Source organism: Hippocampus bargibanti, linkage group LG02, assembly GCF_051943395.1.
Source record: "Hippocampus bargibanti isolate YZ-2025 linkage group LG02, ASM5194339v1, whole genome shotgun sequence".
NCBI lineage: Eukaryota > Metazoa > Chordata > Actinopteri > Syngnathiformes > Syngnathidae > Hippocampus > Hippocampus bargibanti.
The window spans coordinates 13343917-13632274 of NC_142735.1; the positions used below are offsets into that span (position 1 = coordinate 13343917).

The 288358-nt window shown below is 41.4% G+C and overlaps 9 protein-coding genes and 2 long non-coding RNA genes across 17 annotated transcripts; 4 read left to right on the forward strand and 7 right to left on the reverse strand.

Moving 5' to 3' along the window:
* The first annotated feature begins 18729 nt into the window (after positions 1–18729).
* Positions 18730–24434, forward strand: LOC148901602 (uncharacterized). Its single transcript, XR_016114146.1, has 2 exons — positions 18730–19144; positions 19243–24434. It is a non-coding gene; the product is annotated as an uncharacterized LOC148901602 (long non-coding RNA).
* LOC148901603 (uncharacterized) lies at positions 24265–66102 on the reverse strand. Of its 2 annotated transcripts, none has more exons than XM_088989478.1 (18): positions 66027–66102; positions 50569–50735; positions 47655–47737; positions 41915–42077; positions 41043–41169; positions 37937–38074; positions 37792–37851; positions 34756–34914; positions 33237–33336; positions 32933–33155; positions 32380–32848; positions 30355–31701; position 29670; positions 28563–28666; positions 26922–27075; positions 26720–26838; positions 26452–26545; positions 24265–26009 (listed from the first exon to the last, which is right to left on the reverse strand). In XM_088989478.1, exons 2-18 carry the CDS (start codon positions 50604–50606, stop codon positions 25528–25530), a joined length of 3861 nt encoding a protein of 1286 aa, XP_088845604.1. In that variant the 5' UTR covers positions 50607–50735; positions 66027–66102; the 3' UTR covers positions 24265–25527. The 2 variants fall into 2 exon arrangements, with proteins under 2 accessions (XP_088845604.1, XP_088845603.1); XM_088989477.1 differs by lacking the exon at positions 66027–66102 and adding an exon at positions 57267–57465 and having other exon boundaries at positions 47655–47734; positions 50569–50608.
* An 800-nt stretch (positions 66103–66902) lies between these two features.
* Positions 66903–69903, reverse strand: dcps (decapping enzyme, scavenger). Its single transcript, XM_089017210.1, has 6 exons — positions 69649–69903; positions 69145–69295; positions 68815–68960; positions 68631–68744; positions 68385–68495; positions 66903–68124 (listed from the first exon to the last, which is right to left on the reverse strand). Exons 1-6 carry the CDS (start codon positions 69850–69852, stop codon positions 67858–67860), a joined length of 993 nt encoding a protein of 330 aa, XP_088873336.1. The 5' UTR covers positions 69853–69903; the 3' UTR covers positions 66903–67857.
* A 543-nt stretch (positions 69904–70446) lies between these two features.
* ids (iduronate 2-sulfatase) lies at positions 70447–151679 on the forward strand. 5 transcript variants are annotated; one of them, XR_016114149.1, is made up of 18 exons: positions 70447–70646; positions 70941–71077; positions 71177–71354; positions 71487–71575; positions 72382–72582; positions 72840–73010; positions 73091–73217; positions 73541–73711; positions 73906–74012; positions 75650–75766; positions 77177–77287; positions 77413–77547; positions 77618–77746; positions 88341–88410; positions 88504–88589; positions 90421–90578; positions 90925–91089; positions 151552–151679. XR_016114149.1 is itself a non-coding variant. In XM_088989483.1 (14 exons), exons 1-13 carry the CDS (start codon positions 70580–70582, stop codon positions 77699–77701), a joined length of 1695 nt encoding a protein of 564 aa, XP_088845609.1. In that variant the 5' UTR covers positions 70447–70579; the 3' UTR covers positions 77702–77746; positions 85054–85880. The 5 variants fall into 5 exon arrangements, 2 of the variants coding, with proteins under 2 accessions (XP_088845609.1, XP_088845608.1); XR_016114148.1 differs by having other exon boundaries at positions 88341–88589; XR_016114147.1 differs by lacking the exons at positions 88341–88410; positions 88504–88589; positions 90421–90578; positions 90925–91089; positions 151552–151679 and adding an exon at positions 85630–85880 and having other exon boundaries at positions 77618–85229.
* aff2 (ALF transcription elongation factor 2) lies at positions 78075–205985 on the reverse strand. 2 transcript variants are annotated; one of them, XM_088989481.1, is made up of 26 exons: positions 205746–205985; positions 157793–157913; positions 151357–152011; positions 150630–151018; positions 131858–131902; positions 129051–129137; positions 127686–127722; positions 126205–126265; positions 123959–124013; positions 116415–116452; positions 105992–106109; positions 104849–104954; positions 104607–104754; positions 103694–103909; positions 102102–102294; positions 99762–100919; positions 98212–98327; positions 95590–95818; positions 94929–95062; positions 92507–92570; positions 91901–92037; positions 91237–91308; positions 89810–89903; positions 88169–88221; positions 86053–86258; positions 78075–85178 (listed from the first exon to the last, which is right to left on the reverse strand). In XM_088989481.1, the coding sequence occupies exons 1-26, from the start codon at positions 205796–205798 to the stop codon at positions 85057–85059; spliced, it is 4707 nt and encodes a 1568-aa protein (XP_088845607.1). In that variant the 5' UTR covers positions 205799–205985; the 3' UTR covers positions 78075–85056. The 2 variants fall into 2 exon arrangements, with proteins under 2 accessions (XP_088845607.1, XP_088845606.1); XM_088989480.1 differs by having other exon boundaries at positions 104607–104772.
* On the forward strand, positions 163650–165266 carry LOC148901607 (galactose-specific lectin nattectin-like). Its single transcript, XM_088989479.1, has 6 exons — positions 163650–163788; positions 163885–163903; positions 163991–164073; positions 164170–164304; positions 164781–164883; positions 164983–165266. The coding sequence occupies exons 1-6, from the start codon at positions 163678–163680 to the stop codon at positions 165060–165062; spliced, it is 531 nt and encodes a 176-aa protein (XP_088845605.1). The 5' UTR covers positions 163650–163677; the 3' UTR covers positions 165063–165266.
* Positions 205986–216508: 10523 nt separating the features above from the next.
* On the reverse strand, positions 216509–234131 carry fmr1 (fragile X messenger ribonucleoprotein 1). Its single transcript, XM_088989484.1, has 15 exons — positions 233730–234131; positions 226591–226643; positions 226382–226475; positions 226129–226200; positions 225406–225554; positions 224385–224478; positions 223310–223426; positions 222918–223088; positions 222656–222734; positions 221707–221858; positions 220665–220751; positions 220320–220545; positions 219988–220182; positions 219756–219835; positions 216509–219533 (listed from the first exon to the last, which is right to left on the reverse strand). Exons 1-15 carry the CDS (start codon positions 233778–233780, stop codon positions 219339–219341), a joined length of 1815 nt encoding a protein of 604 aa, XP_088845610.1. The 5' UTR covers positions 233781–234131; the 3' UTR covers positions 216509–219338.
* On the forward strand, positions 231906–241937 carry LOC148901609 (uncharacterized). Its single transcript, XR_016114150.1, has 5 exons — positions 231906–233611; positions 239687–239825; positions 240066–240120; positions 241767–241787; positions 241865–241937. It is a non-coding gene; the product is annotated as an uncharacterized LOC148901609 (long non-coding RNA).
* Positions 236801–242657, reverse strand: rab33a (RAB33A, member RAS oncogene family). The gene is made up of 4 exons (XM_088989486.1): positions 241688–242657; positions 239669–239809; positions 237719–237799; positions 236801–237308 (listed from the first exon to the last, which is right to left on the reverse strand). The coding sequence occupies exons 1-4, from the start codon at positions 242045–242047 to the stop codon at positions 237084–237086; spliced, it is 807 nt and encodes a 268-aa protein (XP_088845612.1). The 5' UTR covers positions 242048–242657; the 3' UTR covers positions 236801–237083.
* LOC148901611 (uncharacterized) lies at positions 242479–249882 on the reverse strand. The gene is made up of 3 exons (XM_088991251.1): positions 249507–249882; positions 248041–249423; positions 242479–242490 (listed from the first exon to the last, which is right to left on the reverse strand). Exons 2-3 carry the CDS (start codon positions 249331–249333, stop codon positions 242479–242481), a joined length of 1305 nt encoding a protein of 434 aa, XP_088847377.1. The 5' UTR covers positions 249334–249423; positions 249507–249882.
* Positions 249883–256222: 6340 nt separating this feature from the next.
* On the reverse strand, positions 256223–279804 carry LOC148901612 (matrix-remodeling-associated protein 5). Its single transcript, XM_088989487.1, has 17 exons — positions 279728–279804; positions 277203–277326; positions 276882–277018; positions 268502–268631; positions 267792–268030; positions 266750–266901; positions 263169–266015; positions 262818–263050; positions 262159–262432; positions 261933–262076; positions 261231–261749; positions 260962–261133; positions 260538–260798; positions 260279–260405; positions 259992–260072; positions 258746–259892; positions 256223–258670 (listed from the first exon to the last, which is right to left on the reverse strand). Exons 1-17 carry the CDS (start codon positions 279754–279756, stop codon positions 258117–258119), a joined length of 7170 nt encoding a protein of 2389 aa, XP_088845613.1. The 5' UTR covers positions 279757–279804; the 3' UTR covers positions 256223–258116.
* Positions 279805–288358: the final 8554 nt, after the last annotated feature.

Here is a 288358-nt window from a genome sequence, read left to right on the forward strand (position 1 = left end):
ACTACACAATTCATCCAAAACCTTCCCATGAACCTGCATTGAAAATGGACAGACGGTCTGACACACACACGTACGCACAGCCGGAAGGACGGGGAAAGAGAGATAGAGAAAGAGGAAGGAAATAATGGGGCAATATAATATCCTAATAGCTCAGAAAACATTTTTCATTGAAGGCATAACTTGTGATCGGATGGGGGAATTTATTGGTACATGGTTGTGCTAGCTTAAAGGGAGCCATTGTGAATATACTTTGATAAAGTCGGGTTGTTGGCATGATAAAGGCTTGAAACACAAGTATTAGCATATCAAACGCAGTTTAAAAATGGATGTGAATTAATCCAGAGATTATGGTAAAAATCCTAAAAATAATAGTAACATATTTCTCGAGTATAATTTAAATCACCTTGATCGACTTGGAAAAAGCTATTACCTGCCGGTCATGTCACATTGACGAGATGCAGACGCAATTTCTCAGAGCGTCTGTGAAAAAAGGATGACTGACTAAGAGGGAGAAAATGATTAGGTCATTTGCTGAAAATTCTAAAGCAGCAGTTCCTCCGGGCTACTACTGTCAACATAAACTGTGATACGTGATTTTTTTTTATACTCCCAAGCGGAATTACGAGTGCTTGGAACTCCTTTATAACTCTTGGCTCAGGCAGCAGGAAGACAAATGGGCCGCAAACTCAAATAAGTCAACAGAATTTAATAGGGATTTCAAGCTTTATATGAGAAAGGAAACATGACTGAATCCAGTTCATGACATCCCTAATCATTTAAGTATTTAAAGTTAATAATTGGAATTATTCTTAATTCCTTCCACCTCCTCAGAAGGCCCAGCTCCATCTGAAGAAACAAGGAAAATTCCAAAGCATGACACCGCTACCATGTAGCTATAGTATTTTTTGGGGTGATGAGCCATCCTGTGTTTACCCTCAACCCAACGTTTGAAATTTGTGTGTAAGAGTTCAGGCTTCACCCTATTCATTTGAAATTGCCTCTTTCCATACTTCCCAATAGTCCAGAAATGTGAAGAAAAGGGTTGATTGTTGTCACGAAATTGCTACTATGTACTTACCAGAAAATATCCATCTTTGTTTTGGAATTTTGGAAGGACATCAAATTCGCACACACATATTCATGGTCGAGTGGCAGTCTCGTATAGTTCACCCGACTGCCACATTTGAATAATGGCATCACTCGAATGTTGTGGAAGCTCTCTGCAGACTGTGGCTTTTACTACAACATTTCACTGCAAAAATGTGAAGCAAATCTTACTAGAACTTCAGTGGACGTTAATCAAATCCATTTTATTGAGTGTCAAGTGCATCTCTGATCCCATTTAGCATGTTTGAATTTGTCTGCAAGATTTTATTGTTTCTTTTTCCACGCCGTATAGGTTGTAGATAGTATTAATGGTGGAAAAAAAAAGTTTTAAATGGTTCATCTTGGTCTCATTGAAAACATGGCGTTTGAACATGGGCATGTAAATATTTTATTTCCGGTGAACATTCATCCATTATCTAAACTGCTGCAACCTATCCCAGCTGTCTTTGGACAGTATGCAAGGTTCACCCTAAACTGGTTCCCGGCCAATTAAGAGTGGTCAATTATTATTATTATTATTATTATTATTATTATATTATTATTATTATTATTATTATTATTATTATTGTTTTTATTATTATTATTATTATTATTATTATTATTATTATTATTATTATTATTATTATTATTATTATTATTATTATTATCATCTATACTATTACTAATGCAGTCCTATTGTATGCGTTAAGCGCTGTATACAACGGCTTAATATGTTCAAATCCACTCGAATCTCATCAAGTTCAAGGTTGAGATTTGAATTCACTGGTGGCAAAGACCCATGCAGGCCTTCTATCAAGAACATAGGACAGCAAATAGTTGGATGAAAGTAACCCCCAAGACAATACTAAGCTATCGAGCCTTGGAATATATACGGTAAGCCCTGCATAGATCTTGCTTTGTCTAACTCATAAATTATAATCGCTTCCATACCTCAGAACGTTCCATGTCCATTCACTTTCCATAGAGAGAGTTACATATTCACTGGTGGGGTGATCATCCCTCTCTGGTGTCCAAAGTCCTTCAGCAGCCTTCCCAGACGAAGGAGAGGAGCATCCGGGGCTACCGGAGAGGTTCTTTTTAATGGTAAAAAAACAGGGTGAGTTTCAACAGGATGTGCCTCATCCGACTTTTCAAGACTTCTTGTTTAACTCAGTGGATCTGGTCAGGTGTGTGTGCACCACTTGCATTTTAACCACTATTTCGTCCATATATAAACCTGAACTCGTAAATATAGTTGGAAAACAATTATAAAAAATAACATACAGTATATGTACTGTATACTATACATTTCTATCATTTGGTGATGGAAAATTCTGTTCCAAGTAAATCGAGGAAAAGATTTCTTCAGCTGTCATCTGTACTTCTTTGAAGGTGTCGGACGTTTCTGACGTTTGCTGACAAAGCTCTTCGGATGAGGAGCACAACGTCCGACACCTTCATAGAAGTACAGATGACGGCTAAAGCAACCTTTTCCTCGATGGACCTCCTGTACGACTGAGAGCCTACACAGATGTCCCAAGTAAAGTTAAGTGACATTTACTTATATAGCCTTTGATCACAAGCTATTTCAAAGGGCTTCACAAAAATAAAATATGTCGCCTGACCCAGGTAATCAAATAAACAAAAAAAAAGCACATGGGCAAAAATAAGAAACTTTGAGAAGGTGCTGCGGATGCGAGAATGCCCCTTTTCATCATGGTCATCATGACCATGCTGCAATGCAATTTGACACCTTACTGTACGGTGTTAGTTACAATGCTATAAAAGTTCACTTAACAAGACAACGGTGAGGTCCCCTCCGAACCACCAGTTTATCAATGAAGAAATCTTTATATCACCTCACAGTGGTCAACTCAGCCCATGCTTAGAATATCTTGTTTTCTATCCTTTCACTCCCACCCCAACCCCATCCCTCTTCAATTGCTGCTGTGGACTGCAAATTTCCCCATTGCGGGACGAATAAATGTATTCTGATTCTGATTCTGATTCTGAAATTGCAGTGTGCAATGGAGTTACTCTTTTGGTCAGTCATTGCCATTGCCCTTCCGGAACGGCGTTTTAGAATCACCTTTGGGGAGCTTCTGAAGCACTTGCATTGTAACAGCCTTGAAAAGGTCAAAGCAATCACACACGGTCGAGCCTGATTGTTTCAGGGTGAAACTGGTACTACGTCCCTCCTGACTGTCTAAAGCCATCAACTTGTAGTTACTGACACTTGTATGGGTGTGTACGGTTACTGTATGTAGTGTATATACACAGTATTTTAAGGCATTTGCTTTTAATCGATGGGAGCGGAGGAATCAAGTTATTAAAAATGGCGTCCAGTAAACATCAAAGTGGCGGCTGATATTAGCGAGTCCTGGCACCTGCTTTAGGGCAACGACAGGGCGTGAATGTGGTCTCTGCTGGCTGCAGCTTCTCCATTATAGTGGCAAAGTGGGACTGCAGATACGAGGAGCATGGGAAAGGTAGATAACGGGTGAAACAGGTGGTGAGATGATGTGACAGGCATGTTGGCGGTTTTTCAAGTAGTTTTTCAAAGAAGCTTTGGCCGCAATTCCACATTTTCCACAAGAAGTTCAATCACTTTATGCCGTCATATTCCCATTCAAACCTCCAAATATTCATAACATTCACAGCATTTAGATGACTCTTCAAGGTCTTGCCACAATTCCGGATTTACGGATTTGAATCATCCCAACTTGAAATTGTTTGGCGAATTCAAAACACAAGTTGAATGACATTAAACAGTCCCTGAGTTCCCACACATTCAAATCTCTTCCGTCCACAATTTTTGTCTGACTGAAACCTTTCTAACGTCAAGTCTCATTCTTCGTTTGAACAGTTTAACAGCATTTCAGTTCAGCATTGGCGGACAATCATTCTCCACTTGAAAGAATGATGCTGCTTGAGTAAAAGTTGTGGGAGGAGGATGTAAGAGAGAGGGATGCCCAATTGCCTCGGGTGTGCCAGCCCCGCCTCCAGGGACCCCCGACGCGATGGATAAATTGTGAAGAGATACTCTCCTTTGTATATTTTCATTTTTCTTATTTTCTTCCTCCATCCCACCTCCTGTCTTCTTGTATTTATTTGCTTTCTTAACAGCGGCCTGCTTGTCACAAGCCGACATTTTTAATAAACGACCTCAGGGCTGGGCAAGGACGACTGTTTATTTGCCGAGGTGAACCCAAAGGCACCCGATTATTTTGGAGATACCTCGGTTTAGGCGACAGTTTGACCTTGGCTTGCATTACCTCCGGCCTTCAAACGCGTTCCCTTGCCGCTCGAGGAAGATGTTTGGACAGAGATAACGGCTTGGGTGTCGTAAGTGTTAGACCGGAGCTGCCATTCTCGGAGGAAAGGCATTCCTGCACCGTGTGATATTAATGGCATGTTATGTCCTCCGCGCACGTTGTTTGAAATGGTTTCCCTTCTGCCAAGCAAAGCGTCAAGTGAAGTCATGCTGAAAACGTTCACTCCGACACTTGATGCTTTCTCAAGGGCCACTCACCAATTCTTTTGTTTGTTGCTATTTGTAAGTTTTTGCCCTCCCCCCCACACACTTTTGCCACGGTCGTTCAAGGGAACAGTCAAGGCTAACTAAAGGCAGGAAAAGGCCACGTTTCTGCCGGGGTACTGATCCATGACTGGCCTTTGAAAGCATGCACATTGAAATCAAGTTATCCACCTTCGAGGAGCAGGAGGTGCCAGAGTGCTGCCTCGGGCCACTCGGTGTCACTGAACAGCTTTGAAGGGTTAATGCACATTTTTCTCACTTGTCAAGCAACTCGTGATTGGCCACAGAATACCATAATGCTCAGGCCACCACAGAAGGCTTTCACATAGTCTCTTATGTTATGGAGGCAGCTAAAAACCTCTAGATTTTATGATCTGTATTACTTTTGCTTTAACCATTTCAGATTCATTTACTCGTCCACTAATTGAGTCTTTGGCAAAATGTGTCTTCTTGTGTGTTTGTGTGTGTAAGCGTATCTCTCATGCTGCTTAATCTTGCGACAATGACTCTTTCTTTCTTTCTTTCTTTCTTTCTTTCTTTCTTTCTTTCTTTCTTTCTTTCTTTCTTTCTTTCTTTCTTTCTTTCTTTCTTTCTTTCTCTTTCTTTCTTTCTCTCTCTCTCTCTCTCTCTCTCTCTCTCTCTCTCTCTCTCACACTTTCTCTCTCTCTCTCTCTCTCTCTCTCTCTCTCTCTCTCTCTCTCTCTCTCTCTCTCTCTCTCTCTCAGTGCATCTCGGGGTTTTGTTAATAAATAAAGTTGGATTATAAAGTTAAAAAAAAGATAATGTGACATCTTTCAATGTCCAGTCAAAACAAAGTTTATAATCGGCCCTTGTAACCATCCGCATAGAAAACTGCAATAATAAACATGTTGTTAATTTAATCAAAACTGTCCATTTCTATCTAAATAAAGAGTTAATTATCTGGTACAGCTCTTGCACTGGATCTCATTAGAGTGATTAATACTGTTCGTGGAACAGTGCTGTAGTCATAAGATCTTGTGGATCTTCTCTTCAATGCGCATGATTTAGCGTTTTGGCACAAAGAGAGAAGATTTCAAGCTTCCTCTCAAGTCAGCCATGTTACACGTCAGGACAATTAAACAAGCCACCCGGTACAGTACCAGACATCCAAGCTATTACACACATAACCGCAAATTCACTGGCTGTGTGTTAATCTCATTTGATACATGACCATCCTCTTTACGGCAATGCTAACAAGCACCAAAGCACATTACTGACCAAGGAAAGTTGAAATCTCACGAAGATAAATGCAAGAGGGATCAAGGTGCTGCGGATGCGAGAATGCCCCTTTTCATCATGGTCATCATGACCATGCTGCAATGCAATTTGACACCTTACTGTACGGTGTTAGTTACAATGCTATAAAAGTTCACTTAACAAGACAACGGTGAGGTCCCCTCCGAACCACCAGTTCATCAATGAAGAAATCTTTATATCACCTCACAGTGGTCAACTCAGCCCATGCTTAGAATATCTTGTTTTCTATCCTTTCACTCCCACCCCAACCCCATCCCTCTTCAATTGCTGCTGTGGACTGCAAATTTCCCCATTGCGGGACGAATAAATGTATTCTGATTCTGATTCTGATTCTGAAATTGCAGTGTGCAATGGAGTTACTCTTTTGGTCAGTCATTGCCATTGCCCTTCCGGAACGGCGTTTTAGAATCACCTTTGGGGAGCTTCTGAAGCACTTGCATTGTAACAGCCTTGAAAAGGTCAAAGCAATCACACACGGTCGAGCCTGATTGTTTCAGGGTGAAACTGGTACTACGTCCCTCCTGACTGTCTAAAGCCATCAACTTGTAGTTACTGACACTTGTATGGGTGTGTACGGTTACTGTATGTAGTGTATATACACAGTATTTTAAGGCATTTGCTTTTAACCGATGGGAGCGGAGGAATCAAGTTATTAAAAATGGCGTCCAGTAAACATCAAAGTGGCGGCTGATATTAGCGAGTCCTGGCACCTGCTTTAGGGCAACGACAGGGCGTGAATGTGGTCTCTGCTGGCTGCAGCTTCTCCATTATAGTGGCAAAGTGGGACTGCAGATACGAGGAGCATGGGAAAGGTAGATAACGGGTGAAACAGGTAGTGAGATGATGTGACAGGCATGTTGGCGGTTTTTCAAGTAGTTTTTCAAAGAAGCTTTGGCCGCAATTCCACATTTTCCACAAGAAGTTCAATCACTTTATGCCGTCATATTCCCATTCAAACCTCCAAATATTCATAACATTCACAGCATTTAGATGACTCTTCAAGGTCTTGCCACAATTCCGGATTTACGGATTTGAATCATCCCAACTTGAAATTGTTTGGCGAATTCAAAACACAAGTTGAATGACATTAAACAGTCCCTGAGTTCCCACACATTCAAATCTCTTCCGTCCACAATTTTTGTCTGACTGAAACCTTTCTAACGTCAAGTCTCATTCTTCGTTTGAACAGTTTAACAGCATTTCAGTTCAGCATTGGCGGACAATCATTCTCCACTTGAAAGAATGATGCTGCTTGAGTAAAAGTTGTGGGAGGAGGATGTAAGAGAGAGGGATGCCCAATTGCCTCGGGTGTGCCAGCCCCGCCTCCAGGGACCCCCGACGCGATGGATAAATTGTGAAGAGATACTCTCCTTTGTATATTTTCATTTTTCTTATTTTCTTCCTCCATCCCACCTCCTGTCTTCTTGTATTTATTTGCTTTCTTAACAGCGGCCTGCTTGTCACAAGCCGACATTTTTAATAAACGACCTCAGGGCTGGGCAAGGACGACTGTTTATTTGCCGAGGTGAACCCAAAGGCACCCGATTATTTTGGAGATACCTCGGTTTAGGCGACAGTTTGACCTTGGCTTGCATTACCTCCGGCCTTGAATAAATGTATTCTGATTCTGATTCTGATTCTGAAATTGCAGTGTGCAATGGAGTTACTCTTTTGGCAGTATTGCCTTGGCCAAGAAGAGTTTAAGATCCTTAGGAGCCTTTAACACTTCAATTAAACAAGCCTAAAAGGTAAAGACCAACGTCAGCTATTTAACGAAATGGTTGTAATCTCATTTGATACATGACCATCCTCTTTACGGCAATGCTAACAAGCACCAAAGCACATTACTGACCAAGGAAAGTTGAAATCTCACGAAGATAAATGCAAGAGGGATCACTCGACATGAATCACCGGACTCCTTGCATGCTTTTACAGTGAAGGTAAAGCCTCAAGACCAGAGGCTCACATGTAAGTCTCTAATCCACAAAAGAAATCATGCACAGGATTTGTAGAAACATTTGATTTCTTCGGGTTGAATCCAAAGTACATTCAGTTAAAAAATAGCCAAGTCTTGTGACTGCACATAGAACACCAAAACGCGGACTAGAATAAGAACATTTTGTCACCTTGTCAAAATTGTAAGAAATATTTTCTGTTTTCATCATGAAGCCTATTTCAATTTGTATTCCCAACAAAATGCCGCGGAAACTCTCTGAGGATTGTGTTTTGTAAATGAAGATATGATTACAAAAAATATCAGGAAAAACCATGTACTTCATGTTACTTCATTTGGAGTTAAGCAGAAGCACTTTTAACAGTGGCAGGTAAATATCGTGTAGTTGAATTTCAGTGATAAATTCTGGAAACAGAGAAATCTCAAGTTACATGTTCGTGGTCTCAATGGAAGCAAAATGTTTTTACTTCCCACCCTGCAAATATTTTATCCAGGTTTTAGTCACATTGATGGTGGAATATTTTTAAATGCTTTATCTTGGTCCCACTTTTTTCACGCACACCAAAAGAAAAACCATTAAAAAAAAGGGTATTTATGTCATGATCTGGTTGACGACCAACGGGGGGCGCTGTCGCCCCCGCCTACACCTCACAGGTGCTGGTCGTCCTGATCAGATTGGCGACCAGCGGGTAGCGACGTCAGCCCTGCCTGCAGCCTCGCAGGTGTTGGTCGTTTAATCATTGACATTTAAAAGAACACCCGGCACGACCATCCGGTGCCGATTCATTCATTGTTTGTTTGCTGCTTGGTTGCTGCATGCATCGTGTACGTGTTTGTGTAACCTTGGCGGACTTTTACTTTTGGTCTTCTTTTGCTACTTTGTATTTTTTCCATTCAGATCATTTTGATGTTTTACATTTTGTTCCTGCTGACTTTATTTTTATACAATTTGTCAAACAACCTCCTGCTCCCTCCTGCCTGCTTTTTGGGATCCGAACCCGCCATCACCACCTCGCAAAACGTGACAGAATGAATCGGCCCACTATCGGATCCTGCAGGTACATCGGACCCGTCTCATTTCCACCCTGTGCCGGGCAATGCTACGTCCACGTTAGCGCAAGCATCGTCGCGTTTGAATTGCGTCACTCGACGAGCCGCAACGTCCACGTAAACGTCCGGCCGAGACCTCCTTCCAGGTGGCCGTCCAGGGTGACACTGGGTGACTGGCATTGCACGCCCACGTCCAGCCACGCTGTCGTCGTGCATGACGAATTGAGTCTCATCCATGACGAGCCGTGCAACGTCCGCGTCAACGTCAGTCCGAGACCCCACTCACCGCTGGATCCCGGAGCGGCTCTGGACTGGTCTCGTTCCCCCGGAGCCGGGCAGTTCACGCCCACGTCGGCGTCCGGCCGAGACCTGGTCCCATACGGCCGTACGGGGTGCCATTCTGCGCCTGGCAGTTCGACGTCCACGCAGAGCCATGCGCCGTCGCGTGAACGTGCGAGAGGGATCGCACTCACGCCCACGACGACCCGTGCCGCGTCTTCGTCCACCCCAGGCCGAGTCCCGTTCCCATCAGGCCGCCGCCCGTCGTGTGCTGGAGAGGCAGCGGTTGCCCTCTCCACCGACCGTTCCCTGGCGAGTGGACCTTTTTGGGAGACTGTTGGGACTTCTGGAAGCAGCCCCTTGAAGGGGGGGTACTGTCATGATCTGGTTGACGACCAACGGGGGGCGCTGTCGGCCCCGCCTGCACCTGCACAGGTGCTGGTCGTCCCGATCAGATTGGCGACCAGCGGGTAGCGACGTCAGCCCTGCCGGCAGCCTCGCAGGTGCTGGTCGTAAAAATCAATAACACTTAAAAGGACACCTGGCACGATCATCCGGTGCCGATTCATTGTTTGTTTGCTGCTTGGTTGCAGCATGCATCGTGTACGTGTTTGTTTAACCTTGGCGGACTTTTACACTTGGTTTTCTTTTGCCCCGACGCGATGGATAAATTGTGAAGAGATACTCTCCTTTGTATATTTTCATTTTTCTTATTTTCTTCCTCCATCCCACCTCCTGTCTTCTTGTATTTATTTGCTTTCTTAACAGCGGCCTGCTTGTCACAAGCCGACATTTTTAATAAACGACCTCAGGGCTGGGCAAGGACGACTGTTTATTTGCCGAGGTGAACCCAAAGGCACCCGATTATTTTGGAGATACCTCGGTTTAGGCGACAGTTTGACCTTGGCTTGCATTACCTCCGGCCTTCAAACGCGTTCCCTTGCCGCTCGAGGAAGATGTTTGGACAGAGATAACGGCTTGGGTGTCGTAAGTGTTAGACCGGAGCTGCCATTCTCGGAGGAAAGGCATTCCTGCACCGTGTGATATTAATGGCATGTTATGTCCTCCGCGCACGTTGTTTGAAATGGTTTCCCTTCTGCCAAGCAAAGCGTCAAGTGAAGTCATGCTGAAAACGTTCACTCCGACACTTGATGCTTTCTCAAGGGCCACTCACCAATTCTTTTGTTTGTTGCTATTTGTAAGTTTTTGCCCTCCCCCCCACACACTTTTGCCACGGTCGTTCAAGGGAACAGTCAAGGCTAACTAAAGGCAGGAAAAGGCCACGTTTCTGCCGGGGTACTGATCCATGACTGGCCTTTGAAAGCATGCACATTGAAATCAAGTTATCCACCTTCGAGGAGCAGGAGGTGCCAGAGTGCTGCCTCGGGCCACTCGGTGTCACTGAACAGCTTTGAAGGGTTAATGCACATTTTTCTCACTTGTCAAGCAACTCGTGATTGGCCACAGAATACCATAATGCTCAGGCCACCACAGAAGGCTTTCACATAGTCTCTTATGTTATGGAGGCAGCTAAAAACCTCTAGATTTTATGATCTGTATTACTTTTGCTTTAACCATTTCAGATTCATTTACTCGTCCACTAATTGAGTCTTTGGCAAAATGTGTCTTCTTGTGTGTTTGTGTGTGTAAGCGTATCTCTCATGCTGCTTCATCTTGCGACAATGACTCTTTCTTTCTTTCTTTCTTTCTTTCTTCTTTCTTTCTTTTCTTTCTTTCTTTCTTTCTTTCTTTCTTCTTCTTCTTTCTTTCTTTCTTCTTCTCTTTCTTCTCTTCTTCTCTCTCTCTCTCTCTCTCTCTCTCTCTCTCTCTCTCACACTTTCTCTCTCTCTCTTCTCTCTCTCTCTCTCTCTCTCTCTCTCTCTCTCTCTCTCTCTCTCTCTCTCTCTCAGTGCATCTCGGGGTTTTGTTAATAAATAAAGTTGGATTATAAAGTTAAAAAAAAGATAATGTGACATCTTTCAATGTCCAGTCAAAACAAAGTTTATAATCGGCCCTTGTAACCATCCGCATAGAAAACTGCAATAATAAACATGTTGTTAATTTAATCAAAACTGTCCATTTCTATCTAAATAAAGAGTTAATTATCTGGTACAGCTCTTGCACTGGATCTCATTAGAGTGATTAATACTGTTCGTGGAACAGTGCTGTAGTCATAAGATCTTGTGGATCTTCTCTTCAATGCGCATGATTTAGCGTTTTGGCAGCCCCTTGAAGGGGGGGTACTGTCATGATCTGGTTGACGACCAACGGGGGGCGCTGTCGGCCCCGCCTGCACCTGCACAGGTGCTGGTCGTCCCGATCAGATTGGCGACCAGCGGGTAGCGACGTCAGCCCTGCCGGCAGCCTCGCAGGTGCTGGTCGTTATAATCAATAACACTTAAAAGGACACCTGGCACGATCATCCGGTGCCGATTCATTGTTTGTTTGCTGCTTGGTTGCAGCATGCATTGTGTACGTGTTTGTTTAACCTTGGCGGACTTTTACACTTGGTTTTCTTTTGCTACTTTGTATTTTTTCCATTCAGATCATTTTGATGTTTTACATTTTGTTACTGCTGACCTTTATTTTAATACAATTTGTCAAACAACCTCCTGCTCCCTCCTGCCTGCTTTTTGGGATCCGAACCCGCCATCACCACCTCGCAAACCGTGACAGAATGAATCGGCCAACTATCGGATCCTGCAGGTACATCGGACCCGTCTCATTTCCACCCTGTGCCGGGCAATGCTACGTCCACGTTAGCGCAAGCCTCGTCGCGTTTGAATTGCGTCACTCGACGAGCCGCAACGTCCACGTAAACGTCCGGCCGAGACCTCCTTCCAGGTGGCCGTCCAGGGTGACACTGGGTGACTGGCATTGCACGCCCACGTCCAGCCACGCTGTCGTCGTGCATGACGAATTGAGTCTCATCCACGACGAGCCGTGCAACGTCCGCGTCAATGTCAGTCCGAGACCCCACTCACCGCTGGATCCCGGAGCGGCTCTGGACCCGTCTCGTTCCCCCGGAGCCGGGCAGTTCACGCCTACGTCGGCGTCCGGCCGAGACCTGGTCCCATACGGCCGTACGGGGTGCCATTCTGCGCCTGGCAGTCGACGTCCACGCAGAGCCATGCGCCGTCGCGTGAACGTGCGAGAGGGATCGCACTCACGCCCACGACGATCCGTGCCGCGTCTTCGTCCACCCCAGGCCGAGTCCCGTTCCCATCAGGCCGCCGCCCGTCGTATGCTGGAGAGGCAGCGGTTGCCCTCTCCACCGACCGTTCCCTGGCGAGTGGACCTTTTGGGAGACTGTTGGGACTTCTGGAAGCAGCCCCTTGAAGGGGGGGTACTGTCATGATCTGGTTGACGACCAACGGGGGGCGCTGTCGCCCCCGCCTACACCTCACAGGTGCTGGTCGTCCTGATCAGATTGGCGACCAGCGGGTAGCGACGTCAGCCCTGCCTGCAGCCTCGCAGGTGTTGGTCGTTTAATCATTGACATTTAAAAGAACACCCGGCACGACCATCCGGTGCCGATTCATTCATTGTTTGTTTGCTGCTTGGTTGCTGCATGCATCGTGTACGTGTTTGTGTAACCTTGGCGGACTTTTACTTTTGGTCTTCTTTTGCTACTTTGTATTTTTTCCATTCAGATCATTTTGATGTTTTACATTTTGTTCCTGCTGACTTTATTTTTATACAATTTGTCAAACAACCTCCTGCTCCCTCCTGCCTGCTTTTTGGGATCCGAACCCGCCATCACCACCTCGCAAAACGTGACAATTTAATCTTTTTATGTCCAATCTACAGCCAAAAAGGCGCCGTGAAGTGCAGGAATGTGACCCTTTAACATTGCATGTAATCATTTCATCCCACTATTTGCAGTATTGCCGATTTATTGCTGCGTTGGTAACGGCCGCTTTAAAATTGTGGGATGAGTGCGACATTAATGTTTTCCCATATGAGCTACTTGTTGCTCATACACGAACAACCCAGTGATTATTCTCCTACGAACCAGCATAATGTGGCTCAGAGTAACAGTGAGAAGAAGCTGGCAGTGTTTCAGATGCTTTCACGGGTGATAAGGCGCCCGGTAATGGCAACTCAGAGGGTCATTAAGGTCTGATGTGCAGACACGAGGAGAATAAACAAACACACCTTCCACCAGACTTCCTCTTGGTATGCACCAATTAAATCACGGATGACAACATTTCCAGTAAATGAAGAAAAAAGACTGGTGGAAATAAAAAGGCAGTTGGCGGGAGCGGCTTTCTGTCACTCACTTTCAGACACTTTGTATTGGAGCGTGGTGAAGCTACAAATGTGAGGAATGGGAAGGGGTGACTTTAACAGGCTAACTTGGGGAAAAGCTGGCAAAGGCCCATCACCCATTCTAATGGCTTGTGTGCAGGGTCTTGGGCTTGGCGCGAGTTGGGGGTGGAGGTGGGATTCCCTGGAGTTCCAGCGGGTGGTCAGGCGGTCTAGGTCATGAAGGAAGTGGGTGCTAAATTATGTCACTCCACATACCAGCATGGCAGATGGTTGAAAAGAGATACAATAGCAAGTAGTCTCTCAGAGAAAATAGCATCTCACTAGGAAGCCGTTTCCTGTTTGTCTTGCGGTGATGTAAGTCCTTTGAAGCAAACATGTCAGTGGTGATGTCAATGTAACAATAAGATGTAATAACACAAGGGTTTAAGAAATTCCTCTTCTTTTGTTAACTCATTCACTGCCATCCCCGAATTTATTCGGGAATTGAAATTATGACGTGGAGCGCCATTGTGGAATTTGATCGGGTTTTGGTTTTTCTTGTGTTTGCTGATGAAGCGCTGGTCAGACCTCTGGCAATGTTTTTCCTCCCACAAAGGGGCAGCATTTGCCTTTTATACAGCCGCCCCCACTTGCACCTCATATTACGCCAGACCCATATGACTTCGGAATGAACTCTTTTTTTCTGATGAAAGAAGAGAGTCTAAGGTTTCTTATGCTACATTGAATGTTTATGTAGTCCTAAAACTGAACATTCTGTGGGCCCTGGAATTTGGGTGAAAATGACGAAAACCCTGCCACTGGAGTGGACACATTTTTGCACGTCTGGTGGTGAATGAGTTGAACTGGTGAGCTCACTGATTTAAATCATGCAAACATTTTACTAGTTTTAAGAATCTAAATATTTAGGAAATTCACACCAACATAATGGGTTCGGAAAATGCTGTTTCATTGCACAACTGCGTAAAGGCCAAAATACACCGGATGAAAAATACCAAAAGAAAACTCCATCCATGCATAGTTCGACTGCAAGCAATGTGTACTAGACTTGCACTGGAAATGTAAGGAGAGGGACGACTGCAAATGGCACATACTCGACAGTGTCGGTCAACTCACAATTCCAAATCATGTGCAATGGAAGACTTGGTCACATAGAAAGAATGTGTAAAAACAGTACAGAGTGAAGTTAATTGAAATTGAAAATGAATCATGACATGATCTTTACATTCTTCATAATTCTTGTGGACATCTTTAAATTGAGTAAAGCCCTGCATAGCAAACCATAACGGAGCATCTGTTTTTATTTCTGCCAACATAGGGGTTACACTTTTGTTTTAATGTCACAGTGTCTGAATGACTTTTTAATTGTAATTATAAATAACAGCAGGTGAGGTCACAACGTTGCTCAGCATTAATCACAGAGGACCAACGCATCAGTAAAGTGGCCTGAGATGTTTATGTTGAAATGGAAAACCTCCACACGTCATGATGAGCCTCCATCTTCAGTTCATCCCTAACAATTGGACTCTGGTGTCCTAACGTATTCTCATCTCATTTTACTAAGATATATGTGACATTATCAATCAAGCCCTATGAGCCTTTTTTAACACCTGAACCTCTCAAGGGGGAATGGTAATGAAGGTCATTGCATGAGGAGACGTTTTGGATAAACACTGTATAATGTAGGTAATACGAGCAAATTAATAAGCTCTAACCCTCCCGTTTAACCCAAATCTGTCATGGTCTCATTGAAAAGTCCATCTGTGGACTTGTCTTGTCCCCCCACTCCCACATACACAAATAAAGTTCATTCAAATTGCCATCATACTTACGCACCAAGAGTAGAATTGAGATGGCAGGCCAGTAAAGACAGTATGTGTAACTTTTATTTTAGACAGACATCAGTGCACCATTCGTCCGGACTTTCCCCGGCAAATCTTCATTTATGAAAGTCTAGTTTCCTGTGTCGGAGTGTGTTGTCTCTTGTTGAGCCTTTCGGCAATCGGAGCTGGTGTGCTTCCTCAACGTCTGACAATTTGGTAACAGAAACTAGTCTGTGCTTGATAAACGCTGTAAAAACTGGACCATCTTAATATTTGTGGTGCGAGTCTAGTTTCACATTTTTGTGAAGTTGTGAAGCGTTCTAAGCGTTCCAAAATATTCTGTTAGGTACATTTCGTAATTTGGTGACCAAATGTAGATCAGATTTTACATTACCTAAATGTGGGTGAGGCTGGTGTTACAAGATCTTGCTGGATTCTGTCATACAATGGCGCACGATTGAGGCTAAAAAGTGGTCTCCCAGTGCCCATCCACAGTGACTAACTTTATCCTACTCAAGGGGGAGATGATTTTGCAAATCATTTTGAGGGCTCAAATGTGTTTTACCCTGCACAAGTCCACCACATCGTGCAGTCTAACTAACCGTGCATATCGTCCGGTTTTTATTCTTTTCATATTTTCCTCGACTTTGAACAGGTAGAATAAGGCTGATGAGGTGTTTATGTTGACTTGTGGTTGCGCCCACTAGACATTGCCAAAGCAAATTGACTCGCTGACATCCGAGACATGTGATGGCGTTGGATCGATAAAATGGACGATCTCCACTTGTCGATAATGTCGTCAATTGAGCATATAATGTCGGAAATTGGAGACCACGTTTTCCGTCATTGAACTGCAAATCTCTTGGTGGGACGGGGTGTAGTGGGCGTGGTACGCGGGGGAATGCCTTCCACCCACTTCCACTGACGCCACATTCAATTTTTATTTCGGTTTTAGCCTTGCACTAAAATGACAGAGAAAAAGCAGACAAACATTGATTTTTATTTTCGGAAAGAAAAAAGACGCCTCCAGTATCCAGACAACAAATTCAGAGACTTTGTGTGAGAAAGTTGAGCAACCAATCAGCGCCAACACCGAAGTCACTTTGTCAAATAATGCTAACCATTGTGATACTAGCACGGAGTTGGCGGGAAGCACCAGTAGCTCAACGTTCGCGATTTGGAGTGAAGAAGTGTGGAAGAGAAAGAAGGCATAACAGCCTGGCTTTGGAGAGACCGAAATAGCTGTACTTTGCCAACGTTTACGACTACACATCGCGAGTGCAATCAATGGATTTCGGGATTAAATCGAGAGCTCCGGGGATGACGGTGGCACACCTGCGGATCAGAGGCCTTTAATGAACTGCACGTAACTCGTTCCATGAAACACTGGTATCTGCTTTGATGTTCATCAAGCTCCACGGCCCACCGATGAAACAGTGGGGCCCGACAAACTACGTAACCATTTGGTTGCGATGCCATCGCTCGGCTGAAGACAGGAGAACAAGACAAGCCTCCGAAACCAGCAGCGAACCTCCTGACCCAGTGTGGCGGTTTCTTTGACTGTCAATGAAAACATCAACTGTAAGTTACGCTCTCTGCGGGTTATTGAAATGTTTGTTGGTCATTGTTCTAATGCGAGTCATGGTTAATAACGTTGGCCTGTGATTATTTTGGAGTAGTAAAACCTTACATTGAACGTTAGTTCAACTGGTGTTGTAGTCTATGATTGATGTTGATGTTCTGTATGTATATATATACACCATCCTAGAATCGCATACAGCCACTTAAAAACACTACACAACTATTGTTTTTATTGTGCAAGGTCACAGTATAATGAATAATCGGGTAAAGCAACCAATCACAGCAACACACATTGTGCGTGAATATCGTCTGAGCCTTTTTTTTACTGTTGATTAGCTCTCGTTGCTTTGTTTATTTCTGTTACCCAGGTGGTCGCTTATCATGAATAACTTGAACGGTTGAAATGTATCACAGTCATAGCATTTCAAGATTGCCAGAAGAGGGCAAGTTGAACGAACTTGAGCACTCACATCAGTCAAACATACCAGATTTTAGATGACAAGTTGGCCTACGAATGGGAAGGACGGCCTTGTGGGAGTAGGCCCGAAAAGTTGCATGCCGCTAGCAGAGTACGTGCTTTGAAGAAGCCTTTTGAAGGGTTTGGGGATTGGATTGGATCTACCCTTTTTAGTCTTGCAGTGGAGAAATGTACATTTCACAACAGCAAAGTAATGGAAGGCAGAAGAAAGGAAAGAAAGAAGTATAAAAAGAAAATACAGGAGCTTCTTGAAAGGCAGCCACTCTCACCTATCTTGAAGTCTAAAGAAAAAAAAACTAAATAACAAATAATATGACAACACAAAGACACAGAGAGGCATTCATTCTTAAGCACTTTCGGTTCCCTCTTTGTTGCATAAAGCAGTTCTGGGTGAATAGGAGAGGATCAATGCATCCTTTTCACAGTGGATCAGGGACGTCATTGTGGAATGTGCACTTCTCTTCTTTTCCTTTCGGGTTTGGCCTTCAGGGGTCGCCACAGCAAATCAGTGTCCTCCATCTTCAGAGGTTTGATTATCAAGGAAACACGAAGCTGTAGCATACATTGACAAAAAGAGATTGTCTCACATCTCCTGTCCTACGTAAATCCGCTTCAATTCCATGCCGCGACAGTTCCACATACGGATACGGATAGACGCCGAAACATGTCAGGTATTTGAACACCTACACGGTCTGTAAGTAAAGAATCTGCTTTAAATTAAATTAAAAAATGATATATATATTTTTAATATTGCATACATTTTTTAGGGGCAGCTATTCGCAGCAGATATGGTCCACAGCCATATATTAGTAAGATGCTCCTTTTTTAAATTTAGTATTACAAAATTTTAAAAGGAATTTGAGCTTGACAATAAGATGAAATATGATTTGTGTGTGTGTGTGTGTATGTGTGTGTGTGTGTGTGTGTGTGTGTGTGTGTGTGTGTGTGTGTGTGTGTGTGTGTGTGTGTGTGTGTGTGTGTGTGTGTGTGTGTGTGTGTGTGTGTGTGTGTGTGTGTGTGTGTGTGCATGCATGCATGCATGCGTGTGTTTGTTCGGGGGCTCAGTGTGTGTATATACATGGTCATTTTAAGTATCCAACTTAAAAAAACACCCAAAAAACAGACGTTCCTCAGTTATAAACAAATGCAGCGTCATGTTCCTAGCCCTGCTCAAATACATCTGTGTGTGTGTGTGTGTGTGTGTGTGTGTGTGTGTGTGTGTGTGTGTGTGTGTGTGTGTGTGTGTGTGTGTGTGTGTGTGTGTGTGTGTGTGTGTGTGTGTGTGTGTGTGTGTGTGTGTGTGTGCATGCATGCATGCATGCGTGTGTTTGTTCGGGGGCTCAGTGTGTGTATATACATGGTCATTTTAAGTATCCAACTTAAAAAAACACCCAAAAAACAGACGTTCCTCAGTTATAAACAAATGCAGCGTCATGTTCCTAGCCCTGCTCAAATACATCTGTGTGTGTGTGTGTGTGTGTGTGTGTGTGTGTGTGTGTGTGTGTGTGTGTGTGTGTGTGTGTGTGTGTGTGTGTGTGTGTGTGTGTGTGCGCGTGTGTGTGTGTGTGTGCGTGCGTGTGTGAAAGTGAGTGATTAGAGCAATCTCGCAAGTTGAGCAATTAGCTAAGGCGGCCAGATGGTGATCATGCAGCTGTGCAGGTCGTCTTTCAGTGAGATCATGTGAGGCGAGGAAGACACTTAGCTCCTTCTCGGTTCCCGATGACAGCCTACCAACCTGGCAACCTCATTTCCTTGCAAGCACACAAAGACTCCTCCATTCCATTTGGTGACTGAATGCTGGTGTATACGTGAGTACACGTGTGTGCAACCCATTTGGACCTTCTTTATTATATACAATTGTGAACCAGCGGGCTGATACCACCACCGTGTTTGTTTGGACATCTAGGTGGATTACAGACCTGAGGCATCCATCACATAAGAGTCCATCCAGAGCTGAGAGGTGGTCCTTGAGATGCATGGACACTAATGAGAACCAAACTGCTTTGTTTAGCGTCTGTGGGTTGGCCACTGATGGACACGAAGGTCCATTACTTCAGATGTCATGTTCAAGCAAGGCCATCTTGATTTCCTGTCATTTTAGCTCACATCAGGGCTTATTTCTGTTCTTCTATTCGTGTGTGTGTCTGAGTGTACTTGTGTGTCTGTGTGTGTGCTGTGACAAGATTGTACTTAATAGAGGATATCAAAGGTGATAAATCCTGGCGTCCTTAATATCTCCTGCTGAAAGAGAGTGCACAGTCAACATGCCGACCAGCGGGAGGTCGCATACTGTTTTTACTCTGCTGTCACTCAACTGTTGTTCACTCCTTCACAGGCACACAGGGAGGATTTGTTTTCACGATAATATCTGATTTAAAGCAAAGCCAGTTGTGAGGTGTAAGGCTATTTTGGGATACTTTGCCGTCCATATACTTCAGTTAGCTCCAAGTTAGCTTCTGCTTTTGGCATTAAGAGCACTTTTCAAGCTTTCTCCGCTGCATTCTTTGGTCTGATGACAGTTACGTTCAGATAGATTACAATCCAGAGTTGGTAGTCATGTGTTAATCATCTGGCCAATTGAGATTTTCAGAGCCACACTCGTTCCTGAACCATCGTCGTGTATCTCTGATGCAAAGTTGGTGCTAAATGGCAGATGTTTGAAACGAAAAATGCTCAGTGGTGTGAAAAGAGCAATCAGCAGACTGCTTTCATGCTGCAGTGGGATCTGCCAACAGCCACTGCGTGTATTGAGCGAAGAGAAGATTTTTCCTCCTGACAGCTTTGCCCAAACCACCTCAATGTTTGCCAGCATGGAGCTACTCCTTCTCACTTGCTCTTTACCTTTTCTTTCCTGTCCACAACCATGCATGTTTTATAAACCACTGGGACCATCGAGTTACACCCGTGGGTTTATTAATTAATTGTGGCATTGGATTTCATTAGCCTTTATTAGTCTCGCAGTTGAGACATTTACATTTCACAGCAGCAAAGTAATGAAAGTAAGAGGAACGTAAAGGAAGTAGACAAACAAATACAGGGGCTGCTGTAAAGGCAGCCACTCTCGCGTCCGTTTACCCAGAGTCATATTTAAAGGGATTAGCAATCTGTAAAGCCAAATTCCATTTGTCTTTTGTGCTCTTTTTTCTGTACCTGTATCAACTGGTGCCTCTTCACTTTATATATTGACCTCGTTTACTTCTGTTGAATAGCAACTTGGCTCCGAATCAATGGAACTTTGTGACATTTTCGACACACCAAGCCACCTTGCATTGTCTCCGTGTTGTGCTCCAAGAATGTTGGACTTTCCTTGTTTTTTATTTATCCATTTCTGATTTGTCTTCTATCCTTTGAAACAGTGACGTGCAGTCAGGGGAGGCAGGTGAGGCTGTGCCTCACCTGTCATCATGGAAATATCAAATGACAAAATAAATTAAACAGTTATATTTATTTAGTGATTTGTACTTTAACGTTCTTTTCCATTTAACTTCACTATTTTTGGATTTTTTTTTTTTCAAAATAGCTGAATTTTCACATTTACCGTTCAAATACTAAGTAGAGACGAGTGGTGAGGCACCAGCCGGCTGAGCCTCACCATGGATTGCGCAATCACTGTGCTAACTGTGCTGACTTGCTCTGCAGTGAGACCGCATTGCTGTCCCTCTACATATTGCTATTAAAGTGTTCAAAAGATTTTAGTATATGAAATAAATTTCTACAGTTTAGCTGGTGTATATAATGTACAGTCACTGTACATTATAAACTCTGTACTTCTTTTCCTTTCGGCTTTTCCCTTCAGGGGTCGCCACAGCGAATCAATGTCCTCCATCTAACCCGGTTTTGTGCATCCTCTTCTCTCACACCAGCTACCTTCATGTCCTCTTTGACCACATCCATAAACCTTCTCTTCGGTCTTCCTCTCAGTCAAGGCTCAGGATCATTCTCCCGATTTAGTCACTCTCTCTCCTCTGGACATGTCCAAACCATCTCAGTCTGGCCTCTCTGACTTTCTCTCCAACGCCTCTATTATGAGTTGTCCCTCTAATGTACTCATTCCTGATCTTATCCAACCTGGTCACTCCCAAAGAAAACCTCAACATCTTCAGCTCTGCTAGCTCCAGCTCTGCTTCCTGTCTTTTCTTCAGTGGCACTGTCTACAGTCCAAACGTCATGGCTGGTCTCACCGCTGTTTTATACACTTTTCCTTTCGTCCTAGCTGAAACCCTTCTATCACACATCACACCTGACATTTTTCTCCAGCCGCTCCAGCCTGCCTGGACACGCTTCTTCACCTCTTTTCTACACTCTCCATTGCTCTGGACAGTTGACCCCAAGTACTTAAAATCCTCCACCTTCTTTATCTCTTTTCCCTGTAGCATCACTCTTGCACTTGGATCCCTCTCATTCACAGACATATATTCCGTCTTGCTGCGACTGATCTTCATTCCTCTCCTTTCCAGGGCATATCTAGTTTCTCCGCCACCTGTTCCCTGTTCTCACTACAGATCACAATGTCATTTGCAAACATCATGGCCCAAGGAGATTCTTGTCGAACATCGCCTGTCACCTGTCCATCACCATAGCAAACAAGAAGGGGCTCAGAGCTGACCCCTGGTGGAGTCCCAGCTCCACCTTTAATTCCTCATTCATACCGACAGCATACCTCACAACTGTCTTACAGTCATGATACATGTCTTGCACTGCTCTGACATACTTTTCCATCACTCAGAGGTTTGATTCGCATATTTGTTTTGGCAAAGATTTTTACGTCGGATGCCCTTTCTGACACAACCCTCTGTATTTATCCGGGCTTGGGACTGGCACAATAAGACACTGGCTTGTGCCCCCTTGTGGCTACATTGTCATAAACACTGTGCTACAGTGTTTATTTTATTTTATTTTTATCAAAACTGTGTGCATAGGTGAGGCACACAGTTCTCCTGCCTCTTGACAGGGGGCGCTGGTGATTAGATATTTTTCTTGCGACTCCTCGGCTGCAAAATAATAGAATTAGTGACAGCAAGCTACAGTAAACAGTTAGCAAGTTAAGTGCAACCATCCAGTCATTTTTTTCGTGTTGCTTGGCCTTATTTTCAGAATGTTGGATTACTTATCGAAATTGAAATACTTTTCTGAACTGGACTTTCAATCGAAGCAGGAGATAATAATTAAAGGAAGACCAACACCGGACTGTATAGCTCACAAACGGTGAGGGATGAATGTAACTATCCTGGACAACTTCTGAGCTTTTTGGCCAAGAAGGATCTCATTGAAACTATTCCTGAAGCGACCGAGTTGCTCCAGCTCGTGCTCACTGTTCCAGCTACTACAGCATCCGTGTAGCGGTCATTCTCAGCACAAAAGACTGAAAACATACAGTCGGAACAGGACTGATCAAGGACTTTCTTCACTGGCAGGGATCTCCATTGAGACAGAGAGAGTTGGACTTCATTTAAAGTAAAGGTAACACGATAATAACGTTTTTTAATTCTTTTTTTTCTATGCTGCAGTTTGTATATACAGTAAAGTCTCGTTATATCGATATTCAAGGGAGTCCGAAAAAATATCGATATAACCGGGGCTATCGATATATCCGACCCTGTTTGCATGTAATTTTCTCCGTGCGTGCATAGAAATAGTATCGATATAACCGGGACTATCGATATATCCGATATCGATATAACGAGACTTTACTGTAGTATGTAAAGAATGCTGACATGACATTTTAAACAAAACCCGTTAACTGTTGCCAATCAAATGGTGAATAAACTACTCTGTGGAGTTCATATGTAAATCTGACTGTGGTGACATCAGTGCCTCACCAGCCATGAACCTCACCTCACGTCACTGCTTTGAAATTACTTTTGTGTATCCTTTAATGTGTTAATGTTTTTGTGTTTGCCCTTCATGGTTGGCCGTGTTTTTGGCGAGTAATTCGTGTTATCCAAGTACATATGTTGTACGATGACTCCCCCTGCTGGCTGATTGTAGCTTCTCACCCTGCCCTTGGCTTAGTGCTTGAATGGCTTTGTCCAACGTGAGACAGAAGTGAGCTGCAGACCATTTTTGCATATCCACACTTCAAATCTCTCTCTATTTATTTCGGTTTTTGTTGTCCACACATTCACAAATCTCGTTTAAATGCCTTCTACCTCTGCTTTTGCGTGCTTTGTCAGATAGCGTCCTCTGGTGACCATTTACCCTGCGAGTCTCTTTCAAGTAAATAAATTTTTTTTAAACCGGAATATTGAATTTTACTCTTCAATAACGCCTCCTTTGGCAATAGAACAGCAAAAATATTTAAAACAAAATAATAATTATACATATATACATACACCGAGACCTTCCACAATTACGTAGTACATAAATATTAAATATGAAAATAACATTTTTGTAAATGTATACACAAATTGTGGACATACTTCAAATAAACACATTTGAGTCTGTGATTCTTATTAGCGACAAATTTGATTGCCTCAATGTAACAATCCATGTTAATCAAAAAAATCCTGAAATGAAAACATGGTGTAAACAAATGAACTCACAGTAGTATGTGAGCTTCTGTTCGCACCATGTTAGTTTCTGTTATAGTGTTATAAATGTGTGCACCTATCCCAACAGCATACGAGAAGTTCCAGGTGCTATCTGCTGCTGATAAGTCTGTTTACTTTGTGGATCCTTAGTTATCCAGCTTGTGCTAATCCACAAAGGTCGAAGGATTCGGAGGCTGTTTTTCCCCAACCCGATGTTCCTCTTTTAAAGTGTGACAACCCCCAAACGTTACCTGTTAATTAAGATGGGAATTTTGTATGGTGTTTTTATTGTATCATATTTTTAATCAGAATGACACAGTCATTTCTTTTCGCGCACATTATCATTGTGATTCTTGTAAAAGTCAGCGTGGTGGAAAAAAGGGAGATGGGACATAAACTCAGAACAAAATTGTCATTTGTTATTTACTGCACAATGTATGTACACAAGAAATGTTCAAAAGGCAATATGAAATAAAACAAACACATATAACTCATAGTGAGATAGATGAATGTGAAAGCAATGCAATCTCTGTTGTCTTCCGTGCTGGTTTTCTCTACATTAGGAGAACATCAATCTCTTAATGGCTACTGAGTGCTTCTTGATAAGATTATCTGCAATATTATCATGCCGTACATTTGGTTGAGATTCAGAAATTAAACAGTCCTCATCTGGTTGCCAACGCGATGATAACATTAAAACGAAATGCTAAAAAAGACAAATCCATGTAATAATTATTTTAGGATCTTATTCCCGGAGGAGGACAAAGACTTAAAAATACACTGACCATCTTAAAAGCAATTGTGGCCCGTTCAAGAATTGCAGATTAAATTATTTTGGTGACGCACCAGCCCAATTTTGGTTTATTAACTGAGTTAATTTTTCCAACGTGGTCACATTTCTCCAAATGTGATTTTAGATTAAGTCCCAAAATAAGCACATTCACTTGGCTTGGACTTTTGGCTTTCTTGGCCTCTATTATCGGGTAAACACTTTGCAAAGAAAATGTATACAATGTGAAATAACGAGAAAAAAATGTGGGGACAAACATGTAACATGACAAGAGCAGCTGTAGCATAAGGAAAAATGTGATTTACTAGAGTCGACTCATAGCTTCTAAGAATTTTTCCCAATCAGCATGGTCGCATTACGACCACAGGCTCTTTGACAGTGAAACATTTGAGGATCTAACTGAATCAAAAGTATGATTCTAGCATCTAGCAGGTCTGAGATGCCTACCTTTTGTTTTTGTGGTCATTTTGACTTTTTTTTGTAAATCATGCTGTCCTCTGATTAATATTGTTTTCCTCCTCTCAAGAGGCACTTTATAATAAATAAAAGTGCACATGTGGATTAACCTTGCAAGTTTTATCTGCAAATATGTGTATGTATATATATATATATATATTTTGGCTTGGGGGCACTTACCCTGTCATTAATGTAACATTGCTGTACAACATCTAGAAATAAAGAATTTGTGTGAGACATATTAGGAAACATGTTGCAAGAAATTAAGAGAAAATAAACATTTCAATATGTGCAAATGCATTCTGGTCAATTTAAACTCTTTGTGGTGTCAATTCATCAAATGTGAGACTTTTGGGTGTCCAATGCACAGGTCACACTGGATCCGAGTACTCGAACCTTCTGTGAGGCCTGTCTGTCACTGAACTATCTGGGGCATTTCGCTCCAGGCTTTGGCCTTCTTCTTGGCCAAAGCCATCCACGGTGGCTCATCATGGGGCAAAGATGCAGGTGGGAGACCGCGCTGAGATGCTGCAGTTGGACTGGAAAGGGTGGGAACTCTTGAAGCCGGCAGTGGAGGGTTGATTCTTGATGAAAAAGGAGTCGAGGTGAGTGTCGTTTGTGGGGTCAGTGCTGGCTTGGGTTCTGTAGGGGGTTTGGAGCACGATGGAGGTTTTATAGGAACTGGGACAGGAGTAGGAGGAGATTGGGATCGAAGGCAAGGGGCGGCCTGTGGTGCAGGTTTAGAGGTGGCTGAAGGAAGTGGGCTTTTGGAGCTGATAGGGCTGCCAACTAGCTGAGATTTAGCAGGTTGAGGTGGTACAGGAGTCACAGGGGTCAGAAACTTCCTAGTCTCGTTTTCTGAAGTTGATGACAACTTACACATCTCTGACGAACTCACTAGAACAAAGAAAGGAAGAAAATTCAGGAGCTTCTTTAATTGAGATCTTCATTAGAATATTTTTTTTATAAACGCCTTTCAAAACTCTCAAGGACACTTTACAGTCACGTGATATGTTATTTTATTGATATTTACTCTACCCAGAAACATCATGGGCAATATTAAAATAAACCAGTCTAGTAATCAGAAGTAGTCCTCGAAAAATACACAAAACTGTATTTCTGTCTGTTTGTGAGAGAGAGGGAAAACAGTCATTTGTATCTGTATGTTGGGACGGTCATTTTTTTATGTTGTGGTTTTGATGGATTAATTGGCCGTGAGTCTAACGACGCTATGCAGCCCAAGCTCTGTGTACATACAGTATTGCCCCCAGAAAGAGTGTGTGAATGCCTGCATGTTTCTGTGAGTTTGTTTCTTGATGCTTTGTGTGTGCATTCAGACCATTTCCAGTGAATTCAGGTGGTTTGGTGCTGAGGTCTTTTTTCAATGCCGAGCTGACATATGAAGGCAGTGAAGACTCCCTGTCTTGTTCTTCCTGATGAAAAACGAGAGAAACAGTTTCATTTGTACAAGGAGCTGGACATGTTTATGTATGCAAGTACAGTGAGAGAGGGCAAAAAACCCCATCATGGACGATAATCAAAGTACAAAGTGTATTCCCAAACTGAACAGTGTTTTTAGTGACATTGTCGTGAAGTCGGTATTTTACCTTCTTGACGGTCATCTCGTCCAGTGAATTTTCTTTATAGATCTTCTGTTTCTGTCTGGCCATGGAGATCCAGCTTGGACCCTCGGGAACAGTAGAAAGAGCACGAGCTGCTGCAGGCTCTAAATGAGAGGCTGGGTGAATTTCAATTGATGTTAGTTTTGGGGCCATGGTTTCAAATATGTGTATTTTTGTTTGTTTGCACCTGAGACACGCTTGCTTTTCACGCCGGTCTCCCCATGTACTTCTGGTTTCTTAGGAAGGGCAGGTTTGGTACTGACTGGCTGACTTGTGGAGGGCCTAAATCCGGTTTCTTCAAGTTTACAGCTAACAGGCCGCACTGGCGACTCCGTCAGTGTCTAAAATGAGTGCACATCAAATTCACCAAGAGTTCAATTGCACTAGGTGCGTGGCCAACCTAAGCCACTAGAGGTCACTCGATAAACACTGAAAATATTTCAGCGTGCCTCACAATTCTAAAAGAAAACAAGTTATTTTTGTCTGCAGTTGAATTCAATCCCAAAAGCGATCATGAATACTTTTTACCTCCGTGTATTCCTCTTCCGAGCTGAAGCGGTGCAGAGCCGTTGTCTTCCTCAGCCGTACTCCAAAGGTAGTGTTGTAATTTCCCTCCATCATCACGGGGCTTTCTGGACATAGAAGTGGAGAATAAACTGTACTTTGACATCTTATGGTTGTATATGACACAACCCCTTTACATTGCCTTGCAATTCTCTTGCAATTTGATCTAAAGTGTCCTTTATTGTTATTTTTTCTAATTCTTTTCTGTAATTTGCCTAAAGAATGTCATAGACTATTTAAGTCGATTGAGGGACAGAGTACTGCTGCAAATTGATAACAGCCAAAAGGGTAAAATGGCTGTACATGCCACAAGATGGGAGCAAATGACTTTTGGATCATCATTATTTATTGATTTTTTTTCACCAAAATAAAAACATTGAACTGAGGGCAGCAAAGTAGTGCTTTTAAAACTTTGGCTTAAACACAGTCTCTCTCTACACGAACGACTGCACCTCAACGCACCCAGCTGTCAAATTCATAAAGTTCGCAGACGACACCACGGTCATCGGTCTCATCAAAGACGGCGACGAGTCTGCGTACCGACAACAAGTGGAGCAGCTGGAGCTCTGGTGCAGCCGTCACAACCTGGAGCTGAACACGCTGAAGACAGTTGAGATGATGGTGGACTTCAGGAAACATCCATCACCACAGCTACCCCTCACACTATCCAACTGCCTGGTGTCAACCGTTGAGACCTTCAAGTTCCTGGGAATCACAGTCTCCCAGGACATGAAGTGGGAGGTCAACACCAACTCTATCCTGAAAAAGGCCCAACAGAGAATGTACTTCCTGAGGCTGCTAAAGAAGCATGGCCTGCCACAGGAGGTGCTGCAACATTTCTACACGGCTGTCATCGAATCCATCCTGTGTTCTTCCATCACCGTTTGGTTCGGGACCGCCACAAAAATGGACAAAATCCGACTTCAACGCACGCTTGCTTTTCACGCCGGTCTCCCCATGTACTTCTGGTTTCTTGGGAAGGGCAGGTTTGGTACTGACTGGCTGACTTGTGGAGGGCCTAAATCCGGTTTCTTCAAGTTTACAGCTAACAGGCCGCACTGGCGACTCCGTCAGTGTCTAAAATGAGTGCACATCAAATTCACCAAGAGTTCAATTGCACTAGGTGCGTGGCCAACCTAAGCCACTAGAGGTCACTCGATAAACACTGAAAATATTTCAGCGTGCCTCACAATTCTAAAAGAAAACAAGTTATTTTTGTCTGCAGTTTAATTCAATCCCAAAAGCGATCATGAATACTTTTTACCTCCGTGTATTCCTCTTCCGAGCTGAAGCGGTGCAGAGCCGTTGTCTTCCTCAGCCGTACTCCAAAGGTAGTGTTGTAATTTCCCTCCATTATCACGGGGCTTTCTGGACATAGAAGTGGAGAATAAACTGTACTTTGACATCTTATGGTTGTATATGACACAACCCCTTTACATTGCCTTGCAATTCTCTTGCAATTTGATCTAAAGTGTCCTTTATTGTTATTTTTTCTAATTCTTTTCTGTAATTTGCCTAAAGAATGTCATACACTATTTAAGTCGATTGAGGGACAGAGTACTGCTGCAAATTGATAACATCCCAGAGTAATTTACAGCCAAAAGGGTAAAATGGCTGTACATGCCACAAGATGGGAGCAAATGACTTTTGGATCATCATTATTTATTGATTTTTTTTCACCAAAATAAAAACATTGAACTGAGGGCAGCAAAGTAGTGCTTTTAAAACTTTGTCTTAAACACAGTCACTTAAATACATACTTTTGCCGATTTGAAAAGGACACCACCATTTCCCCGGTCTGCCCACCATTACCAGAAACTACCGTATCTCTGCCCTCTGCCCTACAGATCCACGAACTGGACGTTAGACGGCTCTTCAAGCAGCAAAAGATCAAGAAAGCTGCAGGACCTGACAGAGTGTCCCCCTCCTGCCTGAGAGTCTGCGCTGACCAGCCGGTCTTCACACAAATCTTTAACAGATCCCTGGAGCAGTGTGAAGTCCCATCCTGCTTCAAACAGTCTACTATCGTCCCAGTTCCAAAGAATCCAGCACCCTCGGGATTGAACGACTATAGACCTGTCGCTCTGACGTCTGTGGTCATCAAGTCCTTTGAACGCCTCGTGCTGAACCACCTAAAGAACATCACCGGACCTCTGCTAGATCCTCTTCAGTTTGCCTACCGGGCAAACAGGTCTGTGGAGGATGCAGTCAACATCGGACTGCACCACATCCTCGACCACCTTGACAACACAGGAACCTACGCAAGGATCCTGTTTGTGGACTACAGCTCTGCGTTCAATACCATCATCCCAGAACTCCTCATCCCCAAACTTCTCCAGCTTGGTGTGTCCCCCACGATCTGCCAGTGGACCCTCAACTTCCTGACAGGACGGACACAACAGGTCAGACTGGGAAATATATCATCCACGACACGAACCACGAGCACTGGAGCCCCGCAGGGATGCGTCCTCTCTCCATTGCTCTTCTCTCTCTACACGAACGACTGCACCTCAACGCACCCAGCTGTCAAATTCATAAAGTTCGCAGACGACACCACGGTCATCGGTCTCATCAAAGACGGCGACGAACTTGATATGTTTTTCCATAGAAAACAGGGGAGGTTCCATTCATTCAAACTGCTGCCCATCTTTAAAACCCACCTGTACTCGTTGGCATTTGACTCAGCATGATTCAGACATGATTTTAGTTTTTCTCTTATCTTTGTGTGTATTTCCTGTATATGATAGTTGTCCATATTAAGCGCTTTGTTACAGCTTCAGAGCACGGCATAAATCACTATGTATTGTATTGCATTGTATAAACTACACACAGGGAGGCCAAAGTGGGATTTGAACTCACAACCACGGCACTGTGAAGTCGGCATGCTAACCACTTGACTACTGCGGTGGTTGCACAAGGTAGCTTCTAAGCAAAGAAAATCAAGTGGGTGAATTTGTCAAAGCCAAACAGTGCAACAGTGTATTTAATGGTCACTCACCAACTAAGAAGAATATATTCATAAATGGACTTATTGCATGTGCTTTATGTTTTCTCACCTTCTTGGCTGCAGCAGCTGAGGGTTGTGCGTCGAGAGGGTCTGGTCCCCCAACATTTGGAGCTTTGACAGCAGTACCGCCAGGCACAGTTGTTTTCATTGACATCTCCACTTGGGCCTCCATCTGTGGGCCCTTCATGGTGGCCTCCTCCACATCCTCATCTTCAGGCATTGGGGTAGACGGCTCCCCACTAGAGAGAGATCTCTGCCAGGCGGGGGCTATGGTGAAGTGAATTTTACTCTTATTGGTACATTCAAGTGACTGGTTGACTTCTTCCCCAGCTGGTGAAAGAGAAATGTCTTCTTCCACAACAACCGCCGTATCACACCTCAAAGTGACTTGCTCTTCTTCTACTTGTCTCTCCTCATCAGTGGTCTCTTCAGCAGTCTGTTGCTCTGTCGTTGGATGGCAAGATGTCACTTTGGAATCTTCGTCAGTTGTGAAAAACTGAAAGGCATGATTGGCCAACCCTGAGTTTGGAGAGACAAGGTTCATGTGGAGAGTGGTGGTCATTGTTTTGGAGAAGCTCTCAGCAGGAGTGTTGGTCTCAACAAGCGATTTGGTCTCGCAGGGTGGGAGGTTTACATTGGCAATGGCGCTCGCTCCAGGAGTGACAGTCTCACAGGGAATAGTGGTCTCTTGAGGAGTGATCATCCCACTGGGAGTGTCAGTCTCACTCGAAGGGTTTGTTGTGCTGAGAGCGAGGGGATCACTGTCTTCTGAAGGAGATTCAAAGGGTAATGAGGAGCAAGATAATCGAAGTGATGATGTTTGGTTGACTCCTATCTCTTCTTTCATCTCCACCAATTCTTCCTGCTCCACATCTCCATCCTTCGCCTGCTCTGTTTCTTCCTGTGGTTCTGGATGAAACTCCGTGTGACTTAAATCTTGATCCTGGTGCGCTCCTCCCTCTCCTTCTTGACTTTCACGGTCATTTTCATCGAGGGACATTTGGCTTTCAGGTATGGGCTCGGCGACCGGATCATATGATTCTTGTGGCGTTGCGATGTCATGTGTGCATTGGGTAGTATTCAGTGCCTCAACATCTGAAAGTTCCTTCTGCTCCTGAGCTATGGAGACATTGCAAACCTCTTGGCACGATGCATCAGGAAGCATTTCCCACTCTTTTTCTTCTTCTGCTACTATCATCCATTGTTGTTTTTCCTCTATCTCTTCATCTACGCTCACCTTCGGATCGTTTCCGACCACCAAATCTGTCCGATTTCGCTGTTCCTCACTTGCTTCAGTTTCTTGTTGTTCCAGGCGCTTTGATTCGGTTTGGGGCAAGTTGATTTCTTCAAATCTGACTTTTTGTGGCGAGTCTGCTGGCGCATCCTCTAACTGCACCTGAAAGGAAAAACAACCAAAGTGATCTGTATGCACATCTTCGTAAACCTTTTGGGATTGTGCACATATTTAGGAGTAGAATACTTAAGACTCTGCTTTTAAGAATCACAGTGCTGTTCAATCAAAATAAAAAAATACTGTAAATTATGAAAATGGTAACTTTTCTTTGAATGGATACATTGATAACACTAATTTATTCATTCACTGCCATTCACGAATTTATTCGGGAATTGGAAATATGACGTAGCGCGCCATTCCCATTTTTTCCCAGGTTTTGGTTTTTCATGCTTGGGTGCCGATAAAGCGCTGGCCAGAGCCTATGGCATTGTTTTTTCTTTTCCACAAGGGAGCAGCATTTCCCTTTTTTCCATGTTCGTGCTTTGTTCCAGCTTCAGCTGTTGTTCAAGCGCTATATAGACCAATATGTATGTATTGCATTGTATTTTGGACAGCCACCCTCATTTCAAGCTCATATAACTCCAAACCCATATAATTTAGGAATTATTTTTTCTTCTGATGAAAGAAGAGATTCTAATGTTTTTATTGCTGTATTGAATGGTTATGTAGTCCTAAAAGTCAATATTCTATGGGTCCTGCAATTCAAGTGACAATGACAATAACTGGCACTGGAGGGACACATTTTTTAGCAGTGAATGAGTTCTTAAAAAAATCACATACGCAAGGCTGTGTGAATCTTTCCACAACTGGTTCTTCCTCCTCCTCCTCTTCCTTTTCATCATCATCATCTTCACTTTCCTCCTCTTCATCAACATACATATAAGGACTCGTCAAAATGGCGGCCACTTTTTTCGCCTCTTCCTCACTGGACTGATCAAATCGGAAGGCATCGCAAGAAGCAACTTGATCAAATGCAGGCTCATCCTTCACCTCGTCTTGGTCGTCTATCTTATTGTTCTCTTCAGTTAGCTCCAGTACAGCATTCTTCGAATCCACAAATGAAGTGCAAGAAGGTAAGGGTGTCTTCAAGGAACTTAGCACTTCCTGCAATAAGGAGCTGTCCCCCTCTAAACCTCCCTCAAATCCTTTGTCTTCTGCTAGTTCTGGTCCATACCCATTCTCCTCTTTTCTATTCCCAAGTGAATTTTCTATGAGGTCTTTTTGGTCAATGGCGGGCTCTGGCGTAGCTCTGAAAGCAGAAATGATAGGGTTTTATTTGTGGAAGAAACCGTACCAACGTGACCAATACAATTAGGAAATGATGTCTAATCACCTGGGGCTGTCCGGAGAGGAGCTTCTGGTATTTAGATCGGGGGAAGGTGAAGACTGTATGTCGGCTGGTACTGCCTCTAATTGACAGGCACTGTCCCGAATGAGTGAAACATCCTGCTCTGCTTTCAACTCATCCTCTACCTCCGCTCCCTGCAACAAGGGCCGCTCTTTCTCCGGACCTTCGTCCTCCTTTAGTTTTTCTTTCGGTGCCTTTCCATTTACATCTGGATCGAGAGGCAGAAACAGATGAAAGAGACGACAGAGGTAGATGCGAGAAAGAGAAGGTGTGAATCAAAAACATCAACCTCTTATCTTTGTTTCCTCTTGTGCTTCCAAACTTTCTGCAAGACGGACGCTGAATGATCCATCCATCCCGTTGTGTTCCTCTGATTTCATCTCAAGCCTCTGCATGGACCAGATACAAAGTGGTACAAAATAATCATTTAGTACTTTCTTGTTTGGTTCTACTGTTTGATTGTTGATACTTGCACTTTACTATAAATATTATTGACTGGTTTAGTCCTGTTTCTGAATCAGAGAAGCAGTAAACTTTACTAGCTTTTATTCGTGGCCTTGTTTTTTTTACTACTGTGACACATAATACTTGTACTTATATCTGTGATATATTTAGTAAATTTATTAATTAACAGATCAGCAATTCCATTCGAGAAACGTGATGGTTATAAATTACAATGAATGACGAAATCCATATTGCACAACTTTTTCTAGTTCAAACAAAAACATAGGTGAAAATATCTAAAACAAATGTGTGGGCTAATAAATAAAAACAGGATTTTCACTGAAATTGCAGGACGCACAGAATATTGAGTTTTAGGACAACATAAACATTCAATGCAGTGTAAGAAACAATACTCTTCATTCATCAGAAAAAAAATAATTCCTAAATTATATGGGTCTGCAGTTATATGAATTGAAAGTGGGGGTGGCTGTACAAAGGGTAAATGCGGCTCCCTTTTTGGAGGGAAAAACATTGCCAGAGGTCTGACGAGCGCTCTATCGTCAAACTCCCCCCCCCCCCACCCCGCAAAACCAAAAACAAATTCGGGAATGGCGCTCCACGTTATGCTTTTCAATTCCTGAATACATTCGGGAATGGCAGTGAAGGAGTTAAAAGAAAAGCAAAGCCATTCCTAAAAAAAATAACGCTTATGGACAAAATTTGCTGTTGACCATTGTCTATGCAGGTATTAGGCACAATGTCCAGGTTGGTTTGCTTTAAGTGAAAATAATAAAAGTTAGTGAAGAAATACTGTTGTTGAACTGTGAATGTGAAAACATTTTATGTTCGTGAATATAATAATGTCATTCTTTCCTCAAAACAAAACAAACCCCAAGATTAACTGCTGTTATACTGCTGTGGGGATTCCGAAACAAAATTCTTTGGAAACACCCTGAAAGAACGGTAATTCATCATTCCGAGGTTGGCCATAGCTAGTAAGTGACAGCTTGAGCAAGGCCTTTTTCTATCCCAGCCCAATGCATCAGGGGACAAAGGAATGATCTATTGACCAGGTCTGTACTTTTGTCCAACTACAATGTGGAGGATTTTTCGCCATTACGTTGGCTATTTTTCACCATTAAGTTGGCTGGGGTTTCTCTGACTTAAATGGGTCACAGTTGGTTCCTATTAGAGGGATGACCGTCACAGTAAATATGCCGAAAGCTATATTATTGATCATCAAGCAGGGCAGGCACACATCACATTTAGCATGTCAAGGCAATCACAGTTTGGCTCCAGGGGAGGAACCACTTTTCAGCAGTCCGAGAAATGCACAATACAATACACAGTATTCGTGTTCTTACATTGGCAGGTTTCCTCCTGTTGCAGGCCTTGTGTCTCAAGCCCAGCTTGTGTTTGGCAGCAGAGTTATCCAGACAGCCAAATGGGCTCGCAGGCTGACTGAAATCCCCCGGAACCGTCACCAGGGGGCTCACTGCTCTGCTGGAAGCAGCGCAGGACAACTGTGGAGAGACCAGAAACAGAAGGTTTCAATGAAATACAGTAAAGTCTCGTTATATCGATATCGGATATATCGATAGTCCCGGTTATATCGATACTATTTCTATGCACGCACGGAGAAAATTACATGCAAACAGGGTCGGATATATCGATAGTCCCGGTTATATCGATATTTTTTCGGACTCCCTTGAATATCGATATAACGAGACTTTACTGTATTTCACGTCATTTATTTCGTCGCCATCAGTCTTCGAAACCGCTTGTTCTCACCAGGCTCACGGGTGAGCTGGAACATATCCCATATGACTATATAAACAAAGGGTATATCCGAGACTGGTCGTCCCTTCCTATAAATAACCGTTAAAGTTCATATTTATGCCTTCGGACAATTTAGACAGGTCAAAGATTAAGTTACACCCGCGGCGTCTTGAATATGAACCATTAAAACACCCTGTTGCTTTTGATGATAATAAATTGTGTTTAAGTGGCCGATATTCAAGTATGTCATTTTCACCAAAACTTACAGAAGATGTTCATTGAGGAAAGAAAAAAATCAAAACTGATTTTGGCAAAAAGAAAGCCAAATACCAAGTGAAACCACAATCTTGTCTGTCATTGTTTTAGGGAGATTGTTCCAGACCCTGCAGCTCACAGCGCACGAGTCACTGACTTGTTTGTGAGTTTAAGAAGGAAACTTCAAACCATGAAATGACGATTGGTCGGTGTTGAAAAGTTAAGATTCTTGCTTGAATGATGAAGTCTGAAAACAGGAAACCAAAAGGAAATAGAGCACGACTGCGAGCAAGTATGTCCAGCTGTATAAATATTAGCTATGCTTTAAACACGGCAATAACGCCTGTGGTGTTAAGAATACAAATAATAAGAATAAGAAAGCATTTCATGATTGATTATACTAATGAGCCTGTACTCTTCTCATTCAAGAGAAGATTTTCAGACTTCAAAACTTGAGTATAACAAAGAACGCACTTTAGAAGTTGAAGTTGATATGTGCCGCTTAAGAAAATATGATGTTTGGCTCCATTCTGGTTTGGCTATTTAGTCTCTCCACACAACATACGGAACCAAGATTCAAGTGATTGAGGAAAACATAATTTCATCCTTGATTATTTGTTTTTTTTTTTTTTTTTTTTGCTCATCTTCCATCCAGAAAATATGTGTCCCAGATGGATGGACGAAATGGACACAAATGTGATTGCTCTGATGCACACTCACGTCTGGTAGACATCCTGGTGGTGTGCTGTGGTCTAGAATGATTGTTCACACAAGGCGGGGAGTAAAAGAGATGGCAAGTGTGAGAACTGAAAACGCTCTGGAAGATGTCACAAAGAGCTTAATGTGTAAAAAGGAGCATTTGACATATCCAAGAGACTTTTGTGTGCATGTTTGTTGCTCACCAATTGTCGTTGTTTATGGCAGGAAAAGACCACATTCTCTTAAATAGAGCATATCATTAACTTGTCATTCTGACTGCAATATGGGTGCATATTAAAGGCACTAAACTGGCCTTTGGAATGGGCATCTTTGCCTCAGTACAGTATATATCTAAAAATCAGGATTGATTGAGTGCAAAAACAACGATGGTGAGAGCAGGTCATGAAAAAATTGCAACTGCAGTATCTCAAGTGTGGTTTGAGACAAAACTGATTTTAGGGTTTGAACAAGGTAGCAAGACGGAACTAAAGAGAGAAAGGAGGTCAAAACCCATGAAGGGGCTTTCAGAGTAACCACGAGTGATACAATTGAATCATGAGATGTTTTTTTCCGTAGGAGTCACATGGGAAATGTTTCAAAATGACAAAGCTCTGCTCGCCGAGTGTCTTTCTCAACTGGCTTGAACCGATTCCCGGCCCGACAGTCAAATACCCGAGTTGATTTTGAGAACTTCCAGTTGCTGCTGCGAATAAGAGCAGGCAATGCCCTTGTGCTTTGTTGCCACTATTCTTCCTGATATGATTTGGTTCTCATATCAAATTGTCAATTGTGCAAACTGGTTTATGACATGGGCTTGGATTCTGAGTTTTAAGACTGTACCAGAGGAACTGTATAAAATGTACCAGAGGGAGCCGGAATCACTAACATGCGCTAATGCAGTAGTAAACTCATCAAAAGAGGAAAAAAAATCTTTAAAATACTTTGTGGTTATAAATTAAACAACCAAATGAAAAAAAGTCGATGCAGCTTCATGTGATGCATGATGATGTCATTTTATGCCACGAATGAACTATACAAATGAGTTCATTCATAATAATAATAATTACAGTCACAGACAAGCATAGATACAATAATAATAAATTGAACAGTTCTCATAACCTTGTAATTGTGTTGGAACCGTCGCAAAACAAACATCGGAATCTAAAATTATTCTGTTGAACTCATTCACTTGCCATTCAAAAATTTATTCAGGAATTGAGAATTTGTTCTGGTTTAGTTTTTTTATGCTTGGGTGCCAATAGAGCGCTGGCCATGGCCTCTGAAAATGTTTTTTTTTCGTTTCCACAAGGGGGCAGCATTTCCCTTATTTCCATCCTAGCGCTTTGTTCCAGCTTCAGCTGTTGTTAAAGTGCAATATAAACCAATATGTATGCATTGCATTGTATTTTAGACACCCACCCTCATTTTAAGCTCATATAACTCCATACCCATATAATTTAAGAATTAAGTCTTTTTTTCTGATGAAAGAAGAGAGTCTAAGGTATCTAACGCTGTTTTGAATGTTTATGCAGTCCTAAAACGGAATATTCTGTGGGTCCTGGAATTCAAGTGACAATGACAAAAACCCTGTCACTGGAGTTAACACATTTTTGCATTTCTGGCAGTGAATGAGTAAATTTGGTATCCAGTCATGCCTTTACGGTTACCTGGTCTTCATCACTGTCTAGTCCCTCCAGGCTGACGGCACTGTTTCTCTGGGCCTGCTTCTGAAAGACACAGGTGGAGAGAAACGAATTGATGCACGTGTGAGAAGTTGTGGTGATGAGGTTGAACATGTAATGCGCATGTTACCATGGCTGCTTGAGAAGTGTACTCAGGGGGGCTGCAGGGCAGACCGTCATCCTCCGACATGGTTCCGGCATCTTCTGTCCTCTTGACACACATCAGCGATGGAGGGGAGCCCAGTCTGATGGCCTGCTTTAGCTGGAGCTGCAATTCCAGGAAAACAACACTTGCTACATTTGGTTTTCGAATAGTTTAACGACAGTATTTCTCAAGTTTCATCAAGTCATGAGTTACTTCTTGGCAAATCGCACCCTCTAGTGGACGTCTAGTAATATGACACCACACTCGCAGCTGATTGATTCAGATGTAGCACTACTGAAGGCCTTGAAGTGACATGCACATGCATGGCCCGCTACTGGGTTTCCTGACACCGCTTATGACAATTCAATGTTGAAAATGGTGTCCACTGAATTAGACCTTGTCCGCCGACTGTTTATGGGATAGTCTCCTGGTGTAGAGTATGATTAACAGACAATGACGTGCTCATAGTCACTCGAGAGGGGTAAGTGTTTAATTTTGGCAACGTGCGTGTGGGTGTACGTTTGTTTGCCGGGAAGTATCACAGAAACTAAAACACTCCATCTGTTTGTTGCATGTGGGTCTGGTATTGTCAATCAGTGACTCATTTATTTATCAATGTGCAAAACAAACACGGTATCTAACTTGTTTAAATTGCTTTCATTGTTGTAGGGTTAATAATAGCAGCATGCATATGTCACAATATTTGCTTTGAAATACTTTGATGGGTTCAGGTGACTCGAAATATCTGTCTAAATTCTATACACATTAACTCATTCACTGCCATTGACGAATTTATTCCGGAATTGAAAACATGACAGAGCTCCATTCCCAAATTTGTTCGGGTTTAGTTTTATCTTGCTTGGGTGCCGATAACGCGCTGGCCATGGCCTCTGGCAATGGCCTCTGGCAATGTTTTTCCCTTCCACAAGGGGGCATCATTTCCCTTTTTGTCCATGTTAGCGCTTTGTTCCAGCTTTAGCTGTTGTTAAAGCGCTAAATAAACCAATATATATGTATTGCATTGTTTTTTGGACAGCCACCTTCATTTCAAGCTCATATAACTCCATATCCACTCCATATCATTTAGGGATTAACTCGTTCTTTCTGATGAAAGAAGAGAGTCTAACGTTTCTTATGCTGCATTGAATGTTTATGTAGGCGTAAAACTCTGTGGGTCCTGGAATTCGAGTGACAATTCGATACTTGCACTATGTACAGTTTTTTATGAAACTTTTTTTGCACATTTACAGTATAGGTGTACAGTTGACATTTTTATTTTGCTATACGTCTGTGTAAGCTCTCAGTCGTACAGGAGATGTCCATCGATGAGAAGGTTTTTTCAGCCGTCATCTGTACAAATTTGAAGGTTTCGGACGTTTCGCCTCCTATCCAAGAGGCTTCGTCAGCTAACTAAAGTCTGACTGGTCGTATCAGCCCTATTTATATATCCGTAATGTCCAGACATGGCGGCGCTGGACACAGCTATGATAGGTCCCTACTCTCAGGTTGGGGGGAGCAGAGGACCACTCCCTGTGACCCCACTGATTGTTCCTACATTCCTGACTAACGACTGGCCCATTTGCCCCACTCCCACCGGTATCACCTCATCAGCATTCCGAATGTTGCCTAGCCTGTTTTGCTTAAGCAGGCTATTGTATGAACGATCCAAATTGAACCTCACCGCACCAGACCGGTTTAATGAAGGATTTTGTTGTTTTATAAGAATCGCTTCTTTTACCCCCCTTTCAAACCATCTATGTTCTTTCGCTAAGATTTTAACCTCATTGTCGTCAAATGAGTGGTTGCTAGTTTTTTGGTTGCAAATGTACTGCAGATTGAGGCCCACTTATATTATCCCTGCGATGTTGATAAAGTCTTTTTTTGAGAATTTGTTGAGTCTCCCAAATGTACTGCTCTTTTACAATTTTCATTCTTACAATGTATTGAATAAACTACATTACTTTGTTTTACATTTACTTTATTTTGCTATGATTATAATATCTTGTTTTCTATCCTTTCACACCCCGACCCCCATCCCCTTTCAAATTGCTGCTGCGGACTGCAAATTTCCCCATTGTGGGACGAATAAAGTTTTCTGATTCTGATGATTTTTTTCATCATACGGCATTTAGGATCTACCACATGAAAGATGATGAAGTTGTGTTTCCATGACACAATAGTTGAACAGTTTATCTTCCTAAAAATGTCATAAATATCAATCAAATTCAAGTTTTAGAACGTGTCTTGATACTCTTGGAAACACACACCTAAAAATAATACTTTGACCTGTATCATGTGGTGGGATGGAGGGCAAACATTCAGAAACAAGGCCACATCGTGGGTGGCAAAATGTGCAATCTTTATCCAATGCGCAGCTTGCTTCTTACATAATATGTTTACTATTTGGCTCCTCGTGTATCAAAATGACAAACTAGCTCACAGTTGAGGTTATGGTCAAGATTTCTTGATCAGAAACTCCGAAAGTTGCCTTTTTGGAATGTGCAAAAAGTTCATAAACAAATCAAGCATTCTTTATGACTATGTGACACACTATTCGCTTTAGCACGCAAGAATGTTTCACCAGCGTCAAATCTGCTTCGGGGTTTGATTATGTACACAGGTTAGAGGAGTAGTTTAAGTGGCGGGAGGAATGAGGGGGCAGTCTTTCAAAGTCTTACATTTTCTTTTTGGAGACATTTGTGGTGATGAATTGTTCAGTCAGTGTGCTCTCTTCACCATCATTACGATTTGTTTGGACAGTAGTTTTGGCTCAGACTGCCTTGAATCTACATTGCAATTAGCACATCGTGTGACCACGATACAAACACACCGTTATGCAAACAACATTTACTGGTATGCTTGTTATTCTGTTACATTCCTATTTCTGAGGTATTAATCACGATTACATGAAGCTCCTTGTTCTTTTTTTCTAAACTCATGCTTATGATGATTTTTTTTAAAGAATGGAATAGAACGACTTTGGCTTGCAGAAGAAAATACCTTTTGAGTCAAACATTGTTTTGGGGGGACTTCAGATCATTGGCCCAGTTTGTGTTCAATCACTATCGTGAAGTGAGAGTTGCAAGTGTACCTGCAGAGATTTGACTTTCCCATGAATGCTGTCTTGAGAAGCCCCCAGAGCCTCATTGGCCTCTGACGAATCCGAAACAAAGACTGAGTCGTGCGACAGGGCCTTGCTGCCCAGGCTAATCTTTGACCTTTGGAAAACAGAAAGAAGGGCGGAAAAAAATTCACCAAACCACACAAACCATTTGCCTCCTCTACTTCCACATTTAAAAGAACCATATTGTGGGTTCTTTCATTTTAAAAGTGATGTATCTTTCTTTATCAGAGGAGCCACAACAGGATGTTGCAGTCACACATTTTTTGCTTTTATTTTAAGAAAGGAAATTAAGACTGGCAAGATATGTACATAAAACAAATACAGGAAAAGGCTGTTCCTTATTGCCGTGAGACTGGAAAACCGGGCATGCACACTCAATATTACTGGAAGATCGGGAGATTGACAAAAATAAACTTTCAGGTCATTATCACTGGGTTAAATCTTTTTTTTTGTTCTGCCTTGTAAACACGAAGCATGCCGCTGCGATCATCTATTATTTTAACTTATATGAGAAGGACAATGCTAAAATAATCTATGGTAATTTTGGTGAATGCAATACCCAAGGGTGGATCACTTGATGGTGATATACTGATACTGATACTGATATACTGGTGGATATTGAATCTGTATTGTACATTCGGGCGGGGGGCACGGGGACGGGAAGGCGGGGTTTCAAAAAGTTTCATGTTTGTTATTCAGATACCACATTTGATATTTGTGATATGAAATGTTGATGTTGAATTGTCATCTAAATAGAAATCTAAACTATATTCATGCTTCACTGGCATGATTACACGTTCAGTAAATCCGTATGAGCATGTGCAAATATGTGATCTTACCCCTTCTCCTTCTCTGAACGGGTGAGAGAATTGTTTTTGGAGGTTTTACTAATATCGTCACTTGACTGGCTGCCTTTAAGCTCTGCATGATCCCCCGATGGCTCCTTTTTCTTCTTCCTGACAAAGAAGTTTTTAAAAGTCTGGAACTTGGACTTCTTCTTTCCTGAAGGAACACAAGAGAGAGAAGCATGTTTGTGAACAGGAGCCGTTTGAAACACGCTTGCAGATTTTTGCTCTCGCTGTTGGTTATCTCCTGACTCATTCAAACTAATCCCACCGTGGTATTCTAATGAGGCAATTACACATGCTACAGCTTTATTCACTGACATAATATGAAGTGCAGTTCCAGCAATTTGCCCGTTGGCTATAATAGCCCAGGTAGGCATACAAAGAAAACCCACATGTACAAATGAGCACATAAACACATCGAGCATGGTGGTAAAGGGTTTCTCAAGTGACTGCAGCTCCATTAGCACTGCAGTGGAAAACTGAACAACTCTTTTATAACCTTTTAAACAGCTATAAAGTGCATGTATTCAGAAGAGGACACATGGAGGTGGCGGGGAGTTGGTGCTAATGGTTAAAAGGAAGCTTATGAGACTGATATTTTAAGGTAGAATGAGGGGGTAATTTCATGGAGAAAAAAAAAAGATGTATGAATAATGATTTTCAAAATACATGGTTATTATTGTGATAACCTACCGAATCTTACGGTGTATAAGGTGCACCAGAGTATAAGGCGCACCCCCAATGAATGGTGTATTTTCAAAATGTTCCCTATATAAGGCACAACAGACGATAAGGCGCACATTCAATGAATGAAACTTTTTTTTTTTTTATAAGAGGCTACAGTGGAGGCTGGGGTTATACACTACTTCTTCTATGGGGGGAAATGGAGTCGGTGGTTGCTGACAGGAGTTTTGAGAGCTTTTATAGCCCTCATATTACTTATATATATATATATATATATATATATATATATATATATATATATATATATATATATATATATATATATATATATATAATATATAAGGCACAGGGTCATCTTTTGAAGAAAATCAAGGCTTTTGGGTGCGCCTTATACACCGGAAAATGCGGTAGTTCTCCTCGGTTCACCTTATTCAGAGCAGTGGCTGCCGCAATAAGAAGATAACCATCATATTGCCCTTTCCCCAAAAAATGGTGGCCAAAGGTAGAATAATCATATGTGTGTATTGACGGGTATCGCGCAAGTCCTACAGCTAAGCCAAAGAACTATAAGTTGAGAAGTTCTTTGTGAACCAAGCTGCTTTCATATTTTGCAATGTGTGATGGTGTGAGACAGACAGATACCTGTTGGTCTCTAATATTCAACTTTTGATTTGAAACACAAATGGTCTGACAGTTCCATTCATTTTGGGGGTGGGGGAGTGCACATTACATCACAGACAGCCTACCTCCCTGTCTAATCTGCTGCGTTGGTCAGGTCCTTGAATGAACTAAAAATGCCCTTGGAAATCAGCTCTCAAAGTTCTTCTGGAAGCCAAAATGAATCTCAAAACTTGGTTCATGATTTTATGTATTTCTAACATAATTCGACCAATTCTTACTGTTTTTCTTTAATTCATTTTCCGAACCAGTTTATCCTCAATAGGATTGTACTGGTTGCTGGAGCCTATCCCAGCTGTCTTCGGGCAGTAGGCGTGGGACACCCTGAACCGGTTGGCCGCCAATCGCAAGGCACACAGAAAGGAACAACCAGCCACACTGACAGAGCTCGCACTAGGGACAATTTTGGATTGTTAAATGAGCCTGCGATGCTTATTGTTGGAATGTGAAAGGAAACCAGAGGACCCGGAAAGAACCCACGCAGGCAGGAGGAGAACATGCAAACTCCACATAGGAGGGCTGGAGCTAGAATTGAACCTCTGCACTGTGAAGTTGACGTGACCGAGCCACCCACTTGCTGTATACTTAAAGGACAATCAACGTCACTTTTTTGTTTCTTAACTGACATCAGAAAAACGTTTTATAGCATCTAAAATACCCAAAACATGCAGTATGATATTTTTATTCAAATGCAAAACACCAATAAAAATGACCAAAATCTGCAAAAAATTGAGCTGCGAATTGGGCATTTTCAGAAAGTCCCGCTCCCAGTTCGTGACGTCACACCAAGACGTCTTGCATTGCTTGTGAATCAAAACAATGGCTTCAGATTCGGATAATATGCTTTCTTGTGACACATCCAGTTATGAAGATGATTCAAATAGTTCTGAAGAGGAAAGTATACATGTTTGCAATCGATTAAAGAATTATATGTGCCATTTTGAGGCAACATTGGGGGAAAATCTCTCACCCAAAAAAAAAGAGGCACAAAATGGCGACCTCCAGGGGCCACTTCCGCTTCCACAGGCTGATAAATTCCTTATATGGAGCTTGGATGCCCTCTTCTGGCGGCTTTTGGGTGCAACACGGTTCTCAGACCAAACATGTACAGCAAAATACATTGACGTGATGGAAGGACTGCGACAATGTGTCTTTTTTCGGTCAGGGGGCGGTCCTTTCGTGACGTCAGGTACGGACTCGTCACCAACTCAAAAACAAGACTTCCTGAATATTCAGAGCGAGTCTTAAAACATAAAATATAGCTATATGCGGTGGAATCTTATTAAAATACGCTCAGTAGAAGTCATTTGAAGCCATTTTACAAATTATGGACACAACTTGTCCGGAGACGTCCGTTGTCCTTTAAGTCTAATTGAATTCCAAACATATTTTATATCAGAGAATCCTTGAGCATTCCTTAGTGTCTTGATTGAACTAAATGAAAATATGTTTGGTATCTGAGGACAGGAGATGCAAGTGTTGTCAAACAGTATTTCACACACTTTATCCAAGCTATTTTTGCGTAAAAAAAAATAAAAAAATGTATTTTTCTACATCATTACTGTGTACTGGCAACCATTTCTCATTATCCTTGTCTGTCAACACCAAGTGAACTGTTTTACCTGTACGTCTGTGTAAGCTCTCAGTCGTACAGGAGTGGTCCTTCGATGAAAAGGTTTCTTCAGACGTCATCTGTACTTCTTTGAAGGTGGCGGACGTTTCGCTTCTTATCCAAGAAACTTCGTCAGCAAACTAAAGTCTTACTGGTAGTTTAGGCCCTATATATAGTATCCCTACTGTCCAGACATGGCGGTGCTGGACTCTGCTATGATAGGTCCCTGCTCTCAGGTTGGGGGGAGCAGGAGTCTACTCCCTGCAGCTCCACTGATTGTTCCTATTGTTCTGACTAACGACTGGCTTGATTGCCCCACTTCCACCGGTATCACCTCATCACTATTACAATACATAGGATTAGTAATACTGATGAGGTCGGATATATATATATATATATATATATATATATATATATATATATATATATATATATATATATATATATATATATATATATATATATATGAGGTGATACTTATGAGGTGGATAGTGGGGCAATCAGGCCATATATATATATATATATATATATATATATATATATATATATATATATATATATAATCCTATGTTGCCTAAGCAGGCTATTGTATATATATATATATATACAGTCGTTATATATATATATATATATATATATACAGTAAAGTCTCGTTATATCGATATTCTCGGGAGTCGGAAAAAATATCGATATAACCGGACTATCGATATATCCGATCCTGCGGCATGTAAATTTTCTCCTTGCGTTCATAGAAATAGTATCGTAATAAGCAGTACTATCGATATAACCGATATCGATATAACGAGACTTTACTGTATATATAGGGCATAAACTACCAGTAAGACTTTAGTTTGCTGATGAAGTTTCTTGGATAAGAAGCGAAACGTCCGACACCTTCAAAGAAGTACAGATGACGGCTGAAGAAACCTTTTCATCGATGTTCCATCTGTACTTGAGGAGCTTCCAGCATGCTCTTGATGAGGCTTCATAGGCTTTTCAGCAATTTAAAACTGAAAGTAAGCTGGAAACACTATCAGGTACTTTAATTCCGCTATTTCAGGTGCAATATACCACTCAGGTACACATTTTACACAGAGACCACTCATATCCTGGAAGGTCAGCCTGAGTGACGTTTTACCCAATTTCAGACTTTCTTTCACTGCCATGATGACTTACACACACACACGTTATCATTTCACTCCATGGGAATTTACCAACAGCAGGAAAACTATGACCTTTGACAAGACATAAAAAACTAAAAAGGGGCGTTAAGCAGATCAACGCCGACATTGCATCAGCGTGTGTAAGGAGTGATACTATGAGGTCATGTTGTATCTGAGAGCAGTTGGCTTCATGACTTTCAAGCAACTGGAAGGACAATTTGTCATAAACAAGTGTCAGGAGAACAGCCTAGAATGACATTCGGAGTTCTAAATACACATTTCATAAAACAAGATTTAACACATCAAAATGTGTTCTTTCTTCTTGATTGGCAAAGGTGTACTATACATTTTGCAGGTAAACTGTATCAAAATGAATGACTGGATAGATCAATTAATGTCAATCGTAATTCAGTCAGATATACACTGTGAAATTCTACACTCGTGGACCTACAATCATCAATTCTTCACAAAAAAATAAAAGTTAGACTCTATGCAGCCCAGTTAGTGTGCTATGGCCATTCAGAATACCAGCAATTGGCCACCACTGCTCCAAGCCCTCTACTTCGGCAGATCCAATCGAAACACAGAACATTCTATTTGACACTAAAGGGAGATAAGTCACCTGTTTACTTCTCAGACTGGAGCCAAGACAAACACAAGAGGACATGCTGTGACACTGCCTCCTTGTTCCGATCATATCATCAGTGTATGTTGTTTATCTCTGTAACAATGTGATGTGCTTGGGTATGAGCGATGATATTCACTTTCTCTGCTTCTTCATTTCCTGCTTTCAGCTGCAGAAAGGCCAACCTAAATATATAGAGTGGCCGTGCAATCTCTGATGTGTGTGACACTGAGAAAGCAAAATTTACATTCAATATAATATCGTGGGGGGTGGTCGACTTGTTAGCATGTCGCCACACCGTACAGAGATCATAGGTTCGATTCTGGGTTCTGACCTTCCTGTGTGGAGTTTGTGCCTGCCACATTAGATAAACATGCATGGTAGGTGTGAGTGTGAGGGCGAATGGTTTTTTTGTCTATGATTGGCTGGCTACCAGTTCAGGGTGTCTCCAGTGTCTGCATAAAGACAGTTGGGATAGGCTTCAGCATGTCCCGCCACCCTCCTGAGGATAAGCGGATAATGGATGGATGGATAATGTCCAGTTGAAAATATCCCCAGCTGTTCTATTAATCTGTAGCACGTGCTCCTAACGCACATACAAGATGATGAACAGGATGACAATTATTGTAAAAAAAAAAAAGAACAAAACAGACTGCTACCAAGGAACAATGCCAGGACGCGTTGACCAAAAAACATTCAATTATTTCATTTTTCATTCATTCATTCATTTGTTTGAAGAAAAACAATGATTGACTCTCAAATAACATGTACCCTATCCAGTTAGTTGCAGGGAAGATCTTGAGCATCATACTTTCACACTTACATTGACAATAATGGTGAATTTAGCATAATCAAGAAATATTAAATATTTCGAGAGAGATAAAAACACAAGAACAACCGAAGCCAAGATTCAAACCCAGAACTATACCCAGAACTTTACGATATGTTGTGTTGACTGAACGAATATACCTGAGCACTCTTCAGCAACCTCAGCAGGCTCTTGATTGACCATCACATCTGGCGGTCCGGATGCCATGGCGGCAGGATCACTGCTGGAAAAGAAATGAGTACAGAGAGCCACTTATTTATTCAATCGAAACATAAATATTTGAAGCCATATATGTAAGTTATCCATAGGATAAACATCCATTTGTATTCGCACATCATCGTACAGTACCTCATATAATGTCGCTGCCTACCCACAAGTAAAGGAACCACAGTCACACGATTACAATGCGTGAAAGTTACAATGCGATGTAATTCAAGTGAAATATGTGTCTTGTGGCTGGATGAGACAAAACTATTTTTAGTTACGATGAGGAATTTCTATTTTTACTCCAATCCAAGAACCTCAAACAAAACTGCACAATCAAGTTCAAATAATTTAATGCCAGGGGGGCATCCCAGCTATATTTACATGCTCGTCTGCTGCTGATGCCCATATACTGTAGCTCAGCCATGTACGGGAAAACAGGCCTGTATATGAAGTACCTACAGTATCTCTTCAAAAGTTAATAATTGATGTCACACCAGGAGGTTTGTACCAGGTGACAATATGGCCACAAAAGGTTGCAATGGTAGAGACTGCAATGCTGTGTCATCACTATTACAGTTTTTAGGTTGACATCAAAGACAAACTGCCAATTGACGTGATGTTTTTAAATCCCTCTTTTCTTGCCACTCGATATGTTATAATATTTTGGGTATTCAGGAAGCTGATCATTAATGAATCACGAGAGTAAAAGATAGAACCAAAATATGTGTATCCATCAAAAAGAATGAGTTCTGGTAAGACAACGTTTCATACAATGCATCGGTCCTTCAAATATATGTGTTGTGAAGCATTCTTTATCTCTATGGCTTTCAGATATGGAGAAATTAAATTGCAAAGGTGACAATTCCATTATTGATACATTTTGGGTGCTATTTGAATCACATAATCCAAAACCTCATTGAATAAAAAGGAGGCCTTTTTTGATTTATTTTATTTGAAACAGATGCAAATGTTCAACTTGTGATTTCTTGCTCTACTGTTGAAAAAACAAATACAACTTTTAGACTCTTCCCAAGTCGACCATGCTCGCCATTATGCTTGTGTCTGTTTTGAAGGGTGTTTCTCTGTTCCCACTACGTAAGCAGCGAACATGTTTCATCTATGTTTAGATTGTTGCAGCGAATTGAACATTCTGGAGTTTGTCAACACAAAGATAGCTTTTCTACAACAACCAATATCACCAACCCCTTTCCAAAAACCCTTTTCCCCATTCTGCACAGCAGAAAGTATTATTAGAAACAATTTGGGTTTAAAATACATTTTATCTAGTCACACAGACATATTATCAGTCATGACCTCCGCATGGAGTTGAAAACAGGAAACAATAATGTTCTGAGGAAAGACCATGATGGAGGCTCAGTAACATGAGTGCAAGGCAAAAATGGTACACAGTATGTAAAGCATTGACAATAACTACTGCAAAATGGGTATACGTCAAAGTCGTCAAAGTCAGATATATTGTCAAATATGCTAATATGCATGACATACAGCACAGATGAAATTAATGTCCTCTCGGACCCAGCATGCAAGACACTAATAGTTATACATGTATAACTAGAGAGTAGTGACAGACCAATAGGCCTATATTTTGCATTGTTTGGATATAAAAAAGAATGATGCCGTATGATGAACCAAGTAAACGAATTCCAAGAAAAGTGTGTGAGTGTGTGCGTGTGCGCGTGTCTTTGTGTTTGAACATTCATATGTGTTAAACCTCACTTTTTTGGATCTAATATTTTTGTGACATCATATCTAAATTTCATACAAAGGGCCATAAGGGAACGTCTATATACAAATTAAATCAAGCCAGAGGTCTGTCCCAGCTGATCACTCCAATACTTTTCCCGGTGTCTTTTCTTAATGCCCTTACATAAAAATAAAGCTAAGTGAAATGAGCTGCATACACTTGTTTTGTTTAGGTCAGAGTACTCAATGCATATTTTGAAAGGCCTTTTGGGGCTTCAAATGACTAAAAAGACATGTAAAAGAAAGATTGCTGGAATGTGAGATAAAGTAGCAGCTGCTAATATTGAGAACTCAGGACATTCATTGAACAGATCATCTGGTTGAGGGAATCATCATTTCTATTTAGTTGAGTCATGAGAGCAGGATCCAAATCCTGTTCTAAGAAAGGACCGACTGTACCCCACAATTTTCTATCCTGCCCAGACAATTTAGTCTGTCGGAAGTTGTTTTCAGTCTTAAATACTTAAATATTTTCTTAAAAAGTGGTGGGATTCTCTCCGTTACATCCGTCAGTGACTGACTCTTGATGCATGTCTATTTGTCTTGGTTGCATAATTTTTATGTTAAAAATCCAAAGGGGTGCAAAAATGAGTAAAATCAATTTTATATTTGGAACGTTTCGTTGCGATTAGGAAAAATAAGACAACCCTAGAGCCAATGCCCACAAAGAAAAAGAAAGGTGCATTTTACAGAAAATACACAAAGACCTGTTTGAAGTCTGGATTTGCGCTGACGTCTTAACGAAACCTGCTCTGTACAATATGCTGCGAGCAGCTCTCCAACATCTCAATGAAGTCTTGAAAACGGATTTGTCAACAAAGTGCCTCCGCAGCATCATACTTGTTGGCGAATCATATTGCAAGTGCTAAAAAGTATGTCATTCAATATTGGTGAAAAAAATACAACGGCATTTGTGTTTAATGCAGGAGCTTTGTCATATTTATGCCACATTTAGTTTAGGTGTGTTCAGATATTTTTTTTACGCCATAAGTCCTTAGTACTGTGCAGTCCAAGAAATTCCCAAGGTCGCATAGCCTTCTTTTCTGTGGAAACGTCAGAGACCTGGCGGTCAAAATGACTGACCTTCGCCCGCTTCCAAACGGCGACATCCTCCGTTTCATTTATGACACAGATGGGGGATGATGAAGAATAACAAGGGAAGAAAGAAGATGAGCAGTCACGATGCGGTCATTCATGAAGAGCAAAGGAAATGACAGAAAGCAATCCTAAGAGAAAACAGTGGTGGGAAACTAAGGGAGAAAGAGCAGGAGAGGAATGGGGGTCAGAGATGGGATTGTGGGAAAGAGAAGTGTGGAAGAAAAACAAAAGGCAGTTAGATAAACTGACAATCAGGAAAACGGAAAGCAGATGAACAGTAAACAGAAGAGACATTTAAGCACAGAGCACCAGTGTGTTTTTGAACCAAACATGGTTAAATTCCTTTTCCATCCCTTTACACTGACCATCGGACCATTTTTTCAAACTGCCTTTTGACTACCTCGGTGTCTTGTGTGTGAAGTCCTGGCATGGGATGGCATGTTCTAGTCGAAGCAGAAATTTGCCGGCTTATCAGGTATAACCGAACACAATGTGTCATTGAGCATCACTTTCAGGTCTAACATCTGAGACCCACACCCTTTGTGTACTTTGCATGCAGAGGATATTCAACACTGTCAGGCAAAACAATATACAGTAAAGTCTCGTTATATCGATATTCAAGGGAGTCCGAAAAAATATCGATATAACCGGGACTATCGATATATCCGACCCTGTTTGCATGTAATTTTGTCCGTGCGTGCATAGAAATAGTATCGATATAACCGGGACTATCGATATATCCGATATCGATATAACGAGACTTTACTGTATTTAAGGAGGCTGACAGCAAACAAAATAAACAATTGACTGCAATGACTGCGGCAACACGGAATGGGCCAATTAATAGCAACATTAGCATGTGCACTGTATGTGCATTTTCTTTTATCACCTCCTGTGGCGTATCCTCAAATGTTAAAAATGTGTGGCAATGTCCAATGAGTGAGTTGCGGTGGTTGAGCATGGATGAACGGATTATCTAGAACCTCAAATTTTCCTAGCAATTTTCCTCGCATTCGACCAGGATCGGACAACTTCAATGATATCTAAAAATTTGCCTCTCCCGGCAAATTGGCGTTTTCATGTTTATTATGTTTGTTAAAGTCATTATAAGTGCCTTGCATGCTGAGTCCGAGAGGACAGTAATTTCATCTGTGCTGTATGTCACGCATTTTAGCATATTTGACAATATATCTGACTTTGACTTTGAAAACAATTAGTCTTGTGAAATATTTCAAGCCAAACACACATCACTGGGAATTTAAAGGGCGAATGGGAGAAAATACTGAAACAAGAGTAGGCAGCAAATTAGAGTAATGAGTATGAGGCCTTGGGTGGGCCGGCAGTGGGGGGCAGAAAGGAAGGGAGGATAAAGGTGGCATCAACTTGGGGACAAGGGGGGTCAAGCATACATGTGTCGTTGCGATAGACATAGAAAGGGCTCAGCTCGTACAACAGAACCCTTGGGAGCCATTGTTGCACCACTGTCTCCTGGTCCGTTGGGGGTTTGGTTTTTAAGATGCCTGTCGAATAACTTGGAGTTATTTAAAGATGAATTCAATGTTCTCTCAAAATCGTGATAGTGTCAACATAGTATTACTGAACTGGAACACACCATCACTTGTCTAGGCAAGTGAAAATGTGTACACGTTTGTGCCAGAACTCTTACGCAACAATGGATTAGCACATCAATGGCTGGCTTGATTAGGCAGATAAAACAACACCCATTGACAGTGTCACACATGGCCATGCAACGAGTACGGCATGCCTCAGGGCAGTGGGCCAAATGAGATCATCAAAACTTGTCCTGAGGTGAGAGACATGTTCAAATTCCGACAGAACAGGCGAATGTGTGCAAATAAATGGTCGAACGGGCGTAGCTTGATCTTATGGCCCATGCCTGAATGACGTAACACAAATCCAGTCTAATTCCATTTAATTCCTCAATGAAACCACTGTCACCAGACTCATTGCACCACAGACGCACCAACCACACTTCCAGGCTGACTAAGACAACAGCGTATGTAAGAACATTTATCTGGACACCAAAGTATATGTGCCACTTTCTAAATCTGAATTTAATAAAAACACTGTCCAACTTTAAGGTTTGCTATTGCCTCATTCGATGAGGTGATGACAATTGATGACACAACCAAAAACAGCAAGGTGCCAAATACTCTTGCCCAGAGCACTATACCGAGCGTTACCTGAAAAAAGATGCAGAAGAAATGGTGTCGAGGGGTGAAGCGAGTGACGCTTTTCAATTTGAAGCTGAAATCTGAGTGTTAAAGTGACCCACATGGTCAACTAAACAAAGTGTTGATCAATGTTCTTATTGACTACAGTCAACACGCTGGGGAGTTTTTTGTGAGGTAAATAATTCTCAAAGATGCTGAGGAATGTATTTCTTTTGAGGGGAGAGTAAAATGTTAACTTTTTCTTGATGCTAAACATTTTCCCCATGCTGTTTCTTTCCAAATGGTGCTGACACTGAACAAAGGGATTAAAACATCATAACAATATGCAGCCTTCAGTACTTGTCCTATGGTCGTATGCAAAATGTCTAGTCCATACACAATGCCACATAGGTTTATCGTACCTCTCGCTTCGAAGATCAAAATAAAAGATCACCCAACTTTGCAATTACAGTAAAGTCTCGTTATATCGATATTCAAGGGAGTCCGAAAAAATATCGCTATAACCGCGACTATCGATATATCCGACCCTGTTTGCATGTAATTTTCTCCGTGCGTGCATAGAAATAGTATCGATATAACCGGGACTATCAATATATCCGATATCGATATAACGAGACTTTACTGTAATAACTTCCTACATTGTGCTTCATGCTGCCAAAGATCTGAATTGCATGTTTTCCTTATGCTGCATTCGACATACAAAGCAAATTGTGGCCCTGGATAGCAAGGCCAGATGAGAAGTGAAGCAGCGTAAGCGCAGATGTATTCAGCTTGATCATGTGGCGTTGGGGACTCAAAGATCAACCACAAGTCTTCAATTTAAAAAGAGAGGGTGGTGATGCAAAAGGGACGTGGGGAAAAAAGACACAAGACTCGGAGCGTAAACGGGTAGATATGCAACAAAGGCACTTGCTCCATTTTAAGACATGCGTACTAGTAACATGGCACAACTTTAACATGTAATTGTGCCTCCAAAATCACAGTTACCTTGTAAAAAAAGGACTAATTTAAAACAATGGTATCCATTTTAAGCAATTTAAATTCAAACCCTGCTTTGGGCGGTAAAAGACAGACTTGGATATTGAGTCCATTGTTGCATTGACTGTACTGTAAAAATAAATAAATAAATACAAATGTATAAATAAAAAAATAATAAATCCATGAATACGATATGACACGCAAAATTGTTCACAGAAAGAAAAATCTTGCAAGAACACCAGCTTTGTTTGTGCTCAAATAAACAGACACAAATCTCACATTCAGTCAAATTGCAAATACATTACATTTTTCACAATACAGCAATTTGTTATCGATCATGGAGATAACAAACATTCTCGGTTTTTGTGCCATGAGGGTCTGGCCTGTTGAGTGGCATGCGGGTTCTCGAATCTGAATGTAGAGTTGGCTAGCAGTTAACTGGTTAAACAGTTCTCCACTCTGCTTGTTGAGTGACGATGTCAGATGAGGCCGTCGGCAGGTCATCGAAAGAATGTGCTTCTGTTTACTGCGTTTTGTTATTGCAATTGAAAGTACACCAGTGATTATTCCTCCAACTACATTCCCTGTAAACTGCCCATTTTTGAAAAGATTTTAGAGATTCAAATTGTTCTATTTAATGGTTGTAGGCTATCACAAATTATTTAACAATGTTTATTTAACAGTAGACGAACATTTTTATAACTTAAGCTATTTGGACTTTGCTAGAGGCACATTGCACTTTAGCCTGTTTTATTAACCAAAACTTTGGACATTCTCAGTCTTGTGCGCACTCTTTTGATATGTGAGTCTCCACTCACAGCGCGTGTGAAAAAACATCATTTCAGAAATGTGTCTATGATTAATATATGGCAACATTTTATTGGGCCACTCTATATATTCTATATACAGTATCGTATACTGTATAAATAATTTATAGGGTGGGCCAATAAAATGTATACACACAATGTATACACACACACATAGACATAGAGAAAGCTCACTTTGGTATGACAGAAACATAATGAGAATGTGTCACCCAGTTATTACTTCACCATCTTGCCCCTTTGTTCTTCTGCTCATTCGCTCTTGGAAACAGGAATCTTTGACCAACACGCTTCCTCTTCAGGTGCTCATCAGACTGTGACTAAAGGCAATATCTATCCAATGTATGTTATTCTTGGAATTCAACTCGTAATTGTGCTATTAAAAATACCTGTGAGATGCGTTTTGAACAATCAAGGTGATCATTTTCATTTTGAGGATGTTTTCCACATTTGTAATCCAACAGTCACAAGGCAGCTTTGGGCCACAAGTTGAGTCTTTCATGCCTACACCAAAGTGAACTAGTGAAAGCCTGACTAGCCGCAGGGAAATCACTCAATTGGAAATTTGAGGAATTTGCCAGAGAGGATATCCTGAACCGTGTTCAACTTCTCACTGGAACAATAACACAAGCTTTTAAAATGTCTTCCACCAGGCACAGTACTTTGTAAAATGAAAATGCTGTGTACATTTCAACCTCTCTCTTATCTTGATGCAATAGCGTACTTGAAAAGTTCTTCAATCGCAGTTTGGAATGATCAAGGGCACACATGCATTTCCAAACCGTTGTTAGGTTTGGGTATTTTCTCATTCAGCAGCTCCATCCACCACATTCTCTTCTCCTACACCCCCCTCACCCTCATCACAAACACTCCCCTGCTTCAAATGTGAATGTGTTCTTAGCAACGGACCTTACAAGGACTCCAGACAGAACCTGACCAAACATTGTCATCCGTCACGCTGCCCTGTCTACACTACATTCAGTGACATCTGCACCATTCCTATTAAATAAACTAAGCCCATAACTGCTGCAGTGGGCTTCTGCTTGTGCAGTACAAGCAAAAAAAAATATCTATATAACATTGGAAAATGAAACTAAATTCTTAACCATGTGTTATAGATGACCGCCCATGGACATAAATACACATTAATTATGCCTTATCACAATTCGCCCATGGACATAAATACACATTAATTACACCTTATCACAATTTAACACACACACACATGCACATGCAAACACACACGCACGTGCGCACGTGCGCACACACACACACACACACACACACACACACACACACACACACACACATACACACACACACACATGAAGAAAATATTAAGCAGCTTTGCTTGATTATGAAAAAAGTAATAATGCTGGCATAAGCAGACCCATTCATTGAAGAATTGTCTGGGCTGTGTTTATTAAGCTGATTTTTGTGGTCCATTTTAGGAACAAATTCATCTGGAACTACCTCATGTCCAATTTGTTTGTGTCAGCGGTGAAAGAACTCAAAAGTAAAATAGGCTTGTGTTTCAAGAAAAAAAGAGGAGGAAAATCAGGCTTTTTTTGTTTTATCCACTGGAGTAAGAGCATCATTTTCTGACAGTATTATGCCAATTGTGACTGTGTTGTAATGTGTTGCACTGATTGATCAAGGAAAGAGACTCAAATTACCATCCCTCAACTGAGTAACTATCCCATTCAAATCGTACTGTACACTTTTGGACAAAAAAATTAAACAACATATTTGAAGTATAACTGTATAAAATACTGTTTTCTCACACCTAAAATGAATACAAATGAGCAAAAAAGTAATTCTTTCAAGCAGGTTACAATGCTATCTCGGTTAAACTGACCCCCTCAGTATGTGCTCCCTTTCTCTCAAAGTGCCACATCAAACTAAACATGTTTGTCCATGTCACTTACGCCAAGTGAACCCTAACGCTGACATTGTTGTTTTGTCATGAAACTGAGAGCTAAAATCAAGAAAGGCCAAATGGTAAGCAGTGCACACCACATCCAGTATCAAAATTGATGCTTGACTGTATCTTAAGTATCTCAAAGTGCTCATTATGTGAAACCTCTGTGCTCCGATCACACTGCCAAGCCCAGTCAAGTGCTATATATACTGTGTAACCAAATCAAAGCATGGGATGTAAATCACTGAGGGATTTGAGCAAGATCCAAAGCAAGCCATCAAGTAAGCAAGAATATGACTGATGCTGAGTCATTTTCATCATTGTTATATGCTACACGCCCCCTCCCCCACAAAAAAGCAGGCTCATTTTAAAAATTGTGTCACCAATCGTTTACTCACAGCATAAAAAACAAAGACAGTCCATCAGCTCTGAGTCATCCAGCTGACTGTCAGTGCCAACTACGGGTCATCGACTGTCTCAACAAAGACAAACAAAAGCTTTCATTGGGCAACATTCTGGAACAAAAAACGATTCAACGCTATGGATTGACAACATGCCGTACCAAATTAAAGCCAGCGCTCAATAAAGTGGAATTTTTCTAACAGAGAGCAAAAAAAAAATTACTCTCCAATTCACTCCTGCTCATGTATGGCCATGCCATCCATTTTTTGGTAGATGAAAATGAAAGAGACAAAATTTAGGAAGAGACAAACATCTTATTCTGGTGACAAACATGGATTTACAAATGAAAAGTGACGCTTACTTTTTGCTCTTGAAGCATCCATACATTCCGGCACTGCTGTAGAATGATTAAAATCTTGGTACTAATAATGAAAGATGTCTTTCTGCCATGTGCAACAGCAGACACTCTTAAATCCCCTTTCAATTTCTGAAAAGCAATGACTTCTCTCTGTCTTGAAGAAAATTTGGCTGTATGTGTGCCCCGTGTGTGTGTGTGTGTGTGTGTGTGTGTGTGTGTGTGTGTGTGCACATAATTCTCATCACAGTCAATCCATCCTCTGAGGTTCCTCCTACTTATAGGACTTCACTAGAGTCAAATTACATACAGAATTCCCTTTAACCAAATGTTGGCCAAATAAAAAAAAGGGAGGGGGGTTCTAGAAAGCAAGCCAAACTCTAGCACTCAAGTATGTGCATGCACGATAACACAAAAACATTCGTTCTTAACATATGAGTCGATATTCGGTGAGTCTTTCAAAACAGTTTGTCTGTTTGTTTTGTTTTGTTTTGCGAGCGATTCTCCAAGGGTTACAGTACTACATGTTGACCTAAAGGTGAAAGTGTGGACTACATGACTAAAGAGATGACTGATGTTAAGCAGATTCCTTAGTTATCAAGTAGACAGGATGAATTTAGTACAACGATTAAAGAGATGACTGCTGCATGCCTCTTTCCTCTTGTCATGGTCACCATGGATGGTAATGCTGCAGAGTGAGGAGGGCAGCAGGAGGGAACAGCGCGAGACTGCGCACTTTACTTCCTCGAGTCCACTCTCCTCTGTCTTCTTCAATTGTTTATTTTACAAATTCTATTGGCTTGGAACTTATTTATAGAGTTTAACTTTCTGTGGGTCTTACTGTCTTCAGTGTCGCCGTGAATGAAATGGGTAAACAATGTGGAAGCTAAGGTCATTTTGAAAAATGGGTTTTTCATTGGTTAGTGCTTTTTAACTCATTCACTGCCAGATGGGCAACATTTTGTCCACTCCAATGCCACGGTTTTTGTCATTGCCACTCGAATTCCAGGACCCACAGAATATAGGACTACATAAACATTCAATGCAGCGCAAGAAACCTTAGACTCACTTCTTTCATCAGGAAAAAAGAGTTAATTCCTAAATTATAAGGGTCTGGAGTTATATGAGCTTGACATGAGGGTGGCTGTCCAAAATGCAATGCAATATATACATATTGGTTTCTATACCAGGGCGGCCCAGTAGTCGAGTGGTTAGCACACCGGCTTCACAGTGCAGAGGTCGCCGGTTCGCGTCCCGGTCCGGCCTCCCTGTGTGGAGTTTGCATGTTCTCCCCGGACCCGCGTGGGTTTTCTCCGGGTCCTCCGGTTTCCTCCCACACTCCAAAAACATGCATGACAGGCAGATTGACCACACCAAATTGTCCCTAGGTGTGAGTGTGAGAGTGACTGTTGTATGTCTTTGTGTGCCCTGCGATTGGCTGGCAACCAATTCAGGGTGTCCCCCGCCTCGTGCCCGAAGACAGCTGAGATAGGCTCCAGCAACCCCCGCGACCCTAATGAGGAATAAGCGGTACGGAAAATGAGATGAGATGAGGTTTCTATACCGCTTTAACAACAGCTGAAGCTGGAATAAAGCACTGACATGGGCAAAATGGAAATGCTGCCCCCTTGTGGAAGGGAAAAAACATAGCCAGAGGCCATGGCCAACGCTTTACCGGCACCCAAACAAGACAAAAGCAAAACCCGAACAAATTTGAGAATGGTGCTCTGTAATGTTTTCAATTCCCGAATAAATTCGTGAATGGCAGTGAATGAGTTAACATGGGTTCGATCGAACCTCTGCCAGGGAGGTTAAGGCAAACCCGACTCATCAAGTCAATTAGTTATGGCACGGTCACCTGGCTATCACTGGCTGGTTCATTTTCAGCTGAATTAAAAAAAAGGATACTTATGTCTTGACATTTATTTAGCTTTTTTTATGTATTGAACTTGTAAAAAAAAACATTATTATTTTATGGATTGGCTAAGAACCACTGCTGTAGATGTATTATAAATCCACTTATGTATGATTTTTTTTCTTCTTATATGTACACATTCATCAACTACACAGGGGATACACCTGCCTTTCCAAAGCCACACATTTTCTCAAATTTTGATGGACGTTGACATGCTCTACTTTCATATAATGGGTTTCCATTGTGAAGAAAAAAAATCAATATTGCGCCTTGTATTGATGACTAAATGTCAGTAATGGGTCTTCCATTCATTTTGAAGCCGAAAGGGGACAAAAGTGGAATGAGCTGGAGGTGTATTGTGGTCATCCATTTAACACAGAGGCTTGACAGCCTCATGTTACTTACTCATTTGATCTGTCTGATCAAGGGGCCAAGAGGCTGCAAACGGCCCATTGCAGCTGATCACAGTAAGTAGGCAGCTTACAGTAAATACCGACAGCAAGTACAGCTCCGCAGGCTTATCGCTCTCTACATTTGTGTGTGTGTGTGTGTGTGTGTGTGTGTGTGTGTGTGTGTGTGTGTGTGTGTGTGTGTGTGTGTGTGTGTGTGTGTGTGTGTGTGTGTGTGTGTGTGTGTGTGTGTCTGCGATGTGACATGACGCTTGATCGCAATCTGACTGGTTGCTTGATCCTCCCATGGTGGATCCTTTCAGATGATGATGATGATACTAGTGCAACGTGTTCGACCAGAATTCCTTGTGTGTTCTACATACTTGGCAATAACGATGATTCTGATTCTGATGCATGAACATCCTTCTCAAAAGATGGGACAATTTTAACAAACTGGCAAATTTGCAGAGATTATTATTGGGTGGTTTTGGTTCAGAATAGGCAGATTTCAATTTGGTAGGTCAACATTTCCATGTTGGAGGATTAGCGAGCTTTCAAATGGAAAGAAGATTGTGGAATAAAGCCGCGTTGACCAACGGCTCATCAAACTTGGTCTAGTGACAAAAATGCAGTGCTAAATGTGAAAAGGCGCTGGAAATTGGAACAACACAAGTAACAGAAGAGTTAAATTGGGGAAAATGTCACAATCCAAACATGCTCGAACTTAATCTGGTCTGCATTATTCCTTGAACATAAATTATACGTGAGTGTTTCAATCGCGCAATCTCCAATGTGTGTTCGGGACAAAACTGCCAATAAAAAAAATGGCTCGTACACACTGTGGAAAGCAGAATGTTGGCAAATTTCCGACGAAAGAAAAAGACACAAGCATCATCACAGCAGGAAAATAGCAGTAGCTGGCAAATATGAGCAATATGTCATTAGAGCAGTGATTGGGTTCGGTCTCAATTGGTCTCAATTGTTGTGCTCAATTGTAATTGAGCACATGTCAATTACCGTATTTTCCAGTGTACGGTGTAAGGCGCATCGGATTATAAATTGCACCCTGAATGAATGGTGTATTTTCAAAGTTTTTCCATATATAATATGCACAGGTGTATAAGGTGCACCTTGAATGAATGAAAAAGAGGTTTTCCAAATACAGTAAAGTCTCGTTATATCGATATCGGATATATCGATAGTCCCGGTTATATCGATACTATTTCTATGCACGCACGGAGAAAATTACATGCAAACAGGGTCGGATATAGCGATAGTCCCGGTTATATCGATATTTTTTCGGACTCCCTTGAATATCAATATAACGAGACTTTACTGTATAGGGCACACCATATTTTAAGGGGCTACAATAGAGGCTGAGGTTATGTACGACTTCTTCTACAGGGGGAAATTGAGTTGGTGGTTGCTGACAGTCGTTGCGATACGTGTTGTGGCTCAATGTTACTTCACATATAAGGCGCACCTGCGTACCAGGCACAGGGTTATCTTTTCAAGAAAATGAAGGCTTTTTGGGTGTGCCTTATACCCCAGAAAATACAGTAGTTATGACAGCGGGTTGCAAACCAATCACAGTTGCACACAGAGACGAACAACCATCCACACTCTCAGTCACTCCTACGATCAATTTGAAGTCTCCAATCAGCCGGCCGGAAAACCCACCTTTGCCCAGGCAGAACATGCAAACTCCACACAGGAAGAACGGAGCTAGAATTCAACCTGGCACCTCTGCACTGTGAAGTCAATGTGATAAGCACCGCCCCTTTCATTTATTTAGTCAGCATTTATTCATTGTTGCTCATTGAAAAATCACCATAAATTCGAAGTGAGTGGCAAAATGAGTGAGCTTGCTTTGCTATACACACAATGTGAAAAATGTACACATATATACGTTCTACTTGATCTGTGCTTTGGATGCTCCCTTTCCTCACTTTGATTGACTCCAGATGGGAAGCAATACTACACCAGAATGGCAGCGCGTAAAACGAAGTCTTTTGCCAAGACTAATAACCAACCGTACATACATGCGGCTCTGTCACTAAAACAACACATTACTTTTTTTTCTCGAATGTTGCAAATAAAAGTCAATGACATGTTAACCACATTGCAGTCTGGCTTTAGTTACTTGAAAGTAAGAAAGTAGGTCACAGCATGGTGGTGCATTGGCTCCTAGAGAGCACAATAATACTTGGGTACACAGCAAGGCATTAAAAACACATTGTGCCACTAGAAATCATTCAGTGCCCCCAAATGTTTTAACTTTGTAATTTGTTCTGAACTGTGCAGTAATATCGGCTAAAATCACGTTATTAGTTGACAGAGTAGTTGAACAAAATCACAGAATGCCACCGTCAAGAGTCAAGTACAATGGACTCTGTGACCAATTTCAAATTAGGCCAAATCCACATGTTAAGTAATATAAAACCACTCAGAAAGTTTGAAATATTAACAAACCTGAGGTTGACCAGTGTCATGGAACAAGCTGACTCCGCCCACAGTAGATAAAATACTAGTGATCGTAGTTGATTCATGCAAAGATGTATGATATTTCAAATATTTTGGTGAAATGACAAGCCGAGTTAAGTTGGAGACATTGACGGGATTCCCATTAGGATAATTGATCCAACACAGTGCACTACTATGCCCACGGGCAATGACATTAGTCTCACAAGTCCCAAGGCTATACCACAGTGAGCAGATCTGAAAGCAACTCCTCAAACATAAAAAAAGTGCCTCTGGCATCATCACCATGTGGATCCTCTTCCATGTATCAAATATCTCCGATGTGTGAGTTGATGTTTACTTGTGGTTTTTTTTGTTTTTTCATGGCTCAAAGCGCAACCAAGTGTAAGCAGGTCTTGTTCCCCTTGGATATGTACAAGGGTGCATATTTATCAGTTATGTGACTATGTGTTTATAGAGCCAAGAGGAATGTCGGTCAAGTGAGTTTTCCCCTTGGAAGAAAAAAAAAGTGGATATTGGTATTTCCTGAATAAGCCTGGAGAACACCCACTTTGTCTCCTTGCACTTTTCCAACCGGGCAAATCTTGCTCGCAAATTATTAGGCCTTCATCTCGTGTAGGGTGGTTACAGAAGTCAAAACCATGTTTTTTCACAGATCACCAGTTATATATTGCAACGTCTTGGAATGCCCCACTTTGGATTTCTTGTCATGATTTATGAAAGCTTTAATGAAAGAAGGGTTGACACTATGCTGATATAATCTTTACAGTGAATGTCAGTAAAGTTTTATTATGGTTATCATACTGTTTGGAGGTTGCAGAGGTCTGGGGAAGCAAGGATGTCAGAGGAAGTAGTCTGAGAGAAACAACGGCAGGTGCCGACGTTCAACCATTGGAAATTGGAACAATGAGGCAGATGTCCATTGATATTTTTGAAATTATTCTTCCTAACTGGTTTTTAAATCTCTCTCTGATTGTTCTGAATTCCTGATTGTACAATTGCCAGTGTCACGCTGTGCAGATTAATGTTGCTTGGAGGAGGTGTGCCATTGTGGATGTCGGTGTGGTTATAGGCCCCATCTCACTTCATATTGTTTTCTGGAGACCACAAAGATTATTGCGACTCGACAATCTATTGATTGCGGTCAAGTGTGATCAAAACAATGGAACTACACATAACTCCTGGCAAATTAATGTCATGCTCATTCCATATTCTAGCACTCACATACATAATCAGACAAGAGTGGAGACATCATTTCGAAGCACATTTTCACACAGTTACACTGTATGCAAATCTAGAACTGCATGTCTAGTGCAGTCTGGCTTGACCAAACTAACTAAAAACATTTTTTAATAATTCTTGACCAACAGCCTTGATACAAAGCTACCATGGAAGATGTTCATGTTCCTCTTTTCTCAACATCTCTTCCTTTTGTTTAAATGCGTGGTTTCCCTTCCATCTGCAAAGGAGGAGGAGGAGTCGTTAAGTTGCCGCCGCTGCTCTCTGGCGCCCTGAATTCCACTTGACATCTGGAAGCCATCTTCTTCACCCCCCGCCCTCTCTCACGCTCAAAGTCTCGCTGATTTTCAGTGTAGCTTTTTGCTGCGATGTAAATCACCCTATAATGATACTCCTGCCCTCAGTTTGCCACCCTCCATGCTGTGCCCGTGATCTCACAAACAAAACAAAAAGAAATCAACAAGAGCATTTCTTTATTTTTCTTCTTTACCATCCTAAGCTGAGGTTTGTTGGGTGCTTTAAAAAAACTATATTCATCATTTCTATCAAAGGCTTTACGTCAACTGTGTGTATGTGTGTATGTGTGTCTGTGCGTGTGTGTGTGTGTGTGTTTGTGTCATGTGGTCACACTCAACATCTCCAATCTGCTTGCGTCAATTAAAATCACATTCGTGTAACGGTTGTTTACCCCAACTTTTTTTCCTGACCATTTCGAGCATATCTGTCTCTGTTATTTCCCAAATGTTACCAGAATACTTTTCCCTTAAAAGGTTTTGTATGATGCGCGTATTTCTAAATAAAACGGATTTGGCACAACTTTACGTTTCTGGCTCTGCCTTGTAAAATAAGTAAAGCACCTTCTCAGGAAGACAGCAACATAAATGGATGTAGCTTTGAGGAGGGCCTAATTTTGAACAAATGTAGTAAACATGCTTTTTTTCTTTCAGAGAACAATGTTTGTGTGTGTGTGTGTGTGTGTGTGTGTGTGTGTGTGTGTGTGTGTGTGTGTGTGTGTGTGTGTGTGTGTGTGTGTGTGTGTGTGTGTGTGTGTGTGTGTGTGTGTGTGTGTGCGTGCGTGCGTGCGTGCGTGCGTGCGCGTGTGCTCATCCTGGGACAATCAATGGGGAAACCGAGCCTTTCCATGGCGACATAATGTACTTGTCACATTGGGTTGAAAAAAGCATTGACTTGTCGACTAATGTACTGAGTGAAAATCACGATGGAGGACAGAGCATGACATTTTTGTCCATGCTCTCACGTGTTTTGTCCAATGACTGTCTAGTGAGAAATGACTTAATTATGCCTCTCTCATCAGGATGCTTGAGCGATGCATACACATGGAGGATGCACACACTACACACGCATACCCGCACATAAACACATTCACACACAAACACATACCCACATATACATATATTTACAAACACACACACACACACACAAAGGACTATAGTGAATTAAATTCAGGCAATACATCTTGTGCTCCATTAGCACGTAGATGTCAACTACTACAGTTTTTCCACACGTAAAAGTCGCTCAACTTGTGCATGATTCAATTTGTATGGAAAATACTGTAATGTAGTGGACAGGAGTTATGGGAGAAAAAGTCAATTGTTTGCCCAAGTCTTTTTACTAGTGCATCTAGTTGTGCACGAATCAGTGGCCAAGCATCCCAACCCCACCAGAATGACTTGTTTGCCATATGATGATATCACAGCACTTGGGGTGACTTGGCGAAGAAATGTCACGAACCATGCGTACAGGGTCGGAGGGGGTGCTGGAGACAATCCCAGCCGTCTTCGGGCACTAGGCGGGGGACACCCTGAATCGGTTGCCAGCCAATCGTAGGGCACACAGAGACAAACAGCCAGTCACTCACATATTCACACCTAGTGACAATTTGGAGTGTTCAATCAGCCTGCCATGCATGTTTTTGGAATGTGGAAGGAAACCAGAGGACCCAGAGAAAACCCACGCGTGCCCGGGGAGAACATGCAAATTTCACACAGGGAGGCCGGAGCGGGTCTTGAACTCACGACCTCTGCACTGTCTACCTGGCCGCCTTTAATTCTACTAGTGAAGTCAAAAAAATAATAATGAACAATTACAGTGACAATTCAGCACACTCGGAGGATATCGACTCCATGCTCGAATTCACATTTCTTTGTAAGAACTCAACAATATACTGTATGTCACGTTCGCTCACGCACACGAACGCACGTACGCATGTGCATATTGGACATATACAACACACTCAAGTGCGCGCAGGCACGCACAAAGGAACATATCCCGCAGTCTGTGTTTTGGATTACAGTGGTTCCATCACAGTTAAAGATAACTACTTAATCTGAAGCGCCCTTGACTTGTGACACTCTCCTAGCAGGAGCTATGACAAGTGAAATCACAAAAATGGAAGCAGGGGGCTCCTACACAGATCAACAATATTAATCGTACAAATAAGTCTTAGAAATACAAAAACATAAACATGTACTGTAGTTAGTTGGAAATGTCCCATGGACAAAAAAAGCGTTAACGAGTAAAATTAAATGCTCTACAGAGGAACTTTTTGAACGTGATGATGATGAAAAGCAAAGTCAAAAACGCACACACGCACGCTTACACACGCACGCACACACGCACGCACGCACGCACACACACACACACACACACACGCGCGCGCGCGCGCGCGCGCAACACCGCCAAACTTGCTACACTAAAAATGTATGACAACAAAATAGACCTACGGTATTCCCTGGATCTCAAATGGCTTCAGAGTGAAATCATGTCTCAGTGAGTGAAACCAAGACATCAGCGCTAGTGGTGAACTAATGATTGGATTATTTGTCTCAGTCCTGCCCTGTTTCCTCAGCTCTTCCACGATGCATTCAGTGACACATTGGTATTTTTCGACTCGACCAAGTACTTGACTTTTGTCCATAACAATAATTTTTTTATGATCACATCATCACTTTAAAAGTAATTACACTTGAAAAGATATATATATATATATATATATATATATATATATATATATATATATATATATATATATATATATAATTCCCAACGGGGAAGATTTCTACGCGTAAAGTAACAAGTCAAACAAGGAACGTATATAACAGGTTAATTTCACTATTAGAATGATGTTGATATCATAACCACTAGCACTCGGCTATTTTCATCTAGGAAATCTAATATGTATCTGAAGCATTTTTTGCAGTTCTGGGTTTCGAAAAGTTGGAACATTTATGATTTGCCGTGTTTCAATGTTCCAATTGCCGACAAGTGCTAAATACTGTAGTGTCTTGCCACACGGCAACACTTGAATGCATCGAATTAAAATGTAGAAAAAGCAATTTACATGAGGTGAGGCACGACCCTGATGGGACAGAAAATGGATGGATATTGTTTGATTAATTTAAGAGAAAATTGACTGATTTAATTACCCAATATACTGTATAACTGATTCCAGTATCAATGTACGCCGAGCGTTACATTTTAACCCAAACACTGCCGCCTGGTGTTGATATTTGGGAGTTTGCTTACGACACATCCTCAATGAATTTTTTTGTGATTCTTTAATACCACATCGCACATTTCCTCATAATATGGGGCGAAATGTGTGAGCCAATGTCCCAGTTTAGCACATTAGCCTCAAGACCTGTGTGAGCCTAACTGTGTTTGTGGGGTCAGGGGCAAGGACATATAAGTCTAACTAGAACTATAAAATAAGATGAAATGAATAGCATAAATTAAGAGAAGCTTGCTCACGATTTAAAAGGTTGCAAGGATGCAGATGCAAGATTTGGATGAGGCAAAATAAAGACTGCCGTTTACATTATTGTTCTATACAGTGTACATATACATACATTTTCCAGTTGCCCATTCAACAAATATTTGTACCTCAATGAAGAAATTGCCTCAAAAATTTCATTTCCATTTCGTGATGTCAACTCGGAGGTTAGTTTTGTCTTAATATCATACTGCTGCTTGACTCATTATAAAACAAACAAACATGTGACCTACAATCATTATAGCTATTTTGAATTGTGAACAATTACATATTTTATCAAGTGTAATATACAATTTATAAAACACATTACAGTCAATGCTACTAAAGGATGTCAATATTGTCATGCAACCTACATGTCAATGAGTCCGCTTTGATCATGGAGAAAAAGATGGTATAACTTGAATTTTAAACATGCTTTACTGCATACAGTAATAAAGCAAAACAGAAAAGATACACCATTCCTCATTAAGAACAATTTATGTGCTGAAGATTGTCAGCATTAATGTAAATTTATACGACCTGCCTATTTAGTAACTGCACCAATAGAAAAAGGGCACATGAGCAATATATCCAATGATTTACAGTATGTATAACATTACAAATGGCCATTAAAAATTCCTATATTTCTTTTTTGCAACTAAAATGTACAAGCTCAGCCGTGAGATTGCAGTTATAAAATTACAACTGGAGAAGATGCTGGAATGAGTCTCATAGTCATAAAAATCACTTGATCACAGTACAAATATGGACTGAAAAGCACCTTATTAACCATAGGTGGCGCATTACAACTTCCCCGCTTTCTGAAACTGGCTAAACAATCCATCATCTGCCCGCAGGGGAAATGAGAGAGTCCTGGTTTTATAATAGTGTGGGTCTGAGTAAAGGTTCTGGATGACATCTGTGAGGAGGTGGGCGCGCTCTACGCCACAACCCGGCGCGTCGTAGCCAAGCTTGGTGAAGTGGACATGAAGGTGGTAGTAAGACGGCTGGTAGTGCAAGTAGACTCTCAGCTTGCTGCCTGGGAGGCCATAGTGCTGCAGGATGGCCTCCTAATGGCACATAGCACATAATTAGATTGTTGCCATAATATTCATATTACAGTAAAGTCTCGTTATATCGATATTCAAGGGAGTCCGAAAAAATATCGATATAACCGGGACTATCGATATATCCGACCCTGTTTGCATGTAATTTTCTCCGTGCGTGCATAGAAATAGTATCGATATAACCGGGACTATCGATATATCCGATATCGATATAACGAGACTTTACTGTACTTCTAAAGTGCTTAAATAAAGTGTAGTGTCACCTTTCCTTTCTGGAAAATGTTTTGCAGGAGTGCTAAGTGCTCTGATGTCAGATCTCTCAAACTTTTGATGTTTCTCTGATGTGTGATGGCAATTAGGTACAAATTCTCCAACTGAAACAAATAAAGTAAATAGTAAAGTAAGGTAAAACAGTATTTTCAGTGGCACTAGACATAAAAATGAACAAGCACTTAAAAAAACATGGTTATGTCTTTTTTTCATGGCTGTATGTATCATTCATGTTTCACCTGTTTCTGGTCCCATTTGAAATCCGGGAGGAGGACAAAACCAAGCTTTGGATGTGGATCTTCAAAAACTATCCGCTCGGACTCAGCCTTCTTCTCCAGGATGTTATATACCCACTAAGGAAAGAGTGTCAAGAACAACATCAGCACAAGGTTGAAGTGTTGACCCTTTTCAAGGCTCACTAACCTGCACACTAAAACTCTGCTTTTGGACGAAGGGAAGAGTGATTGATTGGTAGTCGTCCGCTGTCTCCTCCACCAGGTAACTCTCCTGACGCTGGTATTTCTTCACATGCTTCTCAGTGGCTGGACACACCACAGTCGCCTTCATCTCTGAAGGATACAAATCTACTAGTGCAACTTTTCTTTTTCACAGATGGGTTAGTGTATTTACTGGAAAGGTCGTACCATTAATGAAAAGGTTTCTTCAGCCGTCATCTGTACAGATGACGGCTGAAGAAACCTTTTCATCGATGGACTACCCGTGTACGACTGAGAGCTTACACAGACGTCGTACCATTAAGGTGAGGTGGAGCTTGAAGACGGTAGGTGCTGTAGATGTCATTCTTTAGATCAAGCTTTAAGGTTGATGCAGTGAATATTTCAGACAGGTCGTCTTCTCCGATGGGAGTCTTCTCCAAAATGACTATAGCATTCTGGTCAGCAAACTGATGACCATGTCAAAAAGCCATACATGAAAGAAGAGAAATCACACGATCGTTTTTTATGTACTTAATGCATACTCTCGGTTTTATCCCCCTTCATATTGAGCCGCCCTTACCGTTGTGAGTCAAATAAATTAACTAATTAAAAATACAGTAATACAATAAGCTACCTTTCCCATCAAATCTGTTAAACGTAAATGTAGTTATAAACAATTGACCCAGAGGTCGACTTCAAAACAATAATTTCTCACTGTCGTTTCATTACGAATTAAAACCATCGCCAACACTAAACTCAATCGCGTCAAGAATGTGCGTGATCAGAAAGAGGTTGGAAACTACGAATGAATCATATCGACCTTTCCGTGGACGAAGATAGTTTTCTCCCTGGCAAAATCACTCAACACGGTTGTGGTCTGAAAGGCAGACAGAACATTGTTTTCAGATTGCCCTCTATTCTCTCCTCGACCATCCTCGTCGTCTATTTTTGTCTTCTTGCGTCTTTGAGAAAAGTCATCGGATGCTTCGAGATTATTTTCATGTCTGGTTGAAATATCCGCCATGTTTGACGCCGGTTCCTCAAAGATTGTGACGAAAAGATCGTTCACTCTGTACCCAGAACAAAGCCTGCAAATTGGTGCACGGTGATAGGTTATCGCGCATGCGCGGTCCATTTGTAATGTTTTAATTTTGTATTAATTTATTAAAAACACGCCATTGTATTTTTAAGTTAGTATTGCCCACCCCAAAATATACATAATTCACATTTTTGTCAGACATATTTTTGTACACTCAAACGTCGTGAACGATTCGTCAAGTAATGCCCTTAGATTCGAATTCATTCAAAACACGCTGTTTGAAAGATATTCAATTATGACATTTGTCACAATTGCATTTGATTAATTTCATTTGTTCATTCTTTTTGATTTTATTGCACGTCAAAATATATATTCATCGCAACTATCCATATTTCCGCTAATGCAAATTTGGAAATTGTGATCGCCATCGCCGCTGAAGCAATCACGAAGAAACGATGAATGCTACCATGACTGACACCTTGTTTTAGCCAATCCCCAATACTCTTCGTCTGGGGGTGGTCTTTATCAGCTGAGGCCAATGAAGATACAGAATTCAGATACTAATCGGAAGTTTTTAAGTAGGAAGACCCCTGATGTGTATTTCATCTGATGATGGTTACCCCAGACGGGAGTTTGGAATGTTTCATACCTTATCTGTGTATCGTCAACTTTATGTATATGGACAAATGTTTCATTTGGACGCCATAGCAACATGTACATTATTGTCCGTAAATATTTTATCGTCGTTCTTCACGCGCTTGTTGTCGTTGCGAGACAAGGTAACCTTTCAAACTTTTCAACGTTCTATACTACAATATTAAAAAACAAATGTTCGCAGGGAGAAGAGCTCGTGTCGTTAAAAAATACTTCGAGTCAAGTGCATAATCTGATTTAGCATTGATTTGTGATAATTCGTGCTTGTTATCCATTTTGTCGCTGGACGAAGTTGTCATAAATTCCATGTGCGTTTTGTGGAGTCCAGTTCGCCAGCAGAGATTTATCACTTCCTCGGTATTGCCAAGTTCCACATTTCAACGTGTCTATTTGTTGGTGGTGAAACTTTATTTTAATAGAGAGACCAAATGTTGTTTTCATCGTTGCTGACGACTTGAGGACATCTTTGGGCTGTTATGGAGATGTAACAGCAAAATCGCCCAACATTGACCAACTGGCTTCCAGAAGCCATGTTTTTCTCAATGCATTTGCACAGGTTAGCAGACTTGGATTTTCAATAAACCTTAGACTGCAAACACGTGCACTATATAATTTTGCTTGCACGTTTGAATGTTTTTATGATTGTTGTTTGCAGCAAGCTGTGTGCGCACCTAGTCGAACGTCCATGTTAACAAGTCGCAGACCAGATACAACCAGGCTCTATGATTTTAAATCCTACTGGAGAGTGCATTCTGGAAACTACACTACTCTTCCACAGTATTTTAAATCACAACGTTATGTTACCATGTCTGTCGGAAAGGTTTTTCACCCAGGTAAATTAACTTAATGACAAACTGCATACACGTTCTTCTCATTTGCTGCATTTTTTTCACATTCTGCATTTTTGGACAATCTGCATTGTGTTAATGTTGGGGACAATGGTTGTGCTGTATTTGTCTGTGCAGGCATTGCCTCAAACCACACTGATGACTATCCTTACAGCTGGTCAATTCCTGCATATCACCCATCTTCATTCAGATTTGAGAAAGAAAAGGTAACACCTCAAATTAAGGCTAATTAAGTATTACACCTGGAACAATGACGATACTGTCTTGCTTGTGACCAGCCCACACGAAGAGCACTTTCATAAACTGACGACCACTGAGAATAAAAGTTCAGGATGTTCGACTCTGACATTTTGGGATGCACCTAAAATGCATTATAATGTTTACAGGTGTAGTGAGAATATTGTGTAATAGGTAAATCAGTCTTGAAATATGAGGGGACTGGTGTTAATAAAGTAAGTTGCAAGTTGTTAAGAGTTGTGCAGATGCCATTGGTTTGAGAGTTGTATGAGGTGATTTGCAACTTCAAGGCTGGAAAGATTCTATTGTGTCTGGCCCGGGGAAGTTTGAATACACACAAAATGTGCCGTAGAATTCCCCAGGTTATATATTATGTCTCATTCTTGCAAGTATTGTTTGTTTCTTTCTGAGGATTAGCAGGCCTTTGTCAAAGTGAAGTGTGTATATCCACATTGATGAAATTTGAAACAAAAACTATTGTGAGAATCTATCATGGAATGTGTATGGCAGCTTCTCAGGTCCATCTGGCAAGCATATTACTAAATTTATTATTTTTTTAAATAATTTTAAAATTATTATTTTAAAATATTTTGTAATAATTTTATAAGTGTTAAAATTTATCATAATACTGCTTCGCCCAACTGTCCCATGTGTGAATACACATAAGGTAAACATACCCAACTTGTTCAAAGGTGAATCGAATCAGTGATTGGCCAGCGCCCCAGAAAACAATGCTGTATCTGCAAATACATCTGTTACTCAACTTTATTTTCAGATGTGTAAAGGAGAGGATGGTTCCCTCCATGCCAATCTGCTGTGTGCAGTGAATGTCACGGAGCAGCCTGGAGGAACATTGCCTGACATGGAGAGTGTCGATGAGGCTGTGAGACTTTTGAAGGCTCAGGCCTCTGATGATAATCCTTTCTTCCTGGCCGTGGGCTTTCATAAACCCCATATTCCCTTCCGGATACCGCAGGTATGCTTATGAATTGCTTACAGTTCAAGTTCAAGGTTAAATTCTTGGGATCTTCACTGCAAAATGTTTTTAATACAATGAATCAACATGCTCTCCCATCCAAAAATGTAGCAACAGTGAGTTCAATTTGGTGTCACGGTGGAGACTACAAACATTACGATGAAGAAAAAGATAAAAAGATTTGGCGCAGTGGAGACGAAAAGCATTACGGATTTGAGCAAAAGCACATTCTAATTACTATTTAATTTGAATTCCAGGAGTATCTACACCTCTATCCCATAGAACACATGAGTCTGGCCCCTGACCCAAATGTTCCGAAAGGCCTTCCCCCTGTGGCCTACAATCCTTGGACAGACATTAGGAAGCGTGATGATGTCCAAAAGCTCAATATTAGTTTCCCATATGGACCAGTGCCTAAAGACTTTCAAGTATGAATCTGACATTTTTTTCCTTCCACTTGATGAAGTGCTTGTTATCTTCTATTGAGAACTATGTCACTGTCCTCTAGCTGCGTATCCGCCAGCACTACTATGCTGCTGTGTCCTACTTGGATGCCCAGGTTGGACGGCTGCTCAGTGCCCTTGATGCCCTGGCGCTGGCTCAGAGCACAATAGTGGTCTTCACCTCTGATCATGGTTAGTCATGAGTAGGGAAAACAGTTTGTGTGGGATTTTAAGTAAAACCTACTGGGTCGGTGCTTTTGTAGGAGATTTGGATTCAGCAATGTTTTTGTGTGCTGGCCGTGCTAACGTTATTAAACCACCTCAATTGAATAGCAGCCATCAGAGGGCAGTGTTGTAACAATAACATGGCTATTTTGTTTCTGCTGGATACTCAGGCTAATCTGATAAATAAAGTGCACCCTGTATTACTATTCAAATTCAAGAACATGATAAAATGGAGACACCTAAACTTATGTCGTGATCACCCTGTTGTTTTCATTCCTATTTTTTTCTAGGTTGGTCGCTAGGTGAGCACGGTGAATGGGCAAAATATTCTAATTTCGATGTGGCAACACAAGTGCCTCTTATATTTTATGTCCCTGAGCCCCCTGCATCTTACAGTGTGCTGAAAGAATCTACCTTTCCTTTTGTGGATGTGTTTAGCCCAGCTGAGTTCATCTTCAAAAGTAAGAACCTACATTTCTAAAAATGTGAATTTAGGTGAGAGAATAAAATATAAGGCTGTTGACAGCATTTTCGCCGTGTTTAATACACAAGCTACATCAAGAAATTCTGTCTTTATAATGACACCTTTTTTTCTAAACCGCAATTGCCTTTCATAAATAACTTCTCGAAACCGAGTAACTCATGTCTTTTCCAGCTGATCAAGTTGTGGAAAATGTGGTGGAACTCGTTGCTATTTTTCCAACTGTCGCCCACTTGGCTGGCCTGAAAACACCTCCCCCATGTCCTGAAATTTCTTTCAAGGTACTGTACTTGTGATGATGGCTCAAATAATTCAAATTACATTTTTTCAAACAAAACTAAGCAAAATAGGTCAGACATCATTTGGCATGTCAGTATATCTGGGACTGTGCTTTAAATGTTGACTTATTTTGGTTGAGATGAAGCAGCAACATTAACAATTTAGCTATTCAGAATATTGTTAAATACATCTATATAGATTCCGTACAGCCTCACAATACTGCCTCGGAGAACTTTTAGCTGCGTCAACTAATTGTTGCTATAAGAGTAAGCCCAACAACCATACAGGCAGTGCATCAGGAAATGTCTTGAAGGAACTACAATATTTAAGACTTCTCATTTACAATTATAAGAATAAACCAAACCAGTTTGTATTCTTGGTCGTGTGGCGAAAATAATTAATGCACACACTAGTAGTCCATTGTCTGACGAATTTTGATAATATGAACAGCCTATTGTCCTGTGCAGGGTGCACCAAATCACTTCTCAAAGTTGCTCTCAAAACATGGCATAACACCACCATGAAAGTGATACCGTTACTGTAAAACCCTCACCCATCACTTTGGTGCGAGGTATATTTGAATACATAATCCTGGGCATCTATTCTGCACCATACTGTTGTTTCTTCGCTGTATTTTCATTCTGTTTGTCCTCACACTTGAAGTATGGTAAACCTAAGAACACTCTGGGCCCAAAGGTTTCCTTATTTCCCCTGAAGGTATTTATCCGACTGCAGGGGTGTTTTATAGATAGCCATTGGTCAGTAATAATAAAAGAATATGATACATAGTACATTCCGTTTATATAGTGCTAAAAGGTTCTTTACTTCCCATGAAAATCAACAAAAACTAAAGTGGCTCTTTCAATAAACTACTTTGTTGGTGATTTTTGCCTTTATTAGCATTTTTGCCGTGGAGGTTATGAGAGACTAAGCAGAGCAATGTTTTTTTTTCCATTTTTTTTTAATTGGAGTGCAAAAAATGCCGCTTTGTTTGCTTGGTTGACAAGGCGCAATCCAAAATGACACAGATTGCAAATTTGTGGTGTGTGATAAAGAGCAGTTGTGAGGTTGAACTGCTGTCTCTTCGTAAGGTAAAAACAATGGGTTCTGGAATTTTTGATAGAGAGGGCTGATTGGAGAAGGGAGCCGTTTTGACTTGACAGTAACATGTTTTTCAAGTGTATTGGACTTAACCAAGTTAGAAGGAGATTTTAAAGATATTGGATATCAGCATGAAGAAAAATGGAAAACGGGATGAAGGTGATTTGAGCATGGCAACAAGAGCTGACAAGACTTGAAGAGGTGAAGGGATTTTGGGGAGAGAAGCCGATCAGGTTGCAATGGCTTGTTTTGCCTTGTTTGAAAGAATGAGAGAGGTTCTATTGCATTCAAGCAGCTGAAGGATCGTGAGATATACCGGTAATCTCAACGTTGGAGTTTATGTTGAAAAATGGTTTTTTTTTCTGTGCTTTCCTTGACCAGATCTGACCTAATCTAGTGGCAGATTCCAGTCGGTCACTAGCACGAATAACCCGTGTCGCATTATGAACCACAGGGTTTAAAGCACAAAGGGGATAAGCAGTGTTTAATAGTTCAGTGTTTACAGTGGTTTGTGTTCAATTATGATTTTTTTTTTCAGGACGAGCTTTGTACAGATGGAAGGAACTTGGCGCATGAATTCAAACCCAAAGAGAAAAAAATTAACGTGGCGGCAGTTTCTTTCAGCCAGTATCCGCGACCTGCTGATACACCACAGGTACAAACATTGTCGTTTGAATTTTAATGAAGTTTGGGCCTTGTAGAAAAAGCGAATAAAAACGACGATTTGCATGATCGTTTTTTAATCTATATTCAACTGAATATATGACAGACATCATCAGACATGCACTCTTCATTGTTTGACTGGACATTTTCATTGTGTCACAATCTGTACACTTATTTGTACCAGGTGCAAATACGTTTTGTTTAGGGTTAGAAAAGGATGAAGATGATCGAAATGAAAAAAAAAAAAAAAGAAACATTTTTGCATAGTAGAAGAATCCTCTTTATAATATTCTTGGTTCATTCTTGTTCTGGACAGTCTCCTTTGCAATTAAATATCTGCCCTTTGAGGTGCTATTAAGAATCACTGTCACTTTCATGATTTTACATTTTTCTTTATTGCCAGTTTTAAAATATTTGTATTGAAAATGAAAGTAACTAGGGAGTACTTTAACATTTTAATGAGTTATGATATGATGATGATAATAATTACCCTTTTTAAATTTCAGTTCAGCAGTACAACATTTGTGGGGAAAAAACGTAACCCTCTTGATCACAGGTCTCAAAGTCAAGGCCCGAGGGCCAAATCCAGCCCGGCACATCATTTTTCTTGGCCTGTGAAAGCAAATCAAACTTGTGAAATTTCATGATGCTTGCTAAAATACTAACCAAAATTTAATATTTTTGGATGTAAACCACAATAACAGTCATTATTCTTGACTTCAGATTTGAAAACTAGTTATTCATTAATTTGTTGTGTGCTCTATATGTAATACATGTACAGTAAAGTCTCGTTATATCGATATCGGATATATCGATAGTCCCGGTTATATCCATACTATTTCTATGCACGCACGAAGAAAATTACATGCAAACAGGGTCGGATATATCGATAGTCCCGGTTATATCGATATTTTTCGGACTCCCTTGAATATCGATATAACGAGACTTTACTGTATGTGGAAGGGCTTAAACATTGTAATGGCTTCCCCAAATTCATAATGACCCTCGAGAGGAACCCATAACTACAATATGACACCCCTGCTCTTGATGAATAAATAGACCTCAAAATGTAAACATCCTAAATTTTAAGTTGTGATATGACCATAGACTGAATTTTTAGCCCATCTAATGATCATTATTCATTTACCCTTTACCGAATCCATTCGGCCAGTTACTAATTTTATATATACAGTATATAATTTGCCCCTGGACCTAATGTGTAAATCTAGCCAGCCATGATTTACCCTCCGCCCGTGTCTATCTGAGACCTTGATGTCTGCTTATCCAAGGCATAATTCAATCGACCTGACATACATTTTCCATGACGGTGTCCTAAAATGTCCGTCGTACGAATAAATGTCTGCTGCAAGTCTACCGTGTTTTATTTGTCATAATCTGTTAGGAGAACTCGGACCTCCCTGACCTCAAAGACATCAAGGTGATGGGCTACTCTCTGCGCACCTACGACTACAGATATACTCTATGGCTGGGCTTTGACCCCAAAACATACAAAGTAGGAGTTTGCTCTTTGCAAATAAACATACAATATTCACTCTGTCTTTCTCAAAGCTTGTCTGTAGAATGACGGAGCATCTGTCTCATGTGGTTGACATTTGCCACTATAATCAATTTCTAAAGGTCAATGTGTCTGACGTCCACGCTGGGGAGTTGTACATTCTGGGAGATGACCCCAGTGAGGACAACAATGTCTACGATGACTTTGAGCAGCACAGCATGATGATGATCAGGACGACGATGAAAAACATGCCACCTGTAAGTTTGTGTAATGTCCACTCATTTTGATTCTTCATCGACGTGACTCGTTGCCTTCTTTCCTGCCCAGAATGTGAGCATACAGACGAGGATGAAGCTGCAGCTCCTTTACCTCACAGCAGGAATGAAGATAAATGCAAGGGAAGCAGAATGACAGATGGGTGTGGAGGGCACAAATTACAAGACAATACAAAATAGCGTGAGTTATGTAGTGCTTACACAGCTAATAAAACCCAAGAAAGGGAAAAAGTATTGGCCTTGTATATTTATCTACAAAACAGATGCAATCTCTAATTACAAATCTAACATGTGGCATCTCGATTTGCGTTCAAGCTTCAAAATTCATAATTGGCAACTGTTTATAAGGCAGCCACGTCAGCACAGGAAGGTCAGATTTCAATACCATGCACTCTTGATAAACTGCTTCTCCGGTTTCCTCCCACACCCAAAACACATGGAGGTTAGGTTAATTGCACTCGTAATTGTCCCAAGGTGTGACTGTGACCGTGAATGTTCAAAAGTGAACACTCTTTTTCTCTCTCTCTGCCTCTCTGCCTCTCTCTCTCTTTCTCTCTCCACCTCCACTACTTTTTAAAATGCCACTCTAATACAAAGACAAAAAAAAGGTGTGTGTGAAACGGTTACCACACAGGGTGCGATGCTAGGTACAAATGCCACTATATGGACTTGCCATGTTTGATAATTGACTTTGGATGACAATGGATGGAATGGAAACTGAAGTAGCCTCCTATCGACAATATTGCAGTGGTCAGCGTGGAGTTTTGTATCATGTGGCACAAATATATTCCGTCTCATCCTTCCTACTTCCTCATCACATTGCCAGGCCTGATGGCAAGAGGAAACTGTTCAAATCTCCACTTGAGCCACTCGAGCTCTCGTGTGTTCAGCTCAGCACTTTGAAGCCATCTAATTAAATGTCTTAGTGAAAATGGCCGTGGCTTACTTCTGGCACATAAGCTTAAATTCAAAGGTGCACATGGCTTGAGTTAAAAAGCCCCCCCCAAAAATCAAATGGACCAAACATTTTCTATATGGCTGTTTTCAACTTTAGTAGAGAAATAGAGCGCAGCCTGGACTGCTCACCACCTCATTTCAAGGCATACAGACAACCCGCCATGTTTTGAAATGAATACGATAACCTTCCACAAAGGTTTTCACAGTAATTTGACAATTGTCATCTTGGCGCCTTAAAGGACAACCGACATCACTTTTTTTGTTTCCTAACTGACATCAGAAAAACGTTTTATAGCATCTAAAATACCCAAAACACACAGTATGATATTTTTAGTCAAATGCAAAACACCAATAAAAGTGACTTAGTGTCCTAAAGCTGCAAAAAAAAATGAACCCGGAAGTGGCGAGTTTCAGAAGGTCCCGCCCCCTTGTTCGTGTGTCACCCTAAGACATCTTGCCTTGCTGGAGAATCAAAACAATGGCTTCAGATTCGGAAAATATGCTTTCTTGTTACTCATCCAGTTATGAATAGGATTCAAATAGTTCTGAAGAGGAAAGCATTCATGTTTGCAATCGATTAAATAATTTATTCCGTGCCATTTTGAGGCAATAGGAGGGGGGGAAATGTAGCACCAAAGAAGAGGCAGAAAATGGCGACAAAGCTCCTTGTAAGGAATTAATCAGCCTGTTTCCACAGGCTGATTAATTCCTTACACGGAGCTTTGTCGCCCTCTTCTGCCTCTTTTTGGTGCAACACGAAATTTTCAGACCAAACAAGTACAGCAAAATGCATTGACATGATGGAAGGACTGCTACAATGTGTCCTTCTTTCGGTCAGGGGCGTTCCTTCAGTGACGTAGGGTGAGGACTCGTCACCAACTCAAAAACAAGACTTCTGGAATAGTCAGCGCGAGTCTTAAAACGTAAAATATAGCTGTATGCGGCGGAATCATTGTAAAATACGCTCAGTAGAAGTCATTTGAAGCCATTTTACAAATTATGGACACAACTTGTCCGGAGACGTCGATTGTCCTTTAATGCTTCCCTATAAGGCAAAATGGCATCCTTGCTGTCTTTTATGTGCTCAGTACAAAACTGCAATTCGAAGTTAAAGCCAGATTGATCCTCATATTTTATGAACAGCGGTATTATCATCTTGTCTACTTCATATCTAATTTAAAACACATTATTTTCTTAAAGACAGTGTCAGACTGTCTGTAAGAAAATAATCTGTTTTAAATTAGATATTGTATGAACATTTTGCCAAGTGAATTTAGCTCACAGCAGTTCAGCTACAATTTCTTTGTATGAATAGAATGCGCTGGGTCACTGCGGGTGTCTTGTGGCAGCCTAAAAATGTGCCTCGGTGGTTTTATCGGATCAATATTTATCATCCCGAGCAGTGATCTCCTCTCATAATCACATTGATCCACTGACAATTATGTTCGTGTTTACCTGCTACCTCCTTTTTTCCCCACGTATGTAGCTGCCCTTTATGCAGCAACCACTCTGTCTTTGTCACATTCTCATTATGATTCATACACAGCTAATCACATTACCACTATGGGCTCGTGGCTTGGCAGGCCACCCTGCTTTTCTGTTAACATCGGTGACATACGCAATTACATTAGAGAGATGGTGCGTGTGTGTGTGTGTGTGTGTGTGTGTGTGTGTGTTTGGAGAAAAGCTGAGCTCAGAATCTATAAATGCAAGCTCACTTTCCGCTTGAGTTATAGAAAACTTTTGTTTTGTCTTTGAATCTGTCCAATAAACATTAAGTCTGATACATTTCCAGTTAATTGCCACTCCCTGTTGACGAGTAATTCCAGCTAAGTGGGAATTGATTCATATCTTTTTATTATGCAATATTTCATGAAAGACGCCACAAGCAGCAGAGTCGCTTTATAAACAAATAAGTTGACTGAAAATATCACACAAACACTGGCTTTCTTTTATGTACTCGATAGTTGTATGGAAGCGTGTGGGTGCGTGCGTGTGTGTGTGTGTGTGTGTGTGTGTGTGTGTGTGTGTGTGTGTGTGTGTGTGTGTGTGTGTGTGTGTGTGTGTGTGTGTGTGTGTGTGTGTGTGTGTATGTGTGTGTCCATGTGTGCCACCATCGCTAACGATCATCTTTGATTGGTAGCCTACCTGCTCAGGATGCCAGGGAATCGTATCCCACGAAAGGTCCTCTAAAGGCAGCTGCGGCAGGGACAATGATCAGATGGAGGGTGGAAAAAAAGGCTAGAAGATCAGTTTGAGGTCTTTAAAAAAAGGCGGGTTCCACCTTAACACACTGGAGACAGCGGCTGCTGATAGAACTAACTAGTGCCATCTATATTATGAAAGTGTCATGGTCCAAGGAGAGAAAAACTGAAGGGGAAATGCCAAAAAAAACAAGGAGGCAACTCACATCTACTGACAATCCAACCCTTGCAGCTACCTTTGAGTGCACCATCTTTGTGCATTTCATTGGCAATGATGGGCACCCAGTAGGTGTGCATGTATGATTTTATTTTATTTTTTTAAGCGTGAGTTGATTTTGAACAATGAATTGATTAATCAACACCGAATCGATTATTAAATTACAAGGTAATTATTTATTTATTAATCATTAGATACCTTGTTTAATGAAAAAGCATGCCTGACTCCTCAAATGAAAAAAAAAATGTGTGTGTTTCTGATAAATTTTTGCAAGCTGAAATTGTCGGCTCTTTGAAGAGCCAGATGATTGATGCATGACAATTTTAAAAATGTCATGGAATGAATTAGAAAATATCACTCAATGGATTGAGGTTAAATTTAGCAATCACCATCTGCATTTGCAAAGCGTAATATGATTCCGAAACAGATTTGCTCAGCTTAATGGTGCTAACGATACACCAAAGTAATTAAATCGGTCCGCAGAAACCTTAACATTTGCATTGATACTCAAATCCTGAACGTTTCATCATTACTTCGGGCTTGGTTGTAGATCAGTCCACATCTAAAATTTAACAACACTACGGAGGTTAATAGTTCTCACAAAATAAATTTTATTGATCAGTTGATTGATATGAAGATGCACATGATCAAAATTCAATTCCCTAATAGGAAAGGTGTGAAAGGCATACTCTTTACAACTTTGAGATCTCTCTTATGTTGACACGTCTCATTGTCTCTCTTGGCCTCCTTCACACGTGAGCTTTCTTTCACCATGAAACGTATTCCATTTCTAATACATACATGGAATACAGCCTGTGAAGGAGGCTAGCTGAATAAATATTGCAATAAGTATCCATTGAAGAGGGTAAACACGCCTGTTTTAATGGAAGGCATCTTTATAATAAACAGACCTCACTTAGTGCACCTGTGAGAGGTTTTATTCATTAAAATTAATGGTGTAATTATGAGGATCCATTAATGGTGGCTTTTTTTTGACTGTGAATACATTGGTAGCAGCAGATTTCAGACGTGCTCCTCCTTTGCAAAATTTCAAGGTCCCGCTTTTGTTTCTAACATTAACTTTCCTTCCAGACTAATGTTGGCATTTTTCTTATTTTGAACGACGCGTGTATCTGAATACTGGTAGTGTCAAAGTGGCAGCCATCAATGTGAATGGTGAGGTTTTGGATGAAAAACATGACATTTTAGGAAAACAGAAGTACCCCTGGTGTAAATCCTTGGAATGGGTTGAGGTGGCGAACGGTGAGAATCAGTTGCAAAATATGGAAGAAGTGGTGCTTCAAAAAAGTGAGGAATAAAATAGTTAGGGGTGTAGAATTACATATTGGCTTTATTTAGCACAACAAATCTTGTGGTGCTTCAGGGGAGACTCTGGAAAGATAGCACAGCACAAGTGCTGCCTTTCCCACTGAGTAATATAGTCAAGGCCTGGTCTTGGCAGGTCTTGAAAAATCCCAAATCCGCCTCATCTGTGACCGACGCAGGACAGAGTAAAGATACCTTCAATTCAGAGACCCTTAGAAAGTTAGGCCAAGACCTTCCTGCTATACAACCATAAATTAACTTCTGTAAAAACAACAAAGAAAAACATAAGCAAACAAACAAATAAAATAAATAAATGCATCTCATACATATTTCAAGAAATAATGCTGTTGTGTTTGTAGAAAGTTTTTTGAGACAAGGGGGATGTTTGAACAGAAGTTCCGATCATTTTCAGACACATGACACAAGTAGGGAAGCCCAGTAGCCACATGCTTAGCACGTTGTCTTTACATGGATGGGTACTAGGTTCAATTCCAGCTGGCCTCCCTGTGTGGAGTTTGCATGTTCTCCCCCTTGCCTGTGTGGATTTTCTCCCACTTTCTACCCACATACCATAAAAATGAATGGCAGATTGACCCTCAGTGTGAGTGTGAATTCAGAATGTCACCCACCCTGCGACCCGAGTGAGGATAAAAGGGTTCGGTGAATGAATGAATGACACAAGTAGTTGTTGGTCTGACGCTACCATTTATTGCATGCAACGTTTCAGGCATTTCAGACGAACCGTCAAAACATCAAGAAAAACAACAATGGAAATTAGACACTTTGAATCACCGACCAGTCTTTTTCTTAAAGCCGAACCTCAATGTCATCATACAGCAAATGCCCGTAAAAAGCTCATGGAAACATTTGATTTTACAAAAAACAATCTCATATTTGTACCAATATGGTATGGAAAATCATTTAGATTCATTATTTGTTCTTAAATAAATCGAGCAATTCCCACTGGACATGAATAGAGGCACTTACGTTTTTTTTTTCAAAATTTCTTTTTTGTTCAATGTTCTTTCCACATCCGCATTGTCTTCCAAACACATTCAGCACATTACATGACTGAAAACATAAGCACTCACTCGATGAGCTGGATTTACAAAGACCAATACAACAACCAAAAAAATATATATTATCACCCCCCTCCCCCCATTTTTTTAAACATGGCACGGGAAGAAGATTTGAATTTTCAAGTGGCGGATTTGTTGTTGTGAGAATGCAACCATAAACAAAGACATACTTGTCTTTCTTTCTCTCTTGTGCACAAAAAAACAAAAACATATAAACACACACACAAAAACACACACGACGGAATAGAGATGTTCGATATCTTGTTTTAAATCATTCAATTGTCCGGTCACTTTGAACTGACACAAACAACCACGGCAACAATAAACACAAGAACATCACTGTCCGCAGGGAGTCGCAGACCCTTTATCGTGGAGCACAAACGTCACTACCGTCCAGTCATTTTTCAAAGACTAGACACAATCAGCTGTACACGTATACATGGAACAACACAGCAAATGACCAAAATGTCCAGTGGTGATTTCATCTGATTCAATTTTCTGCAAACTTGCCATTGGCGCACAGTCTCTTGGTAGGACGAGGAGATCTTGGATTTCATGCCCAATTTAGGACAGTTAGCTAGGTTGGTGGGTTACCGTGGGAGCCAGAACTGAGGCAACTTCCCTCAAGAAAATAGGCCTAGAAACAAATGAAGGAATCGAAAAATGCGTCATTCTTAGTGTTCGCTGAGAAGACTAGACTGATTTTTCTTTGGTGAACTATTTTACTTAAGACTATGAGAGAAAAGGTCAGAAGCCAAATTTGATTATCTCCACTGGTAAGCCTGCATTTTTGGTTCGTGTCTTGGGTTGGCCAGCAGTCCAAAAACAAAACAAATTCAGCATTTAGGAACAACGATGACATAAAGTAATGAAAGGAATACAATAAAAAAATGTGAAAGAGGGGCTGTCTACAAATTATTGTAGTTTGGATTTAGTGCAAAGGACTATCAAAAGATGAAGTTGCACGGAAATCTGCAATCTCGGAAAAACAGTTGTCAACTTCAGACACTTTGTTATCCGCGATTGTAAATAAAGTATTACAGTGCCAACAGAAAGATGCAGATTGACTGTGAACAACAACAATGGTCATTTGGTAAATTTTGTGAGGAAAACGATACATCTCAGGAGAATTGAGTCGTACGTTAACACGGCAGATGTTAGTCTTCTGTTAAAAGAATATTTGTTATGTAGCTGCATTTTCCTGCATGCCACTTATCTAATTAGTGTATTGGACCAGGTACTTTAGCAGCTGGATCAGTATCAGACAACATGTTCCTCCACGGAACGTCCTTCCAAGAGTCATCCACTTTAAACACAGCAGCTTGAACACTTGTTTTTAAAAATGGTCTCATCCCGTTAAAAATACATCAAACTTATACTGTATCTCTATTCAGGGAGGAATTGAAAACTGCGTAATAATTGTTGTCTCCCCAAAGAGTCCCATCAATTCCATTATGCTAATTTGTACTCGGTAGGTCACATTCAAATCTTGTCGTTACTAATTCCTAAGTGGGGATTGATTTTGCCCAATTAATCCAGCTCGTCAATGCCACGACTGTATGATTGCATGTTGAGTCATTTGAAGGACCCCAGCGGGGACTAAAGCGTCATTGTGTGTGTGTCATCTGACAGATCCCAGTTCTAGCTCCCAGGCCCATTTTACAATTTCCCTTTTTTATTTTTTTTATGGCTGGCTCTGGTCCAGCGCCTACAGCAGGTGCGCCTCAATGCGGAGCCAGTGCAGCCCCTGTCTGATGTAACGGACCAGCTCGGTCATGCCGCTCTGCTGACTCAAAGGCTCCATCGCCAAGTCGAGCTCCTGGAAGAACTCTGCAGGGAGACAGAGAGACACTCCGGATGAAACACTGAACTACACTTGAGGTTCTTTCACTGACTCAGATGAGAAGTTAAGCATGCATATTAGCTGTAGAGTTAACACTCTTCAAATTTTAAGATGATTTTTGCTTTTCGCTTTATGTCTTCAGGCCACCAAATTGGTGCTTCTGAACAATTTTTGAAATGAGTTACGAGATTCATTTTGACAAAAGTAGGGCTTTGTTACATCTCGCTGTTGAAGTGAGTTGAGGAGCGTCATTTACACCCACGGCGTGATTGACTGTCACCTTGTGGCATCAACAGTCATTTTTAAAGCCCTTTTCACAAGGGAGTGGTTCCGTGTGAAAGATTTGGAATGACGACAGGCTTTAACAAGAACTAGAACGCCCTTCTCTGAAATGTATCTTTCATTGTGAATAAAGAAAGCTCATTTGCTCATTTTCAGGAGACTTCAGCGAAAAAAGGGAAAAAGTGCATCCTTTACGAACAACTTGGCATGGACATGGAGAGTTTCATCTCATTCGTGAGGTCACTGAGAATGCTTCAAAGTATAGTCCATGCTAAGCAGGAAGCAGTTAGGCCTGCCACAATAAAAAGTTGTTTCAGACAATATATTGTCCGACAAAAAAATATCTTTTTTTTAATGTAATATAGTGTCAAATCAAGTCACATTTATAAAGCCCTTAATCACCAAAAGTGTATTTGTCGTGATGATAATAGAGCAAAAGCACATTCTCTTGCAGGACAATTCTTTTTCAATTCTTCAACAATCTTCGTAAATCACAATTTCCCATCACTGGTTACCTATTTTTTCGACAATTGCTTCAAAACCAGAATGTAGAATGATCATATCATTTTATTTTCCGACCTTGACTACCGCTGGCCAATCTGTCAGCCGTCTCCCAGTGCTCGTAGCTACGCAGGATGTTGTTGGTGATGTTTACATGACTGGCCGCCATGTGGTGGATACGTTGTGGAATAGCTATGCTGCCTGATGAAATCGGTGCACCTCCTGATACTCCTCCGCTGGCTGGCGAGAGGCTGAGAGAAACTGGAGACGGAGTCCCGTTGATCCTGGGATATACGGAGAGGCTGTTAGGCCGTGCCATTCAAACTATTCAATATAAGCTCATGGTATTTATTGGCGAATTGGGCTGCAGTGATTGAAACACAAATCTAAGAATTTTCAATTCAGTTCATCGCGCTACTGTGTTTGTTACATGCCAGGTGGATTTTGGCAAACTCTTTCAGCTTCTTCGGAGAGATTTTCTTCACCGTGGTCATCATGCAGTCTTTCATAAAATCACCGCCGTTGTAATGTTTGGAATGCTTTGCGATCAGCGCTGTGGCGTTCTCATTTGGCTCTTGGGCGCTTGCAAAATAGTGCTGCTGTTAAATTAACCAAGCTTCAAGCTGCTTCAATTTCTCAGTGCGTTCCTACCCCGTAATCTTGTTTGACATGTCAGCTGGTCGCATTTCGTACTGTCATTTGACATTATACACTTTAAAAACGGCCCCTGTCTTTTTGCAAATAAGGCATGTAATATTCTAAACAAAATGTCCTTTGCCCCAATCAACAAACACAACAAATCCAATAATTTCCATTTTGACAAAAATGAAAATGAATAAAGATTGGCTGTCAACCAATTTAGGCATGACATGTATTGTCTGTGGTGTGTGTCAATCACTAGTGAATCACCAGTAAATCGTGTCACTCTAATTTATGTACATGCAATGAAGTCCAGGATGGCGCCCAGGTAGTCCTCTCACGAGCCTTGTTGTTTTTGTGTTATCTTTTGTCACTTTGAGTTGTTGTGCGTCGTGTGGAATGGATACAGATTGTTTTTCAGCATTTTTGGCCACGACATTCATCAAGGAGGAGACTGCTGAGGAGTTGCGCCTTATCGGCAGCACTGTTTTTGATTTGGGAGGAATGTCTGTGCTATTTGACTGTCATCGCTGGACAGCTCTAGGATGATTGTGCTTTTTTTGCGCCTGGAATGGGCAGCATTTTCACAGCCCAGCTTTGTTCAGCCGAAAGGTCGGTGCTGTTGCACAGTCTGCGGCTGGATGGCTTGAGCCCGCGATGAGAAGAAAGGAGCATGAGCGCCGATGCGGAACTGTCGCAGCTTGGAATCAAAGCGGATTTACGTGGGACAGGAGATGTGAGACAGTCTCTTTTTGTCAATGGATGCTACAGCTTCGTGTTTGCTTTCAACATTTAGCTTGTAGCACACATGCACATTTCATCATGACATCCCTGATCCACTGGTAAAAAGGATGCTTTGATCCACTCGTCTTTCATTTAGAACTGTTTCATACAACAAAGTGGGTGCAGAAAGTGCTTAAGATGAAATGACTGTGTATTTTGTGTTGTGTCACATTATTTGTTATTTAGTTTTTTTGTTGTTGTTTTGACTGCAAGAGCCGCGACAGCGGCTGCCTTTACAGCAGGTCCTGTATTTACTTTTGTACTTCTTCATGATGTTTACTGTTTAATCTGGTGTTGATTAATTATTAATGAACACCTTCATTTTCTACATCACCAAACCCAAAAAAGTGTGTTGCGTCTACAATAAAGTAAGTGAATGCTTCCACGTTGAAAAATCTGTGTTGCTCTGGCATTGACATCATTGCTGTGATTTTGGCCGCGACCCCGGCAAATCCACAGTCTTGTAGGTTTTGGGTTACGCACACGTCCCTCACACACGCGTCCCGCTGTTAGAGCTGTTCAAACTCGTTAGCTTCACATCCCAGAGCCCCTCTGTGCCTCTCCTCTATCTATCACCACCCACTCCATCGCACCTCAGCCAGCCCTCGACAGCCCCCCAGACTTCTCCTGCTCTCAATTACAGCAAATCAATCCCTTTCTTTACTTCTGTTTTGACAAGATTGTTAAGGACGCCCCAGTATTTTGCAGTGGCGGTGAATTCAAAATTCAAAATTGTTTGTGTGTGTTGTTTGTATACAGTATGTGCACTCACTTTCCATTTATCCTCCAGGGAGAGGGTGCTTGATGGGAGTTCTTGGCAGAGTTCTAGTACACAGAGAAACACACGAGGGAAAAGAAAATCTTCAGAAATTTGAGCACAATTGTATGCCAAAGGTGTCTTCTGGGTTGTAGCACAGTAATATCTTTTTGTTTTTTGTTTCCAGATCATCAGAGAGCTCTTTGCCATGAGGTGCCATATAGAAGTCCAGAGAGAGAGTGTTAGAGAGAGCGAGAGTAATCATTCCATATTTAGCACATCTATTTTCATCGTTCACCCTTGAGACTTTGATTCAAGCAGCAAAATCAACGTGGTTTTATCGATCTCAGGAGGCCATTTTGTCACTGGGCGCTGACGTCACAAAACTTCAGGGCTCAACTTGCGAACAATCGTCGAACCAAATCCAGAAAAACAGGTGAGCACTGATCGGTCAGTACTTGAGCCCTGGGATGTAATTTTCAGACGACAAGTGGCAAAGTGGGAGCCCCGTAGAAGGTTAAAAAAAGGTGGATGTTGCTTCCCAATTTATATTCCACAAATGCAATGCTGTGTTTAAACTAGTGTGGGCGCATTGAATACATTATTGCAATGAAACAATGAATATTTTGGACTGGATTTAACATTGTCACTGTATGGTTTAAAATTCCCTGACAGGTTAAATATTTTAAAAGTATGTTAAAGAGGGATAGTCACATTTAAAAGCGTGCTATGCCAAATTAAAATATTTCTGAACTAAGATTTTCTTTTATGAGAACTACAATTTCTCGCAAAGTTTATATTTGATACAGAGTAGATAGTGATTCATTTGCAAAATAAATATTACGGGGCAGTTATGCTTCACTCCTATAAACTGCATCGCAAGTTGATGAACTTTAGATTTTTTTTATCTAATAGTCCACTACAGTTGGATAAGAAGTTGAAAAGAATAAAAAAGCAGAAAGTCAGAAGATACATGATTACCTCACCACCATTTTACTTTCTTACGAAACACAATGAAATTACTTGCGTATTCATGACCTGATATTACACTTTGATACACATTGTCTGTATAATTTGTGTACATAATACTGGAGCAGGAAGAATTCATTCAGGACAATGTAATGTTATTTGTTTGTTTTTTCATCTCCTCAGCACACAGCTTGAGTACTGCACGTGCATACACGTACACATACACCCATTTGCGCAGTTCCCACAAATTGCTCATCCGTTGCCTCCCAGAAATCCAATCCCATCACTGGAAATGTAGCACTGTGATAATGACATCCTCAGTAATTAATTAAACTACACATAATTAATCAAAACAAGTACATTAAACTCAACAATCATCTTTGATGATTGATGGGGCTAATTAATGTGGTAATATCAAAGAGAAAGCATGGATTTTAATAATGCGACGGAAAATTCACGCACAGCACCATGAAAATGAATATTAAATGTGTAGTAATTGGCTTTGCATGATTTCACCCAAAGAGTGGAACATTAGAGACGAATTGAAGGTCCCATCAAACGTGTGTGTGAGTGTGTGTGTGTGTGTGTGTGTGTGTGTGTGTGTGTGTGTGTGTGTGTGTGTGTGTGTGTGTGTGTGTGTGTGTGTGTGTGTGTGTGTGTGTGTATGTGTGTGTGTGTGTGTGTTACCTTGAAATACTCCATCAATGAACGTGAGTACTTGACAGCATGGTCTTTCTTCAGATGGAACATCCGCAGATACAGCAGAGATAGACAGCGGTTACTATGGAAACAAAACCATTAGAAGGCAGATGAATCCCCTCGAAAGATTCACGGTAAAAGCCTTATCCTCAAAACAGTATTATCTTCCTGTCAATGAGAAAAAAAAAATAATGTAGTCGGATGAGCACCTTCAAAGCACAAGCAAAAACATAGAAAGTGTTCATCTGTAATCACCCCCACTCCCTTTTATAAACAAAAACATTAAATAAAAGCAGAACAGAGGCAAAAAGACCTAAAACATGTGTAGATGTAACATTGTAAGGCTAACTGACTTGCAAAAGGCACATTAGCAATCTCACGTAGCCATTTGGGATTTTGCTATTGTGGCCCCTTGGAAAACAAAGCCATGAGAATCCAGTGAGTGGGACATGTCAACAACGGCTGGATTTAAACTTTTAAGGCTAAAAAAACAGATGAGCATGATTGGCAACGCCGTGAGTTTGTCACACCTGGGCATCATTTTGTCATGCATAGCATTGAGAAAACTATCCCTGTTTGTGAATGTTTTTCCTTCTCAGAACTGGCTTCAGCAACACAAAAGATGTGATCTTCTGTCTTTTATGAGCAACAACAGCAAAACAGCACAAAGTATTTCATTCAGCCTTGTGCAAAGTGTGCAAACTTGATAAGGCAAGAGCAAGAGCATAGAGCAAAATAACTCTTAAACATCTCTTTGGTAAGCTACATTTTCTCACTGTACTGTAGCATTTACAGTATTTTTCAAAAACGCTCGTGCTTGTTATGTGAGTAACAATTATTTGCATCTCCAAGTGCACTGTAGTATTGATATGAATCTAAAAGGAATGACAAATAAAGAGGAACTGCTTATGCATCGAGGGGATTGTAGTTGATTGAACTAATCAACGACCATTAGTATGCATAGCTGGAGACGTGGACGTGATTTTTTTAACCTGCTGTACAAAATCAAACAATAAAGTAAACCAACATTTTCTTTGTCAGTCAGACGCCCGCCTCCCGTCAAAATATTTGTCCATCCATTTTCCATAATGCTTATCTTTCAGGGTTGTATGGAGCCTATCCCAGCTAAATTGGTGAACATGCAGAATACACAATGGATTGGTGGCCAGTCAATCAGTTTCATATGATGCAGAGAGACAACTATTCGCATTCCCACTCATAATCATCACATCAAAAACGAAGAAGTGAACCCTCACTTCCTGCACTTGGTGAGTGAGTCATCTATGACTTGTTTGTTAAACATTGCTTTATCAAACAAACAGAGGCTGGTTACATGTGACAAGACGACAATAAAATATGAACGAACATCAACGTTTAATGGAATGCACCAAGATTTAAAAAAATGCTCATCATACCACAACACCGCAAGTTTCTTCTCCGCGATGGTGGCAGAGTGGCTGGTGAAGTTCTTCAACCTCAGCGCATACCTAGAGAGAGAGAGAGAGAGAGAGAGAGAGAGAGAGAGAGAGAGAGAGAGAGAGAGAGAGAGAGAGAGAGAGAGAGAGAGAGAGAGAGAGAGAGAGAGAGAGAGAGAGAGAGAGAGAGAGAGAGAGAGAGAGAGAGAGAGAGAGAGAGAGAGAGAGAGAGAGAGAGAGAGAGAGAGAGGGCGGGGGGAGCAATATCACAGAAAAAAAACTGTAAAGATTTTCTATTGTCCGTTGTCTTCAATGGGCTGGTTGGGCAGCCAATTTTGGGGGCAAGGTTGGCTAGTTTTAGATTCAGTCAATAACTCATTTCTCGGACATATTATTTGTAATTTACAGTGCTTTGTTACAGCTGCTGTTGTGAAAGCTCTGAATAAATAACGCTGTTTTGTATTGTATTGCATTTCGTTTAGTTGCACTTAGTGGATGCACGACACAACCACAGCTATTAATGGAGCGTCTGTGCGCCTTATGGTGTCCCTATATATGAAAGCAGTTTTACAAGAGGCTATTTATTATCGATGCGCCTTATAGTCCCAAGTGTCTTAAAGAGCGGAAAATATGGTACAGTACTAACTTCACATGTAACCCCTACCTAATTAGCTCGACGGTTTCCGAGTACATCGTGTATGGTGATTTGGCCTCAAGAGGATCCCGCTCCATCGCATTTCCACACTCAATGAAAGAGAGGGCGCCGTCTGCGTAGTTCAATGCTTTACCATATTTATCCATCTACACACAGAGAAGGCATGCAAGGGAAAAATACAATTAGACACCTACACATGTTTAAACTGCTTAGAGTTGGACAGTCTTCGTTCAGAATAATCTCCCCACTAAGCTGCAAATCCGCAAATAAGCAACACGAAAATACCAGATGAATAAGAATTGGCGACATTTCATGTCATTGTTTAGAGCAATTAGATAATTATGTGGATAATGTACAACGTAGTAGGCATCAGTCGTCCTTCAATTCAAACGTTCGCTTGGATAAAATAGAGCAATTCAAATGATACAATGCGGTCCTTGAAGCAACAAACAACAAAGCAGACACGCAAAGCTTAAAGCCAGTCAGGTTAGCTCACGTTGTGTGTTTTCAAATCATCGTCTTTCCATTTTGAACAGCAATCTTCAGATGCTTGCGCAAGTGTCATTTTGTGTGTGTGTTAGATCTTGCTTCAATCATGATTACAGATATACTTACCAAAGCATCGGCCTTGTGCTTTAGTCTTTTGGCTTCCTGCATGTAGTAGTCTGCGTTATGGACACTGCATACAATACAGAGAATATAAATAGGATGCGTGGCCAAAAGACAAATTACTCTTTAAAGGACAACCGACGTCTCCGGACAACTTGTGTCCATAATTTGTAAAATGGCTTCAAATTACTTTTACTGAGCGTATTTTAATAAGATTCCACCGCATATAGCTATATTTTACGTTTTAAGACTCGCTCTGAATATTCAGGAAGTCTTGTTTTAGAGTTGGTGACGAGTCCGTACGTGACGTCACTAAAGGAATGCCCCTAACCGAAAAAAAAAAGACACATTGTAGCAGTCCTTCCATCACATCAATGTATTTTGCTGTACATGTTTGGTCTGAAAACCGTGTCGCACCCAGAAGAGGGCGTCCAAGCTCCATATAAGGAATTTATCAGCCTGTGGAAACGGAGGTGGCCACAGGAGGTCGCCATTTTGTGCCTCTTTTGTTGGGTGAGAGATTTTCCCCCAATGTTGCCTCAAAATGGCACAAATAAATTCTTTAATCGATTGCAAACATGTATGCTTTCCTCTTCAGAACTATTTGAATCATATTCATCACTGGATGTGTAACAAGAAAGCATATTATCCGAATCTGAAGCCATTGTTTTTATTCTCCAGCAATGCTAGACGCCTTGGCGTGACGTCACAAACTGGGGGCGGGACTTTCTAAAAATGCCCAATTCGCAGCTCAATTTTTTTGCAGATTTTGGACACTTTAAGTCATTTTTATTGTTTTTTTTGCATTTGACTAATAATATCATACTGCGTGTTTTGGGTATTTTAGATGCTATAAAACGTTTTTCTGGTGTCAGTTAAGAAACAAAAAAGTGACGTCGGTTGTCCTTTAAGTTTAAGTGAAAGTAAAATAAATGCCTCATATTGGTTTTTGATGTAACTCAGGCAGGGTCACATGATGGGGCTTTATAATTGTATGCAGAAAGTAAAGTGTCAAAGAGATAGAAACGTTCCTAAGAAACTATGTTTAAAAAAAAAATAAAGCATTTATTACATTGTGAAGGCTGAGGAGTATCGGAATCTGCCCCACATCACATGATTGATTGATTGATTATAGCTTAAAGGACAACCGACGAAGTTGTGTCCATAATTTGTAAAATGGCTTCAAATGACTTCTACTGAGCGTATTTTAATAAGATTCTACCACAGCTATATAGCTATATTTTAGCTATAGCTATATTTAGCTATACAGTAAAGTCTCGTTATATCGATACTCAAGGGAGTCTGAAAAAATATCGATATAACCGGGACTATCGATATATCCGACCCTGTGTGCATGTAATTTTCTCCATGCGTGCATATAAATAGTATCGATATAACCGGGACTATCGATATATCCGATATCGATATAACGAGACTTTACTGTATTAGCTAAATATAGCTAGCTATATTTTAGCTATATTTTATGTTTTAAAACTCACGCTGAATATTCCGGAAGTTTTGTTTTTGAGTTGGTGACGAGTCCTCACCCGACGTCACTGAAGGAACACCCCTAACCGAGAAAGGACATACCTTGCATCACCTCAATGCATTTTGCGGTACTTTGTTTGGTCTGAAAACTTCGTGTTGATCCGTGTTGATGGCGAAATTAGAAGGAAAACACATAAATAACACGATGGTGAATCGTTGTGTGTTGCGCCAAGACTTCGACAGTGTATTTGACAAAACCTCCTAGGAGACAATTTCCATTGAGCTTTGTCGCCCTCTTCTGTCTTTTTTGGGTACTGCGAGTACTAAAGAGTTTGTCACTACATTTCTCTCCAGATGCATCAAAATGACTGGAATAAATTCTTTAATCGATTGCAAACATGTCTGCTTTCCTCTTCAGAACTATTTGAATCATATTCATAACTGGATGAGTAACAAGAAAGCATCTTTTCCGAATCTGAAGCCATTGTTTAGATTCTCGAGCAAGGCAAGATGTCTTGGCGTGACACCACAAACAAGGGGGCGGGACCTTCTGAAAATGGCCACTTCCGGGTTCAATTTGAAGTAGTTTTATACACTTTAAGTCATTTTTAGTGGTGTTTTGCATTTGACTAAAAAAATATACGTTTTGGGGATTTTAGATGCTATAAAACGTGTTTCTGATGTCAGTTAGGAAACAAAAATGTGATGTCGGTTGTCCTTTAAAACAGACTCGTCGGTACAATTAAATCACATAAATCACCAAGTGCAGAAATGATATCCATCGCCTGCATTTCAGCAAAACAAGCATGATGTGCATTTCACTGATAATAAAAAATGTATTAAATACAGGAAACGAAGTAAAGAAAATGAAGTTAAATCTAATCCAGAATTACTGAGTTACGGTTGTATTTACTGTAACAATCACTGTTCTTGTACATACGTGTCACTAAAGGACAGTCTTGGTCTCTGAGGTTCCGCAGGATCTGTCAGTGGTTCCGACCACGCATCTGAGTTGGACACTCGGTTGGCATGGAAACTGTTTGCACACGACTTCTTGCTATGATGGTCTGTTTTCTGTAGGAGAGAGGTGGAAGATCGGCTTTTGATTATAATGCATATTATGTAGATCATGAAAATGATGAGTAAATTCCACAATCAAAGAATGTACTGTAAGTAGTTTGTAGCAAGCAGACATTTGTGAGTGTTCCTCATTGATAAAATAGTGACATACTGTACATGTTCATGATCATGTTTGTGGTTTGTAAGCAGAAATCTGCTTAATCCTTACAAAAAAGAATATCTCATCTCATCTCTCATCAAAATATGAAACAATCACAGAATACGGAGAGAAATCATGTGAAGTGGTTCAGAATTTTCGCTTGTGTTGAAAAGAAGAAATAGGCTCTACTTCTCTGGTATTATGAGGAAACGGTTGTACTTCATATTGAATACTTAATTTTGAATTTGCATGCCAGCCTAAACATTTGTAATTATTTACATCCTTTGTTTACATAATTATTATGAATTAATTAATACATTGATTACCAGTACTACTTTCAATTATATTGGCTGTTCTCAATTGAATACAGCTACAGACTTACATTTGTGGCAACATTTCTAGCATGTGATGAACCTCTGCCATCTCCTCTTCTGTGTCTGTGTGTGGATGAGGACATGGGGCAAGGTACCACCAAAGTGGCGCCACCATCCTGGTTAAGAGATGAACTGTTCTCACAGTTACGTTTCAGAGGGGGTTCTTCAGATAGGGGGGACAGTAGGGGAGGAAGAAGCTTCTCATCTTGCCGCCAGGACTGTTTCCTGTTCAGATATCTAAAGAACATGTACACACACACACACACACACACATGCTTAAAAATGCTATAAAAGTATAAATGAATCTCATGAGATGTCCTTGCCTATCTTTGAGCGTTTTTACACGTAATGCCGTCATAGTCGTTTCAGATAATTTTTTTCAGTTTTGTGCAGTGTGACAGCTGTTTATTCATCGTCTCAAGTCAACAGCCAAATATGAGGAGTAGGAGGGAGTCATAAAAAAGATGAATTTCTTCCTCCAAAAGCAACAACAAACAATATGAAGAACACTGTTGTGTTCCATTGTGCACACCATCATCCAAATTTAACCTACATTGGATTTCCTTGTGATATTGAATTCATTCAGCACATGTATAGGCAACCTATTTTGCCGAGTGTTTCAAAGCATGGTAATATTGAATTAAAAGGAGAAATAGATTAACTCATTCAATGCCAGACAGGCAAAAATGTGTCCACCCCAGTGCCTTGGTTTTTGTCATTTCCACTCAAAGTCGAGGGCCCACAGAATATTGAGTTTTAGGACTCCATAAACATTACTGCATAAGAAACCTTAGACTCTATTCTTCCATCCGAAAAAAATGAGTTAATTCCTAAGTTATATGAGTCTGGAGTAATATGAGGTGCAAGTGAGGGCGGCTGTACAAAAGTCAAATGCTGCCTCTTTGTGGAAGGGAAAAGACATTGCCAGAGGTCTCACTAGTGCTTTATCGGCACACCCTGCAAGAAAAATCAAAACGCGAACAAATTCGGGAATGGCGCTCCACGTCATACTATCAATTCCCGAATAAATTTGTGAATAGCAGTGAATGAATTAATTTAACCCCTATCATAACCTGATAACATGATAAGCTGCCCTCTGTAGTAACCAATGTCCCCAAAAAGGTTAAGGGAACTGGGAAGCAAGAAATGAACTTTGGATGACACAACACTACCTATCATCTGAAGCAACCCTGCACTTTGATCTTTTCCTGACATTTGGATTGAAGTTTAAAAAAAGCAGATAAAATCACAATGTTTGTGTACAAATGTAGTATTTGAATCAATGGTGATTTCGCTTTAAACTCATCCAGATTGATCGGAAACATGCATTTCCAACATTCTGGATGCTCTCTGTGCCCTGCTGTCTCCCATTTTATGTCAACAGACTTCACTTGTAGTTGAATGCTAGTTTAGAAAGCGGTCCTGTCTTATTTTTTCCTGATAGGCCGCAGATGATAAATCCCGCCGTTGTTATTATAGCTCCTGTGACTCATATTGTTTGCAAGCCCATAGATAATATTTTTTTCTGTTTTTCCTCTCACTCGAAGCTCTGGGGGGGTTGATGCAATGCAAGAGTTGCTGAGCTCGCAAAACAGCACCGCAGGCCTAGACATTAGTGATAATATACAAAACCTGGGAGACAAAACTAATTAGTGGCTGAGCGTGTGAGCGTGTGTTTGTCTGTGTGGCAGGGCTATGCGGAAGTACAGATGAGCGTACAGATGAGCGTGTGATGACGACGCTTATATGCATGGGTTGTGCTAGTAAGTGTGTGCTTTCCCTGGCGCTCATGCATATTTTAGGGTGACAACAACCAATGTTAAAGCACCAAATCAACACATGATATCAGCCAAGTATTTGTTTTTGTTTTTGGAATGTTACTTGGCCAGTTGAGTGTACTTGAATCTTTTAAAATTGCAACACCACTTTTTCCAAAACTCAAGATTTCCAGCCACACATTTATAGCGTCGCAGTTTCACCGACTGAGCGGTGATAATCTGTCAAAAATCACAGATTAGAAAATGGTGAAAAGGCTCAGATTCGGGTAATGAAATCAACCGGTTTACAGCTCCTATAAAAAGCCTCTCGAGTGAAATACGGACGATCTCCACGCTGAGGCGTCTGTCGCACAATGTCAACGGTTCAACTCCAGTTCACCCCAACTTTCCCTCCCTTCTTCCTTGCCATATAATCTATGATTGTGGTGAGATGCTTCGTAAATCTCGGTCGACGCCATGTTGACTTGTATGCAATGAGACAGTCAGCTTCATCTGTTTTCAGAAATTCACAAAGAGGACATCGTATGTCATTAGTGTCACCGCCAAATCCGTACTTCCCATTACTTTCGCTAACATTCCGTTTAATTTTAACGTCAATGCAAATTAGAGTTTGTAGGAAATTGTAAATGTGGATCCTCCTTCCACTTTAATCATCTTGACTGGTAAATGTGTCATAAGCCATTGCCATGAGTTGGAAGGTTTTGACAGTTTTGCAAAGCTTGCCCTAACTCGTCGCAAATGTGTGTCCTGTCATTGTTCCACATACTGTATGTATTGTATAGACTGACTCATAATTTATATCATTAAACATTGCAGCGAGTGCGTTGAGAGGTGCTTATTGTCAGTACTTACTCCATAAGGTTGTTTTTGTGGTTGTGGATTGGAGAGATACAAGGTGGAAGGAGCTGACAGTCTTTGTCCAATTGTAGCTTTTTATTGCTGTTTCCGGATGGCTCCGTGTAGTCCAACTGGGAATAGAAAGAAGACAAAAATGAGTTTGAAAGGGCGATTGGGATGGTGCATGAGCAAGAAGAGGTAAATTTATAGCCAGGAGCAATGGCGGCTAGTCAATAAGAGGGTGCAAGGGAGGGCATCGCTCCAACGAACACAAAATCACTTCTCATGAAGAGAAAAAAAAAATAGAATAATAAAATAAAAATACGTATTCAAATTTCAATCCACTTATCCTAAGAAGGGTCGCGGATGAGCTGGAGCCTATTTAAGCTGTCTTCGGGGAGTATTCGGGCAATGCACTGAACTGGTTGCTAGTCACAATCACACCGAGGCCGAAATGCTCACCAGTCGACCAAAGATAAAGATATCCCTTTTTTCTTTTTGTTCATTGTTGTGATGTACTAATAGAAATTTATTTTTTCATTTCTCCGGATAAATACAGAGGGTTGTGTCAGGAAGGGCATCCGACGTAAAAGCTTGGCCAAAAATAACATGCGTATCAAACCTCTGAAGATGGAGGATACTGATTCGCTGTGGCGACCCCTTGAAGGGAAAAGCCGAAAGGAAAAGAAAATATATTTTATAGGGTTCAATTCTGGGTTCTGTGTACAGTTTATGTTCACTCTGTGCTTGCATGGGTTTGCTGCCACGTTCCAAAAACATGCATGGCAGGCTGATTGAACATTCTAATCACAGGTGTCAAAGTTAAGGCCCCCGGGCCAAATCTGGTCCACAACATCATTTCAATCGGCCAGTGAAAGCAAATCAAAATTGTGAAATTCCATGAGGCTGAACCAAATGGCCAAGTTGTCGTATGTAAACCACAATAACCATAATTATTCCTGACTTCCGACCATTTGTTGTGCGCTGTATATGTAAAATGTGGAGGGGATAAAAATTCTAATGGCTTCCCCAAATTCATAACGGCCTCCGAGAGGAAACCGTAACTACAATGTGGCCTGTGGCAAAAATTGAGTTTGACACCTTTGCTCTAAATTGTCCCTTGGTGTGAGTGTGAGTGAAGATGGTTGTTTATCTCTGTGCTCTGCCATTGCCTAGCAACCAGTTCAGGGTGTCCCCGCCTACTGCCCGAAGAGAGGTGGGATAGGCTCCTGTACACCCGTGACCCTCATAAGGATAAACAGATTAAAAAATGGACGGAAATTTGCGTGCGTTTGTGTGGGTTTGTGTGTGTGTGCGTGTGTGGGCTGCCTGGTTTTGAACATTTGATTTGTAGTTCAGTTGTACTGGTGTTTATCCCAATCAAATTGTGTTATCTGCGATATCTACAACATTGGAAAGGAATAAGAAATGAAAGTGCAGCAAAAAGTAAAACTTAGTTTTTCTGGAATCTAGCTTACAATGACTGGTGGCCAGTTATTTGTATGAAGGTCGGTGTAGGTATGGTGAAAGACGAAAATTTTGAATGACATTGTAACGATTTTAACCTTGTGTTTTCTCTTGCTCTTGCTGGTATGCTTCTCTGCGGGCACCACCACGCTGCTTGTAGCTTGCCTCCTGTGTTTTCCTCCGCTCTCTCCTCTTTCCATCCTTCCGTGCAGCCTTCGAATACTCTTCTCTTTCACCAGGCAGTTGTCCAGGACCCTGAATCCCTGACATCCCTTTTCACATCTTTCTGTCACCTTGTCTCTCTCTCCTGAATTGAACCTATCTCTCTCCTCTGTGTCCGCTTGCCTCTCCCGCTCTGTTAATCTACTGCTGTCACACTGCCTCTCTGCGTCGTGCACTAATGGCTCATTTTTGTCATTCTGCTGCTCCCCTTTAGCTAACTTTGGTCTTTCTCTGAGCCCTTGGCACTCTCTGTCACCCTGTTTTTGTCTCTCTCTGTCTGACACTATCACCCTTTCCCCTGGTCTTTCGCATCTTCTTCCTTCAATGGTGTCATGTTCTATTATCCCTGGCCGAGATATTTGACCAATACCCTGTCCTGGCACCCTGTTAAGCCAGCTCAGGTCAATTTTCACCCACAGACTCTGAGTCTCCTGGTATTCAGGGAGTGGGGAAAGAGGCAAATATTGTCCCATCATGAAGTGCGGTGACACGGACTCCAGGTTCTTGCACGGGCCGCCTAACCCGCCAGGGTCAGGAACAGAGGTTCCAAATGAACCATTTATGTTTATGATGCTTCGTGTGTCACTGCCGCTACTACTATTAATACTAATATTATTACTACTATTACTTCGACTACTACTATTACTACCACTACTACTACTAGTACTAATACTACTGCTACTACTACCACTACCACCACCGGTGCCACTGCTGCTTATGCTAGCAGCGCTAGTATTCATACTGATGCTCACACTGCTACCATCCCGAGCACAAAGTCCCTTCCCTCCAACGACTCCGAGACTCCCCATGCCGCTGGCCAAGCCAAAACAGGGGAGAGAGGAGATGGACGAATTGGACTGAGGCTGTTCATGAATTGCAGCATGTGTACACTGAAGCGGCAAAGCAGGGATTTTCATGACCTCCTCTGAATCCGACTGGCATTCTGAAGAGGAGGAAGAATCTGTTTCGATGAACTCTCGGGATTTGGGTGTGATTTTGTTACTCGGGGCTCTGTGTTTTCTCTTGTCCTGATTCTGAGAAAAAAAGTATGAAACATGAATCATTCTTCATTGATCATTCTTGTGGCTAAAATCCTTTTCAGCATTGCACAACTGTGTAAGATATGAAAGATCATGGATGAATAGATAATGAGCGCACAATTAATTGAGTCTATTGTTTTATTGATTTATGTTGCTCACCGACCGTCAGATCCAATTTACAAATGGTTTAATTTCTGGTGCAGAAAAATAAAGTCTGCCTTTGTGTTTCGCTCAGTTAGCACTTAAACATTCAATTATGCCTTCTGTTGTATGAAGGAAGCCAAGTATATATTTTTACTGCTTACTATAATGACAATATCATGCAAATAGGACAGATGTGTTTTACTTATCTGAGGAAAGAAACACGTTTTGGCTTGATTGTTTGAATGTCATTGGTATTCACAGCACACACCGTTGACACATGCACGATGATGTCTATCACATGCAAATTAAGAGGCAGCAATGCCATCTTGCCATGAGCAACTGATAGACTTGCATCAGTGTTCCATCTAAAAAAATGTTGTTCATGTACATCCTCTGGTTTTGTCATTTTTCAAGTACAGTACTTGCTTTCTAGCATCAGTCTAGAATGCAAAGTTGTAGCGTCGCATGTGTTCTGCCCTTAGCAAATAAACTCAAATTCATGAAGTAGATCAAGCCTTTAGTGGAACAAATAAAATAAAAATACTTTGTTGAACCTCATTTGCTCTCCTGGGAACTGCTACTGGAAAATGTCAGCGGATGAATTAAATCTTGTGCTTGAAATCTGTAATTGTCTAACTGAATCATAAATTTCTGTGAAAATGTGGTAGATGGCATGCTCGTCTTCTTTTCTGCATTACAAATCATTTGCTGTTTACTTGTTGTTGAGGTCCTATATCATTTTCATTTTCAATCTGTCTGTTTGTGTTCAGATTGTTCCCGCATGTTCATATTTTTTTTCAAAGGCAACATGGACAAAGCCCAAAAGGTGAGCAAGATCACAACACTTCGTGGCACGCGATCGCTACTGCCTTCAAAGGTGCTTGTATTTATTTTTGGTAGGTCCCGATTAGTTGACGGTATAAAGAAGATTGTAAAATTTTCATGACTTGATCATTTTAATGCTCAAGATTTTTGCTTATACATACACATGGGCACACACACACACAAACACATAAAAGGAACCTGGCTTACACTGGCAGTAGATATTGGCACAGTGGTTTGCTGTAGTTCTACTGGTTGTACAAGTGTGCTGTTTGAGTTAGAGGAACTGTGAGGTTCTTTCCTCGGAGCTGTTTTCCCACTCGAGGGCTTAGTTTGTGGCCTGGACGTGTTCTGATGCTCCATGGAGGAAGGAGGGTATATGTCCTTTTCCCTCACTGCAGGGCTATTGACGAGACAGAAATTATGAGAACAGGCTGCAAACAAAATACATATGACACTGCATACAAAAGGTTTACAGCGATTATTCAGCTCCCCCCCCCAATTACTTATTGAAGTTACCATTTCACAGCTCAAACGAAAAGATTAAGCAATTTTTTTTTCAAAGAGCACATCAACTTAAAAGCAGAGAATGTCATGTCATGTTTCATATATAAAAGCACAAAATCCGAACAGCATTTTTTCAAATGTCTTTTTGTATTTGACTTGTGTACTTGCACTGCATCGTGACAGCAGATTAATGCTCTGTGAACTATGGATAGTTTCTGTGCTTCTTTTTCTTTCCCTTTCGGTTTTCCCTTCTGGGGTCGCCACAGCAAATCAGTGTCCTTCTTCTAACATTGTTTTGTGCATCCTCTTCTCTCAAACCAGCTAGCCTCATGTCCTCTTTGACAACATGCATAAACCTCCACTTCGGGCTTCCTTTCGGTCTCCTGCCTGGCAGTTCACAGCTCAGCACCCATCTAACAATGTATTCATTCTCTCTCCCCTGACATGTCCAAACCATCTCAGTATGGCCTCTCTGACTTTCTGTCCAAAACCTCTAATAAGAGTTTTCCATCGGATATACTCATTACTGATACGATCCAAGCTGGTCACTCCCAAAGAAATCCTCAACATTTTCATCTTCGCTACCTCCAGGTCTGCTTCCTGTCTTTTCTTCAGTGGCACTGTCTCCAGTCCAAACATCATGGCTGGTCTCACCTCCGTTTTATACACCTTTCTTTTCATCCTAACTGAAACTCCTCTGTGAAACATCACACCTGACATTTTTCAAGTACAACCTCACTCTTGTACTGGGGTCGCTCTAATTCACACACATCTATTCAGTCTTGCTGCCACTTCCATTCTTTCCTCTCCTTTCCTGGGCAAACTTCCACCTCTCTAGTTTCTCCTTCACCTGTTCACAATGTCATCTGCAAACATCATCGTCCAAGGAGATTCCGGTCTAACATCGTCTAATAGCCTCACCATAGCCATCACCATAGCGAATAAGAAGGGGCTCAGTATTGATCCCAGGTGAAGTCCCACCTCATAGTTTCTGTGAAATTGCTGCAAATATTGTAGTCAAAGAGTGCATTTGAATAATCAGCACAGATATTTTCATTTCAAATTGATTAATTGCAGAATTTTAACAAAACAGACAAGAGGAAAATGTGTCAACATATTTTCTTCAAGGCAAATATTTGTACTTAGTGACAATATACTGTAGTTTGCATGCCAAGGGTAAGAAAATAACGCCAGTTTTTGACTTTTTCTCTTTTCAGTGAATTTTGTGTGTGCTTTTGGTCATAAACAAAGACACTTTTTCCCTCAGTGATATTGTCCTGTCTTTGCTTCCCAACCTTTGCTGATTTGGTCTGCTCCACGTCTGACTCTGATTATACTCCATACTGTTCGACCGCTCTGTCCGTCTGGGCTGTTTCTTCCCTGTTGTGGTCCTCCTTGGTATAGTGACCTCCGGACCGGAAATCAGTCCTGGCGACAGCCTCATCCTTGACCTCTGAGCATCCCCCGATGCCTTCTGGCTGACTTTGGTCTTCGTTTTCTCCCTGCCCGGGCTGTGAGGCACAAACATTGTTGATATTTCTTTTACTTTGGCTAGATCATTTCAAAACTGTAAAAAAACACGAATGCCACTAAACCTTCACTCAGACAGTCCCACCCCTGTTAAGACCGTTCTTAAAAAAATAAAAAATAAAACATACCTGAATACTTCTTTAAATCATGAAATAAAATGTCCTTGGCATTGGACGAGTTAAATATACATCCAATAAAACACTTGACAAATATAGAGCAGATTATATTGAATGTGGTGCCTCAATAACCTCAAAAGTTATATACGGGTTGTGTGGATGCACAGACTTGCCGTACCTTGCATTTGTCATCTACTGCGCATGTGTGTAAATGTTTTCACTCTTTCCCGTGTCTGCTGATGCAACAAGTCACGGCCAACACAATTTACCAAGGATAGTGCGTGTGTCTGCTTCGTCACAATAAACGCCACATCTGGCGACGAGGAAAAGTCAATTTTAGGGTAGAAGAAATACTCTAAAGTATAGTGAGGTAAGATGGCTTACTTTTCACAACGACCGGACGAGTTTAAACCCGAGATTGAATCATGCTCAGCCTACGTGGAGCGCATGTAATTGTTGTTCGAGGCACAAAATGCCGACGACGGCAAGAAAGTTGTCGTTTTATTGAGCTCAACGGGCGTATCATCATAGGGACTTCTCCGTAAATAGATACAGTTCTTACCAGAATGTTCCCCTGACATATTTGTGCTCCACTGCTGGCGCTGTGGGAAGAGCAGTGCCACTGGATCCACAGGGCTTGCTCTTGGCAGCACCCACTCCTGGCGCTTCACTGCACTGGGAGAACGTTTGCTGATTCTCTGTGACAGAACCTGGACAGCGAAACATTACTGCACAGGCTTTCCAGAAGTTAAAGAATCCCTATTGGACATTGTCACTTTAACATTTGTAGACATATTTACGTACCTGTGCCATGATGATCTTGCGGTGGGGCCACTAGAGGTTTAGGTTGAGCTTGGACTTTGTTCAACCAACTGTCCAGCTGCCATTTGTTAGTTGAGGACAGCTCACGCTGCAGGTTAGCGACAAATATTTCACATATTGCATGGTGGCACATCTTCAACATTATACGGGTATGCATCATTGGAAAGAAAATGTAAACACATGTAAACATTTGTATTGCTTGCAGTAATAATGGTTTAACAAGCCTGAAATTCTCAACCAAAATTGGAAAGGATGAATTCATGAATGGTTGGATGGATGGTTTGATATGTAATTAGATTGATCAATATTGATGCATTCATATTAATAACAAAATAATGTCTTGTACAATCATTTCTAGAGACAAACGGCATACTTCTCTCAAATATTGTTCAGAATCTTTCAATATTTGGTTAGTGAGCACTTTTCTTTTGCCAAGATAAGCCATACCCTTCTCAGGTGTGACGTATCAAACAAGTCGTCTATCAGGACAAGAAAGAAGCAGAAGGCTAAAATGTTCCATGTTGGTATATGTTAAATACGAGTACCATCATTCCACAGGAATATTTGTAGATTGTGTGCAAATTGCAAAGTGGAGAACATTATGTAGCGTCACGTATAATGATAAAGTGATGAGTTATAACTTGATGCGCAATTATATTTTAAAAAAATGATATGGAAGTTGTCTTACATATTTGGACTGAAAAACAAGCTGTTTCACTGTTTTTCTTGTGAAGCATGATGACTTCACAATGTAAAATCAATGTATGCCTTTTGAGAGTTTATCAGACGTGTATGACTTTACAACAGGTCTATCAAGGCAATTGTAGATTGTAATGTTCAATACTCTAGATTGCATTATACTATTTGGGTGAATCTTGTCAGTTGCTTGAGTAAGGGGAAATATTAAAATCAGCGCTCGTTATGATTAAGTGTATACAGCATCAACTAAAGTATTATGTATCAAATAATCCTGACATCTTCATGTATTCATTTGGTAATAGGACATGACAAGAAAGAAATCCAGCTACACATGGTCAAACATTTGTTCTTGGAACAATACCCATCAATATGCATTGTTGTGCCTTTTGTAGCCCTATGTTAACACACACATGCTTGTCATGGTACCTCGGGGGAGTTGGTGTGAGTGGCCTGATTATACTCGCTGTCACTGGAACTGCTCTCTGATTCGTCAGTGTCCGACTCCGAGCTGCTCTCAGATTCACTGCTGCTCCCCGATGCGCCACTTTAAAGGACGGAGAGTAGACAGATTTAATCTAAGTGTCAGTAAGAAGCAAAACAATTGACTACGCCTGATTCACTTGGAACAAGCAAAGCTCATTCATGTCCTTTTACATCTCTAACAGGGTTACATCATGATTCACAAATTGATTCATTGCCCCTCTTCTGTCTTCAATAAACCACCTCTGCTTGTAAGTCTAAATTATTGTTTGTGTCATTCACACAATGATTTCTACATTGAAAATGACTCAGTCAATTCATGTTGTCTTTTTCGCTGCCATCCTTCATATGACGAGAACATTTAGAGCAGGGGTGCTCATTACGTCGATCGCGATCTACTGGTCGATCGCGGAGGTAGTACTGGTCGATCGCAGCGTGACAGTAAAAAAAACATTTGTCTGCCTATCAAACGTCCCGTCACTTGATTGACATACAGGGCAACCATTCAGAACTGAATTTTTACCTTTAGGTCGCCGTGCATGCGTAAACAACGGCGCTAAATGCAGCAAAATTTACAAGCTAGTCAGCGAATTACCTCAGATTTTAAGCCCTTGCTAAAACATATGGTGATCAAAATGAGTGAGAAAGCGGGACCAAGTAAGGGGGCAAAACATATTACTTTCATACGGAATGGGAAAATGTGGAGCGGCATTTTCGGACTGTTCATGGAAAATACGACATTGACTTCCCGCTGAAAAGCCAGCTGAGAAAGAGAACGGTGGACAAACCAAAATCCCAGTTGTCCGGACAGCAGTCATTTTTCACTCAACATACTTCAAAAGAGAAAGCCGCCACCGAAGCATCGTTCCCCGTGAGTCACGCCATCGTTAAAAACAATAAGTCCTTCCAAGATGGAGAGATGGTAAAAGAAGCATTCGTTGAAGCAGCTGACTCCTTGTTCAGAGACTTTAAAAATAAGGCATAGATATTATCTTCAATCAAAGCTCTGCAGCTGTCAAGACATACAGTTACACGGCGCTGTGAAGCCATGGCTGAGGATTTAACCCAGCAAATGTGGAAAGACATCGGAGATTGTGAGTGTTCTCACTGCTGAAGTCCAGGGCTCCTGGACAGTTCTGTAACTTACTCACACAGGAAAAGTACCCCAACATGAGGACATGTGCTACCTCTTTGACTGCATTATTTGGCTCCACTTACTTATGTGAGTCAGCCTTTTCCTACATGAAGATCATTACGTCCAAATACCGTTCCACCATGAATGATGAACATTTGGAAATGTGCTTGAGGCTGGCTGTCAGCAGCTACTGTACAGACTATGCATCCCTGGCTGATTCAATTCAGTGCAAGTCATCAAAGTAAACTCAGGTAATTACAAAAAAATGTTAATAGTTATTTATTATGTTATGTATATGTAGTTATGTATGTTGTGCAATATTGGCTTATTCGGTTATGCAAGGTACATCAACATACATTGTACATACAAAGAATCCTTAAAACATTTGAAAATAATTATGTTTTGCATTTTTGTCGTGGGTAGATCATTTTGACCTGGTAGTTTTTATAAGTAGCTCGTATGCTGAAAAAGTGTGAGCACCCCTGATTTAGAGTCACTGGGTTCTCATGTTAACCACCATGTATTTAGCGGCACTCGTATTTTCAAGGTTGAGAGGTAAAACAGTACTGTACAGGAAAACATGGACCTGAACATTTGTCACAATCACAGTTGCATTGCATCACAGACTCAACCTTTTTACAATTCGATAAATACCCCCGGAACTGCATTTATAGCACCTATCTAACTGGTGTTGGATGTTGACACCCCTCTCTGTTAAGAAATATGGATTTTAGCTCTTTCGAATGACAATAATGTTGAAAAAAAACCTCAGTAGTATGAGACATAATCCACTTTTTCCAGAAATTGCCTGAATCAATATTAATCATGAATAGAAAATGTGATCTAATATGGAGCGATAATTGCGCTCAACACGTTTTCAGAGTGAGTGGAGTACATTTTCTGTTTCTTGACAAAACTTGATCAAGAGCGGCAATGAAATGAATGTCCTTTTCCTCAGGAAGGTGTCAAATTGCATTAAGAAACTCAAATGCCTGGCCTATCTTAGAAATTTTAGTGACATTTTGAAGGCAACAGTGTAACTGCGTGGGGTTTCTCCGGGTACTTCAGTTTTGTCTCACTTTCCTAAAATATTCATGTAAGGCTGATTGAACACTCGGAATTGTGTTAATGTGAGGATGGACGGTTTTTTGTCTCTGTTCCCTGTGATTGGCTGGAAACCAGTTCAGGGTGTCCCCCCGCCTAGTGGCCTAAGATAGGCCACCGACCCACGCGACCGTTGTGAGGATAAGCAGATTAGAAAATGGATGGATTGATGTATTTTGCCATTTAAAGTTGAAAAAAAAACTCAGTCGGATGATACATTATCCACTTCTTGCAGTCGTTGCCTCAACCAATATTAAGCATTAATAAAAAATATAATCACACATCTGTGGCTAATTGCTGAAATACAGTCTTTTGAACCAGTTCAATTATCTCTCCTTGGTGCTTATGCTGGTTCATCTGTCCTTCCACAATCCTTTGAAATTGTCTCCTCGAGGCAACACTGACACAACTTGAGAACGCATACACGCACGCGCAAAAATAGCAAAAGTGTGTACGTGTCTGTGTGTACATGTGTAATTTCAGTCCAAGGCTGCCGTCACAGCAGGCACCAATCTGTGTGAGCAGTCAAGCAGCAAATCCATCAACCGGTCCTCAGGCAACACACATGCACGCGCGCATGCAGGAATTGTGATTTCTTCTATCATTTCTCATCTCCCCTCCTGTTCTCGCAGTCCTGTCTTTCTCTTTCAATTTTAATAGGTTTTCCTTTTAGTCGCCACTGTTAGTGTCACGCGGTGTTTCACTACTCTGCAGTTGTATCCTTCTCAGATGATGAATTTAACGGCAATATTTACTTAGTTTGTTCCGAGATCAGCATAGTGACATTGAGTGGGAATTATTTTCAGCAAAAATAAAATGGCCTAAATCACATTGACAAGCAAATAGTATGTCACACGGTTGCCAATTGTAAAACATTCCTTAGTTTAGACAAAGAAAGGCCAATATTACATGATGAGCCTGACCTCATCTAAATGGTTCTTAGTGTGTCACCTATGTCACATCACTTGGCTGAATGAATAGAATAAATAAGACATCTCAAAGACAATGTATCTAAATGCAACGCTTTTTATGTCAAACGAACCACTGCTGCATGTGAGCCAACAAGTGGTATAAAGAAAGATTGCTTTTGGGAGAAAGCAGGCCAGATTTGTCTGTGTTAAAAAATCTAAATGCCATCTTTTTTTTGATACTCCTTAATTTCCATTTGTGCTGCAATATAAGCAGTCACTTCAAAACATCGGGTGTTGGTCCACAATTTTTTTTTGTGTCAATAGCATCACGTGAAGTTGAAGGAAGGGTGTTTGCCGCTCAATAAGACATTCAATCGAGCACACTCTAGCCCACAGGTGTCAAAGTCAAGGCCCGCGGGCCAAATCCGGCCCGCCACATCATTTTTTTCGACCCGCGAAAGCAAATCAAACTTGTTAAATTCCATGATGATTGCTAAAATCTGAGCCAAAATGTCATATTTTTGGATGTCAACCACAATAAAAGTCATTATTCTTGACTTCAGATTTGAAAACGAGTTATTCATTAATTTGCTGTGTGCTCTATATGTAATATTTGAAGGGATTTAAACATTCTAATGGGTTCCTCAAATTTATAAGGCCCTCGAGAGGAAACCATAACTACAATGTGGCCCACGGCAAAAAATGACTTTGACACCCCTGCTCTAGCCTGTTTTATTCTGGCACCATAAACAATTGTTGTGCAGGAACAAGATGAAAGAAGCTGAATATATGTGTGAAAGTATTACATTTGGCCCGCTTCCCTCCAATCTCCTTAGGAATCAGGCAGCCATCAGCCGTCAAACATAATTTAGCACCGTTGTCTGTGCCAAATTGAAATGCGGCACCAGCTGGCGCAGTCTGACAGGGAAGCATTTCACTGGACACCTTAAATACATCTCCATGATGTCATATCTTAAATGAAGACACACTCTATAGTACACCAAGGAGCGGGTTGGATCACTTTGCAGTCTTGCGTCCCATTTTATGATGGACTCATCTGATGGCCATTTTCAGACTTCTAGACACCAATCACCGTTGTAGTCCTTGACGTGGCCTACACATATTGATTTTTCACATCGTAAAAGGTGAAAGAGCCCGACGACTAGGGTTAAAAACTGCAAGTGTGTGCTTGCTCCTGATACGTTGTGTGGTGATATATGAAATCACACACATAAAGGTATGTTTCTTCTCCCAAAGTAGACATCTGTTGTAGTAACAAGACTCATTTTTGAAAGGCAGTCTAGTGCCACAATCAATCGATCGATCAACCGACCAATCAATCAATTAATTGATACACATAAATATCCAGTCTTGCCCACATATAAAAATCAGTCAGAGTAATCTTTCAACTGGGGATTCGTGAAATGTGAAAACCCCATTTAAAGGCAAGGAACCATATTTTATTTTTACCATTTCGACTTAAGCTGAAATGAACACCACTTACTATAGGAACATTTTCATGCTTATCATGAAAGAAAATGACAAAGTAAAGAGATATTATCATTCAATAAATTAAAGGATCTCTTTTTTGCATTTTAATGATAGTAAACACTGACATTTAAAAAAAGGTTCTTATTGTAACAGTATTTTTTATTATCTAAATTTCAGATGAATAAGAATTGTTGGTTTGAGGTCTTGCGCAACCCCACTTGTGCGTGTTCTTTTTTGGCATCACGGATTCCTCCTTGATTTCATAAACATACACGTTAGTTTAATTGAAGACAAAAGTGTCCAACAGTATGAATGTGAGCGTGAATTGGTCCATTGTCTATATATAGTATACTGGGTATGGCTGGCTATTAGTCCACAGGTCTTACAGGTATTAGTCCACTACCTCCTGCCCAAAGCCAGCTGGGATATGCTCCAGTTCACCTGTGATCCTAATTAAGAAAAGCGCTATAGAAATGATGCATGAAAGAAATGTCAGAATTATTTGAAGATGATTCCACTTTCAGTCAATTACATTCCATTCATTGCATCAGGAGATGACTACGGTGGGCTGTCATGCATGAACCACGACTTTTGGTGTTCTTTTTGTTCTCTCGGCATTGATGGGAAATCTTGTTCATGTAATGTACTGTGCGTCAGAATTAAATAGTACTCAAAAGCATTGTGATAAAAGGAAATAAAATATTCAAGAGCATCTCTTCAATGTTTTAAACTAGATAATTTTTTTTGCAAGCAGTAAAATAAATAACTAAAACAAAACATTTACAACTTGGAACCTGCCGTTTTGGCCTTTGTGTTGCATGGGAAAACATGCAGCCTTTGCCAGACTATCAAAGTGCATCCAAGCATTTGGTATGCGGTTGATCGTTTGGATGATAAAATCATCGCCAACAGGGGAAATGAGAGCCTCACTGCCTTGACAAAGTGATCCGTTGGTTTGAGATGCCCAATGGGCATCACAAGAACCCCATGACCCTCAAAGGATGCCGTTAATTGAGCAATAGCAGCACAGATAGGAAGCTAAGACAGTCCAAAACCCCTTGCTCTTTTCCTTTTGGCTTTTCTCTTGAGGGGTCGCCATAGCAAATTAGTTGCATCTCTCTAACCCTGTTTTGTGTATCCTCCTGTCTCACACCAACTACCATAAACCACTACCACAACATCCATAAACCTCCTCTTTGGTCTCCTGTCTGTCAGTTCAAAGCTCAGCATCCTTCTCCCCATATCTTCACTCTCTGGACATCTCAGTCTGGTCTCTTTGACTTTCTCTAATCTGAGTTGTCCCTCTTATATACTCATTCCTGATACTATCCAACTGCTTCTTCCAACTCTACTTCCTGTCTTTTCTTCAGTGGCACTGTCTCCAGTCCAAACATCGTGGCTGGTCTCACCAGTTTTATAAAGCTAGCTGAGACTCTTCTACTCTTCTATCATACATTTTTCGCTTTTTTTTCGCACGCCTCTTTTCCAGACTCTCCATTAAGTACTCTCCCAAGTACTTAAAATCATCCCCCTACTTTATTTCTTAGGTCTCCCTCATTCACACACATGTACTCCATCTTGCTGCGACTGACCTTCATTCCTCTCTTATAATATATATATATACATTTTTCACACAGTGGTGGTTTTCATGTTAGAAGCTATTTCTACAACATCAACAGAAACTGAGAATTCAAGTAAAATACAGTAAAGTCTCGTTATATCGATATCGGATATATCGATAGTCCCGGTTATATCGATACTATTTCTATGCACGCAAGGAGAAAATTACAGGCAAACAGGGTCGGATATATCGATACTCCCGGTTATATCGATATTTTTTCGGACTCCCTTGAATATCGATATAACGAGACTTTACTGTATGGCCTAATGGGTGATGATGCTTTAGTTTGCAAATTGTTGTCTGACAGCAAGGCAACCAACTTAAAACAAAACTTAAAACAAATTGCTGACTTTCATGAATAAAAAATGTTGGCAAAGTATCTGTAATTCCCACAAAATGTGATAACAACGCAGCCACATCTTTCAGTTGCTGATGTGCTTTAAACTAATTTCCTGCTCTTTATGCTCTGCCTCATTTCCAATGTCTTCCGTTTAATCTTAATTAATTTATTTCAGAGGAATTCACGTCGGCTGTCTTGAATCTAACACACCGTAAAGCCATTTAAAAGCGGATGTGATTAAATGTGAATGACTTCAGAAGGGTCATTCATTCCATTTTGAGAAGGGATTATAAATAATGTTGATTCACAAGATGACTCATGATGAAGTATAAGGCCAGAAACATGATGGATTTCCTTTTGAAGCTCTCTTGTGTCAGGCTTGTAGATCCGAATATTGAGCCTCACATCAAACACTTGATTTTTTTTTCCTCCCCCCAATATTGTTGTTCGATGATCTTACAAGCACGAACTATGCCAATTGACAGATGTTTGTTCAATTTCTTGTTAGATCTATTGTTCTTTGTTGTATCACGACCCTTAGTTTTTCAAGGGTGGTCGCAACCCGAAAGTGCTGAGTATTTCTGTGAGCACAATGGATCTGACAAATGGTCATTCATATTTGGTGTGTACACTATAGGAATAAACAGACATGTTTTGTTATTATCATACAATCTGTTTCATTCCAGACCGAATGGCTATCGAGTTATTTTTGGAGAAAATTATTAAAGTCTCCAGGCTGCTTGTGTTTGCGTTGTGTCAAGGAACCAGCAGGAGTAGAATATCAAAGACAGATAGTGAGCAGTCATTTTCTTCCTTCCGTCAATCATTAATCAACAAAATCGATGAGCCTCTGACATCACTGAACCGAGTGGCTTCGAGCCACAGAGACAGAACTCTGATCAGATAAACAGTACGATGTTGTGGAGTGTGACAGCGGACGATACTTCTTCACAACTACAATTAAAGTCCGAGGTAAATACAGTAAAATATAGTCCCTTAAATTGGCAAGAGAGCTCTGCAAATGTAGAAGAGTCATGGTGGTATTTTTGGGATATTCGAGTGAAGATGTGGACACCATCTGGACTCATCAAATCATCTTCCACTTGGCAGAGCTTGCCCCCTGCACAGCTGGCTGTCCAATATTCCTCCCTGTCTCTCTTGAAATCACCCTCACACATTTGTGTTGATCATGTGTGTTTTCAGCACCATTTGAGATCGAAGCAATTTGATTAATCTAGCCAATATTATCCTTTAATATGGTGCTTCTCAAATAGTGAGGCGCGCCCCTAGGGCCCTGTGAAGGGGAACATGTTGTCGAATAAAGCGCAACTGCACCTCCACTGCGTTCGGGGGTCAGTGGTGCTCTCATTGGCAGAGTGTTCAACGATGCTATTGATCATCGCAAACACTCCAAATTGACCCTAGATCTGAGTGTGAGCACGGATGATTGTCCGTCTCTGTGTGCCCTGCAACTGGCTGGCAACCAGTTCAGGGTGTACCTCAAAGGCTCCCTAACGACAGTTGGAATAAACTCAGGCACACTCGCGACCCTCAGCAGCAGAACACTTCAACATCATGACCATTACATCGTTATCAGGCTACTCTAGAGCTTAATGATGAGCTGATCATTTGCCTGAGGTGTGTTGGAGTAATGAAATCTAAAACACAGCCGATAGTGACCCACCTTTTTTTGTAATTGCTGTATTTAAAAAAAATGCTCAAGATTACCTTAACTTCAATGACAACATTCAATTAAGACTTTCTGGTTTGAATCTAATGAAGAAAGCTTTGTGATCACATTGATTCAAATCCATGATTTAAAAAGACTTTTGACACATATTTTACTTTAAATTCTAAATTGAGCAAGTCAGGGGTATGAACATCGACCTACCCACTCGAGTCATAATTATTCTTTGCGCGACAGTAAATTGCTCACTAGGATTAATTTCCAGATTATTTTCTTACAGACACACCTACAATACACTGTCTATAAGAAAATAATCTGGTTTAAATTAGATATCAAGTAGGCAGGATGCACTTAGTACAACTATTGCTCACTAGTAGTTTGCTCCATGACTTGTGCTAATTAATGCAAGTTGAATCATTACCGTCAATTGGGACATCATTTAAGAACATTATAGAACATATGACAAGCAGACAAGGTTGATTAACAATTAGAAGAAGATGTGGTAAAAGTGTTGTGTACTGGGATGGGATATCTGGGGTAGGGAGATGGTGGTCTGGTGGCAGAAAATACAATTAGTAACATTGACAAAATTAAAACTATAGATGCAGTCTATTTATATTTAAACATTTTGGTGTGTGTGTTTGTTTGCATGTTTGTGCGCGGGAACGCGTGTATGTGTTTCTATCGGATATCGCCCATGGATTGCTTGTAGCAACATCAGTTGCAGCATCCCTGTGGATACATGTCTATGTGTGTGTGCTCGGTTTGCTCAGGCTCATTAGCAGAGGCAAAAGTAACACATGGCCTGGGGCACACACAGAAACAGGGCACATTCTCTTTCCAGCGCACACACTTACACACATGCGTAGATGCGTACACAAATTCACATGTGTCGACTGTCAACACAAGCCTAATTTGTGAAATATTTTGACATTCTCATGCACCAGTTGGAGCTTGACTTTTTAATGACAGGCTGAATGCATTTCTCTCAGCACATTAATCTCTCGTGTATTTTTTAATCAGTTATGTCTCAAGTACAAAGTAGACACTTTGAAAACATACATTGACAAATAAACAAACAATGGTCCTGTAGATTGTGATTACTGTAAAGAGTGATAATATTTACATGAAGACGAATGTAACATTTGTTCATAGCTATAAATATATTTTCAATCAATGCTTCAAATTTGGACAATGATGTAGATACAAAACTGCATGCATGGACGTTTTCAGCATGACGTCCCTGATCTGCTGGTGAAAGGACACCTTAATCCTCTCCACTTTCATCTATGACTGCTTCAAACAACAAAGAGTATGCAGAAAAGTGGTTTACATCGAATGACTGTCTTATGTGTAGTGTGGTATTATTTTGTTAGATTATTTTGTTATTATGCTATTATGACATCGAGATGGCACAGCGAGAGTTCTTCTACTTTCTTCCTTATATAATTTTGCTCCTGTAAATTGAGAATTTCTCCATTGTGAGATGAATAAAGGTTTTGTTGTTTTTCTTCTGCATATTATTGTCTAATCGCAACAACAGATTAATAATATCCCTCCAAAAGTATGATTAGTGACACACACACACACACACACACACACACACACACACACACATATATATATATATATATATATATATATATACACACACACACACAAATGAGTGAGATTGATGAAACAAGCTTTTCATTTCACTTTTTCCATCAAAATTCAGTGACGAGGGACTGAATTTGATCAGACCGAGTGCAAGTCTTTGTTTTAGTCAGAGGCTTTCAGACAATAATCAAGCTGACAAAACTACAAACAACATCATAAAAAAACTAATGGGGTACATGCAGACAGATGTGCGGTGGTTTATACATGAACCAATAAATAGCGACACCTGTTTCCTTGTGAGAAATGTTTGTGTTGGTGCAAAATGACGGCTGAAGGTATTGCAGATATTTCTGATAATTACAGCCATTGTGATTCCAGATTGCCTGATATATTCACAATAACCTTGAAACACCCCGACTTGTAAAAAGTGCATGCCACATAAACAACATAATTATACAACAGAAAGGTGTGTGTGTCCTACCTCGGCGCTGTGGTTCGGGCTTTGGGCTTGCTGGATACCTGTCGGCAAATGCAGACACGTATGTCACAATGTTCTGCATGTTTGTACCATGTTAAAATTACAATGCAGAGATTTATCAATGCGAAGAATGACATTGTTTATGAAACTGCATTTATTTCCGAAGTGGCATATTTTGCCATTCGTTGAACAACAATGCCGTTTTTGTGCACTTTCAGGATGTGACAATTCTCCAATTTAGACGTCAGACACACCCAGTTTAAGAATTGTAAACAATTAAAACCAAATCAACAAACAGGAGTGATTCGGTGAAATCCAAGATTGGCCCTCATTTCTGCGTTGAGAGCTATGAGAGATTTAGAAATCAATTTTGAAAATATATCACGCTTTAATTGTGAAATTAATTTGTCTCGTGTATACGAAAGTTATTGCTGTGATGTGTGACTAAATTCAATGCCGGTGATTTTTTTAAATTGTTATTATTGATTCCAAAACAAGCAACAAACTTCTATAGTGTGCTTGTGATGTTATGCTAGGGAGAAGATGCTAGTTGAACAGATTTCCAAGCAACGCATTTCGTGCATGGAACATCAAATATACCCCAAACATTTTGAACTTGTGGCTCATTATTACAATGACTATCTTGTTTGAGATTGTCCAGCAAACGGAAATGCTCGTGAAAGGTGAAGTAAGAAGTCAGCTGATACAGATTACATTTTTCCCCATTTGATTTGATATAGCGGTAATATTGACGTCCAGCTGTCCTTTGATGTTGTGGGGAGTCAGATACAGCCATTGGGCAGTCGGTGAGCATCTGTATGGGACAGGTGTGACCTCCCCATCGTCCCGTTCTCATGTCAGCACAAATCAGCTGTGTCGGACGGTGACAGTCACTACTCAATGTCACCGGCTGTGAAATGACTCAAAAGGTGCCATAAGATGGTTTGCCTTTGAGAGCCTCTCGCTCTTAGTTCAGCCTCTGGAGTGCGGAAGAAAAAACTCCACTCTCAACTTAACTCTTATTGCACATTCGTGCCACCCATAGTCCAACCTCAACATCGTGTCCAGTTTACAACATGGTCATTGCTGTGACAGCCACATTTCAAAGTTGGGATTTCACATTCTCATTTTGCCTGTCTCCCGATCTTGTTTACAACAAACACCTTTATAACATAATTTTCATTACATCGACCAGATTGTCCACAAAATAATGCAAAGGCCTCCGTTAAAACAAAGTGTGGGAAGCTAACTGCCACGCGATCTTTCTTATCAGAATCATCTTTAGTGGCCAAGTATGTTGAACACACAAGGGATTTCTCTCCAGTTGAATCATCATAAAATAAATAAATACACACACACACACACACACGCACGCACACGCACACACACACACACACACACATACATACATACATGTATGACTAAATAAATGACAAATAAGTATGGAAGGGCATTCCTTAATGTAAGTGGTACCTCTCAGTAACAACTGTGAGGCAAAGTGCAAAGTATCAAGCAGGGCTAATGATGTGTTAAGTCCCACAACACTTAACAGACAATAAAACATTGAACTGGAGATGAAAAATTCTAAATGAATATTGTTTCCTTTGTTCACACAACTATCATTTAATTTTTGAGATACTGAAATTTTGCTACTCTAAAAAAAATGCAGTCAGGGTAGACATAATTAGTGTGTAATAATGGAAATAATCAACAAATATTGCAATTCATTCTTCCGCATTGTCTTTATTAGTTAGTTTTCTACATGGCTACTTCAGTTACCAAAACAAAAATAGTGATTTTGGTTTTACAGTGTATTCATTTTCATGTGTTAATTAAAATTGAATTCCTATTCGGCCCCTTTTTCTGTCTCTCAAGGAATGAGGTGATTAACGGCACCAGTGCGTTTTGCGGTTCTGATAGCTCGAAGTTGAGCTACAGTTTTGAATCATAAACCTTGTCAGCTGTTTGGCTCAGGGAGATTTGCAGGGTTCATGAAGAGGATCTGTATGGGAATATATCCCACAGAGGTTTAAAGAACAACACTGGCTGCAATTATTCACTTAATCCACTAAACATGGCTGTGGCTTGGATGACAAGTCCGTCGGCTGCAGATATTTGCTCTCAAGTGCCTTAATTATGCTTCATGGCAGATTGGAATCTAAATCCAAATCCATAATGTATGGCTATTTGCGAGGGCAACCACTTCTTACCCGCAGACCAATGTGACCTTAACGTTATCTGAATAAATTGATCACTGATGTAGTGATAACTTCCTAAACAACACAGAAAAAAAACATTGCAATTGTAAATTACAGCAAAAGTAAAAACAAATATTTTGGAAATACTGTCATGGTACATTGGAATTGTTACATATGAGTTGTTCTTCATTATTGTATGTATTCAGGAGGTTCTTAACAATACCTTACCCGAGTCATCTTCACACTATATCGGGCCTTTTCTTGTAGCCTTGGTACTGCAAAGCTGATATAAAGTACGGCAAGACATCAATGACTGCAACATGGAATCGATGCAGTAATATGTCTGGCTTTCTTTTTGCTTTTCTTTGCTCATCTGACTGAGAGACGCTGTTGACCGCTCTGTCACATGCTTCGAGGGGAACATTTATCCTCATGCTCGAGTAAGAAGTACACATTTGTCATAATTATTATTTTATTCTTGGTTGTCTGTTATGTTTTCAAAAGCTCAAATGTGCTCCATCAGTACGGTATAACCGTAATACGGTACACATTGTCATGCATATCCAATAACGTGACAATGAAGACTGTATTCTATTGTGTGGTTGTTTTTCTGCTCTCAAAAAGAAGCTGGGTTAAGCGTGTCAAGTAAGCCGTGCAAGTCTGTATTCACACAGACGCGCGTGTACCGTGGACCAGCAAATGGCTCATTAAATGACATAGGTTGCTTTGATCGCTTCGCCGACATTTGGATAACTGGAGCAAATAATGGGGTATCTGGATAACCTTTGCAAAGTTAGGATAGGCAAAATGAGAAAAGGGAAGTGCTTCTTCTTTGGTGTCCTTTGTTGGAAGGCTCTGTTTTGGAGAAAATTCTCTTGGGAGGGGCTGGGATTGCCACAATGCACAGTCTTCAACCAATACCAATAGTTGCGTTCGAGACACTGACATCATATTTGTTTCTGTAAATGTTCTCCCTTTGCATTGTCAATAAAGTTTATATATCTCTGAGTATAACTCCTTTTGTCGCTGTATCTCGTGTTGTCTTTCCTTTTGAATTCCCCCTCCTTTGTGCATGCTAACAGACGACCGTCCCTTCATCTCAGCGTAGTCTGAGACTAATTGACAATTTTGTGCGCGTTCTTTGAAGTGAACAGCGGCACTTGGTTCTCAATTTTGGATTTTGGATTTGGAAACTAAATAACAAATAATATAACAAACCAAAGACAATATGACAACACAAAGTCACATAGAGTCATTCATTCTTAAGCACTTTCTGTACCCTCTTTTTTAGTACCCGCAGTTTTAGATGAAAGAGGAGAGGATCAAAGCGTCTTTCCACTAGTGAATGTGCACGTCGACTACAAGCTAAATTTTGCTAGTCAATGTGTATTAATGAGGCGCAAAGTCTACCATTTTATCTTAAAGGACAGCCCACGTCTCCGGACAAGTTGTGTCCATAATTTGTAAAATGGCTTCAAATGACTTCTACTGAGTGTATTTTACAAAGATTCCTTCGCATATAGCTATATTTTACGTTTTAAGACTCGCGCTGAACATTCAGGAAGTCTTGTTTTTGAGTTGGTGACGAGTCCTCACGTTACGTCATGAAAGGACCCCCCCCCCCCCTGACCGACAAAAAGACACATTGTAGCAGTCGTTCATCACGTCAACGTATTTTGCTGTACTGTTTATCTGAAAACCTTGATGTTACATCTAAAAGCCGCCAGCAGAGGGAATCCAAGCTCCATGAAAGGAATCTGCTTTGTTACTGCTATGATTGGATATTGCATTCTGGTCTTCAGAATTCTTCCGCAGTGTTACCTCACCTCAAAAAATTTCATGGTGCATTTTTCACAAATTTTTCACCAATCACTCCTTCCAAAAACTGCGAAGCAAACTTTCGTTGATTGCCTTCTCTGAAAATGAAACATAATAGCTCATGTCCCACTCTCTTCTTTTGTTGAAATAACTAACAAGAGAGCTTGTGTTGCCCCTATACCGTAGTGGTAGACATCTCTTTTCTATGCCAACCAAAATATGGAGATTAATCTATTTACACACTCGTTTTAAATCCCATCCAGTCACTTTCACAGGCAATTTGCACTTCCACCCGATTGAAGACATCAGGTGAGGCCTCTCGAGATATTACTTGTTTTTTGTAGAGTGAGCTGACCATCAAACTTGACCATCTGTTACAAGTTATTTCTCCTATAAAAAAAATTCTTGTTTGGTATAATGTGTTAAATTGAACTGAAACATGCCGTTTACCTTTGAAAAAAAAAGAAAAAAATACAGGAACGGAGGCCCAGCTGAACTGACTCAGGGCCAAAGCCAGACCACAACATGGACTGGATGCCACTCTATCACACAGTGAGCGTGAATGGGTCATTGAGTCGAGAATCGATCCCACACCAGTCACGTAAAAATGAACAATGTGAACCTTGACACTGCTTTTAGCAATATAGCCACAAAGTCAAGTATTATTCCTCAACATTTTTTAAAGATGATATTGTTAAAATGTTCCTGTAGCGGAAGGAGATGAGAAGAGGAAGGGCAATAAAGGGAGTATTACACACATTAGATGTGCAAAATAGCGCTTCTCGATAGACCATGCCACTAGGGAATATGTCATTGCTTAGCAGCAGACTCATTTCTCGCCATTTTCAAATGTAAACATGAGCTTTATTGCTGCTCCAGTCATTAAAGGCGTGACTTGATGGACAGAGACTGCATAAGGGTAGCAAGGGTTCATGTGAGCCATAGAACCAAAGCAATGAACTGAAAAGGGTTCATCAACACAAATGTCCCCTTCAACCCCTCCCCCCGCCCCCTCATGTTAAACAAAACAAACCCACCCCATAGTACCACAATGAAGTTTTCCAGGAAACCTAATTATTTTGGGCAGATATGAACTAGACATGGCCCGAGTCGTGGACAATTTTACCAGCTGCAATTCAACTTTTGTAGAATGCCAGAGCGTTTTAGTGTGACCTTGCTTTGACCAAGGTGATCTGTCATCACAGAGAGAAATGTGCAGTGAGCTCGAGACAAAGGACATTCGTCTAGTGGTAATTGGGTTGGTGTTTTTCTTTCAGCTTTTAAAGTCACCAGGAACATCTCTCTTCTTGCCTTCTCTCTCTTGTTTCTCTCTCGCACTTCCTTTCCTCTGCTTCTATCAACCCCTCTTTCCTCTGCTCCTTCTCTCAATTCCCTGCCCTCCTTCGTGTCTTTGCTCGGTGCAAAAACATATTCATCATACTCCTCTGCTGCCCTCACAGCACCGCGCCGCAGAATACTAATGACAGTGTGTCTGTGCGTGAGAGGCTGCCAACATTTGCACAACACACAAGCATCTGTGTATTTCATTATGAATGTATGTGTGTGTCGTGCTTCGCTAGGGGCTATAAAAGCTTGATAATACACCATGCACTCATTTGCTATAAGCCTATTAACTGCATGCACAGAAAAAAATGCCATTGGATGCCTCTGTCAGCCTCTCGCTTACGTCTGAGTAGCCTTCCTTCTCTTCATCTCCTCCTGTTATCAGTATATGTCTGCTCCGTCTTTGTCTCTCCAGTTCCTCTTTTTACTTTCTATTCTGTTTCTTCTCTCCATATCCATCTTGCAGTGTCGTGGTGGAGGCTTAAAGCAACAGTTGAACAACTTTAGAGATATTCACTTTATTTCTCAGGGTGAGCCAGGAAATAATTTGCATGTCATGGCCGCGGGTTATAAATGTGGGGATGCAAGGAGGGAAGAGATATACCAAGCACCTCCACTCCCCCAAGTTAAAAATAAATAAAGACATAAATAAATACCATTCATGCTTCCCAACAATAGTATCTGGTACACACCCGGATAAAACATTCAGCGTTCGATCCAAATCATTTTGACCTAATGTGATACGAAAATGCACATTAAAACTTGGGGAAAGACTTTTGAAGTGCACTTAAGCTCCACTGTAATCAAGCACATATAGATGACATGATTATGGAAGCCACTTGCCACACTTCTATCATTAAAAGATCCACTTTCAATGTGATTACAAAAACTCAAGCCACTAAAGAGGCTACAACCTGTCAGCATTTATAATTACAGTCTTAATCATCCCGGAATTATTCAATCAAACAGACAGTTAAGAAGGGATGAGAGGAATCAGCATATTTTCATTAGGATTTCATGGCCTCTGACAAGCACTGATGTGAGTGGTGAGGGACACTGGACGTTCTCCTCCCCCCTGTTGGCATCATGAGTGCACTAAGAATGTGATTAGAGCAGAGTGAAGCCTATTTTGGGGTTGCAGGAGGTTGTTTTTTTGAATGAATGAATGAATGAATGAACACACAAAATCCTAAAATCTGAAACCAGAAAAAAGGGGGGTATAACATTCAGACTCCACACAGATGGGCTGAGCCTTTTATTCATCTATAACAAAAAATGTTTTTTTTACATCGCCGCTCTCTTAAAATTCAATTGTGCTGTCTGTGCTGTACTATGCCAATGTGAGAATTTGTAGATAACAGTATTAATTCAAGTTTTGTGACTTGAGTACGCTTTGCTATTTTGCAGATGCAAATATCATTGGTTTCGGAATGAATTTGACTTATTAAAATGTGCACAGATACACTTGTCTCTACAAAAGTCGTCGGACACAACGCATGAAAAATAAGAGAATAAGTGAGTCTTTTTTTTTTAATCCAGATCATCCACCCATCCATTTTCTGAACTGCTAATCCTTACACTGGCCGCGGGGCTGCTTGGCCTATCCCAGCTGTCTTTCGCCAGCCTGAGCTGGTTCCCAGCCAATCGCATGGCACACATAGACATATAACCATTCACACCTCGGACCCGTTTCAAGTGTTTTGTCCAGATCAGTGCCTCTAATTGTGTGATAACGATTTAGCAACGGGTGCTTTCTTGGTCAAGCATGACTCGCGAAGAATGGCTGGGGTAGTTTGGTGCGGAAGAATTTGAGAGGCTCAACCCCATTCAAAATCTTTGAAATAGAGATTGTGAGCCAAACTATCTCGTTCAACATCAGTGCCCTCTGGATGGAAGGACAAAGATCCCAGAGAATACTTGACACTGTGCAGCCAGTACTCGTAAATGTTTGCAAATTAAAATGCTGATTGCAAAGGTATGCATGATTCAACTGATGACATGAGAAAGGAAATTAAAATTCATTGTGGATGAATGCTTTCAGTTAAACTAATTACACAGATGTTCAGACTGATCAACAAATCAGTCCAAAGAAGAATTGGTTGTAATTGAATGAAAGACAAATGGTGGCAGACCAAGGTGACGGATAGTTGTGATAAATGGATCGACTGCAGACCGGAGGTGACTCACCTGTTGCCCTGCCTCTTCCTCATCACTGCTGATCTTGAGGTCATCCTCCAGCATTCTGCACAAAGACAAAATAACATGTAATTGCAGCCTTGACCTCAACATCTGCGTGACTCAGATTAAATACAACATTGTTAGCTGCCATTCCCTTCAAAGTGCCGTCCCGGCAAATGGATTAATTGCATTGGTAAAGTAGCGCTGACTTGTGTTAGGGAATGAGGAAGAGAACGGTGGATGAGGCACGGCGGTGCAGAAAAGTGACCAGATGTGGCGTTTGGGAGAGAGAAGCCAGATTGTTTTTTCACCTGGAAACGTTCTATGCTGACAAGTGCTGACCTGATGCCAAAACTTATTTGGTAACAAGAGGCTATGCTGAGAGGAGAGAGCCCACTGAGTCCCAATTCACCTTGTAATCAAGAAAAGGTGCTTTTACCCTCCATTTGCAGCAACATAAATATATGTACAATTAAAAACAACATGTACTTGTGCTTGTGTGTTCGATGACCTCCCTGGTAGCAAATTATTCTGTATTTATGTGCCGTGCATTGGAAACTTTCCACGTTTTATTGCTTTGTATAAACCATTCACGCACACTACTGTTATTTTAAGATAGCACTGCTATTGTTATGACAGGAGAATCCCCTAAAGGGATTTTTACTGCCTCGCGGACTGCTCTCTTCACTGCTCTCACCCACGAAAAAAAAACACCCCCCGGTGTTGTGGTGTTTTCAGATGGGACCGTGCGAGTCGTGAATGAGTGAAGCACATTGAGGAAAGGTTCACAGATAAGGGTGCAGTGCGGTACATAGGCGATGATAGATATATTTGGATGAATGAAAAATGGAGCAATACTTTATTTCATGAGAAGGCACAGATGGTAGCATGAGATAGGGAGGTAAAATGGAGATGATCATGACTGGAAAAGCGGTGGGCGGGATCCCAGAAGGATGCAAACACGGGAAAATGACATAAGATGCAAGGAACAAGGAACAAATGCAGAAAGAGTATTGAATCTTACACAACTGTTGGCGAGTGTCTGTTAAACACACCTCTAAAGAGAAATTATTTTGGGATGCCTAACCAGCAAATCAAATTGATCAGGTCGATACTCATGTAAAGATTGTTGATGGGAGTGTAATGTCGAATAGCTTGCATAGAAACGACCAGATAAGCTTGCCGACAATTGGCACATTTTTACTCGTCTGATTACATTTCACAACCAATGATGTTAATGAGCAGTTTCTTAAACCGTACATAAGCATTGGTTAGCAAGTTAGAATGGACGTATTCTGACTCGGACAAATTTGCGTGATGTTGTCGCAGTATGACTGGAACAAGAGTTTGACTCTTAAGAATCTTAAAATAGGACTTCACCTGTTAAGGAATATTCTATTATGTGCGCCTTTTCTTGCCTTGCACGTTCTATGTGAAACAGATTTAAAATAGGCCATTCATTGAGGGTGTGCCTTGTACATCAAAGTAGCAGGTAGAGCAAAAAATGGAGGATTTAAAATTTCTGTCTTTCAAAGTGTCTCAGCATTTTCTCCAAACACCCTCTGTTGACCTGCCCCCACTGGTTACAAGGAGTCTTTCTTAAACGTGTTGCTTTCTTGGGGGGATGTAATCTAAAAGGACAATTGCTCCAGAAAAAGGACCATAAAATATACTATAGAAAAATGTGACGTAAACAAGCTCATATTGACAGATGTTTTTGATTCATTGATTAAAACCACGGGGAGGATTTGCTGGCTTAAAGTGATAAATGTAAATTCTAAACTGATAGACGATTCTTTTCCACCTTTAAATGCATAAAATCGGACTCTTAATTTAGACTTGCGATACTGCAACTATTCAAAAACATAAATTGGACATCTGTGCTGTTTGGTGGATTTAGCATAACATTAATTTTGCAAAAACAAAGTCAATATACCTGTGTGGCAGATTTACAAGCGGAGATCCCTGCCTTTCCAATCCCACCCAGCCATGAATCTTGCTGTGTGGCTATGAGAGTGAAGTTGAGTGGGCTACAGCCAGAGATGTTGCAATATGCCCCCGGCTCACGTTAAATTAATGTAGCTGCACTTTCCCGCTCTGATCCCCATATTTTTTTTTTCTTCCCCTCCCTCTCTCTTACCGGCGCTGAATTTCATCCAAGAGTCAAACTTCATTTTACTTTCAGGGAATCATAACTTTGGGTCAGAAATGTATTTGGTGTGTATATGTGTTTAGAGTGATAGAAGCATACTTACGACTTTTGTGGTGCGGTTGGTGGTTTCACAGCTGACTTGCTCGCTGATACAGTACATCGCTCTGTAACATAAATAGCGGTAGTGTGTAAGCTCTCAGTCGTGCAGGAGTGGTCCATCGATGAAAACGTTTCTTCAGCCGTCATCTGTACTTCTTTGAAGGTGTTGGATGCTATGACCTATCATAGCAGGGGTCTGGCACCGCCACCTCTGGACAGTAGGGATATATATATATAGGGCCAGAGTTACCAGCAACATTTTTGTTCGCTGACAAAGCCTCTTGGATGAGAAGCGAAATGTCCGACACCTTCAAAAAAGTACAGATGACGGCTGAAGAAACCTTTTCATCGATAAATATCTGTAGGATAGTTATTCACTGCATGCCAATTCATTATTAATCTGCATGTTTGTTTTGTGCGAGTAAAAGTAAGAAAAAATTGCTTAAGAGAGTATCTGATAGTTATCACAACCCCTAATGATTTAATTAAAAACGTATCATGACTTTAAAAGAAGAACCTAAAAATATAAGGGAAGGTTTTTTTTTCTTTTTTTGTTTCTTTTCACCAGTTGATTTCCTTTGTCATTTGACTCCCCACTGTTTCTTTTCTTGATACTGTAATTTCTTTTTTTCTTCCTGGTTATTGCTTTTGCCAGCTCCTTTTGCTCCCTTGGGTTACAAGAAAACATTTCCTTTGCTGACAGTGGCATCCACGTGAGTCAATTCCCTTTTTTCGTGCCTCAGAGACATGTTTTGTTGGGCCTCAAAGACCCAAATCTGCTGTTTTGTGTGTCAATTATTTGTTTCAAATGAGTCATTGATTTAGGGAGCGTAGAGGTCTGACTGGTAACAGGTAAATCAAATATCAATCTGTTCTCTTCTTTCTGCCCTTAAGAATTCTGCTACATCATGGTGCTTTAAGTGTGCTGTGGGATTGTCGAACTGCGCTCCATCATACTGACAGATGTTTTCTCTGGTGTGATATAAAATGCAGTTCTTACACCACTGCTACCCACAGCAGATCTTCTTCTTCTTTTCCTTTCGGCTTTTCCCCATCGCCACAGCAAATCAGTGTCCTCCATCTTTAGAGGTTTGATGCTACCCACAGCATATATTGTTTAACAAATACTTCCTTGACAGTGACAATTAAAACACAAATAAATACTACTTTGTGGCTTAAGTTTAATTTTTTTCAGTGCTGATGTGATTATTGATTTAAATAGAGCAACAATCTTCTCTTAAACAGTGCAATTAAAAAGTGAAGCTTTTTTTGCTTGTCAAGAATGAAGCAGTTTTTGAAACTGAAATTGTGTTTATTAATTTTAATTATATATTGTCCAAAACCAAATATTGAAAAATCCCTGTAATGGGGACTGTCACAATATATTTGGAAATGGTAACGTAAAATTCGACATAGAATCTCCAGGTTAACATCAGTGAATGTTGATGAATCTGAAGCAGCACGTTGGCTTTAATGCTTACTTACTCTGTGTGTTGTAACTTGAGGTCACATGCTGCGACTCCTAGGGTGATGGAAAAGAGATGAAAGCAGAAACAAATGTGTTTAAGGAATGCACCATTAGACGTAATTATTGTAGTTAAGATACTTTTACTTTTTCTCTACAAATAAAAAAGTGTGTTATACTGTATTTAATCTCTGCCTGTGTATTATAATTTATCTTCAATAGCTGTTTACTCAGCCTCACGGCAGACTTAAAGATGTGGCCTTGCCATGTCAAACACGCACACTAGCGAGAACATGCAGCTAATCTCAGAATATATATATAAAATGATGGAGTCCCCAGATGAGGCAGTCTACAAGACTTCATCCAAGGACTTTAAAAACGGTGAGGACTCTGAACTGTTCTCCAAAGCATATGTACAAACAACAGTCAGAACACATAACCACACCAGGAGTCGAAAGGAGACTACCCAATCGAAGAGGATTGTTACCAGAGCCCAAGATGTGTGTGGAGATGAGTCAGACTTCATCTAACCAGAGAAGTGACATTCCTGGCTGGCTTCTGCAGCGCGGATCGGATCGAGATAAGGTCCACGCTTTTGACTGGCCTTTTGGCTGGCACCCAACTCTGTGCACCCGATCCCTTCGGCCCTTCCAACAGGTGGTGAGCCCATCATCATTTTGTACTTTTGGACCGAGCGTAGAGTCAGCCAGCAGATTTTGGCTCTGGTCACCTACTTACAACCTGCTTGCCATGGGCCCTGCCAGGGGCGGAACGCCCCAGACAACATGATTATCAGTGGAACACTCCCCTACCTCCATTGGAGTATTCTTCTTCTCATTCATTCATTCATTCATTCATTCATTCATTCATTCATTCATTCATTCATTCGTGCATTCGTTCATTCGATCATTCGTATTCTAGACCGCTTTATCCTCACGAGGGTGATGGGGATGCTGGAGTCTATCCCAGCTGTTTTCGGGCATGTGGCGGGGGACACCCTGAAGGGGTTACCTGCCACTCACAGAGCAGACAGAAACAAACAACCATCTCTAATGACACTCACACATAGGGATAATTTAGAGTGGTCAATCAGCCTGCCATGCATGCTTTTGAATGGTTGGATTCGGATAAAACCCACGCAGGTCCGGGAGAACTTGCAAAGTCTACACTGAGAGACCAGACCGTGATTTGAATCATCTCTTTCTTCTTCTTTTTATTATTTGTTTTCAATGTATTCTTAAAAATGACTATGAAGAGACAATTCAAGATGATGAAGATATATGATCTCTGGGATACTTCAGTTGGCACACGCTCTGGATTGCATTCTATTTCATCATACTGTCAGTCGTTTCTCACGAAGGTGAAAGAAGCAAAACCTCACTAACCTTGCTTGGAATGGGGAACTTGGTTTGATCAGCTTTTCCAGGAGTGTGAATGGCCGTAAGAGGGGGTGGCCAGGAGTGAGTCATCTCCTAAATATAAATACATTTAAACACATACACTCAGAAGCAAACATATTATTTAGGGCATTTAACAATAATCCAATTTATTGTTATGGCCCAAACAAACAATCGCTTAGACTTGGTATAAATTCTCACAGCAATTTGTAATTCTAATGTGATTTCTTTGTACAACCACTTAAATGCAGAAGAGCAGTGGTCGTGGTCAATTATGATTTTGTAGACTCACCCATATCTGAGTGGACTGTATTATAACTCGCAATGTAAAGTGAGAAGTGGATTGGGGGTTGGCAGCACTCGCAGGGATCTGAGCATGAACTAATAGCAAAGGGTTCCGTGTCCAAAATAAAAGCTGACTGCAGCTGTTTGCATTAAGTGCTAAATGCTGGCATTGCTGCTCACTCACTTCAATTCCATGCTCAATATGTGGGAGTTTCAATTAATTAGTTAACATAATAATCAGTGATGTATGCATGCATGCATTTGTGTGTTTTACTGTGACTGTGTTAATTTTGCAATGCTATTTCCAGTGCATATGAAGATTTGGTTACAAAAAAGACAATATATTAAACGATCTAAACTAAAGTGATTTTATGTGTAGTTGTATTAAGTTCATACTGTCAGTCACGATACTGACGAAGACGGAACTATACACTGAAACATGTCAGGTATTTGAACAGCTACAATACACTGTCTGTAAGAAAAGAATCTGTTTTAAATTAAAAAAACGATGATTTTGTGTGATTTTATTAATATAAATATATATATATATATATATATATATATATATACACATTACTCAGCAATATGGTTCGTCAAGCAACATTGGATTGGATATGCCTTTATTAGTCTCACAGTGGAGAAATTTACATTTCACAGCAGCAAAGTGATGAAAGGAATGAAAGTAGTTCACTTTCTTATTCAAATGCATCCCTCGTCATCAATTTAAAAAAATTAACAACACACATCTGCCACACCGTGTCCGAGAACGACCCATAAAGGATCACTGACGTCAGAGCTTATCATCAAGCGTCTCCTCACTATGGCGGATGACTCATCAGATGAGTCATGATTATATCAGAGTAGGTACATGTGTGAGCTGTAACATTTAATCTATTTAATTAGGGACTCGATATCATGTGCACCGTGTGAGTGTCGTGCATATGTGTATGCCTGCAATTCTTGTACTCACAGTTTCATGTAGATTCTGTTGCGAGGTGATGCTCTGACATGTGTGCATTATAAAAATTACTTTGTTTTTTTTTTGTTGTTTATGCAAATATGTGTCTTTGGATGATGTGTATTTCCTTCTATACATGTTATGATTACCGCTACCTTGATGAGTCAGAAATGTTCCCGCTCTATTTCTCTCTCCTTCATGTACACACCGACTTGTATATCAAACGCTTATCATCATTAGCATTATGCCAGTGAACAGGTGCGCATACAGTTAAGAATAAAACAGCTTCAAGTCTCCCCTCTGAAGAATTGTTCACTAATTATATCTGATACCTCTTCTTGTTGTGAAGTGAGTTGAGTTCAATGCCACCATAACATGTTCATATCAGGAAACAAACTAGAAAACTGGAATACGGCGAGTATTACATAAATTGTTGTTCTTCCCATTTTAGCCATGTTGAAAAGGGAATGCTGGAGGTATAGGTGTGTGTACCAATGGCTTTCAAGATTCTTGGAAATAAATGAAGGAAGGAAGGAAGGAAGGAAGGAAGGAAGGAAGGAAGGAAGGAAGGAAGGAAGGAAGGAAGGAAGGAAGGAAGGAAGGAAGGAAGGAAGGAAGGAAGGAAGGAAGGAAGGAAGGAAGGAAGGAAGGAAAGAGTCAAAGATAGCCCCTGCCTTGCACCCAAAGTCATAGAAGTGGGCGGCAACCCATATCAGCACTGACACTTCGAAAATGAATTGATGGCTGAAGTTAACACCAAAGTGAACCATGTTTGTGTAGCATCTGCCCTGTTGCTATGTTGTGAAAGAAAAGTGAAAACATCTGCAGCCTCTGCTCCAATGCACCACACTTCACACTCGGAACTTGCAGAGCTTTCCACTTGACAGGGCTTAAAACCCCCGATTGAATTTATTGAATTCAATTGGGAGTTTTCAACGCACCAATTTTATTGACATAAAGCATCTCATGCGGCGCACAGCTCGCGATCTGTCACACAGGCTGTTGACCAGCTTATTGATTTGTGAGGGGGAGAGGTGACTGACAGAGGGCACTGAGCAATGAACAGGCACACAAAGAGAGTATCAAGAGAGGTTGGATGGAGACAATCCCAGTGATGGCTGACAGAGGAAAGTGAGCGGGAAGTTCATATCACATGATTTGATATGCTCTCTTGACGGCTTGCAAGTGTCCATCGTACTGAAGACATGACTCTACTCTCACCACGATTTGGGGAAAAAAATGCAAAAATAAAGACTTATGTAAATTGTTTGCTCAGTTAGCCAATGGAGATATTTTTGCTTTACATAATTTGACAATTGTGCAAAAGCTCATTCACCCTTAAGATAAGCCAACCAAACTCCCACTACATTTATGTTGTATGTTAAATTTCTCTCCACCCAGTTTTCCTGTCTCCAATTGTCTATCTCAAGTAGGAAAACTTAGCAGGCAAACTCAAAACAGCTGATGATCATTGCAATTACGGTGTTGTGCATGCATTTACGTGTGTGTGCACGTAAGTGTCTGTTTTCAGAGTGCGTGGTGTACAACCTACCCGCAAAATCTCTTCTACACAGCTGGAGTCATTTGGAAGGCTGACCTGCAGAAAACAAATGGAAGACCAAGAAATGTCACCATTAATAGAAAACATCAGAGAAAACTATAACATGGCTTGAATTACGTGTTTAAAAAAAAGAACATCTGCTGCAGATCGCAACGTAAAAAAATGCACTCATCCATATTTTCGAGACCATTTCAACGATGCAAGATTTGGGCAAGGACCAGGTCAGCTATGGGAACCACTACACTATTAAGGCTCCATTCGACGGGGCTCAAATGGTATTTAACATTAAATCATTCATAATCGCTTCAAATGTATAATTTCAATTCCTTCAAATCTTCACAGTTTTCATGCTGTCATTCCCATACATTCTTCTGGCAGTATTGTTGTTTAGCAGCGGCATGGCTTTGGTTTTCACGCGACCCTTCAAAGATCAGTGGATTTCAAAGTGGATAAATACATGTTGATTATATTGAATGTGCGAGATGAAATAATTCATCGAAAGGGCCAAACAAGATCCAAATAAAACAGTGGCCTCTGTTTTAGAAACAAAAAAATAAAAGGTTATATGTCAGACAGAAAACTAATATAAAAGTTTTTAATCTTTCCACCTGGCTCCTAGCAGTTTTTTAGATCTCATTTGGCACCTTGGTTTTAGCAAATAGAAAGAAGTCTGAACAATTTGGGAGGTTTATATTAATTTATTTATTTATTTATGCATTCTTTTCAAACCGAAATGATATGAATATCAGGCACGGTCCACAAAGCCGAACTATCTACACTGTATATGTGACCGAGGCACAACTAAACAAATGCTCAAGTTTTAGTTACGGTCAAAACTAAATCAGAGATAACAACGAAATGTCTCTTATTAAACTGAAAGAATAAGCCAAACTTTTTTTTTTCTTCTCTGGAGCAGCTGCTCTTTGTGGTGCCAGTTCAGCCAAAGTGCATGTTGTACTTCTTCCACTATTCGAAACAACAACAAATCATTATTGTCTCTGCTGGATACGCACACTGCATTGTTAGCTAAATGTACCCCACACAAGTATAAATGCCACTGCCAAATGAGTGTTTCCAAAAAGCATTTGAAAACAAAATAAAACTGTGTGATGGACTAGGTCCTGGCTTGGTTCTCCCTGACAGGCTCAATAAAAAACAGGAGTGAGGGATAAAGGAGCAGCTGGAGGAGAGGAGAGCAAATCCCTCCGTAACCATAACCTCTGTCGCACAACATCGCTAGCTGCACCAACACGGGCTTCAGGAAACATTTAGTGCCTGCAGTAATGACGATGACATCACCCTCATCCTGAATTACCGCAAGTGAAACAAAAAGGAAAACTAGCATATGCTACGAATCCCCCCAAAAAACAAGGACTTGACCATTAAAAGTGTAAATCGACATTGCCAATCTCTGTATCTTTTATTTATTTACTTATATAATAACATACAATCATTCCGAGCAAGCTAAACCGTCGCGATAAACCGTAAGGATGTGGTAAGAAGTACATCACTTTTCTACATAGATCTGAAAATAAATGAGCGTAAATAAAGATTGTATTATGGGTTATTGAACCATTTACAAGTCATTCGTAACACCATCAATATAGTAAATTATAGGTGCAATTCGGAGTAGAGCATTATCAATGTGAAATTCATGGCACCTGGTACTTGCATATTAACTTTGTCACGTTTCACATAATAGCATTCTCCATTTGGTTGATGGCTTCCCCATCCATTCCATAGTCTAAACATAAAAAATGATGTTCTCATTATAGATGCAATTGTGGCCACTTTGGGTGCTAGTGACGATGAGCTATTGTCTGTTGGTATGGCATCAGAATTCGGTTCGCATGAGTTGCCTTGAGTTAGACTCGAGTCTCCATGACTTGCATAGCTAAAACCCCAGAAAGACTCAATATCACGTTGACTTTGCACCAATGCATATGAATGTACAAGCATTGCCCCTGAACAGTTACAAATATGCATTCGATTATTTGTTTTTAAAATAAGTATGTTTGAGTTTTGCATATGTAAACCCACCAGGATGCTGCAAAGTGTGGAGCAATTATCACCGTGTGAGCGAAAAAGACCATTACATGTCCTGAGTTCAAGTGCAAAAGCCAGACAGTGAAATGTAAGCTAAAGTAAAGCCGTGTCTGCTACCCCACTGACTATTGATGTTGCATTTCCTTAGCCTGCTAAAGCAAAGACCTGAAAGCAGGTCTAAGTTGTGGCGTCAGTGCCGCTGCGCAAATTTGGTGAATTAATTAAGGTGCAGGCAGATATACAGTATAGCATAAATGAAAAGGCTTGTTTTGCCTTCTGTACAAGTATTTGGTCTTAATTTTCATATACGTAGCTCACATGCACCTTCAGACAGGATGGCATACTGAATGTAATGTTAAAAAAGAAAACATCATTCTAACAACAGCCTCAAGACTGTGAATAGTGAAAGAGGTTTTGTCTCACCAGCAGGGTCTGCGCTTATGAGTGTGTTTTTTAACATAGTCATGAGAAACGGTTGCAGTACAATCCAGGAAAAAAAATTGAAGTCTCAACCGGAGGAGAGGTGAAATAAAGAAAAACAAGAATAAAAAAGAAAAAAAGAGAAGAAATTGTATTGGGGGTATAACCAAAGCAATTACTGAGACAAAAATCCCTTTCTGCTCTGATGATGGATGATGTACGATACTAGTGCAGCGTGTTCTACCGGAAACAAATTCCTTGTGTGTTCTACATACTTGGCAATAAAGATGATTCTGATTCTGATGTATGTATGTATTTATTTATTTATTTGATTGATTATTCTTATTACACTCAAAAATCAGGAGAGTTTCATTTAACATTCCTAGCAATAAAATTACTAATTTTCCCAGAATTCCACATTTCTCACTTGATAATACGTATTTCCTCTCACATTCCAAAAACAAGCATGACAGCCTCTAAACTGTCCCTAGGTGTGTAAGTGTGAGCCCTGCGATTGGCTGACAACCAGTTCAGGATGTCCCCCGCCTACTAACTAAAGGCAGCTGGGATTGCCTTGACCATGCGACCCTTATGTGGATAAAGCGGATCAGAAAACTGATAGAATACATCCTAACACAACTCACCGTCTTCAACCACTTTCATGTCATTCAGCACACACATTCATCACTGAAAATATGGTCATGCTATGAATCATTTGTGGCTAAATATGACATTTCCACGACCTCACAAACACTGACACCCTCATGCATTTATACTTTCATGCACTATTGTGCGCCAACTTTTTCTCCTTGCTTATTTCCTGCCACACCCCCCCCCGCCCAAACAACACATTTATTTAGCTGTCTCTCTCCCTCCAGTCGCTCTTGTCCTTCATCTTGCTTTTTTCCTTTCCAAGCTGCACTGAGGCAGATAAGCAGTTGATGTACCATCCAATTATATGTCGACATTGAAACATTGCTTCAAATAACTCTGTCATTATAGCCCGGTGCTGATTGGACTAGATCTACTATATGTATGCACTCGACTGTGAGCAAGGTATTGTGTGTACATTAGTGTGTCAGTATACGCTGAAGAGGGGGTTCATTTTAAGTTCAGACTGAGCTCGATGTGTGACTATTTTAGTCTCTGCCTTATTCCGTGAGCCAACTCTACAGCTGTACCCTATGTTTCTTCAAATATGCCTTTGTCTGACTTGATATTTAAGATAAATAAATGCAAACTTTGCCGACAGTTGGTCTTGCTTCTTTTGGTTCTTCACAAGTTTGAATGCTCAATGGTCTAAAATCTAAATTTTCAGGTATGCAAAATACTGTAATATACAATGCTGGTCTTCTTCCCAACTACTATTGAGGTGCCCATTAGCAAGGCATTAGAGCAATGGCCTGAGCTGAAGAAATGCAGCGCAGTTTGCACACTCTGACAACTCTCCATGCATGTGTGTGACACAAATGCACAGCTGATAATAAGTTACATTTCCCTTGGAACAGTATGACTATATTAAAATAATTTATTTGTGTGTTGCTCCTGGGAGAGCTGGAAAACAGGCAGGACAGCGGCTCTCGAGGACCGACTTTGGACACCCCTGTTTTATAGCACCGAGTTAGATCATTTGTGTTTGAGAATGTCGTATGCTATGTACGATATATGAAGAAAGAGCCACTGGTGGAAGGAACCCTACTATTTCCAAAATTTGTGATTTTTTTTCATAAATTCATTTTGCTTCCAGTTGCTTCGGTCCGTTACAAACATGTTTTCCTGAAAATTATTGCACCGAGATGTAAGCTTAGCTTGTAATATGCCAATATCTTACTTATCTCATCAAAAGTCAAAAATATGTTCAATGAGGACAATGTCGATGACAATTAGCTCTTGCATACATTTGTGTCTCACGCATTAAATTATACAAGCAAGTAAATCTTTTGTTAAGAGGTGAAGAAGCGTGTCCAGGCAGGCTGGAGCGGCTGGAGAAAAATGTCAGGTGTGATGTGTGATAGAAGGGTTTCAGCGAGGATGAAAGGAAAAGTGTATAAAACAGTGGTGAGACCAGCCATGATGTTTGGACTGGAGACTGTGCCCCTGAAGAAAAGACAGGAAGCAGAGTTGGAGGTAGCAGAGCTGAAGATGTTGAGGTTTTCTTTGGGAGTGACCAGGTTGGATAGGATCAGGAATGAGTACATTAGAGGGACAACTCATATTAGAGGCTTTGGAGAGAAAGTCAGAGAGGCCAGACTGAGATGGTTTGGAGATGTCCAGAGGAGAGAGAGTGACTATATCGGGAGAAGGATGCTGAATCTTGAACTGTAAGGCAGGAGACCGAGAGGAAGACCGAAGAGGAGGTTTATGGATGTGGTCAAAGAGGACATGAAGGTAGCTGGTGTGAGAGAGGAGGATGCACAAACCCGGGATAGATGGAGGACATGTGCGCCCCCTAAAGGGAAAAGCCGAAGGGAAAAGAAGTAAATCTTTTGTTGACAAACGAATCCATAAAATGTCTTCCTCAGCAATAATTGCAATTTTTACCAAGTAACAGGAGGCGTAATTTCCATAAAGCTGACCAGAACTGAGTTTCTCCGCTTCCTCAATGAGAGACGGACTACAGGTTCTAAATGTCAAAGCCAAAAGTTAAGCAGAACTGCATCGTCTTGTCTGGGATGTACAAATGAGCCTTCAACATACCTATGTTTGCCATGAAAATTGTGCATATAAAAAGTAGTTGTCCATGGAGCTGCATATTAAATGACTGGTGTCATTTGACTGTTCACTGCGAAATGAGCTTCATCCACAAGTGAAAATGCAATCAAAGATGTCTTTGTGGAAGTTCATGTGCGCTTCACAGTTTCCACTTGTTTCGACACATGACACTTGGCCCTCTGTAGTGCTGGCCCTATAGTCATTTTGACAACAAAATCCATCCTCTGCCGAGCCCCAACAGGAGAGAGGGTGGGGTAATGAGTGCCTTATTTGCATTAGGCAGTTCTGCCCATTAAAACAGGTTCATTTAAGCAATGATCTAAAAAGTGGGTGAAAAGTGTCCATTCATTTTTAATATAAGAGGTATTTTGACAAAAAAACATGTCATATATATGTTGTTAAGATACACTGGATTGTTTTTTCAATTGTTGGTATAAAAAAAAAACATCAAGTGTGTGATTTCATAAATCCTTTATCAGATCGCCAACATCATTTGGCTGTGAAATGCATATGACCAAAGAAGCGACGAGGATGGAGTTAAGAGAAGCCATTGCCATTGGACCATATACGTACAACGAGATTGGACTGAGGTTCAATAGATTAATTAGCCTTGTTTTGTGGTGAATAACCGCCCAGAACAAGTTAGCTGCACCATATACTTCAGTCTGTTTACAAAGTAAATGTCACCACAAAAAATATAGTTTTAGAGATGGCGTGGAAATTATTTTGCTTTGCCTACCACACACCTTCCACTCTGTATGATACTGTACTTATTTCGAATGTACGGCCCGGCCGATTAATCGTCTGGACAATTACGATTCTTCAAACGCTGCCCAAAATAATCGGTTTAATGGGAAATGCTTGTCAGTTATCTTTAATTTCAGCGATCAAATTATAGGATATTTACACACTGGATGTAAAACGGGTTTCATTATTTACTACATGTAAATCTAGACTATAACCTTTCATATTTATGAATAAATTAACTGTAAAGGTCACTTTTTTGACCTGCCAGATGACAAAGTAGAATTTTTAGGACTTTCTTGGGTGAGCAATGCAAATTTTGCTGTCACTGTTTTACACCAAAAAGTCAAATAGTAACATGATAACAACATGCAACATAAATGTGCTCAATATTATAATTGTAACAATGAGATACAATAATAAAAATGGTTGCAGCCCATACGTGGTGCAAAAGGATGTTTGCGCACAACTGTGTTGTGCTGACAAATGGTAATGATGTCTTTAATTGACTTCATCACAAAATAGTTGATGACAAAAACAATGTTTTGTTATTCAGCCCACATTCACCAATAGTTTGGACCCACCTTCCGAGTCAACAGCGTGAGCATGAACCTTTTCTGGAGTTTCACAAAGGTTTTTAATTGGTATAAAAAAATAAAAGCAGTGTAAAAGATCCATGGAGAAGGTTTCCCAATGGCAATGAAGTTAGGAGCAGTGAATAGGCAATGATTGACAGAATTGTGTTTGTTTGTGCACAGCAACATTCAAGCTGAGTATATATGATTTATTCTGTTGGCAGGAAAATACTGGGTATTTGTTTTGTATTCTTGGCAGAAATTGCGTGAGAGTGCGAGTGTGTGTATGTGTGTGTGTGTGTGTGTGTGTGTGTGTGTGTGTGTGTGTGTGTGTGTGTGTGTGTGTGTGTGTGTGGTCTCTCTGTGTGGTTCTCTGCATGATGCCTTTTTACCAACTAAATGAGTGGCCCTTGAAAGGGTGACAGCGGGTGGGTGATGGAGGGTCATCAGTAGTAAGACAACAAAACACGAGTTTGTAGTTGTTTCTTCACTCACATTTATCAACTTTGACTTCAACTAGTTCTCCTCATAACATGACATAGCATTTTACATTCATGAACTCCTTCATTGCCAGACGTGCATAAATGAGTTCACTCAGTGCCAGGGTTTTTGTCACTGTCACTCGAATTCCGGGACCCGCAGAATATTGAGTTTTAGGACTACATAAACAATCAATGCAGCGTAAGAAACAGTAGACGCTCTTCTTTCATCAGAAAAAGAGTTAATTCCTAAATTATATGAGTCTGAGTTATATGAGCTTGAAATGAGGGCGGCTGTCCAATATACAATGTGACACATACATATTGGTTTACATAGCGCTTTAACAACAGCTGAAGCTGGAACAAAGCGCTAACATGGAAAAAAGGGAAATACTGCCCTCTTGTGGAAGTGAAAAAACACTGCCAGGGGCCATGGCCAGCGCTTTATCCGCACCCAAGCAAGAAAAAACAAAACCCGTACAAATTCGGGAATGGCGCTCTACGTCATGAATAAATTAGTGAATGAGTTCATAGAAAATGGTTTATTTACCTGGATGCCATTTTGAAGTGTGTGTATGTGCGTGCACACACATGTGTGTTTACGTGTGTTAAATAAAGGGTTGATGACGTAATAGCTAGTAATTATGAAAATGAGAAGTATAAAACTGACTGATTTTGGATTTGGATCTGACTTTGTTTATATGTGGGATGATGATTAATTTGGGCAGTAGCAGGTTATCACACACTCTGTGTAGATTTTCAAATTTGACATGTTTCAAACCAAGTCAAGGAAGTTATATATTAATGGTTAGCATCTTCTTACTTGAGCATTTTCATGAAAAGGTACTTTTTGGTTAAAGGTCTCAGAGCATGTTGAAAAACACAAAAAAATAGCATTTATTATTCACAACATAAAAGTTACCCCAAATTTGTAAAATTGTTCAGATGTAAAATAGTCGTCGTTTTTTTCTGCAGGGGGTGTGTATTCAGTACAGTACACAGTACACCCACCCATTGTTGGACTAAGAATGGGAAGGATCCCAGTGGCAGGGTGTTGGGAGTATGGGACAGGAGTCAAACCTCCACCATGCACCACAACACTACCAAATGAAACAGAATATTGACGAAAGTACAGTCTGCCGTGAATGTATTTAGTTTATTTGGCAAAAGAGTCCAACATTAGACAGTCGACTTTGTCATGGCTTCTCTTCAACCTTTTGATTCTCTACTCCATCCTCTCACACCTTTCTCATCTCCCCCCTTCTCTTAACTCCCTTCCTCTCTCTCTCTCTCTCTCTCTCTCTCTCTCTCTCTCTCTCTCTCTCTCTCTCTTTCTCTCTCACCCTCTCTCTCTCCGTGTCTTTCGCTTTTATATTCATAGGATTTTAAAATGTCTGTAATAGCCCTGCTAGATCAAAACACTCCTCCCACTGTGCTTGTGTGTGTGCGCGTGCGCACATGTGTGTCACTGTGAGCGTGATTTGCATATCGCAGCTACGCTCTGATTGGCAAACTGGCAATGCCGAGTCCAGCGGAGCATATTTTTTAAGAGGCCCTACCACATCCACAAAGTCGGGAGCAGCCACTAGTCTATATCAGAACCTAATGAATAATATGAGGACCCTAGCAGCAGGGATTCTCCATGAATTGTCCTGTAATGCCAAGGGCAATAAAGATTTTTATAACCATGTTTTTATGGGCACCAGACATAAGCTGTTATGAAATAGTCTGATATTTTACAAGCCGTTTGGTCTCGGTTTTATTATCTCAAATGAAGTTGCTTTGTAATGTATCATATTTGAGCAGTCAAGAATATCAAATATGATGTTTTATCACCTTCATACCCTGGGGAATTAATATTAATTGACGCTAAGTGTGTAATCCCTTATCATATCAATCAATTGTCAATAATTTGATTGATGCTGCATAGCATTGAAAATACAAAAAAAAAACAGAACACGCAATACTGAGATATGTCTGCTATAAATGGTTTGAAAAATGCACACGTGCAGAAGGAAAAATAATGCAACCATTTAAAAGCCTGTACATTTGTCGGGATGCTAACCAGTGAGCTCTCCCATTCTTCATTTCAAAGGCCACATGGGGCAGAATACAAGAATACTGTCAATCCATCCACAGATAAGAAGGTTGGAGGACAAAGCCTCCACATGATCCATATTCAACACTTATACTTGGCCTAAAGGCTGAGATTGCAGCAGGATCATGGATGCAATCTTCCAGAAAGGGATGGTGTCTGCCGCTCACTCACACATCGACCCCGTGTTATCTGGCGAGGGGTCCCTGACACTTATCCGACTGACTGCACATTGTCTGCAAGGAAGTCACCTCCTAACTTGCAACTAAATGGGCTAACAAACAAAATAGTGACATTCACAAAGTTTTTTTTCTGCTTTGTTTAATTGACATGAAGGAGTAGTAGGAAAGTAAAAAGTTCAATCGAGCTTTGAAGTAAATGGTTGAATCCTATATTTTGTCATTTATTTCAACGAGAAGACTCTCAATCTTTACATAGTTACAGTTGGGGAGGCTTTATTTATCGGTTGATCTGTCGATCTCTCGACCTACCTACATACATGTATATATACATACACACATGGTTATTATGTAAAAGCTTCCTCAAGCTCATCGCTGCACAACCCTTATATCAGGTACATAGACAAACCGGAGACCTGCAGCGAGAGTCCACAGAATTACTACTGTGATACTAGACCACCATCAATGGGAGGTGCAGTGTGCCGAGCGCTCTGCCCTGCCCCTTCTTGAACCAGCGAGCACTTATTTAGCAGTGCGATAACAGTCACTTTATCTGACCAGCTTCTTGAGCGTGGAAAAGAGAGGACATGAAATGGAGTTTTAGTTGAGATGAGAGCTCCTTGAGGGTCAATATTACACACCTTCAGATTTGCGGCGATGGCAAAAAAAAATCAATGATTATCATTGCAGCTAATCCACTGCTGTAATGGTAATGCCCAGGGTAAACACTTTGTTATAGTGTATACAGCATGCTAAATAACCGCAGTCATTTACCATCCACGGCTTTCCATGAAACAGCCATGTAACGAGAAATAAAGCAAGGCATTTGTGGCATGTTGTCCCCATTCATGACGCTTGAACATCTCGACAATACATGACACACTACTAACTGAATATAGCACCCAGCAAGGGTGCCATTCATTGTAGTATTTGTTTGTACTTATGAAAGTCCACGTTTTATGCAATTCCTACCCCAGGTAATATGTGTGTGTGTGTGTGTGTGTGTATATATATATATATATATATATATATATATATATATATATATATATATATATATATATATATACAGTTGCAATGCCTAAATAATACAGGTGGCAGTATCATAAGTGTGCATGTATTTGTGTGTATGTCTTGCTCACGACTTGATGGCCTGCGGGATGTTATGCAAAATGAGGCCAGCTGTTTGCTAAATTGGCAGACAGTGCTACAGTTGAGAGAAAAACAAGTCCCAATGTTCCGCTGCTGCCAATTCAGTGAAGACGTTTAGAAAATTGAAATGTGAATTTTATAGCCAAGATTTCAGACCCAAGAATCCAGTAAAAAAAAAGGGGTGGGGGGTTTCAAAAGCCGCAGTGGATGGAGAAACAGCTTGTCACGTTAATCAACAGCTTGGTATTTGTTCTACATTTTGCATGTTAAAAGTTACATTTATTAAGCGTCACAACAACCGCTCCCTAATAACAAAAAAAAAATAACTTCTACTTTGTGTAAGTTTATTTTTTGAGGAGGTGGGTGGAGGTCTTGGAATGTATCACCCGCATGAAGTGAGAGAACACTGCATTTCCATTTGTATTGTTACAGTCATGAATAGCCGGTGTCTGAGGTGTCTTCAGAATCAGAATCAGAATCATCTTTATAAGTACAGTGATACCTCAGCTTACGAACGCTTTAGCTAACAAACTGTTCCCCTTACGAACATTAAATTCGCAAGAATATAATCCTGGCATACAAACTAGTTTTCGGGAAACACACGGAGCGTCACGGTCGCTGGCTAACTAGTTTTCGGCGGATAAACACCAAACCACATGGCTGAACAGCGCAACTGTGGCTGCCGAACTACTTTTCAACACCCCCTTTCTGCATATGTGGCATACGTGGTTTGTTATCAAGGATAGATTTGCTATTATGGGACTGAAAGAGACCCCACCGCAGGCTAGTGTTCAGCCGAAGAGAACACAAATCAAAATTACGATCGAGCAGAAGAAGGAGATCATTGAGAAACAGTAACGAGGTGTGACTTAGCGTCCCAGCTCCAGAATGCTAAGTCGACCATTGCTACGTGTGGCTAAGGGTGTTTCTGTGTTGTCTAAGCAACGGTCTCAGACAATAGAAGAGGTTGAAAAACTGTTGATTTGGATTAACGAAAAGCAGCTAGCAGTGTGTGAGGGTATTATCGCCGAGAAAGCACGGCAACTTCACTCTGATATCATCAAGAGGCAACTACATCAACGACCATCACAAAGGTAAATGAAACAACTTCACTATACCGTACAGTTTATTTCTTTAATTGCAATACAACAGCACATTTGTTATACATAAAATAAGGTATATTTTGTGTTGTGTGTTTTATGGGGTGTATTATGTTTTATGGGGACCTGGAAACGGATTATTCTCCTTTTTAATGGTTTCCTATGGGAAATTAATGCTTGGAAGACACACTTTTCGCCTTACACCTACTTTGTGGGAACCAATTAAGTTCGTAAGATGAGGTATCACTGTATATCGAACACTAGGAATTTGTCTCCGGTAGAACACGCTTCCCGACAGTGTGTGGATTTTCTTGTTCCTCGTGTCAAGTGTCTTGGTGCTTTATAGTTTCATACCAAAGATTTCAAACGGTAGTATTTCATAAACAATGTCCAGGTTGACATTCTGTCTCCAGAGACAGTCCTTAAATCAATTGGTGTGTTGATGCAAAACACTGACAACGTCAAACAAGATGAAACCTCAAAATCTTTCTGGCAAATAAGAATGTGGATTTAATTAAAAAGCAACTAATGTAGGTCCTCCATATAAATGGAGAGGTTGGTTTATTTGACCAAAAAAGAAAGCCCTAATTATATTGATGTTATTACTAAAGAAACTTGAATCAAAACACACTGTTATTGGATAATTAATTCCGTCATAATTGATCGTTTGGCATTTTGGGAGAGAAGTGAGTACATTTAATTCCTGCCGCTAATAATACCGTCCCCACTTAAAAGGAATTATGACCTCGGCAGACAGGAAGAGAAGCAGCCTCACCGGTGAAGTGTTTTAAGAGCACACTGTGAGTTTATCGGAGCTTTTCAAAGATAAGAGCAGCAGAGTGAATTAAAACAGTAAAGTTGTGGCCCACAGAAGAGTCAGCTGGCAGATGATAAAACATTCTGTGGAGCTGAAGAGTGTGGATGATAACTCTCAGAAGGCCGTTCTCTTAAAGTGACCTCTTTTTCACATTACACAAACTCATTTGATCCATCGCTAGCATAAAAATATTGATCACTCCAGCGAGCAGACTCTTACGGATAGTGAAAACTAACATCTGCAATTTCATCACTGCCAGAGCAGTCATCATTTTAATGAAAGGAAATCATCATTTGTCTATAAATCAGAACATGGTATTATAAATTGCTGTCTCCACACGCTTGATAAAAAGTATCCATCCAATTTTCGAGCGCATTTAATGAAAACGTACCGCCCAAAAAGCCAAAAGGTGTCTTCTGCAAATAGCTTTGTATTGAGGGAGATTCAAACAGGCCTTTTATTTTCCAGATGCCATTTTGTTTTGTCAGACAGAAGTGTCACATGCTGAAGCAAGAAAAAAAAAACAGGGCATAAATGGAAGTCTCTTCTGCGAGCTGAATTTGGTTGCCATCACCTTATGCTGATTACTGACTGTAGCTCTAAGTCCATCCTGCTTCTTATTTACCGCTACATTAGTGGCGAGGCACCGTGTGCGCTTTTACACATGACCGACAGAAATGCTACAGCGGGTCTTCAAATCAGTGTGAAATTACATCAGCTTTATTCTTTGAACTACTTTGAAATGTAACCTGTGACAGTACTGTTGCAAATGCCACCTGTCAGCTCAGAGTTTACTTTCTTGCCACTTCACCCACGGCTCTAAATATTCTTGAATGTTGTTTATCCGTATATTTCATACAAACAGAGATATGACCTGTGTTTCGCAGAAGCATCAAAATCTTTCACAGCGTTTTTATCTCTTTGGGTTTATCAGATGTTGCCTATCTTTGCTCATTTGAAATAAATGATCAGAAATATTATTTGTGAAGTATTTTTTTTACCCAATGGAATATCGCATGTCATTTTCTTACTTTGTTTTTTGTCCTAGTTCATTGATTGCAAGCAATTCCTTACGCTTTTTTTCTCCCCTCTGACAACAGCTTCACGTGGAAGACAGTGTTTGGAGCTAGCTGCTGAAGAAAGCACAGCAATTAAATTCAGATATTTCCCTGAGGAGTTAGTATCAAACCAGGTCTTATATTCACCAGGCGGATGCAGAATTGACTAATATGAACATTATGTTGTTCTGTGTCTTCTGGAGGAATACATCCCCTTCTGTGAGCTTCCAAATGCTGCCTTCAATATAAAAGAAACTGCTATTGCTAAATGATATATCACAAAACTGCCTACACATACAGTTCATGCACAATTTAATATAATTCTACAAAAAAATATAAATACAACTATAAATTCATGTTAACGTCTGTGTAAGCTCTCAGTCGTACAGGAGTGGTCCATCGATGAAAAGGTTTCTTCAACCGTCATCTGTACATCTTTGAAGTACAGGTTCAAAGAAGTACAGATGACGGTTGAAGAAACCTTTTCATCGAAATTCATGTTTACCATAATCAGATTTAAGTTGTTGCTGGTCAATATGTATGTGAGTTGTTGACACCCATATGTGCATTTTACAAAAGTGTCTGGAAGTAGCTTTAAGTCGACTGTAACTGTGTGAGAAAATGATCAATAAGGCAATCAATATCTCCCTCTTACGCTCACATATACACTTGTGCGCACACACAGATACTCCTGGGAACAAAAAGCGCAAATCGATAATTCCATAGTGCTAACAGAAAGCTTCCACAGCATCGTGAAGTCTTTCTGCTTACATGCACGCATGTGCTAGTACAAACATGCACATACACACCGAGTCCCATATTGATTATCTTAAACTATTTCATGGCACATGAACTCATTTGGAAACTGTTACATGCAAAAATCAATGATGGTGATTTACTGGTCTGTATTTGTAGTCCTAGGGGGTTATTTTGTTGGTTTTTGCACTCATGAAGCTGGTGTTGCTGTTTACGCTGAAAGCCAACTTTGACATTTTCAATGCGTGGACCAAAGTAATTGTATCCCCCGAAGACAGATGTTTGCGTTGTGTGTGGAAATGAATGGAGAAAGAGATGTTTACAATGTGCGTAAGTATGAGGAAACAAACAGTAATGTAAAAATGTCCACAAAAAGGAGAGAACATTTTACCTCGTGTTGATGTGAATCAATAATGTCAGTATGTCAAATGTCCGAAGTGGCAAATTCAGCAAAAAACATTTAACCTTTTTGACACTGTTTTGACACGTGAGAGACACCACATGGCTCAGATTACTCTCCCATGTGTAATATACTGATGTGGGATGGCGAGGTGGGTATTCTTTAGCTTCAGATGTATCAGAAGCTCAAAGTGGAAAGCTGTGACCAAAATAAGCCTTTTGACACCCACGTCTCCTTGAAGTTGAAAGCGATTGTGAATTTTGGTGCTGACATAGGTGCTCAATTGGTTGTGTGAACCTACTTTGTCTACATTTACTGAAGAGATGGTCATGTGCTGTTCTGCTTCACAACTTGGCCTCAAGCTAAATGTGAATAAGGTCTGACTTCTGCCGTTTTTCCTCTGATGTACAAATTTGAGGGGAAGCCAATGTGAAAGGGACCGACATCTCGATCACTGTCAAGTTCTCAATTGCAGTAGAAGCACAGCCCACACAGCACAGTACACTCTACAAAACCTTGAATAAACATTCGGTAAATGGTACCACAACTTCAAGTCTGTTTACTTAGCAAAGTTGTATTTCTAGTAATCTTCCAAAGTTGGATCCGATTTAGTTTTAAAAATCTCAAAGGGAAAATAAACAGTATCACTCTCCATAAACATTTCCTGTCTACACATCCAATTTTAAGAGAAAAACAAGAGCAACAATAAATCTTAAGCCCATCCATCTTTCATCACAAATGTTACCAGTTTGTCTGCTGTAGACATTTTTTTTCTCTTCAGAAATGTAAAGGTCGTTAACAGCATGCATTGACATGCGGGTGCAAAACTATAAAAGAAGCATCTTGTGTTTGAATTGTTTCAGGTGCTGTCATTATAGTCCCCTATAATAAAGTCTCGGGAGAAAATTTATTTTAATTCCTCTGTCTGACCACATCTGACTGCGTTTCTCCTTCTCAACGCCATATGCTCCAAGCTCCATCTCGGGCTCATTTAGAAAGCCATGCACACGCACACCAGCTCCATCAAAGCAAGGGAACAGCTGCTACATTCGATAGGGATGACTACTCTCCTGTCACATAGTACACGTGCACGCACGCACACACACACACACACACGCACAACACCGAGCTGGATGTTTCATGCTGGTTTGAAAAGGCAAGTGAGAGCGATAAAGATGGAGGGCAAGATGGAGTAAGAGAGTCAAAGAGTACAGACTGGATGGAGTTTGAAATGTACCAATTCATTTGACAATGCAATTGTGTCCAATTATATTCAATCTGAATCCGCCATGTATAAAGTACCAGAAGTCCCATTCAATTTGAGCAAAAACAAGAGCTTCAGGAGGTCCAAGATTTAGACCTTTATGCAAGGGACTGTTTTCTGGCAATCAAAAAAATATGCGTGCTCAGTTAATTGGCATCTAAAATTAATGAATCTCAAGAATCAATTTTGTTTTTGTCTCATTCAAAAATTACTGAGAAAAGGGCCAACTCCAATGGGAGCCTATCAGCTTTGGCTATACAAGCCAAACATATTGGCAACCAATCAACGTCCGCCTCACACTGTGACTGACAGTTATTGCCACAACAACCCGAACACAGGAAGCCAATACATTAAAGGGGCTGTTAGAAAAAGGCAGAGCTTTGAAAAAAATCTGAATAATCGCGACTTAACTAACACGCTAAAGGGGTTGAAAACAATTAATCTCAGTTAACATGCTAATGTTACACCTTTACAAATAATACACTTTGATGAATAAGAATCATCTTTATTGCCAAGTATGTAGAACACACAAGGAATTTGTTTCCGGTCGTACAGGTTATTGTATTAGATCCTTTGCCACACCTTGTGTTTACAGCAACAAACTGTGCAAACAAGCACACATAGTCAGCAAAAAAGATGCTTCCCAGGTACAAGTTGAGTGAGAAACAGGCAGGCTAACAATTGTGACGCTTCCAAACAAAGTAACTTTAAAAAGATTAATAAGTGTCAATTATATGAGGTTGAGCAAGCTCTTTCCCAACCCTCTAACTAGAAAGCTGCATGGACCTGTCGTTCTGCACACACCAATCAGAAGACTTTTACATGTATGGTTTACTTCGTATTGGCCAATCTACGAATTGATGACATCTAGGCCCCCAGGAAATGAAATGTATATATGCACTACTCAATTATATGAAAGCACATTTTTATCAAGCAACATCAATATTTTGTCCAAGCTCCAATATCTTGACCATTCATGAGTATCTTGCATGCTGTCAGCATGGGCTCCTTTTGCAGACAATATCCCCAAATAATGCAATATCCATTCTGAGAGTGACAGAAAATCAGAGTTTACTGCCTTACTGCCTGACACCACATTCTGTACAGTATAAGCAGGATAAAAAAATGGATGGAACAATATCGACCTTCAGCAAGTCCTCCACATTCTTGTTGCTGTCCTTAGCTGAAGATGCAAAATTTATTTTGAACTGTTGACTGAATAGCATCTCTATACGTCTGTGTAAGCTCTCCAATGGACAGGAGTGGTCCATCGATGAAAAGGTTTATTCAGGCGTCATCTGTACTTCTTTGAAGGTGTCGGACGTTTCGTTTCTTATCCAAGATGCTTCTTCAGCGAACTAAAGTCTTACTGGTAGTATAGGCCCTATATATATCCCTACTGTCCAGACATGGCGGTGTCGGACACTGCTATGATATGTCCCTGGGGGGAGAAGAGGACTAATCCCTGCAGTTCCACTGATAGCTTCTATTGCCCTGACTGACGACGGGCCTGATTGCCCAATTGGCCCTGGGATCACCTCATCAGCAACATAGGATTAGTCATGCTGATGAGGTGATACCAGGGCCAATTGGGCAATCAGGCCAGTCGTCAGTCAGGACAATAGAAGCTATCAGTGGAGCTGCAGGGATTAGTCCTCTGCTCCCCCCAACCCGAGGGCAAGGTCCTATCATAGCAGTGTCCGGCACCGCCATGTCTGGACAGTAGGGATTTATATACCGTATTTTCACGACCAAAGGGCGCACCGTGTGAAAAGGCGCAGTCTCATTTATGTGTGCCATTTCTGTATTTAACAAACAAGTTGGGTGCACCGGATGAAAGGACGCAAGTTTTATATGCCGGTACATATCATCTACTGCCTGATATATACATCATATACATCTACTGACTGTACGTCCGCCTCAGAACAACACACAGGCATACAAGTGTGCGTATTAATAAAAAAACAGATTGGGAGCAAAACTGAGTTTGGTAGTGCTTTATTTATTAATTACAAAGTAAGAACATTTTGTAATCATCACTCAATAGGCGTCGGCATGGTAAAAACAAGCACATTACCGGTAACAGTCAGTAATTAAAACAAAGTCGTAATTAAGTCAAAGTCGTCATCCTCTGCCTCCGAATCGAACAGCTGCGCTAAACCAACGTGGCAGGTTCGCTTTCCTCACGGTCAGTCACTTTCTGTGCAGTGCGGCTCCTCGGAAATTATGCCGGCTTTTCCGAAGCTCGAACCACCGTGCCAGCAGACATGTTACCCCAAGCATCCACAATCCATTGGCAAACTGTGGCGTAACATCCAGCCCTTTTCGTTTGCCTTAATAATGACGCCTGCTGGAAATGTCTCTTTAGGCAAAGTCTTTCTTTTAAAAATCACCATCGGCGGGAGTTTCTCTCCGTTAGCATGGCAGCCAAGCACAACAAGAAACAAAGCCTTTTCGCCAGCTTTTCAGAATAATTCGCTGGAAGTTGCTGCGCTGCCGTAGTCCTGGCCCGGATGGAAAATGGCACAGTTTCATAAAACGCCAGCACCAAGACGGACCTCCTTGGAAAGCCATAACCATGTCTCTTTGCCATTTTCTGAGTTGCTAAAACAGCAATGTTCTGCATAAAGCACATACCTGTTCTTGTATACACAAACCACGCCCAAACATCCCCCCTCATGCTCTCTACCACGTCCGCCTCATGGTGGCCTCTAATGTCCGGACTACAGGGCGCACCGCACATTTTCAAAAAAATCTGAGACGTTTATATGCGCCTTATGGTCGTGAAAATACAGTATATAGGGCCTATACTACCAGTAAGATACCTTAGTGGTAGTCCGACACCTTCAAAGAAGTACAGATGACGGCCGAAGAAACCTTTTAATTGATCATCTCTATACCATTGACCACATTGGACAAATATATCTGTTCGACGAATCTACGAAGTGTCATTATTGTTTCCTTACCTCCGTGGTGTGGCTCAGACTTAGTTTTGGCAGTTTATTCTTCATGTTCCCAGAGTTTCCACCGTACGTTTGACCACAGTTGAACCCCTCTGGGGCAGCGGCAAGTGGTTTTAATTGAGGAGAGTCAATAGGTGCCTGGTCCTGGCCATCCATTGGGCGAACGTAGGCTGTTGGCTTCTGCTGCACTGCAATAGACTTCCCTGATAGGCCACCAAGTGGGAATGTAGACGTAGGAGTGGTGAGACCAGGTACAGGAGCTGACAAAAGTGATGTGGAGGCCAGCGGAGAGGAGGGCGTGGACAGGTGGGAGCTTGGTTCAGTTTCTGATGGGGAGCCGGACAATTTGTAGTGACTAGCGTCCACGGTTGAAGATCGAAAATGGGCACCATCTGTGGGTGTCAGGAATAAAATAAATAAATAAAACAGACAATATGGAGCTGTTCTGTGCTCCTGAAATCTAATCGGACATTCAAAGCTTCTTTGAAGTATAATAATTTATGATTAAACACAACTAGGGTTTTTTAAATTGCAGTCGTGATCATTGCCGAAGTCAGCATCTCTTCTTCATTCAAGACAATGATTACTATGGCAACACATTAACTGTAATGTTGCTAATCGTGAGTTGGTTATTTCTTATTTAATGAATTTGCATGCTGATCAATATGTAAACTGTTTTTGTATGGGGAAAGGAGGTAGAGACAAACTTTTTTTTAAACTGTCCACATACCTGGTAAAGGAAGTGTCTTAGTGGGGTGTGAAGAATGCCCTCTCCTCGAGGAGGAGGAGGAAGCGGAAGAAGATGACGAGGAAGGGCTCAAATCTTTTTTTAAACCCAATTCATCTTTCAGTGAGCTGAAAATCTCATCATGCCTTTGGAATTGATGTTCTTCAAACATTGAGACTTTCCCCCTTCCATTTGCAGCTCCGGCAGCCTGGCCATGCCCTTGCCCCATCCCCAGAGTGAGGCCTGTTACTGGCGTGCTCAACACATGGCCTCCTTTTCCCCACTCCACGGAGCATCTGGACTTTTTGGAATTCTGATGTGGAAATGACTGCACACTCGATGTTGACGCTGGAGGTTGCGTAGAATTTGAGGATCCCAAGGACGCACTTGGATTTTTTGTTTCCTCACCTCCCTCCACTCCTCCCACATCTGTTCCCGTGTCTCCATTCAGGTTGGCGTTGAAGAGCTGCGACTCCATTGCGGCTCTCTCAGTTGCTGATGTGGTCGCCGTTTGCAGGGTGTGGCTGGTGGCACTGCTGCCTTTGGGGATTCCCACTAAGTGGCTCTGGTTTGAATGGCTGGTTAACAGGTCTTTCATTTCTTCATAGGAGCCAAGTGTGTTCTGGACCCGATTTGCCAACGCGTCTCCTTTATTAGTCTGAAAGAAATGTGGAGGAGACAGGGGAGAGAAAAATTGACAGATAGGAGTATTAATTAGGTTTCCATTTTTCTGTTTTATTTCTAAGCACTTGATGAAAAGCCCTCTTTACGCATTCAGAGAGGAACAGGAAGAGATGAATTGGTTGACCACTGACAGGGCACCCGGACAAGATGATTAATTAAACACATGCCATCCTTAAGAGGGTCCAGTCTGGGCTGTAGCAGTAAAACTAATGGAGCAGCAATCATTATTAGCCTGACCTCCGGTTCCCAAGAAATCATCGAGAGGAGGACAGTCTTGCTTCGACTGATTTATGATCCAAAAGCCTCTTTAGCTGTTATGTGCTCATTCTGAGATGTTCCCCGGAATAGTTAAGAGTCTTTGACAGCTTCTTTAATGATGAAACTCTACCATTTCATCATTCACTGTTTCAGCTCGAGATCCTTTCCGAAAGGCAAGGACTTAAAGAGCGGTGGTTGTCCCCTGATTACCTCATGTGTCTTCTCAACCACATGGGGCTGATATTATTCATGAGACCAAAATTAATACATTCATGGCACCTGTCGATAATTGAGTGAAGACAAGACAGATGGCAGACAAACCGAAATTATAAATAAGGAGGAACTCTGTTGACAATGACTAAAACAAAACGATTCGTGGCACGCTTGCATTTGCTCAACAGGTGGAAAAACAGGTCGAAACTTTCGTCATGTAACGTTTCCTTAAATAACTCACTTGAATTGCACTTTTGTGTGTGTTTGTCGGTTTTGTTTCTGTCAACAATCATGCAGAGTAATAATAGCCAACGATCCACGGAGAGATCTTGCTGAGCAGGGACTTCTGCAAGTGTGTTTTATAAACCTTGCAAAATTGAAGATTATCCCCAGTATTGATTTGCTTAAATCGAATACAATTTCATCATTGGATGAAAATTACTACTACAAAGCATTATTGCTGCCTTTGACTGTCACAGATGGTTTCAGTTTTGCCCGAATGAATCACTGAAGCACTGGTTAACAACACATCAGTAATGCTGTGATTTCGTTTGAGGATTATTACTATTATTATTACTTACTTTGTCAATTCATTGTCCAATAAATGGCACAAAGAGGTCAGACATTCATCTGTCTGAAAATATAAATGTTGAATCTGATTTATGCACCTTGTGAAAGTTAAAATGATGTACGAGGCAGATAAAAAGGAGAAATGGGAGTTTAAATAAATCAATAAACAAATGAGCCTAATTAATTGGTAACAAAATCATTTTACAGATAATGGAAGCTACCACATAAAAGAAGGAGAAGAACGTATCTACGTATCATATATGCACACGTCTTCTAATTAATTAGACATGCAATGAAAGTTATCATTTTCTATCTTGATTCAAAGGGGCCTTATTTTCATGGGCGGCACAAGCCCAGTGCAGAGCATGGTCTGACTGTGCACAGGCATGGAGCTTTCATTATTCTGGTAGTATTTTAATAGACGCACTCAGAAACAACAACATATGATGTTTTGGGCGTGAATAAAAGCTTACTTCCTGGCCACTCAAATTCATCGCAAGAGAAGTACACGGTTTACACAGCGGAATTATAAACAGATTCGGTGCAGGAGATTGACTTGCGCCAATTTTATTTTTTAAAGAACTGCAAGAACAAAATTTGCGGATGTTGTAATGATAAAATCACAAAATTTACACTTAAACAATATTTATATTTCCAAAAGTCATCGCATATGTATATAAATGTATATAAATCGCATATGTATATAAATCTTCTTAACAAATCCAACCATTCGTTATCTGAACCGGTCATGGGGGTGTTGGAGTCTAACCTTTGGACAGCTTGTGGGGTGCACCCTGAACTAGTTGGCAGCTCATGAATAAAAATCTTGTGGCTGAAGAGGCTGAGAAAACAGGATGGATGAGAATTCACAAAGACGCAAATGGAAAACAGAGAAAGGGATGAATACCTAGGTTTGTGTGAATGTCTGCTAACACGCTCTTGTGTGTGTGTGTGTGTGTGTGTGTGTGTGTGTGTGTGTGTGTGTGTGGGTGTGCGTGTTTCTGTGTATGTGTGAGAGAGAGAAAGAAATAGAGAAAGAGAGAGAGAGAGAGAGAGAGAGAGAGAGAGAGAGAGAGAGAGAGAGAGAGAGATGAGCTCACTCAAAAATAACTGCGAACAAAATATCGCTCTTTAACAGGATTAGTTAGGGGATTAGCTAATAGCTGACAGAGTCAAATCAAATGAGAAAGTCAGACAGTGACAGACACCAACTGATATGAGGGCAGTGATGGAGGAAAAATGGAAGAAAAAAAAGATTGAGAAGAAAGTTTTCTATAAATCCCAGGTGATAACGAGGACATATAAATCTGGAAGGTTCCCCGTGCACTGAGCCAGAGTGGGCTGTGAGATTGAGGTGTCCCTATGACTGTATCTATCTGTAAAGCAACACCTTCACTAAAAACTGAACTTTTCAGCAAGACAAATAAATCAACAGAGCCAAGGAGCAAAGAATGCCAGAACCATTTGTCATGAGTCACAGCAGTCAGAGCAGGAGGAACGCAGGCACATGAAGCAAATAAACATAAAACCCCTGTGGTTCACTGTCACACACTTTGAAAGCCTCTAATTTAAAGGAATTCTGAAATGGACTAAAGTTCACTTTCCATTTGTCTGTTTGTTTAATTTTGAAACTGAAAAAGACTTGTAAAGAGCAGTACATTGGGGAGACTCAACAAATTCTCAAAAAAAGACTTTATCAACATCGCAGGGATAATACTAGTGGGCCTCAATCGGCAGTACATTTGCACCTAAAAGCTAGCAACCACTCATTTGACGACAATGAGGTTAAAATCTTAGCGAAAGAACATACGTAGATGGCTTGAAAGGGGTGTAAAAGAAGCGATTCTCATAAAACAACAAAATCCTTCATTAAACCGGTCTGGTGGGGTGAGGTTCAATTTGGATCGTTCATACAATAGCCTGCTTAGGCAAAACAGGTTAGGCAACATTCGTAATGCTGATGAGGTGATACCGGTGGGAGTGGGGCAAATAGGCCAGTCGTTAGTCAGGAATGTAGGAACAATCAGTGGGGCCACAGGGAAGTGGTCCTCTGCTCCCCCCAACCTGAGAGTAGGGACCTATCATAGCTGTGTATGGCGCCGCCATCTCTGGACATTAGGGATATATAAATAGGGGCGATACGACCAGTCAGACTTTAGTTCGCTGACGAAGCCTCTTGGATAGGAGACGAAACGTCCGACACCTTCAAAAAGTACAGATGACGACTGAAGAAACCTTCTCATCTCTGGTGAATTGTAAAGCAAACACACATCTTAATTCTAAAGCACAACTACCTTGGGGGAGAGGAGGGTTTCTTTTTTTTTTTCGTAAAAAAAAATGTAATTTTATACTTTGTAGTAAACTCATTCACTGCCAGATATCCAGTGCCAGGGGTTTTGTCATTTTCACTTAAATTCCAGGACCCACAGAATACTGAGTTTTCGGTCTAGATAAACATTCAATGCAGCGTAAGAAACCTTAGATTCTCTTCTTTCGTCAGAAAAAAAACAGTTAATTCCTAAGTTATATGGGTCTGGAGTAATATGAGGTGCAAATGGGGGCAACTGTGCAAAAAGCAAATGCTGGCGCCTCCTGGGAGGGAAAAACATTGCCAGAGGTCTGACCAGCGCTTTATCGGCGCCCCCTGGAAATTCGGGATTGGAGCTCCACGTCATATTTTCAATTCCCGAATAAATTTGGGAATGGAAGTGAATGAGTTAATTGTGTTCAATGTTTTTTCAAAGTAGTACTGTATGTTGAATGCTTACATAATAGAGGTATGAGTAAAATACTGTTCACAAAAATCCATTCCATGGTCAAACTGTGGCCATCATTTTAACAATCAGTTCTTTGAGAGAATTATGAGGATGAAAGAGCATTTCATCTTTCCATTTTCGCATGCTGTTTTATCCTCATTAAAGTTCCAGGTGATCTGAGTGAGCGTGCTCGCTACTGGCAGGACGCACATTCAAATTGACAGACACCAGTTTTGATAACGACAGAAACACGGTCTACCTGTCTTGTGGGTGTTTTTTTTAGAGGGCTGAATACAAACAGGCTTACTTCCTTTGGCTTAATATAATGTTTTCATTTCCTCAACAGTTGGCATTCTCCCAAATTGATGTGTGAGGTTATCCTTGAACATTCATCGCTGCTTGCCTGCCTTAAATAAAGCCCATGTTCATCTGGAATAAGTCCCAGTTTTGCAGCACAGTACAGTACAGTCGTATAGTCAGTGTTGCGACTCATCTGACGTCACAGTTGTCTAAATTTAACAGGCCAGGCCAGATAAACAAATGATATCTTTTAGAGCGGGTGATCTTTTTCACATAACCTTTTCAGAAGTGATGAAATGGTGTGTCGCCCAATCATTCTCTCATATACACCGATAATAATAAACACTAATAATGACTTGGAAACAATTAATGGAAATCTGAAGATATTCTCATTATCGGTGTAACCGCTCATGTGGCACCCTCAAAAATCAACCATGATCAAAGTTTAACAATGTAGAGCCCGCTCTGTTTCTCCTGTGTTCTGACAAACACACTCGTTTTGTCAAGATTCAAAGCCAGCATGTCCCAAGGTCGACACTCTTGGCGGCAAAATAAAGTGAAGTGCTTAACTGTAGAGAATTAGAGTCAAATCTTCTGAATCTGTTGGGGTAATTCGTTATACGAACATCTTTAAACATATTTTGCATTGTTTTGTTTCGTTTTGGACTTTGGACCTATTACGTCACATCCTATCACATCACATCTTGTCCGTCTTACATAAATGCTCTCCCAGCGCGTCAATCTCTCTCTCTTCCTCTTTGCCTCTCCTCAACCGACCTCACAATGTCCCTGCTGTCTACAAGATTAAAATAACTTATTCTGTTCAACACCTGGCTTCCTGCTGATTTCACCATCGCACTTCTAACACCCTGAAAAGTGATGAACTAAGAACGAACAATCACTTTTAACCCATCAGAATCCATATTATACACAGGGGGAAGTGGATGGCAGTGGACTCGGATGCATGACTCAACACACTCTGAGTGTCTCAAAGGTGCAGAGATTCTTATGCTTGAGGGCACAATAGATGGCCATCACAGTTACCACGGATTGCATTGATGATTTTTTTCTTCGTTGCTTGTCACATTTTACCTGGTTGTATGTGAGGAGGTAGCACATTCTCAAATCCATCTGACTCTGGTGTAGCTGTAAGGATTCGCCACACTCTACGAAACCGATATTAACATAGCTAGACTAGCTCAACTCACATCGGCATGACCGCAGTACATGTATTCATCCTTTTTTCATCCTTTGGGAAATGCTATGTGAGTATTGTAAACAATGGAGCTCCTGTATTTTTATCTTGGTTCAAACAATACGACTCCCTGAGAGTTGCATCTGTGATTGGCTGAATCTGTTCGGCCGGGAGTTCAAAGCTTTTTTCGATTAAATATATGTGTTAATTAAATTATGAAAAAAAAACTGGTTGTGTAAAGCCTGGTAAAAAATATGCTTAATGATTCAATAATTAAATGTCATTGTTTCATGCTAGTGGAAAATTGCAATTTGGGTACGCTTGTCAAATCTATTGCTTAAATTGTAATATTTGTTGTTTTATGTTTTATTGACATAATTTATCAACAATGTTCCCAAAGATGAATTCAATACTATGCCTGTAATCCAAAACCTGGAGGGTCCAATTGGTCACTCTTACTTACTTTGTAAGGTTCCCCAAACAGGTTGAATCCAGTGGAGAACAAATCTTCATCCTGCTGTACCTCCTGGGTCCTCCTCTCCCATTCTCTCCTTTTGAGGACGCTGCGCTCTGACTCCAAATGGCTAAAAGGAAACCAAGAGAAAAACTCATTAGTGTTGCCTGCTGAGAACAATCCACTGGCAGAAACTACTGCCTTTTTATGTCTGACGTGTGGACAATACTGAGCAACAACGATGGCAAATAAAAGCACGAGAGCCAGTAGATGATCCCCAGAGCAGTCATTTCTGACCTCAAACGGCAAAAACCCGACATATAGAGATCAATTTACACACTCAATTTCCACAGAGCAACATGCAGTACATTAAATATAGACTTTTGTTATACCGTTGCCCGAAGTTGAATGGCATGATTTGAGACTTTCATTGATATTATCTTTGTGTGGTTTTTTTGGGGGGCAATCTTCGCCGTCCAGAGCAACTCACTTGGCGGGCCTTACCTGGCCCCCAGGCTGCGAGTTAAACACCAATTTCTTTTTTCTATCGATTGGGTCATCAATTCATTGAATAGTTGGATGTCATTTTCCTTCTTTTATGCACACTTCAAAACTGATGGAAACTTTTTATTTGAATATATTCTTGACAATTTCATGAAATATACATTGACAAGCAATTGAGCGATGCTTATTTTCAAATGTAGTTTTTGGGAAGTGTGTGCGCGATTTTAGTGGATATCCCTGCATCAGTGGTCATTACTACTTCACAAGTGTCTCTACTGACATGTGTAGCTCCGCACAGAGCTCAATTAAAACTTTCAAATATATGTGAACTTTGTTTGCTAAATATGATATTAAACTGCTGCCCCTCAGAATTATAGCCATTCCCTCCTCTTTTTTTGCTCTCCTCCATATCCACGTGTCTCTTTCAATTCTCCGTGGTGTTCGTCAGCCAGCTGTTGTGAGTCTGAAAATGCCACAAGATCTACAGCTGTACTAGTGACTATTTATCGCATGTGTGTCAAGCGCTATAGCACACAAATTTGATCATTCCCAAAGGGAATGAGTTAGTACCATGAGGTATCCAAAAGGCCACTGTATTCATTCTTTCGTTTTTAACTTTAGTGGTATGTGGATTAGTTGGGTAGATAATTTTGTAGTGTTGGTGACATCATGTATTGACTGAGCCATGGAACATTCCCTTCATTGCGTCGTTGATAAAATCAGAATTGAGTGTGCTTTTAATCAGTTGTTCTGGGAAGTTATTTTTCTTGGCTTACAACTCTCCCATGAGTGCTGCTGGGTATTTGATTCATCATCACTTCCTGTGTTAAACCGCCGGATGCCTTAATTGAAACAGGCGATCTGTGGTAAATGAGTGCCCTGGTGATCTGATTGTTTCTCACATATGTTTTTCAGCAAAGCCTACCTTTTACGATGCTAACTCAAAACTTTTTTCACTTAGCTGCGTTTCAATATGAGTCCACAAAGAAATGTATGAACGGCTCTTAGAATTTTAAAGCCTGTGCGAACAATCACACGCTATGTGCATGCCTCTGCCCCGTTGACCCAGGAAAGGGCATCTGTTTTACTCAATGCACTGCACAGAGAGGAGACAGAGTGCCTAATTAGCCATCAGCACAATTAAAAGACACATTCTCTTTTCCTGCACTAGACCTCTCCTCTGACATTTAATCTCCCAGTAAAATGTGCGAGTGGGAGGTAGGAAGAATAGAGAGAGAAGGTGAGGGGGTGTCGTATAGGCTCACGGGAAGGGAAAAAAATACTTCCACGGAAACCGACCGTTTTTTTTTTTTAAAGGAAAGAATATAAGAGAATGATGAAAGACTGAGTAGAGGGATGAGGACAGGAAAGTAGGATGAGATGAAGGCCTGGGCAAAAAGTAACAGAGTAATGGGAATTCCAGGAAAATGATTGACAAATCCGTTTGGGAGTCTGTGTGTGTGAGAAAGAGAGAGAGACGCAGAGGGAGAGAGAGAAACAGACACAGAGAGAGAGAGAGAGAGAGAGAGAGAGAGAGAGAGAGAGAGAGAGAGAGAGAGAGAGAGAGAGAGAGAGAGAGAGAGAGAGAGAGAGAGAGAGAGAAAGAAACAGCGATAGAGAGAGAAAGAGACAGATGAGCTCACCCAAAAAAATAACTGCTAAGAGTTGATCATTCTTCTGTATAAGCAGATATGTGAGACCTCACTAAGTCACATGCCACACATATACAATACAAGCACCATACACGCACACGAGATATGTAGTATTTACATCACTGAGAAAGTATGATGAGCATCTTAATATGTGGCAATCCATACATCTTAATACTGTATATTAAAGAGTCACAGCAATTCATAGACAATAATAATAATAACATAGTGTGAAAAACACAAAGGACGTTTGTTGCCATTAATGTAAATGTTGTGGGTTACATTGAAAAGTTGTAATCTGAAGAGGTGGGAGAGGCAGACGATGTGTTTACATTGTGCCGCCCCTTTCTTGTAAGTAGTTCATTGTGTTTCGCAGCTATACACAAACAGTAGGAGCGGAAACCATTCCCAGAATTGAACATCGCCCTATTTCCATGGAAAAATCAAAGATGGTGGAAATTGAAGAATAATTAGATATTTATTTTCATTGACAGTGTCTGGTGTAAATTCAACAATAGTTGTTATTTTTGTTGCGTTGCATTGTGCACTGGTGCGGAACTAGAAAATTATGAGCGGTTTTTACTCTTGCATTGACATTAAAATGATCATGACATGTGTGCTTTGTTTGGAGTAAGAAAAGTGTAACTCGTGGCCGAGAGCGTCATCCTTTATGGAATTTGGCCACTGTGAATAGGAAGAAAATTTGTGATGCATAAGAAGAGAGAGCAAGCATGAATGAAATTATCGGGCACCAATTAGTATGTAATAAAAGCTGAAAGTCTTTCTTATCAATTACCGTGGAAAGGAAGTCAATTTTCCCAGTTCTAATGTCATTTGGTGCATCGGTATTTTCAAATTATAATAGCTCAGCTGTGGACATAGCATTTTACACAGTTATGCATTGGTGCAAAGTTTTTTTCCCATGCCCGACACAACCAAAAGCTTCCAGAGTCAAGTTATATTTCAATTGCAAGTACATTAATTTAATTTTGCTGGTTATTGTTGAACCACACATACAATGTTTTGTGAGACATTCCATCCATCCATACATACATATCTACACACACACACATATATATATATACAGTAAAGTCTCATTATATCGATATTCTCGGGAGTCGGAAAAAATGTCGATATAACCGGACTATCGATATATCCGATCCTGCGGCATGTAAATTTTCTCCTTGCGTTCATAGAAATAGTATCGTAATAAGCAGTACTATCGATATAACTGATATTGATATAACAAGACTTTACTATATATATATATATATATATATATATATATATATATATATATATATATATATATATATATATATATATATATATATATATATACGTACACAGACACACACACATATATGTGTACAGTATATCAATTCATTATATTTGTTTTCATTTGCAGGAATGAACATTTTATTTAACATTGGAGCTTTAAAAAATTAATTTATTGAATTATATCATTCTTTAGTCTCAAAATGAAAGAGCAGGTAGCATATTGTTTGTGTTGATTTTTTGAAATGGTGGCAGCTTTCTGTTTGTTTTGTGTGTGCATGTGTCCTGAAGTAATGCTGATAGCCACGGTAAGCTTTGGGAATTTAATCTCAACAGAGCTCCGCTGGTCTCCCCTGATAACTATTCGCACATGCTCTTTTAAGTCGCGCGCACACGCACAAACACACACGCACACACAAACACACACACCTCAACCACTTGCACACATTCACACATGAGAATGCCTTATTGCTTGCTCTGGTACATTCACAGCACACTTTTAAAGCAACAATACTGGTCTTGTATAAGGCCACTGAGTCTCATTTGCACTCTTAAAAATTCAAATTCAGATGGACTTCGGGATGTTGTGTAAAAGATGAATAAAAACAGAACACTGTGATTTGCAAATTGATCGAAGCTATATTTATTTGAAAATACCACAAACACAAGATATGTATTGTAGGGTCGATGTCCTATTTTGTGCTTCATTATGCGCTACATTATGCGTTTTCAATGGGAGACATATCTGGACTGCTTAAAGGCTAATCTTAATACTTAAAATACAGAGCAAACCCGTTGTTGACACATACAGAATGTGGTTTGGCACTGTTTTGCTGAAATTGGCAGCAGTGTCCATGAAAAAGATGTGGCACAAATGGAAACATTTATGTTTCTCCAAAAACTTGATGCACCTTTGAGCATTCATGGTACCTTCAGATATGACTAAGTTCCCAGTACCATGAGCAGTAATGCACCGCCATAACATTACTGTTGCTGGTTTTTGAACTTGGCATCCATAACAGTCCTGAAAATACTTTTTCCTCTCTGGCCTGGAGCAGGTGCCAAAATAAATCAATCAATCAATCAATCAATCAATCAATCAATCAATCAATCAATCAATCAATAAATCAATAAATCAATAAAACAGTTTTAGAAATGAAAATGGTTTTGATGTGAATCTGGCTCAATCATTCGTCAAGTGCTACCCAGTTGGCAAAGTGCACTACACACGATGCATAAATAGCCAGCTTGAAAAACACTTGACAGTCCAAACATTGGAGCGACAGGAAAAAGATGATGCAGCAGGGCTACATAGGACGGAGACCGGAGTCCCGCGTGTTCTGTCAATATTTCAATCAGGTGTCTGCAACTGCGCTCGAGAGAGCCGTGGTCATGCATGTTTTCCATCTCTCTCTACTGCAACACACCTGATCCAAATGATCAACTCACCAGAAAACTATGTAAAACCAAAGAACGAGTCTGATCATTTGAATTAGGTGTGTTGGATGAGAGAGCATCGAAAACAAGCAGGACTGCACCTCTCTTGTTCCACGGGTGCCTACGCTTGGCTCAGATGCTGTCAGGAAAAAGGACAGCTGGCCACAACGTGTGACAAGACAGATTCATGCATATTCAACAATGTTGTTGTTTCTGCCATGAAGAGTAATTATCAAGACAAAAATTTATGAGGGTCTAATATCACCAACTGCTCTGGCATTTTTAGACTGCTGAGGCATTTTTAAGCCTCCCGTCTGTACCCTACCAATGTGTGACTCAACAGGCACATACTTTGAAAATGATCATGACTGGGAGAATGGCATACCAAAATAACCATGTTAATGGGTGGGGCCTTAATTAAAGAGGTAAAATCCACCCATACTTAAGGTGTGTTTGGTCTTGAACAAATACTGTTAGCATTACTCTGTGAGGCGGATCTACTAAGTCAAAAGCACCGCCCTGCTTCTCATCTTGTGCCTTTTGTTTCACAAATTTCGTTTCTCGAAAAAAGTTACGATTTCCTCGTGGGAGGGGAGTTAATCCAAAAAAACAATGATCATAATAAAATCCAACAAATTCTCCTTGAAGTGTTTAGATCGCGGTCGGTCGCAAATATGAGTCAAGACTTTTGTTGTTAAGAGCGATACAGATAAGCTTGACTGAATGTGCAATCTCTTATTTGGGCTTTATTTGGGGATAATTGCCCAGATGCACATCACATGAAAGCTACACAGGTAACTCACATGAATGGCTTTCCAACGGTTGTAAAACTTGTCTGATGTGTCTCATGACAAAACAATAATTGCTCTATTTAACATTCCTAGGCTGCGTATAAAAAGGACTGTTTGCCGTTATTGTTCGTATCAAGCATCACCGTGGCAAAGGTAATGTCAGGCAACATACTATATTGCTAACAGGAACATTTTAAATGAGACGGATTACTGATATGATTAGGCGGTGACCCGCATGGTCAAACGCACAAATCAAGAACTGTATTCTTCTGTCACTGCACAGATGGCATCTGCTCTTCGCTCATTGATCCTCCTTTGTGGGATATGTGGACTGTTGACTGGAGTAGTAAGTCAAAATTTTACCCGCTGACTTCGATCGATGTACATTTACGATTGTGTTTGATTGTGAGCCATGATTTGCCCCCTTACTTTTTTTTCACAGTCATGCCAAACGTTGAAAGGTTAGTCTTTGCCTCACCCTTGGGTTCCTTCCTCACCTTCTTTCCCAGATTGAGTGGTTGCCTAAAAGGGCTAACATTTTGTTGTAGGGTACTGCCCTAAAGGCTGGACTCGGTTGAATGATCGCTGTCTCATCTTCCAACATGACCAAAGAAGCTTTGCTGATGCAGAGGTTTAGAATCCTTTCACCCATCATTCCTAACAGTATACTGTCATTATACAAAAAACTTTTATTTTACCTTTTCTCTGTTTGGTTATGTCACGGCAGAGCATCTGCAACATTCTTGGTGGTAATCTGGTTTCAATCAGCAACGCCCTGGAGAACCGAGTGGTTATTGAAATGATTCGGGAAGGTGCTGGTGTTTTTGAAGAGACCTGGATTGGATACCATGACACCATCTTGGTAAAATCTCGCTCGGGACTAAAGTTCTGATTCATTCATGTCGATTGCGCTCGCTAAAAATCGACTTGTCACATAGAACAGGAATGTGTCCCCCCGGCTCCAACTTTTCACAGGCTTAATCCAAGCCAGTAGATTTGAGCATCGGTCTTCATGATATGGGGAAACCGCATTGCCCTGGAATAAATCATGTAGCTTCACCGACCGAGGTGGCCGCTGGTCAGATCCACGCTGGCTTCTGGATGACACTTTATAAATATGTTTTGCTTTCACTTTTGACAATCACATTCCATTCACTGCGTTCTCCGCCTACCCGTTCCTAGTATGACGTCAAATATCCGTTTCACCATGATCACGGTGATAATGTTTATACACAATCAATGTGGATTACCATAAATGGATGGATTACCAAATGTCAGATGAAAATCCAAGCGATCTTTTTCTTGTTACTGATTCAAATGGGGCATTTTGTTTTCCAGGAGGGTAGTTTCATGTGGACCGATGGCAGCAGTTCCACCTTCAGTGACTTTGAGCCTCAGACGCCAACACCAAATGAAGACTGTGTGGACATTGAGACTCCATGTAAAAATGAATTAACTTCTTTCTTTCATAGAAATGTTATCGAAATTCAGTTTTATGAGCATTTCAAGTCATATTGATTGTTTTGTTTTTTTCTTACAGCTGAAATGTGGCACCAACACGTCTGTGAAGATCTCAGTCCGTATGTTTGTGCCATGAAAGTGATTGTCAAGGACCACTAATTCGGCCATCATATCATCTTTACAACATTCTGGATGAGATTAAAAATACTTTCGGGAAACTGTATCAGTGATTTCTCAGTTTATTCACCTATTCCTTTCTTTTCTTGTGATTCTTCTGCACCATTTAGTTGTAATTGATTGTGGTCATTTGAGAGAAAAATTCAGGCTTATGACTAATAAATGAAGGTATCTGCTTCAGCATGAGATATTTTTTGGTTTGCTTTTTGCTTTTTAATGGTGCATTTACGTAGCAGGTCCAAATGCACGATTCTGTATGAACTGTAATGCCAATGTGACATTTGACAGTATATTTCCACGTCCTGTTCAAGTGACGCATCACATTCAGGAACACGTGATACATCCCACACATCTAAATAAGTATCGACTGCAGGCTGTGACAACAACAAACTGAAAGATAATACAAACATTAAATATTAGAAAGCATTTAAATTGACCCCGAAGACCTCTTCTCTCCTCTTGATTGAAATGAGAGTAATCGCCACATAACTGTACACTATTGGATGATGGACAAACATCAAGTGTAGCATATACATACACCAAGATGCATATTCACTGCCATTTACGTATTCATTCGGGAATCGTAAATATGACGCAGAGCAACAATCTCAAATGTGTTCGGTTTTGTTTTTTCATGCTTGGGTGCCGATAAAGCGCTGGTCATGGCCACTGGCAATGTTCTTTTCTTTTCCACAATGGGGGAGCATTTCCCTTTTTCCATGTGCTTTGTTCCAGCTTCAGCTGTTTTTAAAGCACTATATAAGCCAATATGTATGTATTGCATTGTATTTTAGACAGCCACCGTCATTTCAAGCTCATATAAGTCCAGACCCATATAATTTAGGAATTAGGAATTAATTTGAAACTTTTTTTCTGATGAAAAAAGAGAGTCTAAGGTTTCTAACGCTGTATTGAATATTTATGTAGTCCTAAAACTCAATATTCTGTGGGTCCTGGAATTTAAATGACAATGGCACTGGAGTGAACACATTTGCCCCCCCCCCCCCTTCCGCCCGTCTCAGCACGATGGGTGACAGAGCCTTCAGCTGCTCTGCCCCCAAACTCTGGAACTCACTTCCTCCCAACATTCGTAAAATCGATTCTCTTCCCACCTTCAAGTATGATCTCAAACCCACCTATTTAAAATTGCATTTTCTGTGTAGCTCTCTCTCGTGTTTCTATTTATAATTGTATTTTATTTATTGCATTCTATTTGTGATTGTAATTCATTTATGAAAGTGCCTATGCTTGTATGTATGCTTGTATGTATGTATGTATGTATGCATGTATGTATGTATGTATGTAATTATTATTATTATTATTATTAGTGCACGTCTGGCAGCGAATGAGTTAGTGTTCTCCACACATGAAAAGCACCACATTAACACCCTACATTTTCACATTGGATTCGATTGGCGATTCTCAACCGTGTGCCTTGGTATACTGGAGGGAAATTATCACTTTGTCGAAGTAATACATTTTTATCCGTTAATAGTATATCGAGATCGGGATAGGCAACTCCATTACTAGAGAGCCAAAGTCCTGCTGTTTTCAATCTCTCCCAGCTGCAACACAGCTGATTCAAATGCTCAGCTCGTCAGCAAACTGCATGGCCGAAAAATAATTTTAATTAGGTGCGTTAGAAGAGGTTCCCTTTGGAAACAAGCAGGATTGCGGTTCTCTCCGACCAGTGTTGACTACTCTTGACCGAGAAAGAAGCGCATATCACCAAGAGTTTGTGAGTCTGCTCAACTGTGCACTCATGCAGTATTTGTGTAGTTTTATGGGAAAACTGTCAGAGGAGTTCAAGACAACCAACCACCTGAAATATGTTTCAACTAATTTAAAGCCACGCTGACATTGGGACTAAAGTTTTACTTTGCCATCTGAGCTCAATGAGCCTGTTCACACATTTTGCAGTTACTATAGGGATTAGAGCGTTCCTCCGAAGATTAAATGTGTTTGTTTCGGCTCATGTGAACACAGTATATCACCATTTATCACATCTGAAACTATGTTTTATAAATACACACGTTATAATTGAGCAAAAAGATCCTATTTATTGGATCACATTGAAGCAAATCATTCATAACAGTGAACACTGATAGCATGCAGTAGCTCCGCTCATTTAAATGAGAAAACATGCAAATGGGGGGCTTTTATGTTTAAATGCTTCCCACAGTCCCGATGAGCCTTTTTCGGCACAGACTGGATGATATTACACTGTCGCAAAGGCACAGGTGTTAGTGAAGCCATTAATGGGGGGGGGGGGGTATGTTTCTCATCCAGGCTTGCAGCAAAATAATGGAGTATAGCCTTCAGATAGACATACATTGCTTTAATAAAAGGCAAATGGAAACAAACAAACAAAATAGCAATAGATTTAGTGTTCTCGCGAATGTGATTTGAGGAGCAAAATTCCACCAAGTGGCACAACGTAGCACAATTCACTTCAGACTCATGTTTTTACTGTAACAGTTTCAGCGACAGTGCATAACTACTTTGGCAGTAGTTATTATAGCAGCAGGACATGGTGTCACTCCAATTCATTCAACTAAGAACACATATGTGACATGGAGCGCTGCTGTCTGATAACATTATCAGTAAAAGCATTTGATTGAAAGAGAAATGTCTCTCTCCATCGCAACAAGATGACCAGATGGATTGAAATGTTATTTTTTTTTCATTTCTTTTACAAATATATTGAACACGCCATTACTTTTAAATATCATTACATCAGCCAGCAAATATAAATTTTGGGGGAAAGGAACACTGTGATTGTCACTACTGTGCTCTTGAGTCACAATGCAATTCTACATTCTAAATGACAATTTCGTGGCTAAATTTGTTTTGTATTTACTTTGCCTGTGAAGTCCCAAGCACTTTGAAAAGTCAGTGGTCAGAAATGTCAGACATGGTGCATTTGTTAGTGGTTTGAGGCAGGATGGTTGTTTGTCTCTGTGTAACATCATGAGCTCATCAACGCGATTCACATTCACTAGTTTGTAAGAGCTGAAAAAAACTCTTTCAAAGCTCAGATGAGTTTCTTTCCTTTCATGACTTAACTTAATAATTTTCCACACCTAAATTGCTGTTGAGTTGTTGTGCCACAACTTTCCGTCTTGAACAAATAATTGCGATTATCGAGAATAGTGATGATTGACACACGACACGGCTAAGCCGTGATAGGACGTATTTCAAGGTCAATCATCAAAGGGGAAAACCTGCTTTCTTGTCATTTGCTCCCGTCTGTCATGACAGAATGAAATGGCACTGGGATTGGATTGGATTGGATTGGATATGCCTTTATTAGTCTCACAGTGGAGAAATTTACATTGATTGAGAAACCCTCTTGACTATTCACACATTAAAAACTGAATACATGCTGTAATTATTCATCCTTCTATTTTCTATTTCCTCATTTGAGTGACAGCTGAGCTGGAGCCTGGCACAACCCTCTCTGTACACACGATTATGCTCATGTTCACAAATTAGTCTTCAACCAAATACATCTATTTTTGGAACGTTGGAGGAAGCCAGAACACCTAGAGATAATTCCAGGACAGCACAAGAACGTTTAAACATTGAAGTCCAAGATGGTGCCCAGATAGGCAGCTGTTGGCAAGTGTTCTCACGAGTCTTGCATTTTTGTTGTCGTTTTTGTGTTGTCTTTGTGTTTTATTTTGTCAGTTTGTCTTGAGACTAATAAAGGCTAATCTAATGTAATCTAATATAATCCAATATAATATTGTCATGATCTGGTTGGCGACCAACGGGGGGCGCTGTCGGCCCCGCCTGCACCTGCACAGGTGCTGGTCGTCCCGATCAGATTGGCGACCAACGGGTAGCGACGCCAGCCCTGCCGGCAGCCTCGCAGGTGCTGGTCGTTATAATCACTGTCACTTAAAAGGACACCCGGCACGACCATCCGTGGTCGGTTCATTGTTTGCTGCATGCATTGTGTATGTGTTTGTTTAACCTTGGCGGACTTTTACTTTTGGTCTTCTTTTGCTACTTTGTATTTTTTCAATTCAGATGATTTTGATGTTTTACATTTTGTTCCTGCTGAACTTTATTTTATTACAATTTGTCAAACAACCTCCTGCTCCCTCCTGCCTGCATTTTGGGATCCGCACCCGCCATCACCACCTCGCAAACCGTGACAGAATGAACCGACCCACCATCGGATCCTGCAGGTACATCGGACCCGTCTCATTTCCACCCTGTGCCTGGCAATGCTACGTCCACGTTAGCCCGAGCCTCGTCGAGTTTGAATTTCGTCACTCGACGAGCCGTAACGTCCACGTAAACGTCCGGCCGAGACCTCCTTCCAGGTGGCCGCCCAGGGTGACACTGGGTGACTGGCTGTGCACGCCCACGTCCAACCACGCTGTCGTCGTGCATGACGAATTGAGTCTCATCCACGACGAGCCGTGCAACGTCCGCGTCAACGTCAGTCCGAGACCCCACTCACCGCTGGATCCCGGAGCGGCTCTGGACTGGTCTCGTTCCCCCGGTGCCGGGCAGTTCACACCCACGTCGGCGTCCGGACAAGACCTGGTCCCATACGGCCGTACGGGGTGCCATTCTGCGCCTGGAAGTGCGACGTACACGTTGAGCCATGCGCCGTCGCGTGAACGTGTGAGAGGGATCGCACTCACGCCCACGACGATCCGTGCTGCGTCTTCATCCACCCCAGGCCGAGTCCCGTTCCCATCGGGCCACCGCCCGTCGTGTGCTGGAGAGGCAGCGGTTGCCCTCTCCACCGACCGTTCCCTGGCGAGTGGACCTTTTGGGAGACTGTTGGGACTTCTGGAAGCAGCCCCTTGAAGGGGGGGTACTGTCATGATCTGGTTGGCGACCAACGGGGGGCGCTGTCAGCCCCGCCTGCACCTGCACAGGTGCTGGTCGTCCTGATCAGATTGGCGACCAACGGGTAGCGACGCCAGCCCTGCCGGCAGCCTCGCAGGTGCTGGTCGTTATAATCACTGTCACCTAAAAGGACACCCGGCACGACCATCCGTTGTCGGTTCATTGTTTGCTGCTTGTTGGCTGCATGCATTGTGTATGTGTTTGTTTACTCTTGGCGGACTTTTACTTTTGGTCTTCTTTTGCTACTTTGTATTTTTTCCATTCTGATGATTTTGATGTTTTACATTTTGTTCCTGCTGACTTTATTTTAATACAATTTGTCAAACCACCTCCTGCTCCCTCCTGCCTGCTTTTTGGGATCCGCACCCGCCATCACCACCTTGCAAAACTGTGACAAATATAATGTAAACACCACTTGTTGATTGAAGAGCAGGCACGCTGATCAACAGATCGCCATTTTTTGTAGTAATAATTATCTTCTTTTCGTTTTGGCTTTTCCCTTCAGGGGTCGCCACAACAAACAACAGTGTCCTCTATCTAACCCGGTTTTGTGCATCCTCTTCCCTCACACCAGCTGCCTTCATGTCCGCTTTGACAACATCCATAAACCTCCTCTTCGGTCTTCCTCTCGGTCTCCTGCCTGGCAGTTCAAGGCTCAGGATCCTTCTCCCGATATAGTCGCTCTCTCTCCTCTGGACATGTCCAAACCATCTCAGTCTGGCCTCTCTGACTTTCTCTCCAAAGCCTCTAATATGAGTTGTCCCTGTAATGTGCTCATTCCTGATCTTATCCAACCTGGTCACTCCCAAAGAAAACCTAAACATCTTCAGCTCTGCTACCTCCAGCTCTGCTTCCTGTCTTTTCTTCAGTGGTACTGTCTCCAGTCCAAACATCATGGCTGGTCTCACCACCGTTTTATACACTTTTCCTTTCATCCTAGCTGAAACCCTTCTATCTCACATCACACCTGACATTTATCTCCAGCCGTTCTAGCCTGCCTGGACACGCTTCTTCACCTCTTTTCCACACTCTCCATTGCTTTGGACAATAATAATAATAATAATAATAATAATAATCTTCTTCTTTTCCTTTCCTTTCGGCTTTACCCTTCAAGGGGTTGCCACAGCAAATCAGTGTCCTCCATCTTTAGAGGTTTGATCTGCATGTTTGTTTTGGCCAAGCTTTTACGTCGGATGCCCTTCCTGACACAACCCTCTGTATTTATCCGGGCTTGGGACCGGCACAAGAATACTTATGTCCCTTTGTGGCTAATAATAATAATAATACATTTCATTTATAAGCGCCTTTCAAAACTCTCAAGGACACTTTACAGTAACAGGATATTTTTTTCTGCGGGTGAGCAGCGGCAGTCACACGCGCCAGCCTTCCTTCAACCCGGAAGTAACACAGAGTAAAAAAAAAAACAAAAAAACTAAATACATTTGTGTAAACAAACAAATTACGAATGGTGAGAAACAGCAAACTGGAAAGGGATAAAAATACACAAAGTTGTCCATAAAAACTCCTTATCATTTATTTCAAAATGAACAAAAATTACAAAACTTTAAGAGCCTTCGAAATTAACGTTTTATTTAAAAACTCCGAAGTTGGCAAACATGATGAAACTTTGCGCCCGCATCAAACCATTTCAACAGACTTCAAAGTGACAATGTGACTTTTTTAATGAGTGAATCCGAACATCATGAAGCAATTATTTTATTAATCCAAGCCTGCGCTTCTAAAAGATGAAACACAGCTGATTATTATACCTATATCTTAAGTGGTGTCATAGGCAAAGCCCTTCATATCCACTTTCGGTCTTCGCATTTTATTTAGCCTGCATTAAGTCGAGCGGCTCAATTAAGTCTAAACCCTCGGATGTGCTCACTGTGTGTGTTCATGGAGTGGAGGGAAGGGGGCCGGGGGTGTCTGTGCAGCTCTTAAGAGTGTTGTGGAATGACAGGGAGGAGTGAGGGGGATAATGAGAGAAGGGGAGGGGTGGTGAGCTGTCAGGCTGCAGACAAAAGCTTTGTTTGAAGTGTCACTTCAACGACACGTTTTTGTCAGTGTGTGTTTGTGTGCTCTTTCTGCGGTTTGTGTGTTATTTCTGAAGGCATTAGACATCCGAGGAAATATCAGCAGGCATTCCTGGACCCACAGTGAAGAAGAGATTGCGCCACAGTGCCATCAAGATGAAAATATACAGCTTGTACTTTTTCTCCCTTGTAGAGATGAACAATATCAAAAATCTCATGCCTCAGTGTGTCTGTGTGTGCGAGTGTTACGCGTCGCAGCAGGCATTATAATGACACACGGGCTTCAAACACATTTTTACCTTGTGGCTTTGTTTCCATGCCTATCACACAGATGCTTGTGTTTGACACTGATGGATGGATAAATAGACCAAGAGCGAGGCCAAGAATAAGGGGGCACTACTTTGTGGTTTTCACCTTTGCATCACATCATAAAGGAGCAAACAATGACAACAACAACAACCACACAGGATTAGCGTTATCTCTCATCCGTGTGTGTTTTTTTTAACTCATGTTTATTCGCTTTCTTGTTTTATGATGAGAAAAGTCTCAGTTTCCTAGTTTGTCAAAAATCCTTTTAAAGAAACACGAGTGCTCGACATTCCATGAGCGCTCGCCAGAAATATGTCACTTAATGATGTAATTTTACAAAGAGTTGACAACAACAGTTAATTATGTACCTTTTGTCATCGAGGTGAAAGACATTTCATTGTTCCACCTGTCACTGTATGGCATGAATCAACAATTGTTACAGCTGCGGCTGTTGTGAAAGCGAGATATACATGAATAAACATGTATTGTGTTGTATGAAATATATAAACATGTTATCATTTCAATAAGTAACAACGATGAATTTTCAGCGAGACACCTGACAGTCACTCACAGCACACTGGTGGCACACTGCTTGGAAATCACTGTTCTTTCAATTTAAATGTATGTCACTTTCTGCTTGTGTGTCAAACGTTGCCTAAGATAGTTGGCGAATGGTTTGTCACATTGGCACGCAATTAACACAAAGCTGGTCCATGTTGTGGAACTCTGAGAGGCTCCCTCAAATAATCTGGATGGAAATCAACTGTCCCATCTGCTTGCCGAGAGTTGCCCTCATGAATCTGGTTGGTCGAATGTGCTCCCAGATGGTCTGAAATTGTACCACCAAAACTCCCTGCCCCCGCACACATGGCTGAGCTGCCCTTGTGCAAGGCACTGCAACTGCTACCCGGGCAATTAAATAAAAGCTGCCAACGCTCATGTTTCACCAATTATGTGTTCTCGTTATGCTGCGTCACAAATAAACAGTATGCTAAAACTCGTTGTTGAAAAACTTTTTAACTCATTGACTCCCATCCTCGCATTTATTTTGGAATAGAAAATATGACGTGGAGCACCATTCCCGAATTTGTTTGAATTTTTCTTGCAGGGTGGTGGTGGGGGGGGGGGGGGGGTAAGAAGTGCTGCTCAGACCTCAGGCAATGTTTTTCCCTTCCACAAGGGGAGCAGCATTTGCCTTTTGGACAACGCCCCCAATTGCATCTCATGTTACTCCAGAACCAAATAAGCTACAAATAAACTTTTTTTCTGATGAAAGAAAAGAGTCTAAGGATTCTTACGCTGCATTGAATGTTTATGTAGTCCTAAAACTTGATATTCTGTGGGTCCTGGAATTTGAGTGAAAACACATTTTTGCACGTCTGGCAGTGAATGAGTTAATATTCATAATTGTCTCATGACCACTTATGAACGTAAAAAACAATGGCCACAGATTTACCATGGAATGCGTTCATGTCAAAAGCCATTTTTTTAAACCAACATCAAAATCCTTAGGTACTGTGTGTGTGTGTGTGTGTGTGTGTGTGTGTGTGTGTGTGTGTGTGTGTGTGTGTGTGTGTGTGTGTGTGTGTGTGTGTGTGCGTGTGTGCGTGTGTGTGTGTGTGTGTGCGCGTGCGTGCGTGTGTGTGTGTGTGCGCGTGTGTGTGTGTGCGTGTGTGTATGTGTGTGTGTGTGTGTGTGTGTGTGTGTGTGTGTGTGTGTGCGTGCGTGTTAAATCAGTGTGCTGTACATATTTAATGATGCGCCTGCCTGCTTGATTGTGAGTACTCAGACATACCTTAATGGCTTTTAAGGACCACTGGAATAAAAGGAATGGAAAGAGCGATAAGGAGGAGAGATCAGGAGGGCGAGATTCTGGAGTGTGTGTGACACAATGAAAACAGGCCACTCAGACACATTTCCGAGAGCAAACACTTTTGAGCAGAATCATTTTCAGAGCAAACACGGACTCGCGTGTCTCTAAAGGACTCAATTCACTGGAAATGCATGAGAAACCTGTCGCTACTTTTTCCGTAAAGACAAAATATCATTATAGAATAGCCTCTTAAAATGTGCCAACATCAGGATAATCAAGTTTCACATTTTTCTTCTTTACATTTAGTCTGGTGAAGTAAGAAAATAATCCCAAAATTAATGCTTCCTCCAGTTTGTGCTGTACCGCTAAGCATTATCCTTCAATCAGTTGGCTCTCTGTCAGTTGGAACTCTGACATGATTTTGTCACCAATACGGATGATTGTCCAAATTGCCGGCTGAGCTTGTCTGGGATACTCTCTTTCGAAAGTGATTGACAAGTTCAGTCTTCGCGGAGAGTGAGATTTGATTTCATTTGGCACACATGTTTTCAGACAATGTGCGGCATGCCCCCGGCGGTATAAACAGTTGAAAAGTTGCATCGCAAAGCAACCGTGGGGAATCCTACGTCGTACAACTCGTTAAACAAAGTTGCTGTGGCAATTAGCTTCCCACCGTTCATTGAAACAAAGGCCTTTTCACTGTTGTGGGAAAAAAAATCTGGTTGCTGTTTATTTTATGAAGGTGTTTATCATAAGCAAAATCAGCAAAATGAATTGTGTGAAATCAGGGCTTTGCACTGTGAGCGTTTTTGGAGTGAAAACGTAAACGTGATACGATGAGGTTCGACTGTATCTTGCATTTAAATTTCATCATATATTGTAATGTGAATAACTCATAACTACACAAATAATGTCAAACTAATGAAGTGCTCGGCTGACTAAAAATGGCCGCAAGTGTAGGTCACTTTCATGCCGTCTTCTCACAGCCATTGAGTGCATTTATGTTGACACTGTTTAATGCAGAAAATGTAGACTAAATATTTGCAGAAAAAGAATGGTAGTCCCCGCTTTCTTATACTGAAAAAAAAGCCAAACTAATCGTCATCAACTCGTCATCAACTCCTCTGGTTAGCATTTTCGCGCTTCAGCGTTCGATCCCAGCTCTGGCCTTCCTGTGTGGAGTTTGCATGTTCTCCCTGAGTTTGCGTCAGTTTTCTTGTGTCCTCCAGTTTCCTCCCAAACTCCCCCCCCCAAAAAAAACGTACAAGGCAGCCAGGCTAATGGAAGAATCGAAATTATCTCCAGGTATGAGTATGAGCGTGGATGCTTGTCTCTGTGTATCCTGTGATTGGCTGGCAACAGGTTCAGGGTTTCCCCCTCCCACTGCCCAAAGACAGCTGAGAAAGGCTCCAGCGTGCCTGCGACCGTCGTGAGGATAAAAGGATTAGACAATGGTTGAATGGGTGGTTACTTAACTTCATCTGTATCGACCTCACGTTCCTCTTCTAGGAATTAAAGAAGACGGATGCCACTTCTTTATCCAGTAAGTTAAAATTAAAAAGGGCCAAGTCCTGTCTCGTCGCAAGGCACCTTGTGCCTGCCTGTAATTCGCGGAGATGTTGCTCTAAACGGCAGTGCTTTAAACAACATAAAATGAAAATGTGCCAAGTATTGTAAGTTTCCTGATAAATATAAAAACCACAAAGACAAAGATTGATTTATATTTGGAAAATGTTTGGAAAGAAGTTAAATAAATGATTGTGTTTCGCCTTTAAAGGACAACCAACGCCTCCGGACAAGTTGTATCCATAATTTGTAAAATCACTTCAAATGACTTCTACTGAACGTATTTTACAAAGATTCCACAGCATATAGGTATATTTTAAGTTTTAGGACTTGCGCTGAATATTCAGGAAGTCTTGTTTTCGAGTTGATGACGATGCCTGAAGTGACGTCACATCTGGAACGCCCCTGACCGAGAAAGCGACACACAATGCATTTTGGGTACTTCGTTTGGTCTGAAAACTTCGTGTTGATGCCGAAATTAGAAGGAAAACACATAAATGATGCAATGGTGAATCGTGTGTTGCACCAAGACTACTATTTGATATTCGCTGACCGCAGACAAATCAGCCCATTTCTGACGGCGCTTGGGCGCCATCTTGTGCATTTTCTGGGATGCGACATTGGAGTCCTGACGGCTCGAATTGATCCGGAAGGACTTCTTTAATCGATTGCAAACATTTATGCTTTCCTCTTCAGAACTATTTGAATCATATTCATAACTGGATGAGTAACAAGAAAGGATCTTCTCCGAATCTCAAGCCATTGTTTTGATTCTAGAGCAAGGCAAGACGTCCTGGCGCGACGTCACGAACAAGGGGACGGGACCTTCTGAAACTCGGACCTACGGGGTCATTTTGAAGTAGTTTTGGGACACTTTAACTCATTTTTATTGGTGTTTTTCATTTGACTAAAAGTATCAGCCTGCGTGTTTTGGCTACAAAACGTTTTTCTGATGTCAGTTAGGAAACAAAAAAATGGTGTCGGTCCTTTCACATTCTCGTTATTGTAAAATCAGAATTCTAAATTAACAACTTGAGTCAACATGAAATTCAAGACATGTCTAGCATTCCCCACATAATATGATGAATAAAATGTGTCTTTTAAAATGACTGATTTCTCTTCGTGCCTGCACCAAGCACACACAGTATGTAAGACTTTCATCTTAAATTAGCACATTTTACATGCATTGCCAAATCGTGCGCCTCAGCATTGAACTCACCACAATAGTGAACACAGCAAGCAAATCCCATTAGTGACACGCTGGGCTAATGGGCAGCTCCCTGTACTGGGAAATCAAACTAGGGGGGCAGGGTGGGAAGGTGTGGAGGCATGTTCACACCACTCCTGCTTTTTTCAAAGCTACCCCAAAATGATGAATGTTCCATACATTAGAAAATACAAATTGTAATCAGTAAAGAATAGAAGTGTCAATGCCATTTTTTTCACAACATTCAAAAACTCAAGGATTTATTTGTGCTTTTAAACTTCTGACATTGCAAGCCCAGTGATAACATAAATGCACCAAAAAGACGGGGGAACATATATGCCTAATTGGAATGAATATGAGCTGGAAACAGATTCTTTCAGTTCTGCAATATTTTTTATGTGGCTTTTCTTCGGCACAATAAACGATGGCAAATTCAAAATGATGGAGCACACAAAATAGTGATTGCCCATCGTTGCCTCGTGAAAGGAATAGTGATTATGCTCTGATTTGCCAGATATTTACTTCCTGTCTTTCAGATGATAATAATAAGGGTTAATAATTGAACACACACTGAAAAGGAAACCATTCAGCCCCGCTCCCCGTACCATCACCAGATTTAATATGCTAACTACAGTATTAGCTGATGAGAAATAATTAGTGCCTTGTAAACTGATTAATTAGGTAATGAATGAACACATTTAAATACATCCTGGATCCTGTGAAATGAAAACTGGAGAAGGACGGACACAGCCAAATAATCAGATAACAGGTTAGAGAGGGAAGGACAAAAGATGGAGAGAGTGAAGGAGGAGGACGGGGGAGTCCGACGAAGAAGGCGTGTGGAGATGCTAATGCTTGCAAGTCGTGGTCTGGCTGGCACACTGATGCGCGCGCGCACACACACTCACACACACACACACACTCAAGCACGCACACGCACTGGTGATAAGAAAAACAATGTTAGACAGGCAGTTTATCATAAGGGCAGGATGAGACAGAGAAAGATTAGACACCATCCTTGTGTGTGTGGTAGGGTGCACATTTCCCGAGTGGAAGTCAGTTAAAGATGAGGCCAATTTAGTCTCATTTTGCATATTGATGTGTGAACTAAGTATAAACAAAAAGCACATTTCATAGCCTCAATTATATTCATTGGTATATATCGTGTTTCAATTTGCTCTCAATACATTATTTGGTTTTCTCACTGTTAATGTTTTCAAAGACAGTCAATGTGTTTATCAAATGTTTCGTCTGATATGTAGTCGCTGCACTGAGATAATCATGGCCATTATCACACTTTTGATCTTTGTCTCCGACATTTGCAGCGATGTCCCACGCTTGTCAGAGCCGCTGGCATCCCAGCATGTCGTCGCATGCACAATTTATGTGCTTCCTCTGTTATCCACAATGATGAAAATACCAGATTTTGGACATGTAATTAAGATGACAGTCATGTAATCCTCAAGCTAAATTCTTACTTATTTGCATGCGTATACCGTGCAGAACATAATCAAGGTCAGTGATGTGATTCTAATCATATGGAGCAGTTACAGACGCGGTTAGAGTTCTGTACATAAAACATGTACATTTTCCATTAGGCTAGGTCACTAACCTGATCGACATAATCATTTCATTCTCTGTCCGCGATGATTTTATGTACTGAAATGAATATGAAAAAAAATTAAAGGGGATATTTCCCAGACTAATCCAAAGTGGAAAATCCACAAGAAAGCGAGACCATGTAAAACATTTTTGCTTTTCATTAGTGATATACCCTCCTTTATGCCCCAGATAGATTTTAAATGATGTGAACACTTAGTTAATCAAAACACTTTTTTTTAAGTATTCCTTTGGCTCTACTTTCACTCGCATAGTTCTCCAAACCGTAAGCAAAGTGTTCTTGCTTTTCGCTGTTTAATTGTCATTTCTAGTTTAGGTTTAATGCAAAACTGAAACAATAGGTTCCATTTTCATACATGTCTTCTGGATTTTAGTGCCAGGGCAAATATAGCTTCATGTTTTTTTTATTTGTTTTTATTTTCAAACTGTGCTGAACCATGATTGACGTTGTGGCACAGAGAAGGAGTTCCGAATATCATTTGACCACACATGGACTGAAAGTAAATGAGTCTAGACCAGGGGTGGGCAAACTTTTTGACTGGCGGGCCATAATGGGTTCTAAAATTTGACAGAGGGGCCGGCCAGGCCAGGAGCATTTGGAGGCAGTTTTTGGGCCGGATATACTAAAGCAGGGGTGTCAAAGTCATTTTTTGCCGCGGGCCACATTGTAGGTATGGTTTCCTCCCGAGGGCCGTTATGAATTTGGGGAAGCCATTAGAATGTTTAATCCGATCCACATATTACATATAGAGCACACAACAAATGAATGAATAACTAGTTATTAAATCTGAAGTCAAGAATAATGACTGTTATTGTGGTTTACATCCAAAAATATGACATTTTGGTTAAGAATTTAGCAGGCATCATGGAATTTCATACGTTTGATTTGCTTTCGCGGGCCGAAAAAATTGATGTGGCGGGCCGGATTTGGCCCGCGGGCCTTGACTTTGACACCTGTGTACTAAAGCATGAAATGTAGTGTGTGCAAACCTCAGCACAGTAAGCACACTACAACCCAAATCATTAAATGTCTTCATACATTTGCCTCAAGGAATATGCAAGATATGGCATTTACATACTATTTCGCGGATACCTGGAATATGGGGCCAGCAACTTTTCAGAGTTGTCTGCCCTGGTGTCCGCTAGCTTTTTGTCATGAGTCAGTTTTTACTATAATTTGGAAACGTTCGGAGGGCCGGATTAAAAAGCCTGACGGGCCGTATGTGGCCCGCGGGCCGTAGTTTGCCCATGTCTGGTCTAGACCAACTTGGACATTGCTTAGTTGTAGCTCATGTGAATAACTTCAAAATAAAAGCGCGACAAGGTTTTAATGTCCATCGATTATTTGGCAATGCAAGGTTTATTTAAAAGTTGGCCGCATAGTTTTTTTTTAATGACAGGAACTGCATTACCCACAATGCTTCTTTTTACATCCATAACAACCCGGATTACCACTACTGCATATGGGCCATACAGAATGCGGGAGAAGAGGCAGTTTTTACAGCAAAAAAAAATAAAAAATACATTAATATGTGACCTGTTGACAGTTAATATAATCGTCAATGCTGGTGATTATCAACGTTGTTGCGGTTAGTCTAGTAATCTTGGGAGCCCTACTCAAGAGTCTTCAAATGAATGGAAAGGAATGTGGAGAAGTACCTTTGAGAACACAGAAAGAACCCACCCAAGCATGAAGAGAACATGCAGATTCCAGAGAAAAAAAAGAAAGGCCCAAGCCAACATTCAAAGGGTGAAAAGTTTGACTAAAAGGTTGGCACACTATTTTTTTTTAATGAGAGAAATATTTGACATCAATGTTATATTTACAGAGAAGCATTTGAATTCCAACACGAATGTGGATAAATAAAATATTTTGGAGCATCTGTCTAAATGGCTTTTCCCATCTCATCTCTGCTGTGTAAGGCAGCAGAGGAAACAACACAGCGAATATGAGTGACATTTGCCAATGTTATTTCAATTTGGCTTTGGAGCACAAATATTCTACCTCGCAATAAGGCGTTGGCATGAATCTGACTGATCAGAATAAGCAATCGAAGCCATTATTGCAGTTCAGTGGAGAGTTTTAATCATGAATTACATATGCTTTTCTGGAATGAGGAGTTGTATATATTATCAGAGCAGGGATGCACTGCACTTCTCATGTGACTGTGAATATAATTGCTTGGTGACAGTGCACCAACCACTTAAATTCATAAGCACCCCTATCATTCTTTGCTATGCTCCGCAACCATTTTATGGCATCTTGCAGTGCCTTAATTACCAGTTGCAATAAACAGCCCACTAAAAATAGAGTAACAGACCCCTAAGATTGCATAAATAACCTGTCCAGCAGTTAGAACATGACCTTGTCCACTATGCTGCAAAATTTCCCTCATTCCTGCTTTTACTTCAAACTGTCCCTTTTTTCTCTCTGATTGCCACTGCCTGGAAGCATGAACAAGCTGCAGTAGGCACAAGCGGGTAAACACACACACGCGCGCACACACACTTCTCCATCTAGCTTGCACTTACACAAACTGACAGGCTGATACATGTGTGTGTTTCTGTGTGCATGGAGTATGTCTGAAAAAGATAATACAATTTTTGGGACTCTGCATTACCTCTTCTTCTATGTTGCCATAGTAACAAGCTCTGGACCAGAGAGTGAGAGTATGAAAGATGGATAGAGAGTCCCACACACACACGCACACACACGCATATCCAAACAGAGCAAACATGCTTATAACACCAACACCACTACTTTTGCCTCTCACACTCTCACACAAAGGTTTTTTTTTTTAGCCAATTATCCACTGGTGGCGCATGAAGGGTTAATAATGTACTATCTGTAGCAAAGAGAATTCACCTCAAGCCATTTAGACTTGGATGTAATCGCTACGCACCATTCTGTTTTGTTACATGTATGCCCACTATGTGGAAATGGTATTCTTTTATTGTATTCATTGAGACAAATTGCTTTATCAACGTCTCAGCACATACGCACACATGCACACACACGCGCACGTGCGTGCGCACACACACACACACACACACATTGGAAGGCATTACATCTGTGACAATGATGCAGCATTTATTGGTGGTGGTTATCTTCTTCTTATAGTTTCTGCAGCCACAAAATATTTTGACACTCATCCTGACTGTGACATGTGGAAACAAAATTGTTTTGGTGATAACAATAGTTACTTTCTTCCCAACAATGGCTTTTATTTGGTGCTTTGACTCATTTAATAATAATACCAGGTGATCCCATTAAGACAGTTTTAGTGGGAGCGTGAGTGCTTGCATGAATGTGCATGTGCGTGTAGCCCACTTTTCAAATGTCCCCATTGTGGGACGATTAAAGGCTTTCTGATTCAGACCTTTCCAATTGGGAATTGGAGGTACAGAGTAACTACATCTCCTACATGGTGTGGTTGTAAAAGAGTCACCAGCAGCCATATGCACAAATCAAGTCATCGAGCCGATACATAGTGGAAGCCAAGAAGAAGACCATGTGATGTGGCAGCTCATTAACGAGAAATAAGTATAGGGTGATTAGTTATATTACAAGTTGACTGTTTACGGTGTGTGCCTTTGGATTTTGTTCTTGCTAAACAAAAATGTTGAGTTGTTTGTATAAAAAGGATAGTGCGGAGCCCAGTGAATGACCTATTTTCTTTTCCTTTTTGAAGTTAGGCAATTTGGGAGACGATTGCTGTTTACAGGATTGCAAATCTTGTGACAAATTCCTCGGAGGATGTACTGTATGGTCTATTTTCATCGAGTGACTTTGTTTAATTTTTGTTCATTTTGGTTCCACTCTGTTCACTTTGTTATGAAACTAGAATGACTTGCAGTACGATCCTTTGGCATCATATAGAAGAAAGTGTGGTTCTGTACAAAGCCTGGTTAAAATAATAATTGGGAATGAAAAAGCACCAAAAAGCCCACATGGCATTTGTAGAAATCACAAATAAAGACCTGTCAACACATTTTAAGTGAATATTTATTCAATTTATTTAAGTGAATTCATATGAACTAACTGCTTTCACATTTCCGAGTCAACTTTTTTTTTTATTGGACCAGAACAAAATCTGACAGGAGAGACCATCTTTAAATGGACTCCAACAAAGGCCCCCTGATAACTACTGGTCTTGTCTAAAATAAAATCTCTCTCTTGCACACTTATAACCAGTTATTGGTTCATGACTTAATCAACTGTCAAAAAGATTGAAAATAACTTAAAAACAAACCAATAAGTTAGAACAGATAAAAATTAGGGCAATAACAGAGTCCAGGGTGTCATAATTAAAACTCACACAAACCAAGTGTCTTTCTTATATTACATATTACTTCAAAAAGGCTCGCTGACCTTTCATAGTCGGGTAGATTTGGTCAGTTTGTGTCAATTTGCAAAGTACTCCACACATTCATCAATACACAGCGGGGCTTCTTTTGGCTGGAGACTGCAGCATCCTAGCAGGTGGTTAACCTTTCCGAAAAGAGCATGCATGACTGCACTGCAAAAGCGTCCAGATTTTTCCAAAGTGGCACAAGTGTCCACAGCCATCAGAGATCTTTGTATGCACGTGCTTTCATCGTCACTTACAGGTGCATGAATATCACCAGTCATTAATCTGATCCCCGACGGGAGCAATGTGGCTCGGTGGCATCGACATCTGTGCCGATGACCTTCTTAGAGAGGCTATGACACAAAGCTTGAAGCCAGTGAAGGTGTGAGTTTGCGGTACGCCATCGTGATTTCATTCAACAACAAAAGCCGTATTTCTGCAGCTGTTTTCAGGTACCGTTGCACAAACGGCCGCAAATGAATATTACGCATCAGATCATTTTTGTGTCTACCGTAACAGCAGGCCAGCTGCAATGAACACTCGAAATAGCAAATCATGATGAGATCTCGCTGTCCCAAAAGTCCTTCGGGATCACTTATATCAGTGGGGCTGTTTCCCGGACATTTATATGACTGTAAGAGCAACTCCAACACTCGGATAACGTTGTAATCATGGACACATGATGAGCCTCCTGAGCTCTGCCTGTCGTGTGTTCGGGAGGAAAAACATTCACCTCCATGTGAAAGCAAAAGAAGCGGTTGTGTACTTTGTGGTACCGCCGGCAAATGTGATTAGGGTAGTTCATTTGTGACGATGAAACCTGAATGTGTTGCCATTTGGACAACTGTTGGCCTTGTAACTAAATTACACTACCAAAAGAAATAATTACATTCCCTTCAGCATGGTGTATTCTGACATCGACAATCAAACACAATCTGTTGCCGGTGGTTGCCACTCAACTTCTCATTAATTTATTTTTTTCACTTACCATCTCTAGTCGATAAATTACTGTATATATTAACAAATATATAATTGGCAAGTACATCAATTTGCTCTGTTGTTATTTCTTATAAAACATAAATCAGCATCACACTTCATACTATCCACACTAGTAAATAGCACTATATATACAGTGGGGCCTCGGTTTACGAACGCCTTGCCTTACGAACTTTTCGGTTTACCAACGTTAAATTTATGAAAATTAAACCTTGGATTACGCACTACTTTTCGCGATACACATTCCCCACCACGGCTGGCGGAGTAATCTCTAAACACCAAAACACATGGGCGTAAAGCGCCCCAGCCGGACTGCCTTTCGACACCCCCTTTCTCTGAATGCACACGTCGATCCAGAGCGAGAGAGAGAGAGAGAGAGAGAGAGAGAGAGAGAGAGAGAGAGAGAGAGAGAGAGAGACACGTCGATCGCCTCCAAGGAGTTTTTTTACAGATACTTTTGCTTTTTTGGGACCGAAAAAGACACCACAGGCTCGTGTTCAGCCTAAGAAGACACAAAAGAAAATTACAGTCGAGGAGAAGAAGGAGATCATTGAGAACCACGAACGAGGTGTGCGTTTGTCTGATTTAGCCGCTTAGCAGATATGCTAAGTCCATTTCAATGTGTATCATTGTGTTCAGCTGATAGAAATGGCTTGGCATGATGTTACCCTTCGATCCTTGAAAGCAGCATGGAAGAATTTGTGGCCCGCATGCATCCTTGAGAGTGACTTTGAAGGATTTCATCCTCATGACTCTGTTGTTTTGGACGACATTGTTTCCATTGGACAGAACATGGAACGCGAAGTGGATGCAGAAGACATCGAGGAGCTTGTTGCTGACCATAATGAGGTACTCAACACACAGGATTTGATTTGCGAAGTGGAATGATGTGCCGGCTTTTATTGAACAGTTCCATCCAGAAAAGACTGTGGCTATGAGATTAATCAACATGATGAATGATAATGTGATGCCTCAGTTTCGTAAGACCTTACAAGTCAGAAAGCAACAGGTGTCAATTAAGAGCCATCAACGACCATCATAAATGTAAATAAAGTGACTTTATTATACAGTGCAGTGTATTTCTTTCATTACAATACAATAGCACATTTATTATACATAGAGTAAGGTATGTTGTGTGTAGTTTTAAGGCTTAGTTAGTTGAAAATTATATTTTATGGAGACCTGGGAACGGATTATTCTCATTTTAATGGTTTCCTATGGGAAATGTTTTTTGGGGATACACACTTTTCGCCTTACACACTCTGGCTATATATATATATATATATATATAAAATTTGCTGCACTTTGCATCTCTCTCTCTCTCTTTGGGGGTTTGAACCTCAAAAGAAAAAGATAAACAGAAAGAAAACCAGGTCATCTTGTTAATGTTACTGTAAATAACATTTGGGATAAACACAAAGGCCAACTTGCACCTCCCACGTGTTGACAAAATACACACTTTTCCATTGTTTAGACGTTTCCACAGGTGTCAAAGTCAAGGCCCAGGGGTCAATTAAGCCCCCACATATATTTTATTCGGCCCGCGAAAGCAAATACAACTTGTGAGATTCCATGATACTTGTTAAAGTCTGAACCAAAATTTGAAACTGTCCCATATAAACCACAATAACAGTCATTATTTTTGCCTTCAAATTTGAAAATTACTTGTTCATTAATTTGTTGTGTATTCTATATGTAATATGCGGAGGGGAATAAACATTCTAATGGCTTGCTCAAATTCGTAACGGCCCCCGAGAGGAAACCATAATGACAATGTGGCTCGCAACAAAAAATGACTGACACCCTTATTTTAACCCACTACATTTTTTGTGCTCCTTTCGTCTCCTCAACTTAGTCTCATGTACTGTCCTTATGCTCACGACCATTTGCTGTGAGTCAATCCTTCTAGTAACCTTCTAGCCCCCCCTGGTATTGATATAATTTCCTCACTTTTCTCAATGAGAGTTATATTGTTTTTTGATGTGTGTGTCCCCAGTTTTGGAGAAAAAAAATCAAGCCTTGCTCATTTGATTCCTGATAATTCTACAGCTCTTTAGCCTAGCTCACCTGTTCATTAGTGTGCCATATTCAATGTCTATTAATGCCTATTCAGATTGTAAAATCATAATCCTGCCCGGAAATACAAGCAATTTGCAGTATCATTGGCGCTGAGCTGGAGATTCAGTGTCAAAGCATCGAAATATTATTTCCCCACTCCTTCATTTTTTTGTCAGGAATCTGAAAAGTATGATCATCAGCAATGAATTCAACCTCAGCTGCCAACGCATGACCTTGTCTATTTTGCCCATTGAAAAGGTTGAGTCTGAAAAATCTTTTCGCATATATTTACAGCGGGGAGCATCCATCCATCCATTTTCTCATTCATTTCCTCATTAGGGTCGCGGGGGGTGCTGGAGCCTATCTCAGCTGTCTTCGGGCACGAGGCAGGGGACACCCTGAATTGGTTGCCAGCCAATCGCAGGGCACACAAAGACGTACAAGAGTCACTCACACACACCTAGGGACAATTTGGAGTGGTCAATCTGCCTGCCATGCATGTTTTTGGAGTGTGGGAGGAAACCGGAGGACCCGGAGAAAACCCATGCGGGCCCAGGGAGAACAAGCAAACTCCACACAGGGAGTCCAGACCGGGACGCGAACCGGCGACCTCTGCACTGTGAAGCCGGTGTGCTAACCACTCGGCTACCGGGCGGCCCAGTAGTCGAATGGGGAACAATGAAAAGAAAATCATTAGAGCAAGGTTGCCTGTTTTTCGAACGTAGGCATCGCAAAGCTCCTCACAAATGGAAGGCCAATGTGCACCTGGTGCATTGAGCCGATGCCTCAGTCCAACTCAACACTGGCAGTGTGATTTCACTGTGGAGGCGAGGGTGTCAGTGTGTAAACGCCACATCACCATGAGACAGCCTGGGCCTGTGAGGGGATGACAGCTGAAAACCTATTCCCGGTCATATCTAACGTTTTCACTCTGCCAAAGCAAGACGTGTGCGTGAATCAGCTGAAGAAAATAATTCTTTCGGAAGTGTAAAGAGCGGGGCTGTGCAGGGCATTGATGATGTGCCCTCTGGGGAAAAGTGGCCTAAAAACATCAAGCTGGCCTCTCCTTGAGCCCAAATTCTAAGATGCAGTAAAGACAGAAAAAGCATCAAAGAACAAGAACATACACTTATGCATAATCTGCTGGGATCAATCAGTTTCATATGTGGATGAGTTAGGCAACATATCTGCGTCTGGCTTTCGTTAAACTGTCAAAGTTAATCTCATTGTTTACATCATATTTTGCCTGTGAAATTCATTTCACGAGGAAACAAAATGAGTACCCAGAGCATTACTTTGGTTTCATTGCTATGATTGAAAATTTGAAAAATCATATCATGTGGGTTCATAGGCCGGTGAGTAGCATGTTCAACTCTTGACAATCATTGATGTGTTTGACTGTGGGTCCAATTAGCATTAGCATCGAGCTTCTGATCAACAAGGGTGCAAGCCTTAAATAGCAGCAAATAGTTTTAAATTGGACACCGGTCACTGCCTGAGACAGTCCGTAATCTTCAAGTTTAGCCGTCATGAAATTCTCAACAATCAGTCTGGTACAGTATTTCTTTTTCAATTGATGTTATTCCCAGCTCAAGAGACCACAATGACAATGACATGAAAATAAATGGATTCCTTTTCCTCTTCTTCTTCTATGTCATTACATGGGGACCATTCAGTGCTAAGAATGAGACTCCATTGTTGAATCAAGCAGTGACAAAAGTACGTAAGCAAAACTGGTTCAATGGTCATTCACTTCAAAGAAGTTGCACAACAAATATTTTGATCAGGATTTTTTTTTCTGGCCACTGGATGATGTGTATGTTTTTATGTATCTATTTCTTTGAATCAAGTTGTGGTGAGTTCTATGCAAAAATGTATTGTTTAAAAAAAGATGCAATTTTTAGGGGAAATGCTATAATAGGACATGCAGTGTGAGTCTTTCTTTGAAGTAATGTCTCATTTTTTCAAAATTGTACCGATTGGGGGCGGCCCAGTAGTCAAGTGGTTAGCACACCGGCTTCACAGTGCAGAGGTCGCCGGTTCGCGTCCCGGTCGTGCCTCCCTGTGTGGAGTTTGCATGCATTCCCCGGGCTCGCGTGGGTTTTCTCCGGGTCCTCCGGTTTCCTCCCACATTCCAAAAACATGCATGGCAGGCAGATTGAAGACTCCAAATGGTCCCTAGGTGTGAGTGTGAGAGTGAGTGTTGTTTGTCCTTGTGTGCCCTGCGATTGGCTGGCAACCAATTCAGGGTGTCCCCCGCCTTGTGCCCGAAGACAGCTGGGATTGGCCCCAGCACCTCCCGCGACCCCAATGAGGAATAAGCGGTACGGAAAATGGAAGGATGGATGTACCGATTGGGATCAAGAGTTGAGCACTCACATGGGTAGCAATCATCCTTACATTAGACAACCTGTATCTGTGTGTGCATCATTTTGAAATGTGTTCACGATGTTCTTGATACTGCAATTAGCTTCTGATGAAAGAAAAAAAAACAGCTCGCACTTAATCCAAAATAACCATGACTGTAGATCTAACACAAAGCAAGAGTCATCTCAAAGCCCAATTGTTGCTGCCATTGATTTGGCACAAGACACCATATTGCCATTTCTTGTTAAGGAAAAATCTGTCAATGAGTGGCAAACAGTTTGTCATTTCAGGCGGGCAGAGTGGAACAAAACATTGATCCGATAGCTTAATTATTTCAGGTGGCGATGCGAAACAAGTGTGAGGTGAAGACAAACAAAGCTTCTAGATTAAACTTGAGATCAATTGAAAGCAATATCGGGAAAAATCATGGAGAAGATAAACATGTTTGAGTGCACTATGTGCGTGCTGGAGGACATAGCACTTGAATCATTCGCTAATAGTTACCCCTGGATGTAGTATGCTAGCCTGCATTCTCGGCGCTATTTTCATGCTGGTGCAAGGCGAGTGCAAAGGGTGGTCAACTGTGTGCATGGGTGTAGTTTCCTTGCTCTTGGTATTTTTGTAGATGGGTAAATTTAGAAAAGGCCACATTCAAGATTGTGGGAGGGAACACAGCTAACTTGTTGTCTGACCCATAGAAGTGGCTAGCCTCATTCCCCTCAAGTTCAGCATTGGAGCTCCACATACAACCTTTGCCATTGCAGAATCATAAATACACTCAGTGGAGTGGATGTAAAGATCGAAGCACACAAAGTGTGTTTTTTAGGAACTGGAGGCAGATTTCAATGGGTGGATGACAAAGTTGGTCACGGGTGTCATATAGAGTTTGGTGGTTCCATGCCTGGCCATTGCAACAGTGTCCTTGGGCATGATACTGAACCCTGAGTTTCTCCTGATGCTAAATCAGTAGTAGACTTGCTCATAATGCTGCATCGTATGTAGGTAAATGAAGAAACATGGTGAAAACGCTTTGAGTACCGATGATAAAAAAAACAACACATTTTGCATTTACGAGACTAGACAACAGAGAAATCTAACAAGCCTGGCATTGCCACATCAAAAATTTTATTTTAAAGTTTTATTTCATCTGACACTTTCAGAGAAACATTTAAGAAATGATATGCTTGCTATTGTGTTGTTTTTTTAACCTATAACCGGTACACCTAACCTGCATTGAATTTAAAGGAAATGAGAGAACCCGTCAAGCAAGGCTGCTAGCTGTGTTTATACAGATGCCTGTTTCTAACTTGTGTGTCAATGAAAAGGCCAAAAGATAGAAACCTCCATCCATTAACAGTTATAAGGTTGGACAGGGCATGAAAATAGAGTCCCATATGTCTCTCCGTCCAAAGCCAAAAAAAACGTAAACATCTGACTGTTCATTCACAGAATCTCTGAAAGATTCTCGAATACACATTTATCTGCCCATTCGTATTATGACACAACAGTTTTAAACTTGTTACTGCAACTATTTACCATACAAACATATTCAGAAAGACATTCAGCAAGAAAATGTAAAATCGCATATGAGCAAAAAAAATACTCATGTTTAATCGCAGTTGAGCCCTGAGCAACCAGAACTTTGTCTCCGAGCAGGATGCAGGGGCAAGGATGGTGAACGCGTCATGCACATGGAAACTGCATAAGGTTTTCTGATTAACTCTTTTCATTCATGGAGAGAAGACAATAAATGTACAGTTTTTCTTTTGTTTTTCTTTTTCCTCCGTCCCGTTGGGATAAGTAAGATATATTGTACGAGATGCATGTGCTGTATTAGTGTAATCCTTGTTGCTTCGCAGCCAAGTAAGTCAAAACATAAACAAATCTTAGTTGTGCCTCATTAGGCGGCAGATGGATGACTGTGGTTTTGGGGAGGATTGGCTGTAACCTGTAAGCCTTCAGATCAAGATTGCTCAGAAAATGGTAAACGGAGGGCTCGATCAATATGCTCAGCATGTGTGTGTGCGCGCGTGCGTGCGCGCGCGTGCGTGCGCGTGTGTGCGTGTGTGTGTGTGTGTGTGTGTGTGTGTGTGTGTGTGTGTGTGTGTGTGTGTGTGTGTGTGTGTGTGTGTGTGTGGGACTGCGCAGTTGGATGATGTCCGTCTGTGGTGTCTGTGCATCTTTAACCTCATGTGTCGTGTGTCCATAGTATGTATTGATCCTGAGGTGTTGTCTTGTGTATCTGATAGTCTGTCGTGTTTTCCTTTCATTAATTTTGGCTCATACACTCTAAAGATGACAAATGACAGAGATGTGATTGATCACAGCGTTTTTTTTTATTTTTTCAAAAACATCTTTTAGCTGTCTTGACACATTCTGGGCAGTGTGAGGTCATTGTTCCATTTCATTTCAACTAAGTATAATCTACGAACATTCAACAGATGTGACTGAGGGCTCTATTAGCAATAGACAGTGCACATGAGCTTGGTGTCAAAACTGGCGCATTTTTTCTGCTGGAGCAAGTCCAGTTTACCGTGTTTGTAAATTTGACGGGCCACGCTTTACCAGGCTGTCTTGCGGACACTGTTGCGCCGGTTGGGTAAGTGGACTTAATGGAGGTCCAGGCAGACTGAGCGCTGCTGATAAGCATTGCAGATATCATTGGATTTCATTCACAAATATAACAAAAGTATGCACCAAACCATCTGGATAATTAATGAAAAGGTTTCTTCAGCCGTCATCTGTACTTCTTCGAAGGTGTCGGACGTTTCGCTTCTTATCCAAGAGACTTTGTCAGCAAACTACAGTCTTACTGGTAGTTTAGGCCCTATATATATATATATATATATATCCCTACTGTCCAGCCATGGTGGAGCCGGACTCTGCTATGATAGGTCCCTACTCTCAGGTTGGGGGGAGCAGAGGACTACTCCCTGCAACTCCACTGAATGTTCCTATTGTTCTGACTAAGGACTGGCCTGATTGCCCCACTCCCTCCGGTATCCCCTCATCAGCATTACTAATCCTATGTTGCCTAAGCAGGTTATTGTATGAATGATCCAAATTGAACCTCACCCCACCAAACCGGTATAATGAAGGATTTAGTTGTTTTATGAAAATCGCTTCTTTTACTCCCCTTTGCATGCGCACTGTAGTGCCTTAGAAAGATCACACTCAGCAAGCAAAATTTCACCCAAAATGACGAGTCATGATGAGTCAATGTCACTGAGTAACGGCTGTTGTAGTGATGGCAGGAAGACAGTGGTGAAATATGGCAGCCTCCTATCCGAGAGGGTCACCCAATGTAAAATACCTAGCAATTATGTCACCTATGGCAACATTTGAAAAATATATATTGATGCGATACAAGTTCTTGTTTTGCATATTATTAAAATGCAGAGTTTTTCTTTTTTTACATAGTGTCCTTTTCAAGATTTAGAATGTATATGTTTGCCATTTCTTGAAATTTTCAGTTTGGGAAGGGAGCGAACAAGTAGCAGATCAAACAAATAAGGATGGTACAGATTAGTAAAGGATGATCATTTTAGTGGACAATTACGGTTTACAAATCAATGTATTTCGTGCATGCCTTTTTCGTAAACCAATGACTGATAAAATGAAATGTTTTGGTTGCCAATTTCTAACTTTCTCCATGCTGATGTCAGTATATGTTTGTAAGTCTCTATAACTCATGAGGTTAAATTTGGGAAACTGTTTATCTAAAATAATGGATATGAATGAAAAAAAGGTGAAGCCAGTCGAAAAGAACCATTACTGTTCACCTTCACGTTCACAGTTGGTTGCCTCCTTTTAAACTGTTGATAGAAAATATTCATGAATGCATAAATATGAGCGCTTAAAAGAGAATAATACCACTGCACGGCAATCATAAATACACTTGAAAAATAACAAGCAATACTAATATATTACAGTACAGTAAAGTCTCGTTATATCGATATCGGATATATCGATAGTCCCGGTTATATCGATACTATTTCTATGCACGCACGGAGAAAATTACATGCAAACAGGGTCGGATATATCGATAGTCCCGGTTATATCGATATTTTTTCGGACTCCCTTGAATATCGATATAACGAGACTTTACTGTATTTTTTTTTTTATGTGAACCCACTTTTTACCAGGACCAGGAATTATATTTCATTCACAAACCAGACCCAACAGCATTTAACTATTCAGACTAAATCACAAATGGAAATGTACTTTTTAATGTTTACATACCAGTGATGTGTGGTGAGGTATATATATATATATATATATATATAATATATATATGTATATAATAGCGATATGCAGAGGGACAGCAATGCGGTCCACTGCAGAGTAAGCCAGCACAGTTAGCATAGTCATTGCGCAATCCATGGTGAGGCTCAGCCGGCATCTGCTCACCGCTCGTCTCTACTTAGTATTTGAACAGTAAATGTGAAAATTCAGCGATTTTGAAAAATAATCCAACAATGGTGAAGTTAAATGGAAAAGAACTTTAAAGTACAAATCACGAAATAAATATAAGTGTTTAATTTTCATTTGATATTTTCATGAGCCTCACCTGCCTCCCCTGACTGCACGTCACTGTTACATACATATAGTAAGATGTCTCAAAAATCTGCCCAAGCATCATGTGTGAATGGAAACATCTGAGTAAATGCCATAGCCATCTCTCTGAGTGAGAGATAACACTGCCAATTTCTAGAAGGAAAGAACCACTCTGAGGCGACACACGATGCATTTTGTCACCACCATTAGTGTTAATACAGATTAGCATTAGTTAACATTTTTTTTCACAGATTAGATTATGACTATATCATTATAAGGTTTGGTTAAATTGTCAATTTGGAGGTGAGGCTTGTGTTTGATGTTGTCATGTACCACACACTTGGATGGGAAATGTTGATGATGCAATGACATCTTGAAATTATTTTAAATTTGATCAAAAACAATGCACAATATTTCTACTTAACAAATGCCATCCAAGATGCACAATTATTTAGAAATTGTAAATCTGTTGAAGGGACTACAAGCGGATGTGAATAAAATATCATGCTTTATACATTAGGGATTTCTCAAAATATTAATATTTCTGTGAAATCCCAAATCCCACACCATTTAACAACTAATCCCTTTAGCTCTTCCCTCTCTGCATAGCCCATAGGGCACACACACGCACGCACACACACACACATACACACACACACACACACACTCGCGCGCACACACGGACACACACGCACACACACACTCACACACACTGTACACTGCTGGTCTTTGGGGATGCGGGTTTGATCGTTCAGGGGAATAACAGTATTTCATTGTATTCTTTCTAGTCATACATTATGAAATCAATCAAACACATATGTAAATAACAGCGTGTGATATTGCAACACACAATATATAACAAACGAAACACATTTTGTGAACATTGCAAAGGTTTGTTTGCTTCTTCTTGTCTTCCATCTTTGTTTTCTACTTTCAGGGATCATCTGTCAGTCAAACAGTCTCTGTGTTGATCTTGCTGAGAGTTTCCGTCAATCAGCCATGTGTCAATCATTTAATTAGATTCCCATCTCTGCAGAGTTGGACTTTTTCAGGTTTGTGCGGGTATTTCTTTTTCCATCTATACTAATTAGACCCCCCCCCCTCTTGTCTTTAGTTTGAATTAATGGGAATCATTAAGTCGCTCAGTTCCATGTGCTTTCCCTTGAGAAGATATATAGTGGTCAATCGCAAAGTTGTAACAATCTCCTTGCAATAGAAAAGATTTGGAAGGAGAAAAGTGCCATCTAAAATTAAAATGTTCCATCTTTGAATGGAAACATTTCGGAGGTGTGTAGGACAGTGTGACAGAGTGTAAGAATTGCAGCTGTTGTGTTTTATAGGAGCATCATTAGGAGAATCTTGGCAAATGTCTCCAGGGTTCTTATGTTAACCGTGTGGAACAATTAGTGTCAAATATCACCCCCCATCTACAGCAGCCTCTCTACCCGCCCCTTTCTTAGACTCGCTGTCTTTCTGCGACTCTTTCTAGCTGGTGTAAATAATCCAATTTGTCACAGACAGTCCTCTATGTAGGAGATGACCTTTGGAAACCTCACAATAAATTGGCTCCAGCTAGAAAAGCTACGTCATTAGCCTCTCGCCGCCACTGTGTCACTGACGCTTTTCTTTTGCTGTCTCGCTGCGTTCACATTTACTTTTATTTAATTTTCAATTTCAATTGAAACTCACTGTTTAAGTTGTGCAGTCTTGTGAAGCTCGCTCGCTGTCTATGTCTTTCTTCTCGAGTGCCGGAGTCAAGCAGTACAGCGAGAGACTCTTCTACTTGCGAGTTACCTACTTTTTGATTGGATCGTTGGATTTTTTTTTTTTTTTTTTTTTTGACAAGACACTTTCAACTCGATTGTTTCGTTTTCAACTTTTCAGCAATAGCTTGTAAGGTCGTCATCAATAGCATTATTTTGGAAATACAGACATATTTTAGCTATTAGTAAATGATATACTTGGAGTGGCATTACCCCCTGACAGAACCAGGCACACCGTTTATTGCATCATCCAATGAGTCATTATCAAGGCTCATAATGAGGAGATTGAATTAGAAGAGCCTCACAGACAGAATACTAATTGCAGCCCGGCGTGTCCACTTTGCCAGGCTTGGAAACAACAAACAGCGGCAAGTCACCTGGAAAAAGCCAATATGTAGACTAAACATTATTGTCCTGCATCTGAATATCCACCTGCATACAATATTGCACAATCAATAATTGAATGGAGAGAGAAAAAATAACTGCATAGTGTTGGCTCTGTTTTGCACAATCATTTTATAACAACTACAGAATCACCTGAGTATTAAACAACGATTCATGACATTATCAAATACTGCCTAAATGTTAAGTAAGCTATCTCAACTCATTCACTGCCAGAAATGTGCAAAAATGTGTCCATTTCAGTGCCAGTGTTTTTTGTCATTGTCACTCGAATTCCAGGACCCACAAAATATTGAATTTTAGGACTATGTAAACATTCAATGCAGCGTAAGAAACCTTAGAATCTCTTCTTTCATCAGCAAAAAAAGTTAATTCCTAAATATGGGTCTGGAGTTGGATGAGCTTTAAATGAGGGTGGCTGTCCTAAATACAATGCAACACACATATATAGCGTTTTAACAGCAACTGACGGTGGAACAAAGCACTAACATGGACAAAAGGGAAATGGTGCCCCCTTGTGGAAGGGAAAAAAACATCACCAGAGGCCATGGCCAGCGCTTTATCGGCACCCAAACAAGAAAAAAACAAAACTCGAACAAATTCGGTAATGGCGCTCTACGTCATATTTTCAATTCCCTAATAAATTTGAGTTAAAAATTAATAATTCAAGTTTTCTGTCCAGTTCCACCATTCTGTCATTGTTTAGTTAAATGCTATAATTGGCATATTTAATTTTCAAACATTGTTTCATGCAATTGCAGTTTGTCAGAAAACACAATGCGATTAATATCATTTGTTAGGGGTTTAAATATCAAGCTCCACTGGTGGGGAATCAATCAAAACGTTTTTTTAATGGTGACAGGAAAACGCTATCTTTGTAATGTCCCTGAAAAATCTAAATATCATATAAAATCCTTACAAAGACACATTGATACTCATAAATGCTATTAGAAAGCATCCACATCATTATCATGACAAAAGTGGGAGTGAAGCAAGCAAGCACTGATTGATGATTGGAAGTCATACAGTATACTGGGATCCCTCACGGTTTACTTATCGTGGCTTCAGCGCATCGCTGATTTTTTTTTTTTTTTCAGGGGAAAAAAAGTTTTTTCTTAATGGCATGCAAATGTGCAAACAAAGTAAAAGAAACAACACTGCAAACAAACCTGCAAACAAAGCAGAATAAAAACAAACACACTGGCTCATGGAGCATTCTACTCCATGAGCTGTTCTCTATTCTCAAAAAAAAGTGGTGCCAAAGACAAAAAAAAGAGAGTGCCAACAACTACCGATAACAATGTTCGTCTGTCAGAGAAAGACTCCTTCAGTAGAAAAAGACGCTACAGCGCAGCGAAGTCAGGACGAATAGGTGCAGCAGCAAAATATTGTTTTACAACACCGTATTGTTTTACAACACCGTATTGTTTTACAACACCGGTGCCCAACACCGTTTAAACTATTAAAAAAGAGGTTTTATTTTTTGTTTCATTCTGCAGTATGTACAGTTCTGCAAAAAGCTGACTACATTGTACTTTGCGGATTTCTCCTAATGCGGGCTATTTTTGGAACGTATCTCCCGCGATAAACGAGAGTTCACTGTATTCCCAATTTAATTTGAACAAGTAGTATTGGCGAACAACTATTTACAAACTCTGTAAGGAGTTTACTAAATCTGATCATAGTCTCTGGCAAATTTGCTCTCAAGTAGCTTGATAACGCAAAACAAACTGTGTTTATAAGGCTTATTTGTTGTTTCTTTGTTGGTCATTGTACATATAATAAGTGTTTTTTTTTGTATTGTTCTGTTGCACTCTTGTGTGAGAGTCTGCCCCAGTAGCCGAGATTAAAGAGTGACTGAATTTTTTGAAGTTCATTTGATTTTGCTTGCGCTGGAAAATGATGCCTCCTGGCCAAGACTTTAATGGCATGATTCCCTTTACAGTGACCATTACAGAGTCAATAATTATCAAATGCTTTAGGTTGACACTAAATAATCTCAGAGATGTTTTGTGTTTTGTTTTATTTTTTTGCCATACACATACATTTTTCTCGATGTGACACGTGAAAATGAGTTTAATTATGGGGTTGTGCCAATCCCAAATTTATCAAAAAATGTGGCTAGCGATGCTCCAGGTTAGAAATCAATTATTCCAACAGTTCAGGTGTACTACATGCTGTTGAGTAAGTTACTGTATATTCTGTCATGTCATTGGAAAATCATTTAATTTTTTACATAACGCACAAAAAATGTATGTCAGTACAGACAAATGCTTTAACAGGTAGACACATTCATCAGAATGTTCCATATCATTAGTTGTTCTCACTGGAAAAGCAACTCATTAAACTGCCGTGTGGTCTCTCAGTGAGTTATAGAGTTACTCATCCATTTTCCACACCGATTTTATCTTGTTCATGGCCGCGGCGAGCCATAGGCTGGCCCAGCTAACTCTGGGGAACAGACCACCGAATACAGTGAAACCGCGGTTTACGAACCCCTTGGCTTACGAACTTTTCGGTTTACGAACGTTACATTTATGAAAATTTTACCTTGGCATACGAACTATTTTTCGGGATACACACGGACCTGCCACAATGAGTGATGTGTCGTTCGCGAACGAGCCCGTTCTTCTAACAAGAAAATGGTGGCCACTGTTTTTGTCCTCTATTCCCCACCCCCAGTATTCGGTTAAAGCCACGTGATTGGTCAAGAACGCAGCAGTGGGGGATGGAGTTACAGACAGAGAGAGAGTGAGGCCGTTCTCCAAAAAAAAAAATGACGTCTTCGGTTAAAGCCACGTGATTGGTCAAGAACCCAGCAGTGGGAAGGGGGGGGGGATTAAACATTAAAGAGACAGGCAGACAGAGAGAGAGTGAGAAAACACACACACGAGAGGGAGATGACAGAGCTTGGAACAAAAAAACAAAAGTGAAAAAAATGCTGTATAAAGTGGTCCCAGCACTGCGCTTTTCTGGACCAAGATATCCGATGTTGTTCCCGGGATCTGTTGCAACCACTCGTCGAGTTTGGGGGTCACTGCCCCGAGTGCTCCGACCACCACAGGCACGACTGTCACCTTTACCTTCCAGGCTCTCTCCAGCTCACTCGGGGCCGCTACATCCACGACAACGGCTTTCCTTTGCCCTTTATGACCACGATATATGGTTGGTTGGCCATTACCATCTTGTCAGTCTGTGTATATATATATATATATATATATTTTAATTTTTTACTACTAGAAAGAAACTTCCTTCAGTTTTGTCTGGAAAGTCTTGGCAGCTCCGGGATGAGACACAGCTTCCTTTGAACAGCCTCTGAGTCGCTGCTGACGATGTTAGTGTGAAGTAGCATCAAGTGAAGCTGTTTTGGCAAACGGAGACTGATCATGGGGCGGGGGTGCAGATTTCAATGTGATGAATGATTTGATGCTTGCACGCGTGACTGTGCTGATTGAGAGCTCGGGAGTGTTGAAAGGCAGATTGAATGTAGGAATGTGAGACTGAACACTGAATACATGCATTTGAAATGGACTTTATGTCAAAGTGTTCTAAGCCCTATCCCTTCATATTGAGGGATGTAGACAGCAAAATATGCCTTTCGACTCTCACTAATAAACATGCAAAAGATAAGGCAAATATTTCAATCAAGTATAATAATAATAGCAACAGGAATCAGTTGTATTTGGATGCGGATGCACATTTTTAGGCCACAAAATGCCCCAGCTGGGAATTCATCATGAGCTGAATGACATCATTCTCTAATTACCTACTTCATTTGTACAGACTATCACAATCAGCATCAATTAACATCCTCCGCCACCTCCCCCTGATTCCACTTCTCCAATTAGTCCAATACATGATGTCAGGAATTGGTCGCACAGAAAGGGAAGTCGTCTCACAATCATATAAAGCTTTCAGATCCTCTTGCAAGACAACCAGCCAAGGAGTGAGATAAGAGGAAGGGAGCAAGAAGAGTTGAAAGCAGGAGAACGATGAGTAGGGACGGGACCCTCCGCTATGGGATTCAGTCACATTTACCAAATGTGTCGGAAAGCCTTTTTTTCCTTTGGTAGGAAAATCCACTGCTTCGCACAAGGCATACAGCAAATCATCAAACGTATTGTACCGCGTGTGATTTACAAAAAGAACAACTCATTTGGAAAAGAAAAACAAATGGGGATAAAAATGGTTCCCAACTCGGTGTCCTCTTTACTTCGGAGTGTCTGAATTAATCTCCCTTTAATATTGAAAAGTGCAGTCCATTTCATTTTCGACTACCATTGACTCCGCAACCACATTAAATGTATTCAAAGGCGTGCGCAGTTGTGGGTAAAGAGCATTACTTCAGTAAGAAGGAGCTCAGTATCACAATCAAAACATTGAACATTGAATAAGGTCTATATGAAAGTGTATTTGTGAATTCTGGTCACCTGCTAATTTACTGGGCGGTGCACGTTGATTTTTCATCGGAAATAACAAGATAACAGATTGTATTCATCTGTTTCGCGGTCAAACTGGTGCCCTCGTTCACCTTCATTAAGTGTACAGATTTGTGTTTTCAGTTAGCCTGGATCGCACATTCAGTTTTTCTTCTTTTATTATCGGGGTCAATTGTTTTTACAGAGTAGCCACAAATACGTGTATCGTTTCTTTTTTTTTCACTTACTGTTTAAGTCAGCAGTTAAAGTTCATTCTTTTATTCTCTTAGCCGTCACCGGCACTCTTCTGGCTGCATTAGAGAACACAAAAACCTTTGATGTCCTCACTGTTACTGTCTGTCAAGATTTGTGTTAAAAAATGTGAATAAGAGAAATTGTTCCTATTTCCTGAGCTAAAGTCCTCTCAAATCCTTCACTGGATCTCATCATCATAATGAGTAAATCAGGAAAACTATTTTACTGGAATTGATGATAATAATAATAATAATAATAATAATAATAATAATAATAATAATAATAATAATAATAATAATAATACATTCATGTAATTTATAAACGCCTTTCAAAACTCTCTAGATCACTTTACAGTGATCTAGAGAGCCACACGCGCCAGGGTTCACTCAACCCGGAAGCAACTCAAATAGTTCGCGAATAGATAGCCAACATTTAATAGTGTTTACCATTTCAACTGTTTTTTTATTCTCACATTTCAGTGATGAAAAGTATCATCCCCACCTTCCGAACAAGATATGATCGAAGCGGTCGTTCGGAAGGTGAATTTGATCGTAAATTGCTTCAGTGCTATATTTTGTATGGAATGTATGTTTAAGTCAAATACTGAACGGGGAAGTATAAAACACAGAGGTTCTAACAGTGTTAAAGTAAATTCACACCTACTGTAGTACGACAACATATATCCTTGGGTCTTCAGTAAGCCATTACTGAAGCTGCTGGCACGAAATTACCGAATTATGTGCAATTAATTCCTGTCATGATTCGCCTTTCGCTGCCCCCTCGCAGCCTCAACTGGGAAGAGGGATTTCCTCCCCGCCAACATTCTCTACGCAGCCAATCGTAAGTGAGCTCAGCGCCTCCTCCTCAGAGCATCAACGAAGAAGAGGGATTTCCTCCCCAACTACATACTCTACGCAGCCAATCGTAAGCGAGCTTGGAGGATCAGGGCCTGAACTCGTTGGCAACACTTCAGTTCAGCATAGCTGATTGGTCAGCCTTGGTGTTCGTCGCGTAAACACCCAGCCCTTGAAACCTCTAATGCACAGGTGTCAAAGTCAAGGCCCGGGGGCCAAATCCAGCCCACCATATCATTTTATTTGGCCCGCGAAAGCAAATTCAACTTGTCAAAGTCCATGATGCTTGTTAAAGTCAGAACCAAAATTTCAAACTGTCCCATGTAAACCACAATAAAAGTCATTATTTTTTTACTTCCAATTTGAAAACTAGTTATTCATTATTTTGTTGTGTGCTATGCATATAATATGTATGTATTAGTATGTATGTGCATATAAAATTGGGCAGTGGGCAGGTCTGTTTGATCTGTGATGGGGTTAGGCGACCCAGCCACCACGAGTCTCCCTGTCTAAGTGAGCATGCCACATAGACAGTAGATTATTGTAGGGCTTGTCTACCTACGCATGTAAAGCCTGGACCCAGCAGATTGCGTGGAGGAAACCACTAGACTGGTTCAACAGGCATGGAGGTGGGCCCAGCAAAGCGTTGCGGAGTGCAAGTAGGGCACAGTGAGACCCGTAGAACACTGTGGTCATCCACTGCATCCCGACCCATCCCCAGTCGTCTTGACTCTGTCTTGCCACTGAATTCTGATGGGCTGGGACGAGAGAGTGAGGCAGACGACATTGTGCAACTCTCCTTCACTTTAATCAAACTCACGCGCAAGTCATCTTCACCACCCCCCACTCCAGTGAAGATGGTCATCTCTTTCCAAAGAGGACGAACACCATGTGTAGATGATGAAACATTTATATGGTTTCCCAAAATTTATAACAGCTCACCAAGGGAAACCGTAAAACTACGATGTGGTCCTCGACAAATATGAGTTTGACGCCACTGCTCTAATTTGTCTGTGTGCATTTGTGTGAAGCACGGTACGCAGGCAACCGCAAGCGAGCTCAGCCGGAAAAAGACGCGGAATACAAAATCTAATTTACAGCAACTCTGTCCGAACATTTTTCGACAAAATGTTCCTAACCAAAAATGTTCGTATGTACCGTAAGACCGTAACTCGAATGTTACTAAGTTGCAGAGTGTCTGTATTTGTATTCATCATTGTCATATTGTCTCAGTTCAGAAACTCAGTCATGAACCAAGTTTATTTTGTCACGTGCCAAAATACCAGCTGCTTAATTCAAGTTGCGCTGAGGCTTTTTTAAATTATTACAATTTGTTTCATCCCTTAGGTTCTGATACACAAAAGGCTGAGTTTAAATTGAAATTGATACTTATGTGTTAGCGCCCCACTGAAAATATTTCTGGGCAATTAAATATGCTTTGTTGTTATGCGCAATGCGACTTTTCAAATAATGTTTTTGTGAAGTAAAATAACAACAGGAAATGGTCGTTACTTAGTCAGAGAAGTGTCATCAGCTTAAAATAGAGTTGACTCTCCCATCATTTCTTTATAGTTGATGAAAACACTCGCTGGCCCTTGGGATTAACCAGCATTAAAAATGTGCCTCAAATTTAGAAACAAAGTACTAAAATCAAGTAATTTATTAGCTCCTCAAAAAGAATTTATTTCGAGTCATGATTTTTGATTCACATTGTGGTGTGACATTTGATCAACCCACCTGTATGTAGGATACAGTCAAAAGAATTTGTCATGGTTGATAAGACTTCACGTGTGGCTAATTTATCAGACAGTAGACAAGTGAACAAACATGTTTTTGTGAAACCCTTTACCATGTGGCTCACTGTGCTTCTTCTTTCATTCTGCCCCGACTGTCGCAATTATTTATATTTCTTGGTGTTCCAAAAGTAAGTATTGGTCAGTGTGCGTAGCCTTCCTAAAGACTTCGGTTTTTAGCGCTCTGTCCTCTTTTATAATTACTTTACAATCCAAAAAGGCTAGTTGGTTCTCTTTAATGTCCTCATGAGTAAATGTAATGTTGATGTCTACCGAGTTGAGGTGATCTGTGAAGGATTGAATTTCTTGTTTTTTAATTATGACAAAAGTATCGTCCACAGTAAAAGAAGCGATTTTCATAAAACAACTAAATCCTTCATTAAACCGATATGGTGGGGTGAGGTTCAATTTGGATCGTTCATACAATAGCCTGCTTAGGCAACCTAGGATTAGTAATACAGATGAGGTGATACCGGTGGAAGTGGGGCAATCAGGCTAGTCAGACCAATAGGAACAATCAGTGTAGCTGCAGGGAGTAGTCCTCTGCTCCCCCCAACCTGAGAGCAGGGACCTATCATAGCAGAGTCCGGCACCGCCATGTCTGGATAGTAGGGATATATATATATAGGCCCTCAACTACCAGTAAGACTTTAGTTTACTTACGTGATGTGTGTGTGTGTGGGGGGGGGGGTGAGGGGGGAGGCTCGAACAGAGCACCAAAGATATAGAAAGTCCAGGGTTATACAAAGTATAAATACAAGTTGACAGTGTTCCGTTTTAGCGTTCTGATGTAGGAATTGACAGCATTGGAAGCAGGGAGGCGCAGCCTCGCCCCCAACTGTCAATCTAAACGTGACAATATCGAACAAGTAGGATGTTTATTTGCCGGAGCAGCATTGCACAAAATGAGGATACAAAATAACTGTTTCTTAACAATCGCATACGCCGCCTCTTTGAGTGTTCGTTCTGCTTCGCGGCGAGGTGGCGGGTTGCAGACGGCCCCTAGGTCGGGCCGAACGTTTAATACGAAAAATAAAATGATTAAAACGACACTAAAAGTTATAAGATTTATAAATGAACTGTCAACATTTTTGTATATAATAATATTCAATAGAAAATGTTGCTTAAAAACAACAGATTGACATCCTATACTATCCTGTCGTAGAAACCTCGCGTCAGCCATTTTGAATGCATTTAGACTTACGACCGTTTTGTCGGAACGGAATCCGGTCGTAAGTCGGATGTTACCTATATAGATATATACATAGATATACACATAGATAGATAGATAGATAGATAGATAGATAGATAGATAGATAGATAGATAGATAGATAGATAGATAGATAGATAGATAGATAGATAGATAGATAGATAGATAGATAGATAGATAGATAGATAGATAGATAGATAGATAGATAGATAGATAGATAGATAGATAGATAGATAGATAGATAGATAGATAGATAGATAGATAGATAGAAATACACACACAATTTCAACACATTTTTGTTCATTTTCTTCTCTCACATAGCTTCTCTGGCTCCATCAAGGACATTTCAATGGGGTGCCATGTGCCGCGTACAAACTGTGACTCATGTCTATGATCCGTCCGTGCCATCATGTCACACAATGCAGAAGCAATCATGCACTTGCGACTGACACAGTTTAACCCTCACGTTAACACCCAAGCAGGATTCATTATTCAGAACGATCATTTGTGCACATTTCCATATTCTCTTTCCAGGAATAAAGCCGTTGTCTGTGCCAGCACCGATTCCCATCAGGAGCAGCTGTCAGCCACTGTGTGATGAACTGGTGGCAAAGCGAGGGCAACATGTAGACACCCTGAGCTTGTTGTTCAGCCCTGAGCTGCTCCGCTCCAGCAGTGGGGGGTTAAGTACCTTGCCCCAGGGCCTTCCATGGTGGCTGCTGAGGGACAGCACTGTGAGTATGCATGCGTCATTTTACCCTGCTTAGATTTTCCAGCAAAGGAACACACAGCCAAGACAGCAGCACTGCGTCCAAGTTGCTGTGGCCCCTCTGTTACAAACAGTTGACCTGGAGATGTGGTGATATAAAATACAATGATGCTCCTTATACTGAATTCTTGACAAACCCACAAAAAGACCATGAAATGAAATGCGGTCTCAAAATCTACAGGCACGCCAATACTTGGCTTGTTTTATACACCATTATTTTCTGATTTGTTTCAGTGGTCCTGTGCAGACAGCCGAATTGAAAAAAAAAAGAGTTATTTCCTGCAAGTGAAAACGGTATGCAAGACCTTGAATGGGGCATGCCTGCAATTATATCCAAATAACATCACACCAATGTTTGAAGTTACAAAAATAATAAATAAACCAGTTTTTTTAGGAACTTGGAAATCTGAATTTTCTGAGGATTGAGAAAACATACACTTCCAGCGGAGTCAGACTCTTTGTTTTATGCGGTGACTCATTTTACTTCTTGTCGTTGAGCACGCATACACTGCCTATCACAGGTGGTCTTCCCGTGATAATGTATTCTTTGCTATTTATTGTGTCAATCAATAATCTAACGAGAACAAGTACACTGTACACACTAAATCAACTGTTCGAGAGTCGACAAGACAGATGCTGTCAGCCAATGTCCATGTAAACATTATTAACTCACCCAAAATATCTGAGAAAAGTTGTTGCTTGTTAATTGATAAAATCACATATTCTTTCCTCAAACACTTGAAACACCAACACCATTTGGTGCATATCAAATAATGCTATTTCATAGCTATTTCAAAGCTCGACATGCACATATACTGTAAATGTATTTTGTGTCTGAAGGCAATGTGTATACAGTATGCACCCTCACACTGCAAATATTGAAATACTGTTATTTCTGGAATCTTATTACAACAGATGCAATTACTTTTATTTGACAGAATGGATGGTTTCTAACCCCACCGTACAACTCCGTGGACGCTCAAGGATGCACCATGATCGCACCTCAAATGATGCCCATTCATTGTTCCCTTGCAAGTTGACTCGTTTGTCCACCCAGACGCACTTGCAACTCTGGCAACAACTTGATGCCACAAGCCAGCATATACTGTGGAACTTCCTGCTACCTGTTAACACTACGTGCACGTGACTGTGTTCTTAGTATGTGGCTGTTCTGACCACTATATGTCTCGCAGTCAAACATTCCATCATTGCACAATAGGACGACAAAAGCCGGTGTTGCCCGCATGCACTTGTGTCAGCCAAACATCGTGTGACACAAAGGAAGAAACGCGAAGCGAGAGAGCCACTTTTTGGTTTCATCTCCATCACTCGTAAGAACAAAACACACTGCAAGTCTTACATTCGGGCGCTTTCGTGTACCCCCCCCCCCCCCCCCCCCCATCAAAAAACCAAAGAACAGACAATAAAAAACACTACATTAACTCACCATGGTTGTTCAAGCTCCCAGTCTCGGAAAAAGTCCAGTTCAAAGAGATCCATGACAGGCTCCGACTGGATTTGTGAGATTGTTCAGAATCCAAACCTTCCGCTACGTGGTTCTACATGGGCAAGTGACACACGCGCTGTGCGTGAGCGTGCGTGACACAGACAGAGAAGAGAGAGAGAGGGGGAATGAGAAGGAGAGGAGACACAGGCGGCTGCCTCTGCCAGGAATCTGCTACGTGGTCGAGGCAAGCTGACAGCAAAGCAGAAGAAGGAAGGGGGGGGATGTCGCGCGCCCGCGCGCGCGCCCGTTAAATGAGACTGCACAAAAGACAGGCACAAACTGCAAAAAAACAAAAATTAAGTGGGAGAGGGGAAAAACGTTTTCTTTATGAACACTGGTGTCTGTAGTGAACAAAAGCACGTGTCAGATTTCATAAAATAGTGTTAAATTGGTGCACCTTTATCTGGCTGCACTCTTAGAAACTCTGCAAAGATGTATGCCCTTATCGTCTGATGAGTCACCTCACATTTACACACATAAAAATGTGATTTTTTTGGAGTACCCACACAGTGAGATAGAGTAAATTAAGATTTCTGATTCAAAGCGGTGACAATAAGTACAAAAGCTTTGAGGATAAAACGAGAGGATTCTTTATTCATCTCACTCTACTCATGCAGTGGCAGAGCCATAGCGAGCATTTAAAATATGTGACGGAGGCCCATTACCCCTCACATCTCCTCGCCTCCAATCATACACTAGCCAAGATACTTTTTTTACTCTTAAGAGTTGTTTGATCCTGTAGAAGACCACATAATATTCGGAATACTTTTTAATACACTCACACACACAGACATACACTCACAAACAAACATAAAAGAGATGGTGCAATTCAATTCTAAAGCAGCGGAAACATTCAGGTATATATCAACTCTAAACGAGTACAGACATTCAGGGTCACCCCTCCCAAAATGTGATGCTCGAAGTCATATAATAAGGTAACATTTGATAGTTTGTTTTGGTTGTTTTTCCAGGAGTATGCATTTTTCTGTAACCATTTTACATGTCGTCCCAATATTCAAATAATGACATCTGTACTTTCTTGGTTTATCAATTATACCTTGTCAACGTCCTTACTGCAAAAAAAAAAAAAAAACATTAAAAAAGACTAACCAGGACGAGACTAAGTCAACCGTGTTGAGATTTATGATTGATTAGAGAGGAAATGAGATCCGGGGGGCTTAAAGCAGAAAAAAATAGACAGCAAAGACATGGAGCAAAGTGAAACAGGGAGCATTGATAAATATCATGCAACAGTTTGAGATAATGCATGTTCATACTTAATATTTTTTTATGCCGTCAGCTTCAGGAGTATGTGCCAAATTCTGTATTTTCATGCTTTCTCCCATCTTGAAAACGATATGTTTTTTATTTCACAACTACTCTGCCTCAACAGAGTCAATTGTCAGTCATCAATGAGTAATTTAATTGATTTTCTTGTCAGTTCTCATTGTAAGTAAAGCTATGAGAAATTGATTTTTACTCTTGAATTTAAGGAATGTCATCCATATTTTGTTCATACAAAATAATACTAAAGTAATGGAGCAATGATGCTTCAGCGCTGGCTGGTGAGCTGATCATCTGAATCAGATGTGTTACAGCCGGAGAGATGGAAAACAGGCAGGACGGTGACACTCCAGGCCCGGAGGTTGACATGCCTGTCCGACTGTATGACGACATTTCTGGCCAGAAGGGGCATCACGGTGGTAAGAGCAAGGCAGAAAGCTACTGTCAACTTACAAAGGTTCGGCCACCAGAGGGCGCTCAATAGTTGCTCGAGTCGCAGGCTACCGGTGTGCCTTCTGCAAGTGGAGCTCGTGGCGCCTCCCTGGAGGTCCAAGTCAAGCAGGCTCATGGAGGGCCAGGTAACAACGAGTAAGTGAAAGGCCAACCACTGGAAAGTGCTGTGATTTCCCCCCCTGTGACGCTCAATGTGAAGAAAAAGGCAACATGAAGGCAAATGAAACACTTATTCTATTCGTTGTATGATTTAAAAGAATGAACAGCAAGCTTGTAGAGCCCCAAAAGAATAATATTCCTTGGTGAATATATGTCATTCAAAACTATTATTTTGTGTATTTCAACAGAATGAGCTCCTTACAAGTGTGATAATGTAAATACATTTCATGTTTAGTGCCTGCTCTGATTTAAACTTTTGCATCATTAATTCACAGAAAACCAATCTGAACCAGGAAACGTGAAGCTTCGAACATGAACTCAAACCTCGGACCTCAGAATTGTAGTTTGATCTGCTAATCACTCGTCCCATGCACTGAGCTATGATTGCATTTGTGCCTTTCCAATTTCCTTCTATATTTATTGTCCACTGCCTTTATTTGACAACTATGCTCATGTTTCCATATAAGCTTGTCCCTCACGTTCATTTCCGAGCAGGCCAGGAACAAGTGTGTCATTAAATGTTAGGGGATGACAATTTTGACTCCGCAGTCACCATGCATATTTGCCACGACACGTGCCCGGCAGCAGGTTTTACTGTTTATGCCTTGCCTTGAGAAATGATTGAGCAGATGGTCCAAACGTCTCACTCAGCATGTGTGGTGGCGGCCGTTCTAAGTGTGACACCACTGTCTCCCACGCAAAAGCTTGCCGTTTTATAAGATGACACAAGACACAGACACGCACAAACATACAGACACAAATAACATTCGAGGATGTGATGCAGCAGTATGTGACTTACACTGTGTGCATACAAAAATAGTGTGGGTTTTAGTGTGTGCGCGTGTGTGTGCTTAAGTGTACGCGCGTGAATTTGTGTGTGCGCGCACGTATGTGGTCGAAGGCAACATGCCAGCATTACTCTGCATCACACTCTACAAGTACAAACAGCAGGCTCTAACAGAGATGAGGAGAGAAGAATATATCTCATTAAACAATGCTTAATTTGAGATTTAGATATTCGCTCATTTGTCCTCCCCACGTATGAACGGTGTCATTTCACCTCAGAGTGCAATGACACACATTGATACAATCCGGCAATTTTTGTCTGTGTAGGCTCTCAGTCGTCGAGGAAAATGTTTCTTTTCTTCAGTCGTCATCTGTATTTATTTGAAGCCATTTAATTGATATAAAATAAAACCTCGCGCACATAAAAAAAATCATCCCTTTGTCTGATGCTTTCAGCATCAAACACGTTGAACGCGCGTGTGTGTGTGTGTGCGTGCGTGTGTGTGTGTGTGTGTGTGTGTGTGTGTGTGTGTGTGTGTGTGTGTGTGTGTATGCATGTGTGTATGCATGTGTGTATGCATGTGTGTATGCATGTGTGTGTGAGTGTGTGCACGCGCATGTGTGCGCGTGTGTGTAGACTGACCAAAACTAGGTCAGACATTGAAAGAGTTCGGAGAACGAGTGGGGGGGGGGGGGGGGAGAGAGAGAGAGAGAGAGAGAGAGAGAGAGAGAGAGAGAGAGAGAGAGAGAGAGAGAGAGAGAGAGAGAGAGAGAGAGAGAGAGAGAGAGAGAGAGAGAGAGAGAGAGAGAGGAGGCAAAGTGCAAGTTTAATGCAGGAATTTCAGGAAGAGTTAGTGATGCATAAAATGCCAAAGTGAGCCTGAAAGACTGAGATAAAATATAATCGTGACAAGGCAATGATTAAACCCTCAACTCCAGTTTAACTCATCCCGACACAATCATTGCTGTTTTTCATAATGTTACTGACTGTTATTTTGTAGCAATGAAGGGGTTCATAATGCAAAAAAATAAACATTACGACGTAAAACAGTTACACGTGGGAGACACTCCGGTCTCTCTCCTCACGTACAGGCAGTTACACAGCGCCCACATGTGGTTTTTAGCCTATAGCACTGTTATTTTTCATTGATTGAAAAATGCATTACAGTTGTCCATGAAAGGGGAGGGGGACAAAGAAAATACGACGCTGACGCATTTCAGTTAAGAAAATGAGCTGATGCATTTATTTACTTTTACTATATTGCGGCCCCGAGGCAGTTGACTCCATAAAGGTAATACAACCCCAACAGATCAAGCTCACCGGAGCAGCCAATTAGATAACTGATGTGATTTCAACATTTTAAGAGAGAGTGTGGTGGCACAGGTGCGCACCACGGCTTTGATAGGAATCTCAGCCTGACACATTTCCCACGATTGGACGACATGAAGGCGCAGCCGTCGCGGGACAGAAGATCAGAATCATCTCGGACTCAGACACACACGCATCTCCCAGAGACCTGCTCAGCATCGGACGGAGTTTCACAGTACGACTTGCTCGACTACACGCCACGATCAAGCTTTGCAAGACATTTGTGTGTCACTTCTCTGAAAGTAACTTTCGACTACCATTCTACAAATGTTGAAGAGAAACATAAAACTCTTTATTGGCGAGCCAGCCAGGAGGAATTTTTGTCCTTTTTCACCTCCTCAGCCCAATCCACTCTCCTAATGAAAAGAGACCATATTTTTGCAGTATCCCTCAAACTCCACCCCCCCCCCCCCCCCCCCCGGCATCACCGTGGCATCACCCAGGAGACCACCAAATTCCACTATGTGGTCGCTGCCCTCACTCCGGAGTTGGATGGTCGTGTGCACCGAGTCTTCTTTGACCCTCCAGCCCAGAATCCTTACGCGGCCTTGAAACAGGAAATCCTGAGGCAGACCACCCTCGCGGAACACCAGAGGTACACAGCCTTGCGGCATGACGTCGAGCTGGGGGATAGCCGGCCCTCCCAGCTCCTGCAACGCCTCGAGACGGTGGCGGGCAACAGCATCAAGGACCAGGGTTTCCTGCGGCACATCTTCATAGAGAAGCTGCCCCCGATGATCCAAGCAGTCCAGGCAACCACACCGCCCAACTCCACCTTGCAGGAATTGGTTACCCATGCTGACAAAGTTGCGGAGGTATACGCATTGTATCCCACCGTTTCTGCCATGCAGTGTCCTCCAATGCCAGGGCCCTTGACTGATGCTCTCCAACTGCTCGTCAACGAGATGCATGCCCTGCGAACCAAAATCTGGGAACGCAGCCACAGCCGACAATGCCGCCGTAATCACGGACGCGGCCCCATTCGAGAGTGCAGCCCAAGCCGCAACCGGAACCCATCCAGCGCGGATCCCAACCTGTGTTGGTACCATCAATATTGGGGCCAAACGATGCCGCGAGCCATGCAAGAAGTCGGGAAACGGCCCAGCCAGGGAGTGAACACGGCTTCCCACTCGCCTGGCGCCTCCACAACCAGCAGTGTCATTTATGTCTGAAACCGCACATCGAGAAGACGATTCATGGTGGACTCGGCTGCTGACATTAGCGTTCTTCCCTTTTCCTGCAGAGCGCCGGAACCCCGATGCTAGAGTGTCCCTGCAAGCTGCCAACCGCACCACCATCAAGACGTATGGCCAACGCTTTCTCAACCTCGACTTGGGCCTACGTCGCTCCTTCCCTTTCATCTTCACCATTTCCGATGTCCCTCACCCCATCCTTGGCGCGTACTTCCAGCACAAGTTTGACCTGTCCGTCAACATCTGCAGGAAGAGGTTGACTGATGAGACAACCGGCCTGTCCATGCACGGTAGGACAGCCTACCCTGCGCTTCTTCATCTCTCACACGTCCCATCTCCTTCATCTTCTTCATTTCTCACGCTCCTTCGACGATTCCCCGACCTGACCAACCCCAGTCGGGCGAGCCTACCTGCCCCCGACACTGTTCACCACATTGTGACCACTGGTCCCGCGAAGTTTCAACGCTTTCGCCGCCTTGCCCCGGCGAAACAATAGATTGCTAATGCCGAATTCAACCACATGCATCAGCACGGTATTATACGTCCACCGGACAGCAAATGGACCTCCCCGCTACACATGGTCCCCAAGGCGAAGGCGGGCGACTGGCGTCCCTGCGGTGACTACCGAGCTCTGAATTTCGTCACAGTTCCCGACCGCTTCCCTCTTCCCCACATTACGACTGCGTGTCCTTCCTCCACGGAAATGCAGTGTTCTCCACCGTCGATCTGGTAAGAGCCTACCACCAGATCCCTGTCGCTAAAGAGGATAGTTCGAAGACGGCCGTCACCACCCCATTTGACTCGTTCGAGTTCCTCCGCAGGCCTCACAGACTTTCCAATGCTTCATCGACTCCGTCCTGCGTGGTCTTGACTTCTGCTATGCCTACATCGACGACATCCTCATCGCCAGCGACTCCCAAGAAGAGCACCTGCAGCACCTGGAAACAGTATTCAAACGTCTGGTGTTTTTGGCCCACCCAAGATCAAGTTCCTTGGCCACCTGGTCAAAGTCAAATGTCAAAGTCAGCTTTATTGTCAAATATGCTAATATGCATGACATATAGCACAGATGAAATTAATGCCCTCTCTGACCCAGCGTGCAAGCCACTAATAACGTGGCTAAAAAAGACATACAATTGAGAACAGACAATACATGTAATTTCTGAATGTAAAGTGAGGTAGTGTCGTATGTAAAGTGAGGTAGTGACGTATGTAAAGTGAGGTAGTGACGTATATAAAGTGACGTAATGTAGTAATGCAGGAATGGTCGACGGCAAAGGAGTACGCCCACTACCCGACAAGGTGCAGGCTATCCGTGACTTTCCCAAACCCAAGACGGTAACCCAATTACAACGATTCCTCAGGATGGCAAACTTCTACCGCCACTTCATCCCGAACTGTGCCGAGGCTGCCCTGCCACTAAACTCGCTGACTGGCAACAAGAAAAAGCATGTTTCCATCGACCTCTCCTCCGAGCAACTGAAGGCTTTTGAACGGCTCACTCACCCAAGCCCCGATGGTCAGTTGTCTCTCATGGTTGATGCCTCCAAGGTTGGAATCGGTGCGCTTCTCCATGACGGCCTCAACGGTGACTCTCAACCCATCACCTTCTTCTCCAAAGCCCTCCAGCTATCCGAACGCCGGTACTCCACCTTTGGCCGGGAACTTCTTGGCGTCTACCTCAGCGTGAAGCACTTCCGGCACTTCATCGAGGGTGGCCGCGTCATCATGTACACCGACCACAAGCCACTCCTCTCCGCCATCCTCTCGGCATCGACGAAGTGCCTGGAGCGAGAAGTTCAGCACTTGGACTACCTCTCACAATTTGACCTCGAGTTTCACCACGTCCAGGGGCCTCAAAACGAGGTCGCAGATGCCCTTTCTCGAGTTGAGATCAACGCGATCCAGTTTCCAGATGTTCTCGACTACGACGAGATGGCAGCCGCCCAGGTACGAGAAGGTCTGGCCGACCATGCCAACGACCCCAACATCATCGCCGTCCCTCTCCCTAACTCTGGCCGCACAATCCTGTGCGTCCAGTCCGACGGCGTCCCTCGACCACTAGTTCCCGACTCCTTCCGGCGAAAGGTGTTCGAATCTCTGCACAGTCTCTCTCATCCTGGAATTTGTGGCACGACCAAGTTGCTGGCGAAACGGTTTTCCTGGAAGGAACTGCAGAAAGACGCGTGAGACTGGGTGCGCGGCTGTCTATGATGCCAACGCTCAAAGGTCCAGCGCCAGACAAAGTCACGCCGGACAAACGTGCACGCATGCCTTCCTGCGGTGTGCGCAAGCCCCTCCAGCCCCCATACGATGGCCCGTATCCCGTCCTCTCCCACGGCGAGAAGAGGTTCCGGATTCAAATCAACGGCCGCGAGGATACAGTCTCCATCGACCGACTCAAACCGGCAGTCGTAGAGCACACGTTGCCGCGCTCCTGAACATCGACGTCGGCCACCCCCCCAACAACGCCCCCCATATCCGGTGATCGAAGTTCTTTGTGCCTGGCCTCTTCGTGTGACCGAACGACCCGGAGCGGGAGACGTATGCACTTCACAGAACGGCTCACCTCCTCACAGCTCTTCTGAGCGCGTCCGGCTCGTTTTTTCTTTCATCGCTTTTACCGACTTCGGATCCAGGAGGGGAGCCCTGTGGCGGCACAGGTGCGCACCGCGGCTTTGATCTCAGCCTGACATATTTCCCACGCTTGCACAGCATAAAGGCGCAGCCGTCGTGGGACAGAAGATCAGAATCATCTCGGACACAGACACACGCATCTCCCAGAGACCTGCTCAGCATCGGACGGAGTTTCACAGTACTGTATGACTCGCTCGACTCCACGCCATGATCAAGCTCTGCGAGACATCTGTGTGTCACTTCCGTGAGAGTAACTTTCGACTACCATTCTACAAATAAAGAGAAACATCAAACTATTTCAGGGATAGTCAAAGAAAAGAGATTTGCTGTTCCAATCAACATTATGAATCATATTTAAGCTGCATCACCCCCAAAAATATTATAAATTGGGTACAACATTACAGAAGGTAATCATCATATAAAGTTTCATGCAGTGACACAATATAAATGGTATTGTAACACCAGAGTCAAAACCGGCCGCTGCTTCCGAATAACAAATCAACAAATTAATCTAGAGTGGGACCACACAGCAGTTATATTGCATCCAATTCTTTTCAGGATCACCAAACCGATAATATACTGTTATCATGCATTGACAGAGTCATGACAATAACTGGCCCAACGCCAGGCACAAAAGAACATTATGTAACAGACATACGGTGTGCAGTGTGTTTTTGTACAACTTTCTAGTTTGCTAAAGACACAGTGAAATAAATACAGTCTACATATCTCTAACAATGTGTGACACCATTGTTGTCTTTCAAGTATCAAACACCCCTAAAAGAGGCTAGACATGCCAATTGTTCCCGCTAAAGAAGAGTGAATGCGAATGACTGTCTGTATCTAGCTTGATGTTTGAAATGGCAAGTACATCAATCCATGGTATAATCTGCCATTTGCACTGTCAGATAAGACTCCAGAATAAGCAGTTGTGGAAAACAGATGGGCCGTTTAAATCTGTGATTGACTGGCAACCAGTAAAAAAATATCCCTTGTTTCTCAACCAAAATCGGGATAGGTTCAAGCTCACATTAACCCGAATGAAGACATCCAATGTAGAAAATGGGACAATGGATATGGATGGAAATTTTATATACTGTATTTGAACACCATGATGACTAAATTTGAACATCCCTGAATGTGACGAAAAGACTAAGATCCTGTTGCTCAAAATACAAAACTGCAGCACAGTGTCAATTTAATTTTCTCTTGAGATCACAATAAAGCACAGTAGGAAAAGCAAAAAACAAAAAAGTTGGACAATTCAAAGATGAGGCGAGAGATACAAGATCAATCTTTATTTGAAACTGCTTGCATACAAAATATATTGCACTATAACCAGACATGTAAACCCAGACACTTTAAATGCTAGTAAGTAGTATTTACAAAGGAAAACAAACAAAATGCCCAAAAGTGCTCACAAGATTTACAGCTTTTTAGACTACCCTGGTTTAAGTGTCTCCAGATGTTTCTTTGCGTCTTGCCTTCCTGTTTCTCAGATAACAATTGATCAACTGAGCAGTTGTTGCACGATACATTCTGGAGTAAGAGAAGAATCATTTGCTGCAGAGTGGCAAGCAAGAAGTCAAGATTGGTCATCTTCATTTTAAAGTGTGACAACCCCAAATGGAGTTAATGCTGAATGAGGGATGCAATTCAGGATCCCGACGCAGTATTAGCCACCTTTTGTGAGTGGCTGTCATTTAAAACTGTCACATACAAATCAGAGGCGTTTTTTTTAAGATTGAAGTCATATTTAACATTCATCTTGCAAGCTCAACTTGCAAATGTAAGATGGCACTCCTTGTTTGTTAGTTGGTAGATACCCTCTAATTTACCATCCAAACAATATTTTCAAAGGTCATAAAGGTCCATGTTCAATTCAATTTACACCATCAATTTAACTGAAACATTTGTGTAAAAATACCAAAATTCCCACCATGATAAAAGTCAAGTTTTCAATAATCTAGCAAACATATGGATATTTTTTTATTAGAAAGGAATAGATATAACACCTCTGACCCAAGCCGTCACTATCATTAGTGTTGGGCATAAAAGGAAGAATTTACATACAACATCCATTCTGGGAAAAAAAACTATAAAGTTAGCAAGCGGTTGAATCCGAATGATTTAGAAGCATTTCACCGTCAAGTTTTAATTACAGCGAGGCTGAATTCACAGTCTACTCATTTGCAAAAAAAAACAATTCTTAAAAAAAACAAGCCAAGCCTTTATACCATTTAGTGGACATTGATGGCATCCCTTTCAGAGTTTCCATTGGCGTTCCTCGATTTGGGCCATGGACACATCTAGTCGGCCAAAGAAGAGTTTGGTTTTCGATTGTTTGTTGCGGCACTTGATACAGTGGTACGTCTGTGTAAGCTCTGTCGTACAGGAGTGGTCCATCGATGAAAAGGTTTCTTCAGCCGTCATCTGTACAAAAGTGAAGGTTTCGGACGTTTCGCCTCCTATCCACGAAGCCTTGGATAGGAGGCGAAACGTCCGAAACCTTCACTTTTGTCCAGATGACGGCTGAAGAAACCTTTTCATCGTTGATACAGTGGTACAAACCTTGTCAGAATGACTTAGAATGGTGACACTTTCATCAGCACAGTTCTTCACTGACGATACATGGGCAGCATGCAAAAGTTCCCCCATCTCTTCAATGTACATTTTCTTTTACAGTACAAAGTTCCATTTTTGCAACACTATTTCTTCGTATTAACCCCTACAAACACAACAATGCACACACAGCGCTTTCTTGTGTGTGTGTGTGTATATATATATATATATATATATATATTTTTTTTTTTTTTCCTGGCTGTAAACCAATTTGAAACATACTATCTCAGCCTAACTGATCCTACTACACCTGGGTCTTTAAATGTAAATAATTCAAACGTTTTGAAGCAAATTATTCTCCGGCTTGATCAATGATGACATGGACAATAAGAGGTTAGATACATGCAGTTTCTATTTTGAAACAACCAGAAAAGAAAGTGAAGCAATACATTTTCAGAAATATTTGATTCTGGCTCAAGAACATTTTTTTTAAATGAAGGTGCATTACTCATTACTCTGCATTACTCATCTCAAATGATAAATCAAGAACGACATTTAAGAATGAAATGCTTTATGTACAGATTACCACTAAATGGAGAAGCTTACATTCAGTAAACAAAAAAATAATAATACCGAGCTTGTCAAAGGCCAATGAAAAAAGAAAACACAAAAGCAGGTTTGATGCATTTTCCCCAATTTTTGGGGGAAACTTCAAGCCCCTCATTTATTTTAAAAGAAACCTACACCTAAAACACAGAATTGCAAGTCAGTCTAATTTTAGGTCACAGTATAACAAAAGTGGTCAATGGACTGCAGTAAAAGTTTTCTTCCTTGAGACACACGCGACAGAATATTTAGATACTCATCATTTCATGTGAAACTTATGTTATCACTCGTTTTGGACCTCTGTGGCAGTTCTATGAACATTCACTATCAATGCGACTCAACCTTGCGAGGGAGCAAAATATTTTTACAGCAAGTTTATTAACAAGAGATCTAGTATTTAACTGATATCAAACAGCGACAAACAAACGAAAATAGGGATAAGTGCACATTTGAAACAGTACAAATTATGATATCATTATTTACAATATGCCACCCTATCTCCTTTTTTGATAACACAAGACAACTTAATTCAGTTGCTGCTTTATGGAAAGTAAAGAGATCATTTGAATTTAAACCACGTGGTTTATGTATTGCAAAACAAGCTAACTGTAAAAATGCAGCATGACTGCAGTATGGAAGCCAAAGATTAGTGAAAAAGAGTCACATTAGATTCATACTTGTGTAAAAGCGAGCACAATGGAAATACTGGCCTCAGAAATTAAATTGTGAGCACGAGACACGGTGTCTAGAGCGTGGCACAGAAAAGTGTGATGCACAGGCCGAAAAACTAGGAGAGGCGGGGATACAAATCAGTCTGGGGCTCCAAAAAAGTGTGATGCGTGGGCCTAAACAGTTGGGGGGGGGATTACAAAATCGGAGTGAGGCTCCTAAAAGGGTTGAGAGAGATGGAAACAATGCTTAAAACGCTTCAGAGGGTCTGCTGATTTGATCAACAATATACGGACGAGCCTGTCATTCTGTCTTAAATCAATTGAGGTATGATATTTGTATTTTTTATGCAGGCAGTGAATCTCAGCTTGATTCTTCAAAACACACCAAGAATGAAACTGTAGGCTGCACGATGCCAGAAGTGATATGTACAGCATATCACAACAACAGAGCGACTAACAGGAATGTCAGCAGTCAACACGCCAGAGAAGCAGCCGTACATTACAGCAACCACATTCTGCCTTTCGATCAGTGGTTCTTAATCTTGGTGGAGGCAGCGAACCCCACCACTTTCACATGCTCATTCACTGAACCCTTCTTTCAATGATTGACCACGAGCTACAGACGAGACTGAGGGGTGGATCTCTGCGGCGGAGCATCCACCGAACCCCTGAAACTGACTCGATCGAACCCACTTTAAGAACCACTGCTTTAGATCTTACTGCAAAAACGATGGTCCAGAACTACAACCGTATCTCATATGTTTAACTTGCGACAGATAAACTGTCAAGAATGTCTTTTTCTGGAACTCAACAAAGGCTTTATCGATTCAGACATGAGTTGACTCAACCGTGATGATTTGTCTGATCAGCTTGAGCAGAGAACAATCTTTTGGTGAGGTTTCATGCTTACCATGCCGACTGGGATGTTCAAGTGTCCCCGGTTCAAGGAGCAAAGACATTTCCCCTTATGAGTTGTAAATTAAAGAGCAGCTTGGAGAGGTCTGCGTGCGTGTTGTCCAAGATCAGCTAGACAACTGCCACCTCACATGTATATTTGTCTTAAAAGCACTGAGCCATGGACAAATTGGCTGCAGGGATGTCAGACTGAATATGGGTGACATTCTGGTAGTGTGAGCGTTTATTGTTTATTATTTATGTATTGTTATGTATAAGAAAAAAAAAGACTTGATTGGGTTGATGGTTTACGTCAGGTGTTGCCCACACATGACACGTAGCCCAAGCCTGTGACTTTGCACACTTACAAGTTCTTGGGTGATGGAGGACTGGTTGTCCACATTATGTCCAAACTAAAGGGTCAAAGGAGCAGTCTCAGAACACATTATGAGCTAAGTCTAAAGTCTAGTTTGAAACTTCACGGGACAATGAACGAAAAGGCATCCACGTTGCTTCATTAGCTAATGGAGAAAAGTGATGAATGTAATTGAACTTCAGATAAATTTTGACATGAGAGTATGACGGTTGGTGGACAAAGAGGCTGCTTTTACATCAAGAAGCTTCATTGCTATCTCACTGTAGGAGGAATACATCCATTCAGTCACAAACCAGCTCGCTGCACTACACTCAGCAGTACACAAATGCAGCACAACAGGGAGCGGTCGTCACTACATTTACAGTACTTTCTACTGACTTCCATGGTGATGGAGGCTGCTCCTGTCTAATCTTGCAATTGACAAAAAGGGAAAGAAAGACGGCGAGACAAATAACTGTGGATGATTAAAGAGCGGTTGTTTGCGTATGTGTGTGAAGAGTGTGGCTTCATTTCTGGATGTGAGAAGGTCCTCCAGTAATGCATCTACGACACTCCGTTCACCAGAGGGGGAGCGTCCTGCTTCTCCTTCTTTGTTCCTCTGTCCCTAATGGGCCGCTGCTGATGGCGTAGTGAGCCTTCGCCACCAGAACTGTGGCCACCCTGTGATGAATGCCCTCCCCCGCCTCTCCCTCCAGAGGAATGCTGCACACTACGTTCGTTGTTGCCATCCACACGAATCTGTAGGGTGACAAAAAAATATTGCGTCAGACTCAGACACACACACACACACACACACACACACACACACACACACACACACACACACACACACACACACACACACACACACACACACACACACACACACACACGTTAACTACTCGACAAATACACACACACACAGACACACACATATAAAATGCAATCATACACATACGCCATATGTAATTGGGACATTACCTGCAAGGTATCTTCCTGTCCCCGTGTCTTGGGCTCTCTGATATGACGAGGCCGCGGATCACTCCACTGTACATCGTCACCTGAATGGGAGAATTTTTTTCTAATCTGTGGCACAGCTATACCACAATCACAACAGCTGCACGTCGGCCCAATTCGGATTAAATCTCAGAGGACCGATGAAAGGTAAGTTAAAATGCTTAATTCCTATATAATAAAAATAATAAACCATTACCTTTAAATGCTCCTCTTCCTCTTCCACCTCGCCCTCGAAGTCCTGCCCCGGCAGGTCTCCTCCTCCCGTCAGTTCGTCTTGGCAATGTCCCACCTCCTGTCATTAGCTCTTCTGTGGGAGCCAGCGACCAATCACTGAGCTCGTCTCTGTGGTCTGACTCAGTTTCGGAAGCGTTGGACGCCTCTGAGTTGGTGCCTAGTGTGGCAATGCAAAAGGTCATTCAAACTGACCTTAGATTAATTTGCTTTAATGTGTGAATGCCAAGTTTCTAATAAAGTACAATATCACTGAACTATTAAAAAATACAGACGCAAGTGGCAATGGAACAGCACCTGAGGCAAAAGCAGCACCACCTCCTCTTCGCCCTCGACCACCTCGTACTCCTCCTCCATAGGGTTTCCCTCCTCCCGTCCCTCTGCCAAGGCCCGTGCCATTATCAAAAACATAGCTTTTGTCTTTAAGATTTCGTGGGCCCGTCCCTCCGACACCACCTCCGCCTCCTATCTGTCTCAGCTGCTCATCAATCTGAAGGCGCTCCAGACGAAGTTGGTCCACCTCCTGGATTTATTAAGAGAAATACTTTTAAGATACAACATTATATTTTCACAAAGATACGATTGCCAGGGTGTCATCTCATAAGATTGGTGTATGGTATCACACACAGTTTTCTTGTGTACCTTAAGGTAGTTGAGGTGATAATCCAGCAGTACCGTTGCATTCGAGATGCTTTCCTTCGTCCCAACAAATACAAAGGGCACCATTCCCTACAGCAAAGTTTGGCAAAAGAGAAATATCCGACATTAGGACTCTTTGCATTAATGCGGGCTACATTGGAAAAGGGTCATCTCTAATGAACTGAATACTGGCAGTTTATATTGCAAAAAAGAAATAAATCTAACAACTAAAACAGTGTCACTCGTAAATTTAGACCATTTTGGCCTTTTGGAACACCCACATTTAGGTACAGTTTTTCCACAATATTACCTGATATAAAGCCGTGATAATGCTTGAAAACAAATCTTTAAATTCTCTTGAAACTCAAAATATCAAAATTAATGAGAAGCAATGCGTGGTTCTTTATTCCGTGGAAGAAAGCAATGTAGGGTAATGTGTGCCGATTATTTTCCTTCCTAACACATCATTCGGGAAGGAATACTTCTTGCTTTGTGTCTAGGACTCATGGGAAATGTAATCCTAATAGCCTATTGTTGTAGTTGCAGTACATCTAAACGTAGATGGAAACAGAGTTTTTTTTAACCGCCTCATTGCTAATGTTGCAACTTAAAACGTGGTGCAGGACCAGCATGAGGTAAAAGACACACCAACCATCCAATAGCTACAGGGACCGAGCATGGTGAGTGCATTGAGTTGTTTCCAGCTGTTGAACTGTCAAGAATGATATCATTTAGCGAGAGCCAAAGTTCTAACAATGGCTGGTCATCAGATTGACTAGTGATGTTTAAACAATATTTTAATTTGCAGAATGATCCCCTTCTCCTGTAAACTTAACACTGTGTCGTTGCATGCATTGGACTATTTTTTTGCAAAGGTAAACGGTTTAAAAATCAAAAAGTTGATTTGTCTAAAGTGATTTGTAGGTTACATTAAGTATATACCCTGTAGTTTTCTGAATGACAAAGCTATAAATTTAATGTAAACAATAACTTCATCACCTTTTCTTAAAACATTCCACACATTGGACATTTTTTTCTGACTCACATCATCCGTTGTTAATGCTGATGCTCCTCCCGCCACTGATGATGATGTCACTGAAGGCTTTTTGTCATTTTCTGGTTCAATGCGGACCCGCACCACACCAGACTTATCAACCACTTCTTGGATTAGTTTACCACTCTTGCCAATCACTTTGCCTAAAGAGAAAAAGGTGAGTCATAATCACAACAGACTGACTGCATACATATACATCTCAGTAAATAAGAACATTCTTGATGATTTAAGCCATTCCAATTATCCACACTTCTTAAGCACTAACGTTTTGTGGCATGCCTTACTAGTGTAGGGTGCCAATGGCTATCTTTAGGACAACAGTCAAGTTCACAGTATTCAGTCATTGTGGAGACTAATGTACCAAACTACACACCATCAGTAAATTCAACGTTTTCCACATATATTTTTTTAACAGTCAAACAAAACAGTCAACCCCCAAATATCTGTGATTTGGAATTTTCAAATTCACTCATTTGCAAATTTTTCAACCTATTCTGTTATTTGCTCAAAAATTAATCTATTTGCTTTTTTTAAATCAATTGACAGCCATATAGAAATACCTGCACAAATGTGAATGTGTGGGTGCTTAATTGTGAATATGAATGGTCCACTGCATCTTTAAGTGAGCTTGAAGCTTTTAAGACATAGCTACAGAGTTGCAACGATCCTGTGGCATTGGTAGGGAATTGTGACCCTTTTTATTGGATTTTCGCTGGTGTGCCAGAGGTTGGTCTCCAACAGCTGTGGTTCAGTCACTATTAAAATTTGGTAAAACAACAATACGACTTGTTAAGCAGTTGTTTTTAGAGTCCTGCACTTGCTCCTGGCCCATGATTAACTACTAAACAACAAACAAATGAATAAAATAAAAATGTGGTGTGCACTACCTGTTGGAATTGTCACAACAGAGTTTATCCTATTGTTGGAGTGAATTTCTCACCTACTAAATTCCGGGGAACTTTGATGACATCTTCAGAGAACTCCAGGAAACTCCGAGCAATACGGACAGCTTCCTGGTCCTTAAATACCAAAACAAACATTTGAGTTTTTTTATGGTATTGTAAAACTTGTCTGTGATTGTTTGGTTTCTGTATGTCACATTAAAAGACTTGGTATTTATTAAATGTAATGTGATCACTAATTAAAAGGATACATGTACCCATGTATCACTCGGTCAACAAAAACAGTTACGACTGTCATACCTCTCCATAAATATGGAAGGTGCATGTCTCTTCATCCAGGTCTATATTAGTGACTCCGGGGACTTTCCGGGCCTGCTGAATGTTGGCCCCGTGTGTACCGATGGCGAGCCCCATTAAATCATCACGTACTACAAATTGTTCATGGAACCGTGATGCCAGCTGTCGGGAACTCTGGAAGCAACACAATAACAGGTCTGACTTGTAGTTGTTATGGGCAAGAAGGATGCGGGTAATGTTCGAACACAAAAGGTTTTGGCTCCGTTTTAATGTATGGGTGTGTGTGTGTGTGTGTGTGTGTGTGTGTGTGTGTGTGTGTGTGTGTGTGTGTGTGTGTGTGTGTGTGTGTGTGTGTGTGTGTGTGTGTGCGCGTGCGTTTATGTGTGAATCTGTACCTCCAGTTGTCTGCTGGCCTCTTCATTCCTCAGCATGAGAGAGTGTTTGGTGCGCAGGCTCCTGAAGTGCATGTCACTCATCATGTTAGCCCGCTTCGATGTGACCTCATTCACTGACTGTTAAAACAAATCAAAGCTTGAAATATGAGTAGATGCAGGTATAAGTTGAATGTTTTATAAAGTGAAATACAGGTAAAACATTTTGGACTATTGGTGTACATGTTGGTTGCTCGTCTGTGTAAGCTCTCAGTCGTACAGGAGTGGTCCATCGATGAGAAGGTTTCTTCAGCCGTCATCAGTACTTTTTTGAAGGTGTTGGACGTTTCGCCTCCTATCCAAGAGGCTTCGTCAGCAAACTAAAGTCTTACTGGTTGTATCGGCCCTATTTATATATCCCTAATGTCACATGACGGCGCCGGACACAGCTATGATAGGTCCCTACTCTCAGGTTGGGGGGAGCAGAGGACCACTCCCTGTGGCCCCACTGATTATTCCTACATTCTTGACTAATGACTGGCCTGTTTGCCCCCCTCCCTCCGGTATCCTCACCACCATCCACCATGCATCACCTCATCAGCATTACGAATGTTGTCTAACCTGTTTTGCCTAAGCAGGCTATTGTATGAACGATCCAAATTGAACCTCAGCCCACCAGACCGGTTTATGAAGGATTTTGTTGTTTTATGAGAATCGCTTCTTTTACTCCCCTTTCAAACCATCTATGTTCTTTCGCTAATATTTTAACCTAATTGTCGTCAAATGAGTGGTTGCTTTTAGGTGCAAATGTACTGCCGATTGAGGCCCACTCGTATTATCCCTGCGATGTTGATAAAGTCTTTTTTTGAGAATTTGTTGAGTCTCCCCAATGTACTCCTTACAATTTTCATGCTTACAATGTATTGAATAAACTACATTACTTTGTTTTTCATTTGCCATTTTGTATCTTGAGAATGTTTGGTTTCATTCCCTATTCTTTCTGACATTTGTTGAAACCTTCTCATCGATGTTGGTTGCTCTTACACAAATATAAAACAATATTTATTCTATGCACACATTTCAAAAAAGCATTACGAACCAAGATCACCAGCTGCTTCTTCTCAGAGTCGTACGTGACACTGAATGCTCCCACAGCCTTTTTGAAATCTTTGTGTGCTGATTCCTTTGAGCACCTGATAACATGGAGTCAACATTCATGTCATTAAACTGGCACCATTTAAAAGTGTGTGTGCATGTGTGTGTGTGTGCGCGCGCGTGCATGTAAGAAATTGTGTGGGTGACAATTTCAAATATGTTTCAAATATATTTCAAATATGTATAATAATAATAATAATAATAATAATAATAAATTCAACGTATAAGCAAGCACCTTTCAAAACTAAAGGAAAATCTACAAGGCCTTAAAAAACATTTGGCTCTTTCATGATTTCAGTTTCTTTCTTGTAGTTGCAGCTTCTAAATAAATGTTTTTTTTTAGCACCAGGTGCACATTCTGGTGTGTTGCTGGTTTTTCTCCTACTACATAAGCCAACAAATTGAGGGCAGAAACTGATAGCTACACATCGAAATGCAGGGTTTTTAGAATGCTAATTTTCATGAAATTCTTCATGAAATGGACATTGTAGTTAAAAAACACCTTTAGAAAAATTACACAACGTCGAAACAGAAAGCAAAATGATTTCATGATCTCGCCATTATTTGAAATATTTGAAATATGCATACTGGAAATGCCCAGCATACAGCATCTGCATCAGCATACATCAGTATTTGCATGCATTTGGCTAGACGCGTGAAGTTGTTTTTGTGCTAAAATGCGCCATACAAGGCACGATGATTCTGAACCCACCATGGATTGAAAGGCACTCGTAAGTACTTTCATAATTCACGAAATCTGTCTTTCAGCATACCTGTGTGTGGCTACTGAAATCTAAGTCATTTTTCAAATGGTATTGGCAGTTAACTCCTGGTTTAACAAGGGGCAACTTATTCCACATATAGCGTGATATGCTTTATCAGAAACAATGAAGCCTGCAAAATGTGCATAATGCATTCTGGTCATGGACAAATAATTTTCAAGGCAATGTATGCAGTAGTCTTACATTTGCCGTAGATCATCAGGGACATCCAGTCCGATCTTGAGGAAGGTAGTTTTGGTGGCTGGTTTGTTGGGATTGATAGGCCGTAACCGCTCCAGCGTCACAATTTCGTTTAATGTCGCGTCACATGCGGCATATTCTATAACGTAAAACTACACACACACAAAAGAAAACAATATATTAACAAGAACTAATTAAGAGAATGACTGAATGTATTAAACATTCGTCAAAAGAATATATTTGAACTACATTTGAATGAAGGTGACAAATGCAAAAAACTTATATGAACCAATCCACGTGAATGCTCACATTGTATAAAGTTAAGGACACACTACTCCACATATTTACATTTGCGATCTTAAAAGATGTAGGAGCTGTGCAGGTCAGTAAAAATAGAAAGTTTGAGATTCTGTTTTTTCTTCCAGCCTGAAAAATTATGTAGCACACACCACTCTGGTTTGTTCTCTTTTGACGTTGTAAATAGCACAAATCACACAGATTATTTGGATTCATTAAAAAAACCACTCCCAAAGTGAAAAAAAAGGTGAAATGTCGCCCAAATGCACATTGTAGACGAACAGAAGTGCTCGGTGTACTTCTCCTGGTCTACCTACCGTGAATAAAAAGATGAGATGCAAGTCCCACCCACTAGACAGCGCCAATGTCATACTGTAAACGGAAAGCTAAGCGGAAATACAGACACAAATTGTTTGGACTTAGCCCTACCTCTCCTTTGACCATGCGAACCTTAGCCAGCCACCAGCCACAGGGCTCCTTGTCATTCGCCCTGGAGTACACCTGCCAAAACCCACACAGTAAACAAGACCCATCATAAACCTGAACAAAATATACATTCAGAAATAAATACATTAATAGATAACCATGTACCATTGGTTAAACTGAAAAATTGAATCATTATTTCATTTTTTTAAATTCCAATTAGATGTTTGGCAAACATTGAATCACAAAAGAATCCTACCTCAACCTCATCACTCTCATTTATCTCTTTACAGAACCCTGTTGGAGGAGGAAATCGCACATCCTGGAATGGGATCTGGCGCTCTGGCTGCCAACTAGTACGGAAGAACACAATTATTTGATCATGAGCTGCACAAATTGCTAATACATACAATATATTGTCCTATTTGACAATGTAATGCAGTTTCTCATTACAGTCACTTGACTCACTTATTTTCAAATGCAACTGTAATGGAGCCTTCATGGACATCCTTCACAAATGCCTAAAAGAAGCAAAATATATTACGGGAAGACATTCAGAAACAAAGAAGGTCTACATTCTGGTGGCAAATAAAAGTCTAACGTATTTTGTGTACCTCCAAACTGATAAAATCTGGACTGTTTGGCACACTCTCAAGTTCTATACACTTTGGATTTGGACATATCAAATTGATCGAAGTAAGACGTCAAGGGGCTGGAGGATACCAGACAAAGGGGCTTCCCTCTAGGTTGCAGAAGTCTGACCAACTGACTACTAGATGAAGAGAGATCCAAGAAATTCCCACATTATTTGAGATAAGCTACAATTATTACATTGACCTTGATCGTTAATTGGCCAATGTCAAGTACCCAAGGTGTAAAAAAATAAAGCAAGGATAGTGCCTTGGCTCATTTTCACGCGCGCGCACACACACGCACACGCACACACACACGCACACAACACAAATTGAACGGTGTGTCAGCTACGTAGGCACCATACCTGCTTCAAAAGAACCCTGACTGTAATGATATTTTCTCCACACCAGGGGTGCCAAACGGTTTGACCGAAGATAATAAAATAATAATACATTTCATGGGTGGCCCGGTAGTCGAGTGGCTAGCACACCGGCTTCACAGTGCAGAGGTCGCCGGTTCGAGTCGCGGTCCGGCCTCCCTGTGTGGAGCCTGCATGTTGTCCCCGGGCCCATGTGGGTTTTCTCCGGGTCTTCCGGTTTCCTCCCACACTCCAAAAACATGCATGGCAGGCAGTTTGACCACTCCAAATTGTCCGTGAGAGTGACTGTTGTACGTCTTTGTGTGCCCTGCGATTGGCTGGCAACCAATTCAGGGTGTCCCCCGCCTAGTGCCCGAAGACAGCTGAGATAGGCTCCAGCACCCCCCGCGACCCTAATGAGGAATAAGAGGTACGGAAAATGGATGGATGAATACATTTCATTTATAAGCGCCTTTCAAAACTCTCAAGGACACTTTACAGTCACATATTTTTTCAGCGCATGAGCAGCGGCAGCCACACGCGCCAGCGTTCACTCAACACCCCTTTTCAAGTAAACGAACACTCACAATCAACCCAATGGGTTGATTGTGAGTGTTTGTTTACGGGAATGCATGCAAGCACGCATGCCCGTGCGCGCTGACGCAGCCTTAGATACTGTGATGACTGTGATATATATTGTTTTATGAAAAAATTGCCTTGTTACAGGTTCGGAGAGATCGCAGCAGAGAAATGACCACAAATAACGACTGTATATATATAAAAATATGTATTTATTGATAAAACACACAACAATTTACAGCATTTCCCGATCATGAGTAATTACGCTAGACACAAACTGTGACCTCTATGCCCCCACGTAAAGACTCCAACATCACGGTTAAGATCCAGAATAGTATACCTTATTGTTGACAGAGGGCGGAGAGCCGGCAAATACACACCGGTAGAGTAATCTGGACTGGAAAACCCAAAGCTGGATACTCGGGCACAGTTCACAGCAGACTCTAACCAATATTGAGGAAAACCCCATCTTATAGACCCACTCTTTGCTAAGACAGGTGGCCAGCCTGTCCACGCAGGAGATAAGTCATTCCTCCTCCTTTTCCTCAGCCCCGGACTAACAAGCAATTTTTGGCAGGCACACAAAGGCGTGTGAGAACCTGCAGTTTCCAAAACCAAAACAAATTTGGTCAGTGTGACCGACCCAGGTGTTTCGACTCAGAAAAACAAAAAGGCAAATACAAAGTGCCTCTTTGCACAACCTACACCTTGGGTCTTGTCTGGTGTGGTATATCCCTGCCTCTATGGCTCTGGTGTTCAGGGCCTGCTCTTGGGCAGCCAGGATGAGTGCCTCTGTGCTGTCCTTTAGGCCAGCCCTCTCTAGCCACTGATAGGACTTCTTGGGATCAGCCACTTCTGCTATGGTTCGGTGGTACATCCCATGTAGGGGCTTTTCCTCCCATGATTGTCCCTCTTCCAGCACCTCATCCTCTGTTCCCCATTGACTGAGACATTCTCTGAGTACATCATCCGTTGGAGCCTTCTCTTTGATGTATTCATGGAGCTTGGATGTTTCATCCTGGACAGTGGCTCTCACAATCACTAGTCGCCGGCCTCCTTCCTTACGGCTTGTGTACAGTCTCAGGGTGCTGGACTTGGGATGGAACCCTCCGTGCATGGTGAGGAGTTTTCGGGTCTTAACATCCGTGGTCTGAATCTCTTCCTTTGGCCACCTTATTATTCCTGCAGGGTATCTGATCACTGGCAGGGCATAGCTGTTTATTGCCCGGGTCTTGTTGCCATTGAGCTGGCTTCTGAGGACTTGCCTCACCCGCTGGAGGTATTTGGTCGTAGCCGCTTTCCTTGTTGCTAGTTCGAGGTTGCCATTGGCCTGTGGTATACCGAGGTACTTGTAGCTGTTTTCAATGTCTGCTATTGTTCCTTCAGGGAGTGAGACCCCTTCAGTGTGGACTCCCTTGCCCCTCTTAGTCACCATCCAACTACATTTCTCCAGCCCGAATGACATTCCGATATCACTGCTGTAGATCCTGGTTGTGTGGATCAGGGAGTCTATGTCCCTTTCGCTCTTAGCTTTATGTCATCCATGTAGAGGAGGTGACTGATCGTAGCTCCATTTCTGAGGCGGTATCCATAGCCTGTCTTGGCGATTATTTGGCTGAGGGGGTTCAGTCCTATGCAGAACAGCAGTGGGGAGAGTGCATCACCTTGGTATATGCCACATTTGATGGACACATGCGTTAGTGGCTTGCCATTGGCTTCAAGTGTGGTTTTCCACATCCTCTTCGAGTTTGCAACAAAGGCTCTCAGGGTCCTGTTGACCTTATACAACTCCAAGCATTCAGTGATCCATGTGTGTGGCATCGAGTCATATGCTTTCTTGTAATCAATCCAGGCTGTGCACAAGTTGGTATGTCGGGACCTGCAATCTTGAGCGACTGTTCTGTCAACCAGCAGCTGATGTTTGGCACCTCTAGTGTCTCTACTAATGCCTTTCTGTGCTTTGCTCATGTGTTGATCCATGTGTCCACTTATCTTAGCCGCAATGATGCCTGACATGAGCTTCCATGTTGTGGAGAGACAGATTATTGGCCGATAGTTGGAAGGAACTGCACCCTTTGAGGAATCCTTCATGATCAGGATTGTTCACCCTTCGGTTAGCCATCCTGGGGGAGTCCCATCCCTCAGCAACTGGTTCATTTGTGCTGCTAGGCGCTCGTGGAGAGCTGTGAGTTTCTTTAGCCAGTAGGTGTGGACCATATCCGGGCCTGGTGACGTCCAGTTTTTCATACCTGAGACTCTTCCTTGTATATCTGCCGCTGTGATGGTAACTGGGTTCTGTTCACAGGGCTGTGCTCCTCTTTCAGAGTCACCAGCCATTGTGCACTGCTGTTATGTGCGACTTCCTTCTCCCATATGCCTTTCCAGTATCTTTCAGTCTTCAGCCTTGGAGGGTCTGCTCTGCTGTTAGAAGCCTGCCACTGAGCGTACACTTTCGCAGGTTGTGTTGCGAACAGCCTGTTTATTCTTCTGGCCTCATTCTCTTTCGTGTACCTCTTTAGGCGACTGGACAAGGCCTGGAGCCTTTGTTTGGCAGTTTCGAGTGCTTCAGGTATGGTTATCTGCATGTACCTCTTCGGTATTGGCCTTTTATTCACACCTCTCTGGATCTCCGTCAATTGACTCACATCTTTCCGAGCCGCCTTGATCTTGGCCTCCAACCGTCTTTTCCATGGTGGGTAATGAATCTCGTTGCTCTCATGGTTGCTCTTGTAGCCAAGCATCTCTAGGATCACTGATGCTGAGGTGTATATCAGCTCATTGGTTTCTGTGATCGTTCCGGTCGGGATCGTTCTCAGTGCTGCATTCACAGTTTCCATGAGACTTTCAGGTGGTACTTCACATAGCCGTTGTAATCGGTGTCTTCGTTGCCCAGTTTTCATTCTTGCCATGATCTTATCTCTCAGGTCAGTTGCTGCCTCGCTCATCATTTCATTCATTGGGGCTGGCTTCCCAATCTCATCATTCATTGGGGCTCAACCAGAGATTGGGATCTCTGGTTGAACCTCTTCCTCTGATGTGGCAGCCTGGGTCCCTTCACCTCGGAATTTGTGTTGTACCTCATCAATCTCAAGTTGTGATAGAAATTGCCGTTTGTGGATATTGGAACACTGAGCTACTAGTTGTTTCATGGTCAACCGTGACTGTGGGTTTCGAAGTAACCATTCAGCCCCCATTCTCCGTATGTAACCCCTCTGACTAGGGTTGCTTGAGTAGTAGCATTCCAACAGAGCCATGTTATCGCATCTCGTCCATCTCCGCTTTGTTCCGGTAGGCCATTTTTCATCAGGGTGCTCTGGTTCCCCAGCACCTGACGCAGACCTTGTTTGGCCGGGCGACGTCTGAGCCGGCATGTCATTCCATTTATTGTGTCTCATCATTGTATGAGGTAGGCATTAGCGTGAAGGGTCTTGCCCAAGGACCCACACTGGATGATGTCATTGTGGTCATTTTCTCTGCCACAAGTGGGATTCGAACCCTCGTCTATATATATATATATATATATATATATATTCTTCTTTTCCTTTCGGCTTTTCCCCTCAGGTGTCGCCACAGCGAATCAATGTCCTCCATCTATCCCGGTTTTGCATCCTCTTCTCGCACACCAGCTACCTTCATGTCCTCTTTGACCACATTCATAAACCTCCTCTTCGGTCTTCCTCTCGGTCTCCTGCCTGGCAGTTCAAGACTCAGCACCCTTCTCCCGATATAGTCACTCTCTCTCCTCTGGACATGTCCAAACCATCTCAGTCTGGCCTCTCTGACTTTCTCTCCAAAGCCTCTAATATGAGTTGTCCCTCTAATGTACTCATTCCTGATCCTATCCAACCTGGTCACTCCCAAAGAAAACCTCAACATCTTCAGCTCTGCTACCTCCAGCTCTGCTTCCTGTCTTTTCTTCAGTGACACAGTCTCCAGTCCAAACATCATGGCTGGTCTGACCACGGTTTTATACACTTTTCCTTTCATCCCTACATGCAAACAGGGTCGGATATATCGATAGTCCCGGTTATATCGATATTTTTTCGGATTCCCTTGAATATCGATATAACGAGACCTTACTGTATATATATATATATATATATATATATATATATATATATATATATATATATATATATATATATATATATATATATATATATATATATATATATCATTCTGTATGTAAGAAAAAAATTGCCAAACAGCGCAGAAAAATAGCACAAATGTTGTTTGTGGTTTATCACCTTGCGCTTTTTCAGTGACTATTAATGGCAACGGGACCAATTCGGTTGAAATATTTTGTTTTGTAAAACTCCCGGAAACTATTTGAGCGACATGGAACCAGGTTACACGCATTTTATAGATAGTGATTATAGGCTTCAATTTCAGACTGCTAATTAGAAAGATGTCTACTAATAATTCCGGTGATGCAGGTCATGCACACACATAGGTTCAAGGTGACCTGCTCTTCTATTTTATAAATATATTTTGGTGAAAATGAAACTAACAATAAACTTAGGGTGCAGTGTACACTAACACAAAAACATAACATTAATAACACGCACTCATAATTTATCAGTCCAGGTACGGTGTCAGATCACACCATCTGTTGTGATTTGAGCCCAAATGGATTGTATGGAGATTACCAAAGACCAGCGACACCCTTTCTTAAAATAAATTATTAAAAATGACAGAATGCAAAACTGTCAGTGGATAAAGCTACACAGCTTTTGGGGACATTTCCTTTTGACAATGTGACAAAAAACGGCAAACACATGAGCTTTATATTAACAGTGGCAAATCTGAAATATGCCAAAAAGAGATGACTGACACTACTGTGAAAGATGGATGAGGCTTTGTCATGATCTGGGAGTATTCTAATGTGGCCTTAGCTGGATTATTTTCAACATCTGTGTGAAAGCACCCTTCAAACTGGAGACAAGTGAAGCAGTTTGTTTCTGAAGAATGGACCAGCATACTTGCTGAGAGGTGCAGAAACCTCATTGAAAGTTAAAACGCGTTTGATTGCAGCGATTGCATCAATAAGATCAGCACCAAAAGACTACCTGCACCATCTACTTAATGATTGTTGAAATCAATGAATGATTAAATGCATTATGTTGAAGCACAATTCCAATTTGAGCAAGGTATTCTTTTCATTGTTTTTTTTTTTTTACTTTTGTCTATTCTACTACTACTACTACTACTTTTGTCATATTCAGATTTTTTATGTGGGCTTTCTTTCATTAACCAAGGTACACCAATAATTATGTGGACGAATTGACAAACACCTCACAAAAGATTTGAAACACGAAACTCTCAGCTGTGAGACTGACGTACAAAGCACGATTTCATCCAATAAAAGTCACCGCGATACCTCATAATAAGGCAGATTAATGTGTTGACCATCATATGCCACCACTGAAAAGACGACATTGATGAACTCTTTCAATAAACCACATGTTAACTTGTACCCTTTGGAATGAATTAATTCCGAACACTCGCGTTACGTTAGCAACGTACCAGGATGGTCGGTCATATTACCATTCAGCAGCTGTGGCCATATTAACCGTTACCACTTTAAACCAAACACCGCAGCATCCCGAGCGATTGTGATAAATGTCAATAAAAGACGGATAACAATAAGCATAATTCATATGAGAACGTTAGCAATGAACGGCCGATCCACGACGAGTGCTTCGCCGATATCACCATACATTCAGTTCAGTAACGCCACATTCAGTTCAGTAACGCCACTGTTTCGATTGACAGTGTTTCAGTACTGCCAGAGTATGATACACCTTAGATATTGTCAGCACAGATCCCGAGTCATCACACTCTTCGCTTTGTTTTCTGCTTTTCTGCTTCTCCGTCCCAGCCGGCGGAGGTTGGAGAAATGCACAGAGGCCAAAACAGGTATCTAAATAAATGCTAGTTCAGCTGGGGAATTGCTCCCAAGCTTACTTGGCGTGTATACATGTCACGTAAGCGTCGCGTGTTGATTTCCACAGAGCGAGAACAAAAAACAGCCTACCTTATAAAATGCTCCGCTTGTTCCCCTCACTTCCACAAGTAATTCATCCATGACGCAAGTTACAATAGCTCGCTAGCCTGCTAGCTAACCACCGTTAGCGATACGAGTAGCTAGCTAGCTGGCTAGCTTGACGCTAGCTAAGGCAGTGTTCTTGCTAGCTAAAATCGGTTGCCAGTAGGATGGAAGACGAGTGGTGCAAATGAATACTTGGAACCGTAACACGATTCCTAGTGCTGCAAGATCGGTAAATCTCTATTTGTTGTATTGCGAGTATTGAAATTTGGATTTCAGATGAATCAAAATCGAAGCATAAAGACCGCAGCGGGCTTTGGTCGTAGTAGGTAGTTAATGTTGTGTGATTAGTGGTCAGGCAGCTAGTGCTGCTTCATCGATGTATGTGACGTTTCCGGTTTCTTCCTCGACTGAGCTCAGGGGCTGCTCACATTGAGGAGAGGCTGGTGCTGCTTTCCTTGGGTTACTCATAAGAACACCTGATCCACCCAGATTTAGATAGATGACAATTCAATGATCTGATTAATTACATCATAAAAACAGTCGAATAATTTGTTTACCCCTCTAAACATTTACTATTTGTTATTTATAATATTGTATTTTGCGAACTTCCACCACCAACCAGGGGAGTCAGCACCGAGGAGAGCGACCCATTTCTCCAAGAAGTAATCAATATTTCTATGAGGTAACTCATCGGCTGGGTTAATTTAAAAAAAAGCTCTGCCCTATTTTACGAGTAGCCTTACTAAAAAGTGTTTGAAAAATTGCTCTTGGAATCCTTCTCAGATTCAATTGTTTGTTTTTTTGTTGCTTTTTTATTCCTTTCAGATAAATCACGGGTTGCACTGATGACCGGCAAATCTCCTGATTTTGACTGAAAAAACAAACATTCAGCCATTACGCATAATTCCCATGTTACTGAACATAAATCTACCAGCGAATTGGAAGTCTGGTGTGAATTGGAACCTTTTGCTTTATGAATCATTGTTAGGTTTCTTATTAGTAGTCAACTGCGTATTTTTTATACAAAATATTTCGTCAAATACTGAGAATGATTTCCCACACTTGGCTGGTGCTCTCTCGTACACCCTGATTCTGCACCATCCAGTTATGGACACTTTGGGCACTGCCAAACTGCCACAAACCCCACACAAGAAGGTCGTGGCGTGGAATGGAAACCATGACCTCTGCACTAAAATGAGTGACATCACAAAATAAGTTATAAAAGGGAACTAGTGGTGAAAAGTGATACAAAATCAGTGTGTAGATATAATCATTCAAACAATAATAATGTAATAAATGCAAGAGAATTAATTAATACATTCATGTTAAATACACGGAAACTGTGTTTCATGGAGAAGATGAACAATGCAGCTTTTATTCAATTTCTTTTTGATAACATGATGACAGTTTTATGATCCCGAAGCAGGACAATGTGTGTTGATATTTTTTATGTACAAGCTTTATTTGAAATTTGCTGTTCTCCCCTGCCTACCAATGTTTGGGTGGAATCACCCTAATTAATATTTCTCATTCAACTTGTAAATTGTGAAAACTGTTGTAGTGGCACCTCTAATACCGGGACACTTTTGGCATTCTTGGCTCGGATGTGTATCCATAGTGCCTTTGAGGATAAATACTGCGTTGCCACCCCAACACGCAATGCTCTCAATAAAGTATCACGTATAATAATCTGGATGAAAGCTAATATTCACAGCCACTAGTAATTCAATTTTGAATATATACAACTCATTATGCTCTAAATTGCTTGTCGCCTCAAGTCAGTCATTTTACAATGCCCAACTACTGTACATAATGTATAAGCACATTAAAAACTGACAGAAAACAAAAATTAAGTCAGGTGGTATCGTTTAGACCAATCCAATCCAATCCAATCCAATCCAAATCCAATCTTGGAGAAATTACTCAAATGGTCATTGATCTGAAGTTTCTCCATATGATCAACATCAATGTGTCCCATGACCCATCGTTTACTGTGGAAGCTCTTTTAATGTCAAGCATATTATGGTACATGTCTGAGGATTGTAAATAGTGATCATCACTCCTGTAACCTGGTCTAGAGTTTTTCAACTGTCTTTGAGGTACAGTAAATGGCAACAATGATACAAATGTAGAGTATTGTACATTAATTTGAGAGATATGGATACATATGGAAGAATGGCTGTGTCTGACTAAAATTCCCATTGCATTTTGGTGTCCTTACATTTATATTAAGGCAAAATGGGAAAAGCCACTGCACCGGGGAAAGAAAGAGATGGATATTAGACTGTACATACAGTATGTATACATTGTGTCAATGGGCATCCCCCCTGGTGTGTTCCACACTTGTCCTGTGTCTTGAGATGTGTGACATTTCCCCTGTATTCATTTGTTCACAGTGATTTGACCAAGGTCATGTTTTCAAAGATCAAAATGACCCAAACCTTGATGCAATCTGTAGTTTCTGTACTCCTGTTGACTGGCTGGTACATCAAACTCAGAGTTGTTAAGGCAAAGGTAATTTGATGAGCATGGGAAATTATGTCTTATCTGATCAAAATGTGTTCAAAGGACTGACAGTTTTGAAGCACACTGCGTTGCGTCTTCAAGCCCCCATTCATCATGTCATGTTTGGAGATGAAACGTCTGTCAATGGTGAACCAGTGATTTGGGGGGAGCCTTTATTTGTACAAATGCATTTCATTAATCATTCTAGATTCGAATGATTTCACAAACAAATAATGATGCTTGATGCATACATTTAGAATGGGAATACTTTATAAATGGATTAGATATTCTATATGGCATTCTATTGTTTGATATGTTACAGCCTCATACTTTTTTCTTCTTCTTTCTCCAGTGCAATGCCCTTTTGTGAGCAGACATAAGCACGTTATTTTGCCCCCACATCTAATAATAATTCTATCTTTCAGCAAATACATTTCCTTTGAACTGTACTATTGACTTCACATCGCGGCACCTGTTTGAGTGCAGGCCACTGCTTTAGCAATACCTTATAAAATACCTTATACAGTTCAACAAAAGTGAAACAACACACACTCATTTCAGAATTTATAATCACTGTAGCACCTCAATGTTTATATTTCCTTTGATACATCATGAGCACATTTTTCTTCTGTCCTTGTGCTGAAGTCCAGGGCTTCTCCGCCTCTTTTGTAAGACATGTTGCTTTCATTGTCAGTCAGAAGCATTATCTTGCTCCTGAACCGATATCAACACATTAAGACTCCTCCATCCTCACTTTCCTCCACCTCAAAGCAATAGCCCGTTATTCTGGTGCAACATATTCTCTCCCATTACTCTGACCAATTGCATTTTTCCTCAACAAAGACAATTACTCTTTGTCTCAGTCTCCTGTGTGAGTCGCACTCTCCCATCTTCCCGTTCCACGTCTCTGTAGAGAAGGGATTTTTGGGCTTTCAGTCGGCAAGCCAGTGACATGAAGATTGAGTCCACATTCTGACTCTCTCGTGGGTCCTTTGCAGATGTTTCGAACAGCAACATGTTGTGGGAGTCTGCATACTTCAGCGCCAGGTTGGACGGCACCTGGAGAAGTGATTATTATGACTCATTAGCTCATTTTCTGTACTCTCTTATTGCTTGTCCTCATTCGGGTCACAGGTGAGCTGCAACATGTCCTGAGTGACTTTGGGTGATAGATGGGGAGACCCTCACCTTAGATGCATGTTTTTTTGCTTTTTTTGTAATGGGGATGGATTTGGAAAAAGATATTGCTTAGTAGTGTATATATTTATATGTTATATGTATATGTTGTTTCTAACGGACAAATATCTGTCTACTCAACTGCTGTTTAATTTGTCATATTGAACAGATTAACACCCCAGAGAGTTGCCATTGAGGTATGAGTGTTGTATGTTGTTAGTCTGGAGACTGCAAACACGTTTTGACTATTCAATTATTTTCATCTTCTGCCGTGAATGCTTAAGTCTACTGACCTGTATTTGGTCCACTAAGTCACACTTGTTCCCCACTAGGACTCGAGGTACTGATGCTGAAACCCGATGACTGTTGCATTCCTGCAGTAAAAGAAATCACTTAATTCCGGAACTGTCATGATCTGGTTGCCGACCGCGCCACCCGTTGGTGGCGCTGTCGGCCCCACCTGCACTTGCACAGGTGCTGGTCGTCCCGATCAGTGGCGGACTGCCACGTTCGGATTGGCGACCAACGGGTAGCGCTGTCAGCCTTGCCTGCTTCCTCGCAGGTGCTGGTCGTTCCCAATCAGTGACAGTTAAAAGGACTCCCGGCACGACCATTCGGTGTCGGGTCATTGTATGCATTGTATGCTGTACATGTGTTTGTTTCACCTGGGCGGACTTTTACTCTTAGTTTTCTTTCTTAGTTTTTCTTTTGATACTTTTGATTTTTTTCTGTTCAGATGATTTTGATGTTTTAGATTTTGTTCCTGCTGACTTTATTTTCATACAATTTGTCAAACATAACCTCCTGCTCCCTCCTGCCTGCTTTTTGGGATCCGCAACCGCCATCACCACCTTGCAAACCGTGACAGAATGACCCGACCAATCATCGAATCCCGCAGGTACAACGGACCGGTCTCATTTCCACCCTGTGCCGGGCAGTGTAACATCGACCACGAGCCATGCGTGGTCGCGTGTTTGTGTGAAATAGGGTCGCACTCACGCCCACGACAGCTGTGCCGCGTCCACACCCACGCCAGGCCGAGACATCTTTCCAGGTGGCCGTCCAGGGTGACATTGTGTGTCTGGCAGTGCATGCCCATGTCTAGCCACGCGTCGTCGTGCATGTTGAATTGAGTCGCATCCATGACGAGCCGTGCAACGTCCGCGTCCACGTCAGTCCGAGACCCCACTCACCGCTGGATCCCGAAGCGGCTAAAGCCTGGTCTCGTTTCCCCTGTGCCAGGCAGTGCACGTCCATGTCGAGCCGATGCTTCCTCCCGTGAGTGTGTGAAAAGGATCACACTCACGTCCACGACAAGCGGTGCCGCTTGCACGTCCACGTCAACATCCGGCCGAGACCTGTTCCCATACGACTGTCCGGGGTGCCACTATGCGCCTGGCAGTGTGACGTCCGCGTTGAGCCATGTGTCGTCACGTGAATGTGCGTGAGGGATCGCACTCACGTCCACGACGATCAGTGCCACATCCACGTCAACATCAGGTCGAGTCCCGTTCCCATCAGGCCGTCACCCATCATATGCTTGAGAGGCAACGGTTGCCGTCTCCACCATTGTTTCCTGGCGAGTTGGACCTTTTGGGAGACTGTTGGGATTTCTGGAAGCAGTCGATTGAAGGGGGGGTACTGTCATGATCGGATTGGCGACCTGTGGATAGCGCTGTCGGGCCTGCCTGCAGCCTCGCAGATGCTTGTTGTTACAATCCATGGCAGTCAAAAGGACTCCCGGCACGACCATTTGGCGTTGGGTCATTGTATGCTTTGTATGCAATTGTATGCATTGTATGCTGTGCTTGTGTTTGTTTCACCTTGGCAGTCTTTTAATCTTGGTTTTCTTTTGATACTTTGTATTTTTTCTGTTCAGATGATTTTGATGTTTTGGATTTTGATCCTGCTGACTTTATTTAAATACAAGTCGTCAAACACAACCTTCTGCTTCCTCCTGCCTGCTTTTTGGGATCCACAACCGCCATCACCACCTTGCAAACCGTGACAGGAACATTTAATTGTTCAATCAAATTTGAGCATATATCAAGAATTAAATATAAAACTGTTTTTATTCTTATCAACGACAAACTCAGTTGATAGGTTGAGTTATTGGCATGTCGGCAATGAAAAAGCGAACATTTGAACAACCCTGCACAGTCTCTCAGCAGCGATGGAGATAACACCGGAAGCTTGAAGGAAAAAAATGGCTGTGAACAAATTATGCAAGTTGTTTAACTCACCTCTATCCATGTTTGCAGATTGCGGAAGGAAGCCATTTTGGTGACATCGTAAACAAAGACTACTGCGTGGACATTACGGTAGTAGTGTTCTACCATGGATTTACGAAATCGCTCCTGGCCAGCTGTGTCCCACACCTGCACCTAAAAATGAGATACAGTAAGCTTTTTTCAGATGAAAATAGTTCATGATAAATGTGTGGTTCTCAGTATTAATTTAATGACCAGAGACGAGAAATATTTCACAAACAGTAGTGCAAAATATTATTTTGTGGACACAGAGATGGAGACAGACATGACCATAAAGATTTGTGTTCACCGTATCCATCCATCCATTTGCAGTAATGTAATGTAAATCCCACCAAGATAATATTAAATGTTCCTGTCACGGTTTGCCCAGGGTCACACAAAATTTAGAGTGGACCTGACCTGCGCTTGTCACAAGTCAATCACAGGTGAGGCAGCTTTATTTATACGAGAGTTTTCATCCACCAGCCTGTCTTACCTTAAGTTATTTTAGAAAATGATCTTTACTTCTTTCTCTGAACCGAGCAGGTGTTTTTGAATTTTACAATAAATGTTTTGTAGCACTCAATAGAGGTCAGTTTGAATAAAAACAATGTGGGTTTGTATGCTATTACCATTAGAAAAAAGAGAACCATCTGTTTATTACAATAGGATGAATCCTGCATATTAAAATCAAACACGTCCGGGTTCGATTCTGCTTTATTGTCACTAGGGTGAGCTGCCGCTTTTCCCAGTTGACTTTGGGCAGTAGGCAGTGCACATGTTGACCTGCGTGCCAGCCAGTCGCGGGTCACAGATTGATAAACAACGATCTGCAAGCCTTATCACACTTAAGTACAGTTAAATATGTACTGTATGGTTGTAAAATAAGAGAAATACCTAATTTCTGTCATTATTTAATTTTTGTTTGTCAAATTTTGATTGTTGATCAAATGTTTACAACAGTTTGCTTTTCATTCATGTTTATGATGACAAATCTCTTATATTAATAGGGTGCTTAAGGGGTTATTCATTATAGCAACACATTTTGAGATTGACTGAAATATAGGGTTGAAGAAATGCATTTGTTGTCATAATTTCTGGATCCTAAAGAAAGCCTTGCCCACTTCAAGGTGAAAAGTTTTGCTCAATCAAACAGAGAAATGACAAGAAAAGTTAGGGATTGTCAGCTTGCTTTATCCAACACTCCAACCAATTAACTGGAATGACAAACACAAGAAAAATGTTTAACTACATTAGACAGCTCAAAAATTGTTTCAGGAATAACAACATGGAAGATGGAGTTCTCTCAATGACGTTGCCTTTATTCATTTAACCACAGAGACAGCTATTCTCTCGTAAGAGGGAGCACATAACTCCTACTGTGGCATCCATTCACTGGCTCCCGATACATTTTAGAGTTCTTTCCAAGATCGCATTGTTTGTCTTCAAATCTTTAAATAGCCTTGCTCCTCCTTACCTCTCCAAGCTCATCCACATCGACGCACCATCCACACGAATGACCTGCCACTGAAGATTCAGCAAGCCCCCTCGCTGCCCATCTTTATAACCTGCCTCAAAACTCACTTGTACTCTTTGGCATTCGACTCTGCATGATTCCGACTTGATCTTGATTTAATTCCCTGGTGCTTTCTACATTCTTTGTGACTGCTTTATTTTTCTTGTATGTGGTAGCTGTCCATGTTAGGCGCTTTGTTACAGCTTCAGCTGTTGTTAAAGCGCCATATTAATCAATAGTATTCTAGTGTATTGTATTAACCAATGGCAAGCGTTTAGTATGGAGTCGTAATACAATTTGGGACATGAACAGTCACTGTTGAATTAAACAACGAAGAAAAAAAAGAAACAAAAATCATCAATAATCTCTGAAATCGGTGAGTGATAGAGTAGCTGTGGCATTTTATAGTCCTCTACCATGCGAGATGGAGGATGTGCATAAGAGGAAGGGAGCAGGGAAAGACCTCTAAATCCAACCAAGATAATATTCAATGTTACCTTGATCGTTTCTCCTTCAATTTCCACCGCTTTCTCCCTGAAATCCACGCCGATGGTGGCCTCGGTGTTGTACGGAAAGCTGCCGCCAGTGAAGCGGAAGGTGAGACACGTCTTCCCCACGTTGGAGTCCCCGATAACGATTATCTTAAAGATCCGCGTCTGGATGCTGAGTTCCAGGGAGGAGGTGGTCAGGTCCGCGGAGGACGTGAAGCCGGCGCCAGCGTCGTTGCTGCTACTGGCTCGGCTCCGGCTTCGGTAAACATCCATGGATGATGTCAGAATGGTGACATTGTCGTCTGCTCGGCTGGGCCGAGTTACCCTCCTTTCTCGGCTCTCGTCCTCCGGGAAATCGTTGGTCATTATGCCGGAGGAGGCAATGCTAAAATCGGGATGCTTGAATGGAAAGTGGAGATGGGTGAGTGGATGGAGGCGAAAGAGGGGAAAAGGAAGAGAATGGAGGAAAGGAGGAGCAGCAGGAGACTTTCGTGTGTGTGCCCGAACAGCGAGATTCTCCGTCAGCTACGAGACACATTTAAAAACACACGAGACTCCAAAGAGTACCAAAAATTAAATGGAATACAACATTTTACAAGATGCTTGATAATAATAATTTTGATTCTATTGGTATACAGTATTTGACTATTTGTTCATTTCACATGTGTGCATTCGGGTGCAGAACCGCGCTATCTTACTCAAATTTTTGAAATTAATAACACATTTTTGCGGGCACTAGGACCAGGCATCTCACCCAGCAGGTGCACGGGAGGGGGCGGGTGCATGTTACTTATATTTCACTGCATTTGCTGTTTTGAGTTAGATCCACTTGTTAGCAGTTGGAATGAAGGCGTACTCGAGTCGATTGTGTGTTCTCCTTCCTCAACTGCTACAACATTTAATTTCAAGCGCCTTTCAGAACACCCAAGGGCGCTTTACAATAAAAACAAAGCACACAACAATAAAACCATAAGTAAAATGATAAATAATAAAATAACAGATTGAACTAGACATTGAAAGCAATTTTAAACAGATGGGTTTTGAGGTGGGATTTGAAAATAGGGAGGGAGTCAATATTACGGATGTTGGGTGTGTTGCGCTCTCCACTATAGTAAGGGAGATACGGTGTTGTGGGATCCAGAAAAAAACCACAAGACAAGCAATGTGATACGTCTTGACTCAACAGTGGTTTACTTCGAATGCCCCGATCTAATGCAAACGTACGCGCACAACAATTTCCGGTCCAACGATCTAAATCGGTCCGACACGAAACATGAACCGAAGCAGGCGTTCCATGTTTAAATAATCATTTTCGATATATATCATTTGTAAACCAATAGAACTACGCGAATGTAACCAAAATAGGAAATACGATAATTTACAACCTGTCACATACTCCCCCTCAAAATAGATGTTGTCCCCAACATATGTACTAGTAAATACATAAATACGCTGGACGACGTGCCCAAAACAATGACGCACGGTATTATGAACTGCATCCAAATATGAACTATAATAATGAACAGTTTACAGACTGGAACTCTTTTCATACATTCTGTTTACATTATAACAATCAACAATTCACAGACTGGAACTCTTTTCATACATTCCGTTTTACTTATACAGGGCTCATCGGGGTCTTCTTGTTTCCATCTCACTGTTCTATTAAACCGAAGTGTCGATTAACCATTTCTGTAGTATTTCGTGGCATAATAGGGGTGTGCGCCATACATCCAAGGCATTGTCTGTTCACCATGATATGGTACTGTCCCTACATTGTAGCAAGATGGCGAACCAAGGCGATCATACGTGAATACCTTGGGTCTCCTGTGTTCTCGTCGTGGCCGTTGATTTCCCCCAATATCAGGATTACTGGGGGGTGGCTGGGGAAAAGGGGGACACACTGTCACAGGTGGATCATTTTCCGGACCAATGTTGCCCTCCTGAGATTGGTCAACTTCCGCAGCTCCCGGCTCCGTCCCCGGCAGTTCATTCCCCAGTTGATTGTCATCATGGTGGGTTGTCTCCACAAAGCTCACGTCCCGCGGTTCTGGTGAGTCTGGTCGGGTGCTCTGGCGATGCAACACTGGATAATACTCATCCTCCTCATCATCCTCTTCCGGATCCATTTCCGGCATCTTGTTCGGTCGTTGCCGAGTGGACTTTTCCTTGGACTGGGACTGTAGTGAAGTCTCTAATGGCAAATGATCACATGGCAGCAAGAGATTGCGGTGGAGTATCCTAGATCTGCCCTTCCCCCTCTCAGGTTTCAGCTCATAAACTGGAATGTCTTGGCTGACTTGACGAACCACTGTATGAACAACATCCTCCCAGTGGTTTCTCAGTTTGCCTGAACCTCCACGTGGGGTTAAGTTTCGAACCAGAACACGATCACCGGGCAACAGGGTAGAATACTTTAGTTTACTGTCATATAGTCTCTTACTCCTGGCAGCAGCTTTGTTGTTATTTTCTTGCGTGATCGCATACGCTTCCTCCATGCCCTGTTTCCACTTCTTCACATAGTCCTTCTGGTTGGTTTCACCCTGGTTCGAGTCTGGATTCAAGCTAAACAACATATCAACTGGCAAACGTGGTGAACGTCCATAAAGTAAGTAAAAAGGTGAGAACCCTGTCACCTCACTTTTGGTACAGTTGTAAGCATAAACGAGTTTGTTTAGTGAGTCTTTCCAGTTACTCTTTTGTTTCTCTGTCAGTGTCTTTAACATCTGGATCAGTGTTCGATTAAATCGTTCAACTTGTCCATTTCCCTGTGGATGGTAGGGGGTTGTCCTTGAACCCGCAACCCCACAATATTCCTTCAGTTGAGCAAAAAGTTGATTTTCAAATTCACCACCCTGATCATGGTGAATTCGAAGGGGGAACCCAAACTTTAAAGCATAGTCATTAAAGATTTTGTCTGCCGCTGTTTTGCCAGCTTTGGACGTTGTAGCATAAACTTGAGCGAAACGTGTAAAATGGTCTACTAGCACAAGCACGTATTCATAACCACCCTTACATTTGTCAAGATGCAAAAAGTCAACGGAGACAAGTTCAAAAGGCTGAGTAGTCACAATATTAGTAAGAGGGGCTCTGGTCTCACGGTTGGGCTTTTTGTGTTTTAGGCACACACACTCTCTCAGTACATAGTCCTCTATTTCTTTTTGCATAAAGGGCCAGTAAAAACGATCCCTTACAAGGGAAAGAGTCCTTTCTACACCATGGTGGCCCATTTCATCATGCAGCTCTTTTAACACTGTCACCTTGTGTTTTTCAGGAAGCAGTAGTTGGGTTCTGTTTGCCGTTTTTCTGTACAAAACACCTCTGTCATTAAAGTGTAGCTTGTCCCATTCCCTCACAAGACAAACAACTTGAGGACAATGCTTTCTTAGTTCAGTACCTAGCGGTTTCGTCTCCGCCAGTTTGTATCTAATAATATGTCCTATAATGGGGTCAGTCTCTTGATCTAGCTTGATCTGTCCAACAGTCAATGGGGCTATCGGTGTGTTTAGTGACACCTCGGCACACATAGCTGAGATTCCCATAGACCAAGCTGCACTAGACTCGTTCTGTTGGTCAACCGCTTGTACGGCAGCACTCACAGCATCATATGACATTTCTTTTGTACATCCTTCCATATATGTTACCATATCAAGGGGCATCCTAGATAAACTGTCTGCATCAACATTTTCCTTACCGGGACGATATTTAACAGTAAAATTAAAATCAGAAAGTTCTGCGACCCACCTGCACCCAGTTGCATTTAACTTAGCAGTCGACAGTACATACGTGAGTGGATTATTGTCACTATACACAGTGAAGAATGGTGCATAGTACAAATAATCACGAAACTTGTCTGTGATCGCCCACTTAAGCGCCAAAAATTCCAACTTGCCCGAGTGTAAATTATAATTCTTCTCAGCTGCAGTTAATGTCCGAGAGCCATAGGCTATCACGCGAAGTTTGCCATTTTGTCTTTGGTACAACACAGCACCTAAACCCCGGTTAGAGGCATCTGTATGCAAAATGAAAGGATGCGCGAAGTCAGGAAAACCTAAAACTGGTGGTTGAACTAAACAGTCTATTAGCTGCTCTAACACTGACTGATGCTCATCACTCCACTCAATACGTGTGTTGGAAGACACACTGTTATGTCTCACTTTCCATTTTTGTCTTTGATGCTGCTGAGTCTCAACATTCAGAGGGGCTTTAAGCAAAGCATACAAGGGACTAGCGATACAAGAGAAATCTTTGATGTATTGCCTATAATAGCTTAATAGTCCCAAAATGGCTCGAAGCTCACCGACAGTGCCTGGCTGCTTGTTTTTCAGGGCACGCACTGCTGCTGTATCTGCCGGGTCCATTCTGCTCCCCTCAGCAGAGACAATCCTGCCGAGGTACCTCACTTCCGGCTTAAAGAGGTCACACTTTCGGGCTTTGAGTTTTATTCCATTTTCCCTGAGACGTCGCAACACTCGTCTGACGTCCTCAACGTGGTTGTCAAATGTCCCGCTGAAAACAAGAATGTCATCAAGATAGGGGACACATATTTCGTCCCGTAACCCCTCCAGACATTGTTCCATACACCGCTGGAACGCTGCTGGTGCATTCATGAGTCCAAACGGAATTCGAATCCATTCATAAAGGCCCCAAGGGGTCACGAAGGCAGTCAGGTGTCGGCTCCCTTTGGACATGAACCCCTGGTGGTATGCTTTGCCTTGGTCCAGCAGCGAGAAGATGGTGTTACCCCCAAGGCTATCCACCACGTCCTGTACCCGTGGGATGGGGTGCCGGTCAGGGTGTGTTTTCCGGTTCAGCTCTCTGTAATCAATACATAAGCGCAGTGTACCATCTTTTTTCCTGACACAGACGACAGGGGATGAGTAGGAGGAAGTGGACTTTTCCACCCACCCCTGCGCTATCAAGTCCTGTAAATAGTCTTTCACCTCTCTGTACATTGGCTTTGGGACAGACATATATGTCTTTGAAACAGGCTCAGTGTCTTTCAACAAAATGTCCATTTGTAGGTTTTCCACACACCCTATGTCGTTGTCCGATTTTGAAAATGATGCCGATTCCTCTCTCAACATCTGCTGAACGGTCTTTCTTTTATCTTCGTCCAAATGAGAAAGGTCAATTGGGGGGTCCCACTGCTCACTGAGAGCGATGGTGGTATTCTGGACATGGACCTCATTGACAACCACTGAAGGAAGGTCCCTTTTAAATATGTTAGCTGGGTAGACAGACCCTACCGACTGCACTGTACCAATAATAGCCTTTACTGGAAACCTAATATCATGATTAGTAGGGTTCTGGACACTAACAACTATCCTAGGGATGGAACCTGCCTTAACTGAGACCAACGAGTCACAAAGCTCGAGGCCATCTGGCCACTGTGGGTTTTCACTTGGCTCAAAAACCAATGTAACATCTTCCTTAAAGGGCTTAGCCTGTACTTTGCATGGAATAATAAGTGAGCTATGCCTGGCTATAGTGAATCTCTCATTTGTTGTTTTTACACGGTACTCATGTGCTTGTCCCAGACTAACTGCTTTTATGAAAGTGGCAGCTTTATTGCGCTTAAGGTGGGGAAAAGCTAGTCTAACCGATTTCAAGAGCTTTTCTGTATCCCCTGTTTGTGACTCATTAGAGAGGCTATCTAACACAAGACGCTCAATGACATTAAACCCTATGATAGGACACTGTTGCTGGTCACCTTTTAGTACTAATACTGGTACAAGTAGCCCTGGATCATTAGCACCAAGTTTAAATGATATCTCAAGCCATCCTACATAAGGCATATCCGTTCCATTAGCTGCCACAATATTGAGAGTGTTATCAGGGTCAATAAGTTCATTCACATTTTTCAATGACACGTCAGGTAAGTTTGTTTGTTTCCATAACTCATCTACAGCACACACCTGGGACCCCGAGTCCCAGAGTGCTTCAACCCTTTTGTTACCCAAAAAGCACCGAATAAGACATTTCTTTCCCACTAACTCCCTGACCGAAGGTAATTTGCCACACTGGTTCTTATCTGTACGCTCGACAAATGACTGCTTATGTCTCTTCTGAACGGGGCCACGTGTGTGGGGCTTACATTCCATTTTCATAGCACCACTGTAACACTGGGACCTATCTGTCTCTGTGGTCACACCATGTCCCACTGGAGTAACCCTTTCTAGTTTAAAGCATGGTTCCTAGCTGAGTTCTGTGCTTTGCAGCCTGCTCTGAAATGTTCACTACTTCCACATTTAAAACAGTGCTGACAATATTCTTCACCTGTCTGAATACAAGAATAACACCTGGGCTGAGGGCGACGGGGCATGTAGTACTGCGGAGGGGCGAACCGCTGCTGGAACTGTGCTGCCCCCCTCATCGGCCTGGGCCCTGGTGCTGGGTGGTACTGCTGATGCTGATGGGGAGTGCTGGGTGTAGTAGTGCCTGGCTGGTGGATCTACCTGATATTGTGAAGGTGGAGTGAAGGCGACCTGTTCAGGGTAGTGGTCAGGCAGGCGTTCAGGTCCTCCGCTGGTGGGCTGAGAAGTGGCTGTTGGTTTCTGAATAGTCTCTTTGATCTGGGACACTTCTGCACGCAGCTCTTTTAACAGCATCATCTCTGACCTCATCTCTTTGATCTCTGAAAGGAGTTCATTCGGCACAGTAACAGTATTCTGCTTTAAGACTGTCTTCTTCCCACTCGGGACTGGTGTGTCATCTACCTGGACAGTGGTCAGCGTTGTCACCCGTGCAGCAGCATTTTTCTTTTTTTCCTGTCGCTCTTTTTCATTTGCACATGCCATGTTTAATTTTTCTAACAGTACTTCATCTGATGTGGTGGTTAGCAGGAGGAAAGGTTGCATGTCACTCTTTACATTGTCACTCTGTAACCCCGTCAGAACTGTGTGCAGGAATAAACTCTGGACCAACGTGGGATCATACTTCACCCCTGATTCAGCTTCTTGAGATGCAAAAAGAATCCTTTGACGAAGATCCATTGCACGCAGTAGAAATTTCTGTGGGGACTCTTTATTAGTCTGCACTTCCGATGAGAGCTGCTTGTACAACTCAGTGGCTCCTCTCTCTTGATAGTGAGATCGGAGAATCCTTCGTAAAGAAGTTAGGGTAAGATTTTCTTTCCCTTCGAGGTAGCTTCTCAACTGCAGACCTGGTGTTATGGCACGAACCACTGCATCGATGATCTCATCCCCCTGGTAGCCTTTACTGAGCCCACTTTCTATCTGTCTGACCAAATTAGGAAATGTGAGTTTATCTTTTTGTCCGAGTTCACCTATTTGTCCAGATATTTTGAAATCTTTGCGCCAGGGGGCAGTGTCTGGGGGCACTATGCTTCTCTTTCGCACTGCATCCCGACCTTTTTCACTTGGTTTGGCTATTCCTGGTTCAAAATCTTTTATACTTCCAATGAAGTCCTTTATACGTAGCAAATCTGACATTCCTCCATCTTCTAGCTCTAATTCAGCTCTTTCAATGTAGGTTGACACAATATTAATTAGTTGGCCTCGAGTCTTTCCTGTAAGTTGCTCTCTTTCCAGTCCAGATATTTGGATTTCAGCACATAACTCTGACAACTGTTGAAAATTCAGTCCAAATAACTTGCCTTTGATGTCCAACTGTAATTCCTCTAACGCCATTTTCGAGAGGGTAGACGCAGTTCAGCTGGCCGGATTCACTTCAAAGTCTTCCAGTGCCCTCTAGTGGTGGCTGTACGCACAGAGATGCAACTAGAGCACATGTAGAAACAAACCAGTAAACGGCGACGCCACTCCGACTGGGTTGATTGGGGATATTCGGCGCGAGCTTCTACCCACGGCGAGTAGACAACACTCGAACGCAAATATCCCAGCGGTGCCTCCAAAATGTTGCGCTCTCCACTATAGTAAGGGAGATACGGTGTTGTGGGATCCAGAAAAAAACCACAAGACAAGCAATGTGATACGTCTTGACTCAACAGTGGTTTACTTCGAATGCCCCGATCTAATGCAAACGTACGCGCACAACAATTTCCGGTCCAACGATCTAAATCGGTCCGACACGAAACATGAACCGAAGCAGGCGTTCCATGTTTAAATAAACATTTTCGATATATATCATTTGTAAACCAATAGAACTACGCGAATGTAACCAAAATAGGAAATACGATAATTTACAACCTGTCACAGGTGGAAGTGAATTCCAGAGTTTGGGAGCAGAGCGACTGAAAGCTCTGCATCCCATCGTGGTGAGATGGGCAGGGGGCACATAGTGGTGAAGGGAGGATGAGGATCTGAGGGACCGAGAGGGAATGGAGATTTGAAGCAGGTCAGACAGATAGGGAGGGGCAAGGTTATGGATGGCTTTGAATGTAAACAGAAGTATTTTGAATTTGATCCGATGTTTGACAGGGAGCCAGTGGAGCTGGTGGAGGACAGGGGTGATGTGGTGAAAGGAAGGGCTTTTAGTGATAATCCGGGTTGAACAATTTTGGACTAGTTGGAGTTTATGGAGAAATTTCTGATTGACACCGAAGAGAAGTGAGTTACAATAATCGATGCGGGAGGTGACGAGACTGTAGATAAAGACAGCAGCAGAGTGAGGGGTGAGAGAGGGACGGAGACGTTTGATATTACTAAGGTGGAAAAATGCAGACTGAGTTATGTTATTTATATGGGACTGAAAAGATAGTGAGCTAACTGTAGCATATGTCACACTGCTACAGAATGTTGCGACAGGTCGTAAAGCAGCGGTGACGTCACGACCACAGGTAGATTAAGATGGTGGCACAATAAACACGTTGACAAAGCAACTCTCCTCCTCTCATTCCTCCGGACACAACATTGGCGACGAAGATGGACTTCTACACAGCTCCCCTCCCCTCGTTTCTCGCGCTCCCCGGTGAGCCACCAGTCCCGTGGTCCCGCTGGTATGACTCGTTTACGACGTATCTGACGGCGACCGGACTAAACGAGGCAAGCGAAGCACGCCGAACGGCTATGCTAATACACAGTTTAGGTAGTGAGGGGCAGTGCATTTTTCGCTCTCTTGGACCCGCGAAGACATACGGGGATTGTGTCAGTTTATTGGCCCGACATTTTGCCCCACCCCAGAGCGTCATTGTCCGCCGGATTGCCTTTCGTCAAAGACGGCAACGCACGGGCGAGCCAGTGCACCACTACGTGGCCGATTTGAGGTGTTTAGGGGCCCTCTGTAAATTCGGCCGCTTGGAGGAGGAAATGATAAGGGATCAACTAGCGGAGCACACAATTGATCCCAAGCTACGGGAAAAACTACTATTGTCGCCTGATGACCTCCCACTATCGAAGGCTGTGGAGATGGCGTTCCAATTGGAGAACGCAGCACAACTAACGGCTCGGCTTGTGAACCCACCCACACCTTCACACTCTCCCGCGGTGGCACAGATTGTTTCTCCAACCTCGCCACTCCCAGAAGCCACCGCCACCTACGACTCCACCTCTACATACGACGGTGCAGAGATAAATGTGGCCAGTCGTCAAGGGGCCGATGCACGCACGCCTTGTGCCAACTGTGGGTCAGCCTCGCACCCCACACGTGCGCCCACTTGCAGAGCCACCGGACAACGATGCCAACGCTGCGGGAAGATGAATCATTTCGCAAGTATGTGCCGCTCTGCTCCCACCTTCACTTACGACCGTACCGAGATAAATGTCGTCAGACATCAACGGGCCAACACACGCAGACCTTGTGCCAACTGTGGGTCTGCCTGGCACCCCACACGCGCGCCAACTTGCAAAGCCATTGGACAGAGATGCCAGCACTGCGGAAGGAGGAACCACTTCGCCAGGATGTGCCGCTCTGCTCCCACGTCAACATACCCGCCACGCCGCTCACCAGACCAGCCGAGGCGAACCACCATCCACTGCGTGGGCTCGCGCGCCAAGCCATTCAAGTGGTGCACAGTGGAACTGGATGGAGTGAGCTTACCACTCCTGCTCGACACGGCAGCCTCCAGGTCACTGTTGAACGTGTCCACAGTTCGACGGCTATTTCCTCATCTCCAGATCGAGGCCAACGCTGAGGACTTGTTTGGCTATGGCCAAACTAAGATTGGTATGGTGGGCACTGCCACCTTCACAGTGCGCTATGGCTCGAGGACTCTCCCCCCCTTCACCTTCCAAATATCCCGTCATGGCGCCAACCTCTTGGGCTTGGACTTGTTTTGTGCACTCGGCTTTTCCATCTCTGACAATGCGGGTGCCACAATTCACCCCCAGGCCAACGGGGGTGGAGAAAGCTCCAACCAAGCAGACGGCCTGCCCTACTCTTCCTCAGCCAGCAGAGGGCCCAACGAGAAGCGCCGGACGAAGCAACGCACACTTACTGTGTCGGACTGGGTCCGCATTCGCCGGCCGTGCTGCTCTCACAAATTGGACTCATTCTGGACAGCACCAGTCCAGATTACCGCCCAAAGCGGACCGACCACCTTCTGTCTGGCTGACGGGTCGCGTTGGCATGCCAGCCGCCTAAGGAGAGTGGCGGCACCGACCCCCTCGAACGACTTCTCAAGCAAAGACTACTGACGTCCTGTCACACATCAGAGAACACCGATGGGATGCCTCGAAGAGCGTCGTGAACCAGCCGTGCCCGTGGGGCCAGAGCCTCGGCCAGCTCGCGTTCGCCTTTGCCCTTTGGAAATTTGGACAATTATCACATATTTTGAATATTCAGACCCTAGCCAGTGCTTAGCCTATCGCGTGGCAGAATAACCCACACGGCTAAGCAGGGAAACCGGCAGTCTACCCGGTTTCCCTTGTTACAAAGTGTTTTTGGTTCCTTCAGGGAGGGGGGGTAAATGTAGCATATGTCACACTGCTACAGAATGTTGCGACAGGTCGTAAAGCAGCGGTGACGTCACGACCGCAGGTAGATTAAGATGGTGGCACAATAAACACGTTGACAAAGCAACTCTCCTCCTCTCATTCCTCCGGACACAACACTAACGAGGATGACACCCAGGCTCTTGAACTCAAGGGAGGGGGACACGGTTAAACTGTCAATGGTGAGAGAGAAGCTGTTTGCTTTGTGTAGCGTGGATTTGGTGCCGACAAGGAGATGTTCAGTTTTTTCGCTGCTGTTAATTGTTAATTGTTGTTAAATTGTTAATTCCTTACATGAAACTCACCAAATTTCAAAGCAAATTTAAACACGTCTCATGTATATCATACAGGAAACTACGGCCACACCCAAAAAAATAAAAACCAATATAAACCTCTATGACAACATAATACGCGATTAATGTGGGCTTGCTGCTATTAATACATTTTTACAGTGAGTGTAGACGTTGGCGACAACTGGCCTGCAAATCACACAAATACACACGTGCCATTTCATTTTGAATGCGTTTTTTATTGGAGTCATGTGATCTGATGTGCTGCGTATCATCACATTCTATGAAGCAACACGACCGGATTGCATAGGATTGCTGCGTTGTCACATTCCAGACCCGATTAGGACAAAAGTGGTTTTGAATTCAGTACACCGCTACGAGAAAGCACAATTCTTATTATAAGTGCATTGTACGAAGTCAAATGTGTTTTTTTTTCAAAATACAATATTTGCTTCTCTTTCAGATATACTGAGTAAAGTAACACAGAATAGATAACCAACGAGCACCCCAAAAAGTCAACAAAAACTTGATAAAGGACAATTAACCATCTTTTTTGCATTAAATTGTCTAGTTGAGTATCAAATGCACAAATATGTTCATGAGAAAACCTGTCTTCACTGATGTTGATCAGAATTTTCAGTAAGCCTCACAATTATCTCACATCAAATTGCATCCATTACATATTTAAAAAAATCCTAGAATGCAGAGTGAAATTTGAAAGCAAATGTTGATATAAGACAAAACGACCAATGCCACTCAGTATTTACCACACCATAGGCTTAAAAGAAATGTTGCCAGCCGCTAAGCAGCTTTGTCTCCGTTTTAACACAAACTTGGATTTAATACACGTTGCCAGTGTCCCTACTTTTTTGTTGTAATGGCACTGTTTTTGTCACACACACAAACACACACACGCGCGCACGCACACATACATACACACACACGCACACGTTTTGTGAACAATCCCTCAGACAGACATAATCTCTTTTGCACACTCTTTCTTTCTTAGGAGTGCACGCACGCACGCGCACACACACGCACACACACACACACACACACACGCGCGCACACACACACACACACACACGCACACATACACACACACACACACACACACACACACACACACACACACACACACACACACACACACACACAGGCTGCAAACAACAATCCTAACATTTTTGTCTGACAAAGCTCCCTTCTTCCTTGATCAACGATTTATTTGTCGAAGTGAAACAGAGGGAGGCATTCACATTCTGGTGAAAACTAACAGCGAAATTGAATACACATCTGGGTACAATACATGAATTTGATTGATTCAGCTCTGGACACACTTAGTCATTGATAAAAAGTGGTCTATGGGTAATAACCCAGGCACAATAGTGAGTGAAATGTATTTTTTTTTACTAAATTACAATGCAATCAAGATAACAAATGTTTGAAAAACTTAATATAATAATGGTGAAATCATGATCACATTTGATTTATGGCAGATAATAGCATTGTAAAAAGCAAATGACACAGGTCTCACTGTTCAGTTTTTTTCATTTTTAATGTAACTGTTACAGTATACTAATAAATTCAAAATCACTCTTAGTTGATTATTTAATGGTAAAATATGTGGATGTAATTTTGTAAAAATCTGTATTTTTGTTGTATCACATAAATTAACCTCCAAGTGGTGCTAAAGGAGAAGATAAGACATACTACCAACTGATTTATTGCTGATGCACATACGCACATCTCTGTGTCGCCCATTTGCAATTACAGTGAGACCTCAACTTACGAACTTAATTGGTTTCCAGACAGAGTGTGTAAAGCGAAAAGTGTGTATCTCAAAAAATATTTCCCATAGGAAACCATTAAAATGGGAATAATCTGTTCCCGGGTTTCCATAAAATATACTTTTCAACTAAATAAGCCTTAAAACTACACACAACATACCTTATTCTATGTATATTAAATGTGCTATTGTATTGTAATGAAAGAAATACACTGCATTGTATCATAAATTTACTTTATTTACATTTGTGATGGTCATTTATGGCTTGATGGAATGGCGTTGGAGGTCGAAGGTCAAAGGGAATTGCTGTTTGGAAAGAGAGGCGCATTACATGAGGACTGTAATTAAAGAAATAAACTGTGCTGTAAAATAAAGTTTTATTTACCTTTTTGATGGTCGTTGATGGCTTATGGAACGAGAGTCACCTTCCATAAGGACTGTTGGTAACTTAACATCTGGTGCTGTTCGGTTGTGTGCTTCCACCAAAGATCACTCTGCCAGCCGTGGTGGGTGTGTATTATGAAAATAGTGCTTATTATAAGGTTTACTTTTCATAAATTTGATGTTTGTAAGACGAAAAGTTTGTAAGATAAGGTGTTTGTAAGTTGAGGTCTCACTGTACCTGTGTGACGACGCTCGAGTGAAAAAAGGCAGGACTCGAGCGACGGGGTTTGGCGAAAGGGAAGGACCCGAAATACACGACGTGACAGGCTTGGAAGGAGCAAGAGTCTTTACTGAAACATGTATCGAAAATAACAAACAGGGAAGAGTGGAGGAAGATAACTAAACAATAGCAGACCCGGCAGCACGGTAGTGGTAACGGCAACATCCAAAAATACTCAGACGGAGACGGTAGTGACCGATAGGCAGATATAGACAGAAGGCACAATCAGTGAATGACAATCAGCTGTGGGAACCCAGGTGAGTTATGATTGGAGGGGCCATCTCCCGGGAGTGACGGAGGAGGTGACAGGAGGGGCGGGGCGCGCCCAGGATGGCAACGAGATGTGACAACCTGTAGGTGTAAAACTGCGGATCAAACTGAATTGGTGGTTAATATAATATCCAAAATAATGGACACGGTCATGGCCAAGTGTAACGGAAATTTGTCTGTAATTGAATGAACTGTCAAAATGAGTAAGTCTTCTCTGTATAACAATAATGACGCCCCAAACACATCTAACACAATTTCACACAAATTGCAGTCTACATCATCAGGGCAACATTGAACCATGGGTAACATATACTAACACCCTATAATTGGGTGACTATCAGTTCAGGGTGAACCCTGTCTACCGGCTCGAAGAAGGCTGCACTCTGCTCCAGTGCCCCTGGAAGCGTGGTTGGGTTAAGCGAATTGGAAAGATGGATAGATATACCAATCCCAATTCCATTAATGTTGGGATGTGTAAAATATTAATAAAAACAGGATTAATTTAGGGTCGCGGGGGTTGCTGGAGCCTATCTCAGCTGTCTTCGGGCACGAGGCGGGGGACACCCTGAATTTGTTGCCAGCCAATCGCAGGGCACACAAAGACATACAACAGTCACTCTCACACTCACACCCGCGACCCTAATGAGGAATAAGCGGTACGGAAAATGAGATGAGAGATGAGATGAGGATTAATTTATTTTCAGATCTTTTCAAATTGTATTCGACTCTAAATACAAGACTTTCAGAGCTCAGCACTTTACATTGTTGTCTTATTTTGGGGGGTTTGTTTATTTTTTGCAATCATTCTCTTATTTGTATTTGTTACCTGCAACATGTTCCAAAAAGGCTGGATCAGGGGCTACAAAACACTGAGGAAGTTGAAGAATACTCAAAAACACTTGGTTGGAATATTGCACATGAGAAGAGATTAATTGGAAACAAGTGAGTAGCATTGTTGTGAATAAAAGGGACATACTTGAAAGGCTGAATTGTTTCCACGCAAAGATGAGTTGAGATTCAGCAATTAGTGAACAACTGAATCCGGATTTCAAATTGTTTTGCGAAATCAGATAGGTCATGTCTTCTGAGTTGAAAAGGACCATACAGATTGTTCAGAACCCAGCATCTGTGTTGTAGTATGTTTGTACCTAGAGCATGGGTAATTTGTACATCTGGAGATGAATGGCACTCATCCCGAAATATGAACAGTACGCTATCATCCAGGTCAAGGTGATGTTTTGCTGATTTTAGAAAGACAATCCCAAGACCTGCCAGAAGTCCATACTGTTATCTGAAACTAGGATAGCATAGATCATTTATCGTTGAGCAGCTATTGTATTACATCAAGCAAAAATTGGAAATCATTTCACCTACAGAGCCTTCACAATTAGTGACCTCAGTTCCCAAGATCTGACTGTGTTATTAAAAGTAAAGGTGAGTAACCAAATGGTAAACATTTTCTTTTCAGAGCTTTTTGGAATGTTGTATATGAAATTTTAAATGACTGAATTGAGAAAAGAACAATGTTTTATAATTTTGAACATTATATACAGTACACTGCATTGCACAACATTATATTTTGTATTTATGTATATTTTACACATGTTCCAAATGTTAATCGAATTAGGGTTGGCATTGAAAAACAACTTTGATACGCTTAATAATCTCAAAAGAAAATCTACTTCTATCCAAGTCATAATGGTTTTGTTTTTAATTACCTTTTCCCAATACGTAGTAATTTTGACAGAGTAAAAAAATAAAAGTAGGATACAAAACAAAAGACTGTTTTTATTTTGCTTTGAGGATTAGACATACTATATGGATGAACCCGCCACAGGAATACCAGAACATTATTTTTACCATTTGAGGTAGTATGCCACCAATGGAATGGCTGATGTGCTAGAATTAGAATGGCACAGCCAATCTTTGATCCTCCATAAACCAATAAGTAGCTTGCTAATGGATCAATAGAATGTTAAACAAATACATATACAATGTTCCATTATAGTTTGTCCTTTCATTAAGATTTCTGCACTGTAAATTTTACTGTTCATTAAAACATAATTGAACATTTTAAACACAAGTAGCTAGACTAGCTTACTGATCCCTCTTATTATTGCCGTGAGTCTGTGCTGCTGTGAAAAATGATTTTACTGTCTCTCCTGAGAAAATGTATGTTTTTCAGGGAGTGTCTTTCCCCAGCATGTCGCAAATTAATGAACGTAGGAAAACATTATGGATCACTGTGGCACATTAACACTGCGCAGCAATTTTTTTGCCCTTTCTGGCTGCCAATGGTCAGTTCTCACCTGATTCTCGGGCACAATGCATTAATAGTGGTTAGAAATGGTCTGGTGATACCACTGGGATGACCTAAAAAACAAAACTGATGAGTTGAAGAAAAAGATATCAAGAATTAAGATGCCTTCAATTACAGTGGGTTGTCTCTATGTCATCCTTAATGTAAACTAGTACATTATCTTCATTATGGGCAAATCTTGACCCCTCTTAGGCTACTGGGAGTGTTTGTTGATGTTATGGTCGCAGAACAGGAAATCTGTCAACGTGTCCCTCAGCTAACTTGAAGATAAGTAGATTTAAAATCTGTTCCTAGAGCATTTTTAGCATTGCATTTGTAGATACCAGAGTTAATGAGCACTGGACTCTGTATGACGAGGGTACCATCCTCTGTCATGTGGATCCCTCCTTGAACTATGTAGCGGTTATGTGGAACTAATGTCGTACGGCCAGGTAAAGTCCAAGTGATTTCCGGCTTGGGTACACCTGCAGCAACACAATTTAACTTAACAGATGATCCCCGGTTAACTCTGGTTATGGACGGCAGCACACTGGTGATGCGTGGTGGATAAACCATTACAGTGATAGGGTATGACAATATTGATGTGCCAAAAGAATTGGAGGCTTTGCAGGTGTATGTCCCTTTGTCAAAAGTAGCAATCTGTCTCATCTGCAGGGTTCCATTGGCAAGAAACGTAATTCGACCAATAGTCTGAGGTTTATCCAATGTGAAGCCATTGGGTAGGGTCCATGTGATGGATGCTTGTGGCCAGCCATCAACTGTGCAATGTAAGTTGAGCGTTTGGCCATAGGTGATCTTAAGTCCACCTGCAAAAAAAAAAATATTACAGGACTGCAACAAGATCTGGCCCAAACATGATAAAGTTGAAAAATATACTGTACCTGATGACCCTCTGATCACCGGCTTCCTTCCTGCTTCCAGTGCATAACGCTTCTCTGCTTGACCTGCCACATTCTTCGCGAGACACCTGTAAACTCCCTTATCGCTTTCAACCAGATGAGTGATCCACAAAGTCCCGTTACCATGATGGTGGGTAAAGCGTTGTAGTCTAACACCAGGCATCAGCATTGTCCCATTAGGTAGCAACCATACATACTGCGGGTTTGGTTTTCCACGAGCTGTGCACTGCAGATGCAATTCCCCACCATAATGTTTTAATGATATGAATTCAATATTAGGAACAGTAAAACTTGGTTTTTCTGCTATAGCTGCCACGTCCAAATCGACTAAAAGGGATGCTTCCCCGAGATGGTTTTTGGCCAGACACATGTATCTCCCTTCATCTGTTTTCCTCACTCCTCTCACTTCCAAACTTCCATTTTGATGTACTTGAAAGCGACCACTGAGGTAAGAGGGTTGTAGTGAGTGGCCGTAAGGTGTAATCCACCAAACCCTTGGCTCAGGTTTTCCCTCAACCTTGCAATCTAAAAGCGCTGTTTGATATGAGATGCCAACAACCTTTTGGGCATGTTTCCCTTTGTTGCTGTTGATAGAGGGTTCCCTGGATTCAACCTCAAGAATCACATTTTTAATGTCATCACCAGCAGAATTTCGTGCCACACAGGCATATTTCCCTTCATCAGCTAATGTTACTTTTTTGACCACTAACATACCGTTTTCCGCTATTTGAAATTTGTCCGATGACGTTGGAATCACATCATTTTGTGGTGAGATCCAAAATATTTGTGGTGTAGGTTCACCAGTGGCTTGACAGTTCATCTGGGCTAATTCTCCATATTTCACTGTGATCAGGGATTGAAATTTGAAACTAATTCTTGGGGCATTCGGGCCAACCGTGACACTAACCTTCCTTTCATCTTGACCCAGTTTGTTCTTGGCAAAACAAGTGTAGTCACCCTCATCTTTTTTGTCCATTTGCTGAAGAAGTAATGTTCCATTGCCAAAAATCACATAGCGCTGGTTGTGATAGCCACTATCATCAGACTGAAGGGCATTGTTGATTAGCGTTCCATCAGGTAGACTCCAGGAGACTTCTGGGGCTGGGAGGCCCGTTGCAACACAGTCCACCTAACACAGAAACAACACAAAATGCTTTCGATGTATTTGTTGTTTTCACTAGATGCCACTCAACTGTGTTACTGCGTGCCATTCAACCTGTTCATATACCTGGACTTTTTCTCCAAAGTTGACTCTCGGTTGGGTTGTCCTCACATGTTCGATTCTCGGCGGTGTCATTAAAACATCCACCTGATGCAGAAATATGCAATGAAGGAGAGACTGAAGAGATCCACGTTTTTTTTTTTTTTTTTTTTTTTTTTTTTTTTTTGCACGGTCTACTGCTGCTGCTACATTTGTGATTGTTGAGAAAAAATATAGGATGAATGCTGGTAATTGTCAATAAATATGCTCCTCTTTAAATTCACATGCTCAATCTTTGCCTGGCCTAATCATACCCGAAAGACCTCCATGTCCTCTCCATTCGGTCGTTGAAAGAAGCACAGATAATTTCCACCATCCAGCTCTGCTAACTGAAGAATCCTTAGAGTCCCATTTCGAAACACTTTAATTGGTCTCTCCGGACTGAAGGCAAATCAAAGAGAGAAATTATCCAAATATTAAAATATCTACTTGAGTCTAACAGCAATTAATCGTGTTCAAAATTCAACACTCTTGTATGGAATGATCATGTTTATAATTGAATATTTTTGTCACCTGTGGTGATGCTCCAGGATCGTTTTAGAGGGCAGCTGCCAGATGGTTCCCCTCTTGGATCCACTAGATTCTGGACAGTGTAAATAAACAGCAGAGCCATACATAGCTGAGACTGAGTGCTGGCGAGATGTCAGTGCATGATGATGAGTAGGAGCAAAAGGAAGAGGAGGAGGACGAATATGTGAGGAGGAATCTTCCCGCACTTCAAAACGGACTGTTCTCGTCGCAATTCCCACAGTGTTTGTGGCCGAACACTCATAGCTGTGTGTAGGATAATAGAAAACACAATTTCTGTGTCAAAAAGTGGCAAGACTGTCCTTAACGTGGTCACAATAACATACATCAGTTTATTAAGTTGTAGAATGTATCAAGATGAGCAATGAAAACGATGGACAACTAAATCACTCCTTAATATAGATTATACCTTCCTGCATCAGATGGTGAGACATTCCTGAAATACAGTGTCCCATTGGGAAATACAAAGAGTTTATGTCCCAGAAACTGTGATGGTCTAACATGGATCCCTGATGGCAGTGTCCACTTCAAGGTTGGCAAAGGTTCTCCTTTCAATGAGCAATGGACATATACACTCCTCCCTGGATAGAAATTAATTAATTAGTTGCATTGAGATTGTTTTTACTGCACAAGTTACAAGGAATATAACTTTACAGATATTTGTCTTGTGTCCAATACCTGTTGGAATGATTACGACGTCACTTGCAGGTTCACTGATGCTTGGAGGCAAAGCTGCAACATGGAGATGGTAAGTGACTGTATCCGCACCAGCTGCATTACTTGCAATGCATTTATAGTCTCCTTTACTGGAGAAATTAGTTGAATGTATTTGCAATGTCCCATTCTCATGCAATGACATTTGAGAGATTGGCAAATGAATGTTCCCGATTTCCCGAAAAAATGTTCCATCCGGTAGAATCCAGGAAATTTGAGCTGGGGGTTTTCCAGAAGCAAGGCAGTCAAGTGTCACACTTTTTCCAAAATAGTTTGCTATCTCTGTCGACGTGGGAGGTTGGATTTTGGGGGCCTCAATCTGAACTGCTACAGTAATAACCATGTGATCTGATCCAAACTTATTCTGGGCAGTGCAGAGATATTGGCCTCTGTCCTGTAGCTGGACTGTTTTAATTACAAAAGTTCCATTTTTGAATACTTCAAACCGGGAACCATGCTTTGTGTCGGCTGGGATGGTGGCACCTACAGAGGGGGGAAAAAAAGAAGGGTTGGAACAAGTCAAACACACGTAGAAGTGTCCAATGTTATTTTTTTTTTGTATAAAGTGGCACAAAAGGTTGCATATGTCAATATTTCAAACATTACAAATGGCTTCCAGTTACAGTATGTTAACGGACTTATGATTTTATCATTTAAACATTTTACCTGTGGAAACTTTTGTCCATGAGATGCTTGGTTCGGGATTCCCTGTTGCTGTACAATGAAGAACAACTTCACCCTCTGCCAGGACCGACACACTGGCTTTGTTCACTGAAGTGATGCGAGATTTGGCCCCACCGACGCCAACTCCTAACAGCAGCATTTGAAATTAAAAATACCTTTATACAAAGGGTATCTTTTAGAATAAACTTTAGAAACTTTCGATGCGTACCTTGAATGTGCCACTGACCCCCGTGTTGTAATCTGGAGGTGGTAGGATGGAGTAAGTGTGGGGACAGATTCAAACCAGATAAGGAGGACACTGTTGTTTTGGCTAGGTTCATAGGTTGTTCGGGATATGGCGTTGTCGGTACTGGTGTTCTAAGGGGGGAAGGTCTGGTAAGAGGTATGGGACTCAGTTGAATGGGGTTTGGAGGATTGTTGTATATAATACGAGGTTGAGGTGTCACTATTTTTCCTAGCTGAGATAGACGATCGATATATGCCTAAAAATAACATAGAAAAACAAACAATTAGCCCCAACTCATTTTTACCTGGAATGTATGCTTCATCAAAATCACCACTAGCGAAAGAAAGAAAAAAACACAAAGAATATGCCACAGTCCATCCTTGTATTCATTTTTGCAGCAATCCTATAATCACATTTAACTGGAATGGCATTTAGGTTGAAAAGACCTCGAATAAAAGCCTCATCAATAACATGAAAAAAATGCAATGGTGTCTTTTGGATTCATTCATTCAGTCTGACTGTGCATGTTCATGAGTTTCTGCTTCATTGAAGATGATAGCGTGACAGGACATGTAATCATGCATGTGAATTACTGTATGTATGGGACTACAGTAGCATATTTAAAGAATTGACGAACCAACCTGTCTATATCGGTTCCTCAGCTTTGATAATAACAGTTGATCTCTGACTTGAATCCTGGCATCAAAATGATTATTTTGATATGGAGAATTAACCATTGTTGGCTTGATAATATTGTTTGTGGGTTTTGCTGTTTTAGCTGTGATCTCAGGACCGTTGGTGCCGCCTGGGCTTTGATCCCTTTCGTGGAGCCAACGCTTGGTTTCTTGTGTGGGTACAATATGTAGCACAGCACCTGGAAGAGTGGGCAAATAGATATACCATTTATCCAACACAATATGGTTGTGCCTGTTGAGATGTCCTGAGTTCCATGAAGCTATGACTCTATTATCTATTCCAAACGTACTATGTACCTTGCATGGGAGGCAAAAATGATTGTTGCCTTTGCCGAGTTCGATGAATAGGGTACTCATGGCGGTTTGAAGGCCAGTAAGAAGTTGGGGGAATGTGGGGAGCCGGTGGTGGAAAATTGACCTGTGATTTTTCTGAATTTCTGTTTTGATGCAGTTGTGGCACGTGAGCAGAGTTTTTTTGCGCTTTTCTTTGATTGTGTTGGTGTAGCCAGGGGTGCAAAGGGATGGCAGCAACATAAGGATTTTCAGGATTTGCTTCTGCTCTATTGATCTCCTTGTTTTTGGTGTGGATGTTCTCCTCCTTTATCTTTTCTCTGAAGGTCACTTGGGAAGGAGTGTTGGGTTTTGGTGTTTTGGATGTTGAAACTATATTATGCTCCATACCGTAACTCTGTGTGACCAAACCATGCTTAGATGATTTTGTCACCATCTCAAGCTGTGTGTTCATTGTTTGGGTTTCTTCTCGAATGATTGTTATTAACCTTCTTTGTGTCTCAACGTTTTCTTTTATAATCTCCACATTCGTCCCTGCTGTTATTTTTTTATTAGTACTCTGTTGCTCTGTTTCCACCACAGCCATTTCCGTGTGATGAGAGTTGACTTCTGTCTTTGGAGGAGTAGTTGATTTTGGAGGAGGTAAAATATGTGTTTCTGGCAATATCTCTAATTTGGCTCCGATGTTTTTGACTGATTGAAAAGCTGTATGCCTTTCAAGATCCTGAACTGGACGATGACTTTTGGTGTTGGATTCTTTAAATCCTACTTTCTCTGTCTGATAACCGGCGGTGACGATAGTTTGTTCAGGTGATTTCCAACTAGAGGTTGTGATGGTGGTAGTAATAATTGTGGCTGTTGGGGCAAAAGAAGATTTCAGCATGTTTGAGGAATTACGAAACAATTTGTGGTCAGTATGAATTCTTCTCATGAATGGTTTTCTGCGTCTAAAAGGTGGCCTTCTTCGGTTTGAGTGACCAGGAACAAATTTCTTGTGTCCTGCACCAAATTGCCGATTTTCCTCATTTTCAATTTGGTTTCTGACAATTGAAATTGCTTCATTGTTTTTTTCTGTCATCCCACTAACATAGTTAAGGTTTGACTCTGTACTTGTGACGGATGGAGTCTGTGAAGTTTTTGGTTGTGTTTCCTTTGTTGTTAACTCCATACTAAATTCCGAAACAGTAGCAATGGCATCAATGTTGGCAGTTGTGTAGGAAGAAACTGTGGTTAAACTGGTTGGCACAATCATTGCGGGAGAATATGGCAATGTTACCTCTGAGGCCCGTGCAATGGGTAGTTTAGCGTTGGCTTTAGCCAAAACCCCCGCCCAATAATTTGGATCCAAAGCCTTCACCACAATGGTAGGTTTTCGTTTATAATCGTTCTTTGGGTTTTTGCTTGAAAACAAACCATTCTTTTGCTCAATTCCTACTGCAGGAACCTGTTTTGACAAACGGCGAAGAGTTTCTTGGTAATCTCCCGCTGAACCCTCTTCAACGTCAGTGTTTAAGATTTTCTCCTCTGTTTCTGTCCGTACTTCAGAGACCATTTCCTCTGTCACATCCACCATGTGAGACAACATGTCGACTCCATAGAGATTTGAGGCCAAACAACTGTATTCTCCCGAATCTTCTTCCATTAATTTCTTCACCACCAATGTCCCGTTTTCCATGACTGCTGCCTTTCTTGTGTGTTGTGTCGGAAAAAGTACTTTGTTTGTTGGCATGTACCAGACAGTTTGACTGGGATTTGTTGATGTCACCTCACATGGGAGAGAGATTGAACTACCCTTCCCAACTACAATTTTTTTGCCATTGAAGGCAGAAGGGGTTGGTGATCGTTCTTTAACAGTAAGCCTCAAAGACATCAAATCAACCCCTGCTTTGGTTCTGATCATACAATGATAGAGACCAGAGTCAGAGTGTGACGTATTCATGATCACAAGATCCCCATTTTCATCAATTTTACATTTTTCAGTTTCACCCTCCACAAAGGACAAATCTGGGAGCAACCACTCCACTTTTACATCCTGTTCTGAAGTGACAACACTACATTTTAAGTGAACATTTGTTCCTTTAAGAACCGTATTGACCCGCTGTGCAGTATCACGGTTAATCATTGCCCAAGAGGAAGAAAGCTCATCGGTATCCTGCTGCCCTCTGCGGCTGTGGATTATTTTGGAAATGACGGTTGTCAAATCCAAAACCAATTTTTTGGTTGTTGTTTGTTGTCTATTTAGCTTTAAAGAGACTCGTTGTTGAAGCAGCCATGTTGGTTCTGCCACCAAATACCCTTTTAAGTCTGTGAAATAAGGAGAACTTTCATTGGCAATTTGGGCATATTGAAACGTAGTTCTGCTGGTGTTAGTTCTTTCCTGACCTCTTTCAAGGATAGCAGGACTTTCGTAGTAATATGCGACAAGTTGCCACAGATTTTGTAATTTTTCCCGATCAATCTCACACTCCAGGGTGGTTGCTAATGAGACATTGGCAGAAAGCCTTTGAAATGACCGTGGATTTACTGTCCAGTTTATATGAGAACCGTCTCCAGGGTGGCGCACATCACAGTCCACATGAGCACTATTTCCAGAGCTATCTGAGAGAAAAAAGCTTAAATGGCCTAAGGGCTTTTCAAAGTCCCTGGTATATGGTAGGTCAGGTTCTGTGTCAGATTCAGCCCACACAGGGTTGTCCCTCAGTTTGAGGGAGGAGCGAAGCGCTGGTTTTTCACAGGTAAACTGATCTTCACTTAATCCAAGAAATATTGTCCCGTTCAATGGTTGAGGAGAGAAACACTGAGGGCAAACTTCTGTGGTGCTCGTCTCACGATCCTTTTTACACTTTATTACACCTGCACACAAAAATAGAAGAAGTATTTACTTTTTCAAGTAAATACTGTAGTTTAATGTATACATTGATGATAGGAAGGAAGAATGCAAGGATAGTCAGCTGTCAGATACATACAAAAATGACAGAATTCCCAAGAGACGTATTAAATATGATGTACATCTTATTTGGTACAGTTTGTAAATGTTGAGAAACCAAAAAGGTTGGTCAACATGGTTATCTCCAACTTTCTTGCTATTCACTATGTAGTTCTTACTCCAGAATATATTATGCCATAAATTTGAAATCAGCATACTGTAGTTCTGTTTAACAGAGCAGCACAGAGGGATCATAGATAAAGAAGAAAAGAAAATGATGAAGAAAATTATGTTAATTTTAATTCCAGAGTAGTCTTAATATCAAAGGATCTTATGAACACTTTAGCAAATTATTTTGTTTCTTTTTAAATATTTCTTATGAGCCTTTAAAGGTGTCTGGGTTGACGTGTCTGCTTATAATGCACATTACTTTGTCAGCAAGTGGTTTCACTCAACATACACAATTCCGATTACTCTTCACATGACTTCGAATGTTACGTTTTTTTTTAAATTTAGAATATGTTTTACTTATTATGATCCATCCATCCCTGGCACACAAACTCCAAATTGGGCATCACACTCTGCTGTGTGAAGGTAGAAACAGTGACAGGTTGGGAAATTTCAGCACAATGATATTCATGGTTATGTTTTTATACAATACCTTCATGTGTAGAGCTCCACCGTACCAGCCAGTGGAGTTGACAATCACAGGTCCACGGGTTACCATGAAGACTGAGAATTTCCAATCTGGGAGATGTGTTCAGGACAGTCGCAGGGAGATTTTCCAACATATTATCTGAAAGGTGGAGGTGCCTGAGGAAAGAAAACAGTCACATTAAGAATCCAGGTACTGTTCAGCGGTAAGGTCGGTGCTGTTGGACAGTCTGCGGCTGGATGGATGCATGGCTTGAGGAGCCCGCGTTGAAAAGAAAGGAGCATTGATGCATATGTGGAACTCTCAGGAATTTAAGGATTTATGTGGGACAGTAGATGTGAGACGATCTCTTTTCGTCAATGGATGCTACTGCTTCGTGTTTGCTTTCAACATTTAGCTTGTAGCAGACGTGCACATTTCACCCTATCCACTGGTGGAAAAGACGCTTTGATCCGCTCCTCTTTCGTCTAGAACCGCTTCATACAACAAAGATTGTGCACAAAGCGCTTAAGATTGAATGACTGTCTGTGTCTTTTCTGTTGTGTCACATTATTTGTTATTCTGTTTTTGTTGTTGTTTTGACTCCAAGATGGCGCCTTGAGAGTGGTTGCCTTTACAGCAGGTCCTATATTTTGTTTTTGTACTTCTTCCTTTCTTTTCCTCTTACTTTCATCACTTTGCTGCTGTGAAATGTAATTTTCTCCACTGACTAATAAAGGATAATCCAATCCCAAAAGCCATGGAAATGTAAAGGGGTCAAGCCAGAACAGGTAGTGCAAAAAAAGCAAGCCTGATGAACTATATTCGGTACATGTTTGCTTGTTCCATATTTTTGTGTCTAAAAAAATTGGTGAAGCTTCTAAAATTCATTTTGTAGTCTGACATGAACTGCCCGTATTACCGTGTGTGTGTGTGTGTGTGTGTGTGTGTGTGCGTGCGTGCGTGCGTGTGTGTGTGTGTGTGTGTGTGTGTGTGTGTGTGTGTGTGTGTGTGTGTGTGTGTGTGTGTGTGTGTGTGTGTGTGCGTCCGTGTGTGTCTTTTTACTTACTTGAGTCCAGAGGTCCAAAAGTTTCCTAATAGTGACACTGTAATGAAGGTATGAGGATGAATCTCTTTGAGAAGATTCCCCTCCAGGTGTAATAGTTTGAGGGAAGTCAAACCCGAAAAAGAATATGGCTCAATAAAGCTGAGGAGGTTGTGGTCTAGATGCAGGCGAATCAGACCCATCATACCATCGAACTGTCCATGTTTCACTGTTGTTATCTTGTTATAACTCAATTTCAATATCTGACAAAAAAAAATAGAATTCATGTTACTAAAACTGCCTCACAGAGGCAAGTTCACAATATTGCAATCAAACCAAAACTAATTTTGCTTTAATTGAATTCACACGGTGTAATTGAAGGATGAACTTCAACCCCATGCATTTAAATATCAATATATGTTCTACTAGTAAGGTTAGTAAACTCCTTTTGTTGTATTCAATTTTTCTGTTGTAAAGAATTTTAGGTGCTGTGCTTTTGGCATGAATTGTGTTATACAGTATAAATAAAGTGTAAAACAAATAACCAAACAAAAAAAAAGTATAGGTGGAACCCATAATTTTAGTGTTGACTGTCATGGTTGTGTTTGTTTCATAAATAATCTAATCTAGTAGATAATGTAATCTCTTTACCATGTATACAAAAATACAATATTTTGTTTGGTTGCAGCTTTTTTATGCATGTTTATCCACAGATATACATCTACATATAGTACCTGAAGCGATCGCAGGCTGTAAAATGCCCCTTGGTGGATTGTGTTTATGTCGTTACCATGCATCAAGAGCATTTCTAGTCGCCGTAGTGACCTAAATTCTAATGCCTTCACCTCAGTCAAGCTGTTATATCTGGAAGCAAAAAGAGCAAAAACACATTTACCTAGTAGCAGGACAGGTCCGTCTGTCCGCTCTCTCTTTTCTGATCTGGATGTGCAGTCTTAGGTTTGAGGCCACTTTTGAGCAATATCTGACATCTTTTGGTGAACATTGTTATTCCACCTTAAAACTGCTCAGGTTGCAGTAATCATTTTTATTTTCAAAGATTGATTGACATGTAGGACTACTCTATTTACCCAAAAATCTGTCATTTCTACTCGCTCACTATTATGAAATTATCATGACTTAATTAGGAGCAGTTTTTAGTTACTACTGGTCACACAAATGAATGTAAAATGTATTTATCATGAGGCAAACATGGTGTTTTGGTTATTTTTAGAACATTTATTTAAATAAAATACTTTAAATCTGAAGTTGACAATGCATTCTTATTCATATTTAACATAAAATACAACACAAATCATTCTCTTCCAAACATGAAAAACAATAAATTAAATTAAAAGTGTACTGTCATAAAATAAAAATACATTTGTTCTCAACATCTGAACAGATTAATTCACCAAAATACACTGCTCTAAAAAATTAGAGGAACACTTCGAAAACACACCAGCTCTAAATGGGGGGACAATGATCTTGAATATCTTTACTGATAATGAGCAGGTGATGTACTAGTAACAAAATGATGCTACATAATTTGGTAGAAATTAATATGATCACCCTATAGAGGGGGGAAATCAAAGATGTCAAATGATGTGAAATTTTCTGTGCATCATTCCAGACAGTTGAATAGGGAAGAACAGACAGGTACTTGAACTATAGCGGTATACGCAATGCCGACCGAAAAATAAGTGGGTATACGCTGTATGCCGGCGTATACCCTCGACTACACCTCTGCCCACTGGCTATCACTTGATTACCCTTGCCATTGATGTGCACTATCCAAATACAGGGACTGAAAACCATTCCCATCTTCGTCGGGGATTTTAGATTGTGCTGTTTCATTCTAACAAAGGTATCATAGTGTAAGTAAGCAGGAGCATGTGTGAATACAATTTTGGCACATAATGCTACTGGCAGTTAGAACACAGAGCGCAATTGAAAAACTTTACAAGCACATTACAAACAACATCTTTCCAAGAGCCATTCTCATGCCAGATACAACACATACCAGCAAACACCTGAATCAAATACAGTATGTTATTCATACCCTTGTGCAAAAAAATAAATACATGAAAATGAGGGACTTTCTATTAACGGTGAGACAGCAAGGCCTTCCAAAATTCTGTTTCAGGGCTACAAATGCACTAAGTACGGACAGTTAACATTGACTTACTGAGCCAACTCTCCTTTGACTCGATGAAATATGCAGTTCATAAATTCTACTTTTATTTGTATTTTTTTTTACAATATGACATTTCTTTTTAATATCTAGGGGTGAATTTTTAAAATATTTTTAAAGATCTATAGTGAAAACCTAATCCTGGCAATTGTTAGTGTATTGCTCGATTATTGTTGCTGAGTAACCAACAAGTAAAACAACAGAAAGTGATGGAAAACTTCAGGATTTACAAAAGTACATACGGCTTCATCCGTAAAACTCAGTGGCAATAAACTAAGGGCTTGCGTTGTTTCTTCTGCAATAAGCTCTCTAAATTTTCATTGATGTACAGTCAAGGGTTCAACCGAATATCTTTGCGCCAAACCCAAATAATAGTCGTATACAGCAAAAATAAATAGGTTGTCCTCTCTGTTCACATCACACATTGGAAGAGCAGCACAAATCTTCGGTTACTGCGACTACCAATGACTTCGATGTTCCATTTGTACATAAACAGAGGCATTATTTCTGTTTAGAAATACTAAATACATTGTTATTTTTGAATTCAAATCTTCAGTATCACGGAAATTAAAAGAACCAAGCAAAACAACTCTGGCGTTTTCCAGGCAAACAATCTTCTCATATGATACACTTCAAAGCACTTATAAGCAATCAAAGTGTCAAGCGAAGATATACATACTATAGTTGTTAAATTGTGATTTTTTTTTTCTTAGTGTTTGTCGGTTTGAAATAAGTAGGAATTTTGTGTTGCCAAAGGACCCTTTGCAAATTAGGGCATCCAAAAGATAGGCTGCCAAATGAAAAACAAAGCAATGTAGTTTATTCAATACATTTTATGAATGAAGATTGTAAAGAGCAATACATTGGGGAAACTAAACAAATTCTCAAAAAAAGACTATATCTACATCACAGGGATAATACTAGTGGGCCTCAATCTGCAGTACATATGCACCTAAATTTGACGACAATGAAGTTAAAATCTTAGCAAAAGAAAATAGGTGGTATGAAAAGGGAGTCAAAGAAGCTATTTTCATAAAACAGCAAAACCCTTCACTAAATCGCCATGGTGGTGTGAGGTTTAATTTGGATCTTGCTTACAACACACTCCCGAGATCGTTGCCACACAGGCTTACTTATGCTGATGAGGTGATACCAGGGCAAATGGGGCAATCAGGCCAGTCGTAGACCATAATCAGTAGGACAATGGAAGCAATCAGTGTAGTCTCAGGAAATGGTCCTCTGCTACCCCCAACCTTAGAGCAGAGACGTCTGTGTAAGCTCTCAGTCGTACAGGAGTGGTCCATCGATGAGAAGGTTTCTTCAGCCGTCATCTGTACAAATTTGAAGGTTTCGGACGTTTCGCCTCCTATCCAAGAGGCTTCGTCAGAGAACTAAAGTCTGACTGGTCGTATCGGCCATATTTATATATCCCTAATGTCCAGCCATGGCGGCGCCGGACACAGCTATGATAGGTCCCTACTCTCAGGTTGGGGGGAGCAGAGGACCACTCCCTGTGGCCCCACTGATTGTTCCTACATTCCTGACTAAGGACTGGCCCATTTCCCCCACTTCCACCGGTATCACCTCATCAGCATTACGAATGTTGCCTAACCTGTTTTGCCTAAGCAGGCTATTGTATGAATGATCCAAATTGAACCTCACCCCACCAGACCGGTTTAAAGAAGGATTTTGTTGTTTTATAAGAATCGCTTCTTTTACCCCCCTTTCAAACCATCTATGTTCTTTCGCTAAGATTTTAATCTCATTGTCGTCAAATGAGTGGTTGCTAGCTTTTAGGTGCAAATGTACTGCCGATTGAGGCCCACTTGTATTATCCCTGCGATGTTGATAGTCTTTTTTTGACAATTTGTTGAGTCTCCCCAATGTACTGCTCTTTACAATTTTCATTCTTACAATGTATGGAATAAACTACATTACATTACATTTGGTAGCCTATCTTTTGGATGCACTAATTTTTGCCTGAACGTGTTTATCGGTTTGAAATAAGTAGGAATTTTGTGTTGCCAAAGGACTCCTTGTAATTTTTCAAAAACTCCTGCAATGTAAGGTACTGCTCGTCCTCTCCTTTTTGTATCTTGAGAATTATTGGTTTCAATCCCTATTCTTTCTTTCTGACATTTATTGAATGACCACTGAGGGTACCCACAGTTAGTGAGTGCTCGCCTGATATGATTTGACTCCATTTCTCTACCTTCAATGCTAGTTGGTATTAGTTTAGCCCTATGCTGGAGGGTTCTGATAATTCCTAGTTTGTGTTGTAGAGGATGGTTCGAATCGAAAATTGGTCAGTGTGTGTAACCTTCCTAAAGACTTCTGTTTTTAGCGCTCTGTCCTCTTTTATAATTACTTTACAATCCAAGAAGGCTAGTTGGTTCTCTTTAATGTCCTCACGAGTAAATTTTATGTTGATGTCTACAGAGTTGAGGTGATCTGTGAAGGATTGAATTTCTTGTTTTTTAATTATGACAAAAGTATCGTCCACATATCTAAACCAGTGTCTAGGTTTTGTCCCCGTGAAGGTGTGAGGGCCATTTTCTCCATCTCTTCCATGTACAGATTAGCCACTATGGGTGAAACTGGTGAGCCCATAGCACAACCATGAATTTGTTTATAAAATTTCTCCCGAAATTGAAAATACGTAGTATTAAGGCAGATTTCCAATAATTTGCAGATGTGATCCGCTTTAAGTTTGGTTCTTTCATGCAGAGAAACGTCCGCCAGTAGTCTCGTCCTCACCACTGACTGAGACTGCTGCTGGGGTTGGGACAGATGTAAAGAGAGAAGTCACATCGAGTTTCCTCAGGTTCCAATATGACAAACCCTGTGGTGTTCGTGATATTCTGTGTTACCAACCAACGGAGCTAAGATAGTTTTTAAATATTTGGCTACATTGTATGTAGAGGATCGAGTCAATGCTACAAACAATGGGTCTGAGGGGGAACCCATCTTTATGTATTTTTGGTATATATATATATATATATATATATATATATATTTTTTTTTTTTGGGGACTTTTGGACTTTTGGACCACGGTTTCTTCAGCCATCATCTGTACTTCTTTGAAGGTGTCGGACGTTTCACTTCTTATCCAAGAGGCTTCGTTAGCGAACTAAAATTTGTTGATATCTCTGCCTCTCTCTCTCTCTCTCTCTATATATATATATATATATATATATATATATATATATATAGAGAGAGAGAGAGAGAGAGAGAGAGAGAGAGAGAGAGAGAGAGAGAGAGAGAGAGAGAGAGAGAGAGAGATATCAACAAATTTTAGTTTGCTAACGAAGCCTCTTGGATAAGAAGTGAAACGTCTGTCACCTTCAAAGAAGTACAGATGATGGCTGAAGAAACCGTGGTCGATGGACCACTCCTGTACGACTGTGAGCTTCACACACGTAAAGCTGGAACAACAGCAGTTTGTTGGTCAAGTTTAAAGTCACTGTCCAGTTTAAGACCCAAGTTTTAGACTGTTGACTTCAGATAAGGATCCAAGGGGGCCAAGTGTACAGGAGGACATGTATTGTAAATGGGTCACTCGGACCAAACAATATCACTTGAATCTGAAGAGTGTAATATGTAGAATATGACTCTTGCAACTTGTTACCGGTCACACTGAATAACTTTTTTTGGTGTGCGTGGTGGTCTCATATATTATTTGGGTTATGGCTGCTCTCCGTACGATCCTCCTCAGTGTTATTCATTCAAATAATAAATATTAAGAGTGGTGTTTATTTATTGGTCTTCCATTTCCATTTCATATCATATAGGGAAAACAAAAAAACGTCCCGAAATGTAAATAAAAGCCACTGGATAAGCCTCATGTACGTATACCAAAGTCACGTCTTTCAACAACAGTTAAGTGGGTGGTCTGGTATTGTTAAAGGCCGTTATGTCAGTTCCCTGAAGGTCTGGTCCACCTCCAAATATCTGGTCCGCTGATGTGCTCTGTTTATTCCTGTAGGATCGTACGCTGCACCACATAAACACACACCCAGCACAAATGAATAACATACAATTACCATGAAGCATTTCCTTACAGTGAGGAAGTCATCCACTAGTAAGTAATTCAATTCAACCTGGGGGAACCGTCAGCATTGCTTCCATGAAACATAGGGCCAACAGTATTGCATGGCGTTGTTGTAAGTGTCTTATTTCCTTTTTGCACAACATGTCTGCTGCAATGGAAGGAAGTATGTGTTTTGATGATGAGTTATCCATCAGAAGAATGACTTTTGCATGCCTCCCTGGATTCAATCTGAAAGTGTACATATGTACAAAATCTGTAAATACCGCATGAAAAATGGCGAGTGACACATTTCAAACTATGTGCATGTAAAAATGCATGATATTTTCCCTTGTTAAGTCACTGAACTTGGAAACCGGCATGTACCCCCCTCTACGTCTTCAGATCAATCCATGTATGTTCCTCAGAATGAAGATGAATGAGAAAAGATGGGCATGCTACCCTATTTTGTCAGTCCGTGCTTCATCGATGACCTGTGCATCCTTCCGTTCTTATCTCTCCGTCCTTATTCAAATAATCGTCCCTGGTCCCTATCCGTCCTTGTCCTTATCAAATAACCTCCATCCTATTTAACCTCAAATTGACTGGACTGGGTCTGGGCCTGCCTGCCCACTGGGCCTTTGAAACAAGCTTTAAGGCAGCTGCATTACATCCAATATTCTGCTGTTCGAGGCCTGTCTTTACAACTGCCCTGCTTCATGGCCTAGTGTCAAAGTACGGGACATCTCTGACATGTCGTATGGCACCTTATGATTCTGAAATCTTCAGGGAGTGATCTCCTGCTGGTTTCCAGAATCTTCATCTTTTAAACTCAGTGCCTCATTCTGTCTCATCACCAGTACGTTCCATCACGATGTTGACTTTGCTGACTTTCCCATTCCCTAACCTAAACGTTAGCTTTTCATTTAACACTTATTTTGTTTTCGGAAGACTTTGTCACCTTAAGTCTTGGCATAACAATGTGCCGTCAAAATAGAGCAAACTCTGAACGTCCGCTGTACCTGAGTCTGAGAGAATTGGCCACACGTCAGTACTCAATGATCAGGAGAGGTTATCAGATGAAGGGTAATCCCCCTCAAATTCAGCCCACGTTGCACCAGCTGTCGCCATCTTCTGTTGCCGCTGCTAAGTAGCTTCTGACACTGGGCTGAACTCAAAGCAACCCTGAGGAATGTTGCATTTCGACTGCGGACAGTTAGAGTGTACAGTGAGTAAGCGCATTGCGGAGACAGAGTGTGAGGAGGGGACTGTCTGAACTTGATCATGGATAATCTTACACTTTACTCCACTGATCAAAAAATATTTAAGTTTTTGTATTTGTGCTTTTGTTTCAGTTCCATATCTTATAAAGTCGATCCTTGTTGGGCAACTTCACTTTTGAATATTTCCACGCAACGCAAAAACAACTTAAAGTTAGTGCAGTTGAGGGCAATGTTTGGGGTAGAGTCACACATCACACTACATCCATAACATGACAATTTTTGAAGTCCCTTTCTAAAATGACTGTCTTTTAATTTATTTTTATTTATTTTTAATCAAATAATGTAGGCTTGTTGTTGTTTTTGACTTTGGTTGTTTGTTATGGTAATTGTTTTTATTGTTCAGTTAACCTACTTCTGTGTAAGCTCTCAGTTAACCTACTCTTAGCCAGACACAGCTCCTTGTCTTCACATTAAAACAATTCCCTAACTCAAATCTGGTTCTTGTCGGCGACCATGCAGAAAGTGCCGCTAAAAAAAACGTGTCCAAACCCAGACTTATAAATATCAACTTTTTGTATTCCACAAAACGACAAGGTCTTCCATGAAGCATTTGAGAGTGTGAATTGCCACAAAAGACTTTTTCCCATCTCAGGAGCCTCCTGTGCACATTATTTCTGTAAACAAGTGTGTAACATTTCCTGCAGCCTTTCAAATACACCACTTAAATCATATCTGGAGACGACACTGTTATAAGTGACTGTGTTATTTATCTACTGTGTGAGACCACTGTGCTGAAACCTTCATCCACTCTGCAAAGACCCACATGGAAGTGATTAGGTTTTCCCACTTCAGCGTAAGTTTACAACCGCATGCTAGTGCTAAACCTTGAGCTCCTGGCTTTCAAACAGAAGTTGTCATATTAAATACACAGAGAGCTGCCGAGCCTCCTGATTATTGCTTTGACGTAAAAGAAAAAAAATACATGCCATGAGTTTAATGAGAATATATGAACAGCCATGTATAATGGTCATACATGTTGAGACAAGATTATAGAATATTTGAAATATTAGACAGAACAAAAACAGGTCTACATCAAATAACCGGATCGTTAACAGACTGGCGGTTTTGTTGACATAACCCACAACATATTATTTCCGACAGCATTTTAAGGTTTGCCCCTGTCACGATCTGGTTGGTGACCAACGGGTGGCGCTGTCAGCCCCGCCTGCACCTGCACAGGTGCTGGTCCTCCCGATCAGTGGCAGACTGCCACGTTCAGGTTGGCGGCCAACAGATAGCGCTGTCGGCCCTGCCCACAGCCGCACAGGTGTGGGTCGTTCCAATCAGTGGCAGTTAAAAGGATTCCCAGCGCGACCATTCGGTGTCGGGTCATTGTAGTGTGTATGCGTTTGCCGCACCGTGTCAGGTTCGTTTCATCTTGTTTTTTTTTTTATACTTAGTATTTTTCTGTTCAGATGATTTTGATGTTTTAGATTTTGTTCCTGCTGACTTTATTTTAAAACAATTTGTCAAACACAACCTGCTGCTCCCTCCTTCCTGCTTTTTTGGGATCCACAACCACCATCACCACCTTGCGAACAGTGACAGCCCCAACTTCAGTAACACTGTTTAGATTTTCCAGTGCAATTTTAAAATCTGAAAAAAAAACGTACCCCAGGTTGATTCTCTCTGTGTCCTTAGGTAAAGTTTTTGGTACAGCCGTGAGATGTCTGAATGTACAGTGAACATCTTTGACACTTGGACAGCTACAACTCCGTGGACAGGAGGGTTGAGCTTGAGCAAGTGAGATCTGTAATAGGAGAGAAATGAAAGCCCAGACGGTCCAATAAGTACAGATGGGTGTGAAAGAACAAGAGCAGACTTGAGTTTGGCAACTTAAAAGGAGATTCAAAAAGTTTAGTGGCTGACCGTTGATATTAATTCATGCAAATTGAACCTGCCTGATAACAGATCAATGTCATTAAGATATTTACCATTAGCCATAGTTGTGATGAGAGGAGAAGAGGAGCAAACACTGCTGCCAACCCGCAAAAGATCTTTATGCACCACCTCAGCCCCATAACTAAATCACTGAAGAAGCTGACACCATGAATACATCTGCAGAAAGTGAGGAAAGATGTACAAATTAGCACCGGAATTAACAGTTGGTACATTCATGTACAATACAGCATTCAAACATTTATTTCAAAGTCGTTATATGGCGGCCGGATGTGAGAGAGCGTACAGTTCACCAAGCACCGTGCCTCACTCTCACATTCAGTTGTAATAAACCCTAATCCCTAATAGCCTGGAGGGGGAAAACAGTCCACAAAATTGAGGAGTGAATGAATTTTAATTGAATGTAATCATTAAGCGATGAAAGGTTGAATTTAGCTCCAACAACAATAATGCTGCATCACATTTGGTATTCACTGGGTGTGTTTACTATACATTATAAAAGCAATTTCAGCGAAATTGCCCTGTACTACAAGTGAATGGGATGGCGAGGGTTCATCCACAAAATTCCATCAACAATCCGATCAACCCACAATTTCAATGACATTGCAACGCTGTGTAGCATGTGAAACAAAACAAAATACAGTGACACGCAAATTATTTTGAAAAAGGTCTGTGACCCGTGATTTACTGTCCAGTACTTGTCCACAATCTATGTTTTAATATGCCTAATGTACAAACGGAAACACATTGGACAAGGTGTATCTATGGAGTCTCTGCCCTCACCTCGAATATATCTCAGATGTGATCGTCTCCTTTTAATGGTATCGTAACTTGAACCCTTTCAAGCACCTTATAACCAGATCGCACGATAAGCTGTCCACCTTAGTAGCCGCTATCCCCGAAAGAGTTAAATGCAATAAAAATCCAACTCCTCTCCGCTAAAAGTGATCTGGAATTGTCTTTCAAGCTACAGTTTTACAAGGTCTTCCTCACTAATGACTTCTCCAGTCCTGGAGACAGTGGGAGAGGACGGAAGAAACAGAAGACAGTAAAAACAGAGTGCGTAGCAGGATACCTTTGGCCAGAGTTTGGAGAGGACAAAATACGATCAGAAAAGAGGGTCACCTTAAAGTAAAAGATGAAAGGATAAGCAAAAACAAGAATTGGAAAATACTGGCATGTTCCCAATCTTGTTCAGCGCACCCATACCACCCAAGCCCAGCCCGGTGCTTCATGGTAACTGTTAACTCCCGATTCATATTTTGATTCCTATGGCCACACAGTGTGCAGCTGACTTTAGAGACTGAGCTGAAAAGGCTCACTTGTCGATCACTTTCATGCATCCTGGTGGCTGAGGGTGACCTTGAGGAACCTCAGAATGAGATTCAAGAGTTGGGAAACTCTCACTTGAGAATCTTGGTCCTCATTCACATATGTCATGAATGCAATTGCGGATGGCATCTCATGAAGTATTTCTCATTTCTTATATATTAACGTGTTGAAGACGCTATTTGACTGATGCCTGAGGAATTAAGGTGAGGTCGGCATGCTGTGGTTTCAAGCATGACATTTCTGGTATACATTAACAACAGTGTATGTTGAAACGATCTCCGAAGTACTCATCAACCTCCATAGGCAGAAACATCTTCAGGTCATTAAAAATCCAAATACTTATTTTCAAAAAGAAAAAAATATATAAAACAGCCACATTCCAGGGCTTTAAACCTTTACACGATTGACATTCATTCCAACTAGTGATGATTTTCAACAACAAAATATCTGTTCTATAACATAGTAAACAAAAACAATAAATAACCTAAAAAGTCAACAATCTATCGTGAGACCTCACCTCACGTTGGCATTCTAGTATTTCAGTTACCGGATCTCCTGCGATGAAACAAATTCAATGTCACCAGACTTTATTGAGTGTGGCTCACACCAGAGAATATTTTGGCCAAAGGACTGCTGGTACCTTAAAGTGGTGCCAAGGATGACATCTTTTTGGTAAAACAATTACACCAAGGCTGTCAAAGTCATTTTTTGCCGCAGGCCACATTGTAATTATGGTTTCCTCTCGAGGGCCGTTATGAATTTGGGAAAACCATTAGAATGTTTAATCCTGTCCACATATTACATAAATAGCGCACAACAAATTAATGAATAGTTTTGAAGTACAAAATAATAACTGTTATTGTGGTTGACAATTTAAAATTTTGTTTCGGATTTTTGCAAGCATCATTGAATTTCACAAGTTTGATTTGCTTTCGTGGGCCGAATAAATTGATGTGGCGGGCCAGATTTGGCTCCCGAGCCTTGACTTTGACACCTTTGCATTACACTCACAACCAACCAACACACCTTTTTTCCATTCAAGAAAGGAAAAAGAAAGCTTTGGTGGTACGTTCCAATTCAGGTTAATCTATTCATAAAAAACCACAATATATTTGAACAATATCAGAGGTAAACAAACAACTTCCACAAAATGCAAAAAAATAGACTCAGGTAAATCAGGTTCAATGAAAAGTATCTGTAATAGCTGTAGGCATGTTCATGCACTCACCTGTAAATTCCAAAACAAACAACCGGCATAAGAAATAAAGACTCGCAAAACAGTCGTGGAGCTTTTAGATTAAAATAAAGCAGTGTGTGTTAGTCCGATGCTGACTTGTCTAAGAAAAACAACAGAACATAAGAAGGGATGGAGCTCTCTGCATGTTTGGATTAATTCGAGCCTCTGTCGGTCCTTAAGGCATCTGGATTTCAGATTAGTTTCTTTCCTCCTTTCTGCTCTTGTTTGGTGTGTTGAGGCAGGAATGCTGCACCACTTCTCCATCTCCTCCTACGCCAACGCTCCTTTCCTTCACCTCCCCAAAACTCCCCTTCCTCTCTCCAAAGTCGTCTGCTAGAAACATTAAAGTATTATTATTTTTCTTTCTTACTCTTTCAAGCTTGTTGTTTGCCAACTATTGCAATCTCGGGCATTGTTTCTCATGAAAACATTTTTCCTTGTTTCCAAAAGGGATTCCAACAGAGCGAGATCGTTTGTGTGGGTTGCACTCTGTGGTCAAAAGAAAGGCACTGTCGGGGAACTTGCTGTTGCACCTCTACTTAATTAGTATTCACGAACATTAGCGAAAAACAAGACGTTTTTGTCACTTATTTGCAAACAGTCCAGTCAAGAAACCAAACAAGAAAGCACAAGACTTGCAAAATAGCTTACAAGCTACAACTTCAAATACAGTTCTTCTGCAATACCGATAGACATACTTTCATTCATCATCTGATCCGCTTATGGTGACAACGCAGAATCATTTATGAATACAGTCATACCTTGAGATAATTGTAACCTAGTTGACAAGTTTTTAGACATAGTGGGAAATGTGCAAACAGTGGCTAATAAACTGTATCTGCTGAGGAGTGGTAACGTTTTCTGGTTTGGTGTATGTCTGTATACCCAGTGCCATTTATAAACAGTGTGAAAAGTCGATACGGCTTCCTAGGCTGGGGCCCGAAATCGAACTCATGACCTCTGCACTGTGAGGCAGATGTGCTAACCAGATGAGGCAGACGTGCTAACCTTGCCGCCCATACGGTCAGTATTCATTGAGAAACTTCTAGAACTGGTCAGTAGTCACAGTATATTAATGAACAGTGCATCATACGGTAAAATGTGACTGGTGTTTTTATCCACTATTGATTTTGATCGCATCTTGGTAGTGCGCAGCTCAGCTCTCCTACTGCATAATCAGACGTGAATACCTGGGTTTGGCTGATTGCACTTCATAAAATCTAAAGGCTTGGCTCCATCATTGCAAGGCAAGATTAAATAAACGCAGGCTCCAATCATGCCATTTGATCTTGTTAGTGCCATTTTGAAACACTTAAACTGTTGACCCGTTCATTCGTTGCTGAGTCAAGCTCCAAACAAATCTATCTGAATAGGCCTTTTGTATCCAATTGTTTCACTTTTGGAGGGGAAAGACCACTATGGCCATCGACACATGGTTCAAAAGATTATTCAGAAGCCCTTTGATTCACTTAAGAACTGAGCTCAGCTCAGAACAACTACCCGTAGCTTAAAAAATTATACAATTGTGTTTACGTCTGTGTAAGCTCTCAGCTAGCAACCACTCATTTGACGACAATGAGGTTAAAATCTTAGCGAAAGAACATAGATGGTTTGAAAGGGGGGTAAAAGAAGCGATTCTTATAAAACAACAAAATCCTTCATTAAACCGGTCTGGTGGGGTGAGGTTCAATTTGGATCGTTCATACAATAGCCTGCTCAGGCAAAACAGGTTAGGCAACTTTCGCAATGCTGATGAGGGTCGTTATGCTGATGAGGTGATACCGGGGGGAGTGGGGGTAATAGGCCAGTCGTTAGTCAGGAATGTAGGAACAATCAGTGGGGCCACAGGGAGGGGTCCCGCCCCCCCCCCCCCAACCTGAGAGTTGGGACCTATCATAGCTGTGTCCGGCGCCACCATGTCTGGACATTAGGGATATATAAATGGGGCCGATACGACCAGTCAGACTTTAGTTCGCTGACAAAGCCTCTTGGATAGGAGGCGAAACGTCCGAAACCTTCACTTTTGTACAGATGACGGCTGAAGAAACCTTCTCATCGACAATTGAGTTTATTAACCCTTACAGGAACAGTGGTTATCATGTTATCAGGTTACAGATGGTCATTATTGGTACATTTCCGGACTATAAGGCGCGCCCAAAATACTTCGAAAGATGACCTTGCGCCTTATTGGCAGGTGCGCTTTATATGTGAAGTAATATTGAGCTACAAAACATCTCGCAACAACTGTCAGTAACCAACGCCTCCATTTTCTTCTGTAGAAGAAGTAGTGCGCGGACCATGATGGGATATATAAAATATAACCCCAGCCTCTACTGTAGCGCCTTATAATGTGGTGTGCCATGTACACTGGAAAATACGATAAATCCAGTTCTCCAGGGCTCTTATTTGAGCACGTGTACATTTTGAGGAAGTGTCTGCCTAAAATGGAATCTTCTTCCAGGTCATCCATCTCCATATATTTGTGTTTAGATCATACACTGTATAGCAATATCATATGTTTATTATTGTTATTACGATCATTGTCAGTTCAGTGTACAGTCATGTTATTCTGTCTTAACTGGTTCATGTATAGGGACTTCCACCCCAGATTTTTTTTTTGTCTCCAGTGCTGACTTAAAAGACTGTTATTGTATCATTCTACCCATTATTTATGGTCCTTTATTAACCAACCATCATGGTTGGACTGGAGACAGTTCCACTGAAGAAAGGACAGGAAGCAGAGCTGGACGTTGCAGAGCTGAAGAGCAACCATGCAGGTTGGATAGGATCAGGAATTAGTATATCGGAGGGACAACTCGGCTTCGGAGACAAAGTCAGAGGGGCCAGACTGAGATGGTTTGGACATGTCCAGAGGAGAGAGAGTGACAATATCGGGAAAGGATGCTGAGCCTTGAACTGTCAGGCAGGATACCGAGAGGAAGACCGAAGAGGAGGTTTATGGATGTTGTCAAAGAGGTCATGAAGGTAGCTGGTGTGAGAGAAGAGGATGCACAAAACCGGCTTAGATGGAGGACACTGATTCGCTGTGGCGACCCCTGAAGGGAAAAGCCGAAAGGAAAAGAAGAAGAAGAATTAACCAACCATTGTGATCATTATTCAACAGGAATGCATCGGATTGGATGACTCAATACTGATTTATTTGATGGTGTCAGAATTCATCTGGGGGGGTTGGGGTGGCAGGGAGAAGCTGACATATTTTCAAGATTCAAGTGAGATCCTTACAGGATGGGAATCAATGGTACCTTTAATTACAGAATTTGAACAGTGCAGTATTAAAAAGTCAAAGGCAGCAGACCGTAGCAGGATTATTAAGCAGGTAAAAAAATGTTGCACGACATGGTCTACTGGTTAGCACGTTGGTCTGAAAATACAGAGTTGCAGCGTTTGATTTGGGCTCCGGCCTTCCTGTGTGAAGTTTGTACACATGCCTTTGTGAGTAATCTGGTTTCCTACCACTTTCCCAAAACATGGCAGATTACTCGTACTTTAAATTGTCCCTCTGTGTGAATCTAAGCATGGATGGTTGTTTGTCTGTGTGCCCCGCAAATGGCAGGCAACCAATTCAGGGTGTGCCTTGCCGATGATGGCTGGGATACCCTTGGAAGGACGAGCATATCAGAAAATCAAGGGAAGGAAAATAGTGAGTGGATGACAGGAAGGAGACAACAAATAGTTCGATGAATGAGTAAAATTCAACTTTTGTGTTTGAGCTCCAAGATGGGAGCAGGATGGAAGTTGGAGTCTGGCTGAATGGAAGCAGGGTGTGATGGGAGTCATTTTCACAAGGATGTGATAGTAATTTGTTTTATTTTATGTTTTCACTATGGTCGGATAAAGAGGGGGGACAGGATTTTTATTTATGAGAGTGGGATGAGACCGCAGGAGTGAAACTGCACCCCCTTGTCTGTCTCTAGCTCTGGGTTCTCAAATTCAGTGTCTCGGTTTTACAGTTTCTTCCAGTCCAATAAGTGAGCACTTGGGTCCATTCATCATCCACTATTAGCCACAACTTTGGACAGCCTGGGCAAAGTTCTACACACTCAATTGCCCACAAGGCATTCAGTCGCACCCGTGCAAAGCCAGGGTGTCAAATTGGGATTAAAGCAACAAACACACACATCGGATACATACAGAAGGCCACTGTAGCACAGCTTCATCTGGTGATGTTTGTTCTTCAAGGCAGTACATATTGATGATGACGACATCATAACACGTGTTGCAATTTAACACATGTCAAGCTGCAAGTGACTTCGGGGGTGAGGAGGGCAATATGTAAGATTCGGGCTATTGCCGAGGAACATTCTGGGCTCTGCTGTTTGGACTTTAGGTTGTTTGACCCAGGAGAGACTTGTGGAATATTTCCATATGGAAAAATATCATTTATTATTGTATGCATACAGTGCCTTGTCATTGGGGTGGTACTACTTTTGTACTCAACATATAGTATGGGCACAACTGCACTTCTATGTCTTGGGAAGCTCCTGCAACTATTTACCAGTACAGTGATACTAGTTATCATTCTTACGGAGTACAGTAGACCTTTATTATGAATACGTATTGTGTGGTTTTGTATTGTATTGACTTCAATCATTTTGGACAATCTATTGTCATATTGAAGCAATGTTTCTTAACCTGGGTTTGACCAAACCCTACGGGGTGAGTTGGTCTCAGGTGTTCGACAGAGCCTCTGCCATGGAGGGTAAGACTCATGTTTGTTTGTGTGTGTGTGGGGGGGGGGGGGGGGGGGGGGGGTTCATTCATGAAGGGTTCGGTGAACATTTTTGTCAACTCTTATCTGTGTCTATCCTGTAGAATCTGCTCCTGGCAGAAATACAGTAAAGTCTCGTTATATCGATATCGGATATATCGATAGTCCCGGTTATATCGATACTATTTCTATGCACGCACGGAGAAAATTACATGCAAACAGGGTCGGATATATCGATAGTCCCGGTTATATCGATATTTTTTCGGACTCCCTTGAATATCGATATAACGAGACTTTACTGTATGTAAATTCGCTGTTTCCTACAACATTTCGCTGCTACCTGTCTCTTTCCACTCAGTCATTGTTTCACTCTGTCAAAATGACTGCTGTAAGTTGGCCCGGTAGTCGAGTGGTTAGCACGCCGCCTTAACAGTGCAGAGGTTGCTGGTTTTCGTGTCGGTCTGGCCTCCCTGTGTGGAATTTGCATGCTCTCCCCGGGCCCGGGTGGGTTTTCTCCTGGTCCTCCGGTTTCCTCCCACGTTCCAAAAACATGCTTGGCAGGCAGATTGAACACTCCAAATTGTCCCTAGGTGTGAGTGTGAGTGTGACTGTTGTTTGTCTTTGTGTGCCCTGAGATTGGCTGGCAACTAATTCAAGGTGTCCTTTGCCTCGTGGCCGAAGACGGCTGGGATAGGCTCCACCACCCCCCATGGCCCTAATGAGGAATAAGTGGTACGGAAAATGGATGGATGGACTGCTCTCAACATTGTCATTGTGATCATAAAGCTTGTTTGTGACCTTATTTTCACATATTAAGAATAGGGAAGTAAGATATTGAATAAAAAGAGTGAAGTACATTTTATGTTCCAAAATCCTGACTAATCCATATTTGAGAAATCTCTTATTACCAATTATTTATCAAGATCTGCCACTTGATTTCACATTTGAAGGTCAGATGAACCTAAAATGAGAGTAACCCTCGAAACATAATCTGATGACTCTGACAGCATCTCATGAAATAATTTATTTACTGGAATACCAGGATATGTGAAACTCATACAATTCAGAACAGCACGACTATTTAGCCACAGGCAAACTCTCATGCAGGAGGAACAGAAACATGCGTAGAGACATTTTGAGATGAAACGGTTCAACAAGTCAATGCACATTCTGTAAAATGAAGGTTAACATGGTGTAAGTCAATCTCACTGTAACAGTAACAATGTTGCAAGGTTGCAGACTAGACTGTAGAAAAGAAGTGGACTTGCATGTCCCGTCGCCTTGATGTTAATATAAACTCAAGAGGAGATGAATCAACAATGACGAGCCAAACAATGGCACAAAATCACTCATTTGTGAATTAATAATAATAATAATAATAATAATACATTTTATTTTAAGCGCCTTTCAAAGCTCTCAAGGACACTTTAAAGTCACAGACAAGCATAGGTACTATAATAAATAAAATAAAATCACAAATGGAATACAGTGCAATAAATAAAATACAATTATAAATAGAAACAAGAGAAAGAGCTACACAGAAAATGCAATTTCAAATTGGTGGGTTTTGAGATGGGATTTGCAGGTGGGAAGAGAATCAATATTATGAATGTTGGGAGGAAGTGACTCCCAGAGTTTGGGGACAGAGCAGCTGAAGGCTCTGTCCCCCATCGTGCTGAGACGGGCGGGGGGAGGGGGGCACACAGAGGTGGAAGGAGGAAGAGGATCTGAGGGAACGACAGGGAATACAAATTTGAAGAGGGGCAGATAGGTATGGGCGGGCAAGGTTATGGATAGCTTTGAATGTAAAATGAAGAATTTTAACGTTGATTCTATATTTGACCGGGAGCCAGTGGAGCTTCTGGAGGACGGGGTGATGTGGTGAAAGGATAAGGTTCTGGTGATGATCCGGGCTGAAGAATTCTGAACGAGTTGAAGTTTGTGGAGAGGTTTCTGAGGGACACCAGGGAGAAGTGAATTGCAATACTAAAAGACTATGAATGAGAACAGCAGTGGTGTGAAGGTTGAGAGACGGGAAAAGACGATTAATATTGCGTAGGTGGAAGTACGCAGATCGGGTTGTTATTTATATGGGAGTGGAAAGATATTGAAGTAAATAGAACAGTACCTATACCGAATACCTAAAAGTGAGGGTCTTTTTTTGTTCCATCTGAACAAATGCCACCTTTACATCTTGATTTTTATTTTTCACCCTCCCCTCAACCCCTCTTAAATTATTGCTGTGGACTGCAAATTTCCCCATTGTGGGATGATTAAAGGCTTTCTGAGTCTGATTAATTTGGTAAAAACACGTCCAAATACAGAATTTTAGAGAATGTTACGACTGGAGTTACTTTTTGTAACGGGGCTGCAAGCTGACATGGACAATGAGATGCATGCATAAGTAAAATGTAAAGATAGTAATTTGAACATAGAAATTAAGGCCAAGGTGTTCTCTTCTTTCCTTCTTGATGCTACTTTGTGTTGAGGACCTTATTTTACCATTTGAATGATTTGTAAATATGGCAAGTGTACAAAAACAGACTTGACTTTCCTGGCTTTGTACTAGAATGCTTTGGGAGCATGATGGCTCCACGCTACCCTCCCTTCCCCCCCAACAAGACCTCCAGAGACATGCTGTCATATGCAAGTGATTTATACACTAATCCTTTGATAATCCCAACAAGAAAAGGGTCACATTGAAATCCACTGGCACCGCCACTTTCTTTTCGTAAAAGGGCAAAATACTTTATAACTATCAAGCGTGTGACACGTGATTCACAATTCATGCTATGATGCCACTTAGCGGCGGCAAGGTGACTGGTGACTGGTTAGCACATTCGCCTCTCAGTGAAGAAGTTATGTGTTCGATTCTAGGCTTGGATCTAGAAAGCCATGTCGAGTTTGTGTGACCCTGCGTGGGTTTTCAAAATTTGTTTACATATGTGCTATCTCGAGGTACTACTTACTGTATTTATAAATGATTCTGTATTGTCACTATTCACAACAATTCTTTTCCTTTTGGCTTTTCCCTTCAAGGGATCGTCACAGCGAATCAGTGTCCTCCATCTTCAGAGGTTTGATTTGCATGTTTGTTTTGGGCAAAGCTTTTACGTCGGATGCCCTTCCAGACACAACTCTCTGTACAATAATTAATAAAACAATTGAATCAACATATAAAAACACATGTTTTTGGAACTACATTTTATGAATGGTTGGCCTTTGAGGCTTATTGTTGTTTTTTGAGTGTGTTACATAAAAAAACACTTTGTAATAATTACATTATCATGTCCAATCATGTTTAGTTGAGTGTGTTGCAGAAAGCTCGCCTTCGGGGACAGCACCTACAGAACACACCAGGCACGACATGCAGCGGCGAGGGAAAAATGTATAAGCGCTTGAATCCGAACATAATCACCAAGCTAAAAAGCTTTGATGGCATTTAGTTTTATTGAGTAAATAATTCTAATACACCGTCACAAGTATAACACAGAACGAAAAAGTTAACACACCTTGCCAACATGCAAATACATCCAATCTGTTTGTCGATGTACTGTAAAAAGCATACAAAGGTGTATCATCTGGAGCTTTTTAGAAGCAATAATTAATCATAACTGAATTAATCAGCGGATGTTTTGCCAGTGAAATGCTGACATCTAAGAGCTTATTGCAAATGTATTTGAGGCTCCATGTACAGCACCGGTGTCAAAGTCAAGGCCCGGGGGCCAACTCTGGTCCGCCATATCATTTTATTCAGCCCGCGAAAGCAAATCAAGCATGTCAAGTGCCATGATGCTTGCTAAAGTCCGAACCAAAATTTCAAATTGTCCGGGGTAAACGGCAACAACAGTCATTATTCTTGACTTCAGATTTGAAAACTAGTTATTCATTAA

Bases quoted from the DNA above. Each gene is read 5' to 3' on its own strand.
- rab33a (XM_088989486.1), bottom strand. From the start codon at position 242,047: ATGACCAACGATTTCCCGGAGGACGAGAGCCGAGAAAGGAGGGTAACT. The intron at 237,800-239,668 runs GTGAGTTAAACA...CTTTTACTGCAG, and splicing joins ATCTGCAAACATGGATAGAG to GAATGCAACAGTCATCGGGT. The intron at 237,309-237,718 runs GTCAGTAGACTT...TCACTTCTCCAG, and splicing joins ACTTAGTGGACCAAATACAG to GTGCCGTCCAACCTGGCGCT.
- dcps (XM_089017210.1), bottom strand. From the start codon at position 69,852: ATGGCGGATATTTCAACCAGACATGAAAATAATCTCGAAGCATCCGAT. The intron at 68,961-69,144 runs GTACGACGTCTG...TGTATCCTTCAG, and splicing joins AGCTCCACCTCACCTTAATG to AGATGAAGGCGACTGTGGTG. The intron at 68,125-68,384 runs GTGACACTACAC...ATGTGCCATTAG, and splicing joins ACATTTTCCAGAAAGGAAAG to GAGGCCATCCTGCAGCACTA.
- LOC148901607 (XM_088989479.1), top strand. From the start codon at position 163,678: ATGGTCAAACGCACAAATCAAGAACTGTATTCTTCTGTCACTGCACAG. The intron at 164,305-164,780 runs GTAAAATCTCGC...TTTGTTTTCCAG, and splicing joins GATACCATGACACCATCTTG to GAGGGTAGTTTCATGTGGAC. The intron at 164,884-164,982 runs GTAAAAATGAAT...TTTTTCTTACAG, and splicing joins TGTGGACATTGAGACTCCAT to CTGAAATGTGGCACCAACAC.
- LOC148901611 (XM_088991251.1), bottom strand. From the start codon at position 249,333: ATGGCGTTAGAGGAATTACAGTTGGACATCAAAGGCAAGTTATTTGGA.
- ids (XM_088989482.1), top strand. From the start codon at position 70,580: ATGTACATTATTGTCCGTAAATATTTTATCGTCGTTCTTCACGCGCTT. The intron at 73,712-73,905 runs GTAAGAACCTAC...TGTCTTTTCCAG, and splicing joins AGCTGAGTTCATCTTCAAAA to CTGATCAAGTTGTGGAAAAT. The intron at 77,288-77,412 runs GTAGGAGTTTGC...CAATTTCTAAAG, and splicing joins TTGACCCCAAAACATACAAA to GTCAATGTGTCTGACGTCCA.
- aff2 (XM_088989480.1), bottom strand. From the start codon at position 205,798: ATGGATCTCTTTGAACTGGACTTTTTCCGAGACTGGGAGCTTGAACAA. The intron at 127,723-129,050 runs GTTAGTGAGGTT...CCATCACCCTAG, and splicing joins AGTTCCCCATTCCAAGCAAG to GAGTCGCAGCATGTGACCTC. The intron at 104,955-105,991 runs GTACCATGACAA...GCTAACCTGCAG, and splicing joins CTCACACCAACTCCCCCGAG to CGTGAGCTGTCCTCAACTAA.
- LOC148901612 (XM_088989487.1), bottom strand. From the start codon at position 279,756: ATGCCGGTTGTTTGTTTTGGAATTTACAG. The intron at 261,134-261,230 runs GTATTGGACACA...ATTTCTATCCAG, and splicing joins CGTCGTAATCATTCCAACAG to GGAGGAGTGTATATGTCCAT. The intron at 260,073-260,278 runs GTATGATTAGGC...TTTCTGCATCAG, and splicing joins AGGACATGGAGGTCTTTCGG to GTGGATGTTTTAATGACACC.
- fmr1 (XM_088989484.1), bottom strand. From the start codon at position 233,780: ATGGATGAATTACTTGTGGAAGTGAGGGGAACAAGCGGAGCATTTTAT. The intron at 225,555-226,128 runs GTAGGGCTAAGT...GTGTGTGTGTAG, and splicing joins TTCGCATGGTCAAAGGAGAG to TTTTACGTTATAGAATATGC. The intron at 220,752-221,706 runs GTGAGTCAGAAA...ACTTTGCTGTAG, and splicing joins CAGCATTAACAACGGATGAT to GGAATGGTGCCCTTTGTATT.
- LOC148901603 (XM_088989477.1), bottom strand. The intron at 26,546-26,719 runs GTAAAATACCGA...GTTTTTCATCAG, and splicing joins ACGAGATGACCGTCAAGAAG to GAAGAACAAGACAGGGAGTC. The intron at 26,010-26,451 runs GTCTGAATGCAC...TCTTTGTTCTAG, and splicing joins ACCTGAATTCACTGGAAATG to TGAGTTCGTCAGAGATGTGT.